The sequence below is a fragment of the Myxocyprinus asiaticus genome, chromosome 14, assembly GCF_019703515.2.
Source record: "Myxocyprinus asiaticus isolate MX2 ecotype Aquarium Trade chromosome 14, UBuf_Myxa_2, whole genome shotgun sequence".
Lineage (NCBI taxonomy): Eukaryota > Metazoa > Chordata > Actinopteri > Cypriniformes > Catostomidae > Myxocyprinus > Myxocyprinus asiaticus.
The window spans coordinates 20,878,498-21,144,020 of record NC_059357.1 but is presented as its reverse complement, the minus strand read 5'-3'; the positions used below and the strand labels follow the sequence as shown (position 1 = coordinate 21,144,020).

Here is a 265,523-nt window from a genome sequence, read left to right as displayed (position 1 = left end):
AATATTAAATAATGTAAATTAAACATTAGCTTTATTATAAATGTATATATAAAATAAATAATTTATAAATGTAATTTATTAATTAAATGATTAGATAAAAACAATAAATAAAGAGTTATTTTTTTACAGTATTTATTAATCTTGGCTAATGTTAATTTCCCAAAATAAAAATGTGAATTTTTTTAATAATAATAATAATTAATAATTCCTTACATTTATATAGCACTTTTCTAGGCACTCAAAGCGCTTTTACATAGTATAGGGGGACTCTCCTCAACAACCACCATTGTGCAGCATCCACATGGATGATGCGACGGCAGCCATAGTGCGCCAGTACACTCACCACACACCAGCTATTGGTGGAGAGGAGGGAGTAGAGTGATACAGCCAATTAATGGATGGGGATTATTAGGAGGCCATGACTGAGAAGGGCCTATGGGGGAAATTTGGACACACCTGGTTACTCCCCTACTCTTTACGAGAAGTGTCCTGGGATTTTTAATGACCACAGACAGTCAGGACCTCGGTTTAACGTTTCATCCAAAAGACAGTGCCTTTTTAGAGTATAGTGTCCCCATTAACTATACTGGGGCATTAGGACCCACACAGACCACAGGGTAAGCACTCCCTGCTAGCCTCCCTAATACCTCTTCCAGCAGCAACCTTAGATTTTCCCCAAGAGGTCTCCCATCCAGGTACTGACCAGGCTCAATCCTGCTTAGCTATAGTGGGCAACCAGGCAATAGCTGCAGGGTGATGTGGCTTTTTGTTCATGTTAGTTCATATTCCATGAACTAATGTTAACGTATAAAACTTTTAATGTAAAAATGTTTTGGAACATGTTGAAATTAACATTAATCAAGAATAACAAATTTATTTATTAAAGGAAAAGTTAACCCCAAAATTAAAATTCTCTCAACATTTACTCACCCTCATGCCATCCCAGATGTGTACGACTTTCTTAATTCTGCTGAACACAAACAAAGATTTTTAGAAGAATATTTAAGCTCTGTACATCCATACAATGTAAGTGAATGGTGACTAGAACTTTGAAGGTCCAAAAAGCACATAAAGGCAGCTTAAAAGTAATCAATATGAATCCAGTGGTTAAATCCATATCTTCCAAAGAGATATGATAGGTGTGGGTGAGAAACAGATCAATATTTAAGTCCTTTGTTTTACTGTAAATCTACACTTTCACTTTCTTCTTTTGTTTTTGGCAATACACATTCTTCATGCATATCACCACATACTAGGCAGGAAGGAGAATTGATAGTAAAAAATTACTTAAATTTTAATATGTTTCTCACCCACACCCACAATATGTTTCATCACATCTCCTCTGAAGAAACTGATTTTACCACTGGAGTCGATTTTACCACTGGAGTCGTATGGCCACCATTCACGTGCATTGTGACGACCTACAGAGCTTAAATACATTTCTAAAAAATTTCGTTTGTCTTCAGCAGAAGAAAGAAAAGCACATCTGGGATGGCATGAGGGTGAGTAAATGGTGAGAGAATATTTTCATTTTTGGGTGAATTATTCCTTTAATGCTTGCTGTAAAAGTGTTGTTCATTGTTAGTTCATTTTAACTATTGCGTTAACTAATGTTAACGAATACAGCCTTATCGTAAAGTGTTACCAAAAAATCCCTTACTACATATTTAAGTAACAGATGCATACAGTTAATTAAGGGTTAATCATTCTTTTCATATTTTCTTATCCTTGTTGTTAGGGTTCGTATTCGCAAAGCACCGTGGGTAGAGTTAGTCAGATGACCCTCGCCTTTCTTCTCCTCTGAGAGCTACAGACGAGTTAGCCACCGAAGAAGTTACACATATTTAAAGGTACGTGTACGTGATTTATGACGTTGCCTTTGTTATTTCGTATTCAACATGTGAGGTAAAATTATCCTCGATGGTGTAGTGCAGCAGAAATGTCGCATTTGGGTTTTAAGGGGGATCGTGAAGCGATTGATGGCTAGCAAGCTAATAAGCTATCGCTAGTATGAGTGAGGCAGGAGTCATGGGGGATGGGGTGGATGTGTTGGCTTGATAGCTTCTTCGTCAATTTTAAGATTTGTTCGACTTGCCTGATACTACACACGTGGTGAAGTTTAGTCGGGTCCGTTGGCAAGTTGTTAAGGGATGATAGAAAGCTTAGGTATAGTGTAGTAAAGCGCTGCCAAGCGTTAGAGCAACCTGTGCCAAGTGTAGAGGTTAAAGTCTGTTAAGATTTAATAACACTCCTCATATCTCTGACTCTGCTGTTTGCTATTTAGAGTACTTATTCCATTACCCTGTGACAAGTGGAATATGGCTTGACAGCCGGTTATAGCTGTTAACTGACATTACAAGGTGCATGTAACTGGTTGTCTTGGCAGTGTGAGCCATCTGCTCTACTTCACTCTGTCCTGTCAGCATTCACACACAGTGGATTATATGCTTATTATCCTATCGTTTCCATGTTTATACTGACCCAAACACGTGGATCAGCAGTGATTTATAAGGTTATAAGGTGAGCATGGATAGTGAAACTCAGTGTATTTTAGTAAAATGAAGGTCTTTCTCTTAAAGTGCATATATTCTTTGAGAAGCCTCAAAATTAATGCTGATGCTTTTGTCTTAAAAAGTTGCAAGTCAGGGTGTGAAGCTTATAATTTAGTGTAATTATGTTTTTGATATCAGTTTCTTGATAAAAGGGAAAATTTCTTGTTAAAATGTTAATTTGAAGAGGTATTTAATCAGCTTTTAGACACATTGTGAGCATTTTACATGGTTGACTATACAGAAGCAGTGAATCATCAGCCATCTTTTTTAACCAGCTTAAATTAAATTGAGATTGAATCATAATGTGAACTGAGTTAAGGGTATAATCGCATACCATACGTTTGTTAGTGTCGATAATAGCCCATAGGAAAAGAGTAAATCAGCTTAGTGTATGGCCAACCAGACAGTGCCATGTAACAATTGAAGACATTCAGCCAATTAGGACGCACTCATTTTAGTGAACGACATCTAAGGCGTAGGCTTTCACATAAGACTTTTTAATAAGTTGACTCACCTCCCCTTCCCCTTCCCACTGCCATAACCCTTTGGATCTTTGTCTATTTCTCCTGTCACTGCTCCACTATTGAAACTGATCTCTCTTGAATGTTTTATATATAATGTGGAGACATATACCATACCATTTTTCTGTTTGTTTATTGACACTGAGGGATTCAAAATTATTTTCAGGTAATTGACAGCATGTTATTATGCGGTAAATAAACATTAAGTTAAAAGAAACCTGCAATGGCTTATTCTTATTCAGTAAGTGTGTAAACACTTGAAAATGTACAGGTAAGGGAAAGGTGTTTGTATGCATAATTCATTTACAGTATAAACAGTAGTTTTCTTGAGTAGTAATAAATGAGAAAACCAGAAAACCTTGTCTTGTTTGTCTATGTTACTGGTGGCCTTAAAGGGATAGGCCTAGTTCACCTAAAAATGAATCTCATCATTTACTCACCCTCATGGCATCCCATATGTGTGACTTACTTTCTTCTGCTGAACACAAATGAAGATTTTTAGAAAACTCTGTAGGTCCAAACGATGCAAGTGAATGGGTACCAAAATTTTGAAGCTCCAAGCAGCATAAAATAATCCTTACAACTTCAGTGGTTTAATCAATGTCTTCTGAAGCGATATAAGTGTGGATGAGAAACATATCAATATTTAAGTCATTTTTTTACTATAAATTCTCCTCCCTGCCCAGTAGGTGACGATATGCACAAACAAATGTGAATTGCCAAAATAAAAGCATGAAAGTGAATATTTATAGTAAAAAAAGACCTATTTATCTTTTTCTCACTCACACCTATCATATCACTTTTGAAGATATATGTATTTAACCATTGGAGTCTTATGGATTACTTTTATGCTGTCTTTGTGCTTTTTGGAGCTTGAAAGTGGAGTTTCACTTGCATTGTTTGGACCTACAGATGTGAGAGATTCTTCTAAAAATCTTTTTTTTTGTGTTTCGCAGAAGAAAGTCATACACATCTGTGATGGCATGAGGGTGAGTAAATGATAAGAATTTTCATTTTTGGGTTTAACTGTTCCTTTAAGCATGTAATACTGTAGGCAACATTGGCTGCTGCTTGGAGGATGAAGTGTTTTTGTATATACAACTCGAGTGTCTTCTCATTCATCAGGCTGCTGATAAACAATTGTTTTTTTACATGGTAAAGACACTAACATGAATTTTGACCCATGCATAAGACTGGACATAACTCAAAACAAAGGGCAGCATATTGTTTACTTGTAACACAAGTCATTTTTATTTGCAAAGGCTCAGCCATGAGGCACCTGCTCTTCCTTCTCCCAGCCCTTCTGCTGCTGCTGGGTTTGCCTGACACAAGGGGGCGCTACAATGATGATTTTGTTGATGGTGAGGACATTGCCGAGTTTGATGACAATGACTTTGCCGAGTTTGAAGATGTCAATGAAGATCCAACAGTTGATGTGGAAAAAGAGCCACCCCCACGAGCAACCCCCTCATCCACACCAGTTGAGGACGATGAAGACGAGGCCACAGTGGAGAATGAGGATGGTCAGGATGAGTTTGAAGATGGCGATGCACAGGTAAATGTTTCACTGCATCCAAAAATGCAAATTGTGTCATCATTTGCTCCCCATTATTTTGTTGCAAACTCGTGTGACTTTCTTCCTTCCATGGAACCCAAAAGAAGTCAGAATGACAGCCTCAGTCACCTTTCACTTTCATTGCACGTTTTTTTGCCATACAATGAATGTGAATGGGACCTGAGGCTGTCATTCTGCTTAACATCTCATTTTGGGTTCCACGGAAGGAAGAAAGTCATAAGAGTTGACGTTGTCACGACCGGCTCAAAAGCCGCGACAAAGAGGGAGACCACACATGGGTTAAATGCTCAGTAAAAGTAATTTTATTATTATAAGAGTACTTACATGAAATGAAAAGTTTAAAAAGAAACAAGAACCAAAATAACACGTGTCTGAATGGGGAAAAGGAGAGTGAGGACTGGGAGAGAGCCGCTTAAATGCCATGCAACAATCACTGGCACAGTGACTCCATTCACTGCCAATTTGCAACACAGAATACAAGCACAGAAGAAAAATGAATACGGCCCAAAAGGGGCCATAACACCCTACCCCATAAAGAGATCTATAACAGATCCAACTAACATCAAACAAAAATAAATAAATACCCAATACATTTACATTTATGCATTTGGCAGACACTTTTATCCAAAGTGAATTACAGTGCACTTATTACAGGGACAATCCCCCCGGAGCAACCTGGAGTTAAGTGTCTTGAACCAGCAACCTTCTGATTACCAGTTATGTGCATCATCCCACCACTCAGTCCACGCCACGACTCCAGTCCTCAGCAACCACGGGCCCTGTGGAAGCAAATTAAGAAAACCAAAGTGTAGGATAGAGAATAGAAGGAATCAGCAGGGGAGGGGGAAACAAACAGAAAATACAAAACTTTAGGTTAAGGGGGCTCTAGACAAAGCATCCACCAACATGTTGTCAGAGCCCTTAATGTGATATATGCCCAGTGCATAAGGTTGCAAAAACAAGCACCAGCTGATAATCAAGTAAGGCGCTGATTTGGGCTCCGCAATGAATGCAAATATGTGAGGGGGTTATGGATGGAAAACACCACCAGTGGAACCCCAACTAATCCCACATAAACCTCAAAATGTTGCAGAGCTCAAATCAAAGCCAACGCCACCACCTCAATAACTGAATTATTGAAAAGAGGAGAACTAACGGGAGCCAGCATCAACCACGGTAACCCTTCCTCCTAATCACCATCTATCTCCATTCAGTAAGCACACAAAGACTTAAGTGTCTGGTGAAAACGTTCCAAAGCACCCTGGCTTTGAGCATGATAGTCACTTGCTTTATTGTGCTTAATGTGCAATTGCTGCAACACCTGAGAAAAAAAGTGAAAAGTAAAATTAGAGCCTTGGTCACTTTGTAGAATTTTTGGAATGCCAAAGACTGATATAAACTGTTAGAGCTTTCACCACAGATTTTGATGTAATGGTGCAGAGGAGATAATCTGCAGGGTATTGTGTTGACGCACACATAAATAAGCAAATAAATGCTGCCAGATTTTGATCAAGTCAGAGGACCCATACAATCAATGATCTGGCACTCAAATGGCTGACTAATGGCCGGAATATGAAACAATGGAGCAGATTTAATTTTCTGGTTGGGCTTACCCATCAATTGGCAAGTGTGTTCTAATGTGTGCAGCAATATGTGCAAAATGTGGTCACAGGCAACGTCACCCTGAGCAGTCTGCAGGACTAAAGGATGGAATTTTTTTTTTTTTTGTGTGTGTGTGTGTGTGTGGATTTTTCCCCTTTTTCTCCCAATTTGGAATGCCCAATTCCCAATGCGCTCTAAGTCCTCGTGGTCGCGTAGTGATTCGCCTCAGTCTAGGTGGCGGAGGATGAATCCCAGTTGCCTCCGCGTCTGAGACAGTCAACCCGCGCATCTACACTCCCTAGCAACCAGGCCAATTTGGTCGCTTAGGAGACCTGGCTGGAGTCACTCAGCACGCAACCACATTATAGCGACCACGAGGAGGTTACCCCATGTGACTCTACCCTCCCTAGCAACCGGGCCAATTTGGTTGCTTAGGAGACCTGGCTGGAGTCACTCAGCACGCAACCACATTATAGCGACCACGAGGAGGTTACCACATGTGACTCTACCCTCCCTAGCAACCGGGCCAATTTGGTTGCTTAGGAGACCTGGCTGGAGTCACTCAGCACGCCCTGGGATTCGAACTAGCGAACTCCAGGGGTGGTAGCCAGCGTATTTTACCACTAAGCTACCCAGGCCCCCTAAAGGATGGAATTTAAGGGGAACAACTACCTGCATGATGGGGTAATAGTTGACATTTTTGACAGTGTCAAACTCTGGAAGATCACTCTGAGGGTCAGTAGAGGAACGCTCATTAACAAGTTTACCTGCTCGAATAAAATCTGTTTCTGAAGCTCAAGGTTACCTTGTTCACTTTGTTTTACATGCTCTAACTCGAGCTGTAATAACAACTCTTTTTGCTGCTCAAACGTTAAAGAGCGAGCCTAACTGCACAAAGGTGGCATTGATGAGGTAACTGTTGCTTGAGTAGGTTGTTCACCCAGAAGAACTCTTTATCAAATAAATTCGCATTGAGAATGTCTTCAAATGTAATAGTTTGTCACCTATTTCAATCATAGTATTCAACGATTTTTAATAAGTGGTCTTGTACATAGATCAATCGTTGTTTCCGACGGAGAACGTATAAACTCTTCAGATAAATTTGCCATGTTACAAATAATAAACAAAACAAACAGAGCAAAATGCATGATCCTAAGGGCCAAAACCGGAGGGATTAGAATGATTTAGTCCCCACTCCTATCTAAACACAACACACTAACTACCTCAACCCTAGTCTTCATGCAGTTACTTGTGATGGGTATTTATGCACTAAATCCCGCTGGCACAACAAAAGCAACCAGCAAGCTGGCGACCCTACTGTTCCACGGACGTGTTCCAGAGACAGCTGCTCCACCCATGTTCACCACACAAAAATAACAAAACAATTAACATCGAGCTCAACTTTTCCAACAAGAGTCAACAGGGACACAAACGGTAACAAAAAGGCAGCTACAGCGGTTAAGGCTCTGGGTTACTGATCAGAAGGTCGGGGGTTCAAGTCCCAGCACCGCCAAGATGCCACTGTTGGGCCCTTGAGCAACGCCCTTGACCCTATCTGCTCCAGGGGCACCGTATCATGGCTGATCCTGCACACTGACCCCAGCTTAGCTGGGATATGTGAAAAAAAAGGATTTCACTGTATATGTGCAAATGTATAATGTGTGATAAATAAATAACAATTATAAATTAATTATAAATTAAATGAATTCAGCATAGGCTAACGATGAAGTCCAAACCACTGCAATCCTCTCTCTGAAATGGAACAAATTATGAATTTTCAAACAAAAGCTTCCACAAAATCTCAAATTAAGAGCAGCAAATAAATGAGAGAATTGTTTCCCAAACAAACCCAATGCGTTTCCCTCTAAAACCGGCATGTACAACAGTGCTACAAACAGTCAAAACTTCTGGGTTTGCATTCGATTGGTTGTAACCTCCATGTGAGCAACCAACACCCACCAAACAGCCAATGAATGCAAAGACTGACAAAGCGGAAAAAATGTAACCCCTGTACAGTAGGTGGTGCTGTTATTCTGGTGTATGGATTAAGCATTCAGGTGTCAATGCGATGTTTAACGCAGTTAAGGCAGTTATGTACCTAATTTGGCAAAACGGTTCAATTTAGTTTTTCCAGTGTTTTTGATGCGTTTAGTCTAGAGAAATATAGAATCTGTCTTTGCATTTATGCATTAATTTTGCCACAAGTATATTTCAAACTACCGAACCCAGGCTTTTTTTAATGCTTGAATAATATAACACAAGGTACAGTGATATAAATACATGTGAAATTATGTACATTAAGTAAAATGGGTATAGCATAAAATATGAAGAATATTTTATCCATGCAATAAAAATAGTAGTGAGGTTCGGCAATTCATTTGTCTACACTCGTAGTATTGCATGTAAAAAGTATTTTTATTAAATATTTTACCAAGAGCCTAGTGTGAACTACGAGTGTAGACAAACGAATTGCTTAAACCCACTGCTATTTTTAATGCCTGGATAATATAACAGGCACAGAAATATAAATATTAAATGTACATTAAGACAAAATACAAGGTATTTTATATAATATGATGTTTGAACACATTACATAAATATTCTAAAGAATTTGTTTACAGCTGTGACTGAGACGAGTAAAAGAGCACAGCACCTGTGTTGAGTTGATTAGTGTCACCAGCATGCTGGATTGTTGAGCAGCAGCAACTCTGGAAAAATAAAAAAAGCTCTAATCTCATTGGTCAGTCAGTTTTCATCACAGTTCTAAAAAAATAATAATAATCAGACTGCTCTCTGTAAAAAAAAAAAATAAAAAAAATCAGACCTGTTGTAAGTAGCGCATTAGGAATCCATTGTTCCTATTTAAACGCTTGTTCGGAACAAACAGTCGCACCGAAAATTCCGTCTAGGTGTGAATAGGCCTTCAGAAGTTTCAGGCTGAAAAATTGACGTTAAATTGCAGTTAATCTGTGTTCAAGTATAAACTGGGTCAAAATGACCCTCAACAGCACAAAAGGGATGATGTTTAGCCATGCTTATTTTTGTTCTTGTGCATATTTAAGCCACAAATATTTTTCAACCATTCAAAGTGGATGCATGATTTAATATATCCTGATTCTGGTTACAGGATCAAGACATGTACAGCAAGTATGATAATGAGGAGTTTGAGGGCTACGAGAAGACCAATCCTTCCTTCAAAGATACTCTTATATACAGAGAGGTAACAAGACATCAGCAATGCATTTGGCTTTACTTGCAATTTATAGGCTGTGACTTGTCCTCATCTGACCTTATTTATTTGGGCTACAGGTCCCAGCACATCTGCAGAACAGCTGGGAGAGTTATTACATGGAGATCTTGATGGTCACTGGTCTCCTTACCTATATAATGAATTACATAATTGGAAAAAACAAGAACAGCAGGCTCGCACAGTCTTGGTTCAATTCCCACAGAGAACTTCTCGAGAGCAACTTTGCCCTTGTGGGTGGGTTTAACTTTTCTTTCGCATATGTGCTCTTCTTTGTTACCTTATTTGATTTATGCAATTATCTCTGCCCTGAGTTTATCACAGATTATCCAGTCTGTCTTTATTCGTAGGTGATGATGGTACCAGTAAGGAGGCCACCAGTACAGGGAAGCTGAATCAGGAGAATGAGCACATCTATAACCTCTGGTGCTCGGGTCGTGTCTGCTGTGAGGGGATGCTAATTCAGCTTAAGGTAATGTATTTGTTAGTAAGTGAGAGATAAAGACAATGGTGTTTGGTAGATATCTGTATATTCATTCATGTTTCTTCTTTTGCTCTGCAGTTTCTGAAAAGACAGGATCTGCTGAATGTGTTGGCACGGATGATGAGACCAGCCTGTGATCAAGTGGTAAGCACACACAAGCTCTCATATAGAAATATACACTGGTCTCCATATCATTTTATGTGGATGTTCAAAGGCAAATTGATTAGAAATCCATAGATCCATTATATATCCTCTCATTGCCTTTCTGTCTCACTTCTCACTGTCCACAGCAAGTTAAAGTGACGCTAAATGAGGAGGACATGGACACGTTTGTGTTTGCTGTGGGGAGTCGGAAGGCCATGGCACGAATGCAGAAAGAAATGCAGGACTTGGTAAGTAATCTGTTTCTCCTCTGACACAGCACTATATGTACAGTGGTGTGAAAAAGTGTTTGCCCCCTTCCTGATTTCTTATTTTTTTGCATGTTTGTCACACTTAAATGTTTCAGATCATCAAACAAGTTTAAATATAAGTCAAAGATAACACAAGTAAACACAAAATGCTGTTTTTAAATGAAGGTTGTTATTATTAAGGGAAAACAAAATCCAAACCTACATGGCCCTGTGTGAAAAAGTGATTGCCCCCTAAACCTAATAACTGGTTGGGCCACCCTTAGCAGCAACAACTGCAATCAAGCGTTTGCGATAACTTGCAATGAGTCTTTTACAGCGCTGTGGAGGAATTTTGGCCCACTCATCTTTGCAGAATTGTTGTAATTCAGCCACATTGGAGGGTTTTCGAGCATGAACTGCTTTTTAAAGGTCATGCCACAGCATCTCAATAGGATTCAGGTCAGGACTTTGACTAGGCCACTCCAAAGTCTTCATTTTGTTTTTCTTCAGCCATTCAGAGGTGGACTTGCTGGTGTGTTTTGTATCATTGTCCTGCTGCAGAACCCAAGTTCGCTTCAGCTTGAGGTCACGAACAGATGGCCGGACATTCTCCTTCAGGATTTTTTGGTAGAGAGCAGAATTCATGGTTCCATTTATCACAGCATGTCTTCCAGGTCCTGAAGCATCAAAACAGCCCCAGACCATCACACTACCACCACCATATTTTACTGTTGGTATGATGTTCTTTTTCTGAAATGCGGTGTTACTTTTACACCAGATGTAATGGGACACACACCTTCCAAAAAGTTCAACTTTTGTCTCGTCAGTCCACAGAGGATTTTCCCAAAAGTCTCGGGGATCATCAAGATGTTTTCTGGCAAAAATGAGACGAGCCTTAATGTTCTTTTTGCTCAGCAGTGGTTTTCGTCTTGGAACTCTGCCATGCAGGCCATTTTTGCCCAGTCTCTTTCTTATGGTGGAGTCATGAACACTGACCTTAACTGAGGCAAGTGAGGCCTGCAGTTCTTTGGATGTTGTTGTGGGGTCTTTTGTGACCTCTTGGATGAGTCGTCGCTGCGCTCTTGGGGTAATTTTGGTCGGCCGGCCACTCCTGGGAAGGTTCACCACTGTTCCATGTTTTTGCCATTTGTGGATAATGGCTCTCACTGTGGTTCTCTGGAGTCCCAAAGCTTTAGAAATGGCTTTATAACCTTTTCCAGACTGATAGATCTCAGTTACATTCTTTCTCATTTGTTCCTGAATTTCTTTGGATCTCGGCATGATGTCTAGCTTTTGAAGATCTTTTGGTCTACTTCACTTTGTCAGACAGGTCCTATTTAAGTGATTTCTTGATTGAGAACAGGTGTGGCAGTAATCAGGCCTGGGTGTGGCTAGAGAAATTGAACTCAGGTGTGATAAACCACAGTTAAGTTATGTTTTAACAGGTGGGGTAAACACTTTTTCACACAGGGCCATGTAGGTTTGGATTTTGTTTTCCCTTAATAATAACAACCTTCATTTAAAAACTGCATTTTGTGTTTACTTGTGTTATCTTTGACTAATATTTAAACTTGTTTGATGATCTTAAACATTTAAGTGTGACAAACATGCAAAAAAATAAGAAATCAGGAAGGGGGCAAACACTTTTTCACACCACTGTATATGTATGTATGTGTGTGTGCTAACTTCTTATTTACTTGGTCTCTTTACAGAGTGAGTTCTGCGGGGATAAGCCCAAGTCAGGGGCTAAATATGGCCTCACTGACTCTCTGACCATCTTATCAGAGTTGGGAGAGGTCACAGATGGAGTGATGGACAACAAGGTGAGAGGTGAACATCAGAATGGATACATGGAACAGACAGGGACCTCCCACATCTGTGTTGGCTGTGACGATTTTCTTTTCCTGCTCAGTGTCTTAGATCTGTGTTAAACATAATCCTAACTTGTTTTCTGATTTCAGATGGTATATTACCTCACCAGTCATGCTGACAAGATTGAGTCCATTCATTTTTCGGACCAATTTTCTGGTCCAAAAATTATGCAAGAGTAAGCATTCTTGAATGAACTATGATTGACAACATGAATGTTAACATTTTTGCTTTTACACAGGGCACAACATTAAGGATTTGAAAGAGATTTGGGCTAGTTGACAGTAGGGATGTGCACAAATAAATCTCATTGAAATGTAAATATTTGATTAGTAAAAACACTACTTGAATATTGCAATTTGATTTTCCTTTGTGCCTTTGCCTGCTGTGGGAAACATTGAAACTGCTGCTCTCACCTAAATATTGCCGTTATTTTGCCCAAAAAGAAAATTCTGCTGTTATTTAACTTGATTGTATTGCTTCAGAAAACTCGGAATGTACAGTATGTTTCTATGTGAATGCAAATTGTTTTTGTTTTGTTTTTTCATTTTTTAATCTTGATCTTGTCGTTTATACATGGTGCTAATTATTTCATAAGAAAAAAGTTGAAGGTTGAACTTCAATTCTAAATTTCAAGTAATCGATTACTCGTTTTCTTATGTGTTACGAGTACTCGACTACAAAATTACTCAAAATGCCCATCCCTGGTTGACAGAACGGACACTTGTTTGAAAGGGCCAGTGCTGTGCTACCACAACATAAGTTTGTTGATGATGTGCATGACTTAAAATATAAACATTTGCTTTTTATTTCAAAAACAATATTTTCTGTGTGTTTTTGCGAATTCTGCTGATTTAAATGTCACCTAGGTAATGTTATCTAGACCAGTGGTTTTCAAAATGGTGTCCGGGGACCCCAAGGGGGCCACAAGGGTGTGCTGCGGGTTTGCAGACAATTTCAGAGAAAAAATGGGGTAAAAAAAAATTTGGTTAAAAGTGAACAATCATAAGCTCGGAAATCAGCCAAAGTTTCTCCTCGACAATGTCACCTTTAGATTGCTCACTAGAGTTTGTAAGAAAATATTCTCTGTATTGCTTATTTGAAACAATATTTATTGTGTTAAGTGTTAAGTTATAGACAATTCATTTGAATTGAATTTGAGTTTATACATCTTATCATTACTCCAGGTGTGTTTTGAAAACAAATACGCAATTAACTTCATACAAAGAAAATATTTTCCAAATAATATTTCAGTAGTACAAATATACTGTTTATCTTTGTGTTAGGGGCAAATAATAATCTGAACTGCTGGCCCAACTAGGCCACCAGAAAAAAATCCTTATTGTTGAGATCTGTTATAGTTAGTTAAGTTTTAAAAAATTATGAATATTTTGTTAATTGTTTTTAGGGAGGGTCAGCCCTTAAAGCTGCCTGAGACCAAGAAAACATTGCTGTTTACATTTAACGGTGAGACAATTTAATAAACCATAGATGGCAATTCGTATTATACTGGATATTATGTGTGTATTATGTATATTTTATTGTGGCACTTCCACATTCTTTGTTAATCTTGGTATTAATCATTATAGTGCCTGGAATGGGTAACACATCTCCCAAAGACATGGACAGTCTGCTTCCTCTGATGAACATGGTGATCTACAGCATTGACAAAGTCAAGAAGCTCCGCCTCAATAGAGAGGTAAGTGCACACACAGTGTGCGTTAAGATATGCTGAATTAGTAACAGACGGTTAATATGTTGCTTCATTGTGGCGTTCAGGGGAAGCAAAAAGCTGACAGGAACCGTGCTCGTGTGGAGGAGAACTTCCTGAAGCAGACTCATGCTCAAAGACAGGAGGCTGCTCAGACACGCCGAGAAGAGAAGAAGAGAGCGGAGAAAGAGAGGATCATGAATGAGGAGGATCCAGAAAGACAGCGCCGCCTAGAGGTGTGTGTTTGTTTGTGAGCATGACATTGTGAAGAAATCTTTTCCAATATTTTGGCTTTAAGCCCATATTATTCACTTAAGATGCCATCAATACATGTTTTCCTCCTCGATCTGCTTTTTAGGAAGCCGCCCAACGTCGCGAGCAGAAGAAGCTGGAGAAGAAGCAGATGAAAATGAAGCAGATCAAGGTGAAAGCCATGTGAGCAGAGGGAGGCAGACATACGTAGTCATTATAATCTACTACTTCCGTAGCTCCTGCTTGCACCTTCCAATTTACACTCTCTTACAAGGTCTTATATGAATGTGCATGCCATTCTGTTGGCTGCTACTGTACCCATAGAAACGCTCTGTCCAATCAGGATGAAGCAAGCAGCATGTTAAGGAGTAAATCTGATCTTTCAAAGACAGCTGGATTGGAAATAGATGTGTTTAAAAGCCATTTGAAAGTTTTACTGTAGAAGTCCTTTAGTTAAAGCATGGGTGTTCTAAATAATTGCATGGCAAATTTAAATTGTATGAATCCTGAGCAAGTTGGCCAGGTAATATGTTGCTTTCTTGTGGGCTTTGCCGTAATAAACTTTTAGCCATCAATCCAGCATCACACTTTAGCCAACCTTTTCCAATTCAGTTGTCTCCTGAAGTTCAGACCTTCCATAAGAGAACTTTGTTGAGAGGAACTGCATTTTCATTTGAATCTACTCCCATTCTACTCATTTCATCCCTTGTCAAAGTTTCAGCTATGCTTCTTTTTAATTGTGAAATCAGGGAGTGTTTTTAAAAGGCACTGGATGGGTAAAAAAGCTACCTTTTTTATAATACAGTGCTTCCTTATCTCCACTTTTTTTTTTTTCTTGAAAGTTCATGGTTGCACCTGTTTATAGGTAAAAACTTGGCAAGTTGTCATTGTCTTTCTCTCTGTGATTTTCTCACTCTCTCTCTTTATGAGCAAAGGCCAATTGTGAATTTTCAGTGAGGCAGCACAATCTACTTCTGTAATAGTATTTAATAGAGGTGAAATTTTACTTTATCTTTACGTTAAAGGTCGATCAGATCATCCATGGTCTTATATCATGTTTTTGAGAGAACATTGATTGTAACACATTTTTTTGTAAAATGTGTTAAAGACAGTGCATACTAAATAAAACATTCACTAATAAATAAGTTTAATTTGTGTTCTTCCACTTCCACTAAGTCTTTATAATGGCACTTGTTCTTTATTTCATTTTGTCTTCAAATCTGAAATTGTGATCTAAAAAAAAAAAACAAACATTACTTTAAAAAAATGTAGATTCATTTATTTATGTGTGTGTGTATGTGTAATATATATATATATATATATATATATATATATATATATATATATATGTGTAGTATCGTATCTATCTATCTATCTATCTATCTATATATACACATACACACAGTTGTGCTCTAAAGTTTGCATACCCTGGCAGAAATTGTGAAATTTTGGCATTGATTTTGAAAATAGGACTGATCATGCAAAAAAACTGTCTTTTATTTAAGGATAGTGATCATTTGAAGCCATTTATTATCACATAATTTTTTGGCTCCTTTTTAAATCATAATGATAACAGAAATCACCCAAATGGCCCTGATCAAAAGTTTACATACCCTTGAATGTTTAGCCTTGTTACAGACACAACGTGACACACACAGGTTTAAATGGCAATTAAAGGTTAATTTCCCACATCTGTGGCTTTTTAAATTGCAATTAGTGTCTGTGTATAAATAGTCAGTGAGTTTGTTAGCTCTCACGTGGATGCGCTGAGCAGGCTAGATACTGAGCCATGGGAAGCAAAAAAGAACTGTCAAAACTGTGTAACAAGGTAATGGAAATTTATAAAGATGGAAAAGGATATAAATATATATCCAAAGCATTGAAAATGCCAGTCAGTGCTTTTCAATCATTTATTAAGAGTGGAACATTTGGGGATCTCTTGATACCAAGCCAAGGTCAGGTAGACCAAGACAGATTTCAACCACAACTGCCAGAAGAATTGTTCAGGATACAAAGAAAAACCCACAGGTAAACTGCAGGAGAAATACAGGCTGCTCTGGAAAAAGACGGTGTGGTTGTTTCAAGGAGCACAATACAACGATACTTGAACAAAAATGAGCTGCATGGTTGAGTTGCCAGAAAGAAGCCAATGCCACAAAAAAAGCCTGGTTACAATATGTCCGACAACACCTTGACATGCCTCACAGCTTCTGTTGTCCAATGTCTGTGTTTCATTGCCCACTCTAACCTTTACTTTTTGTTTTTCTTTCAAAAGTGGCTTTTTCTTTCCAGTTCTTCCCATAAGGCCTGCACCCGAGTCTTCTCTTTTCTGTTGTACATGAACCTGGTGTTGAGTGGGTAGAATTCAATGAAGCTGTCAGCTGAGGACCTGAGGCATCTATTTCTCAAACTAGAGACTCTGATGTACTTATCCTCTTGTTTAGTTGTACATCTGGCCTTCCACATCTCTTTCTGTCCTTGTTAGAGCCTCTTGTCCTTTGTCTTTGAAGACTGCAGTGTACACCATTGTTTGAAATCTTCAGTTTTTTTTTTTTTTTTTTTTGCAGTTTTAAGCATTGTATAGCCTTCATTCCTCAAAACAATGACTGACTGATTAGTTTCTAGAGAAAGCTGTTTCTTTTTTGCCATGCCAGTCTATTGCATACTGTGGCAACTCAACAACAAACACAAAAACAATGTTAAGCTTCATTTAATGAACCAAATAGCTTTCAGCAGTGTTTGATATAATGGCCAGTGATTTTTTAGTACCAAATTAGCAATTTAACATGATTATCAAGGATAAGGTGTTGGAATGATGGCTGCTGGAAATGGGGCCTGTCTAGATTTGATCAAAAATGACTTTTTTCAAATAGTGATGGTGACATTGGACAACAGATAATTGGAAAATAGTGTTATGGATCTTAACCCCATTGAGCTTTTGTGGGATCAGCTAAACTGTAAGGTGCATGAGAAGTGTCCGACAAGACAGCCACATCTGTAGCAAATGCTACAGGAAGCATGGGGTGAAATGTCACCTGAGTATCTGGACAAACTGACAGCTAGAATACCAAGGATCTGCAAAGTTGTCATTGCTGCACATGGAGGATTTTTTGATGAGACCTCTTTGAAGTAGTTTAAGAAGTTCTGAACATTTTTTTTCAAATTGAAATAGTAATTTTTTATGTTATTAATGTCCTTACTATACATTGTGATGAATGATATTTAGATCCACTTTAATATGTATTTTTAATGTAGAAATTGGTGGTAATACAATTAGTAAAAAATAAACAAGATGGTATTTTCAAGTCAGGATTATTGTAATTTTTCACTTGGAAATCCAGGGAGAAATGTGAATTTCCAGGCTACAGTGCAGACATTCACATGTTTATCACAAGCTGTGCAACATATGCAAGTCAATATTCTAAACAATTATTTCACTGAATATATTCCAGTCTTAACTACTCTCACCTACTAGTACTTCTGTATTTGTTTTTGAATATATGAAATTAATGACATTATGTGCAGGTTGAAACATTAACACCTTTATCGTTCACAGATACTCTGTATACATTTTAATTACATTTAAATTACCTCTTTGTCAATTACTGTGAATGGGGAGTTGCTACAGTTTAAGATACAAATAAGAGTTACCACAGTCATGTGGTAAAGTGTATTTACAATTCCAAAATCTTATATTTTTCTTTAATGTTAGCTATTATTTACATCAGAAATCTCAATAGTGCATTGCGACTAACAACTAGATCTATTATAATCCTGGAAATATTTAAATAAGCAGGAGATAACAGAGTTAAGTGCAATTGATGTCTTTTAAATAGATAAAATATACCATTAGCAGAGACCCAACCCATTCTGAAATGAAGCTGAACAATGTTTAGCTATTGCTTCTAGTTTTCCTTTAATGTAGAAAAAGACCAGGGGTGCTACCAACTCACCAATCTGCATACTTATCACTAGAGGTAATACAAGACATGGCAAACTTTCCCAATCAGTCTGCTTTACTAACATGTAGACGAATAAATAGATGGTAGGCAGATAGTAAGCTGTTAATATAACAAAACTGTTCTTTATGTACCGGACAGCATTCTGTTTGGTTTTCTCCAGTTTTGAGGTTTGACTACCGTTTCCAGACCCAGCAGAGTGTATAGCAATCAGTACTGTTATGAACAGAAAAAACTAACAGGCACTGTGACACAAAGCAACCCCATAGTTAATGGATGGTACATACTTAAATTAAAGATGACTATAATTATTTCAAAGGTGAAGGCATACACCCAAATAAATGCACAACATATATGTGCCATTTTCGCTTTGTGGAAGTCTTGTAGGCCACATATGCTATTGGATGAACAACAGCCAAATACAAGTCTATAGACATGGCAGCAAAGAAGGAGGCTCCTCCAGTCATGCTGGAACTATGAAAAGTGGTAATATATTCCTGTATGATTCTGATTACTCAACAAGGTTCCGAACTGTTGTCAGCAGAACTCCAATGTAAAAAAAGGTATAAAGGCAGCACAGAGGAAGAAAAAAGTTTACTCAATGAAAAGGAAGATGAGTTTCCTGGACTTGGAAGTGCCCAAAATTGTCTCAGAAATAGTTCCACAATTACATAGATGGTTATTGGAAGATGAATGACAACCATTAGGATATCAAGGATGGCCATAATTGTATTGTAAGATCCCATGCAAGTGTGGTTATGGGATGAAATGTTTGAAAAATGTGTCCCATTAACACCCAGGAAAAAGGAAGTGTTTGATACCATGTCTCCATTTCTTGTCCCTCAGGTGTGTGCAGGTAAGTCTGGTGCTCTGTGGAGATGAACTTAATGGGGTAGATCTATATAAAGTGGTCTTTGACCTAGATTTACCTCTCTGTCATTCTCAGATTGTGATAAATTTGCATTAGGTAGATCAAATGACCATTTGAAAAACCAACATATGTGCATTCTCATGCAACTTTATGCCTTAGAACACCTGTTTCTAAGAAATTTGATTTATGTAACAAATACTGCCTAGCCACAAATCTCACCTTACTCGCATCATTCTGATGATTCTTGTTTCCAGAAAATCTTGAATCCACCTGCATCGACCACATGAGAAAAATCAAAGGTGCTGTTGGAAATTTACATCTTGATAGGATCATCACATCACTCATCACTGTGGAAAGTTCGGTTCTTCAGGCAATGGAGGAGTCAGGAGACAACGAAGCAGTGCAGGCAAGTCTTTTATTTTCAACCTTCAGCATCTTGTATTTAATATTACTCAATTCATGTAAATTCTTCACAGCGCTCAAAAATATAACAAACTTTTAATGCACTCAGTACACGTCGACACCATGCTCTCAGGTCGCTCTCTCTCCCCCCAAACTGATGCATTGGTGCTGCTTTTCAAGTCTCCCTCCGCCATCACTATAACAAGAGACAACCCAGATAACAAGTCTTACCCCTCTCCCACAGACAGACACATGACCATACCCCCATCCCCACATACCCCCACCTCTCAACTCAGACCGAGGCAACATCTGGCCTGCCAACTCCCCCCCCCCACCTTATTTCTGGAGAGAAAGTCAGCCACAGCCATCTTCGCCCTCGGTCTGTGGACCACCTCGAATTTAAATGACTGAAGTGCCAGGTACCAGCGGGTGATCCACACGTTGGTATTTTTCATCATTTTCAGCAGGTAATAGCGGAGAGTGAGGATGACCTACTTAATCGCCAGACACTCCTCCTCCACGGTGCTGTACTTAGTCTCCCTCAGTGAGAGCTTATGACTAATGTACAACACTGGTCGCTCCTCCCCCTCCATCTCCTGCAAGAGCACTGCCCCCAGCCCTCTGTCAGATGCATCCATCTGCAAAATAAAGGGGAGAGAAAAATTAGGAGCATCTAAAAGCAGCCCCCCACAAAGTGCAGATTTAATTTTTAGGAAAGCCTGCTGGCACGAAACGGGGGTCCCCTTTCTAGTGAGATCAGTCAGCGGGCTGCTGACGTCAGAGTAACTAGGCACAAACCTTCGGTAGTAGCCAGCCAGCCCCAGAAACTGTCTCACCTCCTTTTTGGTCTTGGGTCTGGGACAGGCTGCGATCGCTGCGGTTTTGTTAACCTGGGGATGCACCTGCCCATGGCCCAAGTGGAATCCCAGATACCGAACTACCACCCATCCAACTGCGCATTTCTTCAGGATGACCATGAGCCCTGCCTGTCGCAGCGACCTCAGGACAGCTCTCAGATGTTGCATGTGCCACCTCCAGTCATTACTATAGATAAAAATACCATCTAAATATGCGGTGGCATATGCGGTATGGTGTCTGAGAATTTTGTCCATGAGATGCTGAAACGTGGCCAGGGCCCCGAACAAACCTAACGGAAGGGTCACAAATTGGTGTAAGCCGAACAGTGTGGAAAACACAGTTTTTTTCTAGGGAGATTGGAGTTAAAGGGATCTGCCAATAATCATTTGTTAAGTCCAGTGTCTAATAAAATTGAGCCGTGGCCAACCGATAGAGCAACTCGTCAATCCAAGGCATTGGGTACGTGTCAAATTTGGACAGTCCGATAGTCGACACAGAACCGGACTGACCCGTCGCTCTTAGGTACCAGAACAACCGGGCTGACCCAATCGCTGTGCGACTCTTCTATTATGCCCATATCAAGCATTGCCTCTAATTTTTTGTGTTCAGGAAGGCAATAGGGGCGCCTACAAACCACCATCCCCGGGGTGGTCTCGATGTGGTGCTCTATGAGGTTCGTGCGACCGGGGAGAGGCGAGAACATGTCCGCAAATTCCATTTGCAACTTGGCCACGTCTGTGAGCTGCAACGGTGAGAGGTGGTCTCCACACGGGACCAGGGTGAATGAATTTGGTTTGAGAGTCACCTCCGGCCCGAGCTCCACCCTCTCGGGGACTACCACCTCCCTCCATGATTTTAGGATGTAGAGATGGTAAACTTGACATGCTCCGCCCCTGTCCATTTGCTTAACCTCATAATCGAGATCTCCAACTTGCCGTGTGACCTCAAAGGGCCCTTGCCACTTGGTGAGTTATTTAGAGCTTGAGGTGGGCAGTAATACAAGCAGTTTATCCCCTGGAGTAAATTCCTGAAGTCGAGTGCCCCTGTCATACAGCTGGCTTTGACATTCCTGAGCTCGGAGCAAATTCTCCTATGTTAATCGACCCAAAGTGTGGAGTTTTGCTCTAAGATCAAGAATGTACTGAATTTCATTCTTACTGTTTGAAGGTCCCTCCTCCCAAGCTTCCCATATGATGTCGAGCACACCATGCGGCCGACGCCCGTACAGCAGCTCAAATGGGGAAAACCCTGTGGAGGCTTGCGGGACCTCTCACACTGCAAATAACAGGGGTTCGAGCCACTTATCCCAGTTCCTAGCATCCTTGTGTACGAACTTACGGATCATATTTTTTAAGGTTTTATTAAATCGTTCCACCAACCCATCTGTTTGTGGGTGATTAACACTGGTGCGAATCCATCTAATACCTAATAATTCGTACAGTTCGCGTTGTGTTCATGACAAAAAGTTAGTGCCTTGATCAGTGAGGATTTCCTTTGGAATCCCCACTCGGGAGATTTTTTTGAAAAGTGCCTCCGCAACACTACATGCTGAGATGTTGCGCAGGGGCACTGCTTCCGGATATCGTGTTGCATAGTCCAGCAGAACCAATATAAAGCGATGTCCGCATGTGGTCTGTTCTAATGGCCAGACGAGGTCCATGCCAATTCTTTCGAAGGGGACCTCAATCAGCGGTAGAGGGCACAATGGCAATTTGGGGTGGCCGGTGGATTCACCAACTGTCCGGCACAAAAAAAATTTGCCATTATTCGGTTAAGCGTTTTCTCGTGACCTAAATGGCCAGCCATTGGATTATAGTGAGCCGCCTGGAAGAGGGTTTCCCGACGGTTCGTCGGTATTAATAATTGGGTTGTATTTTCTTTTGTTTGAGTGTTCTGCATCACTTGATACTACCAATCTTTTATAATTGAAAAATATGGGTATGTGAGTGTGACGCCTGGCTGGAGTGGTTGACCATCGATGACTCTCACTTGGTCAAACGTGTGTTTGAGGGACTCGTTACGTGACTGTTCTAGAGGGAAATCCCCCTCTGGGAACCTCCTGAGAATGGACACTCCCTCTCTTGCGTCATCTTGATGCGGAGCAGATGTAGACGGCCCCGGCACCGCCTCTCCAGCCATCACATCACACGTCACACACCGAGACAGCATTTTACAGGACCCATCTTCCCCAATCAGGCCAATTTGTTCCCAAAATTAGTGGATGGGTGAGGCGGGAATTAACCGCGGCCTCTATGCCTTTTCCCCCTGAATAGTATCTCAATGGTAACCACCAGATACATGTGAATATCTCCACGCACGCTCCGCACCCTCACCCATTTATCCGTGCCCAATGCCCTGTCTTGCACCAAGTGTTGGTGAATAGAGGTTTGAGAACAGCCTGAATCCACCAAAGCATGGTATGTATCCCCTTTTAGACTTACCGGTATATGATACGCCCCTGCCTGGTCGGGGGCGGCCTGTGGGGCGTCAGGGATCTGCACAAACATCCCCAACTCCATCACTGGACACCGATCCTGGCAGTGTCCGGCTTGCCGCAGCCCCAACAGACCGGCCCAGGCTTCCCTACCATGCCTGTGGGAGAAAGCGAGAAGAGAGAGAAGAAAAAGAGTCTGCTGCGCCAGCCCCCTCTCTATCGATCAGGCTCCGGAACACCTGCCGGTCCTCCTCTTGGGCCTGGAGCAGGAGTTGGAAGTGCTGTTCGGCACCACTCTGGAAAGTTCAGTTCTTTGGGTAATAGAGGAGTCAGGAGACAATGAAGCAGTGCAGGCAAGTCTTTTATTTTCTGCCTTCAGCGTCTTATATTTAACGTCACTCAATTCACGTAAATTCTTCACAACATTCAATAAGATAACTTTTAATGCATTCAGTACATATCGACACCGTGCTCTCGGATCGCTCTCTCTCTTCCCAAACTGATGCGTTGGTGTGGCTTTTCAAGTCTCCCTCCACCATCACTATAACAATAGACAGGTGTTAGACATAATTACAAGCTGGGTGACAAGCCTTATCTCTCTCCCTGTCCCGCAGACAGACACATGGCCATGCCCCATCCCCACACAAACATACAGTTGTGCTCAAAAGTTTGCATACCCTTGGAGAATTGGTAATATATGTACCATTTGTAAAGAAAACATGAGTGAGCAGGCAAAACACATTTATTTTATTTCTTATGGGATTCATATTCAACTGTAGGTTACAATAGAATGGCACAATCATAAAACAGAACATGGCAACAAAGAAAAAAATTAAATAACCCCTGTTCAAAAGTCTGCATACCCTTAGTTCTTAATACTGTGTATTGCCCCCTTTAGCATCAATGACAGCATGCAGTCTTTTGTAATAGTTGTCTATGAGGCCCCAAATTCTTGCAGGTGGTATAGCTGCCCATTCGTCTTGGCAAAATGCCTCCAGGTCATGCAAAGTCTTTGGTCGTCTTGCATGAACCGCATGTTTGAGATCTCCCCAGAGTGGCTCGATGATATTAAGGTCAGGAGACTGTGATGGCTAACTCAAGAACCTTCACCTTTTTCTGCTGTAACCACTGGAGGGTCAACTTGGCCTTGTGCTTAGGGTCATTGTCGTGCTGGAATGTCCAAGAGTGTCCCATGCGCAGCTTTTGTGCAGAAGAATGCAATTTGTCTGCCAGTATTTTCTGATAACATACTGCATTCATCTTTCCATCAATTTTCACAAGATTCCCCGTGCCTTTAGAGCTCACACACCCCCAAAATATCAGTGAGCCACCACCATGCTTCACAATGGGGATGGTATTCTTTTCACTATAGGCCTTGTTGACCCCTCTCCAAACATAGCGCTTATGGTTGTGACCATAAAGCTCTATTTTGGTCTTGTCACTCCAAATAACAGTGTGCCAGAAGCTGTGAGGCGTGTCAAGGTGTTGTCGGGCATATTGTAACTGGGCTTTGTTGTGACATTGGCGCAGTAAAGGCTTCTTTCTGGCAACTCGACCATGCAGCTCATTTTTGTTCAAGTATCGTCGTATTGTGCTCCTTGAAACAACCACACCATCTTTTTCCAGAGCAGCCTGTATTTCTCCTGAGGTTACCTGTGGGTTTTTCTTTGTATCCCGAACAATTCTTCTGGCAGTTGTGGCTGAAATCTGTCTTGGTCTACCTGACCTTGGCTTGGTATCAAGAGATCCCCGAATTTTCCACTTCTTAATAAGTGATTGAACAGTAATGACTAACATTTTCAAGGCTTTGGATATCTTTTTATACCCTTTTCCATCTTTATAAAGTTCCATTACCTTGTTAGGCAGGTCTTTTGACAGTTCTTTTCTGCTCCCCGTGGCTCAGTATCTAGCCTGCTCAGTGCATCCACTTGAGAGCTAACAAACTCATTGACTATTTATACACAGGCACTAATTGCAATTTAAAAAGCCACAGGTGTGGGAAATTAACCTTTAATTGCCATTTAAACCTGTGTGTGCCACCTTGTGTGTCTGTAACAAGGCCAAACATTCAAGGGTATGTAAACTTTTGATCAGGGCTATTTCGGTAGTTTCTGTTAACATTATGATTTAAAAAGGAGCCAAACAACTATGTGATGATAAATGGCTTCATATGATCACTACCCTTAAATAAAAGACTGTTTTTTTTTTTTTGTATGATCAGTCATATTTTCAAAATGCCAAAATTTCACAATTTGTGCCAGGGTATGCAAACTTTTGAGCACAACTGTATATCAATGTAGCAAGTCCAAGAAGGGTTTCACCTTGGTGCTTCTTTGGCTTATTGAATACCAGGTGTGCTGCTGCATTCTGAATCATCTGTAAATGCTTGATTGTGCTAGTTTGAAGGCCAGATAGTAAAGCATGTCAGTAATCAGGTTCTGAGCTGAAAATAGCCAGCAGAGTTAGAAAGGTATGGTCTGATTTCCTGGTGTTATAGAGCATGAATATGCTTGAATTTAGTTTTTATTTCTATTTCACTTTCAACTTTTCACTCCAATTTAGTTTAGGTTTCGTTTTGTCTGTTAGTTCTTTGTTAGTTTCTGTTTTGCTTGTTAGTTATTTGTTAGTTTTTCTTTTTCTTTTAGTATTTATATTAAGGGATATTGGAGAATGGGGAAAACAGGTATTTGTGTAATGTAGGTCATATTGCTGGACTCCCCAGTGTCCAATTTATAAATAATATTGTTGCGGGTGCCCTCCAAGTAGGATTTTGCTTAGGACCCCCACATGCTTAGAAACGGCCCTGCTGAAAGTATACTATAGGTTCAATGAAATGAGGAAGCAGGAGACGGCATTTCCAACTCAGGAATGTTACTGTTTATTCAACATAAAACAAAAACATGTTCGCATTAAGCTTCTAGGACAGCAGGTAACACACAAACAGCTTCGGGTGTCTGTCTCACTCTTTCTCCACTCTCTGAGGTCTGGCCCCTTTTTATTTCCCAAATCTCTCACTGCAAACACAGAAACAAGCAATTACCAGCAATTCATCTCAGGTGTGAACCCTTACCTCTTACTCTCTTCCCAGATGGACGCTCGACCAAGCCCTCGCCTCCACATACACTTATGCAATCAACTCGATTCTCTGTGACAGAAATGTAAACTGTGCTGGGTATGGGAGGAGGCTATTGTTATATGGTAGTTATATTATATTACATACAGTAGTCATAGAAAGAAAAGCCTCCATGTAGTTCATTATCTACAGCAAGATTGCTCAATCTTCTATGAATGAGATTTACTTTTTCATGTTACTGCAGCAAGATCTACAATTGCACAATATATATATATATATATATATATATATATATATATATACATTGTCAAAATACCAAAATTTCTGTTGTTGTTAGTGAAATTTGACAATTCCTGATACCAGCTGATCACAACAAATAATAACACTAACTATTTTGTTATGTAAGAATTGTACTCAGATAATTTTTCAAGACTACTAAACAGTCAGAAATAAAGTAACAATACAGCAATGAACAGAAATAAGTTAAAAGTAATAGAACAAAAAATACAAAATTAAGAAAACAGTGCTTTTGTTAACAGCTTTAAATGTTTTTAACAGCAGTAACAAGTATTCAATTAAACAATCAGAATGAAATGCTATATAAAACTACTTCTGGTCATCGCTGTATAATGTATAATACAGTGCTGTGAAAAAGTATTTGCCCTGTTTTCTTCTGTTTTTGTGTATATCTCATACTAAATTATACAAAATCTAACATAAAACAAAGGCAATCTGAGTAAACACAAAATACAGATTTTAAATGCTAATATTATTTATTGAGGCAAAAAAGTTATCCAATACCAACTGGGCCTGTGTGAAAAAAGCATTTGCCCCCTTAGTTACTAAATTCCCAAATCTATGAAACTACATTCATAATGGGGTTCAGCTGGACTAGACAAACCCAGGCCTGATTACTGCCAGCCCTGTTCAGTAAAATTAACACCTAAAAATAACTTTTTTGGCAGCATGAAGTTGGCTAAAAGGTCTCACCCAGTAGCACACTATGCACTAAGGTCGAAAGAAATTCCAGAAATGAGGAAGAAAAAGGTACATCAGTTTGGGAAGTGTTACAAAGCTATTTCAAAGGCTCTGGGACTCCAAAGAACTACAGTGAGAGCCATTATCTCCAAATGGAGAAAATTTGGCACAGTAGTGAACCTACCCCGAAGTGGCCGACCTTCCAAAATTCCTCCAAGAGCACAGTGACAACTCATCCAGGAAGTCACAAAAAAGCCAAGGACAACATCCAAGGAACTGCAGGCCGCTCTCGCATCACTAAAGGTCACTGTTCATGACTCCACTATCAGAAAGACACTGGGCAAAAATGCCATCCATGGAAGAGTGGCGAGGCGGATACCACTGCTAACGCAGAAGAACATTAAGGCTCATCTGAATTTTGCCAAAACACACCACAATGATCCTCAAAGCTTTTGGGAGAATGTTCTGTGGACTGATGAGTCGAAAGTGGAACTGTTTGGAAGACAGGGGTCCTGTTACATCTGGCATAAATCAAACACAGAGTTCCACAAAAAGAACATCATACCTACGGTCAACCATGGTGGTGGTAGTGTGATGGTGTGGGGATACTTTGCTGCTTCAGGTCCAGGGCAGCTTGCAATAATTGAGGGAAACATGAATTCTGCTCTCTACTAAAAAATCATAAAAGGAGAACATCTGGTCATCAGTCCGTGAGCTGAAGCTTAAGCGCAACTGGATTATGCAGCAAGACAATGATACAAAGCATAGGAGTAAGTCCACCTCTGAATGGCTCAAAAGAAGCAAAATTAACATTTTGGAGTGGCCAAGTCAAAGTCCTGACTTGAACCCGATTGAGATGCTATGGCAGGACATTAAACGGGCAGTTCATGCTAGAAAACACTCCAGTGTGGCTGAACTAAAGCAGTTCTGCAATGAAGAGTGGGCCAAAATTCCACCATAGTGTTGTGAAAGCATTTCTCAGTGTGTTAAAGAAAAACAAAAAACGGTAGTGTGCGGTTATACATTCTGGTTTGCGACACGGCTGCCTCATTTCAACAGCTTTCTATCCTCTATGTTACAGTGCAGGACACGCCCATTCTGTGCTCCGAGGTAGTAAATCTCCTTGTGAGAGAGGCAATGGGGTCATTCCCTGTACCATACACAAAGAAAATGTCACAGCCATTATTTTCTCATCAAAACGCAGAAAGACGGTGGACTCTGGCCTATCTGCACCTGTGACATTTGACATTTGAGTTCTGTTCATGATGATCACATACAAACAATTCTCATGTGGGGTTATTCATTTTCATACACACTAAAGAGATATACTAAGTCACCAGCCGACGGGCCTGTGACCTTATATACATATTCTTCTAGATGCATCCAAGGGTATTACGTTACGTATTGTGGCATGATGGGACTCCGTTCCCCATAGCGTTCAGCAATGTCTCGTGAACTGAATCGATAGGGAACATCTCCGGTTACTTTTGTATTTTCGGTTCCCTGAGATAAAGGGAACGAGACATTGCAAACTTGGCCGCACTACTTCTTTTGAGTTTCGAGGTACAAGCGATGGGTTCTTGTCCTCAGTCAGAAAACTCTGAAGAAATGGTGTGTGAGCGCCCGCTTATATAGGGCAAATTCGTGCCTAGAAAGGAGGGCTCAAACACCATTGCCAATCATAAGATTGGTATTATGATACAAAGGCTTCAACTAGGTCATGGAAAAGGAATTCCCCAAAGCATTCAGCAATGTCTTATTCACTTCATCTCAGGGAACCTAGGTTACAAAAGTAACTGGAGATGTTATCCAGTCAAGAAAAGTGAGTGGAACTATAAAACTAATACATCCACTAAGTAATGTACATTTTACTGTACATTTTGTTCATAAAGCAGTTTCAAAATTATTTAAATTATTGAATTAAATGTGGTGTACTAACATGAATTAGTTAAATACATAATACAGAAGCAAAATTCTTAAATTCTGTGACTTTGGATGAAGCATTGTTTTTTTTTATTTAAATTTTTGTTTTACATTTTCTATATTGTGAAGCATTATTGTAAATATGAAGCACAACACATTCCTAAAAGTCTTATTTACAAGACATGGCACTAGTTGATGTTTCTCAGAATTACTTTTCAAAAAGAGTAACTGTAATGCTGTTGCTGGCACTGGCAATGACGATGAAGTAAAGAACCTAAGTGCAAATTTATTAACAAAAGTGAAATCCAAAAACCCTAACTACAAACATGAACAAAAAACATGAACTTGACTTGACATAAACTTGAATTGACTTGACATAAACTTGAATACACAAGCAAAGTTACATTCAACAAACAATACCTGACAATGGACCATGGAAAACATGAGGGTTAAATACATGACATGGGAGAACACATGACAAAGATAACCAATAAACACAAAGAACTCTAAACAAGATAACAGGACAATCAACAAATGAAAACAAGACACAGGGAAACATGAAATCACATGACAAGGGAACCACATGACATGAAACAGGAACTAGAAATTTCAAAATAAAAGACATGATAAACATGAACCAATAAAATACACATGACATATCCCCCCACTAAGGGGCGGCTCCCGACGCCCCAACACATGAACAAACACATAAAACTGGGCTGGAGGGGGGGTCTTGAAGCGTGGCTTGGCAAGACAAGGCGTGGAGCATGGGATCAGGGCAATGTCAGTGGAAGGTGGAGCCATGAGAGACTTGAGGGGCGGAGCATTGAGGGGCGGAGCCATGGAAGGCGGAGCCATGAGAGACTTGAAGGGCGACACCATGGAACTTGGTGCCTGGAGAGTAACCGACGACTCAAAGGACCATGGTGGAACCGGAGGTTCGGAGAACCAAGGTAGCGCCTAAGGCTCGGAGGTCCGAGGTGGAGCTGGGCGATAGGAGGACAGAGGCGGAGCCGGTGGGACTGAGGACCAAGGCGAAGCCGTAGGGAAGGAGGTCCCCGGTGGAGCCACAGGCTCAGATTGACAAAGCGTAGCTGTGGGATTGGAGAGCTCAGATGTGGCTATGACATGACGTGGAACAGACTCAGGCGTGGCTGTGATGTGGCATGGAGCAGGCTCAGGCGTGGCTGTGACGTGACATGGTGCAGGCTCAGGCGTGGCTGTGACATGGCATGGAACAGGCTCAGGCGTGGCTGTGACATGGCATGGAGCAGGCTCAGGCGTGGCTGTGACATGGCATGGAGCAAGTTTAGGTGTGGCTGTGACATGGCATGGAGCAGGCTCAAGCCTGGCATCAGAGTAGAGATGGGCTCATTCAGTCCAAATCGGAAACAGTCCTTGAGGGCCACCTCATTAAAATCCAATCTGTAGGCCAGAGCACAGAATTCCTCCACATAATCCTCCAGGGGACAATTCCCATGGTGAAGTCGAAGAAGCTGGATTGCTGGGTTCATATTTCATCAGTCAGGTATCCTGTAATGCTGTTGCTGGCACTGGCAATGACGATGATGATGAAGTAAAGAACCCAAGTGCAAATATATTAACAAAAACCCTAACTACAAACGTGAACAAAAAACATGAACTTGATTTTAACTTGACATAAACTTGAATTGACTTGACATAAATTTGAATACACAACCAAAGTTACAGTCAACAAACAATACCTGACAATGGACCATGGGATACATGAGGGTTAAATACATGACCTGGGAGAACACATGACAAAGTTAACCAATAAACACAAAGAACTCTAGACAAGATATGACAATCAACCAATGAAAACAAGACACATGAACATGGAGAGAAGCATGAAATCACATGACAAGGGAACCACATGACATGAAACAGGAACTAGAAATTTCAAAATAAAAGACATGAAAAACATGAACCAACAAAATACGCATGACAGTAACATGCTGTGGCAGTACCACAGTAATGCAGTACTTTAAAGGTGTACACTTAAAAAAAAAAATCCTAAATAAAAAAGTTTTAACTCCTAAAGAAATAAACTGTAATTTTGAAACATAAGTATAAAATCATGACCACTCACATAAGATTTATGGAGCATCTCCTCTTGGGGGCTGCCATGTTAGAATCACAAGACCAGCTGAATACTACTCGCTTAATCTCAGTAACCGCCCAGTTATTGAACCGCCCTGTTCACTCATGAATTAAATTAATCATGGCTGGATGTGAACAGTGAATTTCTACAATGCATCGGTAACTGAAAACTATTGTGTTTGATTGATGCTGTATCCATGCCCCTAGAGGTCAGTGTAAGTCCAAGATGACATAAACACAAACATTTCTGAGGGCAACTTTAAAGTTGTAGAGTGAAATTTTGGCACCACTTGCACCACCAAATGGAATTGCTTTCTGAATACGCTCACACTCTGCTGTTGATCTGAACAAACAGATAGCCCCGCCCATGGGTGGTGCTAGGGCTGGGCTACCAGAGCTTAAGCCATGAGTGTTTTCCGTAAAGCCCGAGATGTTTTTATCATCTTGTAGTGATGTCAGAAGTACCACTGCTCTGGTATCAAGTTTACAGTAAAACATTTTGAGCCCTGTTTTAGGAGTGCAAGCGTTATGAGCAAGGCAATGCCTTAAGTTATAAGCACAAAGTCAATGGGCATGGCCATGAATTTTTGGTATTTTCACACAAGCAAGCACTAAGTCCAGGTGCAAGTGGGTTTGCCGAAATCATGCACGCAACACGCAAAAGTGTCTGCATCCTATTATTATCCAATAATCCAATGATTTAAACAAAGACAGCATATTCATAAGAAGTTGGTATTGTAAATAGACTGTATGCAATAAAATAAAGAATAGAAATATGGACTTAAGTTCTTTCATGCATTAACTGCATCCTTGATGAATGCCAGGCATATTTCTATGACAATAACACACGCTCCTTTTATATGCATGGAAAATGCATTTCTCGTCAGAATTTGGATGTACGCTCCTTTAAATTATAGAAAATGTAAGTATTATTAATCATTTTCATCTACTGACATAGCTAGTATTAAAAGTGATTGTATCGGCAATTAATTTCTTGTGAAAAATTTTACTGTAACAGGGTAAAGGGGAAAGGAAGAGTCGAGAACTGGACGAAGCATCAAAGTAATATTTAATTAAACAAAAAGACACAAACATAAACATAAATGCATACAGGGCAGTTGCCTGTAGCTCTCTCTCTCCTGAACTGCCGCCTCCGGCCGCCTTTATCCCTCTTGTGGGCTTGATTAGCCCGATTAGGGGCTGGGTGTGCGTCATTACGGCCCAGCCTCACCCCTCCTCCTTGCCACAGTTACATGGTGAGGATGTCTTTGAAAATAATGCCATAGTTTTCATTTATCAATCAACTTCATACAAAGTCCAGTAAACATAAAAAAAGCTAAATCAATATTTGGTGTGACCACCTTTGCCTTTAAAACAGCTCAAATTCTCCTAGGTACACCTGGACACAGTTTTTTTTGGTTGTTGGCAGATAGGATGTTCCAAGCTTCTTGGAGAATTCGCCACGGTTCTTCTATCTATTTAGGCTGTCTCAATTGCTTCTGTCTCTTCATGTAATCCCAGACTGACTTGATGTTCAGTGCTCTGTGGGGGCCATGCCATCTGTTGCACCAGAGAAAGACCTCCAAATTAAATTCCACTTGACCCAGCCAATTAGCACTTTGCGTGTGCAATTTTGGCAACTGACTTGTGCCTATACTTAGCCAAACCGTTCTCATTCCCTAAGCATCCAATTTTGACGCTTGTGCAGAAGCCGTCCGCGTCTGCATGATGATGCCAAAGGTGCATCCTCTCATTGACACGGTGAGAAACTCCATTGTTTTCAATGAGAAAACTTTGTCATCAGTTATCAATCTTTGAATATTATTTTATATGTTTTATAATACTTATAAATATATTAGTGTGATATTACATTATACAATCATATATAATATTTTATATCCCCTAACCCAACCCCATTTCTAAACCTAACTGATAATCAACAATATAAAACATGAAAGCGACACTTAGATATATATAATCTGATATACATTACACTATTTATAGATATTTTTAATCGGTGAAAATATTCCCCCTCCGTGAAGGAACTGTCATCCTGATTCTACTGGAACCTCTCATTAAAAAAATTAATACAACTGAACTGAGGTTGTCACAACCGGTCACAAGACACGCGAGAGCCAGAGGGCATTTTTGGCATCTGTAGACTGACACGCTGGGCTCTGTTTTCGTGACCACGCTAGGCCTGGAAGGCCTGTGCGCCGAAATGTCTGTGTCTATTGCTGCCTTCATGTGCTACTGAAATTATCCGACTTCCCCCTTCTGAAGTGGTAATTACGAGTGCATCGTGTTCAAGTGATTTGTTGTCGGAAGGAATGGGAAACATGGACAACCCTAGGTTCATTCATACATATTTTTTGAGGAACTTTCATTTTGACAGCATAATACATTACTCAGCTTGCTGACAATAATGGAACTTTGGTCAAGTACAAGCTATTTTCATGGTGTAAAATGTACAAATGCATCAAATGGTTGAAACATAAATAAATATGACCGAAACTACAAGCTTTAACAATTAGCTGTATTTAGAAAAAATGAATAAAACCTGTCATTCACTACAGAAACCATACTATCCTCTGCCATGTTGAAAGTTTATGACTCCTCCCATCTCAGCAAATCGGGTATCATCTAGAACAGGGCTGGCCCTTGGCTTAGGCGACTTAGGCGGTTGCCTAGGGTGCAAAATGACAGAGAGGCGGCGTAGGAGAGTTTTTTTTTTTTTTTTTTTTGGAAGTGCGCCCTCTTGTGACGATTGTGCACCCCTCTACCCATATATTGAGCACTAGCGCAACGCGATTATATTATAAACAGATCCTTATTATATGTGGACAAAATGATTGAAAAAAGAACCAAATTATCAGGTGCACAAGGCAGGAAGCGGCACAAAGAAGAGGAGCAGAAAAAAAGAGCAATATAAAGGTAAGAATCACAAGTTAACGACTGTTCATGTCAGCCACTGATGTTTATTTACTACTTTGAAATAGCTTATTTAGAACTTCTTAACTGGCACAGACACTGGGGGCCGTTTTTGCTTGTTTTATTTAAGTTTAGTGCAAGTTAAGTGCAGTGTATTTTCTTTCAAATAAACTTAAGCTTCTATAATGTTGTTTTAGTTTCAGTTATATTGCTGCTTGCTTTCACTTCACCAAAAAACTCCTAAGTATCTTCTTTTAAAAGAGACCATAATTAGGACTGTAGTCTAAAGCATTCATGCTAAGCACCCTCAAACGAACCTTTGAGCACCTTCAGTTGCAGACTAGGGCAAACTACTGCCCGCAGGTCGATTTATCATGAACGTTTTTTATTAGATCTTTCATTTATCTGGCTTTGGAACCTATCATGCATCCACAAGCTTTTAGTATGCTCGGGGTTGCCAGATAATAGATGCAACACCCCAATCAGAGATTTATACATGCACAAATAGGAAATATTTTACCATGCGAGTGTGCGCGCTCTCTCTCCTCTTCGAAATTTATTTAATAAAATACTTAGCGCTCAATAGTGCAATATTATGCTAAAAGAAAAGTGTGATGCAGCCACTCTGTGTCCATTCGTGAGGCTGCATGTGCTGATTAGTGCCAAGTCTGCGAGCAAACCTTTACAGTGATGAACTTTAGTAAAATCTCAATAGATCTTTGCATCATACACACACGGAGGGGACATGTGAGCAAAACCAATTGAGAGAGGAATATGTTTGTTCTTTGTGTTATTTGTAAAATGCTGAAATCCCTCACACCTGTATGCAAATGTTACTCTGGCAGTAATCATTTATCAGTGTCATGCAGCCTGTTTTATTCAGTTGTGTGCTGAATGGGATGCCAAACAACCATTGAGGAGTCTCACATCATGACCCATGAACATGGAAACAGGTTGATAATGTTTTCAGAATAAAACATGTAAACGGGTCCACTTTGCAGCAAACATTCAAATAAGCTTTTAGAATCTATAATTTCCAAATATTTCACTGCATTGAAGTATGGTAACATAATTAATAATTTTATTCAGCCTTTATTCAGTTTTACTAACATATGTTAGAAAAGTAGCAGCAAAACTTCAAGCAATCACAGAATGGTCCCATCGGTCTGTATACAATTCTGAAAATTGTGCATCATTCATTGAGCGCATGAGTGCACTACTGCTTCTGGGCTTAAAAGATACAACTATGCAAAACTTTTTATCTTCTCTCTTCCATGTTCTACCTAATGGCTGATGTGCCCCTTGTACCAAAACAATTGCCCACCCCTGCTCAGTTGAATATGTAAGACTAATACTGTAAATTGGCAAGCAGATTTCCTTGAATCCCAGCAAACACATAAATATCCTGCATTAATGTATGTCCTAATCTGCAGGCGCATGCATTTTGCTGTCATTTTCAGCGACAGATCATGTGAAAAAAAAAAAAAAAAAACAAGCAATAAAAGTTTTGTACATGAAAAACTGTTCTTTACGTTGTTTTAGTAACATTTAAACACAATTTAATCTATTAAAAAATGTTTTACGGTATATCTCCACTTTATACAGAGCACCCCCACTATTTTCAGAAGCACCCTCAGTGATTTTGATCTGGAACCGGGCCTGTAGCTGGCTAAGATCTACAGATACATTCAATTATATAGCCTACATTTTGTAGGTCTATTTTGGGTACATATTTCATATTGCTTTCTCTTTTTTACCCTTTGTCTTATTAACTACTTGTGCAACCGTAGGCACAGTTGTTTATGTGTGTGCTTGTATTTCTTTATTTGGGTTTGAGTGAAGCTCATGTCTGGTCTCTTCTGGTCTCTTTACTCAAAATAAGTGTTTTCGTGGGGGGTGGGCGCCAATCTAAAATTTCGCCTAGGGCGCTAACAGAGCCTGGGCCGGCCCTGATCTCGAATTCTGAGTTTCCCACTTGGCTGGGTCATTCATGTGCTCAGAACACGTAATTACAATATTTCCGAGTCCACTTGAATGGCACATATTCCCCTTAACCCTTTCATAGGGAGCGTCACACATATGTGATGGTTAATAACTGGGCCCAGCACAGTAGCATCACACATATGTGTTTCTGCAACAGCCAGTCATGTCACAAGCTGCCAGATTCAAAACAGTTTCGCGGCATGCTGCTGACATGGAGAGAGCTCACTATGCAGTTCACAGAAACAGCTGCTCAAACATCACTTTAAACCAAATAAGTCCTAATTGTTTTTATATTTTTGCATTCTTATGAACATAATGTTGTATGTGTGAAAATAACTCCCTCTGTGGGGCATTCTAGGGAATTTAGAACCTACTCATGAAAGGGTTAAATGTATTTAATAAAAAATAAATGAAGTTGATAATCTGAGTGCAGATCATCACTTCAAAAAAGCAAATCTGAAATTTTGCTACTCTATGGTAGTGTTACTTGTATTCTCTGGCTTCAGCATTGTCATTTGTAAATTACATTGTATGAATGCATTTGCTAAATGAATAAATGTTAGTGTAAATTTATTTTGGAACATTCTGAACAACTTGCAAATAATTAACTGTAACCTTCCGCTGATGTATGTGTGTTATTCAACGATACTTTCAAGTAATGATTTTACCTACATGTGAATTTGCAACACCCTTTTTCTTTGATATGTGTGTAAATTTAGTGGATGTTTGGGGATTCAACATATTCAAGTCAAAGAATAGAAAGCATCTGAGTATATGTGGAATTTGTGTGCCTAGGTAGTATTTGTTACTTAAATCTAATTTTGTATGTTCTGAGCTACACAATATTGCCAAAAGTATTCGCTCATCTGCCTTTAGACGCATATGAACTTAAGTGACATCCCATTCTTAATCCATAGGGTTTAATATGACGTCGGCCCACCCTTTGCAGCTATAACAGCTTCAACTCTTCTGGGAAGGCTTTCCACAAGGTTTAGGAGTGTGTTTATGGGAATTTTTGACCATTCTTCCAGAAGCGCATTTGTGAGGTCAGACACTGATGTTGAACAAGAAGGCCTGGCTCGCAGTCTTCGCTCTAATTCATCCCAAAGGTGCTCTATCGGGTTGAGGTCAGGACTCTGTGCAGGCCAGTCAAGTTCTTCCACACCAAACTCGCTCATCCATGTCTTTATGGACCTTGCTTTGTGCACTGGTGCGCAGTCATGTTGGAACAGGAAGGGGCCATCCCCAAACTGTTCCCACAAAGTTGGGAGCATGGAATTGTCCAAAATCTCTTGGTATGCTGAAGCATTCAGAGTTCCTTTCACTGGAACTAAGGGGCCAAGCCCAGCTCCTGAAAAACAACCCCACACCATAATCCCTCCTCCACCAAACTTCACAGTTGGCACAATGCAGTTAGACAAGTACCGTTCTCCTGGCAACCGCCAAACCCAGACTCGTCCATCAGATTGCCAGATGGAGAAGCGTGATTTGTCACTCCAGAGAACGCGTCTCCACTGCTCTAGAGTCCAGTGGCGGCGTGCTTTACACCACTGCATCTGACGCTTTGCATTGCACTTGGTGTTGTATGGCTTGGATGCAGCTGCTCGGCCATGGAAACCCATTCCATGAAGCTCTCTACACACTGTTCTTGAGCTAATCTGAAGGCCACATGAACTTTGGAGGTCTGTAGGGATTGACTCTGCAGAAAGTTGGCGACCCCTGCGCACTATGTGCCTCAGCATCCGCTGACCCCGCTCTGTCATTTTACGTGGTTACGAGTTGCTGTCATTCCCAATCGCTTCCACTTTGTTATAATACCACTGACAGTTGACTGTGGAATATTTAGTAGCGAGGAAATTACACGACTGGACTTGTTGCACAGGTGGCATCCTATCACAGTACCACGCTGGAATTCACTGAGCTCCTGAGAGCGGCCCATTCTTTCACAAATGTTTGTAGAAGCAGTCTGCATGCCTAGGTGCTTCATTTTATACACCTGTGGCCATGGAAGTGACTGGAACACCTGAATTCAATTATTTGGATGGGTGAGCGAATACTTTTGGTAATATAGTGTATATGCAGTGTGAGAATGTATATCTGTTGGTTTTGCAAATGATCATTTGACCTACCTAATGCAAATATATCACAATCTGAGAATGACAGAGAAGTAAATCTTGGTCTAAAGCCCCTTTATATAGACCTACCTAGTGTGTGTGTGTGTGTGTGTGTGTGTGTGTGTGTGTGTGTGTGTGTGTGTGTGTGTGTATGTGTGTGGGCAGGTTTAAGTGGTTTACGAGTACTTTTTTTTAGGTTACAAACTGGTAATTACAGGGGTATTATGCTATAAATGTGGTTTATGAGGACATTTCTAGTGTCCCCATAATTCAAACTGCTTAAAAAACATACTAAACTATGTTTTTTTGAAAATTTAAAAATGCAAAAAGGTTTCTGTGAGGGTTAGGTTTAGGGGTAGGGTTAGGGTTAGGGGATAGAATCTATAGTTCGTACAGTATAAAAACCATTATGTCTATGGTGAGTCCTCACAATGATAGCTACACCAACATGTTTTTGTGTGTGTGTGTGTGTGTGTGTGTGTGTGCATGTTTATACTACATTGTGGGGACCAAATGTCCCCACAAGGACAGTAAAACCTGAGATCTCCCACCTTTTGGGGCCCAGCCAGCGATCCCCACGAGGGAAATGGCTTATTAAACATACTAAATGATGGTTTTTAGAAAATGTAAAAATGCAAAAAGGTTTCTGTGAGGGTTAGGTTTAGGGGTAGGGGTAGGGTTAGGGTTAGGGGATAGAAATTATTGTTAGATTGGTATAAAATCCATAAAATGCATGGAAGTCTATCGAGAGTCCCCACAATGATATAAAAACAGGTTTGTGTGTGTGAGTGAGTGAGTGAATTTATATTCAGAGTAACAACTGTTTATTGTACATTTGTATTGTTTATACAGCATTGCCTGTAATAAATGCATGTCAAATCAGAAAAGAGCTAAATAACCATGTGGTTAAAGTTTCGACCCACACATCAGAACAATACTTCAAAATGTGTAATGTCTATTTCAACATAGCGTCCCATATGCGTAAAATAATTATTTTATGGTGAAGTGAATATAGCAGAAAAGATTGAGTACACTGAATGTTAAAGTGTGAACTTGAAAATATTAAGTAATTTTAACATTTGTACTTAATTCAAACCTGTAAAATGTGCTCAGCTCTGAATCTTGTTTCCATCACCAATAATGCAATGCGATGTTGTATAATAGACTGCATAGCATGCATTAAGCTTTCCTGTGAAAGGCTTCTGTGTCCAGTATGTTAAAAAAGCATTAAAATGCTAGTGAATTTTTAAAAGCAAGGCTCTTAAGGAACTCTTATTTTGACACTGACACAGAAAGAGTTCTCTCCTCCGCCATGTTAAAAGATTACGTCTTCTCCCAACTTAAATTTTCTATCAGCTAGGTGCCCTGAGCATGTTTGATTACTTTGTCTGTTGCAACTCTCAGCTGTGATCAGCTGTAATGCTGAAGCTGTTAGTTTAAAGCTGAAGTATGTAACTTTTAGCCTACTGAGACCAAAGTGTTACTCTTGTGTTCATTTTCTACTGCCTTTTTGATTTTTAACTATTAGCCCCTAAGAAACATGCAAAAAAAACCTTTTTTTTAGACAAAATAGTTTTCCTAAAAATTGATGTCCACATATGTGGAAATTGGGACTAAGTTGTAAAATTTTAAATAATACCAAGCTATAGGAAGTCCGTTTTTTTTTTTTTTTTTTTTTTTTTTTTTTTTATCAAATTGTTTATGTTTTCAGGAGTATTGATTATTCATGTTTTTGAGATGTTACAGACATTACATCAAAAATTTGCATAAATAATTCTGATTCAACGTAATGGCAAGCATCATCCAATCACTGCCAACCAAATTAAAGTTTGCATGAAATATTCTGAATCAATGTTCTGATTACGATTGTCCCATGTCTGCCAAACATGTTGAGTGGTCCAATCATCATCTGCAGCCTGAAACTGAACTTTTGACCAGATGTTAGGAGTGAAAGCACTTGGGTGCAGAGGACAACTATAGGATTCTCCCCTGCTCCCTTGCTCCCTAGTTAGGGAATGACTTATCCTCCAATGTGCTGTCTGTCTGCACTGGTCTCAGAACAGTTTGAAATGCACCTTATTTTCATCCTAACTCCGTTTATAGCCTCTGAAAGCAACATTTTTCAGCTTTTGGATGCATTCATTGATTCTGAACATGAAAATGCACAGTGAATATAGGATATTTTAAGGAAAATTAGCCTATTGTCCATGTACGTGGTCACTGTGTTTAACAGCGTGCCTTTTCATGAAAAATCGCGGAAAGATTTAAAATGGCATATCATATGAAACTAAAGACTCTACTCTTTGGTCTCAAACAGGTTTTAATCTAAAAACTGAATGAGGTTTCTTACCAGATGTAGTTATGTATCTCCCAAAGACAAACTTAGCTGAGATCAGCACCATATTGTTTTGTCACATGACTCGGTGCATTGAAACTTTAATCCTTTAATGACAGCCTAGAGTCTCCTGAACTGAGATCAGTTGATTGAAATGAAATGAAGTTATGCATAGCCTATAGCGAAGCCAAAACGTAATATCAACGCATGTGGACCGGGGATTCAAGGAGGTTAAAATACTTTCTTCTATACCAGCTTTATGCAGAGACAACTATAATAAGCCATTCAAAGGTTAATTTTCTCGAAAACTGTAAACACTGTGTCTCTGTGGCACTTAAAAAATTCATGTTTGTTTTGAGAGACCTGCTTAGACCCACCCCAACAACGTTACTCATCCAATGGCATGAGTTTGTGACTATCTGACTGTTTGTACAACAGTAGACGAGGGCCATATTCGGAAAGCTGTTTTGAAAACAGTGTTTATTTTTGCAATTCCCTTTGGTGGCACAAGTGTCACAGGGACTACATACTTATAGAAACTCTTATTTCCCAGCTATAGTGTAGTAGTAATCCAAGTGATCACTGAGTAAGAGACAATTCCAGATGACTTCAAGGAAATGTCTGCACTGACTGAAAACACAGTTTGTCAACCTCAGCTCAACTTGCTCAAAGCACACACAAGATGGTCTTTTGTCTTCACCTACTGGCGCAAATCTTTAATGTCACAGAGATGAATGAAAATTCACACATCTACAGTTACTGCTCTTACACATCTGCACTGCTCTTACATGTTAGTTTGGAACACCATGAACACAAGTGGAGTGATACAAACAGTAAGCGCACCAGTGCTGATTGTGTAAGCTATCAGCACTCTTGGAATGCCTCTCATACAATCAGATTCGAGGAACAGAACTAACTGTTGTATGTACAGTAAATAGTATATATACTGTATACTATATTCTCTCTCTCTCTCTCTCTCTCTCTCTCTCTCTCTCTCTATATATATATACTGTATGTTTACAGTGTGTATGTGTGTGTGTAAGGTAATAAGGTAAAATTGTGCATTCACCAGCAACAAAGTTAGTTTCATACCCTAATAACCCGAAAAAAAAAAAAAGAGTAATATAGACAGATGTGCTCAAGAAATTTGTAAACTTTAAGTCACGAGCCAGGACATTTGTGTTTTTTTGCAAAACTATTTTATAACATGATGCCATAAACCTCGCAAACTTAGGTAATTCTAGCAACTATTTGTTCCTCATAAGTACCTATTTTTGCCTATTTTAGTCTGCTATCTTCTAAACTAAAAAGCACCCAACAAATCAATTATATAAAAATAAAATTGTGTTATATTTTTAAATCACATTTTAAAGTACATAGTGTTAAAAGCATGCAACATCTGATCTTCGAGGATATCTGAAACTGAGACAAAAGTTAGTGAGACCTTTTCATTTTAGTTTCTGTAATGTTTAAAGATGTACTACAGTAGATAAATGACATCTCACAGATGTAACATTTAAACATTTATTATGAAGTGTTTTATATTTCATCAAAGGATGGCCCCATATGTATGCACATCTGAAGAGGTATGGGCCAAGCCCCGAATATCCATGACCCTTGAACTGCCCTTAACTCACGCCATGTTATGGATGGATCCCTCAAAACAAACAGAGGAACTTTTTTAGCATTACAGAGACACAGTTTTTACAGTTATCGAGAAAATTACCCTACAAATGGCTTACTTAAGAGTTGTCTGCATATTAAGATGGGATAAGAAAAAGTATTCTAACAGAAAAAGCCTCTATTTTATGAACTTACTGCAGGTGTTGAACCTAAAGACCTTCTTCGTCACTGGCAAATGATGCCAAAGTCTGATTTCAGTTGATTGTAGGTAAATATCCACTTCTTTAAGTGTTTTTTGCTTTTTTTTTTTTTTTTTTACTGCTCAATTTAGTGCCAAATGAGCTGTCTGCATGATTCCAACTGAATTGCTAACAGATTCAGATCTCATTGTTTGACCAATTAATTGAAAATAACAGGCTCAAAAGAAGCAACCCCCCCCCCCCTCCCGGTCACCTTCTTTCCGGAAGTGCACGACAAGCTGATGAGGTCCTGGAGGGCACCTTTATCTGCTCAAACTCGACTTCCCAGCTCATCTGCTCTCACTACCCTCATCGGCGGGGTGGCCCACGGGTATGCGGAGATCCCTCAGGTGGATAAGGCGGTTGCGGTGCATCTCTGCCCGCAAAACTCTGACCGCATCACACTCACACCCACGGCCAGGTGGTTGTGACGAGCTACAAGGATGGTCAAAAAGTCCCTCCTCCCCCGTCGCTGACCCCCCCAACGCCGGGTAAATGGAGCAAGGTAAGTGCTTCGAGGGCCTCCTCAGTACAGCCACGAGTTTGAGGCTTCTCGACGTGGCGTCCCCTGCTCCCTCCCTCTGCGAGGCCCCACCCACAGGTACGTTAAACGCAATTGTCCCCTTAGTTCCCCTTGCCCAGAGCTTGGACGTGTGGTTAGCGCTTTCCAACCCATCATGATGGCTGTCCAAGACCATCTGACTCAGCAACGCGATTCAGTTTGCCATGTGCCCGCCCCGATTCAGCGGCATCCGCTTCACCTCGGTGCAGGGCGAGAATGCCGCCACCCTGCGTGCCCCTCTGCAGAAGGACGTGATAGAGCCTGTCCCTCCAGCCGAGATGAGGAAAGGGCTTTACAGCCCTTACTTCATCGTACCGAAGAAAGGCGGTGGGTTGCGGCCAATCTTGGACCTGTGAGTTCTGAATCGGGCCCTGCACAGACTTCCGTTCAAGATGCTGATGCAGAAATGCATTTTAGCATGCATCCGGCATCATATTGGTTCGCGGCGGTAGACCTGAGGGACGCGTACCTCCACGTCTCGGTTCTACCTTGACACAGACCCATCCTGCGGTTTGCTTTCGAGGGCTGGGCATATCAGTACAAGGTCCTCACCTTCGGCTTGTCCCTGTCGTCTCTTGTCTTCACAAAAGTCGTGGAGGCAGCCCTTTCCCCGCTAGGGAAGTGGGCATTCACATCCTCAACTACCTCGATGACTGGCTGTTTCTAGCTCACTCTCGAGACCTGTTGTGTGCACACAGGGACCTGGTGCTCAGGCACCTCAGCCGTTTAGGGCTTCGGGTCAACTGGGAAAAGAGCAAGCTCTCCTCGGTTCAGAGCATCTCTTTTCGTGGGATGGAGTTAGACTCAGTCTCCATAATAGCACGCCTCACGAGCGAGTGCGCACAGTCGGTGCTGAACTGCCTGAAATTATTCAGGTGGAGTACGGCTGTCCCACTAAAACAGTTTCAGAGGCTTCTGGGGCATATTATGTCCTTGGCTTCAGACTCGAGTCACGAGATGGGCATTTTGCCATTGTTCCAGGGCAATCGCGTGTTGGTCCAGCCAGACAACATGGTGACGGTGGCGTATATAAACCACCAAGGTGGCTTACATCCAAGTCGCATGCCACAACTCTGTCTGCTCCTCAGGAGTCAGTGGCGACTGAGGTTGCTGCGGACCACTCACATCCCAGGCGCCCCGAACCGTACAGTGGATGCGCTGTCACGGCAGGTGACACTCAGGGAAGAGTCGAGACTCCACCCCCAGGTGGGCCAGCTGTTTTGGAGTCGATTCGGCGAAGTACAGGTAAACCTGTTTGCTTCCCAGGAATCCTCCCACTGCCCTCTCTGGTATTCTCCGACGGGGCTTCCCTCGGCACAGATGCGCTGGCACACAGCTGGCCCCGGGGGCTGCACAAATGTGCACCCCCCCAATGAGCTGGCTTGCACAGACTTTGTGCAAGGTCAGACAGGATGAGGAGCAGGTCACCCTCGTGGTGCCGTACTGGCCCACTCAGACTTGGTTCTCAGATCTCATGCTCAGCCCCTCCCTGGCATGTTCCCCTGAGGCAGGTCCTCCTCTCTCAGGGATGGGGCACCATCTGGCACCCGCGCCCAGACCTCTGGAATCTCCATGTCTGGCCCCTGGATGGGACGTGGAATTTTAAGTGGCTTACCACTGGCAATGGTAGACACGGTCACTCAGGCCAGGGCTCCCTCTATGAGGCAGCTATTTTGCCCTGAAGTGACGTCCGTTCGCAAATTGGTGTTCTTCCCAAGGCGAAGGCCCTCAGAGATGCGCAGTCAGTCAGTGCTTCCTTTCCTGCAGGAGAGGCTGGAGGGGCAGCTGTCCCCCTCCACCTTGAAGGTGTATGTGGCCGCTATGGCGGCGCACCACGACGCAGCGGACAGTAAGTCTTTGGGGAAGCACGACCTAATTATCAGGTTCCTGAAAGGTGCCAGGTGGCGGAATCATCCTAGGCTACGCCTCTTTCCCTCAGAATCTCTCCATGGTCCTTTTGGGCCTTCGGAGAGCCCCTTTTGAGCCCCTACAGCCAGTTGAGCTGAAAGCCCCCTCTTTGAAGACGGCCCTCCTGACTGAGCTCACGAAATGCATCAAGAGGGTTCAGGACCTGCAGGCGTCCTCTGGCAGTGACACCTGCCTGGAGTCCGGTCCGGAGTGTTCTCACGTGGTCTTGAGACCCCGGCCGGACTATGTGCCCAATGTTTCCACGACCCCTTTAGGAAGCATGTTCATACGCAGCATGTTCATACAAAAAAGCATGTTCATACAAAAAAGCTGCTAAGAGTGTGCCACACCAAGTGTTAGCGATTTTTTTGTGAAGCAAAGTTCAGAATCTGAGAAGGTGCACACAAATGAAGGACTTTTTGCTTATCATTCTGTTGTGCATGGCCATAGTTTTTGGTCGGCTGACTGCACTGCGAAATTGATCAAGAAATTGTATGATCCTAAATTTTCTTCTGCCCGTACCAAATCTGAAGCTGTCATATGCAACGTATTCGCTTTTGTGCAGCTGGACTATTAGAAATTATTGCAGCATGGCAACACATGTTTCCTCTCTCTCGGTCCAACTCTTGAAAGAATACTACACATATTCAGTGGTCTGCCGTGCAGAATTTCAAAAGTTGCCCAAAGTTTCTAAGAGACATTTTCAGCGATCTTTGCACTAAACTTTGGATTGGCTTTACACTCAAGCAAACAGCCACTTTTAACTGTGCACTGGAGATAGTAGAGCAAGACCACATATTAGCCACAGAAGTGGCTTTGCACATTCATGACCATACCCTCAGACATTAAAAAGCAGTTGGATGCCCTGGTTGAAGCTGGTGACATGCGAGCGGATGATTTCTTTTGTGCAGTGAGAAACATTTATTCAGCATCAGTAAATTACCTCCAATATTGGAGCCGCTCATTGGAGAACACAGAAAAAACACTTCTACTCCAGAATTCCTGCTCTCAGTTTGATTGACGAAACCATGCTCTTTGATGAGTGGGCTTGCACGAAAAACATTTTCACTCCTCGCATCATGAGTGGAACATGAATAAGACGGCCGTGTCTGAGAGATGGACAGACGTTTTTCGTGAGCTGAAGAGCAAGACCATCAACTTCAGATTCTTAGCCAATTTCGTCAAGTTTGTTTTATGCCTGCCTGGGACATCTGAATCTGTGGAGCATGTGTTCTCATTTATGAATGCAGCATGGACACCGGATAAATCTCGACTCAGTGTAACAGTCATGAAGGCAATGATTTTCATACTTCTTAATTTTGGATTGGACTACTCTACATTTTATGATAAACCCTTGAAAGACAAGCGCACACTGAAAAAAATTGGTGACAACGGTTACAGATGCGGATGCACCCTCTACTTCGCATTGATCTATGCCTGGGTAAGGATACGTCAATTTAATTTTTGCTGGGAGGGGGCTGCCCCATTTTCCACAAGCAGGAATCTGGTAACCCTACCTTGAAGGCAGCACAAACTATTTTATATATATTTAATAGAGGAGCAATTTTAATTCATCTTCACATTAAGGGTTGATCAGATCATCCAGGATGAGTTTATATCATGTTTATGAGTGAACACTGACTTAAACAATTTTTTCTGTAACATTTGTTAGAGATAGCAAAAATTATTCACTGTCAACTTGTCTAATGTGTCTCTCCACAATGTCTTCATCTCCAGAATGGCACTTGGTCTTCATTTCAGTTTATGTCTTTAAATCTCTGATTCAGATCAGATGTAAAAATGCGTATATTTTTTTACATAATTTAAAAATCTTTAATGTGTAAAAGTCCAGTTCTACATATTTAGACAAGAAAAACCACATTAAAAGTTAGGTAATTTTTCACTTGTAGTGCCATATAGAAAAATGTATTCCTGAAACAGTTCAGACATTTAAACATGCATTTATCACAGGTCATGCAATATATAGCCTACATAACAATATGTACAATAAATAGTTGTCAAACTCAACCTATTGAACATGAGTGCCTAATGTGTAAATTAACAAGTAACAAGTTCCCTGTTCAAATATAAAATTTTATGTACATTTAAATGAAAAAAAGAAAAGAAAATGAAGTACAACTGTCAACCTTTAAATAATACAAATAATAAACCTTTAGCAGAGACCCATACAATTCTGAAATGTAGTCAAACAATCTCAAACAGCTAGTCTCACCTATTCTTTATTTTTTGAGTAAATGAGAACTAAACTGCATAATGTATAAGATGTAACGTGTCCTCTGTTAAAAAAAAGAGCCATTATTCACATTTATGAGATTAAGTCCTTCTTTATTAAGTGTTAAATTTGATATTAATTTAGTCTTTGTCTATTAGCACAGGCAGAGGATATTTATTTATACCGTGGTTATTTATATCATGATCAATGGAAACATGTTTCCATTGACCCAATGTTCAAGCCAAATCTACACAGGAAAGTGGATTATTTTGTTTACAATCTCTGCAAGAGGTAATTTACGAGTGATGTGACATCCTTTAAATAGTAAAAATAACATTCCATTAGGTTAGTCCCAAACCATTCTGAAAAATAATCAAACAATATTTAGCTCATATAGAAAAAGTTCAGTGGTGCTACCAGCTCAGTAATCTTGATTGGTAGCAATAGAGGTAAAGCTTGACATGGCAAATTTGCCCAGTCAGTCTGCTTTACTGATATGTAGATGAATAAACAGATGGTAGGCAGATAGTAAGCTGTTAATATAATCAAGCAATTAAAAATAAACCTGATAGCATTCTGTTTGGTTTTCTCAAGTTTTGATGTTTTACCACTGTTTCCTGGCCAAGTAGAGTGTAAAGCAATTAGTGCAAGTGTGCAACAGACAAAAACTAATTGGCATTGTGACACAAAAACAAGTCATAATTAATGGGTGGTACCTACTCATATACACACCCAAATAAATGTACAGCATATATGTGCCATTTTTTGCTTTGTAGGAGTTTTGTAGGCCACATACGCTATTGGATGATCCACAGCCATATACAAGTCTATAGACATGCCAACAAAGAGAGAGGACCCTCCAATCAAGCTGCAACTGTGAAAGGCTGCGAGGTATTCCTCTCTGATTCCGGTTACTCCACCAAGGTTCCGAATTGTTGTCAGCAGAATTCCAGTGTAGATGAAAACATACATGCAGGTTATATTAAGAAGGAAGATCTCACTTAGTGAAAACAAAGATGAGTTTCCTGGAATTGGAGGGCCAGATTAATGGCAACCATTAGGATATCAGGGATGGCCAAATCTGTATTGTAAGATCCCGTGCAAAGCCGATTGTGGGATTAAATTTTCGAGAAATTTGTCCCATTTACACTCAGAAATGAGGTGGTGTTTGAAACCCATGTCTCCATTTCTTGTCCCTCAGGTAATTGAGTGCAGGTAAGTCTGGTGCTCTAGGTGAAGCTGTTGTAATATAAATATATAGTGGGACCTTTGTCCATGATTTTGTCACTGACATCTACAATCTGTGATATATTTGCATTTAATAGGTCATTCCCAAACTGATCATTTGCAAAACCAACAGATGTAGGCTTCTTTATGCCTCATAACATACACCTGTTTCAGCCAAAGTAAATTAATTTAGTACCAAATACCACCGAGGCAGACAAACCCAAAACATCATCAATTATTCTGATGATACTTTTGCCCTGCATATCAAGGATGTAACAAAATATACAATATTGGAGGGACCAAATGTAAAAGTTTAAAAATAAGCAGGTGAGAACACAATATTTAAAACATGGTTACATAGAATCACGTTACTATACCTACATTTTTGCTAAATGATTCTTACGTGGCTTGTTGTATGTAAGTTTCCTGATGAAATGAACACTACAACAACCAAGAGTGCATTTACATGTACACCAATATGCTAATAACTACTCAAAATCAGTTAAATAAAAAAATCAGACAATGCAAGACAACGCGTTTACATGAGTTTTGAAATCATCAGATTATTCCCTAATTTTACGTCAAAATGTAAACAGTAGTGCACACAACACTTGTGAACACTGGATAAGATGGTAAGAACACTGGTGTAGGAAACGAGCAACTCTGTGGCAGGGTACCTGTATCTGTGACGAGGAGGAGGGCATGGCCGGGCCATAAGGATGGACGCCTGGTGCTGAATCATCCCAATCAACTGGGAGAGGGATAATGAGGAGCCAGAGATGCCAGTTCGAGAGAGAGAGATGCACATGGAGTTGTGTGTGTGCATCAGTGTTTGTGTTGTGTCTGATTAAAAGTCTTTGTGATTGTTCATCCGGTTCCCCTTCCTCCTTTCCGATAAGCAAGAGAACTTTTTGTTACACTGGTGCCGAAACCCGGGACTTTGGAGGAGGACCAAGCTACCCTGGAGACCTCGCTGCTGGCATAAGAATGTGATGCTGAGGATACACGATCTGGTGGTACTGGAGCGGTTCGTCAATGGGCTACCGATATGGTCCGCCAGGGGGTGTAGGAGCCCGCTGCTGTCTGGCATATTTTTCTTTTCTCTCTCCTCTCTCTCTTTCTCGGGCTCTCCCGCTCACTCTCTCTCCCCTCACCCTCCTCTCATCCTGCTCATGTTCCCAGGAGGTGTGGAAGACCAGCCGGTGGTGGAATGGCCGGAAGGGCAACACCTCCCCTCCAGGAATGGGGGGTGGGGGGGGTGTAAATAAGGCCAGATGGTTGCCCGGCCTGAATCGGGCATTGGGGGTATGTAACGAGAAGGAGGGCATGGCCGGGCTGTAAAGATGGACGCCTGGTGCTGAATCATCCCAATCAGCCAGGAGAGGGATAAAGAGGAGCTGGAGATGCCAGTTCGAGAGAGAGAAAGAGAGAGAGAGATGTACGCAGAGTTGTGTGTGTGCGTCAGTGTTTGTGTTGTGTCTGATTAAAAGTCTTCGTGACTGTTCATCCGGTTCCTGCCTCCTCCTTTCCAATAAGCAAGAGACATTTTTGTTACAGTATATTTACAACTGCCAGCATTCATCACCAATAATATATAAGAATTGTATAATGGAATTAGTTTTTGGAATCTTGGCCAAGTTCGACCACCATTATATGAAGGATAAATGACAAATGATCAGATTAGAAATCTCAGGCAGGGCTTTTGTAGTCAGTTGTGTAAGTCATAGCGCAGAGAAGAGAACTCTTTTCGAGGAGGGGTTTGGCTGGTCTTTTTAACCTGGTTACACCCCGAAGAGGCTCTAAGCCAATCAGAGGCAGCTTTTCAGATACCATGTGATCATCTCGCCATCCCTTCTTCTGAAGGTGATTAAATAGTCTTTGTTCTTAAGGTTTGTCAGTTTTCCCACTCAAAAGTGAACATACTTTTATCCTGACTTGAACAAGGAGTTTTAGCATGTGATGGTCGTGCTTCCACAGAGAATGTCTCGTGCTCCCATATTCATCCATTAATTGTAGCAAATTGGTTAAATCAAAAGACAAAGACTGGTTCTGATTGGGGTTTTGGGGAAAAGTTGTTCCTTCAGCTGAGAGTTAAAATCGTTCTTTTGTTCTGGAAGAGAGTTGACACTCAACAGAGCAGTTTTTGTGGACTCTTTTCAGGCATTTTAACTCATCTACGCCCATTTTGGTAGACTTTTGGATGTCAGCAGGGACAAGTCTTTAATTTATGATGTTGAAGAAATTCGGGGGCCTCTCTGTATAATTTCTTTTACTCTTCTTCTGTTTCCGAGCTCCTCAGATCTTACACTGGTAAAGGTGTTTACATACAGAGTGAAATCAGGATAATGGGCCAAAATCTGTCAATCAGTTTTTGCTTAAATCATTTATGACCTAACCCCGATGAAGGAAGGCAAGTCATTAAGGCGTATACATGATCAGCGTATTCATGATCAGCTTATTGAGCATAATCGTGTTAGATCATGCATGTAAACGAACTCAATGACTTTTATTTCCATTCACTCAAATCATGAGTAAACAGGCAGATTATCATTTCATAAACATTTACTTTTCGCCCTGTTCCTGACACAATGCTATCTAATGACATCTAAATGCTTTTATTATAGTGCATGACTTGTAAGGCGATATATTTTAATGTTTGCATAACATTACCAACTACATTTACAAGCTTGTTCAAGTGCAAGAAAACTGCACCGTTGCTCAACTGATAGTAGCTGGGTTTCCATCAAATGTTTAGCATTTTTTAAGCTTATTTAGAAAAATGTGACTAAAGAAAATACGAATCGTTGTGTGTTTCCATCTACTACGTCATGCACATTATCTTGACGGAGCCACCTTGTCTTGATGGGGCAGCTAAATTACCTCCTTGCTTTGGGGAGAGTTTTATTTGCAGGATTGTACCTCGCTTTATTAAATACTGCCAGGAGACGCAGCAGAATAAGTGTAATATCTGATATAATGACTGCTGAAATGGCTGAAATGCCCACACGCCGCCACCCTCTGCAAAACTGTTCAAAACTGTTCTGATGAATTTTGAGGACCCACTTTAAAGATTAGCTGTGGGTTAAACACTTATGAATGTCAAGAGCTATGTTCAAAGAATTGTGTGCCAAGGACTGTCCTTTCGTTGGGCCAGTCACATCATGCTATCGCACACTCATAACACGTGCACAAATGGTCAAAACTTGTCATAGTTTTGTGAATAAACTGTGTCCATCACCTTAATGCACATTGTAATTAATGCAAAACTCTAGAAAATCCACCTCCTCCTTGCGCATTAAATTTTAAGCGAATTTAGAAAGTTTATTTGCATATCAAGCATTTCCATTCAGGATTTCTTATGCACAATTTCAATAAGTGCATAAAAATAGTTGGATGGAAACCCAGCTAGTGTTGTACTTGCAATGCAAAAGGCCATGGAACCCTAAGGAGCACAAGAGTTGACACGTGAGCCGAAAGTGTCATAGACGCACCACAAAATGGAGTGATTGCAACCTGATCACATGGTAAGTCGTCATGTTGTTTCTGAGAATTCTAGCTCCCTTGGATCAGACACATTATGCCGACTTACTGACAAGTGCCATATTCTATTACACATTTTTGCATCTGCTCCAGTGTGTTAACCTTTCCTTGTGCTGCGATCAGAAGTATGTTGAGTCAGCAGCGTGGGAGACCCGGGTTCAGATCCATGTTGAAACCAGGAAGTAATCGCATTAGCTTAATCAGTGACGAGCACGATTCAGAGGCTACATTTTCCCCTCTAACATTAAATTTTTACTCCACTGATGGTTAGGTTTAGGTTTGAGGCTTGGGTTGGGGGGTACAGTTTATAAAATATGCATTCCTCTTCACTGTATTACAGCCTGTACAGCGAAAAACTCTCAGTGGACATAGAGCTGTTCAGCTTGTAGTCCAAAAACCTGGAAGAGAATTCACCATGGGTTCCCTCTGGATTTTCCTATGGGTTTTTCTAATGGGGTTTTTAAACTTATGAGAAAAATAATGTCTGTGGTAAACATTACTTGACGAGATGTGGACGTTTGTTCTACTGTGTGTAATTTATGTTGGAGAACAAAATATCCATATATCGTCAAGTAATGTTTACCACAGACATATTTTACACATAAGTATAAAAACCCTGTTAGAAAAACCCATAGGAAAATCCAGAGGGTACCCATGGAAAATTAGACTTCCAGGTTCGCCTACAAATTGACGTAATGGCTGAACAGCTATATTACACCCAAAAAATGGAGCTCAAATGTGCCCATACGTCCAATAGCACTCACCACTTTGGCCATTGGGGGCAGTTTTTCGCATTTCGGTAAGCACAGACTGATTTTAGCTAAAGAAAAGTCAACCAACTCTTTCCGATTTCACTGTGAGATCAGTCTGGTGGTTGCTTCAGCTATTGTATGGGCCGCACCAGACAGCCAGCTGTTCAACCTCCCATCTGTATGCAGACTCATTACTATCGCGGATTAGGCCAATGACCGTGGTGTCATCTGCAAACTTCAGGAGCTTGACAGAGGGATCCTTTGCAGTGCAATAATTTGTGTACAAGTCATTCGTTTATGTCACATTTACTTTTTATGTCACTAATGGTTAGGTTTAGGTTTAATGTTAATAGTAGGGAGGAAAATTTTATTAGTTATTGGTTACAAATTATTAGTTAATTTGTCTTCATTGCCACTGAATGCCACTGAAATTCAGGACAACATTTTTCACACAATTTTAGTTTAAAATTGACAATGATTCAGATTTGACTGATCGCCATTATGTATTACACATTTTCCATGAAATTACACAAGTTTTACATGAAAATGGAAGGTTTAATACTTGAATTGACCATAGTTTATTTCTTTCCTGTACATTTCAAATGCACATTGTAGGAAAATTAACATGACATACCAAAATGAGAGGGACATTTCAGTTTATTGAAGAACTGTGTGGAAATGTGTCAACACAGAAACAAATGATGACATATTACTTGTATTATCTGCTATTCTGACATGCTACATGTTGAAATATACACCTTTTTAAACTAGCTTTACATAAATAGCATCCAACATCCAAACAGATTAAGCAAATGTATGGTTTAATTTGATTATTGTCTGATGCCTATTGATCAACCAGAACTGTCACAAAATACTGCTTTTAATGGTCCGCTTAATGTACTTTTCCATGTCAAGCAAATACTTTAGTAACAAGAGAATGCAACATTTTATTGTCTAGCTTATATTCAAATCCTGAGTGTTAGATGACCACAAAATGACCCTGTGTTATGACATCATAATTACTTTCTGGCAGGTAAAGCATTTATGCCTTTGAACTGATGAAGGAAATTGCTATCAAACATTGCTAACAATGTTATTTAAGTGTATGAGGATTTTAATTGTCTTTTAAATTGACATGGAACTAGGCATGTGACAGTATCAACAGGATTGAGGGGGACCATATGTAATAATTTAATAATCAGCCATTGGATATTGGATGGAACAACCCCATATCAGTAGACCACTATTATTAATATTTGGGGGCACATGTCCCCCTCAATTTCTATGGTGATTACGGCCCTGGTTGTCTCTCAATAATAAAAATAAAAAATAAAAAAAATAAAACAGTTTGGAAAAACGAGCAGAACTGTCACAACTTACCTTGAATTGCACAGCATGACTGTCCTGCAGATGAGCGAAAATGTTGAAGGTGTCCCCGTGTTTTGCTGCCACATTTCTACCATGTTTTACACAAAGGAGACCATCTTCGACCAATAATCCCTTTGCATGTTTATGGAACCCAAAATACTTCCACACTTCCGACTTAACATTTTTAGAAGGCAGATAAAGGGTCGGCTGTGTGTTCCTCCTTCAGCCCTGCTTCTCGTCCATGTTGGTTTTGTTTACATCAGAATGCCCATGTGTCATTTATGCCGCATACACACAGTGTTGCGAATTTTTGATTCGTTGATGGAAAGAAAAACTACCGTGCGATCAGAAAAAATAAACAATTATGCTAAAAGGTTATTTAGAATTATTTATGGTATTTTGATGTGCCCACATTAACAATATTGTGCATTTTAATTACCGTCTCTAGGCCCATTGAACAGTCTGTCTTGACATCAATAAAACTGTCTTTTTTTATTTTCCTTATGGCCCCAGATCCTTAAAAGAATAGTTCACCCATAAATGAAAATTCTGTCATCATTTACTCACCCTCATGCCATCCCAGATGTGTATGACTTTCTTTCTTCTGCAGAACACAAACAAAGACTTTTAGGAAAATATCTCAACTCTGTAGGTCCACACAATGCAACTGAATGGTGACCAAAACTTTGATGTTCCGAAAAGCAGATAAAGGCTGCATAAAATCCATATGACTCCAGTGGTTTAATCCATGTCTTCTGAAGCGATCCAATTGGTTTTAGGTGAGAACAGATCAAAACATAACTCCTTTTCACTATAAATTCTTGCCGATAATGATATCAAGCTCGATTACACTTCCTAGAGCCATTTAACACTCTGCGCATGCATCAAACACTAGGAAGTGTAATTGATCTGAAATCATGATTGTGCCTAGAGACTACAATGACAAGATATACAGTGAAAAAGGAGTTATATTTTATTCTGTTCTCACCAAAAATTTATTAGATCACTTTAGAAGACGGATTAAAACACTGGGATCATATGGACTACGTTTATGCTGCCTGTATGTGCTTTTTGGAGCTTCAAAATTTTGGTCACCATTCACTTGCATTGTATGGACCTACAGAGCTGAAATATTCTTTTAAAAATCTTCGTTTGTGTTCACATCAGGGATGGCATGATTGTGAGTAAATGATGAGATAATTTTTTTATTTTATTTTTTATTTTTTTGCAGTTGTTACTTAGTTGGTTTGATATTATCTAATGCAATGACATTCAGAGAAGTGTGACTTGATGGTTGGTGCATGCTCATGAGCATAAATAATAATTAATGACTATAACATCAATTAGATTTTTTTTATTACAGTTTTAACACTGAATCCACAATTATATCAGCATGTATATTGCATCAATATACTTTAATCTATTTGGTGTGTGAATCTATCTGTTTTGTGTGTGTAGTAATGCATAGTAAATCTGTAATTGTTTGTGTGCAATTATGAATTTATAAACCGTCTTTCTCTTCTACTATAAGTGTAGCAGAGCACAGCGCCTCCCCGTGTACATTGGTGGCTCTGCAGGAATACAGGCCACTGTGGTGCAGAGAGACGTTCTCTAGAGTGAGAGTACAGCTGCCATTCTCCTCATAATCCACCGTCACACAACCCTCCTGCAACTCCAACAGCTCATTCTCCTTTAACCACACCACCTCCGGGTCAGGGTAACCTGAAATACAAAGACTGCAGTTCAGAAGTTTTGCAAGGTGAGAGAGGGTATGTTTCTAGGGAGTGTACAAATGATAACAGAGAAGGAAAGAGGAGGAAAGGACATGAAAGCACATGTCTTTTTAGAACATGTCATTTTATGAGAGAGAACAGGAAAACAAAAACTTAAAAAACTAAAAAACACTGGGAGCCAGTGTCAGAAAGTAACTTATTTTACTAAAGGGAAATATTTGACCTTTGGAATTAATTTTCAGGGGGATCTTTTAAGTGAAGGCATTTATTTTTTCTTCAAATCATATATAAATAAGATTACACGACTGGATAGGCCTAGAATAGAATTAATATCAAATGTTAAATAACAGGAGGAAATCATTGCATTCATTGCATTTTGTGTCCCCGCATTTTAAATATGAGGGACATTTCTGTCACTTCGGTGGCATTTTGTCCCAAGCCCTGATTAATATCTCATTCTCGTGGCAGCACAATTTTACACAGTTTAGCTTAGAAATATCAGTTAGAAATTATACAAGGCTGATTTTAAGAAGGTAAATGATCTCCATCGGTGTGTCCTAACCTGTAATGAGACAGGAGAGTTTGGCGATGGAGCCCTGTAGGACAGTCATGTCAGACAGAGTCTTACTGAACTCCGGTTTACACTGCAGTTTCAGCTCCAAAGAATTCAGTGCCTGCTCGGTCTCTACAATACACAAGAGCCAGAAGACTGTCTTAAACTATGTGTACTGAAGACTGCAAAAATATATATTACAATACACCAAAAACTTTTGGCATATTCAGTTAGAAATGTGACAAGCATAAAGCTGCCACAGTTGTCAACAGTTGTTGATTTTAATGGTATATTATAATCTTTCTATAAAATCAATATTTTAAGCACTTAAACTAAAAAACAAAATCTTTCATGTTTGTTTTCTTTCTTACCATCTACAGGGCTCAGGCACGCAGCACCCTCTGGTTTAGACAATATGGCCATCCTCTTCAGAGCCAGCAAAGCTTTGCCTGTTTTCTGAAAGACAGAGCCGGGAGAGTAAGAATAACTTTCTTAAGGGTCTGTTCCGAAACCTAATGGAATGCCTCCGGAGACAGCATTTTAAGGCATCATAGCTCTTGACACGAAGGCTATTCCAAAAGGTAGGTACCTTAACTATGCTGCCTCCTAAGATACCTCATTTTGGCCAAATTCTAAGGAAACATCATAATGTATGTATCCTTCTCTGGGAAGAATGGCGGATGAAGCAAGAAAAATTATGATTACAAATATACTTATAATCCATTCAATACTTAAAGGTGCTGTAAGCCATTTTTTTTTATTTTTATAGAATGATGAGCAGAAAATGTTCCTTCTCCCTGAAAGATTACACTGAAGTGAGTATCCTGAGATATCTCACCGGTCCCTGTGACAGCACTAGACTGTGTAAACAGCAAACAAAAATGTGGACATTGACTCTGATGCTGTGAGTTGGGGGAGGGACTATCTGTTTGTTTGATCACCAGCAGAAGGGGGTCTATTTAGAAGGCTGTTTGAAAACAATGTTTATTTTTGCAATTCCATTCAGTGACACTAGTGGCACAGAAATTACACACTTTAGCTTTAAAATAATAGAAAAGTGACTATTTTACCCAAAAATGAGTGTGTGCTATGTATATTTTTGCTCATTAAGCCAAAAGTGCTTGAGCACTGAACGCCTGCAGCCCGACTTTTCTAACCGCGAGTCTTTGTATGCGCATGCACCTGGAGTAATTTGCACTAATTAGTGGGTCCACAAGGTGGCAAAAATCACATTTGAGCTGTTGCTGTCACGAAGAAGCGCTAGAAGAAGATAAAACATCAGGAGATGAAGGTAAAAACAACAGTGGATGTGCAAGTCAAGAGCGCATGTGTGAGGAGGTCTGGAGATACCTGCGTTTGTATAACTCGAGTCTGAAGGAATATAAAGACATTTTTATGGGTCTAATCTCCTGAAGAGAAAGTCCGGTGTCTCACAGCAGTCATAGCGTTCATGCGCCAATCGCCTGTGTATGCACGCAAAGATATATGGAGTATACTTTGACAGGCTCACGTGTATCTAGGTCTTTAGAGTATCGCACCATTCCTCTCGCATCACGTGTATTAAAATCAATTGGGAGTCAAGTCTCCCATGCACTATGTGAACAGCACACAGAGTTGCTGCCTATGAAGTGTTCCAAATTGCTCAATTGTGAGCAGTGCCAGTCCTCCCTATAGGCAAACTAAGCAAGTTGCTTAGGGCCCCCGATCCATGCGCAGTAAGTGGTGGCAGAAAGCTGGCAAACTGTTGTGTTAGATTTGGCAGATTAGACGATTACATTAAAGTACGACACAAAACCATCACAAATACACAAATATTTTTAGCTATACAATTATAATAATGATATGAGTAAATAACATACCTGTAACAATGTTTGCTATAATGTTTGCTGCAGTGCCATGAGTTGAAATGATCTCCTCTGTCCAGTGAGCTATGCTGATGGATTGAAGCCACAGCCCTCTAAGTAATTTTTCAACAATGGAATCCGATAACATTTTACAGCTTGAAAACGGTTTTTGCCACCACTTCCGTGTATTACATAGATGTGACGTTGCCAAAGGATTGGTAGATAAGTAGTGTTACGAACTTACTGACAGGGGCCCCCTCACGCAATTTTGCTTAGGGCCCCCAAAAGTCTAGGACCGGCACTGATTACGAGGCTCCATTTCAGTTAAAATGCTATCATAAAAGGCAGCTGTCTATGAAGGCAGGAGCCTGCGAGGCAGCTCACTATGTTTTGGAACAGATTCCATAAAATTAAATTGTGAGTTTTGTGGCTTTTACTCCATATCTGTTAGCTTCGAGGACATCTTCATCTGCTATAAATAACTTATAGCAGATATATATGCATTTCAAATTCAGAGTCTTACTCTTCCAGGAGAATGTATCAAAAATATTGATGGCTCATCTTGCATTTACTAATTTACAGTGATGGTCTGGTATGTGCATTGTTATTCAACACTGCCCTATTACTAGATTACCTTCCATTTTTGCCTTGTCAGGAATTTCTTCATCTTGTCTTTGGAGAGGTTTTTGGTGGTGCTGCTGGTGTTGTCTACACTCTCAAATGCCAGCCAGGCATGAGCCAAGGCATCTTTACATGACATCCTACGTCTGTTACCAACACAGAGTAAACAGACAACTAAGCTGAGTATGAATGTCTGTGGACTCATGTTCATTATGTTTATATACTAAATGTATTTGTGAGGTAAGGAAAGAGATGGATATTTTTGAACCTGACATCTTTGCTGAGCAGACAGCTAATGAAATCCTTTGCCAAGTCAGTGATCTCCTCAAAGCTCTCCTCATCAAACTCCCACTGCGCTGCTGTTACAAGAGCCAGAGTCTCTGTGTCACTTTCACCTTGGAATGGAGATTCACCGCTCAGCCTACATGGGAACAAACGCCAGTGCATGATTCACCACTAGGGGGCAGCAAGAACTGTCCTCGGCATTACAGCAGTGAACAACATACAACATGAGGCAACATACAGTGATAGTGTTGTTACTCACAGGATGTAGCAGATGACTCCAATGCTCCACATGTCAGTGGCAATAGTGACAGCCTCAAAGTTGATGACTTCTGGAGCAACAAATTCTGGAGTGCCATGCATCACCTTCAAAGGTGTTGAGGGGTCTTAGGTACATATCAAGCAAACATACACACAAACACACCCACACACACATATATACTTTATTTCGAGATTCTGTACTAACAAAAAGCATTGTGGTGGTACCACGGTACACTGATGGTATCAGATTGTAATGCACTGTACTGAATAATTTTCAAATTAATATATCATGGTATTTACTGTAGATGGTTTTCTAATATACACTCACTGAGCACTTTATTACGAACACCTGTGCACCTACTTATTCATGCGATTATCTAATCAGCCAATCATGTGGCAGCAGTGCAATGCATAAAATCTTGCAGATACGGGCCAGGAGCTTCGGTTAATGTTCACATCAACCATCAGAATGGGGGAAAAATATGACCTTAGTGGTTAAGACCGTGACATGATTGTTGGTGCCAGACAGGCTGGTTTGAGTATTTCTGTAACTGCTGATCTCCTGGGATTTTTACGCACAACAGTCTCTAGCGTTTACTCAGAATTGTGCCAAAAACAAAAAACATCCAGTGAGTGGCAGTTCTGCAGACGGTAATGCCTTGTTGATGAGAGAGGTCAATGGAGAATGGCCGAACTGGTTTGAGCAAACAAAAAGGCTTCAGTAACTCAGATAACCACTCTATACAATTGTAGTGAGCAGAACAGCATTTCAAAATGCACAACATGTCGAACCTTGAGGCGGATTGGCTACACCAGCAGAAAACCACGTCGGGAACTTTATTGGGTTCATAGTGTGAGTGCACTTTAAAGAATACCATGGTACATGTAAAAAAACAAGTATCATGGTACCGTATCCAAAAAAACCCTTGCAATACTAGGGTACTTTTTTGGTAAAATTTTGTTAGTGATAGGGTATAAACACAAAACATCCCTTCAGTTTTACTGGACAACCTGTGACTTCACCCAAACCACTTGAAACTAACAGTGTGGATTTGAAAATATTTGTATTATTAAATATAGATAATTAGCATGTTGTGTGAACAATAATGTCTGAGTATATTCTTACCCAGCTTGCTAGCAAGTCCAAAGTCAATGATTTTTATTTGAATGCCAGTTCTGTCTACACAGACAATGTTCTCAGGTTTGATGTCCAGGTGGATGATGTTCTGCTGGTGCATGTAATGAATGCCCTCCAGAATCTGACGCATGTAGCCCACACTGGAAGCCTCGGTGTGTTCAAAATGATCATCTACAATACGCTCAAACAGCTCACCACCAGCAACACTACACATACATGAGACATAATACAATAACACTGTGTTAAGTACCAAAATACTGTAATGACCAAAATTTTGTTGTTGTTGCAGAAATAATTGCATGAAACCTGCTGGCATCTCTTCATTCTGTATATTATTCTCAGAACAAAACTAGCAAATTAAATGATCTGTCACATATCAATAATACTACATTTGCTTTTAAAGACTCCATGAAATAATAACTGGACTTTTGTGGCTTTGTGGCTATCTAAATACTAGAATACTCCTACAAGTTGACAAAATAAACTTTTATCAGGTTTAAGCATTAAAATGTACAGTCTTTCTCTTCAATAAAAGTGGACCAGAAATACTTATGACTCATCTTGTATGCAGGAGTGTAAATACATTTTTATTCAATACAAAGTTCTCTAGAATGACATTGTCCCCTTCCCCTAATATCATCTAGCAATAGAAAATAGCAAAGTATTGTTTTGCCAGGCTGTGACATAAACTGGTAACACTTTACAAGGTTATATTTGTTAACATTAGTTAAGATATCATGAACAAACCATTAACTATATATATCTTTACAGCATTTATTAATCTTTGTTAATGTTAGTTAATAAAAATACAATTGTTCATTGTTAGTTTATGTTAATTCATAGTGCATTAACTAATCTTAGCTTATGTTAACTTATACAACTTTTCATTTGAAAAATGTATTTGTATATGTTAAAATTAACATTAAAGCTGCACTATGTAAGATATTTTGGTTAAAAACTAACAAATTACCTTTACTGATTGAGTGCATAAACAGTCAAATCAATGTCCTTACCTTACCCCGATTCATTTTGGTAAGCCTATTAAAATAATTTGTATTTTGAGCTGTCGGATTTGGCGTGAAATTGCTGGCTTATTTCGTTCCTCTTTGCGTCATGACCTCGTAAACACAGGAAAGAAGTGCCGGCTGTCATGTGTTCCGGCAGAGGACGCTGTCCAGTTCAGTCAGTCACAATCACACAGTTCAGGATGGCATTGCTGCAGTCTGGATGGATGTTTATCTGTTATCCGTTTGGTGAAGTTCTTTACCTGCTATAATGCTTGGAATTGGATACAGTATGTTGTCTGTTAGGGGTAATGCATTTATGAATCGAACATTAATCGTGTGTTTACCAATCGTGATCAAGGGAAGTTACTGTGCATGTTTACTAATACATATGACTTCTGAAATGGACTTCTTGTACATATTATTTTCTTGTTTAATAAAGTATATTTTATCCCCATTATTGCTCGTTTTATGTTTTTAGTTTACAGTGATATTAGGCCTACAGTTTCACTTGCTTAATCAACTGCCATGTTCATTTTTTCCTTTTAGTCACAGTTTTAGTCTTTTGACAAAAACGTCCTTTAAAAATAGGCAATATTTGATCGTTATATTAATACATTTTAGTCAGTTTTACAAAAATGAAAAAAATAAATAAAAAATTTACTCAACGAAAATAATATATTTGACTTGATGACGTGCAAAATGGACGAAAAAGTGTCAAATTGTAACAGACCAAACTTTAATCAAATATTCAAATATTTAGAAAAAAAAATTATAAACATTTTCTAATGTAAACGTATCATACATACAGTATAAATATATATACTGTCCATGTTGTGAAAAACCTGAGCTCCTGAAATAATAACGAATAGACTGAAGTATTAGCTACTTTTTAGAAGTTGGCCTACTGTACTCTGAATTCTTCATGCTTCAGAGACTTATTAATTTTCCATGAAAGGACGCATTGCGTGTAGTGTGTTTCTTATGGAAACAGTGTATTCACAACGCAAGTTATGTGTAACCGGTTCTGCTCAATCCGCTCCAAGCGGGATTCAAACGGGTGTCTCCGACATGGGAGGCGAGCGCGCTAACAAGGAGGCTAAAGGCTACAACCTTTAGTATCAGTCGCTTTATGTTTCTTCTTCTGTTTATATCTTGCACTGTTAATATCTTGCAGTATAATTTTTATCATCATATTTTTGTCAAGAGTATGCTTTAATAAAATAATTTAATAATCTTCATGATGTGCCTTTTTCGTCTTGTTTTCGTTATCGTTGACGAAATAAAAAAAAAAAAAAACTTTCATCAACAAACGTTTTCATCACTGATTTCGTTGACAAGGTTAATAATGTAAAAATAATGAAGTCTTACACTGAACTCGAATCAGCAGTATCACGAGTTTCACAGTACAGTACAATACAAACATTAATAGTCAATGAAATACTTCAATAATCATATTAAAATATACTTGTATCTGGTGGTGATTCAGGAGAGTCCCCTGTTCTCTATGTAAAAGCGCGTTGAGTACAATTCATTCATTAGAATATGTAAATAAGAGTGTTGTTTATCTTCATAAAAGCAAGTAATATTTCATTTTTAAATGTTTAATTGTTTAATTGTATAAAAGAATTATATCAACATGAATAGTACGTTATAACTCCGGCTCGGAATATCTTCCAGCAGGGGCGGACTGGCCATCGGGAGAACCGGGACTTTCCCTGTAGGCCGGCCGCGAAACATGGCGAATGGGCCGCGATTAGCTGAAATGGGCCGCCGCGATTTTAAATTTCAACCACAGATGTCGCTAGAGAGCACAAAGTTACGTAGTGCAGCTTTAACTAAAATCAATAAATGTTAGCTCATTTATTAGTTCATGTTAACTAATTATGTTAACTAATGTTAACAAATGGAACCTTATTGTAAAGTGTTACCCATAAACTAAAGGCAATTAGCTATTTAGAATTATTATTATTATTTTTTTATTATTATTATTTTTAACTATGTCCCACCCCAGCTTCCTGTTTAAATAAGAAATATGTCATAGGAAAGAAATTGGTGTTTGATGGAGTTCTTAACAAAGGTTCGGGAGGAGCTTGTCAATTTTGTCCAGTTTATCACAACACAAGCACATATAAGTGGCTGCTTACCTCACTTCCTTGACAATTCTTCTAGCATTCCTCCACCAACCCAACTCCACCTTAATTTTTAATCTTAGCTAACTTCAATTTAGCAGTCTAGGAGGGGAATTTAGAGCTACAGTCAAGCCTCATGCTTGAGCCCCTCCTGTATGGACAATAAGCCAAAATTGTTAACTCTTACAAATCTGTTTACCATTACCAATTCAAGAACTAGATGGACCAGCAAACTTGTGAATCAAACATTTTAATGGTGTCTTTAAAACACGTTCAGATAAAAATATAATTATACACTAAATGTCTGTATTGTACAATGCAGTTTTAGTGCCATGTACATTACGACTTCTTGTAACGTTACTTAGACATTATCTTGTAATGCTACGATTTCACTCAAAATATTACTAATCTCATAATTTTACGACTTTATTCTCGAAACTTTGACTTTATATTATTTATCTTTGTTTTTTTTTTACATGCCACTAAAACCCAATTGTAATATTGTACATCTGTATTAAGCACGATTTACCAACCAATCACTCGTTACCTGCTTCAAAACATCCACAGTCAGGATACTTACTACTCCATCACCATGACCATCTCAGGTTTGTTGTCATATGCGGCGAGACACTGCACCAGTTTAGAATGGTGCAAGAAATTCATTAGCTCTATTTCTTTCCTCGCCGCCTCTCTCTCCTTTGCTCGCCGTCCCTTATAGAACTTTCCAGCGCATACACGACCTGTCTCCTTGTGGGTCATCCGAAACACCTGCCCAAACTTCCCTCTGTTGAGATATTCAAAATGGGACCATGATAACATGCTTGTAAACCAGAAGTAATTGGAATTAATATCAAATTTAGGAATTTGACCTAAATTAAGTGATTATTATTCCTCAATGTCCTGGCTTTTCGTCTATTCAATTTTGAGGATTAAGTGTGCTTAAAACACTTCAAACTTAAAAACACTTATATTATTCTACCTCTTAAGTGTGTGAATAACTATGAATATGTGAGGGATTATGTAATTTCCACAGGAAATTTACCAACCATTAACTTCTTATTTTCTTTTTGAGTCATCTTACTTAGAATATCTTTGAGTAAACATTATTATTTATCTAGGCATTTTTCTGGGAATCAGAGTCAGTTGTTGGGGTTGTTATCTCTTTTTGAAGCAAGCATGCATGCAGGAACATGTACACCTTCCATCTGAGTACAGATACTTACACTCCCAGTTTTTCCTGGACAATATAATGGTCAGTAACTTTATGCTCAGTGTTGATAGTAACATTCACATATTCCACTGGTGTCTCTTCGTTGGGCTGTCCTTTTAAAAGAGAACATCACAGAATCCATCACACTCGCATTCATTATGGACACTCAGCTCAAACCCTCATTCTCACAGATTGCATGCTTTATGTAATTAATTTAAACATTTTCTTCCTGTTTATCAACTGGTTACTGAGCTTTGTGCCCCTAATTTGTGGGAAAAGCTGGGTTTACAACTAAAAGCAAATGGTGTGCGGCATACTACTGTCAAACAAAACTACTGAACCAACACAAAGATACTTTATATGGTCAAAAGTACACTACCGGTCAAAAGTTTTGAAACACTTGACTGAAATGTTTCTCATGATCTTAAAAATCTTTTGATCTGAAGGCCTATGCTTAAATGTTTGATATTAGTTTTGTAGACAAAAATATAATTGTGCCACCATATTAATTTATTTCATTATAAAACTAAAATTTAATAAAAAACAAAAAAATGTTTTTGAAATTGATGACTTGGACCAAATAATAAAGAAAAGCAGCCAATATGTGCCCAACATAGATGGGAACTCCTTCAATACTGTTTAAAAAGCATCCTAGGTTGATACCTCAAGAAGTTGGTTGAGAAAATGCCAAGAGTACATTTCTGCAAAATCTAGGCAAAGGATGACTACTTTGAAGATGCTAAAATATAACAGTTTTGATTTATTTTGGATTTTTTTAGTCACAACATAATTCCCATAGTTCTATTTATGTTATTCCATAGTTTTGATAACTTTACTATTATTCTAAAATGTGAAAAAAATAATATAATAAAGAATGAGTAAGTGTTTCAAAACTTTTGACCGGTAGTGTATGTGGACACCCAAACAGCACACCTACTGTACATAGGTGCTTGTTGAACATTTAACTGACTTTCATTTATGGAAAACAAGAGCACCGTCTGCTATCTTCAAAATTTCTCCTTTTGGGTTACATGGAAAAAAAAGTCACATGGGTTCGGAACAATTTGAGTTAACTAACCCTTTAAGATTAGTCTTTAATGGATATAAGGTGCCTAGCCAAACTAGTTAAAGTGGTCATGAAATGGAGAATCAAATTTTCCTTAATATTTATACATATAAGAGGTAATTGTACTATAAAAACAAACTGTAAATTTCAGAACTCAAAACTTCCTCCCAGCTTAAAAAGAGCATTTATAGTTGCCACCTTTCTGAAACATCTCGTTTTGAAATATTTCTGTTCTTGATGTCACGAAACATTGCTCATTTGCATTTACACATCCCACAACATGCGTCATTGCACCCTTGGCCACGCCCACTGGCGTGCATATCAAGTCAAAAGAGCAGGCCTTGCGTGGCTAACTATTACAAACATAACACCAAAGGGGACCCATCTGGACTATTTCGGATTATTTTTGAATATATTCATGCACTAGACAGATATCTTTGACCACTTGATACATATCTCGTGCCGCTCTTAAAAGACGCAGTGTAAAGATACAACTCTGTAAGGGAGAAGCAGTTCTCTTTCATTTAGCTGCTGCCTCTTGTTCGTCATGGACGCGTTATTTCGCAGATCTGCGCTATTTTTAGTTGTTGGTATATGAAAACATGATGGAATGATACTGGAAAATGGATGTGGATGAGTCTTCAGCATATTTTGTATGTTCGAATCATATCATACCAGTCATAATATGATTCAAGCGTTGCAAAGGAACTGTTATTGAAGGATGGGGAAACACTTGGACCCAAAAAACCCCACAAAAACCATGAGTAAATCGTTTCATTCATGAATATTTCATATGTCCTGACTGTTTGATAGTTTATAGTGCTGGCATCCTGTTTAAACCTGCAGCGTCCATTAATGCAACGCAACGGCTTGAGGCTCTCTAAATCAGGCACGTGGACACAAGCTTTCTTAACCATTTATTTGTGTTGTTGGCAGTAGTAGCAGCACAAAATGGAATGGGACACCTATTTACCGTTGCCGCAATGCAACTCGACACAACGCGCCGCACCGCCATGGATGCTTCCATGGTAGACAGCATCATTGATTATAATGGGTTCTATTGCATTTGTCGTGACTCTCGCATCCGGTTTAGACAGGGTATGAGTGTTAACAGTTGTGCTTGAGATGAACAGTTTAATATATTCGGATGCAATGTGTTGAATATGCATAATGTGTAAACCCAGACATTTAGTTTTATGATGTTTTGGTGCTTTTCTTCCGATTGAGTTTAAAAAAATGGCTCTATTCGAGGGGCTACATGATGTTAGCCAGTCATAACCGTATACATTGAAGTTTTAAGGAGGCCTTTAGGCCAAAACATCCTGTTTACTTTTGTGATGGAGGGAACGAGACGTTGTGTCGATGTAGTGACACTAGGGGTCACTCTTGGGAGCCCCAATCACCCTTTTGAAAAAAGGCCAATGGGAATTGGCGAGTGAAATTTACATGCCACTCCCCCGGACATATGGGTATAAAAGGAGCTGGTATGCAACCACTCATTCAGGTTTTGTGCTGAGGAGCCAAGACAAGGTCCCGGCCATTTCAGCGGGTAGTTCAGCATTGTGGCAAGAGGAACACAACATCTCATTCCCTCCATCAGGGAACGGAGGTTACGAATGTAACCAGGATGTTCCCTATCTGTCACTCACTCGACGTTGTGTCGATGTAGTGACACTAGGGGTCTCTATACAAAATGCCACAACTAGCTGAACTGTGTTACGTGGACTGGCGTTGCGAGACGGGCAGACCGCTGTGTGCCTCGTAGCCAGCGCACCAGGCCATCACGTAACCTCCCCCAATGCTCTTATGAGCGTCGAACGGACCTTCGGGAACAAGTCGACTTCCCAAAAAATAGGGACAGGCTAGCCCAGCCATGGCCTCTTTTCCTCTTTTTTCTCCCCAAAAAGAGTGGAATTTGTTAACCGACTGAGGGCCATAAATGTCTATGTCGGGGGGTAGTCACTCCCAAGGGGAAGACACTGTGGAGACCACACCCTGCCCAGAGAAGGGGGGGGGGTATTTTGAGTGGAAATACGTCACATGGTCTTACCAAGTCTTGTCGGAAGTACAGTATGTCATGTGGAGAAGTCCAATGGTAGGTCTTACTGAGAGGGGAGGAGTTTCTACAAACATGGTGACCAGGGGCAGAGGGGCCTCTGCCCAAGGAAGACACAGTTTACCGACAGGGAAACAATTTAGCTGAAGATATCATATGGGGTCACCTACGGGGTACCAGCACATGTGGACCACCTACCTCAGTACAGGGCCTAATTAGCACACTTACTGGGCCAGCAGCAAGTTTCTCCTTAAACTCGTCTGCCACAGGGCTAAGGAGGAAAGTCATCCAGGGATCACAGCTTGTGAACACGACTGGGAGTCAAAAGCGCACATCTTCACATCAAGGGAGGGGAAAGGCGCTATGCGCAAGCGGTACACCCGGCCAGCTGTCCCGAAACTTACCTGCTCTTACCTGACAATACACGGGACGAAACTGGCTCAACCCTGAGATTGTAGAACCTTGCAAAGGTGTTGGGTGTTGCCCAGCCCGCTGCTCTGCAGATGTCTGCCAAAGAGGTGCCACTGGCCAGGACCCTGGAGGCCGTCACACTCCTAGTAGAGTGGGCTTGTAATCCCACGGGGGGCGGCACGTCCTGAGCGTGATATGCCATCATGATGGTGTCAACGACCCAGTGGGCGATCCTCTGTTTGGAGACAGCGCTTCCTTTCTGCTGTCCACCAAAGCAAAGAGCTGCTCGGAGCTTCTAAACCTCTGCATGCGAACCAAATAGATGCGTAAAGCATGCACTGGACACAGCAACGCCAAAGCTGGGCCTGCCTCCTCCTGGGGCAGCGCTTGCAGGTTCACCACCTGATCCCTAAAAGGGGTCGTGGGAACCTTGGGCACATTGGGTCTCAGGATCACGTGAGAGTAACCCGGACTGAACTCCAGGCACGATTCGCTGACAGAGAACGCCTGCAGGTCCCCTACCCTTTTGATGGAAGTGAGCGCAGTCAGGAGGGCAGACTTCAAAGAGAGTGCCTTAAGCTCAGCTGACTCCAGGGGCTCAAAGGGAGCTCCCCGTAGACCCCGAAGGACTACAGAGAGGTCCCATGAGGGGATGAGGCATATCGCCCCTCCAGCCTCTCCTGCAGGAAGGAAAGCACAGATCCGACTGCGCATCTTTGGGGGTCTTCACATCGGGAAGAACACCACTTAGCGAACAGACGCCACTTCAAAGCATACAGGCAGCTCGTAAAGGGGGCCCTAGCCTGAGTGATCGTGTCTACCACCGTGGGTGGTAGGCCACTTAGGTCTTCCACGTCCCGTCCAAGGGCCAGATGTGGAGATTCCAGAGGTCTGGTTGCAGGTGCCAGATGGTGCCCCGTCCCTGAGAAAAAAGGTCCTTCCTCGTGAGGACCGTGAGGTCCGAGAACCACATCTGGGTGGGCCAGTAGGGTGCTACAAGGATGACCTGCTCCTCGTCCTCCCTGACCTCGCTAAGGGAAGTGGGTGTCCGCATCCTCAACTATCTCGACGACTGGCTAATCCTAGCTCACTCTCAGGATGTATTGTGTGCACATAGGGACCTGGTGCTCACACACCTCAGCCGACTGGGGCTTCGGGTCAACTGGGAAAAGAGCAAGCTCTCCCCAGTTCAGGGCATCCCTTTTCTCGGTTTGGAGTTGGACTCAGTCTCGATGACGGCGTGTCTCACGAACGAGCACACACAGTTGGTTCTGAACTGTCTGAAGGCATTCAGACAGAAGACAGTGGTTCCACTGAAACTTTTTCAGAGGCTCCTGGAGCATATGGCATTCTCAGTGGTGGCCACACCGCTCGGGTTGATGCATATGAGACTGCTTCAGCACTGGCTTCAGACTCCCTTCAGTCCCGAGATGGGCATGGCACTGTGGGACACATCGTGTGGTCGTCACGCCGATCTGTAACCGTCTCTTCAGCCCTTGGACCGACCTTGCATTTTTACGGGCAGGGGTTCCCCTAGAGCAGGTCTCCAGGCGCGTCGTGGTTACAACGGACACCTCCAAGACAGGCTGTGGCACCATATGCAATGGGTACACAGCTGCCGGATCCTGGACTGGCCCGCGGCTGTGTTGGCACATCAACTGCCTTGAGTTGTTGGCAGTACTGCTCACCCTGCGGAGGTTCAGGCCATTGATCCAGGGCAAGCACGTGTTGGTCCAGATGGACAACACAGCAATGGTAGGGTACCTCAACCATCAAGGTGGTCTACGCTCCCGTTGCATGTCACAACAACAACAACTGCATGTCCATCTCCTCCTCTGGAGTCAGCGGCTGCTGCGAGCCACTCACATCCTGGGCGACCTCAACACCACAGCGGATGTGCCGCCACGACAGGTTACGCTCAGGGGAGAGTGGAGACTCCACCCACAGGTGGTCCAACTGATTTGGAGTCGATTCGGTCGAGCACAGGTAGAACTGTTTGCTTCCCGGGCATCCTCCCACTGCCCGCTTTGGTACGCCCTGACCGAGGCACCCCTCTGTATAGACGTGCTGGCACACAGCTGGCCCCTGGGATTATGCAAATACACATTTCCCCCAGTGAGCCTACTTGCACAGACCCTGTGCAAGGCAAGGGCTGCCTCTGTGACCTTCGTGAATACGTGAGGGGACAAGGACAGGCCGACGGGGAGGACCTTGTACTGGTACGCCCGGCCCTCGAAAGCAAACCACAGGAAGGGTCTGTGTCTACCGCCGCGAACCAATCTTGATGCCGGACGCACGCTAAAATGCATTTTTACGTCAGCATCTTGAACGGGAGTCTGTGCAAGGCCCGATTCAGTACTCGCAGGTCCAAGATTGGCTGCAACCCACCGCCTTTCTTTGGTATGATGAAGTAGGGGCTGTAAAACCCTTTCTTCATCTTGGCCAGAGGGACAGGCCCTATCGCACCCTTCTGTAGAAGGGTAGCGATCTCTGCACGCAAGGTAGCGACGTTCTTGCCCTTCACCGAGGTGAAGCGGATGCCACTGAACCTGGCGGGCACCTGGCGAACTGAATCGCGTAGCCGAGTCGGACAGTCCGGGTCAGCCATCGTGACGGGTTGGAAAGCACGAGCCACACGTCCAAACTTCGGCCGAGGGGGACCAAGGAGACAGTCACGTCGGACGTACCGGCGGGTGGGGCCTCACGGCGGGGCGGAGCCTGAGGCGCCACGTCGAGGGGGCTCGAACCCCGTGGCCGTGCTGAGTCCAGGGACAACGAAGCACTTACCTGGCTCCTGATGCCCACCATAAGGTTGGTCGAGGAGGGGGGAGGAGGAATATCATCCTCGCAGTCTGTCGGAACCAACCCGGTGTGGGCATGTTTGTGCCACAGCTGGAGGCACAGGGGTGGGGGGGTCCGCCACTGGAGTGCCAAACCTGCCAAAATGGGACGGTGGATGGTGGTCATGACAATGGCTGTGCGCACCTGACATGTGACCCAGGGAACGAGGAAACCACTCTTTTGTTGAAGTTTTGGGTACCGCAGCCTCTTGGGCATGCAGTGACAAAAGATTCTCCTCCCAGCCCTCCACCGGTGGATGGGCCCAGGAACCAATCGTCAGGCTGCGAGGGTTCAGGGGGGGTGGAGTGTTCCACTCCAGCCTGACACACGCAGCTGCCCGGGCAAGCATGGCTGCCAGTTGCGCATCAGGCTGCGACTGGGCGACCGCACCCGAAGGTGGGAGCCCAGTGGAGTCCTCAGCATCAGATTGGACAGCCCGCTTCCGATGCTGCAATCGAGAGCTCATCCACTTCGCGAGTGCCGAAACGAGATCGCAAACTCGCCCTGAGACGAGCCGGCGGTCTCATCCCAGAGGGGAAAAGAGCGTACTGGGGAATGGGAGGTCCGTGGGGAGTTACCCAGCGGAGTGGCTCCCAAAGGAGTCCCCAAATCGCCCCCAGTGCTAACCGATGTGGCCTCAAACCCGTTGGTAGAAGGACAGGGAGGGAGCTGCTGGGGTGTTCTTTCCCTCTAACGAAGGAAAAACCGCGAACGCAACGTTGCCATGGTCACGCTCTCGCAGTGAGAACATGACCCGTCCACGAACGCTGTCTCTGCATGGGCAGCACCCAAGCACGTAAGACCGCAATCATGGCCATCGGAAGTGGAGAGGTAATGACTGCAACCAGGAAATACACACAAACGGACAGACATCTTTAAAAAGACACTCTCCGTTAATGCCACTCTTTTAGAAGGGAAAATATACTCTTTCAGCAGGAAGAATATACTCTTTTAGCTGCTGAAGTGCCCAGGGGCGTTCTCTGCACTTCACCAATGCAAGAGGGGGAGAAGCTGCTGTAATGCGCTGTAAATCCAACAGCTTTTCAAGGTGAATGGATCGGCAGAGTAATTCATCTCGCTGAACACAACCGATCGGCTCCGAAGAGAAAATCTGAATGAGTGGTTGCATACCAGCTCCTTTTATACCCGTATGTCCAGGGGAGTGGCATGCAAATTCCACTCGCCAATTCCCATTGGCCTTTTTTTAAAAAGCAGAGGTGTTTGGGGCTCCCATGAGTGACCCCTAGTGTCAATACATCGACACAACGTCGAGTGAGTGACAGATAGGGAACAAGCGTTTCAGACAGAGGGCCAGAGACAGGGTGCAAAATGATCATGTATTACTAAATTATGACTGTTTTAAAGCAAAAAAAAACAAAAAAACATTACTAACATTATCAGTGGACCTCAGCGAAGATAATACAATTATAAAAAAAGAGCGTTTCATGACCCCTTTAATTAGAAGGGGGTGTATGCATACTTTAGGCAATGTGGTGTACATTTAAACTGCTAAATTTGGCTAAATTGTCTCATCAAAGCTTCAAAAAACAGCTTTGTCACTCCTTTTCAGCAAAGTAGAAGCTTTTTCATTTTCATCATATTTGGCCTCACTCATTTCAAAGCATAGGTCCACCTCACCTGGGATGTCCATCCTGATTGGCTGGGACTCTTGACTCGGTTCGCTGGCCCCCACAGGGTTATAAGCTCTGACTCGGAAGCAGTACTCTTCTTGAGGCTGAAGCCCTGAGTTCACCCTGAGGGAGGTGCTCTTGCACTGGGCGGTAAGCTCTCTCCAGTGGTTAGTCTCACCAAGGCTTTGTGACCGAACCTCGACCACGTATCCTGTTACAGCACTTCCTCCATCATAACAAGGACCAGACCAGGACAACACCAGAGTGCGAGGAGAGAGAACACACGCCACAGGACAGGAGGCAGGCGGCTGGGGCCGGTCTGGATTAAACACACACAAACACACACAAACACACACACATCATGCAAATGCACAGAGAATAGCAGTTGTATGCTCAATGTGAGGGTTGTCGGAACGTACCAATGACACATAGGGTCACTGTGTGTTGGGCGGAACTTTTGCGATCTCGTACAAATATAGTATAACGTCCAGAGTCCTCAGGTAAAGCTTCAGAGATCACCAGGGAACTGCTCTGATCACAGCTGTCAATATGAAACCTGGAGCCTTCCACCACCTTCAGAAAGACAGACAGTGACATTACTGCTCATTGTTGTTCCAAACCCTTATGACTCTTCTGTGGAACACAAAAGGAGATGTTAGGTAGAATATTATCCTCAGTTACCTTTCACTTCATTGCATCTTTTTTTCCCAAAAATTGAAGGGTGACTGAGGCTAACATTCTGTCCTTTTGTGTTCCACAGAAGAAAGAAAGTCATACAGGTTTGGATGAACAATTGAGTAAATGAAGATAAAACTTAAATATTTCCATTAAATTAAGTGTCCATTTAACTAGCTTAACCAGCAAAGATTTCCTTAGTAAACCAGCTTCGCCAGCTAAGTTTTGATGGTGAACAGCATGGCTGTGTTTTGTCCACCAGCAACACAAGCACCGACCCATCACTATCCAGCATAAACCAGCAACCATTTCACTCTAGAAACGTACAGCAACAGAAGTTGTTTGTGTGAGTGCTTTTATACCTCCTCTTTGCTGCGGATCCAGCAAGACACTACTGGAGAGCTGCCTTGGAATGCACAGGTCAAATGGGCCGTCTCTCCAACACGAACCTCCACCCGATCTAATGGAGCTACAAACTGCAGAGGTGGAGCTGTAAAGATAGGGGGAAAAAATCACATATGAGACCTCTTCAATATCTCAGTCTAAATGGAGTCCAAAGGGAGAGTCTGATTGTTCTCATAACCTCCTCAGAAGTCTCAGATTGTTCTCTTCAGAAAATGAGTCAAGTAATCTTACATATGTCTTTGAAATTCTTACATTTTCAAATGAGATCTCAGATTTGGCAAGATACCAAAGTCTGCAATCAAAAGTAAGAGATTTCAATATGACCTCAAATATTTCTCATCAAATTCTTTAAAAACCAAATGATCTAGGCTATGCTATCCATCCTAATTTTAAAGCTCTGTACTCTTACTGTATATTAAAGAATTGCCTCATTTGTGTCTATTTTTATTTTTCCTTATGGAATTTTTGGAGAAACATCAGAGACACAGCTGATCCTTAAATGAAACAAAAATTAGATCTCCATCAAATCTTCTGAGCGGTCTGTAAAGGAGCAGCCTCTGAGCAATACAATTCGATTTACTGACTTATAATGTGTTCTGACAGTTAAAAGACATATTAAATGGATCATTTATCCTATGCACAATGATTTTCAAATATTTGTAGTGTTTTCAGATTTTACCCACATGACCATTATATTGTCCAGGAAAAACTGGGAGTGTAAGTATCTGTACTCAGATGGAAGGTGTACATGTTTCTGCATGCATGCTTGCTTCAAAAAGAGAAAACAACTGACTCTGGTTCCCAGAAAAATGCCTAGATAAATAATAATTTTTACACAAAGATATTCTAAGTTTGATGACTCAAAAAGAAAATAAGAAGTTAATAGTTGGTACATTTACTTTAGCTGTAATACGGTGTGAATGTACAAAACAAACACAACCCTATCATACAGCTTGAGCTGTTGGCAATTAAACAGATACTTGAGAAAGTGGACTGAAACTGCCATTATTCAAATCAGCACATTTATATTAATTTGACTGAGCCTGATAAAAACCTGCTTATGCTCATGATGGCCTCATGTTCTTTGGAAAGACCAATCATAATACAGACCAAACATAGAGAATGATTACAGATAGCAGTGTGTTTTACATGAAAGATCAAAGACCACAAACAAACACCCATCATTCAGATGGTGCATTAGTGCCCAGCCCACAGCTACAAACAGAAGTATCAAAGAAAATGCTGGAAAAACCTGCCTCTCAGTCTGGACTGAAAGCACATGTTGCAGTGACAAACAATGGCCCCCAAAAAGAAAAAAGACACTTAAAGGAATATTCTGGGTACAATACAAGTTAAGCTCAATTGACAGCACTTATGGCATAATGCTGATTACCACAAAAATGTATTTCAACTTGTTCATCCTATTCTTAGCAAAAATCTGGATTCCAGTGAGGCACTTAGAATGGAAGTGAGTGGGGGCCAATCAGTAAATGTTAAAATACTCACTGTTTCAAAAGTATAGCCACACGATGTAAACTATATACGTTTTAACATGATTTTAGTATGATCAATTCACTTATTGACTATTTCTGTAAAGTTATATCCAATTTTACAACTTTGTTGCCATGATGACTGAATGCTGTAAACCCCAAATCGACTGAAAAAATTATAATTTAAACAACTTTAAAGCTGAAATAATACATAAGTTTTAACAGAAGAATTTATGTAAGTGCTTTTATAAAATTATAAGCTTCACATTTCTGCCTTTGAACCCTCCAAAAACTGGCCCCATTTACTTCCATTGTAAGTTTCTCATTGTAATCTCGATTTTTGCTCTTTTTTTTTTAAGAAAAGGAGGGACAGGGGGGCCTGGGTAGCTCAGCGAGTACTGATGCTGACTACCACCCCTGGAGTCACGAGTTCGAATCCAGGGTGTGCTGAGTGACTCCAGCCAGGTCTCCTAAGCAACCAAATTGGCCCGGTTGCTAGGGAGGGTAGAGTCACATGGGGTAACCTCATCGTGGTCGCTATAATATGTGGTTCTCGCTCTCGGTGGGGCGCGTGGTGAGTTGTGCATGGATGCCACGGAGAATAATGTGGGCCTCCACACACGCTATGTCTCCGCAGTAATGCGCTCAACAAGCCACGTGATAAGATGCGCGGATTGATGGTCTCAGACTCGGAGGCAACTGAGATTCATACTCCTCCACACGGATTGAGGTGAATCACTATGCCTCCATGAGGACTTAGAGCGCATTGGGAATTGGGCATTCCAAATTGGGGAGAAAAGGGGAGAAAATCAATAAAGAAAAAAAGAAAAGAAAAGGAGGGACGAGTCAAAATTATTTTCAGTAGTAATCAACATAATTCCACAAATGCTGTCGATTGAGCTTAAATTGATTTGAACCTTGAATATGCCTTTAAGTCACATTTCAAAATATATTAATTTTATTGCATAGAAAATATAAAAAAACCAGTGGCATCTGCAAACAAATGATGCTAAAGCATTTCTCAAAACTAACTTTTTCCATTTTTGTTTAACCAACTGGTCACAAGGTTAGCTTATTTTTTGGTGGATATATGAAGTCAATTCCCCTCAAGTTCACACAAGTGTCCTAACAGAGTAGTAGACAAATTCCAACAATTTTTTTGACAATCTTTGTCTTAATTGTGAACAACATATCAATAGTTTTATACTTTAAAACCTAACAAACTTATTTTTGTGAAATGTTTTCCTTGAAAAGTGTGCTTGTGCTATCTTTCATTAAAATAAATGGCTCTTGGTTTGATATTTTGTTATGCAATAACATTAATACATTTTAAAGTGTGACTGAAGTGTCCAAAAAATCTGACACTCCTATGAAAAAAAAGGAACTCAAATTCCTATTTTCATGGCTCAGTTTGTTCAGTATTTAGATGTACAGGTGCATCTCAATAAATTAGAATGTCTCTCTAAAAATGAATGAAACTCGTGTATTAAATAAATTCAATGCACACAGACTGAAGTAGTTTAAGTCTTTGGTTCTTTTAATTGTGATGATTTTGGCTCACATTTAACAAAAACCCACCAATTCACTATCTCAAAAAATTAGAATATGGTGACATGCCAGCTAATATCAGCTAATCACCTCAAAACACCTGCAAAGGTTTCCTGAGCCTTCAAAATGGTCTCTCAGTTTGGTTCACTAGGCTACACAATCATGGGGAAGACTGCTGATCTGACAGTTGTCCAGAAGGCAATCATTGACACCCTTCACAAGGAGGGTAAGCCACAAACATTCATTGCCAAAGAAGCTGGCTGTTCACAGAGTGCTGTATCCAAGCATGTTAACAGAAAGTTGAGTGGAAGGAAAAAGTGTGGAAGAAAAAGATGCACAACCAACCGAGAGAACCGCAGCCTTATGATTGTCAAGCAAAATCGATTCAAGAATTTGGGTGAACTTCACAAGGAATGGACTGAGGCTGGGGTCAAGGCATCAAGAGCCACCACACACAGACATGTCAAGGAATTTGGCTACAGTTGTCGTATTCCTCTTGTTAAGCCACTCCTGAACCACAGACAACATCAGAGGCGTCTTACCTGGGCTAAGGAGAAGAAGAACTGGACTGTTGCCCAGTGTTCCAAAGTCCTTTTTTCAGATGAGAGCAAGTTTTGTATTTCATTTGGAAACCAAGGTCCTAGAGTCTGGAGGAAGGGTGGAGAAGCTCATGGCCCAAGTTGCTTGAAGTCCAGTGTTAAGTTTCCACAGTCTGTGATGATTTGGGGTGCAATGTCATCTGCTGGTGTTAGTCTATTGTGTTTTTTGAAAACCAAAGTCATTGCACCCATTTACCAAGATATTTTGGAGCACTTCATGCTTCCTTCTGCTGACCAGCTTTTTAAAGATGCTGATTTCATTTTCCAGCAGGATTTGGCACCTGCCCACACTGCCAAAAGCACCAAAAGTTGGTTAAATGACCATGGTGTTGGTGTGCTTGACTGACCAGCAAACTCACCAGACCTGAACCCCATAGAGAATCTATGGGGTATTGTCAAGAGGAAAATGAGAAACAAGAGACCAAAAAATGCAGATGAGCTGAAGGCCACTGTCAAAGAAACCTGGGCTTCCATACCACCTCAGCAGTGCCACAAACTGATCACTTCCATGCCACGCCGAATTGAGGCAGTAATTAAAGCAAAAGGAGCCCCTACCAAGTATTGAGTACATATACAGTAAATGAACATACTTTCCAGAAGGCCAACAATTCACTAAAAATGTTTTTTTTTATTGGTCTTATGATGTATTCTAATTTTTTGAGATAGTGAATTGGTGGGTTTTTGTTAAATGTGAGCCAAAATCATCACAATTAAAAGAACCAAAGACTTAAACTTCTTCAGTCTGTGTGCATTGAATTTATTTAATACATGAGTTTCACAATTTGAGTTGAATTACTGAAATAAATGAACTTTTCCACGACATTCTAATTTATTGAGATGCACCTGTATTACTTTGACTGTGATTGGTTCCAGTATCTGAAAGGTGTAAAGACAAATATTAGAAGCTATGTTACAAACAGACAGATTTCTTGTATTTACAACACTAACAGCCCCCGAAGGAGCTAGACAATCTGTAAGTAAACATCAGTGGAGTGAAACACAGACCACCTGTCAAAGCCAAATGACTTTGAAGCAGGTCACAGTGGTTACACTTTAACTTGCAATTTTAGACAAAAGGCATGCACTTAAAAGAAATGGTGTAATTACAATATTAAGGAAAGAAGGGGTGGAATGCTAAAGTTCTGATGTCCCTTAAAAAGAAGGAAAGAAAGTAAGTTTCCCTGCCCAAGACTGACCAGTTGGAAATCATCTATCATATTCCAAAACACAGCTTCCAGTCTGAGCAGTATTTTCTAACAGGGTTTCTGGAGAGAATCTAAATGCAGTATTTTTAGTCAAGGAGCAAAAAGTTTAAAAGAACTGAAAGTGGGAGAGAGTCATAATGACTGTATTACCTGTACCTGAGCTGCTCCTCCTTTTGACAAGCACTTCTGTAACAAGAGAAGTGCATAAATATGTGAAGAATCAGGTTTATGTGTGTGGGTGCATTTGTGTTAAAGAGCATGCAACAGATAACATAAGCTTTGCTTATAATACAGGGGTGGAGTCAAGTGTACAGGTACGTGTGTGTGTCTAAGAAAAACAGGCAATAGATAAATGAGAGAAGGTACTTGATGTATATGACATAACTATTAGCATGCTAAGCAGTCAGGAAATAAAAAAATGCTTGGGCTAATTCTTTCCCTGCCAAAAAATAGAACTAGAAACAATAGAAGCTTCGGAAGAACAATGATCCTGGATTAAATGTCTCATGTATTAAGTTATATTTCCTTCTATTGTGTATGAGGGCGGGTCATTGTTTGTGACATACCTTTCTTTTGTGTTGGGGAGCTTGTTACAGGACTTCCTGTCTGGGATGTCAGAGGTGACCGTGAGCCTCTGAAAACACTGATGTCGTCTGAAATGTTCTGAGGTGAGTTTAAGACCCTGTTTACCATGTTAGGAGTGTGTGGATGAGCAGAATTAAGAGGATGAGAGTTGTGAGGTGAGTGTGCAGTATTGGTATGGACCCCAGTAATCGTTTCATAGTCTTCAAAGTCCAATTTGACAGAGGGAGATTATATTGTGTTTACATGTTAGAATGAGGGAGCAAAGGGTATGTAAATAGAGACAAACAAGAACAATGTTAGACAGGGAAATTAACATTGATAGTCCTAGCAACACAAACATGCACACACAAATGTTTCCTTAGCTATCTAAATGTGGACATATCGTAGACTTATACTGTTTTTAATACTAAGCTAAATATAGTTATTATTACTATTAAGGGTTACCTTTATTTACCCCCTTTATTTATGAATTGATTTTCCAATTAAGGACATACTTGAATGTCCCCAATGGGAGGTTTAGTCCCCAGACTATAGTTAAGTACATGCAACACCCACAGCTGCATGCTAAACAAAGTTGGGTTGTGTTAAGTAAACAGAGACACATCCACACCTCTACCTTTTAGAGTCATGTTCATGAGTTTAGGGATAGCCCAACTGGATAGCTTCAGAAGACATGGATTAAACCACTGGAGTCATATGGATTATTTTTATGATGACTTTATCTCCTTTTTGGAGTTTCAAATGCCTGATCACCATTCTCTTGCGTTGTATAGACCTACAGAGCTGAAATATTCTTCTAAAAATCTTCGTTTGTGTTCTGCAGAAGAAGAAACTCATACACATCTGAGATGGGATGAGGGTGAGTAAATAATGAGAGAATTTTCATTTTTGGGTGAACTAACCCTTTAACTGCCCCCCATTGCAATCTAACCCAACCTATCAACAAAACTGTATCGTATTTATCACTCTTGTCAAACTACTGTACATGCAGACTAAGCTTGGACCTTTTTTTGCTTACATGTAGTTATGATGCTGAATGTGTGTGTGTTTGTCTATAAGAGTTATTGCATTACCTCTCACACACACCGCTGCACTGCTGGATGTTTTTCCTGCAGTGTTTTCAGCTACACAGGTGTAAGCTCCAGCATCCTCTGGGAGACACTCGCTAACTACCAGCATTACTTCTCCTCCCACTAATGAGGATTTTCCAAATCGCACTTCCTCACCTGAGCCAGGGGTGTGGAAAAGATGAGATAAAAGGACACAAAAGGGAGGGAAAAGGTGACGTTATAAAATTGAGAGAGGTATTTAAGGATGGAACATCATTCATGTACAAAGTGATCATACAAAGGATTGCATTGCTGGTCACCAGTTTATGTTTTGGATGGTAGTATGTAGTATAGCATCGCCGCCAGGCAAATTAACCAGCAAGCCTATCTTGGTCAACCAGCTTCATCAGAAAGTTCAAGCATTTTCTTTTGCTGGTAAACAACATGGCCATGCTGGTCCACCAGCGACCAGCACCTAACCAGTATATATAAACCAGCTTGGACCAGCATGGAAATGTGTACTGGTCTTGTAAGCAGGGAAAATCTGATACAGCAACACAAGTAGAACACTTGAAATAATTTTTATTAGAATTTAATTTACTGAAAGACCATCTGCCCCTGACTCACCATTATGAAACCAGGAAACACTGATTGGCTGGCTTCCTGTGATAACCCCCTGCAATATGATGTCATTTCCTTCATCCACCATACAGTCCTGGAGGGACTCAGTGAAAAGGGGTGGATCCAGGCCCCTTATATGGCTGTGTTTATTACTCACTAGCTTGACAGAGGAAAGATGCCAGTGTTATGCACTGTGCTGAAAGCAGCAGAAAATGTATATGAGAATGAGAAGAGTATGACTGAATTAAGAAAGAGAAAAGCAGACAGGTTGAATATGCATTAGTTTTGTTAATTATATATAACACAAGTCAATACACTAGCACCTCTGTGCTCAGTTTCAACTGCCTAGCTTGTCTGCATGCCCTATGCATCACACCAATATCCACCTTATTTAATTCTGGGTTATAAGGTTAAAAACTAGGGTTGAGATAATCCAAATGAAAGGGCGAGAAAGCAATGCAGATGGGATAAGGCTCATGTATTACGTTTAATTACATTTGGATTACATGTACATACTTGGCATACACTTTCTTACAAAAGTGATTTACATTACACTGAGAAAAAAAGTGAAAGCAGCCATAATGAAAATACTAAACCAGCACACTTGAAATCAACTTAATACATTTATGTTTGAGATGAGAACATAATTATATTGCGGAAAGTCCAAGTGATATTCAACACTTTCATCAAAAAGTGAAATAATCACATTGCTACGAAATGTTCAAATGGATTAAGACTTCTAAAAGATGGTGTTCACTCAACGTGATTTTTAGAGCTTGCTAAATTAGTTATTTAAAATGAGCTAATGTAACAAAATTATTTATCATTGGTCTCAAATTAATTTTATTTTGTAAAATCCATCTATGTTAACTTAATCCAATTGTGGGCAGGGCCGGTCAACCCATTAGGTGACATAGGCAACCGCCTAGTGCGCCATCGCTTCAGGGGCGCCGATTTACCCAGCCAATTTCAGCATGTGTCCAATCTGTGTCTAACCAAATGCGCCCTGTGCATTCCGATAATGTGTTGTGGCACCCTCCGTGGAACATATAGACATATACTGAATGCCTTACCACCATACTACTCTTACTGTTTCTGTTATATCTATGTTTAACAAAAACAGTGATAGTATTGCATGGCTCATGAATCAGAGTGAAGCCTGATGCGTGAAATAGTCACTCTTTTGAGTCGGTTCTTCTCATTGAATTTGTCTAACTTGTGGGCTGAATCGTATGAAGTGTTTCGTCATGCAGAAAAACAGTAACATGATGCTTTAGAAGACAGAGAACAAAAACAATGCTGAATGAAATGGATCATTACTTACAATTCATTGAAACGAAAGCTGCAACTGCATTCAGTCATTTGCCAGTGATGAAGAAGTTCATGTGTGAGTGCGTGTGCAGCTTTTGAGCGATTGTCTACTGCAGGTAAAGATATTTTCTTTAAAATACTAACATTACATGAAAGCACTTAAAAGTACCAAAAATTACCAAGCCAATACCATGTTTATTGGACATGTTCCTTGGAGTAGCCTACCATATAAATACCATGATATATTATAAAAACACCAAGGTTTTACCATATTGTAGCATCACTGTACCATGATACTGCCGCAGTGGATTGGATTGGGAGAGTACATTATAAAATCAAATGTTATTTTAATGTATTTCTAAGCAAAATGAAACAAGTAGGAGACTTGTTAGCAGAGGTGGGTAGTAACACGCTACATTTTCTCTTTTACATTTACTTGAGTAACTTTTTGGGAAAAAATTGACTTTTAGAGTAGGTTTAAAAGTGGGTACTTTTTACACTCAACTCAAGTATATTTCTTATGAAAAAAAATTTAGTTACAATGGGTGGCATTCCTGTCATTACATTACTGGGTTTCATTTTAATTAATGCATAATTTATTGAGAGATTATTGAATGGGACTTTTGTGACAGTGGAAGTTCACACAGCTGCGTGCGCTGTCACAGACTGTCACTCAAACTGAGTCCATCACTGCTGCAGCATCAAGCTCTTCAAAGTGAAACAGTTTCTTCACTCCACAGAGTGAAAAAAAAAGAGTAGTTTTGTCATGCAATGCCTTCATTTAACACCAAGACAAGCGGATATTTCAAGATTAAAATTGAAGCGCCAACTTATGGCAGCACTCTGAGGTAAGTTCTGGCTCTAATGATAACAAGGGCTTTTCTGTAACATGGTGATGGTCATTTTCAGGGTGATTCTGTAAATATGGGCCCTTGAGACATCAGTTTTTAAGTGTACATTTTTAAATCAGTGCAGCAATATATCATTGCGCTTTGTCCCGCGTCCCACATGTCATAAGCAGTATTTACCCAACGCCCTCATGGGGATACTGGAAACTATCGCAACTACTTCGGGCTGACTAACTGTATAAATCCATGTAAACATCCAAGCGATCGTATGGTGAAGAGAGTGGCTGTGTCCGAAATTGTTCACTCATTCACTATTTCCTATATAGTGAATGGCAGTGAGTGCACAATATCTCAGCAGTGAGTGAACGAAATGAGTGAGTGAATTCAGATGCTGACGTATACACCGAGCGTCGGAGCTCTGGGGCTGTCGCAGATACAACGTCACATATGAAATCTTAAAATACTTGGGCCTTACTTGTTATTCATATTAAATAATATATTGATACAATAAATCTTCATTCTGTTTGTCATTTTTAATATATATGTTTATATAAAGAGTAAACACATTTTATCAAATATACATTGTTGTATTTATTTGTTATACTTTAGTATCTTTAAACACCAATTCTGGGTGCATAGTGCCCTCATCCGACCAAATTATCATAACCTACATGTTATAACCGAATATTTAAATCATCAACAGAATTATCATTTCCACTGTGTGCAGTCTACTGAGTTAAAATAACATCACCTCAGTGAATTATTTAGTAAATAAAGAATTATTCAGCTTTTATTCAGTTATTAGCAAAATTACTCAAAATTCTCTATAAACATAATTAATGTACATTTAAAAATGTATCTATATGTTTTGCCTATCTATATGTTATTATGTTATTTTAATCAAGTAATGATTTGTCAAAAAGTAATTTAATACATTCAGCATGAAATTAAACATTGCAGGAGTGAAGGAAGCAGTAAACTCCCAGCTCATACGTCTTCCCCACGGTGGATTATGGGCAATTAACCGTCGTCGAGTGTATAGCAAATGTACACTCAAAATTATAGTGCATTGTGGATAAGAATGAGTGAACAAAAGTAGGGATTGAGTGGCTCACTCAGAATTCAGACACTCCTACAAAATGGCATACATCCAAAAAAGTGCACTATATAGTGGATACAAAAGCCCTTAAAGGGATAGTTCACCCAAAAATGCAAATTCTCTCATCATTTACTCACCCTCGTGCCATCCCAGATGTGTATGTCTTTCTTTCATCTGCTGAACTCAAATTAAGATTTTTAGAAGAATTCCTCAGCTCTTTTGGTCCATACAATGCAAGTGAATGGGTGCCAACATTTTAAAGCTAAAAACAAATCACATAAGGCAGCATAAAAGTAATCCATAAGACTCCAGTGGTTAAATCAATATCATCAGAAGCGATGTGATAGGTGTGGATGAGAAACAGATCACTTTCACATTCTTCTTCTTGTGTTTTTAGTGATTCCCATTCTTCTCTCCATATTGCCCTCTACTGGGCAGGGAGAAGAATTTCTAGCAAAAAATTACAAATATTGATCTTTTTCTCACCCACACCTATCATATCACTTCTGAAGATATGGATTTAACTACTGGAGACTTATGGATTACTTTTATGATTCCTTTATGTGCTTTTACATCAACATTTTGGCACCCATTAATTTGCAGTGTACTGACTTACAGAGGTGAAATATTCTTCTAAAAATCATAATTTGTGTTCTGCAGAAGAAAGGAAGTCATACATATCTGGAATGGCATGAGGGTGAGTGAATGATGAGGTAGTTTTCACTTTTGGGTGAACTATCCCTTTAAAGTGATAGCTCAGCCATAATTTAATATTCTGTTATCATTTCCCAACCTTCATGTTGTTCCAAACCCGTGTTACCTTCTGTATTCTGTGGAACACAAAAGATCTTACACAGAATGTTAGAGACTGACAGTCTTGGTCACCATTCACTTTCAAAATATGGAGAAAAAAACACATTCACTGAAAGTAAATGGTGACTCAGGCTAACATTTTGTCTAAAATCTCCTTATTGTATTGGGTTTGGAACAACATGATGGTGAATGATGACAGAATTTCCATTGATAATAATAATAATAATTCTGTAATACACGTTCAGTGTGTATATGTAATGGAATATAGCGAGTTAACATCCGTTATTTCATTTATGAAAGTAACAAGTTACTCACTACTTGAGTACTCTTTTAATTGGATACTTTCTTACTCTTACTCAAGTAATTATTTATGTTAGTACTTTTACTTCTACTTGAGTCATTTTTTTTTTAAGTAATTGTACTTTTACTTGAGTACAGTTTTTGGCTACTCTACCAACCTCTGCTTGTTAGTGTTCTGTTAAGTTGGGATTTAGAGGAGCTTCTGTCATGTTTGGAGATTACCCTTGTGGAGAAGAGTGGCGCTAATGGTCAGGTCATGGTTGCATACGTTACTATTGAAAAATAAGTGTGTATTCTTTTTCTCATGAAGCAAATATTGAGGTATCATCAGTATAACAACTGATTGGGGATCTGTAAACTCTCAGCAGCACAATAATTGTTATGCAGTACAAAAATATAAATATAATATGCAAATATGTTAGTTGTTAGTTAGCAACAAGCTGCAAGGTTAAATAGAGTTATTTGAACAGATCAAATGTCTTGGTTATGTGAAACGCCTTGAGTGTCACGCGGTCTGAAGCCCATATACAATCACGCCAATTTATTGGCTGATGGCACTTAAGCAACACCCCTAGGTAGCTACGTCACGGGCTCCATAAAGGTGCTCGCTTTGTGCCATCAAGTAATATTTTCTGCATGAAGACATGAGCCTATGCATCTGCTAGAGAGTGTGGCCAACTTACCACTCAGGTAACCAGGGTTACACTTCACATAACCGAGATGTTCCCTATTGTAGGAACTTGAGCTGCGTTGTCGCATTGGGAATGATATACATTCACGGCATGCAAACAGTAGCTGCCAACTGTCTACGCCCACGTGTCAAGCATATAGCAGCACACAAGCGAGCTAAAGCGTCTGTATATAAGAGAGGGAATTATGAGTTTATTCCTTTTCCAACAGAGAGAACCTGGGAAGTAGGAGTCAAACCCTCATCCAGATTATAAAATGTAACAAATGTATGTGGAGAGGACCATCCTGCATATCCAGCACATAAAACGAGAGACAAGAGAATGTCTACAGACAGAGACTCCATTTATAAGCGCATGCTCAACCACTATAGCGGCAACATAGACTTTAAGAATTGCCGAGGGCAACCCCGGCCCCAAAGCGCTCTTGCAAAAAATCCAGCACTGCACCGACAGAGAAGTGAACTTGATCTTCACCTCGTGCTGTACACCAAGAAGCAAAAATACTCCACTTGAATGTATGAAGCTTCTTAGTTGATGGAGCTCTAGCATTCAGAATTGTGTCAACCACAGCAGGGGATAACCCATCATTCAAAAGAGCGCCCCATTGAGAGGCCATACCCATACCTTCCACAAGTCTGGCCGGGTGTGCCAAATGCTGCCCCAAGCCTGAGGCAACATGTCTGTTCTGACTGGAATCTCCCAAGACACTTTCTCCAGGAGAGAGACCAGAGTCAAAAACCATACTTGAGATGGCCAAAACGGCGCTACTAACAGGAGCTGAACCCGATCCTCCCGAACTCTCTGCAGAACTGCGTGCAGCAGACTGATCGGTGGAAATGTGTAAAGACGCATTGTCAGCCACTGATGCGCCAACGGATCAATGCCCAGCAGCCTGGGGGAGAGAGGGAAAAACAAAGGGGACAGTTTGACGTTCCGCTCGAAGTGAACAGATCCACTTTCACTCTGCCGAACCTTCTCCAGATTTGTTCCATAATCTGAGGATGTAATGTCCACTCTCCGGGCATCAAGCCCTGTCTGGACAGGAGATCCGCCACAAATTCAACTGGCCCGGAGCACGCATGGCTCGTAGAGACCGCACATTGTCGAGTGCCCACAGAAGAATGCGCCATGCCAGCCTCAGCATGGCATGAGAACGCACTTCTCCCTGGAGATTGATATAGGACACCGCCGTCCTGTTGTCTGACCGGATAAGGACATGGCTGCCCTGAATCTCCAGGAGGAATGTTTTTTATGCCAGCAGCACTGTGAACATCTCCAGACAGTTTATTTGCCAATATTGCCACTGACCTATCCAGAACCCGTAGGCTGGATGACCTCGGAAACAGTGCCCCAACCTGTGGAGGAGGCGTCTGTTGTTATAAATTTGCAGTGACCCACCTGTCCCAATGGAACGCCATCAGAAGGCAGGTCAATTTCCATGGTAACAGAGTTCGGTAGCACCCACGCGTCTCTTTGAAGAAATGGAACACCTGCGTCAATGGTTGAAGTCCCTTTGTGGAGTTCATCCAGCACTGAAAAGTTTTGCATGCAACATGTCCAGTGGAATGACAGCAGAAGCCACAATCATGAGCCCCAAAAACCTGTGAAATGTTCTCGCAGGGAGAACGCTTCCCACTCTGAACATCGCTAGACACCGGCAGAATGACAGAACGTGAGCTGGACACAAACGTGCCTGCATCCCACGAATCTAGCTCTACCTCTAGAAACAGAGTCTGTTGCCTTGGCAACAGGAAACTCTTGTCTAGGTTTACACACAGCCCTAGACTGCTCAGATGGCTGAGAATAACGTCTCGATTTTGGGCAGCCAAAGTCTCTGTGAGGGCTAGCACCAACCAGTCGTTGTGATAATTCAAAACGCGGATGCCCTGAAGCCTCAAGGGCTTTAAATCCGCATCCATGCATTTTGTAAAAGTGCGTGGTGCCAGTGCAGGTCTAAACGGAAGGACACATAATTGATATGCTATGCCGAAAGTGAATCTGAGAAAGCACCTGTGCTTCGGCGCAATCTGAATATGGAAATAAGCGTTCTTCAAATCTATTGTCACAAAGCAGTCCCCCAGCTGCACTTGTGACATTATTTGCTTCTGCGTCATTTTAATTTAATTTTTTTATCAAAGAAACTCATTTTAATTGTGTGGAACCAATGTCCACGACTGAATTAATTTAAACCAATGAATTTTTTTTTTCAGTGTAGAAAGTGTACAAATTGTGTTACTGGCAGGTACCAGTACAGGAAGCAGAGAATACAAAACACTTAAGGCTTGAAATGAATTTAGTTTTCTGTATTAAAATCGACCTAGTCAACATGCTTCTATATACAGTAGGTTACATTTACTGTAGATGAGTGCCTGATCGCTACTGTGCTTATGCATATACAGAGGTTCCAAAAAGTATCTGGACACTTTTGGGCACTTAATACAAAATATGAAACCAAGACTGTAAAATAAATAATTAAATAAATAATAATAATAAAAAAATAAATAAAAAATAAATATGCTACAGATTGTCTCAGAATTAAATTCATTTTGCTATTATTGCAATTAATTTTAATCAACTGACCATAAGTCGATTTTAGTGGATATGTGAAGTCAGTTCCCCTCAAGTTCACAGGTGACCTAGCAGAGTAACCACAGGTGTAGTTCATCACATTAACTATGGGTAATTTCCAAAAGTTTAAACCCCAGAAAGTGTATAAATACGTTTTGTCATAATTCTGAACAATATATCTATTTTTTTTATAATTTGAAACCAAACAAACTTCTTTGTGTGAAGTGTCTTCCATGAAAAGTGTTCTATATTTCTTTAAAATAATTGCTACTTGGTTTGATATTTTGCTATAATGCAAAGACATTCAAGCATTTTTTTAGTGTGATGCAAATTCCAAATACTTTTCTGGGCTACTGCTTGTCCCTAACAATAACAAGTTAATCATAGACCTAGATAACAGGAAACTATTTTCTGTGCATCTAAAAAATCAACAAGTTGAATTTAGTGTCTTGTCATTGTGTTGTGAAATCACACAGGAAGAAACAAGGCTAATCTATAAAAGATGCAACTGTCATGATGTGTTTCAGTAAATAGCAGCTAAACTCTGACACATCTCTCAACATCACATCTTTTCTCAAACACCAGTGCTTATCTTAAATGACACTAAAGAATGACAAAAATGAACCAACAGAAAGTACAACTAACAAAGAATATTGAAACTCAAAAGAGCAGATTCAAAGTAGACCAATAACTGTGATGTCATCTGAGAGTGCTCAAACATTTCTATTTAAAAATGCTGCCACTCACTTTTATACTAGGCCTTGTGTGGAGCTTTATATAATATAATTAACCTCTGAATAAGTGTATGGGTGCAACATGTATTTGAACATAGTGGCATTATTGTGACGGGCTTTCATTGTTTGTTTTTTATTTTATTTTTTTATTTATTTATTTTTTCATTTGTCACGGTTGCTGGGGTTTCCAGGGCATGTTTATGTACAGTTGCATTACGATTCCTCATCTACATTTCTACCTGAGAAATTCATGAATTTCTTTAGTTTCATTTAGCCAAACGTGTATCTACAATAAAGGGAACAAGTCATTCTAGTCCCATTGCTTTCCTAACATTTTTTTCTCACTGACCTGGCCTAATGTAGCCCTTGCAAATGTAATCCTTGTTTGCTCATGCAAACCACTATTCACTGGTTGTTATAGCAACACACTGCGTGAAAAAGGGAGAGGGTGACTCCAATGTAAATCCACCTTACTGAAGAGAAAAAAACGAAATGATTTTAGTCTCACTGTCATGTGGTGGTTGATTTGATATGGAAGGACTTGACATTTTGTAGTAACTGCTGAAACAGAGTTCAGAGGAGAGCACTACTAACAAACACACACTTTCCCACACAAACCCGGGACATGAACGACAAAACACAAGTTTAATTTAGCGAGGAAGGAATTTCCTGCCAATAGTGACCTCTCTTCTAGTCAGTAATTTGCATCCTGAGACAGCTAAGATACAATGGGTCCATAAGCCTGAGACCACATCAAAAAATTAAGTTTGTTTTATTTAAACCTGGAAATACTCAGAAAGTTGTAGGATTCTGAAACATTTAAAATTAAGAAGGTATGGTATAAAATGATGAAGACATATTTAAGGTTCTGCACTATTTCTAAGTCACTCATCAAAGCAATATTTGTGAAACAAGATGCTCTTTGAATCATTCTCAAATCATGCTTGGATAAACATCAATGGGTCACCAGGTTTTGCACAAACTTGTGAAGTGCACCACCTCGAGTAGGCTACATGCTGTCATTAAATTAAAAAGGAGACATTGCAAATACTAAGAAATTCTGAAATTCATGTAAATGTTTACATTTCACTAAAATTATTATGCTAACAATGTAATTTAATGAATAAAAATCACCGCGGGAGTTTTCTATGTTTATTCTGGTGAGTGTTTATATCACGCCAAACGCATGCATGTGTGCCGCGCTGCAACAGCTGGCTGATCAGATCACAGACATGGAACAACAATACCTGGACTCAGTTATTATTATTCTTGGGGATTTTAACAAAGCAAACCTCACACATGAACTGCCCAAATACAAACAGCATATTACATGCCCCACCAGAGACAGTAATATACTGGATCATTGCTACAAAACAATAAAGGATGCATACAGCTCTGTCCCTAGAGCAGCTCTGGGACTCTCTGATCACTGTCTGGTTCATCTTCTTCCAACCTACAGACAGAAACTAAAATCAGCCTGTAGTAAAGACTGTAAAGAGATGGAACAATGAAGCAGAGCTGGAACTACAAGCCTGCTTTGTCTGCACTGATTGGAATGATTTTGAGGCTGCAGCCACCGACCTGGATGAGTTCACAGATACTGTGACATCATATATCAGTTTCTGTGAGGATATATACATTCCTACAAGGACTTATTTAACATTCAACAACGACAAACCATGGTTTACAGCAGAACTCAGGCAGCTTCGTCAGGCCAAAGAGGATGTATACAGAGTTGGGGATAAAGTCTTATACAACCAAGCCAGGAACACACTGAATAAGGAAATCAGAGTGGCTAAAAGAAGATACTCTGAGAAGCTGAAAAACAAGTTTTCAGCTAACGACCCTGCATCAGTGTGGAGTGGCATGAAACAACTTACGAATTACAGGACTCCTGCCACCAACCCTGTGGTGGACCAACAACTGGCTGATGACCTGAAAGTGTTCTACAGTAGATTTGAAAGGCCCAATCTCACACCCCACACCCGCTCTGACCTTCACTTCACACAACCCCCCTCCTCCCCCTCCTGCTACTCAACCTGCACTTAAGATCTGTGAAAAGGAAGTGTGCCATGTCTTCCGAAAACAAAAGACAAGGAAAGCACAGGGCCCAGATGGTGTTTCGCCCATGTGTCTTAGATCCTGTGCTAACCAGCTGGCCCCCATATTCACAGTGATTTTCAATAGATCACTGGAGCAGTGTGAAGTCCCGTGCTGCTTCAAATGTTCAATCATCATTCCTGTCCCAAAGAAACCAAAATCACAGGACTTAATGACTACAGACCTGTCGCCCTGACGTCTGTGCTCATGAAATCATCTGAGAGACTGGTGTTGGCCCACCTGAAGGACATCACTGGACCCTTTCTAGATCCCCTTCAATTTGCTTATTGAGCAATCAGGTCTGTGGAGGATGCAGTCAACATGGGATTGCATTATATCCTGCAGCATCTGGACAGACCAGGGATATATGCAAGGATCCTTTTTGTGGACTTCAGTTCGGCTTTCAACACCATCATCCCAGCTATACTCCTGACTAAACTACACCAGCTTTTCTGATGGACAGGCAGCAGCTTGTGAGACAGGGGAAATTCACTCCCAGCACCTGTACAATCAGCACTGGTGCCCCCCAGGGATGTGTGCTCTTTCCACTACTCTTCTCCTTCACCAGGCATCCCTCTGTCAAGCTCCTGAAGTTTGCAGATGACACCATTGTCATTGGCCTCATCCGAGATGATGATGAGTCTGCATACAGAAGGGAGGTGGAACAGCTGGCCGTCTGGTGCAGTCATAACAGCCTGGAGCTGAACACACTCAAAACGGTGGAGATGATTGTGGACTTTAGGAGGAACATCCCGACACTGATCCCGCTCACCATTCTAAACAGCACTGTGGCAGCAGTGGAGTCATTCAGGTTCCTGGGCACTACCATCTCACAGGACCTGAAGTGGGAGACCCACATTGACTCCATTGTGAAAAAGGCCCAGCAGAGGTTGTACTTCCTTCACCAGTTGAGGAAGTTCAACCTGTCACAGGTGCTGCTGATACAGTTCTACTCAGCAGAAATTGAGTCTGTCCTCTGTACTTCAAAAACTCTCTAGTTTGGTTCAGCTACGAAATCGGATATCAGAAAACTACAAAGGACAGTTTGGACTGCTGAGAGAATTATTGGTTGCCCCCTGCACTCCCTTCAAGAACTGTACACTTCCAGAGTGAGGAAAAAGGCTGGAAAAATCACTCTGGACTTTTTGAACTGTTGCCTTCTGGCCGATGCTTCAGAGCTCTGAGCACCAGAACCGTCAGGCACAGGAACAGTTTTTTCCCTCAGGCTATCCATCTCATGAACAGTTAAAACTGCCCCATTGAACAATTATTATGTGCAATTCACCGTCTAGTCTTTTTATATTTATCCAGTACATCCAACCTCTTCTGCCATTACATTCCCTTACACTGTATATAAGAGATTTGTATTTAGTTTTGCACTACGTATGTGTGTATGTATGTATGTATGTATGTGTGTGTCTGTGTGTGTATATGTGTATATATGTATGTGTTTATATGAATGTGTGTATGTATATGTGTATGTATGTGTATGTATGTATATATATAAATATATATATGTGTGTATACAGTATGTCTTATTGTGTATTCTGTATATACTTTATTTTCTATTCAAATTGTTTTTATTTTTTTATTTTTTTTAATTCTTTTTTTTAATTCAATTTGTAGTTATTTTTTATTATTATCTATGTCTTGTTACTGTTTTGTATTGTTGTGCACTGGAAGCTCCTGTCACCAAGACAAATTCCTTGTATATGTAAGCATACTTGGCAATAAAGCTGATTCTGATTCTGATTATCAAAAATCATTGCAGTGACTTGCCCATTCAATAAGTCAAACAAGTCCATTCAGACAAAACAATGTAAACAAAACCCGGGGAATTCACAGATTAGGATGGACAGAATTTCCTCCATCTAAATTTGAGTGACAGTTCTTGTGTGCAATTTGCAACACAAGAACCTCTGTCATCTGAGCTTATAATCAAATACAGAGAAAATGAAAACAGTGTGCCTGTCAATCTCTGGTGATTTCTCAATGAAACTCTGGTTAATAACATGACGATTCCTGAGAGGGCTTGTCTTTAAAACAGTATACTTCCTCCAAAGATCATGCAACTAACCACAACCTCAACAGGTTTTTAAAAGGAAACATCCAACCCCCCACCCCCCACCCCCCATATAGACTTATAGGCTCTTGCACATATGCAAATTCTGACACAAAAACACACGTGTAAGCAAAATCACTTGTGTAGATGCAAGACGCTTCCAGACTTGCCTACATTAGATGTCTCTTCACTCTTCTTCACGGCAGGGGTGATTGTGGTTTTGTGTACAGGTCGGGTCCCTTGTCCATTGGCCCCCTTGGACTGGGAGCCTGACAGCTGCATCCTGAAAGTGGACACGTAACGTGTCTTCCCTTCACTAATACTCATTTCTTCTGTCACTGTTGAGTAGAGTTTCAAAATATCCAACTCATTTCTCAGACTTCTTATCAGACAGCTCCCTTTTTCCTTTGTCACAAGTCTCTCGTTACGCACACATGTCCTCTGTCCTCTCTCGTTCTATTCTGCTCTGCTTCTCCTTAGATTGTGTGAATCTGACTCCACCCCATGCTGTTTTTTTTTTGTTTTTTTTTTACCCCAGTCACTTAAGCCCTGGCTACCTCGTTCATTCTGTCTGCTGAATGCTGTCCTCTCTCTGGGTTTCTCTCAGCACCTCCTAAGACCAACCCGCAAGAATCACACCATTTCACCTTCTATCTTTGCCACAGTTTCTTTTTTTTTTTTTCACACAGCACTGCTGTGACTATGATAGAGGGAGATAGAAACTTGAGAGAAACAGAGAGTAATAATGAAAGAGAGAGAATTTTAAAGTATTCATGCTTTGGGAATGTGAACTTTAGTATTTCATGTCAATGAAGTATATTGGAATATGTTTGTGAGAGAGGAAAAGAAAGATACAAACAGAACAGTGAATATAAATTGAGCCAAAGGTCAGGCATTTCCCCTTCCCTCTCCCACTGTGATTGCTGTCATGTTTTCAGCTGTACTTTGGTTGTATGTTTGTTTGTCAATGTATCCTCTCAAGATAAATGTCTGTGATTCATTGTATCTTTATAATCAATGGAGATTCAAAGGAGAATCTGTCTCATTGAGCCTGCAAGTTTACGTGGAACATGTACATGAATGTACTTTTGGTTATTTGGCATCATAATTACAGGTGAGTTCATTAATAGAATAGATCTGGAAATAGTTCAAATGATCAGTTGTATGTACACAAAAAAATAAATAAAAAAATCAAATAAATAGTAACCGGCAATAATCTTTTTGACTAACCAATAAAAATTACATTAGTTTGGTGCAATTTGTCAGGTTGATTTAGATGGTGTAACAATGCTCACAGTTAGGAAAAAGGAGGACGCGGGAGACGGCGAATCCAACTCAAACGGTCTGTTTATTTTTACACTCAAAATTTACACTTTTCAGATGGACACACTTCAAAACACGCTTTTCAGCAGACACAAATTAACACAGTGTCTTTCAGCTTGTATCTTATAACTCTCATCCATCTCACTGGCTATGGATGCTCTTAAAGCCAATCTCCACTCTCACTGCAATGACAAACAGTTGTATGAGACAATCATTGCCAGGTGATGATCCTTACCATTCTCATCTACTGATCTCGCTCTCCATTCACAAACCGGCGCTCAACCACACCCCCACCACCACCTCCATTGCCCGACTCAGGCCGGGGAGCCATCTGGCCTACCCAGTACCCCCCCCCCCCACTCATTTCTGTAGAGAAAGTCCGCAAAAGCCATCTGTGTCCCCGGTCTGTGGACCACCTTGAACTTAAAAGGCTGAAGAGCCAGATATTAATGGGTGATCCACGCGTTGGTTTCCTTCATGCGATGGAGCCACTGGAGCAGGGTGTGCAGAGGGTGACAGCCAGTCCCAGGAGGTAGTACCAAAGGGTGAGGACCACCCACTTGATGGCCAGGCACTCTCTCAATGGTGCTGTACATCAGCTGGAAGCTTTTGGCGAGAGAGGTGAGGTACAGCACCATTGAGAGAGTGCCTGGCGCTCCTCCCCTCCACTACCTGGGACAACATGGCTCCCAACCCCCTGTCCGACACGTTGGCCTGTACAACAAAAGGGAGAGAAAAATCAGGAGCATGTAACAATGGCCCACCACAAAGTGCAGCTTTCACCGGCATAAAAGCCTGTTGGTACGGCTCCGACCACTGGACCGGGTCTGGGGCTCCCTTTTTAGTGAGATCAGTCACCGGGCTGGTGACATCCAAATAATTAGGCACAAACCTCCTATAATAGCCAGCCAGCCCCAGGAACTGTCTCACCTCCTTTTTGGTCTTGGGTTTCAGGCATGCCGCAACCACTGCGGTCTTATCAATTTGGGGGTGCACCACTCTGTGACCCAAGTGGAACCACAGATAGCATACCTCCACCCATCCAATTGCACACTTCTTGGGGTTTGCCGTGAGTCCTGCCCATTGTTGCGACCTCAGAACCACCCCCAGATGCTGCATATGGTGCTGTATATGGCACTGCCAATCATTACTGTATATAATGATGTCATCCATATAGGCAGCGGCATACGCAGAGCGCGGCCTGAGGACTCTGTCCATAAGGTGCTGAAATGCAGCCAGGGCTCCAAACAAACCGAATGGAAGGGTCACAAATTAGTGTAAGCCAAACAGTGTGGAGAAAGCCGTTTTCTCACGGGACATTGGTGTTAATGGGATCTGCCAATAACACTTGTGTTGAATAAAAGTGAGCTGCACCCAACCGATCGAGCAGTTCGTCAATACGAGGCATAGGATATGCATCAAATTTAGACACTGCATTGACCTTTCTATAATCCACACAGAACCGCTTGGTTGGAGTTGTCGCTCTTCGGAACCAGCACCACCGGGCTGGCCCAGTCACTGTGGGATTCTTCTATTACCCCCATATCTAGCATGGCCTTTAATTCTTCTCGAACCACTTTTTTTTTTGTGCTCGAATAATCAGTAGGGCTGACTGTGTACCATTACCCCTTGGGTTGTTTCGATATGGTGTTTTATGAGGTTCGTACGGCCGGGAAGGGGCAAGAACATGTTTGAGAATTCTCTTTGCAACCGGGCCATGTCCATGATTTGCGATGGTGAGAGGTGGTCTCCACAATTGACCGGGGTTCCGCGATTGGCTTTTAATTTGCACCTGGCCTGAGCTCCTCCCTCTCCTGTACCACCATTGCCAAAGCCATGGGGACCACCTCCCTCCATGGTTTTAAGAGGTTGAGGTGGTAAATCTGATGTGCTCCTCCCCATCCATATGTTTAACCTCATAATCGACTTCCCCGACTTGCCGTGTGACCTCAAAGGGCCCTTGCCACTTTATGAGCAATTTAGAGCTTGATGTGGGTAGTAATACAAGGACTTTCTCACTGTGTAAACTCCAGTAGAAGAGCTCGCCTGTTATACAGCAGGGTCTGACGTTGTTTAGCCTGTAGCAAATTCTCCTGTGATAGTTGCCCCAATGTGTGGAGTTTTGCTCTCAAGTCAAGAATGTATTGAATTTTGTTTTTGCTGCACACAACACTACGTGCTGAGATGTTGCACAAAGGCACTGCTTCCGGATATCACGTTGCGTAGTCCGTCAGAACCAACACAAAGCAATGCCCGCGTACCGTCCACTCTAATGGCCTAATGAGGTCCATACCAATTCTATCGAAGGGGACCTCAATCAAAGGAAGCGGGTGCAAAAGTGCTCTTGGTGTGGTCGGCGGATTCACCAGCTGACATTCACGGCATGCCGCACACCATCTGCGAATATCTCCATGAATGCCTGGCCAATTGAAACGAGCCATTAGACGCTTCAGTGTCTTTTCGTGCTTTAAGTGACCCTCCATCAGATTATAATGAGCCGTCTGGTTCTTCGGTATCAATAACTGGGTCGTATCTTCCTTTGTCTGTGCATCCTGCGTCATTCGATACAACCGGTCATTTAAAATATAAAAGTACAGATGGGCGAGTGCAATGTCTGGCTGAAGATGGAGACCATCAATCACCTGGTCGAAGGCGTGCCTAAGAGTCTCATCTCATGTCTGCTCCAGAGGGAAATCCCCTGCGGGAAATCCTCTAAGGGCTGGGGAAGCCGAGACTTCCCCCTCCCTTATGTCATTCTGATGTGGAACTGATATAGACGGCCCCAGCTCCGCCTCCCCAGCCAGCGCATCACAAATCCCACACTGAAATGCTCTGTTATATGGGTGAGGTGTGAACCGCAGCCTCGACACTATGCTTTTGTCCCTGAAATTGAATCGTCACGGTCACTACAGGATAATCGTGGATATCCCCATTCACACACCTTACCTTCACCTCGTGACTAGCACCCAAAGCCTCATCTTGAACCAGGCATTGATGGATGGAGGTTTGGCTGCATCCCAAATCCACCAAGGGCTGGTATGTACCCCCCTTGATACTCAAAGTATGCGGTACATCCCAGCTCGATCCTGGGTTTTGGCACCAGTGTTCACAGTTAGGAAGCAGGAGACGGCAAATCCAACCTAATTATTTTTACACTCAAAATTCACGCTTTTCAGTGGACACACTTCAAAATACGCTTTTCAGCAGACACAAATTAACACAGTGTCTTTCAACTTGTGTCTCAAAACTCTTTCCATCTCACTGGCATCTGGCTCGCTCTTAAAGCACGTCTCCACTCTCACTGCAATGACAAACAGCTAGAGACAATCATTGCCAGGTGATGATCCTTACCGTTCTCATCTCCTGATCTCGCTCTCCATTCACAAACCGGTGCTCAACCACGCCCCCTCCACCACAGATGAATTAAATAACACTTTTGAGTTGAATAAAAACCAGTTAATTTAAATGTTACTATGAAGCAAATTTCTTTGTTAACTGATGAAGCAGCTTAATGTGGTAACACCTAATTTAAAACTGGTTTGATTCAAGTCAAAAATCTTCTAATTTATTAAAAATTGCAGGTTACTACTTTGTACAGTGTAGTTGTAACACTGATGGCATGTTGGACTGAAGAATTCTGGGATGCTAAAAAATAAGGTGTCAATTTTTATATAAAGAGCAGGAATTGCATTTTTGTTAACAAAACATTTTGAAAAGAATGCAATAAAAAATTATGAATGTGCAAATATGACAGGAAAGCTGCACACAACTGTGTCTTTTTGTGAGTGTGTGTGTGTGTGTGTGTGTGTGTGTGTGTGTGTGGGCAGGTTTAAGTGGTTTACGAAGACATTTCTTTAGGTTACAGACAGGTAATTACAAGGGTATTATGCTATAAATGTGGTTTATGAGGACATTTCTAGTGTCCCCATAATTCAAATCACTTAAAAAAAAAACATATTAAATGATGTTTTATTGAAAAAGTTTTTTGTGAGGGTTAGGTTTAGGGGTAGGGTTGGGGTTGGGGTTAGGGGATAGAATCCATAGTTTGTACAGTATAAAAATAATTATGCCTATGGAGAGTCCTCATAATGATATTTGCACCAACGTGTGTGTGTGTGTGTGTGTGTGTGTGTGTGTGTGTGTGTGCAGTTGTGTGCGATGAGGAGCTGTTTGCTTTGGACATGCCAGTCGAAAGAGATACCCAAACATCCAACTAAAGATCTTGAATATTGAAACTGGCTCAGGCAGAATCAATAATGCAGAAAAACACAATTACTGTATGTGTCATTCAGTTAAAAGACAAAAAAAGATACTAATAAATTTAGTTTAAATTTCAGAAAAATTAAGGTTTGGTAACTATTTAAGGAGGTACAGTACAATTAGCCCATCAATGGATTCATTAACAACACATACTGTATGTCTGTTAATGTTGTTATGGTTGGAATGTGGACAGGAAGGTCCTGGAAAAACAAGTCATGAATGACTGGAAACAAAAAACAAAGCAGCTGGTGCCGACAAATAAACATTTCACTCCTAAATGACAGTTGGAGGAGAATTTCCTTGAAAGTAGGTTTCTAGAATGTGGTAAGGTTGAAGAAGTAGTAAAACCTTAAAAATAATTAAGCTTTCTTCTCCAAAAGTGAATAATTTAATACAGTAAGTGCAAATAATTAAATAACAACATCATAATAATCAATATTATCATTACAAAAAATCCTGGAAACAATGTAACACTGGAACACACATAATATATTAATGTACCAAAATTAACTGATTAACTGAATTTTTCTTGACGTGTACACTAAATGCGTGCTAATAAAGATAAAGGACTTCAACTGTACAGTTGTCTTTACCCAAAACTAACAATCAGAAAATATATTACACTAAATTGAAGTTTGCACACTCTAGTGGAAAAAATTAGGAATGACATAGAAAAACCTTCACAATGTGTGCTTACATTAAATCGAACTTCAATAGTTCAAAGTCATTGTAAGAAGGAAACAAGATAACCTAAAGTATAATGATATATGCTAACTGGTCCAAAATATTAAGGGAATTGTATTGTATAAAAATGAATGAAAAAGCTTTGTCATGGGGTGTCAGTCAAAGGAATATTTTCTTAAAAAAAATAAAAATAAATCTGGGTTACAGTGAGACACTTACAATGGAAGTGAATGGGGCCAATCTGTAAATGTTAAAATACTCAGTTTTCAAAAGTTTAGCCACAAGACATAAACAATATGTGTGTTAACACGATTTTAGTGTGATTAAAAAGACTGTCGATTATTTAAATAACTTACAGCTCAAATAATACACAACTTTTAACAGAACAGTATTATTGTAAGTGCTTTTATAAAATTTTAAGCTTCCAAAAATTGGCCCCATTCACTTCCATTGTAACTCCCTCACTGTAACTTCGATCTTTGCCTTTTTTAAAGAAAAGTAGGGACAAGTCAAAATAATTTTTTGTGGTAATCAACAATATGCCACAAATGCTGTCAATTGATCTTAACTTGCATTGAACCCAGAATATTCCTTTAATGACACATTTCACACAAAAACATTCTGTCAATTTACTCACCTTCTTATTTGTTCCAAACCTGTATGATTTTCCTTCTTCCTTGGAACACTGAAACTTTTCTCATAGTACTTATTAACGAGCAATGGATGTCAAGATTTTCACTGAAAAATGACTTTCAGGTCGTTTCTCACCAAAATCTATCATTTGCCTAGGGAAGTCTTGCAAGGAGTCACAAGGACTACTTTTATGTTACTTTTGTGCCCTTTTTCAAACTTTAAAGTGAAATATTATCTACTGCCATTGTATTGAAAAGACAGACCGAAATATTCATTATAAAATTCTCCTTATGTGTTCCGCTTAAGAAAGAAAGTAATACAATTTGAAAAGACATTAGGGTGAGTAAATTATGACAGAATTGTACTATCCTTTTAAGACCATCTAAGATATTATATTTTTTGTGTATTTATATGTATGTGACGATTTGATACCGCTCGCCAGATTGTCACACATATAAATACACACAAAATATCATATCAAGGCATGTAGCCAGATGATCAAAGACTTTGTGCTTATGCATGTGTGTGGATGTGTGCAATTTTTATTCTCTGCAGCTCTGAGTCTCTATCCCTCTTTTTACAGTGTTTGTCCATTGTCCAAGAATCAGACCTGTGCTGTTCAGTCTAACATAGGGACCCAATTGTGGGGATTACCCGGATTAAAACTCAGTACTCTGATGTTGAGTTCACATGCCAGTATAACCATATAACATACACCTGCTTCCTTGTCATTGTTGTGGGCATCATTGTCTCTCTTGTAGCTTTTATTGACTTTGTAGCTGCATGGGCTGAAAATCTAAATTAAGTGGTTTGTTCCTTTGCAGGGCTCTTGTTTGCACATTTTAAAAGGGGAAACAAATCTATCTGAATTTGTATATGGGATGGAATGTAACATGTCTAATGATTCATGATTTTGCTTGTGAAGTCCACTTGGAGACATGACAAACAGTTATTTTATTTAAGCTCATCAGTGTAAACCTAGTCAGTGATTCCCTATCTGTCACTCACTCGACGTTGGTGTCGATGTAGTGACACTAGGGGTCACTCTTGGGAGCCCGAGACACCTCTGGTCTTTGATAAAAGGCCAATGAAAATTGGCGAGTGGTATTTGCATGCCACTCCCCCGAACATACGGGTATAAAAGGAGCTGGTATCCAACCACTCATTCAGATTTTCTCTTCGGAGCCGAACGGTCATGCTCGCTGAGCTGAATACTACTGTTCATTCACCTGCTGGATCTGACGGCGCATTTCAGCGGCTTCTCCCTCCTCTGCACTGGTGCACTGCAGAGAACGCCCCTGGGCGCTTCGGCAGAAAAACTAGAGAGTATATTTTCTGAAAGAGCATTTTTCCCCTCTAAAAGAGTATATATTTCTCTAAAAGAGCGCACACACGGAACGTCTTTTTAAAGACGCGTCTTTTTAAAGATGCTTTTCCGATTGTGTGTTATTCCTGGTTGTGCTCGTTATCTCTCGCCTTCTAACGGTCACGATCACTGTCTTTCGTGTCTGGGCACTGCTCACGCGGAGACAGCGTTCGTGGATGGTCACGTTCTCATTGCGAGAATATGTCCATGGCAACGTTGCGGTCGCGGCTCGCCTTCGTAAGAAAGCGAGCCACCCCAGAGGCTCCCGCCTCGGTCCTTTTACCCACGGGTTTGAGGCCAGCGCGGCTAGCACTGGGGGCGATTTGGGGACCCCAATGGGACCGCCTCCGCCGGGTATCCCCCCGCGGACCTCCCATTCCCCAGCACGCTCGTCTGCCCCGATCGGGCTTCCGGGTGAGTCCGCCGGCTCGTCTCACGGCGAGTTCGACCTCTTATTCGGAGCCCGCGAAAGTGATGAGCTCTCGAGCGCAGCATTGGAGAGCGGGCTCGTCCAGTCGGAAGCCTCAGCTGGGCTCCTCCCTTCGGGGTCGATCGCCCAGTCACAGGCTGACGCGGAGATGACGACATGCTTTCCCGGACAGCCGCGAGCGTCGGTTAGAGTGGATTTCACCGCTCTTCCCTGAACCCTCGCGGCTCTGTGATTGGTTCGTGGGCTCGCGGCGCCGCTCAAAGCCACGCCCCGCCCCTTTCCTTTCTTCCCGGAAGTGCATGAAGAGCTGACAAGGTCACGGGAGGCACCTTTTACTGCCCGGTCCCGATCTTTTCAGCTTCCCCGCTCTCACTACCCTCGATGGTGGGGCAGCCAAGGGTTATTCGGCAATCCCCCGGTGGATAAAGGCGCTCGCGGTGCACCTATGCCCACAGAGCGCAGCCACCTGGTGTGGGTGCCCAAAGCCCCCGTCCAAGGCCTGTAGGTTTACGTCATCTCTGACGGTCAAAGCCTACGGCGCTGCTGGACAAGCCGCCTCCGCCCTGCACGCCATGGCTCTCCTGCAAGTCCGCCAAGGCGCTAAAGGAACTGCACGAGGGTAGTTCTGCCCCGGGATTGATGCAGGAACTGCGTTCGGCGACCGACCTCGCTCTCCGAGCGACGGAGGTCACAGCGCGGTCTCTCGGGCGGACGATGGCCACACTAGTGGTCCAGGAGCGCCACCTTTGGCTCAACCTGGTCGAGATGGGTGAGGCCGACAGGACACGATTCCTTGCTGCCCCCATTTCCCAGGCGGGCCTATTCGGTGACACCGTCGAGGACTTTGCCCAGCAGTTCTCGATGGTAGAGCAGTAGATGGATGCTAGCCGGCTTATCTTGCTCCGGCCCGGCCCCGGCGTGGAGCCCACCGCAGGAAGCCGATGCCACCCGTCTCACAGCCGGCACCGAAGAACCCACGGAGGTCTTCGAAGCGCCCCTGAGACGGGCGACCCAGGGACAACGGAACCCGCTGCTCTGGAGCTGGTAAGCAGATCTTCATCTTTTTGTTATCTTTTGCATTTAATTGCGCTGCATGCCTAAGTGGCTGCAGTACTCAAGAGCTCCGCAAGAGTGGTTTCCTTGTTCCCTGGGTCACATATCCGGTGTGTACGGCTGGCATCACGACCACAGTCCACCACTCCATTTAGCAGGTTGGCGCTCCAGCGGCGGTCTCCCGCCCGAGCGCCCAGCTGTGGCACAAATCCGCCCCCGATGTGACAGTCTCCACGGGTCATGAGGACAGGCCTCTTCCTCCCCCGTCCCAGGCTGTTCCGGGGGTGGTCACAAGGAGCCAGGTAAGTGCTTCGATGTCCTCGGACTCAGCACGGCCACGATGTGGTGTGGCACCTCGAGCTCCACCCCGCTGCGAGGCCCCACCCGCCGGTACATCCAATGACGTTGTCCCTTTGGTCCCCCATGCGCGGAACTTGGACGCATGGCTTGCGCTTTCCAGTCCGTCAGGAGGGCTGGTCCGGACCGTCCGACTCGGCTGCGCGATTCACTTCGCCGGGCATCCGCCCAGGTCCAGCGGTGTCCACTTCACCTTGGTGAAAGTCGGAAACGCTGCTACCTTGCGTGGAGATTGCTACCCTCCTACGGAAGGACGCGATAGAACCTGTCCCTCCAGCCGAGATGAAGAAGGGGTTTTACAGCCCCTACTTCATTGTACCGAAAAGAGGCGGTGGGTTGCGGCCAATCTTGGACCTGCAAGTACTGAACCGGGCCTTACACAGACTCCCGTTCAAGATGCTGACGCAAAGACGCATTCTAGCGAGCGTCCGGCATTAAGATTGGTTCGCGGCGGTAGACCCGAAGGATGCGTGCTTTCACGTCTCGATCCTTCCTCGACACAGACCCTTCCTGCGGTTCGCGTTCGAGGGTCAGGCGTATCATTACAAAGTCCTCCCTTTCGGCCTGTCCCTGTCTCCTCGCGTCTTTACGAAGATCGCAGAGGCTGCCCTTGCCCCGTTAAGGGAGGTGGGCATTCGCATTCTCAACTATCTCGACGACTGGCTAATCTTAGCTCAAGCAAGCCACCGCTGAAGCTCCCCGCCTTGGTCCATTTACCCACAGGTATGAGGCCAGTGCGGCTAGCACTGGGGGCGATTTGGGGACCCCAATGGGACTGCCTCCACTGGGTATCCCCCCGCGGACCTCCCATTCCCCAGCACGCTCGTCTGCCCCGATCGGGCTTCCGGATGAGTCTGCCGGCTCGTCTCATGGTGAGTTCGACCTCCGATTCGGAGCCCGCGAAAGTGATGAGCTCTCGAGCGCAACATCGGAGAGAGGGCTCATCCAGTCAGACGCGGAAGCCTCAGCTGGGCTCCTCCCTTTGGGGACGATTGCCCAGTCACAGGCTGATGCGGAGATGACGACATGCTTTCCCGGGCAGCCGCTGGTCGAGATGGGTGAGGCCGACAGGACACGGTCCCTTGCTGCCCCATCTCCCAGGCTGGCCTATTTGTCTGTGTAGAGCCGAGGAGGGCGGGGCCGGGCTGGAATGAGACACACCCGGTCCCCAATCAGCCTGATGGGGCGCGTGAGGGTTAAAAGCGGCCGGGGATGACAGTTCGAGAGAGAGAGAATTGCAGACAGCGGTACTGTGTGTTTTTAGTTGTGTGTTTTAAGTTGTTTCATTAAATTATTATTTAAGTTGTCAAGCCGGTTCTCGCCTCCTCCTTTCCACTGAACCCCCTTACACTGGTGCCGAAACCCGGGAAGGAGGAGGGATTCCCGTCGCAGAGTCCTCAACACTGCTGTCCACCCAGGGGAGCGCCGCTGCCATCCGATGGGGGACGGAGTAGCCCGACCACCCGGACGTGGGGAACGGCCGCCGTCCGCGAGGTGAGTGGGGACGGGACTCCCCGACCGCCTGGAGCGAGGGAGCCGCTGCCGGGGGCGGAGGAGTGCCCTGCCATCCCCCGGGAACGCGGAGGGGTCGAGAGAAGACCGCCGTCCACGGGGGGAGGAGGGAAGCGACTCCCCGACCGCCTGGAGTGGTAGGGCCGCTGCCAGGGGAGGAGGAGTGTCCCCACGGGACGCCGGGAACGCGGAGGGGCGTTCTGTCCGCTGGGGGTCGGAGGTCTGACTCCGGTCCGCCCGGGGAGGAGCGGCTGCAGTCCGCCTGAGAGGGTGGAGTAGTGATGGAGGACCATGCGACGGCGCATCAGAGAACCGGTGAGTTTCTTTTTTTCTCTCTCTCCTCTCTCTCTCTCTCTCTCTGTCGCTCCGTGTTGGCCTTTCCCTCGCCATTTTGTTTTGTTGTTTTTCCCCTCCTGTCTCCTCCCAGGTCGAGGAAGGCGGCGATGACCCGCCGGCAGTCGGGGCATAAGGCACGCCCCCCCCCGGAGAGGAAGGGTGGGGGATGTACATCATGCCGGGGGCTCCCCGGCCTGAGGCAACGCCGGGAGGAGTGTAGAGCCGAGGAGGGCGGGGCCGGGCTGGAATGAGACACACCCGGTCCCCAATCAGCCTGATGGGGCGCGCGAGGGTTAAAAGCGGCTGGGGACGACAGTTCGAGAGAGAGAGAATTGCAGACAGCTGTACTGTGTGTTTTTAGTTGTGTGTTAAGTTGTTCGTTAAATTATTATTTAAGTTGTCAAGCCGGTTCTCGCCTCCTCCTTTCCACTGAACCCCCTTACAGTCTGTCACCGTCTTTTCAGCCCTTGGACCGACCTCTCATTTCTATGGGCATGTGTTCCCCTAGAACTGGTCTCCAGGTGTGTCATGGTCACGACAGATGACTCCAAAAGGCTGAATCCCTCCAGACCACGCCTTGTTCCCTCATGGGACCTCTCTGTAGTTCTTCAGGGTCTACAGAGAGCCCCCTTTGAGCCTTTGCAGTCAGCCGAGCTTAAGGCACTCTCCTTGAAGACTGCCCTCCTGACTGTGCTCACTTCCATCAAGAGGGTAGGAGACCTGCAAGTGTTCTCTGTCAGCAAAACTTGCCTGGATTTCGGTCCGGGCTACTCTCACGTGATCCTGAGACCCCGACTGGGCTATGTGCCCAAGGTTCCCACCACCCCTTTTAGGGACCAGATGGTGAACCTGCAAGCACTGCTCCAGGAGGAGGCAGACCCAGCCCTGTCGTTGCTGTGTCCGGTGCGCGCTTTATGCATCCATTTGAATCACACGCAGAGCTTTAGGATCTCTGAGCAGCTCTTTGTCTGTTTTGGTGCACAGCAGAAAGGAAGCGCTGTCTCCAAGCAGAGTTTCACCCACTGGCTCACTGACGCCATAACTATGGCATATCACGCCCAGGACATGGGCTACAAGCCCATTCTACCAGGGGTGTAGCGGCCTCCTGGGCCCTGGCCAGGGGTGCCTCTCTAACAGACATTTGCAGAGCAGCGGGCTGGGCAACACCCAACACCTTTGCAAGGTTCTACAACCTCCGGGTGGAACCGGTTTCGTCCCAGGTAGTGGCACGCAATACAAGTGGATAAGCCCGGGATAGTCGGCCAGGTGTATCGCTTGCACATAGGGCCTTCCACCTCCTTTTGAGATGAAGACATGCGCCGTTAATTCTCAGTAGTGTTCACAAACTTTGTTTCCTGGAGCCCTTTGGCAGTCGAGTTTTCAGAGAGACTCGCTGCCGGCCCAGTACACGTGCTAACTAAGAGTCCTGTTCTGGGGTAGGTGCTCCACATGTGGCGGTTCCCTGTAAGGCTAGCCCCATGCGATATATATCTTCTGCTAATTCGCTTCCCTGTTGGCAAACTGCGTCTTCCTTGGGCAGAGCCCCTCTGCCCCAGTCTCCATGTTTGTAGTAACTCCTCCCCCGTTGGGTAGGATCTACCTTGTAGACTCTCCACATGGTCGGAAAGAGCATGTGACGTATTTTTCCACTTAAATATCCCCCCCTCACTTTGGGCGAGGTGTGGTCTCCGCGGTGTCTTCCCCTTGGGAGGGACACCCCCCGACTAGACTTGGCGGCCCAGTCGGATAATCCCCCTTCTTTTTTAGGGAGTGGAAAAAAAGAAGTGGAAAAGAGGCCACGACTGGGTTAACCTGTCTCTATCTTTTGGGTAGTCGACTTGTCCCCAAAGGGCCGTTCGACACTCATAACTATGTTGGGGGAGGTTACGTGTTGACCTGGTGTGCTGGCTATGAGGCACACAGTGGTCTGCCCACCACATACTGCCAGTTCACGTAACACAGTTCAGCCAGTTGTGGCGTTTCGTAAAGTGACCCCTAGTGTCACTACATCGACACAACGTAGAGTGAGTGACAGATAGGGAACGTTATGGTTACTTGTGTAACCTTCATTCCCTGATGAGGGGAACGAGACTTTGTGTCCCTCCTGCCACAACGCTGAACTACCCGCTGAAATGGCCGGACCTTGTCTCGGCTCCTCAGCATAAAACCTAAATGAGTGGTTGCATACCAGCTCCTTTTATACCCGTATGTCTGGGGGAGTGGCATGCAAATACCACTTGCCAATTTTCATTGGCCTTTTATCAAAGACCAGAGGTGTCTCGAGCTCCCAAGAGTGACCCCTAGTGTCACTACATCGACACAATGTCTTGTTCCCTCCATCAGGGAATGGAGGTTACACAAGTAACCATGACGTTTGCCATAGCTGGGCCTAAACTTTGGAACGATCTGCCTCTGTTCATCAGATCAGCTAAATGACTCTCTTTTTTTAAATCCATGTTAAGAACGCACTTTCTCTCTCTTGCTGATAATACTGTTTGACTTTTTTGAATGCTCCTTGTATTTGTCTTATTGTGTTTGTTAGTGTTTTATGTGATGGTCTTATTGTATAGCACATTGGTCAACAACTGTTGTTTTAATTGTGTATATATATATATATATATAAACATACAATAAATAATAATATTCTTACTTCAATATGATCATATTCCATATCAAAACGTAATAACAGCTGTTTCGACTGAACAATATTATATACTGCATTCAGAATAAATGCAAAGACTTCATTTTAGCAGTATGACATTATTTGTATCCACTTATCCTTTCACAAACAGTAATCCATGCACTGCAGTGGTGGAGAAGGGTCCCCTTCTTCCCGTTATATCTTATATGGTGATCTTGATCATATAAGATCATCGTTAGATCATATTTGACTTCATATCTGTCACAGTGACAGTACTTTGGAAATAAAAAAAAGCCGTTTGCGATCAGAGTTTGCATGATTTCTTTGTAAAAAAAAAAAAAAAAAAAAAAAAGTGAATTTCTATCAACAGTTGCTGCAGGTCAGTTGTGCCTAATAGAACAGACACGATAACAATGACGGTGACCCGTGAATTATCATCATTTATGTAAAATCAGAGTTTTTCTGTTGATCTGGCTGAAATGTAAAGAAGCCCTAATCTCCAATAATCTGTGGGAAATGTGGTGATTCAATCACACAAACAACACTTTTTGGGCAGTTTCAGCGCAATTGAGCGAAGCGCCCATAGACAGCAGTTCTTTTCTGGGCTACCAAAAGAACCCGGAAGGGGCAGGGTGGAGCGTTTGTTTGTAAACAGTAACTTCATCTATATCACAGTTAACTCTACTGTAAGTACAGTAAGAGAGGAAGTTCAGATAATTTACATGTTTGCTGCAGTGTTTTCATGAATCTTTGAGGGGTTGCTAGGATTTTTTTTTTCCTGTGCTCACTTCCTTTAACATTAACTTGCTTTATGCTTTAAAGTACTTTCTCCCTCTTTCATTTGTAACATATATCCCGTTGTTTTTTTCATGCTTTTCCTAGAGCTAAAATATAAACTCTCATTTAATCAAGCATTCTGAATATATGCGTTTTACATTTCAGAGATCTGAGAGTAGAGAGTCATACTGTAAGCCTCTGCGTGTGTGTGTAACCCTCACCTCCAGTTTGGGGCCTCTCTCTCTGGGCAGGTCCCAGATGGAAGTGATTACACTGGGAGGGAGAAATTACAGAGTAAATGTACAGCCCATCAGTTTTACACACATACATGTACACACACACACAGACATGCAGACGACAACGGCAAAAAGAGCAAAACTCCCCCTCACTCTCTCTTTCTCAGTGTAAAACTCACACATACACTCACACAGGCATGTATATGCTATCACTGTCATTATTTTGCCTCAAGCTACATATTTCAATTCCGGTCTCTGTCGGGACAATACGGCTATATGCTAGCCAATTTGTCTCGCCCACTCTCCTCCTCTCCTCTAAGTGAGTGTGTGGGTGTGAGAAGGATTGTAAACTCCTTAGGATGAACCATTTTAAAGGCCTCTTTTAAAGCCCTGACGCAAAGCGACTCGCCTGTCAGGAGCCAGAGCTGTAACTCATTACCTGAAGTTTGCAGGCCTGCAGACCAAGGACTCGCATTACAGCTCCACCCTAAGCCCAAGCCTCCGCCCCAGATCTTCCAAACTCTCTCCACATACAAGCAGTTCAGGAACTTAACACCAATCCACTATCTAGCTTTCACAAGTAACTTTCATAGTTTGTGCAGGGGAGTACTAATACTGCCAGTGCTGGGTAAGTTACTCAAAAATAGTGATCCACTACAAGTTACTAATTACCTCTCTAAAATTTTAATCAGATTACTTTTCTGATTACTTTACGGGAAAAGTAATGTCATTACAAATTAATTTACTTTTAAGTTACATTCCAAAACAATTCTTACAGAAAAGTGAGAAAATATAGACATTGTTTTGAATTTGTATTGTTGTTGTCTCTTCAGCTGCCACAGAAACACAAACAGACATACATATGTACATAATTTGTTTTAAATGTATTTTACATAAATAATATTATTTAGAAATGTGTAACCCATATAATGTACTTAAATGTAACTAACTTGATTTAAAGTTGGTAACTGTTATCTGATTACAAGAATTTAAATTGTAATACATTACACTACTTTTTTTATTAAAGAGTAATTAGATTACAGTAACTAATTACTTTATAATCAGATTACACCCAACACTGATGACCAAATAAAGGACGACAAGTAAAACAACAAACATTTCTGGTCACATCATTTAGGATCAGGGACTTAAAAAATAATGTTTTTCATTTCGGTTCGTTCTGAGCAAAAACTGTATTTTTTCATTCCAGTTCAGAAGTTCCACAGCCTACTTTCCAAATGGTTACCGGTTAGAACAAAATGAATAACAGTTAATAATGTTAATAAATGACAGTACTGCACTAGGGGTGGGTGAAATATCAGTTGCCATGTTGTCAGATCTCGCAAAAGAAAACTGGTCTGGAAAAACAAGCTCAAAATAAGCCACTTGACTTACCAAAATAAGCAATACATTTTTTTCCAGTGTGGTGGATTTATCAGCATAGAAATCACACCAAGCATACAGTTATTTAAAAGTTAAGTATCATTTTAATTACAGTTCTGCTTCTCAATCAAAACTCGGCTGTATCAGATCTGCATTAATGCATCATATCTAACAATAATTCAGTTAAGACTATATTTTTCATTGTATATGGGTTAACTGTGCATGTATATGTAATAAATATACATAGTAGTTAAAAAGGTTTTCATTCACAGAATGCAACATCCACAACAAACAATTATGCAAAAAAAATTAATAAAATAAAGTGTGATGCAGCAGTTTCCTTCAGGATCAAAACACGTTTCATTTTTTCGGGCAAAATGAAGTGGTGTAGTTCCAAAAAATTACTGAGATAAACCGTTTGACCTGTGGTTTCATGAAAAAAAAAAAAAAAAATCGGAACGAAATTAAGCATTATAACTGATTACCAGCATTTAAAAATAACGTTTTCACTCCGGAACAATTTAAAATCATTTTGTTCCTGTTTACAATTACGTTCTGCAAAAAATTCCATTCGTTTTCGGTTTTCGTTTTTTGTTCTTGAACCGTTTTTAGTCCCTGTTTCGGATACTGTATTTGTATGTGTAAGCTTAGAAAGCAAGAAAAAATATGACATATAGGTAGCTGACATGAAATCCCTTTGGAAAGTTCACATGTCCAGCGGTGTGACATGCTAAGCTTCATCTAAAAGTACAGTATTTAAACATTATTATGCTAGTTATTTTAGAATGATTTTTCATGCAGGTTTTATAAACCCATATTAAATGAGAAACTACATGGAATATTTGCACTTAAACAAAACTGTCACACTGTAGATCCTTTTAAAATAAACTAGTGAATGCAAAAAGGTGATTAAAACTTAAAAACTTTAGATAAATATGTAAGTTCCCTCATACATTCAAATAAATGTTCATGGACATGTTATGCATGAACTACTATTTAAAGCTATGTTAATAATATATATATATATATATATATATATATATATATATATATATATATATATATATATATATATATATATATTTTTTTATTTTTTTATTTTTTTTACATGACTATGTACCCAGTATAACTGAAACACACACACACACACACACACACACACACACACACACACACACACACACAAAACAAAGGTTTTTGACTAAAAACAGTTCAAGGAACAAAAACTGAAAACGAACAAAATTTTTAGCAGAACGTAACCGAAAACCGGAACAAATTAATTTTCATTTGTTCCGGAGTGAACACATTATTTTAAATGCTGGTAACCGGTTATAGCCGGTTAATTTTGTTTAGATAATTTCTTCATGAAACCAAAAACTAAATGGTTTATCACAGTCAATTTTTGTTGCCCAATAAAATTAAACATGTGCTTTGATACTGAAGGAAACTGCTGCATAACACATTTCTTTGCCTAACTGCCCGTTGTGGATGTCGCATTCTGTGAATAAAGACCTTTTTAACAACTATGTATAATTACTACATATACTGTACGAATGATTAAGCCAGATGCAATGAAAACAGTATTAGAGGTAAAAAGTAAATTTCTCAGTTGTTTCCATGTCTTCACTGAATTATTGTTAGATATGATGCATTAATACAGATTTGATGCTGTCGGGTTTTGACTGAGAAGCAGATCTGTAATTAAAATTATACTTAACTGCTAAAGAACTGTATGCTTGTTATGATTTTTATGCTGATTAATCCACCACACAGGAAAAAAATTAATTGCATATTTTCGCTTATTTTGGTGAGGCAAGTGGCTTAATTTGGGCTTGTTTTTCCAGGCCAGGTTGCTTGTTTCTCTTGCGAGATCTGGAGACACTGCTACTGAAATATCACCCACCATTAGCAAAGAGTAATGTCATTTTAAAAAGAACATTATTAACTGTTCATTTATTTTGCTCTAACCGGTAACCTTTTGGAAAGGAGGCTGTGGAACTTCTGAAGAAAATACTGTTTTTGCTCAGAACGATCCAAAATGGAAACATTTCGTTTTTAGTCCCTGGATTTTACAAAGGCTAGTCATTAGTTAGTCGTTAGTCATTGTTTTCTTTCATATTTGTCCAAATCATTAATAGATTCTACATCCTTCTGCATAGATTAGTAGCAAATTCCAATGCATGCATTTTGTAAACAGTGTCTTACTGACATTACATGAAGAGTCACTGCATTACAAATGGGATAAATCAGCCTCCGAAGGGCACTTCGAAGGGAGAACAAACAAAGTAGCCATGCTAGACATATTGTGTTTAAAATATACTGTACTCAAAATATTAACTTTTTATAAAGCTGTTTTAAAAAAGATATTACACTTGCAATCATGTTGTTTTCTCATTATCAGGTGTAGTAGAAGTTTGTGCAACTGACTGTTGTTTCTGAACAGTTGGCATCCAGCACTAAATCATTCACCATAATCTGTTGATCATCGCCATCTCAGTCTGTATTCAGTCTCCATCTTCAGCTCACAGACTTGCATGCTGACACAGAAGGCCATCATTATCCTCGCTGGGTGTCCTACGCTGTAAATAGCCATTACACACAGACACATAGAGACATATCACAGCTGTCGTCACTTTTCTCAACAGCAGCTGGTAGCAGAAGATGTTGTTGCCACACAAACACAAACACACACACACACACACACACACACACACACACACACACAAACTTGTTTTTATATCATTGTGGGGACTTTTCATAGACTTCCATGCATTTTATGGATTTTATACAGATATAACGTTAATTTCTATCCCCTAACCCTACCCCTAAACCTAACCCTCACAGAAACCTTTTTGCATTTTTACATTTTCAAAAAAACATCTTTTAGTATGTTTAATAAGCCATTTCCCTCGTGAGGACTGCTAGCTGGGCCCCCCAAGGTAGGTGATCTAAGATTGTACTATCCTTGTGGTCCCCACAATGTAGTATAAACATGTACACACACACACACACACACAGGCCTTCTTTAAGACAAAGATGAACATATGTGCACGTTTTGTTTTGTTTTTTAACTGAGGATGTCCTCGGATGTCCCCAAAGGGAGTTTTAGACAGATTAAGCTCACTTCTATGGACAATTTTGTCTCCAAACATAGCTAGGAAACACACACCTAAACAACTCCACACAAGAAGTAATTGTCACAGATGAAAGTAAAAGCAGGAAAAAATCTACTTTCTGTTTGTATATACTGTGAAGTAAAAGAGGCAGTAGTGAAATAGTGCTGTCAGCCGGTCAGTGGTTGAGAAGTGCTGTACTTCCACATGCCTTCAAACTATGAAAGTATGAAAATAATTTTTAAAACATAACTTAAAATCAGGATTCCTGAACAGATGACATACTTTTTCACAATATTTTGTGAAATCTAGACTGATTTTGTGTGCTCATCTCTATGTGCATGTGCACATGTGTGTTCGTTCAAATCAGTTATCTGATGGTTAGCATTCCTCTGCCCACAATTTAGCTTGTCCCTTCATGTCCTAAAGGAGGATATTTAATTCAACAAACATAAAAAAGAGTGAAAACATACTCAAATCAGAAGATCTAAACCCAACATTTCTTTTTTTCTATTAAGCTGATAAATGTTATTTTGTCTAGTTTTCCCCTTTGCTGTCTGCTCTCTCTCTCTCTCTCTCTCTCTCTCTCTCTCTCTCTCTAGCCTACGTTTACAGTGCAACATAGCATAAAATGTTTAAAAACATTCTAAAGCGGCAACAACAGTACAGTGACACACTGAAAGTGCTGATAAAATGCTATGATCTGCTTGTTTCTTTAACAAAAGCTTTGACTGAAGCCTGAGAAAGTCTGGGAACAGAGAAGATCAGTATTGACACTAAAGCTAAAGCTCTTACAATGGTAAACCTTGATATTTTTGTGTTCTTTATTCTTTTTATTCTTTTTATCTTGAAGCCATCTATATGTTAGTGTACTCCTAAAAGTTGACTAAAAATACAAATATACACATTTAAAATGTACTGTCTTTTCTCTTCCAGAAAAAGATGACTCTCTGCAAGGGTGTATACACAATATTACACATTTTTGTCCAATAAAAACCTCTCCAGAATAAGAGTGTCCCCTTCCCCTTCATTATAAATAACATCTCTTTTCACATTTGGCAGGCACTTTTATCCAAAGTGATTTACAGTGTATTCTAGGTATTCATTTTTTTTAGTATGTGTTTTTCTTGACCCTGGTAAGCAAACGTCATGGTTACTGGTGTAACCTCCGTTCCCTGATGGAGGGAATGAGACGTTGGTGTCGATGTAGTGACACTAGGGGTCACTCTTGGGAGCCCGAGACACCTCTGGTCTTTGATAAAAGGCCAATGAAAATTGGCGAGTGGTATTTGCACGCCACTCCCCCGGACATACGGGTATAAAAGGAGATGGTATGCAACCACTCATTCAGGTTTTATGCAGAGGAGCCGATATAAGGTCCGGCCATTTCAGCGGGTAGTTCAGCGTTGTGGCAGGAGGGACCAATGTCTCGTTCCCTCCATCAGGGAACGGAGGTTACACCAGTAACCATGACGTTCCCTATCTGTCACTCACTCGACGTTGGTCTCGATGTAGTGACACTAGGGGTCCCTATACAAAACGGCACAAGGCTGAACTGTGTTACGTGAACTGGCGGTGTGTGGTGGGCAGACTTGCTGTGTGCCTCATAGCCAGCACACCAGGTCGACACGTAAGCTCCCCCAACACAGTTATGAGTGTCGAACGGGCCTTTTTGGGGACAAGTCGACTACCCAAAGACAGAGACAGGCTTAACCCAGTCGTGGCCTCTTTTCCCCTTCTCTTTTTCCGACTGGGCCGCCAGGTCTAGAGAGGGGGGGATATTTAAGTGGAAGAATAAGTCACATGGTCTTTCCAACCATGTGGAGAGCCTTCAAGGTAGATCCTGCCCAATGGGGGAGGAGTTACTACAAACATGGAGACTGGGGCAGAGGGGCTCTGCCCAAGGAAGACGCAGTTTGCTTTTAGCGAACAGACGCCACTTAAAGGCATACAGGCGTCTCGTAGAGGGAGCCCTAGCCTGAGTGATCGTGTCTACCATCGCAGGTGGGAGACAGCTTAGGTCTTCCATGTCCCGTCCAGGGGCCAGACATGGAGATTCCAGAGGTCTGGGCGCAGGTGCCGGATGGTGCCCCTTCCCTGAGAAAGAAGGTCTTTCCTCAGGGGAATTTGCCAGGGGGGAGCTGTCACAAGAAGCGTGAGGTCCGAGCACCATGTCTGGGCGGGCCAGTAGGGTGCTACCAGGACAACCTGCTCCTAGTCCTCCCTGACCTTGCACAGGGTCTGTGCTAGGGGCTCACTGGGGAAACGCATATTTGCGAATGCCAGGGGGCCAGCTGTGTACCAGCGTGTCTATGCCGAGGGAGGCCTCGGTCAGGGCGTACCAGAGCGGGCAGTGGGGAGGATTCTTGGGAGGCGAACAGGTACACCTGTGCCTGTCGAATCGACTCCAAATCAGCTGGACCACCTGAAGGTGGAGTCTCCACTCTCCTCTGAGGGTAACCTGTTGTGACGGCACGTCCGCCATAGTGTTGATGTTGCCCGGGATGTGAGTGGCTTACAGCGACTTGAGGTGCTGCTGACTCCAGAGGAGGAGACGGCGGGCGAGTTGTGACATACAACGAGAGTGCAAACCACCTTGGCGGTTGACATATGCTACCGTTGTCGTGTTGTCTGTCTGAACTAACACGTGCTTGCCCTGGATCAATGGCCGAAACCTCCGCAGGGCGAGCAGAATTGCCAAAAACTCGAGGCAGTTGATGTGCCAATGTAGTCGCGGACCCGTCCAGAGTCCGGCGGCTGCGTGCCCGTTGCAAACGGTGCCCCAGCCCGTTTTGGAGGTGTCTGTTGTGACCACGACGTGCTTGGGGACCAGTTCTAGAGGAACACCTGCCCGTAGGAATGAGAGGTCAGTCCAAGGGCTGAAAAGACGGTGACAGACCAACGTGATGGCCACGCAGTGTGTCCCATGGCGCCATGGCCGTCTCAGGACTCGAGTCCTCATATGCATCAACCCAAGTGGGGTGGCCACCGCCGAGGATGTCATATGCCCCAGGAGCCTCTGAGGGAGTTTCAGTGGAACCGCTGTTCCCTGTTTGAATGCCTTCAAACAGGCCAGCACCGACTGGGCGCGCTCGTTCGTAAGGTGTGGCGTCAAGGAGACTGAGTCCAACTCCAAACAGAGAAAAGGGATGCTCTGAACTGGGAGGAGCTTACTCTTTTCCCAGTTGACCCGAAGCCCTAGTCGGCTGAGGTGTGAGAGCACCAGGTCCCTGTGTGCGCACAACACGTCTCGAGAGTGAGATAGGATTAGACAGTCGTCGAGATAGTTGAGAACGCGAATGCCCACCTCCCTTAATGGGGCAAGGGCAGCCTCGGCGACCTTCGTAAAGACGCGAGGAGACAGGGACAGGCTGAAAGGGAGGACTTTGTACTGATACGCCTGACCCTCGAACGCGAACCGCAGGAAGGGTCTATGTCGAGGAAGGATCGAGACGTGGAAGTACGCATCCTTCAGGTCAACCGCCGCGAACCAATCTTGATGCCGGGCACTCACCAGAATGCGTTTTCACGTCAGCATCTTGAACGAGAGTCTGTGTAAAGCCTAGTTCAGAACTCACAGGTGCAAGACTGGCCTCAACCCACCACCTTTTTTCGGTACGATGAAGTAGGGGCTGAAAAAAAACCCCTTCTTCATCTCGGCTGGAGGGACAGGTTCTATCGCGCCCTTCCGTAGGAAGGTAGCGATCTCCACACAAGGTAGCAGCATTTTCATCTTTCACCAAGGTGAAGTGGACACCGCTGAACCTGGGTGGATGCCCGGCAAAGTGAATTGCGCAGCCGAGTCGGACGGTCCGGACCAGCCCTCGAGACGGATTGGAAAGCGCAAGCCATGCGTCCAAGTTCCGCGCAAGGGGGACCAAAGGGACAACGTCATCGGATGTACCGGCAGGTGGGGCCTCACGGCGGGGCGGAGCTCGAGGTGCCACACCACGTCGTGGCCGTGCTGAGTCTAAGGACATCGAAGCACTTACCTGGCTCCTTGTGACCACCCCCGGAACAACCTGGGATGGGGGAGGAAGAGGCCTGTCCTCGTGACCCGTGGAGACTGTCACATCGGGGGTGGATTTGTGCTACAGCTGGGCGCTCAGGGGCGGGAGACCGGATACGTGACCCAGGGAACAAGGAAACCACTCTTGCTGAGCTCTTGAGTACTGCAGCCACTTGGGCATGCAGCGCAATTAAATGCAAAAGGTAACAAAAAGATGAAGATCTGCTTACCAGCTCCAGAGCAGCGGGTTTCATTGTCCCTGGGTCGCCCATCTCAAGGGCGCTTTGTAGCCTTTCACGGGTTCTGGGCGGCCGCGAGACGGGTGGCGTCTGCTTCCTGCGGTGGGCTCCATGCTGGGGCCGGGCCGAAGGGGCGGTCTTTGGTGGAGCCGGTGCAGTCACCGCAGGGGGACGCCCTTGGCGATGAGTAGACGGGGTGCGGGATCTTGAGCCGGGGCAAGATATGCCGGCTAGCATCCATCTACTGCTCTACCATCGAGAACTGCTGGGCAAAGTCCTCGACGGTGTTGCCGAATAGGCCCGCCTGGGAAATGGGGGCAGCAAGGAATTGTGTCTTGTCGGCCTCACCCATCTCGACCAGGTTGAGCCAAAGGTGGCGCTCCTTGACCACTAGTGTGGCCATCATCCGCCCGAGAGACCGCGCCGTGACCTCCGTCGCTCGGAGAGCGAGGTCGGTCACCAAGCATAGTTCCTGCATCAATCCCGGGGCGGAACTACCCTCGTGCAGTTCCTTTAGTGCCTTGGCGGACTTGCAGGAGAACCATGGCGTGCAGGGCAGAGGCGGCTTGTCCAGCGGCACCGTAGGCCTTGGCCGTCAGAGACGACATAAACCTACAGGCCTTGGACGGGGGCTTTAGGCACCCACGCCAGGTGGCGGAGCTCTGCGGGCATAGGTGTACCGTGAGCGCCTTTATCCACCGGGGGATTGCCGAATAGCCCTTGGCCGCCCCACCATCGAGGGTAGTGAGGGCGGGGAAGCTGAAAAGATCGGGACCGGGCAGTAAAAAGTGCCTCCCGCGACCTTGTCAGCTCTTTATGCACTTCCGGGAAGAAAGGAACGGGGGCGGGGCATGGCTTTGAGCGGCGCTGCGAGCCCAGGAACCAATCACCGAGCCACGAGGGTTCAGGGAAGAGCGGTGAAATCCACTCTAACCGACGCTCGCGGCTGCCCGGGAAAGCATGTCTGTCATCTCCGCATCAGCCTGTGACTGGGCAATTGACCCCGAAGGGAGGAGCCCAGCTGAGGCTTCTGACTGGACGAGCCCGCTCTCCGATGCTGCGCTCGAGAGCTCATCACTTTCACAGGCTCCGAATAAGAGGTCGAACTCGCCGTGAGACGAGCCGGCGGACTCACCCGGAAGCCCAATCGGGGCAGATGAGCATGCTGGGGAATGGGAGGTCCGCGGGGGGATACCCGGCGGAGGCGGTCCCATTGGGGTCCCCAAATCGCCCCCAGTGCTAGCCGCGCTGGCCTCATACCCGTGGGTAAAAGGACCGAGGCGGGAGCCTCTGGGGTGGCCTGCTTTCTTACGAAGGCGAGCCGCGACCGCAACGTTGCCATGGACATATTCTCGCAATGAGAACATGACCATCCACGAAAGCTGTCTCCGCGTGAGCAGTGCCCAGACACGAAAGAGAGTGATCGTGACCGTTAGATGGCGAGAGATAACGAGCACAACCAGGAATAACACACAATCTTTAATAAGACGCGTCTTTAAAAAGACGTTCCGTGTGTGCGCTCTTTTAGAGAAATATATACTCTTTTAGAGGAGAAAAATGCTCTTTCAGAAAATATACTCTCTAGTTTTTCTGCCGAAGCGCCCAGGGGCATTCTCTGCAGTGCACCAGTGCAGAGGAGGGAGAAGCCGCTGAAATGCGCCGTCAGATCCAGCAGAGGTGAATGAACAGTAATATTCAGCTCAATGAGCATGACCGTTCGGCTCCGAAGAGAAAATCTGAATGAGTGGTTGCATACCAGCTCCTTTTATACCCGTATGTCCGGGGGAGTGGCATGCAAATACCACTCGCCAATTTTCATTGGCCTTTTATCAAAGACCAGAGGTGTCTCGGGCTCCCAAGAGTGACCCCTAGTGTCACTACATCGACACCAACGTCGAGTGAGTGACAGATAGGGATCCTATGAACTTGGCATTGTTAGCACCATGCTAGCATCATACCAGCTGCCCTACAGGATCTACTGCCAACTGTCACTAATCTAATGCTACAATAGTAAGCAGACAGTAAGTGTGTTTACATGCACTTTAAAAGTTTGATTTCAGTCAGACTGCAATAACTCGTCTTTTTGAAATGTAATGTAAATGCTTCTGTCCGACTGATATTGTACCAGTCTGCCTTTTGCGAATACAAACGAACAGACCTAGATCATGCGATTGTAGCTCGGCTTTGTCCAGCATATAAACACATTAATCAGACCACAATTGGCCTTGGCGAAAAACAGAGGTGTCGTGCGATGTGTATTTAACCCAGAAGTCGAACGCAACCCAAAGCAGAGAAGAAATGCATCAACAACACAAATGTCCCTGCATTACAAACTAGATAAATCAGCCTCCAAAGGGCACTTCGACGGGAGAACAGTCACTGTAGCCATGCTGTAAGATTGTTTCAATCAGAATTTCCAATAAAAATGACTTAAAAGGTGAGTTCTGAATAAACATTATTTTTGAGCCCCACACCTTTCAGCTTTCCAAAGCTCTCACAGTGGATGGTACTGTCTTGGAAGGGAATAGGGCATAGGGATGATCACTTCTGAATGGAACGCACCCTGTATCATGGCGAACGCTAGAAATTTTCATTTCTTGATGGATCAGCAGTCTGTAAGCCATTCACAACTGGGACACATTGATGTGCCTCTAATTATTATTCTTTTGTCTGTATTCTGCCCATTGACTAATCCTCTTATTTTCAAAAATTACATAATATAATACAATAAAACAGGGTAATATGTGCATAAGGTTACCATGCTAGCATTAGCATTAGCACATTAATGCAGAATGTAAACAAATTACACATTATCTACTGCATACGTATATCATATTTTGAAATATCATCGAGTGGTTATAACAGCTTCTTTTACTGAATATTTACTGAATATGCATCCTGAAGCAAATGAAAGGTCCAATAATAGATGTAGAACTGTTCAAGTATACAGACAACAAACCTATAAAAATACCAGCGATCGCTAGGAAAATATAGACAAACTATATTTTCTTAATCGTCTACTTATTGACCACATTTCTCCTCAGTCTTTCGTTATTATTACACTTTACAGAGAGTTTATAAGGATAATGTCCTTATAAACTGAATGTGCTAAGTGAAGCAAAGCTCGTATAGAGCTTATATATCCAGGAGCAAATTCAAAAATCACCATAAGCACAACAAATAACGTACATCTGATCTGCACCAAAATCAATGCGTAAAGAATGTAAGAAATGTACGTGGCTGCAAAGTTTTCTATGTTTTTGTTGCTGTTGTGTGAGTCTTGCTGTAGCTTACTTCTTCAAAGCACTATTATGATGCAAAAGATTATGCATGGTGTCATGTACTGTATAATTGGACAGAGAGACTTTTGCAAAAACCCAGGGTAGCTCGATTATAACTGCCTTTCAGTAGTTCACAAGTGAATGTAATACTGCCATGAGGATAGTGTAAACGTGTTTGGCTCTCTGTCCCTGGAGGTGACGGTAGAACACTTGATTCTTGTGAAAGTGATATATGCTGCATTTTAAAAGAACTCCCTATGCTAAATGAATGGGCTGAACACTCAAGCACAGGACCACACAGTGTTTAACAGGAAGAGCCCATGTTTTCGTGTGAAAAGTTTAAGCTGCATATAAACGAGAACTCATACAAAAGGAGGCAAAATAGCAGCACACAGCGTTTAACAAGAAGAGCCCGTGTTTTTGTGTGAAGTGAGTCGTTTAGCACGCCGTTTGATGGGAGGGCGTATTGTAGGCTATATTTTAATGAAATTGATTGATGCAGAGATGCAGACTTATGGTGAACTGTTTAGGGAAAACCTAAAACAGCCTGATTATTGTCAATCACTAGGTGGGTAATGGTTCGTTTGGTGTGAGTGGCATAATATGGGACGATTAAGCTTTGACGTATGGCCTGAAAGACATGCCGCGGTTACGGCACATGTATTGCTGTATTGAGCCAATAGCTTGAGTACACTGCCCGAGTATGTATGAGTTAGAGGAGAAAGGGACCTACAGTTGCAAAGTCAGGGCTTGTTACAGCTGCTTTGAGGCATAGATGAAAGAGGCTTCGGCGAAGCATGGTAAAATGTAGGCTGCAATGGGTTAGTATTATAGCCATTAGTAAATGTGGCCAAAGGAACCTGAAGCGGTCGGACATAGATCGTATTGATCCGCAGCTAACATTACGGCTATCCGGCGCTCAAGGTTGGGCATCTGCGTTTTGCTGAGATAATGGGCTAGCCCAGCACTCTAATAGTGGGTGTGCGTTGTTGGAAACATTGGAAGCAGAGCTACTTGCTGCTTCCTAGAGGGAGGGGTTTATGGATAATATAACATTTATGGATAATGTAAACAGTAATATGTAAAATATGCATTTGCAGAAACGCCTAGCATTAAATGGCGCTGGCGATTGGGGTAGCAGACGAATAGTTGAGCCAGGATCGTAAAAGGGGATCCCCTGTAAAAGCACTTCTAGGAAGATATTTCAAACTTTGAGGGGTTTTTTTTTTCACATGATTAGGTGTTGCACCTGCGAACACGCTTGTACAAATGCTTGTCTGCGGACACCTTAAACTTAATTGTTTGCTAGATTAAATATCTGGAACATATGTGAAGCAATATCAGGATATATGCTTGCATGTGCATATGTACAATGTCATTTAAAGTTGTGATTTGTCATTAAATTAGAAGGCACCTGAAACGAAGTACCAAGATGAATACTGTAGTCTGATATTTATTTAAATTAAGCGTATGATTTGGAGCTTTGTAGATTGTTCTTCAATGTAATGCGAGTATTAATTAACTCTGTATTATTGGCACGGGGTGACTTGTCTCGTTTTGACGAGGACATCCTGGGAATTGGATTTAATAGATACTATATGGGCGCCGTTTGCAGTAGTGTGGTGAATAAATACGACTTATTTATATTGATAACCTGTAATAAATAAGTCATGAAAGCCATATAAATATAATATAATAAAAACGACAAAAGGTGATTCGCTATTTTCTCCAGAACTAAACACATAACATGAGCATGTCCATAGCACAATTCGTACAATTATTTTTTTTGTCATAAGACACCTCTATATCACCAGTAACAAATCTAGTACAACTGTTCTATCTAACCTACACTTCTCCTGACTCCCCTGAGGGATCAAGTCATCTACCACAAGAAGAATGAAAGTGATGACAGACTCTGCATAAGTATCTTCAGACAAATATGAATACGAGAGGGGGGGCCCAAAGATGACAGAAGCCCCCCCCCCAACACCTGTTCGGATGGACGGAATTTCCACCACAGACTGATCACAGTACCCCGCCCGGCCCCTCTGTGAAAAAACTCCTGGCACCTCCCCTGCCGGTTGTCGCATCTGCCACTGTATTCTCCCTAGTCTACGCTCACAGGAGACGTGTACGTAAATGTATTCAGTGGGAGATGCTGATGTAAACACAGAAGTGGTGTGCAACAGTTAAACCTGTCCCCTGTAGTGCATGGTCATAGAGTAACAACATTCCGCCTCAATCAATCAAGAAACTGGTTTCCCATGCAGCTAATGCTAACCATTATGTCTAACCTATTGCCCAAACACTGAACCTAACCACGATTTAAATAAGAAAGTAACTTTTGTCTACCACGGAAGAAAGAAAACATCAGATTTGGAACGTGACAAGGGAAGCTTCATTATTGACATACATCAGTCATTTATATAGCATACATAAACAACATGTTGCTTCCAAATGTTCCTGTACACTTACATTGGCCTCATTATGCTGAATTGCTGACAAGCGTCATCTCCTATCAGACATTTTTGCATCGCTTCAAATGTGTTTACATCCTGTGGCGTGACCGGAAACATGTTGCATTAGCTGCATGGGAAACCAGGTTCTCGTCCTGTGTTGAAACCAGGAAATAATTGCGGTTGCAAAACCAGTGACAAGCGTGAGTCGGAGGTTGCATTTTCCCTACAAGATTAGATTTGTACTCCACTAGGATCAAGGTTTGGGTTAGAAGTAGAGTTAATAAAATATGCATTCCTCTTCACTGTATTACATCCTTTACAGCTGGTCAGACATACCTTTTCACTGTGAAATTCCGCGGGCGAAATACAGTCATCTCAATAGGAATAGGCATATCGTGAATTTTGTGTGATGGACTTCTGGTGGCGAAGAATTTCCCCTCACGGATTTCGCAGGGAGTTCAAGTTTGGTGAACTTTGCGGTGAACTTTCACAGCGTTGACCAGTGGGAAGTTGCTTCATTTGGCAGTGACTCTGAGTGGGCAGTGCTTTGTACACAGCTACATTGAATATACACAATGGACAAGGTTATAATTTTAGCGTTGAGTTTCCTTTCAACTTTGCCAGAGCATGAAGTGCAGATTTAAAAAAAGGCTGCTTGGCAGTTATTTCATTGGTGATTTCACACGCGCTCAGCATCTGCCAACGCCATCTTTGCCCGTTGAATTTTGCCATGCAGAGGTATGTGTGACTGCACCTTTACACATGCCCTCGTTCAACAACACTTCCCACTTCGGCCAATGGGGGTAGTGCTCCAAATTTCAGTAAGCACAGACAGAGTTTAGCTCAAGAAAAGTCAACCTACTGTTTTTGAATGAACTATAAGATCTTATTGAGTAATCAGATTTGTTCACAGACATTTCCTTTTTTTAAATAAATGATTATATAGTAGGTTATCTAAAATTTGATGCCTGTATTGCATTGATTTGAAATTCTGTTTGTTGATTGGTTGGTCTCTATATGAATAAAAGTCGTACCTTTTCGTACGAGCCAAGTAGTACAATATCTTACAATTTCACCATCTTGTATGAATTGTTAGACCTCTGCATCTATTTTTTATGCATTTGTATTGAAGTCCTTTAGAACTGATGTCCACTTCTTTCCTATACATCTTATATTTATTTTTCACATCTTTGTGTAAAGTCAAATTCCTCATAATTCCTCCCAGTCATACCTGGCCAATAAACACGTATTCTGATTCTATTTGGAAATCGATAAATTTAAATGCACACAAGGGCAGCAGCTCTTCTAAACCATGATTCTGTCCTGTTGCTGGCGGTTACAAGAGAAAATGTGAATTTAGTGATGGATCAGTAGCCAGTAAGCTTTATAAATGTCTGTGGCGCAATATCTGTACTTGTTTAGCATTGAGGGTGGATCTACTTTCTTCTCCCCTTCATCTGTGTCATGACATCATCTCCAGGGGGAGTTGAATTACTGTTCTATATCTTTCAGGGGGATTCCAGCGGTGAGAGTGTGTTTGTATGTGTATGCGCTTTGACTAAATGTTTGGAGAGATTACTCTGCAAGGGAGAGAGCATATCATTTTACTGTAACACACATATCTACACACAACATTTTCCATTAACACACAGTCATCGCTGAGTCTTCTAGTTTGCCACCATACTATTTCAGGTATCTGTGCCCTCCATCATCTGTGGAGCCAGAATAATGATTGTGTATTTAACAGATGCATGTAATGGAGAGTGGGTGTATGTGTAGAGTACATTTCGAGATGTCTGCAAGAGTTTATGAACTTATAGATGTAAATGTTTGGTGGAACACACATAAAGCCTGCAGGCATACTCTCTAATATTTACCTTAAATGAAACACGTTTGTTACTAATAATAATGACCTCTAAACCTTTACTACAAATGCCCTGAGCCTGTTGCCTTGACTCGTCTCTGTATAGTGCAATAGCATAATGGCAATGCAGTAGTTTGGAAGATCATTACAGGCCTAAATGGAAGTTGATAAATACTGTATAATGCCCATTAACTTTTTATTTTCTTTAACATCAAGATTTTAGGTTAAAATGTATACATATTTTTATGAATGATTTAACATGGTCAGTCGCAATTTTCTTACATTACATTAATTGGTGTCTTAGAAATAGTGCAGAATATTAAATATTTATTTTCCATTGTAAGACATAACTTTTTTTCTTTTAAATTTAGCAAAATCCTAAAACTTGGTTTATTTCCAGGATTAAATGTAAAATAATAATCACAGATTTTCAGTATGATCAAAGAATTGTGGACCTCAGACGGAAGAGAAAGTGTATATTTTATTTGCTGTAACTGGTCACCATTTCACGTTTTTCACAATTTTCATCACCATTTTTTGTTGCAGTTCACTTATTCCTTTAGTGTGAAATTATTATTATTATTACTATTTTATTTTTTTACAATATTTAAGAAGCAAAAAATTGCTGCAAAATGCTGTAAAGCTTATTATATCCACGTTGCTAAGATGTGTATAGGCTCAAAAAATCAAATACAACGAAAAAAAAAAGCTTGGCACTTTTTTTGGCCTCTTAAAAAATGCTCCTTAAGATTGTTTCTGTGGACATTGTGTGCAATATTTAAGAACAAATATGTTATATCTCTTAATTAATATGAGGTAATAACAATTGTACAACAATTTTGATAAAAATAAGTTTTAGATAACCCAGACATCGCTGTCAGCTACCCTTAATGTATCTGCAAGTATTATGGGTTTCTTGTATTTAACATGAGTTGTGTCTTCTCAGTTGATGTGATTTGCACATTTTATTATGTAACCGCTTTTATAAGACAGCATTTGCTGAGAACATGCATATAAATGTCAGGCTTATCAAAGTCCCTCAAAAACCTTATTGACATCTTGACAAAATGCTTGGGGTAAAAATTTGTGAAGAATTGTGAAACTGATCTCTAGAAAATGGTATACATTAACTGAATGGGATTTGGTGTAAAAGAAGAAGGCAAACATTGTATGAAGGGCTGAGCATGAAATTGGCTGCCCAAGGGCATGCATTAGATTAGAAACCTGAGCTCACAAACATACACCAGGAAGTCCAAAAAACCAAGTGATCTCAAAAAGGGACAAGGAAAGTAAGTGGAATACAAACCTAGACCAAAGATCAAGCCTGATCCCTAACAGGCTTGTAACATTAAGACTAATATCTGTCACACTCAACCTTTCTCCAACACAAACACAAAAAGGAATTCACTATGGTTTATAGATCTACCTAAAATGTAAATTGCCTCTTTAACCATAGTCAGTGAGTGTTAACCGAGATGATGTTATGGTTTTCTTAATTACAATCAGAGCCTTTTAATCAACTCATGACTCATGGACTCACTCTTTCTATTTTCTCTCTTGATGAGACATTCAAGCAGATGGTTTTCATGACACTGACATTAAACTTAAGTCTAATAAAACTTTAATGTATTTTGGAGTGTAAAGCAGGTTTGTGACCTAGACACACAGAATCATTTTATCATGTACCTTTCTTTTTTCTTAGCTCTCAGAACCATGCGAGAACCATTTACTTCTAAATGACTGCTTCCTTCACACCACAATCAAACAAAATAAGGTCTGTTTAAACTTACTCTCTCTCTGACAGACACACACACACACACACACACACACACACACACACACACACACACACACGAACATCAATTCCAAACTCATTCTGAACTGTGACCCTCTGATACACATGGTCTAGGATCTCATGGAAATCTAAATTACAGGCAATTACATACAGATGGGTCACATATGTGAATAACGGTTAGCTGTCACTTCTACTGCATAAGGTTTAGGAGAGATAGAGAGGAGAGCTTATTATGTACAGCAACTTTAATACAAAACAGAGGGACAAACATGAGTACAGTTATCTGATGTGAGAGAGAGAGATCATCTCACTTGGTATATTATATGTAAACACAATCACGCCAATAAAGTACTTTGAAAATTTAAATTGAGAGAGTGAGAAAGAGAGAGAGAGTGAGAGAGAGAGACTAGTATCAACAAATCAAATTCTTGATACTAAGGAGGAGTATCAAACTTGGAAACAAATCATTACATTTGCTTAAATACAAATATATAATAAAGTTTAAAACAGCCTTTTATAAATATTATTTACAATGTTTTAATTACATTTAACACAACTGCCTGCTGTATTAGATGACAAACCATCCCCTTTCAATCTTTCCTCCCCCCCACAGCTCTTTTAGCTTTGTCGTTTGTTGAATTCCCAGCTGGTATCTCACTTTCCAAGTAGAAGTTTTAAGGCCAGCAGCTTATGAGAAAAATCATGGGGGCAACAGAATAGTGGTGTAAATTATTTCTGCACTTGGTATCAAATTATTTGGGGAAAACATGTGGTTTACTTTCCACTTCTATTTCCACTTGAGAGTCCCAAAACTCACCCAAAAGTCTCAGAAGGTCTGAAGTTCAGTACTTATGGGAAAAAAGGCAAGTATAATTGCTTTCAAAATATTGACAATTGAAGGCACTTTATTTGTGAGATTTAAACAGATTCTATTTCAATAATTGCTGTTTCACACTGTGGTCTCCCCTTGCCCACCACTGGTCAAACGTGTGTAGAACTTCCTCCAAGAATGCAGCGTCTTTCCAGACCAGATCCAGAACCCGGAAGTGATTCCCACAATAAGAGTCATGAGGTACTTGATCATAAAGACAGTGAAGTCGGGAGTCATGTGCGAAGCTGGCTGCATGGGGCAGGGAATGGCCAGGCTCCTACAGTTTGTACTGATCCAACTCCTTTCCCAGTGCTGTCTGAAGGCCTGCTCGTAAAAAAAGCAGGCTATGACGATGGTAGCTGGGACGGTGTAGAGAACCGAAAAGACACCTATGCGAACCATCAAACGCTCCAGCTTCTCTGTCTTGGTGCCGTCGTGCTTCATGATGGTGCGAATGCGAAAGAGTGACACAAAGCCGGCGAGGAGGAAGGAGGTGCCAATGAAGAGGTAGATGAAGAGGGGGGCCAGCACGAAGCCCCTCAGTGGATCCAGATTATTAAGGCCCACAAAGCAGACACCACTTAACACATCTCCATCAATCTGCCCCATGGCCAGTATACTAATAGTCTTTACGGCTGGAACGGCCCAGGCAGCCAGGTGAAAGTACTGTGAATTGGCTTCAATCGCCTCATGGCCCCATTTCATACCCGCAGCCAAGAACCAGGTAAGTGACAGGATGACCCACCAAATAGAGGAGGCCATACTGAAGAAATACAGCATCATGAAAAGAATGGTACACCCTTCCTTTTTTGTACCCTGAACAATGGTTTTATAGCCATCTGGGGAAAAGCTCTCATTGCACACAACTTTATCCCCTACGAAGTAGCCAGCAATATATGCAATGGAGACCATGGTATAGCAACCAGACAGGAAAATAATAGGGCGCTCAGGGTATTTAAAACGCTGCATGTCCACTAAATATGTAGTTACAGTAAATAATGTGGAGGCACAGCAAAGAGAGGACCAGATGAGAATCCAAATCCGGGCAAATTCAATCTCCTGGTCTGTGAAGAACATATAGGCCCCGTGCGTTTTGGAGGACTCACATGGAGCACCACAGTCCAACTCACCCAAGAACTTGTAGCTGAGGTAGGACGGGACTTTGAGCACTGACGGACAGCGGAATGGCTTGTCTGGCGTCGAATACAGATGAACTCCGGGTGTTCCTGGAACAGGCATGTGAACGGGCGACACTGTGGCCGTGGAGTCGTTCTGACCCACGCAAATGTGTCCGTCACCCAACACGGGGAAATTTTCACATCTCAAGCGCTCTGGCCACTGGAAACCGAACTTGTTCATAAGCGCCTCGCAACCGTGCTTTGCTCTCTCGCAAATGGAGCGACACGGAGGGATGGCTTTCTCTAAAACTGTACACACGGGTGCATACATGGAGCACAGGAAGAACTTGAGTTCGGAAGAGCACTGTACCTTGACCAGCGGGTAAAACTGGTGAACCTCCAAACCGGCATCCTCTTGGTTATAGTGTCCAACCAAGTTTGGCATTATAGTCTGATTATAAGCGATGTCCGTGCACAGAGGGATGGTTATCGGCTGACAGAATCCATGGTCTGGGAAAGCTATTCCATTATCTCCGTGATATTGTCCAGACGCCACGAAACAGCACGGCAACGTCAGTGCAAAAAAGAGACACAAACTTCTTCTACTCGTCTGCATTGTCCTTGTAAATTCCGTGTGCAACTCCGCAAACTATACTTTCAGTAGCATATCGTTCGCTAAAAAACTCGATAAACACTTGAACTACTGTAAATCGCATACTTTGCATTGAATATCTGTTGCGCCCAGGAGTGACTGCATGACTTTTCCCCCTTTGTCCGTCAGACTGTTTCAAGTTCCCCCTGGGCTGCCTGTTTGACGTTGAAGGTAGTGTGAGAGGGAGGAGGGATTTTGGGAGTCTTGAAACAGATTTCTACCATAAACTCCCATCACATCGCAAGGTCGTCTGACCAATTGAATCGCTGAAGCTCCTTATCAACACCATATGCCATTAATCTACACACACACACACACACACACACAAAAAGTAGAGCAAACAGTTTTATCGGAGTAAGTAATTAAAGTATGATTGAACCGGTGAGGAAGAATTGTATAGCATTTGAGAGTTCTCTTTTCTGAAAACAAACAAAACAAAAACAAAATCTATCTATCTATCTATCTATCTATCTATCTATCTATCTAGATTCAAGATTCAAATAGCTTTATTGGCATGGTAAAAGAAAAGCTTTAAATTGCCAAAGCATTGTAACAATAAATATACATACATACATACACTTTTACACACATATACATGCAGTTAAAGAAAACGATGCAAAAATACAATAAAATAAAGGAATAGTAAAAAGTGTAAATAAAAGCAGTTTGCTGTGCTATTTTTCCTTTTTATGCACGTGGCACAGTGTTTTGGTTATTGTCTGCTAGTTGTCCTGTTCCACTTGTTGTCCTTTTGTCATGGCAGGACTTGACTTGACTTATCTCTCAGCCAGGTTTGAGCTTGCTGGGGTTTCTCCAAGTAGGTATGAAAGTTTGTCCTTGTGATAGATCTGATTAAAGTCTTTGTGATGGGTTGTGAAATGGGAAAAATATGTTTCCCTAATTTGTGCATAACTATGGCATATTGTTAGAAAATCTATCTATCTATCGGTCTGTCTGTCTGTCTGTCTGTCTGTCTGTCTTTTCCATCTAGATTTTTTTTTTTTCCCCCGCTTGTGATTCACTTTGGATAAGTGTCGGTTACAGTACATTTTTTACAGGAATATTCCGGGTTCAATACAAGTTAAGCTCAATCAACATCAATTAATTTGTGGCATAATGTTGATTACCACAGACATTCATTTTGACTTGCCTTTCCTTTCTTTAAAAAAAGCAAAAATCTGGGTTACATTGAGGCACTTACAATGGAAGTGAATGAGGCCAATCCTTAAACATTAATCAGAATCAAAATGAGCTTTATAGCCAAGTGTTCTCAAGTACACATTTTTTTTTATTTTTTTATTTTTGGTGATAGGAGAAACAAGTGCACACAGAACATTACAGTGAGACACAGAATATAAAACAAGGTAAGAGTATAAACAGACATACACAAAAATAGGACATATAATAGAATGGCGTATGTACATGTGCAAGTGGGAATGTATGTGCAAGGTAGGGGTATGTACAGTTATTGAATTAAATATGTGAATTTACATATGTTCATGAGATATGTATTTACATTATTTCACTATGGGGGAGTCCTGAGGCAGTTTAATTGTTCATGTGGAAAATGGCCTGAGGGTAAAAACTGTTCTTGTGCTTGGATGTCCTGGTGCTCAGTGCTCTGTAGCGCCTGCCAGAGGTCAACAGTTTGAAGAGGGAGTGGGCAGGGTGTGTGAGGTCCAGAGTGATTCTACCTGCACGTTTCCTCACTCTGGAGACATACAAGTCTTGGAGGGTGGGCAGGGGGGCACCAATAATCCTCTCAGCAGTCCTTACTGTCCGTTGTAGTTTCCCTCTGTCTGATTTGGTGGCTGAACCAAACAAGAGAGTTGTAGATGTACACAGGACAGACTCAATGACGGCTGAGTAGAGCTGTGTCAGCAGCTCCTGGGGTGGGCATGGAGAGCTGGGTCAGTTTGGTTGAAAGAAGATCAGGCATGATGGTATTGAAGGCTGAACTGAAGTCCACAAATTGGATCCTTGCATAAGTCCCAGGTCTGTCGAGGTGTTGCAGGATATAATGCAGACCCATATTGACAGCATCATCCACAGACCTGTTTGCTCGGTAAGCAAACTGAAGGGGGTCCAGCAGGGGTCCAGTGATGTCCTTCAGGTAGCCCAAAACCAGTCTCTCAAATGACTTCATGACCACAGACGTGAGATCGACAGGTCTGTAGTCATTAAGTCCTGTGATTTGGGGTCTTTTGGGGACCGGAATGATGGTGGAGCGTTTGAAGCAGCAGGGAACTTCACACTGCTCCAGTGATCTATTGAAGATCTGTGTGAAGATGGGGGCAAGTTGGTCATCGCAGACTTTCAGACAGGCAGGTGAAACACCATCTGGGCCTGAAGCTTTCCTAGTCTTTTGTTTCCGAAATACCCGGCACACATCTTCCTCACAGATCATAAGTGTAGATTGAGTAGCAGGAGGGGGAGGAGGGGGGGTTCCAGGAGGTGTTGGTGTGTGTGAAGTGAAGATCAGAGTGGGGGAGGGGTGTGAGACTGAGCTTTTCAAACCTGCAGTAAAACACATTCAGTTCATCAGCCATTAGTTGACTCTCTACAGAGCGAGGGGGAGGTGTCTTGTACTTGGTGATGCTTTTCAGACCTTTGGCTGAAAACAGTTTTTTAAGCTTTTCAGAGTAACTTCTTTTAGCCACTTTGATTTCCTTAGTCAGTGTGTTCCTGGTCTGGTTGTACAATATTTTATCCCCACTTCTGTAAGCATCCTCTTTGGCATTACGAAGCTGTCTGAGTTTTCCAGTAAACCATGGTTTATTGTTATTGAATGATAAAAATGTCCTAGTAGGGATGCACATATCCTCACAGAAACTGCTATATGATGTCACAGTATCTGTGAGCTCGTCCAGGTCTGTGGCTGCAGCTTCATAAACACTACGATCAGTGCAGTCAAACAGGCTTGTAGTTCCAGCTCTGCTTCATTAGTCCATCTCTTTACAGTCCTTACTACAGGTTTAGCTGATTTTTGTTTCTGCTTGTTGGTCGGGAGAAGATGAACCAGACAGTGATCAGAGAGTCCTAAAGCTGCACGTGGGACAGAGTGATATGCATCCTTTACAGTGGTGTAGCAGTGGTCCAGTATATTTCTGTCTCTGGTGGGGCATGTGATGTTTTGTTTGTATTTTGGCAGTTCACGGGTGAGGTTAGCTTTATTAAAATCTCCAGAATAATAATAAGTGAGCCCGGGTGTTTTTGCTCCGTGTCTGCAATGTGATCAGCCAGCTGTTACAGCGCTGCGATCATGCATGCTTGTGGTGGGATGTACACACTCACCAGAATAAAGGAGGAAAACTCCTGGTGAGTAGAAAGGCTTACAGTTGATGAAGAGCGCTTCTAAATTAGGACAGCACATCTTCAATACTGTTACATCTGTACACCAACTTTCGTTGATGTAAAAGCATGTTCCACTGCCTCTCGTTTTCCCTGATGATTCCGCAATGCGATCCGCTCTGAACAGCTGGAAGCCCGGCAGAGGAAACGCGCTGTCCGGGATGGTTTCATTCAGCCAGGTTTCTGTGAAACACAGAGCAGCGGAGTTAGAAAAGTCCTTATTTGTTTGAGTGAACAGAAGCAGATCATCCATTTTGTTGGCGAGGGAGTGGACATTCACCAGATGAATACTCGGCAGCAGAGTCCTACAGCCGCACTGATGAAGCTTCACAAGCGCGCCGGCTCGCTTCCCTCACATGCGTCTTTTGGATCGCTTGTAGATCACCGCTGCGCCTCCAGCTAATTTGTCTAATAAAACATCAGAATAATCAAATACCGGCAAAAAATGATCAGGTATTCTCTGCCGAATTTAGCAGTTCATCCCTGGTGAAACTGATCGGGAATGAGTTACAAACAAACAAATACTAAAATACTAACTATTTCAAAAGTATAGCCACAAGACATAAACAATATGCATGTTAACACAGTTTTAGTGTGATAAAATCACTTACTAACCTTTTCTGTGTAAAGTTAAAGCCAATTTTACATCTTCTTACCATGAGGATGTAATGTGAACAAACCCTAAAATGACTGTAAAAATTACGATTTAAACAACTTTCAGTTCAAATAATAAATGAGTTTTAACAGAAGAATGTAGTGCTTTTATAAAATTATACGCTTTACATTTCTGCCTTTAAACCCTCCAAAAAATGGCCTCATTCACTTCCATTGTAAGTGCCTCACAGTAACCTCAGTTTTTGCTCTTTTTAAAGGAAAAGGAGTCGTCGTCGAAATTAATTATTGTGTTAACATTATGCCACTAATGCTGTCGATTGAGTTTAAGCTATGATTTCTTTCGAAGCAGTGACATCTTGTGGCCGTGAATATACTTGATCAACGAGGAATGAAACAAATAAGTTCTTGGCATATCTAAAATAATTTTATTTTGGACATTTCAGCATTTAGGTCTGGCAAAATATATCGACAAAACCATAGAAATATATGGACAAAATATGATAGATCATTATTAATGCATTGCTAAGCGTGCACGAAATAAATTGTGATTGGCTAATTGAAACCAGTTTAGCCAATAGAAATGCGGGAAACCACTGTCGGCTCGAGACTGTGTAAGCTTCGGGTGAGGTAGACACGTACAGGGTGAGATCGCGAGCGAGGCTCCTCTGCTAATCATTTCTGTGAAGGAGTTTGGCCTGCCGGTGGGGTTGATGACCTCTTTAATATATTATCGCTGTATTATTAATTTGAACAATCGCGGACAAATATATTTGTAATTTATTTATATAAAAAAGTCATTTAAAGGGAGCCAATTGGCCACGATCAGGTCAATGGAGGTAAGGGCTTTCTGAGGGCAAAGTTGTGTCTAACTCAAATTTTTTCTGTCAGTTTTTAGTTTTTTGGTAACTAGCCATTTTAATTTGGAACTCACAATGTAGACTACCTTATACACACATTAACGAACACGGGCGATGAGTAACCAAATGTCGACGTTTAGCATTTTGATCTGTTCTAATTCCTTTGGTGAAGCCAGATAGCTGTTGTAAAACTTCACCACAAGGCCTCATTTCACTAGATGTAATGTAAAAGTCACTTGACAAACATTACTCATTTATGTCCATGATATATGCGAAGGAAATGTTTCTCAATGTTTCTCTTTGTAAACAAATGATAATAATAATAAGATATTATAAAAGTAATATAGTAATATATCTCAATCGTGCACCTTTTGTCACGGATCCACCGGTCTCTGTCTCTCTTTCTTCTTCACTGCCGTCACAGCGCTCACTCTCCCCTGAGTTCTGATTACACGCACCTCATATCATTAGTGGCTAATCAAGGACTGCATATATACTCCGCTTTCACACAAACTCTTTGTCTGTTCTCATCGATAGTATCTCTGAGACTCCAGACCTTTCTATTATGTCAAACATACCTGTGTCTTCATTATTGCCTGCAGGTATCATAAGACTGTTGTGAGTTATCTGTTTATCATGTCTATACCCTGCTGTTTGCCACTCTGCTCTACTGGATTTACTCACAATGTTTACATCACTGTTTCAATCATCTGTTCAATGAACCCTGCTGCCGAGTTCATATCTCTGCCTCTGTGAGTCTCTCCGTGACACCTTTAACTTTTAAAACCCTCACGCTTTTATTTTGACATTCTGAACTCTCCAGGAAGTCCTGTATGTGTCTGTTTGTAGGCAAGTTCATAGTAGTTTAATTTGCTTCTTATTCAAATTCTGGTAAAAAGCACCTCCAGTGCCATTCTAAATGCATAAGTGAACCGAACTATTGAGCATCTACATTTGAGATGTTCGTGAGTTGCGCTCAAATATTGCGCACCACGTGAAGGCTTAAAATAGGCGCGCGTGTGTGTGTAAACAGAGCAGCGCCATTCAATAACGCGCTGGAGCTGCGCGTGCATTTTATATATTTACTCATTAAACACAGCCTTTTGTGTTTCACAGAGCTATTGCACATCTTCAAGTGGCTTTGAATAAAATGCACGAGTCAAATGAACTACTTTAATTGTGTTTTAATGGTTCTTTTATGTCATTTTTTGAGCTTGACAGTAACGAACATGACTAACACACAGTATCGGATTTGGATCAGGCTCGTCGGACCGATACCCAGTCTATTTTAAAACGTCAGTATCGGAGCTGATACTGATCCAGGTATCAGATCGGTGCATCCCTATTGTTTAGTAGCATGGCACAACGATTGTTGTGGATTTTGTGTAAACCATGACGTTGGTTTGCTTTGAAACAAAACGAGTTCTTCAAATACAGTATTCATGGATATGCTAAATTTGATCATCAAAAACTACTCTAATCTTTCCTTTACCTTGACATTCTGTATCGCTAGATAATTGAGGTTTATTTCATGCTAAGCAGTTCTCTAATAAAGGTAATAATTGTCTTTAGAAATAACGTGAAACGTAGACGGAGTTCAAAGATTCTATTCGTTAAGTACAAAGAAGTAATCTGTGCTTAACTGTTGAAGTCTGTTCACTTAAATTCTGACGTTTGTTTTTAGGCAAAGCAATTATATTATAGTAGTAATAAATAATTTTAGGAATTACCTCAAACTCTGACAATTTCCAGATGCAAATGATATTCCAAAGTTGGCGTGGGCAGGAGAGACGATCATGCTTATCCACATCGATAGATGGCAGTACAGCGTCTAACACCACTGTCGTATCGGTACTTAAAGTACACGAAGAAGCTAGAAAACTACTGAGTGCCCCTTTAAGCATCCTGACCAGCCAGACATACAGTTGAAGTCAGAAGTTTACATACACTTAGGTTGAAGTCATTAAAACAAATTTTTTAACCACTCCACAGATTTAATATTAGCAAACTATAATTTTGGCAAGTCATTTAGGACATCTACTTTGTGCATGACATGAGTAATTTTTCCAACAATTGTTTACAGACAGATTGTTTCACATTTAATTGACTATATCACAATTCCAGTGGGTCAGAAGTTTACATACACAAGTTAAGTTTACAAGTTCACTGTGCTTTTAAGCAGTTTGGAAACATCCAGAAAATGATGTCAATCCTTTAGACAATTAGCCAGTTAGCTTTTGATAGGAGGTGAACTGAATTGGGGGTGTACCTGTGGATGTATTTTAAGGCCTACCTTCAAACTCAGTGCCTCTTTGCTTGACATCATGGGAAAATCAAAAGAAATCAGCCAAGATCTCAGAAAAAAATTGTGGACCTCTACAAGTCTGGTTCATCTTTGAGAGCAATTTCCAAATGCCTGAAGCTACTACGTTCATCTATACAAACAATAGTACGCAAGTATAAACATCATGGGACCACGCAGCCATCATACCGCTCAGAAAGGAGACGCATTCTGTCTCCTAGAGATTAATGTATGTTGGTGCGAAAAGTGCAAATCAAATCCAGAACAACAGCAAAGGACCATGTCAAGATGCTGGAGGAAACAGGTAGACAAGTATCTATATCCGCAGTAAAACGAGTCCTATATCGACAAAGGCTGCTCAGCAAAGAAGAAGCCACTGCTCCAAAACTGCCATAAAAAAGCCAGACTATAGTTTGCAAGTGCACATGGGGACAAAGTTCTTACTTTTATGGAGAAATGTCCTCTGGTCTAATGAAACAAAAATTAAACTGTTTGGCCATAATGACCATCGTTATGTTTGGAGGAAAGCAGGCTTTATGTGTACTCCACTTGACACTTGGTATTCTGTACACTTCGGCTCGATTGAGGGCAGCCCGTGGAGTGTCAGGGACCCGGACCAATGTTCCCAGCTCCATCACTGGGCATTGGTCCCAGAAATGCCCGGGATCCACACAACTCCAGCAGGCCGGCCCAGGCGTTACACCCGCACCTTTGTCAGCGTGTTCAACCACCTGAGGGGGAGAGCGAAAAGACATCGGTGCCACCGGCAGCAGGGCAAACCCCCGTGAACTGAGAGCCGGCTTCAGCGACATATTTCCATGCCTTCGGGGAACCGGGATGGGCTGTAGCAAAGGGACAGAGTGAGAGGAGAGAGAGGGGGGAAACACAGGGGAAGGGGAGAGAGAGTGGAAGGGCTCTTCCGCCCTCTGATATGCTGACATACGGTCCTCAGCCAGTTGGACGGCCTCCACCAGCGACGCTGGGCGGTGGCACTGGACCTGCTCCGTCATTCCTTTCGGTAGAAGACAGATAAGCTGTTCCAGTACCACAAGATCGATGACTCCCTTGGCGTTGCATTCCTCAGCCAACAGCAACTTCCAGCAGGCGTTCCGGAGCTGTTGAGTTAAGGCAAACGGGCGGCCGTGCATGTCCATCTTCATGGACCGGAAATGTTGTTGGTACTGTTCAGGGCTACGACCGACCCACTGCAGGATGGTCTTCCTCAGATCGTCGTACACCAGGATACTTGCCACCGGTAGTTGTTGCGCTGCGAGCTAAGCTTCCCTGGACAACAGTGGGATGAGTCTGGCTGCCCACTGAGCATGCGGCCAGCCCCAGATCTCGGCCGTCTTCCCAAACAAGTCCAGGAATGCCTCCAGATCATCTTCTGCCCCATTTTCATGAGGGTGACCGGAGGCATGGGGGCTGCTGGGTCCGGGGTCGTGGCTGGGGCTTTCTCCTGGTGCAGTAAGCTCCGGATCGCGTGCCGGTCCTCTGCTTGAGCTTGGAGCACCTCTTGGAATCGGCGATACTGGTCCTAGCGCAGCATAAGCAGGGCCTGATGTGCATGATGCATATTGGCGACTTGATGACTTCCGCCAACTGGGAGGACTCCATGCTGGTTTATTTCCTCCAATATTCCCGGGTTTCGGCACCAGTGTAAAGGAGTTCGTTGGGTGGGAGAGGAGGAAACGGGAGACGTGGGACTTCAACTCAAAAGGTAGGTCTTTAATTAGACAAAACTCAAAACAGAATTTCAGCAGTCACTTTATAAAAAAAAAAAAAAAAAAAAAAATTATTTTCTTCCCTTTTCTCCCCAATTTGGCATGCCCAATTCCCAATGCGCTCCAAGTCCTCGTGGTGGCGTAGTGACTCGCCTCAATCTGGGTGGCGGAGGACGAATCTCAGTTGCCTCCACATCTGAGACAGTCAATCCGCGCATCTTATCACGTGGCTTGTTGAGCGCTATTCTCCGCAGCAACCATGCACAGCTCACCACGCGCCCCAACGAGAGCGAGAACCACATTATAGCGACCACGAGGAGGTTAACCCAATGTGACTCTACCCACCCTAGCAACCGGGCCAATTTGGTTTCTTAGGAGATCTGGCTGGAGTCAGTCAGCCTACCCTGGATTCAAACTCGTGACTCCAGGGCTGGTAGTCAGCATCAATACTCGCTGAGCTACCCAGGCCCCTGACAGCCCTACTTGTAATATTACTTGACTTTGCTTTAGAAGCAAAGATGCCATGATATCTTCTTCTCTCATCCAACATCTCGATGACACACATCCACAGTAAAACACGATGTTGCCTGGTCAAATGAGGTACATTGAGAGGATACTAGTGGTCGACCTATATATCACAGAGTCTGATAAATCTACCTATATTCAGAATTTTGTAATTATCTGCATCGGCTGATTTGTTTCTTAAGTACGTGAGGGCGCTGAGAAGTGCCTGCTTGCATGTGATGCGTCTGAGACATGTAAACAAGGAATCACAGTCCTTTTTTTTTTTTTGTTACATGCCATGGTGATACTACTAGATCGGTGTGCAACACGGTCTCATTTAAACGGACCACATATCAAAGTATGAGCTGACAAGTATCAGCTCCTAATGTTAAAGTGCTTGTGTGTTTCACTCTCCCTCTCCTTCCTACACAGTTCCCTATAACTTTAAAGTTAATGATAAATGTCTTGTCTAATGATAAAAAGCCAAATATCAATAAAACTATCATATACTGTCTGCAAATATGCAGATACCTCATTTAAATGTGCTATATGTAATATTTTCACTGTACTAAATCATAAAATGACCATAATATGTCATTAGAGAATTAGGAAACATGCTAAGTTGAAATACTGGCTTCTCCAATAACGATGCTACAGCCAGTATATTCTACTTTGAAGTTTCCATTACGGGCCTGAATTTCTGTTTATGTTTTGGCCTGTGTGATCCCGCCCACTGCCCACTCACCAACAGTATTTAGACACCGCCAGGTTGCCAGATTTGAACAAGTTTGCAGGCAAACAACACTGCGTGCTGCAGCCATGGAAGCCAGCAAACGAACTGGATCAGAGATAACAGATTCCACCCGACCTAAAAAAAAAGCCTTGCCATCCATCTAAAATCCACCGTGACCAGAGGCGTAGTAAAACAAGGATAAATATTGGAGATGCCTTTTGAAGATGGAGACAGCTTAAAGCCCAGAAATCCTTTAAAAGGGATGCTGAGCTGGCTAATTTGCATGTCAACATTCTGGCAACCCACGTGAGCTTAGAGTATGGGGTGGGGCAGACAACTTGAAGCGCATATTCTATCAGCCAGAAACGGAACTTCAGGATCAGGATAAAAAGTTCCTCTGATTCACAAATCATGATGGTCAGTCCGTGAAAATGCAAGGAAGCAATACAGGCCGTTTAAATTGTCAGTCGATTGCTGCTCTCGCTGGATCCACATGAGCGCTTGAGAGCAACTTCAAAGTAAAATTGCTTCACTTGCGCTATGAGTAAATGTCATGTTCACTGTGCACTGTATGTACAATTAGTTTGATTCGGTCTTTTGTTAGAAAATGCAATTACTAATGCGCACATGCCATGCATGGTTGCTGGACTAGTGTGTGTACTGTTATTTTCTTCTTCCTAATATATTAACAATTTCTTCATGTGCAAATAAATTACTAAAATTTGATGACTGAACAGAAATCGGAAGACACTGCTATGTACCATTTAAAATGCAAATATATTTGTATTTTTTATAAATATTTTTTGTGTGAAATTGAGTAAATAATGTGCTAAATAAGAGTTTATTCCTTTTTTATTTTTTAGCAATTTTATGCTTATGTTATTATTTACTATATTAAATTGTGTGACTGTGACGAGGAGGAGGGTGTGAGAGAGAGAGAGAGAGAGAGAGAGAGCGAGCTGTGTTGTCGACGTTTGTTATTATGCACCAGTTCCGCCTGATGTTAATTTATAATTAAAGTCTTGTTGAATGTTGATCCGGTTCCTGCCGCCTCCTTTCCCGAACCCTGTTACACTGGTGCTGAAACCCAAGAATGGAGGAGGACGTGCCATCGGAGAGCCCTTGGCGCTGACAGGGGATTGCGACGCCGAGGAGGTGTGATGCGGTGGTGTTGGAGCAGTTCGCCCGAGAGCGGAGGAGCCTGCTGTCATCCGCTAGGGGGCGGGGGAGCTCGCCGCCATATCTGTCAACCACTAGAGCAGGGGTGTCAAACTCAGTTCCTGGAGGGCCGCAGCTCTGCAGAGTTTAGTTCCAGCCCTGCTCCAAAATGCGTCCTTGTAATCTTCAAGCACTCCTGAAGACCTTGATTAGCTGCTTCAGGTGTGTTTAATTAGGGTTGGAGCTAAAGTCTGCTGGACTGTGGCCCTCCAGGAACTGAGTTTGACACCCCTGCACTAGAGGATACACGCAGAGTTTTCTTTGTTTAAAAAAAATATTTTAAATAAATATCAAGAAGAGCATACTATAGATTGAACTGTGTCAGTCCTCATTCCCAAATGAACATGAATAACATCAGTTGGGACACCTACATTTGCTCCAAGGTCAATTAAAGCTAATAACTGCTCATAAATTTTTTATGTATTGTTTCAGGTCTTGGTAAAGGGGATTAGTAAATAAAGAGTTCGCCGCATCATAGTGAGTGTGTTTTGAGATGTTATAAGCAGTTCTGTGTAATTTAACGATTTGTTTACAAAAAAAAGATAAATATGCCTTACGATGTCACTCTTCATTCCAGCCCACTTAAGAATATTACTGATTCCGTTTATGAGAATATTTTGCCAAAAACCGCACCATTCATGGCAGTCTCCCATTCATTCCTATGGGGAGTTCTGCAGAGCTTGTCAGAGCGAGCAACTGAAACCAAGGGGTGTGGAGCTTAGGGAAGGGTCAGTTCAATGCTGCTCACGGCAGGCAAATGTGGAAAGGAAAACTAATTTGCAATATTCGAGTAGTATATTCGGGGGAGTGCTCGGAAAACTTGTTTGAAAACAGTCATTAATTTGCGATTGCATTTCGTGACACAGTTAAACTTTAACAGAAATTAACCTATTAAGCTTATTACTAAATAGGCTTGTTCTGAGATGACAAATGATGATTCTTTATAAACATTGAGTGCACACCAATACGCTGATACCTGCCAAAATAATTATCCTATTTAAAATCTCAGACAACGCAAGAAAATTGTTTACATGAGACTTGAAATCATCAGATTATTCTTTGATTTGGATGCCAAAACGTATACTGGCATGCGCACAACACTTGCACACATTTGCTGGGACGGCAAGAATGCTGGTAAATGTGTGTATATGCAAAGCAAAATCAGGGTAACTGGTAAAAATCTATGTGTGCCGATAGTTTTTTGCTTAAACCGTTTATGACCTTATAACGATAAGGACGATAAGAGTGACCACACATGTTGCAAGACTGTGCATGTTAACGCACTCATTCATTAAAGGTGCTGTAAGGTGCATTTTTATTTATGGAAAAGTATGCAAAAAATGTCCTACTCCCTTAAAGATATTAATTAAATTAGTGTCCTGAGATATCTTACTGGTCTCTGTGACAGCTTTAGACTTTGCAAACAGCAAACAAAAATGACATTGACACTTTTCACCTGTCACTCATTTTGCTCGTTCTCATAGTGTTGTATTTGAAGCGGATCATTAAAGGTATGATTCATGATGTTTGTCAGTTGAGGGTGCTAATGTGCCACTGTTGAATTTAACAGCCTCAGGAACAAACAGTTCTGCTGATTTGCTTGGTTTTGGTCTCAAAATTATCTGTGGAGGGTGGGGTTTTTGAATGAGGGGCGTGGCTAATTCAGCGGCTCAGTAACGTGAAAGCTTCAGAATGCTAAAATTGCTTACAGCACTTCTAATGTAATTTCATAATTTAATCCAAGCACTGACTATCTTTCTTTAGACTTGATGCATCATTATTTATTTGAGTAGAAATCTTTACATATTTATTGTCTTGTTTTACACTATTTTTTAGCAGGGCATCATCTAGTTTGAAAGGTTTATGTTCTCCTAAATTAATGAGAGCGGACAGCTTGCATTGCTTAAAAAATGAGGAGCAGATGCTGCCCATCCCTGGATTTCCATCAAACCAGATTTGCCCTAAACCAACCATCAATGTCAGTGCTCACCTTGCAGGCAGAGAATCTCATCAGTGGGCCAAACAGAATTTCAATGGGTTTGATGCTTCTGCACCAGCCTGTCATTTCTACTGTAATGAAGTGGCTGACACTCATTCCTCCCCTCCTCAAAACCTCATTCATCCCCCAGTCCTGAACACACCACCAGCATTAAACTCTTACCTTTCACAGAACAAGGCATGTAAACCTGAGTATTTTACACCTGAGAAGAATGAAGGATACTACAGCACCAATAACTGTCTGTCTGATTACATAAACACAGTCAACAACTTCTGCCCTCCAAACAAAATGGATGACTCCTATTTCAATTCATCCCAAGACGTTTTGGCTATGAGCAAAGATAAACTGAGAACAACTCAATCTTTTTCTGTGCAGGATGTCAGTAAACTGGCCTTAATTTTGGCAGAGCAGGATAGTGGCTGCTGCAGAGAATCTGGACAGAACAGTCTTCTGGTCCAGAGGAATCAGGAGGAAAACATGACAGAACAGAGAAGTCATCCTTTTCAAAGAATATCAGAGCTTAATACTCAGACACCAGATTTTAAGAGAGAGGTAACCCGCAGCCATGTGGAGCAAAGAGGAGCTGAAGTAGGCATCAAAAAGACTCTGTTACAGAGTGATTATCCTACAAATAATTTTTTTAGTTTTGGACAACAACAACCTTTTTCAACCAACTTCTTCCCTCCAACTCTGCACCCAAGCAAAGAAGGCAGCCAAATGGGAAGAAATGCAGCACAAACCAGTGTAAATCTGTTCCAGCATACCCAGTCAAACCACTATCAGAGCCAAACCAAGATCCCGAACAAGACCAGTGGCAACATTGAATCTCAGGGGTTAGCAAAGCTCATGTCTTTGCCTGGGTTTGTTCCCTTACTTTCTTCTCAGCAATTCTTACGGGCTGCAGTAAGAGTCCCGATTAATTTCAGTCAGGGTAATGGAGTTAATCTACAGGGTAGGATAGGTCTTGTCAGTCTGGAGGGGTTAAGAAATGGAGCAGGAAGTGTGGACAATGGAGATTTTGACCTCCAGCAAGAGAACAACAGGCACTCAGCAGGTCTCATGATGGATGGACGTTTGATTCAACGATTTAGCACGAAACCCAAACTTCCAGCTGGTTTCCTTAAAGAGCTGGACAAGACACCAGGGCTTCTACAGAATCCATATCAAGCATTGGATAGTATGTACGGGGGACAAGTCAGACACGGTGGAGCTGCTTCAAACTCAGCCAAACCAACACCATCCCAAATTTTCCCATTCCTGTGTCAGATGGGTGATCCCAGAACAAATGCATGTAATTCGCTCCACTCACAGCCTCACCTGCCTTACAGCTCTGTGCCCCACATCGAGACGAATGAACTTCTGCCAAATGAATTTATTGGACCAAACCAAGCATCGGGAGATGGGGCTTTCTCTGGGTTCAAGTCTGCCATGAGTTTACCTCAGGGACTGGGAAGCCCAAACAGTCAGCTACACCATTACCTGGAGGAATGTTACAAGCAGTGGAGGATGCTGGAAAGAGAGAGGAAGAAAGTAAGTGCAAAGTTCTTAAAGGGTTAGTTCACCCAAATATGAAATTTCTCTCATCATTTTCTCACCCTCATGCCATCCCAGATGTGTATGACTTTCTTTCTTCTGCTGAACACAAACAAAGATTTTTAGAAGAATATTTCAGCTCTGTAGGACCATACAGTGCAAGTGAATGGTGATCAGGCCTTTGACGCTCCAAAAAGGAGATAAAGTCAGCATAAACATAATCCATCAGACTCCAGTAGTTTAATCAATGTCTAATGTCTATTTATTCAGTTAATAAATGTAAATGTAAAATATGTCTTTTCTCTCCCCTGCCCCCTGATGGACATCTTTTCACTGTACATCTTGACAGCAGTCTCCTTGGAAATCATGATGTCAAGCTCGATTACACTTCCTATAGTACCATCTAGTGTAATCGTGCTTGAAATCATGATTGTGCCTAGAGAATGCAATGGCAAGATGTACAGTGGAAAAAGTTACATTTTGGTCTGTTCTCGCCCAAAACCATCTGGATTGCTTCAGAAGACATTGTTTAAACCACTGGAGTCTTATGGGTAGCACTTTACAATAAGGTTCCAATAATTAGCATTAATGCATTAGGTATCATGAACAAACAATTAACAATATATTGACAGTATGTATTAATCTTTGTTAATGTTAGTTAATACAAATACAGTTGTTCATTGTTAGTTCATGTTAGTTTATAGTGCATTAACTAATGTTAACAAACACAACTTTTGATTTAAAAAATGGATAACTATATGTTGAATTTAACACTAAGATTAATAAATGCTGTAAAAGTATTGTTCATTGTTAGTTCATGTTAACTAATGTTGTTAACTAATGTTAACAAATGGAACCTTATTGTAAAGTGCTACTGGTGCAAAGATTGAGATGTTAAGCAGAATGATGGCCTCCATTTGCCATTCGCTTTCGTTGTATGGAAAAAGATATAATAAAAGTAAATGGTGACTGAGGTTAACATGCTGTCTATCTCCTTTTGTGTTCCACATAAAAAGAAAGTCATACGGATTTGGAGCGACATTAGGGTGAGTAAATGATAACAGAATTTTCTTTTTTGGGTGAACTATTAATTTAAGCATGAGACATGAAGGCATTCACATACTATTTGGTGAGGTGTTTTTTTTTTTTTTTTTTTTTTTTTCAGAAAATGGAGTAGAGGTCCAAATAGATGATAATAGTTGGTAGTAGAGGTTGACCGATAGTGGATTTTACCGATACCGATAACTAAGTTGGGCAGTACCTGCCGATAACCGATTAATCAACCGATAGTTTTTAAAATTGATAATGAATGAAAAAATAACACTCAAAGTAAAATAATGCTGAACTTTATTACAAAAATAAACAGTACTGACTGAACCATGAAAATATATTGTACTGTTTTAAATGAAATAAATATGAATACATATGAACTAATATTCAAATTTTAAAGTCAGCTAATTTTTAAATTGACATTGTTTCCTTAGTCCACAAGAGGGTGCAATAAATAAATAAACCATTCAGCACCATTATATTATTGCATAGAACATTCCTATCCTGGCTGTTAAAAAAAGAGCATTTCATTTTCAACTAATGTGCATAAAATAAATAAAGTTTTAGTCGGTCCATATTCTCAAATGTTAAGTCAAAAGTAAAATGAGGGGGTAAAACGCTTCAATAGGCAGTTCACATGGTGTTACACTTGCACTGATTCCTTCTACTCCAGACTCAAGCTTCATAATAACAGCGAAATACCACATAGTTTTTTATTCAGTACATTTGTATGTAGTGTAGCAATATTCACAGATAGCTGTGGTTTTCGGCTAAACTTGGTGGTGAAGCAGCTCAGACTATGAGCCCAGGCCTGGGGTTGTTACAGACGGTACACAACAGACTGGAACCAAACACGAGGATCTCGAGACACACAATGTCAAGTTGAACATCCTTCCTGACAAAGCATTTAAAGAACTCATTGATTAATCTGAAACACTTATAAGAGAACAAGACACAACGGCCAAAGACCTCCACCAACTGTAAGGGGCTGTTCACATCGAAGGCTTTTGCAACCATCCATTTGCTTTTCTATGTAAACGTGCTAGACGAACGTGTTTGTTTCACTTTGTTTTTATTTAGTCAGCATCTCGAGCAGGAGCGCTGTTTTTTTATTTGATGTGTCTAATTAAAAATAACTTTTAATGCATATTGAGACAACAGCTTTCTGTTAAACTGTATTTGTTGCACTGTGTTTTTAGCGCAAGAATGTTATCGATCTAAAGTCATCGTATTACAGTGAGGATAAAAAAAACTGAATTGAAATGAGATGCGTTTCTGATTTGTTTATAAGTTTCTCTCGGCTGCATGAAGATATTTGCTTTCTTACAACACTAGCTTATATATGCAACTTAGCTGGCTTACGAATGCATAAACATGAGCAGCTGGATATAAATGAATGCAAATAGATGGTAACAATAGTGACATTTAAACATTTGGGTGGGACTTGCGTGTATTTTTATCACATTGTTCTAACCGCTTGAGGTTAGTTTTAATGTTAGTGTCCTCTCAGCCTTGTCGTTAAACACACTGCTGTTCTCTACTAATGCAGCATCTAGTCAACAAATGAATTACTTTATGACAATGTGTACTGTAGTGCACTGTATACATACCTTTTCGTTGTTGATGTTTGTGTGTGGACTGATGATGGCGCCAGGTTGTTTACCGGCTTGCAGTCATGGCCATCGTGACTTATCCTTCTTATCTGTTTTAATTCTAGTTTCTATCTTTATTATCGGTTTTATTTCTCGCACGGTTTGCTCTGTTCTGGTCTGTGATCGTTTGGCTCTTTTACATTTTCGAACGGAGGTAACTGACTGTTTGATACGCGATCCCAGTGTCAGCTGGCGTCTCCCTTCCCATGCTGTGCCAGTCTCGCTGACGCAAGTCTGCCACCTGCCTGGGTGTGTGTGCTTGCGGAGGAAATGCCGAAGGAAGCGTTGAAAGCAGGCTGGACGCTTAGTGAGGTCGAAGAAGTCTTGGAGGATTACTTTCTCCTGCTCTGTGGCTTCAGTGCTGAATGGTGTTGAAGTGCTGCCAACATTGAGGGGTTCATACTTGGTGCCTGTATTTCCGTTTTCATCTGGAACAGGGTGGCGACCATTGCGGACCGTGGATTCGAGGTGGCGGCGTGAAGACCGTGGTGCTAATTTAAAAAATCTACGTTCCCTGGGTAGTGGTAGGTCGGGAAATACATATGGTACTTCTCAACTTTCGTCTGACTCTATCTCAGTGACAATGGCTCTGATCAATGCAAGATCTCTCTCTAACAAATCCTTTCTTCTGAACGATCTTTTTCTCTCTCATGAATTGGATTTTCTATTTGTTACGGAGACTTGGCTCAGCAACGGCGACATGGCTCCTCTTTCCGAACTTTCACCTCCCGACTGTAGGTACTTTAGCTCCCCTAGGGCAGTTGGTAGGGGTGGAGTCCTTGCAGTTATTTTTAAAAACAAGTTTAAATGCAGGCTTCTGTCTACTGAGGAGTTTTGTATGTTTGAAGCTCAGTTGATTATGCTGAACTCATTTAAATCTGTGTTATGTGCTCTCATCTACAGACCTCCGTCATATCACAAAGATTTTATAAATGAGTTCTCTGACTTTTTATCTGCTATTTGTAATACCTCAGCCCATGAACAGTTCATCCCTCCACCAGAGGGAGCGGTCACCTGAGTTTTAGTGGCAATTCCTGTTTGTGGCTTTATAAGCCATGTGCTTCACTGAACACATTGCGAAGTATTGCCAGTTTACCCTGTCTTACCGAGTGTTTTTCCATTGCCATTGTTTCTTGATTCATGTTATGGCCATTGCCTGTTTTTCTGAATTTACTCTTTTGGATTACCCTTTGTTTTGTTTGACTGGTTGGATTGTCTATTTGGTTTATTGGATTTATCTGCCTGCTTTATGACTACGTCTCTCTGCCAGCTGTTTTGGATTGTTTGCTTGTGTCTCTTAATGAACTTCCTGCACATGGATCCTAACACCTCAGATAACATTTTAATTTTGGGGGATTTTAACATTCACGTGTGTTGTCCTTCGAGACTCCTAGTCAAAGAGTTTGTTAATTTATTAGATTCATTTGGTTTATTTCAGAGTGTTGCTGGCCCAACACATGTATGTGGTCGTACCCTTGATCTGGTTTTATCTCTTGGTTTTTCCATTAGCAGTGTGCAAATTGCTGACACTGTGTTCTCAGACCATAAGACTGTTATTTTTAACCCTATTTTTTCATGCAGTGATCAGGCTAATGATGGCCCTGTTGCTGTCTCATCTCGTTTTATCTCGCCCTCTACCGCTAGTAGTTTTTCAGCTGCTTTTAATGTTTCTCCACTGAAATCACTGCTGGAGTCTCCATTTTCTGGTATGGGGCCTGAGGAGTTGGTCTGTCAGTTCAACTCCTCATGTTCTGGCATCTTAAACATTGTGGCTCTGTTAAAAATTAGGAAGAAAAAAGTCAAGGCTCAGCCCTGGTTGAATAGTAATACCCGTGCTCTTAGGCAGGAGTGCAGGAAGGCTGAGCGAAAGTAGCTCAAAGATAAATTACAAGTTTCCTATGAGATTTTGAGAGACTGTTTGAATAAATTTCAAAGAGCAGTTAAATTAGCCAGATCAAGCTATTTTTCTAATATCATTTCAAAGAAATGTCATAATTCTAAAGTTCATTTTTCTACCATTACATCATTTCTTCATCCAGTTGCCCCTTCGGTGGACACATGTGAGCAGTTTTTACTGTTAAAATTGCTGGTATACGCTCACAGATCTTATCTGTTAGTAATGATCCTGTTACCTATTCTGTTCCGCAAAATCTGTTGACCTGTTTTGTACCTGTGTCCCTGTCTCAACTCAAACACATAATTGCACATATGAAGCCTACTGGTTCTTCATGTTATGTTATTCCATCCGCTTTAAGAAGGTGGTTGACTCAATTGGTCCAAGCGTGTTATCGATTGTCAACAGTAGCCTGACCGCTGGTATTGTTCCCAGCTGCTTCAAGCATGCTGTTATTCAGCCTCTTCTTAAGAAAGCAAATCTTGATTCGTCTGATATGAACAGCTTTCGACTTAAATCAAAATGCTTGCACAATTAAATGATTTTTTAGCTAGCAATAATTTGCTCGATAAATTTCAGTCAGGTTTCAGAGCTGGTCATAGTACAGAGTTGGCTCTGTTGAGAGTTTTAAATTATATTTTATTAGGTCTGGATTCTGGTAGTCCTGTTGCTCTTCTGCTGCTGGATCTTAGTGCCACTTTCGATACGGTCGATCATGACATTCTTATCGATCGCCTAAGAGACCAGGTTGGTATTCAGGGGTTAGCCTTGGATTGGATCTCTTCATATCTCAAGGGTAGAACAATTTAAGTCTGTTTAGAGAACTGTTCTTCATCAGTTGTTCCTTTAACATGTGGGGTTCCTCGGGGCTCCATCTTGGGACCTGCTTTATTCTCCCTCTACATGCTTCCATTAGGAAAGATCTTTGATAAGCTTGGCATACACTACCATCTGTATGCTGATGACTCTCAACTTTACTTTCCTATTAAACATGGGAAGCAACACTTTTTTGAGTCTCTGTATAAATGCATGGCTGATGTGAAGTTTTGGTTGGCAAACAACTTTCTCCAATTAAACGAGGATAAGTCAGAGTTTATTCTTTTTGGTCAAAGGGGGTGTGGGGTAAATTTAGATGGCAACTTGTCATTGCTTCCAGGGGAAAAACTTTACTATGTGAAAAACCTGGGTGTTATTTTTGACACTGATCTCAAGTTTGATCGGCAAATAAATGCTGTTGTTAAAAATAGCTTCCATCCATTCCGATAAAGTCCATCCTCTCTTTTGATGATTTGGAGAAGGTTGTGCATGCCTTTGTGTCTTCTCGTTTGGACTATTGTAATGCTTTGTATCTGGGTGTGAGTCAGGCCTCTCTCTCTCGCCTGCAGCTGGTCCAGAATAAAGCTGCTAGGCTTTATCTGGAACCAGAGACCATATTAACCCAGCATTGATTTCCATACATTGGTTACCAATCCAATACAGAATCCAGTACAAAGTGTTGCTATATGTATTTAAGGCTCTCCATGGTCTAGCACCAGAGTATATCTCTGATTTAATAAGTTTGCATCAACCTTCAAGGTCTCTTTGCTCTGGTGATCAGCTGTGTCTTTCGGTTCTCTCCTTAAAACTCAAGGTGATAGAGCTTTTGCGGTGGCAGCCCCTAGACTTTGGAACGAGTTTCCGGTGGCCATGAAATCATCTCCGTCTTTAGTGTCTTTCCGGGGGGCCTTAAAAACTTATTTATTTTCCCTAGCTTTTAATTAATTGCATTATAAATTGTACTATGTCAGTTTCTCTTATCCTGTCTTTGTCGGCTTTAAATGCTTGTTGTATTCTTGAGCTGTATGTTTGTGATTTAATTTTTTGTAACTCCATGTACAGCACTTTGGTACCCAGTGCGGTTTTTGAAAGTGCTCTATAAATAAAATTGAGTTGAGTTTAAATCTGCATCTGAAGTGTTCCGCTCCATGCAGAGTATAGTGTTGGTGTCAAAACAAACACCACAATGCATCAGTGAAGTAATAGTTTTTATTTTGCCTGTAGAGGCCACTCTCATACTGGATAACGACAGTGGACCCTTCCCAGCCGCTCCAGCACCGGATGCAATGGGGAAAAACTATCTGTGTTGATTTTTGCAGATAATCGATAGTTCCAGAAATCTGTTATTGGTGCCGATTAATCGGCAAAACTGATATCGGTGGACCTAAAAAATGGAGTACAGTTTATATGCATTGTATTTAAGGAGGGAAATTTATGGAAATTTTATTTCAGTTTTGAACTTTTATTAAATCCAAAAGTGATTTATGATGCTAAATTACTGTGCGGGTTGTATCCACATTTGTTTGCTTTCACAGGAAAGGTCAACCTGTTCTTATTTTAAAAGCATAAAAAGGTGAGAAACAGATGTAATGTGTAACTTCTTTCTCTGACTTTATCTGACAGGCAGAAGCTGTTCTTATAAAGAATTACCCAGGAAAACGTGTGTCCGTGGTGACCAGTGTTTTACCCATAATGCCTTCAAACCCTTCCAGAGTGGACCGACTCATTGTAGACCAGATGCGGGAACAGGCCAAGGTCAGCCTTTATATCTGTGTTTTCCCTACAAATACACTTTGATGCTTTGCGATTTTTTTATGTTAGAATTCAGTTGGTAGTAATGTAGGCTGTATTACCCACAAAGCCAACATGCAGTAACTACTACAACACTGAAACTGAGAAAAATGGCTCTTTTGATTGTCCAGCCTGTTTTTGGGCATAGTTGAGCTAAACCTGTCAGTCACAGAACAGATCATAGCCTAAGAGATGCAGTGTTTTTCTCAATTTGACAAAATGTGCAATAACTGTGTTTTTGCCTATAATAATATAGTATAACAAGGTAGTATAATATGATTATGTGGGTAAGATTAACATTATATATTTTTATGTGAAATTGCATTGTGTTTCAGATGGCAAGTTTGTTGGGGAAGATGGAACAGTTGCAGAGTTTTCCCCTTCATGCTAATATCTGCTCATCATTGGACAGAAATCTTGAGGTCATCTATATCACCCAGACACGCCGCAAGAATGAGTTCATCAATGCAAACAGCAGACAGAGGCAGCCAGTGGCCTTCTTTAGAGAGGACATGGGTCAGTGAGTCACACAGTATAACAAAAGCAGGAAATTCACATCTTGTAAAATGTAACACACAACCCATAATCCCACACAATTATTATGCATTAAATAAGGTAATATTCCAGTCATTATAGTATTTTTGATTCAAATTAGAGCATGCCATTTAAAACAGTACACTTCTGACTTATAGCTACGAGAAAACTATTATAAATAAAGCAAACTATATAGTTTTCAAATATTATACAGACTCTTTCTTATACATTTAAAAAAAAAGTTTTTTTATCTCACACAGAGATCCTTCTATTGGCATCTGCATTGCAAATGACTTTACCCAAAACAAGCAGCTATCCAGAAGAGAGACAAGAGGAAGGTACCTGCTTCCCTTTAGGACAAGACAGTCCTGAGCAGATCAGCTTGGAGAGAGCCCTGGCTGCCCTATGATCACTGTCTTGCAGGTGTGATCAGTTTGTGTGCGAGTGTGTTTTGCTTTTGAAACACATAGAGTAACATCGATTTAACCTGTCCACAAAAGCACAAGAGATGATGTGATTGGATTTTGAGAGGAATTAATGATTTAAGTTATTTCAATTTAGTGATACATTAGTCTCAGTTCTGGGCAGCAGATGGAATTCTTAGTTCATTAATATTTATCAGTCTTCTGTGAAAACCACCAATCAGAATACAATTAAATTCTCCAAGAGATGGTACATAGAATTATGGCTGTAAGATCAGTATTGAAGTATTTGTCCAAGGAAAAACTGTCAGTTACACCAATGAGTTGGAGTGATCTACAGTAGGTAGTGACAGTAAGAGACAGATGATATCAGAGGGACAGATGAAGAGGGATGATATCAGAAAAAGGACCTTTTAACTGGCTAATGGTGATAATGGAAAAATGTGCAGCAAGAGTAAGATCTGGGACTTTGGAGGATAATGGGATTTTGTTGCTTAACTGACCCTGAAATTTTATAAATAGTTGTTACTTAGGGAACTTTATTTTCAATATGTGTTCTGCATTGAATAAACCGTTTAATTAGTGTCTGCTTCAACAGTCCTCAGCTAGGTCCACTGATACACTCATTCACAAAAGCAAAGACAGTATTTATAACCAACAGGAAAGGTTGAAGTTGTCCTGTTATTTTTTACTTATTTATTTGAGCATGATTTTGTTTGCATCAGCAGTTTTTAGTGGTCCCACTAGATAAACAATGATAATTGCAAATCTCTTATAAATTTGTCTTCTATTCTCAGTAAATCTAAACCTGCCTTTATTTATTCACAATTTGTTGATTTGGAGTCAGAAGCCAACTCAAGATCACTATTTTTCAATGTATGTGATTAATCTGTGTTTGCAATTTAACTGATTTGAAGATATATTGAGCATATATCCTCCTTTAAAGAGCTTAAATTGGCATCATTTATGGACTGAAATAAATGAAGTGAACATGTTATCTGTAAATGTTACAGACTGTCATCATTTGTATGACTTGTACCCATACTGTTTTATTGTTTCAGTGCTTTTGTTCAAGTTGAACTATTAAAATTGACATAACAGTAGTCACAAAACTCTGGTGCAGTGACTGGTGCATAAAACTACTTTTTATTTCATTAAAATTTTATTCAAAATACACCGTTAATGAATGCATATTAATTAAAAAAGCAGACCCTTATCTGTACAAAATGAAACATTTGCACAAAAAAAAAAAAAAAAAAAAAACTTCAGTAAAGCTGCAGTAGATATTTTGCTCAATTTGACTTTTAGACTGTTTGATGATCATTTTTAACAGAGTAGTGTCATCATCAACTTCCCAATTTGGAAAAGCCATTTGTAAACATCTTTCTCACTCTCATTCTTTCCTAAACATTTATCAAGTAACTTTATTTTTTCCCCTTGTCAATATTGATACCTAGTCAATCAGTCAAGGCTCAGACTTTACATTACATTCAAATTTTACTGCTGAGGGTACGTCACAATTGTATTTTTTCCATTATATATATATTTTTAAATAATTTGGAAGTTACTCAGGTTTAACCCCTGGATACGGTAGATAATCAGATTTAACCTTACAACATTTCATCTGTATTGATATTAAGAAAATAGAAGGTGTGTCCCAAACAGCAGACTTTTGCACTATTTTATGTAATTTTGTAGTGCGAGTAGAATGTTAACACTGAAAATGCAACAAAAAGAAGTGTATTACGAGTACCCGGATGATGCACGTCTTCAAACGTCAAAACGGAGTATGTAATGTTGGACACTTAATACACTCAGCGCTCGTGGCTTGCTGTACATAGCGGAAGGGTCCGAAGTTACCTGGCTGCATTGCTGGTCTGACAAAACAGTTGTAAACAATGGAGAATGCAGCAACTAGTGAAACTTAGGTGAAGACAGCACCTTACAAATGTGAGTTGAATGCTTTACCATCACCCCACACTGTGTGAATGTTCATTATTTTAGATATACTTGTTGAACTGAGTGGGAACACACCAGGTGCGTTTGAACCATCAGCTGTTAAATGGTGAATGCCACTTGTGACGATACTACACTTTGAAAATGTGTAGACTAGGTAACAAACTGTAAGTGTTCCATTTGGGACGATACTACACTTTGAAAATGTATACACTACATGGCTGAGTGCAACGTGTATAATGCATCATTTGGGACACATCTAGAGTGATTTTACAGTTTCAACAGTCATCAATCAGTATTCTAGAATCAGAGCTCCATTTAAAGCTCTTTTTGGATATATAAAAGATCCTCTAATCAAAATGTTTACTTCTAAGCAATCAGGAGAGATAATCAAAATTTGTTAGTTAAGTATAAATTTGGCAGTTCCCAGTTCTGCAGGTGAAACATAATTTGTGGTATAGACTGGTGGGTCCGTATAATTAACCAACTCATTTGCATTTGCTGTATAACACAGTGTAAAAACTGCTTTCCTAGAGTGCTTTAAAGTGTTTAAAGGAAAACTATATTCTACGTGATTCACGATAAAGGAATAGTTCACCCAAAAATTTTAATTCTATTATCATTTACTCAGAATCACATTGTTCCAAACCCATATGACTTTATTCCTTGGAACACAAAAAGAGATGTTAGATAGAATGTTAGCCTCAGTTACCATTCACTTTCATTTTATGGAAAAACCAATGCAATGAAAGTGAATGGTGCTGAGGCTGTCATTGTGGCTAACATCTCCATTTGTGTTTCACGGATGAAAGGCATATAGGTTTGAAGCAACATGAGGATGAGTAAAGGATAACCCCAATTTTTTAACTCTCTTTATCTGGTCACATCAGTCAAGAGTAAACACAAATGTTCATTTACTGAACTCTAATTTATTGTACCAATTCTGGGATGTTTAAGCATACAAAATTGTAAAATACTGTATCTCTAATAAAAGAGGGCTCAAATAATCTGCTGTTATGAGTTATTAGACACAAAAGATATTTGTTTGCCTACAGTACAGCCTGACAGTACATGAGAAGGCTAAAGGTATTGGCACAATATGTAGCAGCTTCAAATAAACAGTTGTCAATATATATACAGTGTGTGCATGTGTATATATATATATATATATATATATATATATATATATATATATAGTTGAAGTCAGAAGTTTACATACACTTAGGTTGAAGTCATTAAACCTAATTTTTTTTAATCACTCCACAGATTTTATATTAGCAAACTATAGTTTTGGCAAGTCTTTAGGACATCTACTTTGTACATGACATGAGTAATTTTTCCAACAATTGTTTACAGACCGATAGTTTCACTTTTAATTGACTATATCACAATTACAGTGGGTCAGAAGTTTACATACACTAATTTAACTGTGTCATTAAGCAGCTTGGAAAATTCCAGAAAATGATGTCAAGCCTTTAGGCAGTTAGCTTCTGGTAGGCTAATTGGAGTCAATTGGAGGTGTATCTGTGGATGCATGTTAAGGCCTACCGTCAAACTCAGTGCCACTTTGCTTGACATCATGGGAAAATCAAGAGAAATCAGCCAAGACATCAGAAAAAAGATAAAATGGACAATGACACCAAGCATACCTCCAAAGTTGTGGCAAAATGGCTTAAGGACAACAAAGTCAAGGTATTGGAGTGGCCATCACAAAGCCCTGACCTCAATCCGATAGAAAATTTGCGGGCAGAACTGAAAAAGCGTGTGCGAGCAAGGAGGCCTACAAACTTGACTCAGTTACACCAGTTCTGTCTAGAGGAATGGGCCAAAATTCCAGCAACTTATAGTGAGAAGCTTGTGGAAGGCTACACAAAACGTTTGATACAAGTTAAACAATTTAAAGGCAATGCTACCAAATACTAACAATGTGTATGTAAACTTCTGACCCACTAGGAATGTGGTGGAAGAAATAAAAGCTGAAATCATTCTCTACTATTATTTTGACAATTCACATTCTTAAAATAGTGATCCTAGCTGACCTAAGACAGGGAATGTTTTCTACGATTAAATGTTAGGAATTGTGAAAAACTGAGTTTAAATGTATTTGGCTAAGGTGTATGTAAACTTTTGACTTCAACTGTATATATACAGGATATTATACACCAATCAGCCACAAAATTAAAACCATCTGCCTAATGTTGTGTAGATCCCCCTCATGCCGCCAAAACAGCGCCAACCCGCGTCTCAGAATAGCATTCTGAGATGATATTCTTCTCACCACAATTATACAGTGCAGTTATCTGAGTTACTGTAGACTTCAGCCCTATTTGGACAGCAATTATTTTACATGGGGTCATGAGGTAATTCCAGCATTTACAGGGGGAAGTCAGTGATTTTATTGCCGTCCGAAATGTCTGTGTTTTTCTCCCACTTCCCGCGAGAAAATTCCCGGTCAAATTACTTACTGTTTTTTGACAAACACCAAGGTCGTGTGGTAATTTAATTACCGTTCGAATCCACATCTCTGAGTTTATAATCCAAAAGCCGTTTTGGAAATCCTTTTTGACCACTGCTAAGTGCCATATGTTTGTGCTAAGCGTGGAAACTGTATATATACACACACACTCATTACCCTTCTCACTTGCCTGAAAGGACATCACAGAAGTTCACTGTCCTGCAAAGCATAAAAATCATAAAAATTAACCACACAACTGAGACAAACATTCACAAAGAGCTGTTTGTGGGACGTTTAAATGGATAGTTCACCCAAAAATGAAAATTATATCATCATTTACTCCATCCCAGATGTGTATGACTTACTTTCTGCTGCAGAACACAAAGATTTTTGAAAAATATTTGTAGCTCTGTAGGTCCATACAATGCAAGTGAATGGACCTTTCAAGCTCCGAAAATCACAAAGGCAGCATAAAATTAAATTATATGACTCCATTGGTTAAATCTATGTCCTTAGATGTGATATAATAGGTGATAGGTGATTGCGTCACTTCAGAAGACTTACAGTATATTAAACCACTGGAGTCATATTTATTACTTTTATGCTACCTTTATGTGATTTTTGGAGATTCAAAGTTTTGGCCACCATTTACTTGCATTGAATGGACCTAAAGAGCTGAAATATCCTTCTAAAAATCTTTGTGTTCTGCTGAAGAAAGTAAGTCTGGGATGGCATGAGGGGTGAGTAACTGATGAGAGAATTTTTGGGTGATCTATCCCTTTAATTGTACATAAACGTGTTGATAAATTCCCCTAATGAATTATGTGTCTCCATCTTTGGGTTGTCTCCGAGCCCTCTCTATATATTGCTACATGACGAGAAGGCTTCAAATAGTTTCATGCTGCTTTGAAAATGCTTTTGATCTAAATAAATATTTTTCCTGCGTGCTTCCTGTGTCTTGAGTTACTGTGTATTAAAAACCATTGGAGTGCTACTGAGAAGTAGCCTGCAGAAAATATAAAAATAAACAGGTTCACAGGATATATGAAAGTCTGTCAAGGCAAAAGCTGCTGGTAAATGTTAAAACAAGTAACACAGCAGTCAGCACCTGTTATAAATGAATGGATTATTGTTATACAATTCTCATCCAGTTGCTGGTTTGTGATTGGTTTGGTACAAGCCAATAAACAATATCGGACCAAGATATGGGTGCATACATTGTCAGATGAGGTTGCATTGTATTTTCTCTTACTTATTGTAAAGAACCTTATTGTATAGTCCATAAGAGTTTTCTTAGATGCATTTCATCTCTATCTCTTGCGTTCTCCCTTCTGTGTGCGTTTCTTCTCTTTGTCCTTGCGCTCCTGCTTGGCCAGTTTGTCTTTCTCGCGTTGCATCTTGTCTTGTTCCTTCTTCTTCTGTGCGTCCTCTTTGGCCTGGTCACGCTGATGCTTGCGGCGGTTCAGAACTTCCTCGACGTTGGTGTTTTTAAAAAGGGCTGGAGCTGGCAGTGAAGGGAACAATTTCATTTTTTGAAGTTTTTAACACTAAACATCTATTTGAAGAGTAATTAATACAATTGAGAAAAGTAGGTACTGTGTTAAGACCTTTTCCTAGAGTGATTTTTTTATTTTTATTGTATACTAGAGCAATGGTGTGGAAAGGATACATTTGTCGCTGGGTATTCCCACAGCAGTTTGCTCTTCCTCGTCATCTTCAGTATAAATGTTAAAGAAACTGCTTCACACAGGAACAAAGGAACTGAGACTCAAAGACTTGAGAGAGATACAGTGATGCTTCATTTTAAACGGAGTGTCACATACAGTTGAAATCAGAAGTTTACATACACCTTAGCCAAATACATTTAAACTCGGTTTTTCACAATTCCTGACATTTAATCGTAGAAAATATTCCCTGTCTTAGGTCAGTTAGGATCACTACATTTTAAGAATGTGAAATGTCAGAATAATAGTAGAGAGAATTATTTCAGCTTTTATTTCTTTCATCACGTTCCAAGTGGGTCAGAAGTTTACATAAACTTTGTTAGTATTTGGTAGCATTTCCTTTAAATTGTTTAACTTGAGTCAAACATTTTGGGTAGCCTTCCACAAGCTTCTCATAATAGGTTGCTGGAATTTTGGCCCATTCCTCAAGACAGAACTGGTGTAACGGAGTCAGGTTTGTAGGCCTCCTTGCTCTCACACGCTTTTTCAGTTCTGCCCACAAATTTTCTATCAGATTGAGGTCAGGGCTTTGTGATGGCCACTGCAATACCTTGACTTTGTTGTCCTTAAGCCATTTTGCCACAACTTTGGAGGTATACTTGGGGTCATTGTCCATTTGGAAGACCCATTTGCGACCGAGCTTTAACTTCATGGCTAATGTCTTGAGATGTTGCTTCAATATATTCGCATAATTTTCCTTGCTCATGATGCCATTTATTTTGTGAAGTGCACCAGTCCCTCCTGCAGCAAAGCACACCCACAACATGATGCTGCCACCCCCATGCTTCACGGTTGGGATGGTGTTCTTCAGCTTGCAAGCCTCACCCTGTTTCCTCCAAACATTACGATGGTCATTATGGCCAAAAAGTTCAATTTTTGTTTCATCAGACCAATGGAAATTTCTCTAAAATCTAAGATCTTTTTACCCATGTGCACTTGCAAACTATAGTCTGTTTTTTTTATGATGGTTTTGTAGCAGTGGCTTCTTCCTTGCTGAGCAGCCTTTAAGGTTATGTCGATATAGGACTCGTTTTACTGTGGATATAGATACTTGTCAACCTGTTTCCTCCAGCATCTTCACAAGGTCCTTTGCTGTTGTTCTGGGATTGATTTGCACTTTTCGCACCAAACTACGTTCATCTCTAGGATGGCTGTGTGGTCCCATGGTGTTTATTCTTGCGTACTATTGTTTGTACAGATGAACGTGTTACCTTCAGGCTTTTGGAAATTGCTCCCAAGGATGAACCAGACTTGTGGAGGTCCACATTTTTTTTTTTCTGAGGTCTTGGCTGATTTCTTTTAATTTTCCCATGATGTCAAGCAAAGTGGCACTAAGTTTAAAGTTAGGCCTTAAAATACGTCCACAGGTACACCTCCAGTTGACTCAGATTAGCCTATCAGAAGCTAATTGGCTACTTGCCTAAAGGCTTAACATTATTTTCTGGAATTTTCCAAGCTGCTTAAAGGCACAGATCAATTAGTGTATGTAAATTTCTGACCCACTGGAATTGTGATATAGTCAATTAAGTGAAACAATCTGTCTGTAAACAATTTTTGGAAAAATTATTCATGTCATGCACAAAGTAGATGTCCTAAACGACTTGCCAAAACTATAGTTTGTCAATATGAAATCTGTGGAGTGGTTAAAAAATTAGGTTTAATTACTCCAACCTAAGTGTATGTAAACTTCTGACTTCAACTGTAAATATCTCACCCTTTGTTAACTACAGAATAATAAATAAAAGTATTATAAGGATATTCCTCCTCATCTGTGACATTAGCATACTGGGCCAACAGAGTCTCTTTCCTTTTCCTGGCCTCCTCTGACACCTCCTTCTGTTTGACCACAATCTGTGCCTGCTTCTCTATCATACTGGCAATGGCCTGAACCTCATCTGCAAAAAGAGGGGCACAATAAAAAAAAAGATTATGCAAACTGACAAACAACTCCATTTTTCATATCACATTACATGAAAAACATGTTTCCATATTTTCATAAAAATTCCACATCCCAATTACCCATATCCAAAACAAATTTAACCCCTTTTAGGTTGTTTTGCAAAAGTATATTGAGGCCATTACATAAAGTATTTAAACACTCCAAGTAGTGCACTTGAATCTTCAATTTTACACTATGAAAGTAATATAATGTGCTACGCCACTGAGTATACTTTGGCAAATTAATAAATACTGCATGAAAACACTACAGGTATTTGACAGGTATGTGGGGTTACTATGGTTAACCTTTTCAAATTGCAGCCCTCCTACTTACCATCTGACTGATTCCCCTTCAATTTTGATCTGCTGTAGCACTCAGTCCACTGTTTTAAGATCTGCTGACAAACCTCCATAAGCGTGTCTTCCTCCTATAAGAATAAAGTGACCTCCAGTTTACCAATACATTTTGAAAACAGTCATGCAAAGGGCTGTATGTGGATAGTTACAAAGACTTGCTACCTTAACCAAAGTTAGGGGCTGTTCACACCGAACACGTTATTGCGTGCATCTGCACTGATTTTCAATTGCTTTTCTATGAAAACATGTGCCTTGGGTCATAATGTTGATTACCACAACAATTTATTGACGTGTCCCTCCTTTACTTAAAAAAAAAAAAACAAAAAGAGGCACTTCCACTGGAAGCGAATGGGGCCAATCAATAAACGTTAAAAACGTTTCAAAAGTATAGCCACAAGATGTAGACAACATGAGTGTTACTATGATTTTAGTGTATTAAAAATTGCTTACTAACCGTTTCTGTGTAAAGTTATATCCAAATTCACATTTCTGTCTGTAAAAACTTTAAAAAATTGGCCCCTTCACTTCCATTGTAAGTGCCTCACTGTAACCTCGATTTTTGCTCTTATTTTCTTTAAAAATAAAAAAAATAAAAAAAGAAGAATCGAAATAGTTGTGATAATCAACGTTATGACACAATGCCTATTAAGCTTTACTTGTATTAATCCCGGAATATTCCTAATATAATAATCCAGGAAGACGACCTGCTGATGCCACACCAAAAGTAACCCAGATTTCCGCAGGACCCTCCCGCCTTACATATACATACACTCAAATATAGTTTCCAACATGATCGACAGATATATGTTTAAGACACTCGGTTATTCAAGTAAATAATAATATTACAAACAAATTAAATACCAAAAAAAAAAAAAAAAAAAAAAAGGGGGGCAACAGACACGTATCAAATACAGATTTTGTTTTAAAATTTTTGCCTCAAATGTAGGGGCAATATATTGGTAGCAGAATTCAGATGATCACATGCAAACTATTCCGGCTGTGTGACAACAACGCTACTCAAGTGACAGCTGAGTGCAGCATGTGAGTGTCAATCATGGACATGCAGCATGCACTGACCAGAAAAGCTGAGAGAATGCCTTCTAAAGCATCCTTTTTCTCTTCATCGTTCTCCTCTTCCTGAAGCACTCCGAGAATATAAGCTCCGTAAACTTCTCGGTCTACTTCCAGCAAGTCTAGCCGATCGTTCAACCAGTTTTCAAACTCCCCGGCGATTTGGTTGGGAGCAGCCATCTTACCTGACTGAGGTCCTGATAGTGAGGCGGAATGTTCGCGCAGAATGCCGGACAGAAATGCGGTACACTCCCATTCAAAAAACAAAACAAAAAAACTTTGCAATATTATATAAGGTTTAAACTTGATTATTTCACGATTAACATTTAATATTTGCTTAATTTGACTTATTTTGACCTATAATGGAATTAGCTTGGTAGTCATAAGTACTGTAAACAACATGTATGAATACAGAGAACCGTAATACATTTAAACGTGTTGAAATAACTATAGCTAAGACTATTTTTTAAACGCTTTATTTATAGACTGGACATGTCTTGTCCATGATGCATTGAGTTGATTTGTAAAGCTCAGACTCACCACTAGAGAGCACTATCAACTAAATTTTTGCTTCACCATAGATTAACGTCGCAGGTGGCATGTCCAAAGCAGGTAAGAACTGTTGGAACATTTTTGGAGATACTTATTATTGTTGCCTGATATTGTATTGTTTCTTTGCTTGTGTTCAATAATAAAGAAGAACTGCTGGATACCAAACCTTACTGAATTGACATATAGGTGATTTTTGTGTAAACTTGTGTTGCTGTTTAGTTGCGTTAACTGGTATCTAGAAACGCATAGAGTTATAGTGTACAAATATAAATTTAGTTTTTGAAGTAATAATAGTTGTTTATTTTTACTTGAAAATCATTATAAGACTCAAAACCCAAGTATCATATTAATAAACTGAGGTCGATACAATATACTGTACAATAATAGATTGTATTGTGTGTTTGTGTTCATTGGGCCCTATTCATGAAACTGGCGCAGAATATCTGTGTAAATCATGAATCCTATCATAATAAATTGTCCCACTGAATAAGTATGTATGTATAAGAGTGCCACTTTTGCATACATTTCTAGGAGACTGTGTGGAGTGGCCTTCTCTGTTTACAAGTCCCTTGTGTGTCAGTGCTGCTTACTTTGCTAAACAACTGATAGTGGTGTAAGCAGAGCAAAAAATACAGTCATTAACAGTAAGTCCCTCTGCATCCAATGCAAACAAAAACAAATAGGATGAACACATAAAGAAACACTGTAAAGCTTCTGTTTTTGATATAAGCTTTAGAGGTAACTGTTGTTTCCTGTTTATGCTTATGCTTTTGCTATGCTTTCCCTCTCCATCTCTGTGAGTTGCAAAAACTGATGTTTCTTGAATGGAGAGTCGAAGTTTGAGCTTAACAGATTTAAAATTATGAGATCCATACAGAGAAAATGTGAAAGTGGAAAGATAAAATGTAAAAATGAAAAAAGAGACTGCTTGTTTAAGGCCATTCCCAGGCATAAGGGTCCAGGGTCGCAAGCCATGACGTTGTGTGCTGCTGTGGGCCACTATTTTAAGCACTATTTTTATCAAGGGGAAGCAGATTGATACAAAGCGACAAGAGCCAGGGGCTGTGGTAGAGCATGCGAGTGGGCATCTACATGCTCAGGTCCAAAGGCAAACACTCTTGCTGTCCCCCCTCTGTCTCTCTTTCAAAGATCTGTATCTCCCACCACCCATCACTGAAGCCCCTCGGGGACTAATACTGTGTCCTCTCTGTCAGTATCCTCGCTACCCTGCAGTCTGCTTGTGACACAAACCTCCAGCACACTGCATGCCCAGCCAAGTGTGTGTTCTTGTGTTCCTGACTTGTAGTCATATATTTGTGTATAAACTTAACCTTAGTTTTCACCACCAACAGAACCATTAGACAATGTTTTGTTTTAAAGGGATAGTTCACCCAAAAATGAAAATTCTCTTATCATTTACTCACCCTAATGCCATCCCAGATGTGTATGACTTTCTTTCTTCTGCAGAATTCAAACGAAGATTTTTAGAAAAATATTTCAGCTCTGTAGGTCCATACAATGCAAGTGAAAGGTTGCCAGAACTCAGAAGGTCCAAAAAGCACATAAAATCAGCATAAAAGTAATCCATAAGACTCCAGTGGTTTAATCCATGTCTTCAGAAGTGATATGATAGGTGAGGGTAAGAAACAGATTAATATTTAAGTCCTTTTTTATTATAAATCTCTACCTTTGACCAGCCCCTACCAGTAGGTGGCTAAATGTGAAAGTGAAGTGTAGATATAGTATATAGTAAAAAGGACTTGAAGGTGCACTCAGTAACTTTTTTCTTTGTGTCATCTTGGACTTGCACTGACTTCTAGCAGCTTGGATGCAGCATAATTTAAAATCAATAGTTTTCAGTTTCAGATGCCATTGTAGAAATTTAGTACTTACAGTCAGCCATGATTACTTTAATCAGTGAGTGAAAGTGTCAAATAACAGGACCTTTACCGAGCAGTATTCGGCTGGTCATGTGATTCTAACATGGCAGCCCCCATGTGTGGACCCTCTCCATGTAGAATAAAACAGATTTTATAAGGTTACAGATATGATTGGAGTCTTCATTTTAATGTGAGTGGTAATGATTTCCTACATTTATTGCAAAATTACAATTTATGTCTTTAGAGTTAAACTTTTTTAATGAGGAAAAAATTACTGAGTGCACCTTTAAATATTGATCTGTTTCTCACTCTCACCTATCACATCTGAAGATATGGGTTTAACAACTGGAGTCTTATGGATTACTTTTATGATGCTTTTATGAAAGTCACACATCTGGGATGGCATGAGGGTGAGTAAATTATAAGATAATTTTCATTTTTGTTTGAACTGTCCCTTAAAGCAGAAACCTCACAAAATTGTTATTAGAATTATGCTTGAAACAAGATACAATTATTTGCCAATGGGGTGTTTATAAATAAACAAATTTTAAGATATATTCTCCTAATATCTCATGCAATTTTTATTACCTAAGGAAATGCATCTTGTTTTAAGGATGTTTAGGTATTTCTTATTAATATTGAAAAACAAAACAAAAAATACTTATTAAGAGCATGATTTTTTTGAAGTGCATGAGTGAATGTGTCTCTGTATTAACTGTGCTATCATAAGTTCTGAATATAAATGACAGTCAGGAGTAGAATAGAGATGTGGAAGGTCACATCTGTAGCCATTTTTCTGTCTTACGAAGAGGACGGTATTTCAGAGGTTATCACTTCACTTCCTCTGTCTTTCTCAGTGTGACAGTACTGGCCTACACTATCTGTCTCCTCTTCAGATGCATGTGTCTTATCTTTAGTTTCACTCTATTCTCCAGAGCTGTCTTCCCTTAGTCTCTCCAGCAAAGCAAGCGGCTCTCATTGTTTGGCCATCTTGTCTTGTCTTCATGGCAAACTCTCCTCTGGCTGTTTTCAGTTTGTGTTTTTGTTCGTCAGTCGGTCTAGGAAAAACGGCAAACTGAGACACACTGACAGCAAGAGGATCCTGTATAATGAAGCCTCACTCTCAGGAAAGAAGAGCATGCAAACAATAAAGAAAGGAGAGAGAGGATGGATTGTGAAATTCAGGAAAGGTGTTGAAGAGTAAAACTCTGTCCCAATTCACAAATTATCTGTGAAAGAAGGAAAGTATTAAAAGAAAGACATGAAAACGGGCTACATCTCAATTTGCATATTATGCATCATGAATAGTATCCAAGATTAGAATTAGTATGTCCCAATTTTAGTAGATTTAAAATAGTATATAAAAAGTGCACAAAATGATGTACTATATTCAGTGGTTTCGAAATCTGTATGCATCTGTGAATGCATTAAGACTAATATTGCCCACAGTCTCTGTGCTATGTAAGAGGAGCCCCACGTCCGAATATGTGTACTTCCCTATCATATAGTATGCCAAAAGCAGTATGTCAGTCGAGCAATATGTTTGAATCCTCAGTATTCATAAAACATTAAGGCAGAAATACCCTGGATGACCTGCATCTGGTGAGATTCTGAAGTGCGCATCCACTAGACACTTCTAATGTTCTATAATGCCATGAGAGCTGAAGAGACGTCATATTCATGAATTAAAAAAATGTCTGAAAATCGCAAATTGGGCAGCTCCTTTTAACTGTAGAGGCTATATACACTGGCGGCCAAAAGTTTGGAATAATGTACAGATTTTGCTGTTTTCGGAAGGAAATTGGTACTTTTATTCACCAAAGTGGCATTCAACTGATCACAATGTATAGTCAGGACATTAATAATGTGAAAAAATTACTATTACAAAAAAAAGAGTTCTCATAAAAAAATCCTCCACATGCAGCAATGACAGCTTTGCAGATCCTTGGAATTCTAGCTGTCAGTTTGTTCAGATACTCAGGTGATGATTCACCTCACACTTCATGTAGAACTTCCTGTAGTCTTGTCAGGCACTTCTCACACACCTTACAGTCTAGCTGATCCCACAAAAGCTCAATGGGGTTATGATCCATAACACTCTTTTCCAATTATCTGTTGTCCAATGTCTGTGTTTGTTTGCCCACACTGACATTTTCTTTTTGTTTTTCTGTTTCAAAAGTGGCTTTTTCTTTGCAATTCTTCCCATAAGGCCTGCACCCCTGAGTCTCCTCTTTACTGTTGTACATGAAACTGGTGTTGAGTGGGTAGAATTCAATGAAGCTGTTAGCTGAGGAAATGTGAGGCATCTATTTCTCAAACTAGAGACTCTGATGTACTTATCCTCTTGTTTAGTTGTACATCTGGCCTTCCACATCTCTTTCTGTCCTTGTTAGAGCCAGTTGTCCTTTGTCTTTGAAGACTGTAGTGTACACCTTTGTATGAAATCTTCAGCTTTTTGGCAATTTCAAACATTGTATTACCTTCTTTCCTCAAAACAACGATTGACTGATGAGTTTCTAGAGAAAGTTGTTTCTTTTTTTTGTTGCCATTTTTGACTTAAAATTGACCTTAAAACATGCCAGTCAGTTGCTTACTATGGCAGCTCGAAAACAAACACAAAGACAATGTTAAGCTTCATTTAACAAACCAAATAGCTTTCAGCAGTGTTTGATATAATGGCAAGTGATTTTCTAGTACCAAATAAGCAATTTAGCATGATTACTCAAGGATAAGGTGTTGGAGTGATTGCTGCTAGAAATGGGGCCTGTCTAGATTTGATAAAAAATTACTTTTTTCAAATAGTGATTGTGCTGTATTTTACATCAGTAATGTCCTGACTATATTTTGCGATCAATTGAATGCCACTTTGGTGAATTAATGTACCAGTTTCCTCCTGCACAATTATTCCAAACTTTTTGGCTGCCAATGTACACCAAGAAATGTGTTTCTTGGTGTTAAATTGTACTTGTTTAACAAAACCAGAGTAAATTTTTTTGCGGTTGTTGTTACTATGTCATATATTCGGGTTATGGTACAAAGCCTACGTTCCCGTATGAAGCATGTCAGGGAATATATTCATACTGCTCACCTGCATATCTTAAGAATGTACTTTACTGGCTGAGAAGTACATTCTTCATCAAATACAGTACATACTCTGGCATTACGCAAACTTTGGACAAGGTAGATCTCTTTTGATTTTTTTTTTCGGTTGTAGAAAAGTGGCAAGTAATGTGAGGCAAAAGCTGCCACAGGTACAAACCTGAACTGTTAGGTAACAATGAATTTTGAGGTAATTAATTTAGCTAGGCGCTAATACGTACATGCAAATAGTACTGAATAAGGGGAAAGTTTTAGGCCAAGTCCACACTAATACGTTTTCATTTGGAAACGCATCTTTTTCTTTATGTTTTGACCATCCATCCACACTGAAACTACATTTTTGAGGGTGTTTTCGAAAATGCTCTCCCAACTTTTTTTTTGAAAATGCTGAATTCGTGTTGTAGTGGGTACAGGGAAAATGGAGGTATCTGAAAACAATGACATATTTCTTGTCATGTGATCCATTCAACTCAAAACAATCATGATGGCGGCCCATGCTGTGGCAGCGTTGTTGTGCCTACTATCTACTTTGATAGTGTTGCTAGATACATTTTTTACTTTGTACCTTCATATTGCATTCCTTTAAAGGCGACAGGAAGTTTACTCAGAATTACTGTCTGATGACAGTATGAGGACAATTGCATTTCGGACCATACATGGAAGTGTTTTTTTTTTTTTTTTTTTTTTTTTTTTTTTGCATGCGCAGTAAAGGGATTTAGGAGTTTTCACACGTTTTATTGTGGACGACCAACTTTTGGAAAATGGTTGAAAACGGCAGTGTGGATGGAGTGCGTTTCGAAAATGAAAATGCCTATTTCAAACGTATCCGGATTAATGTGGACATGGCCTTAGTATGTGGTAGTATGCTAACATGTTGTCAGACATTAACTTTAGCATACTGTTTAACAACACATTTAAAAACCAGCTCGTTAGAGCTGTGGTGCAGTAGGTAGTTCTCATGACATTTAAGAGCCATTGGCAAAAGGTGACTCCGGTTCGAGTCCAGCTGGGGTCATGTCACAATCCAATCCCCCCTCTCTCCTTCAACCTCCTCTCTTCCTTAACTGTCATATAAAATGAAGGCTAACCCTCCCCGCAAAAAAAAAAAAAAGGGCATAGCCTCCATCTACACAGAGAGGGGAGCACAACAAACTAGAATGCCCACATTATAATCAACAAAGCTGTCACATTGCATGCTTAAAGCATAGACAGTTTTGTTGAGTGTTCTAGTTTTGCAGCGTCACATGCAGTGTAGAGATGGTTGAGTTTAAAATAAGCAAAAAGGTTTGGACAGAGGGAAAAAGAGATAGAGAGGAGGATGTTGGAAGTAATGAGGATCTAATTGGCTTAGATTACTGAAACGGTGATGACAAAAGTGCCCGTGAGAGAAACACACACATACTCACATACAGAGATGATTGCTTGGGTCAGGTGGCTGTAAGGTTTAGCTGGAGTGTGTGGCAGGCAAATCTCAACTGGCCCTCAGAGGGGAAATTAAGTTCAGCACAAGTTTGAGTCTCTGCGATTGTGGTACTGTGTTATTAATCTGGATGTGTTTGTGCTTCCCTGTAGATGTGTGCTTGCTTGCACCTCCCCAAACCCTTCCATCCCATCCACCCCCTCTGAAATGTTTAAATAGAATTAAGGCAATCAAAATGCCATATAAATAAGGGACAAGAGAGAAAAGGAGAGAGGGTAATGAATTTGATGAATATTCAAATGGCAGCACACACTTCTTGTCGAGAGAGAACCGTCTCTAAGCTCTGATCTCTCTGTGTCTCTGTCTCCTTTCTTCCTCTACAGCACCACAAAAACACAAAGGCTGCTTGACAGGTTGTCTTTTTTCTAATAAATGCTCCATGTATGAATGTGTGAATTTGTGTGTTGGGAAGAGGGAGTGGTTTGGCACAAGTGAGAGATACAGAGATTCCCCATCATCATGGCTCAGTGGTTGTTAGGAATGCGTGAGCCATCTCTTTCCGGGTCAGTTAAATTTTTTTACCTCTCTTTAGCTGAGAGGTAAAAAAATTACCCCCCCCGCCACCCACCACCACATACAGAATCTTCTACCCCTGTATTCAGGGTCACGGATCTCATCTCTTGACTAATATCACAAGCAGTCCACAGATGGGGTATTAAATTGGAGAGCTGGCTTGGTATCAGCCAAAGGAGGAATGGATGGAACACAGGGTGGTGGAGGGAGGGAAGGTTAGGGAGTTGGAAAGGTGGAGATAGATAAGAGGGGCCTCTGGTGGTGATGAGGAAAGCAGTCGAGAAAGGGAACAGTGGAGAGGAAAGTGTTGGCAGAGGCAGGAGCAAAACAAGGAGATGAATGACCCCTTACAGGGGAGACAGTGACTAGTTGTCACAGTTTTTATTTTACAGCCTATTTTAGGATTTTAACAAAATGTAAACAGTAAAACAATTATGAAACAATGCACAAAACAGCAAAAAATAAATAAAATAAAATAAATGACAAGGCAACATAAAAATATCAAACAATTGTTTTGGCTAACAAGTATTGTATTTAATCAATTAAAATTGCATTCATTTCTAACATTTAAAACACATAAGACTTGACAGTAAAAAATACCCTGAATGCCCTGAGAACACTGTTCAACATTTTGGTTTAAAGTTGTTCATTTAAAAATGTTTTGCTCCTAAAGAAATGTATAGTTAATACCTAAAAATATGTATAAAATCATGACCACGCACATGAGATGAAGACTCCAGTCATATCAGTAACCTTCTGTTTTATTCTACATAAAGAGTGTCCCCTTATGTGGGCTGCCATGTTAGGACACATGACCAGACAAATACTACTCAATACGTAACAATACATTCAATGCAAGTGAATGGTGACCAGAATGATCAAAAATTACATAAAGGCAGCATAAATGTGATCCATATGAGTCCAGTGGTTTAATATGTCTTCTCAAGCAATGCAATCACTTTGGGTGAGAAACAAATCAATATTTAAATCCTTTTTTACTATAAATCTCCACTTTCACTTTATGAATGTGAAAGTCAAGATTAATAGTGAAAAAGATTTAAATATTGATCTGTTTCTTACTCACAATAATATCACTTCTAAAGTCATATTAAACCACTGGAGTCATATGAAATAAAAATTTCTGAAAATTGGTAAATGCGTTAATTGTGATTAAGTAAAATTTATGTGTTAAACATTTTAAATTAATCACGTTAACATGATAATTTCCACAGCTCTGATAATTACTTGTGATAGAATAACAGCTCAACAGAAAATCCTTTAAAATAAAGCAATTAAGTGTATAATTCCTGTGTCACTAGCACACCAGATGGAATTCCAAAAATAAAGACTAAAGTTTTAAAAAGGTTTTCCATATTCCATTGTTCACACAAACAAGTTGTCCCACCCCAAACTCACACAATTGGTTGTGCAAGAAGTTGAGATGTTCGACTAATTAAACAGAGCAATGTTGTGAAAGCACCACAGAGTCACAGTGCTTTCAGTTTTCATGGAAATCAACATATGAATGAATGACTTAAAGTTGTCTCTGCACATTCAGCTTGGACAGAAAAACAATTACACAAAAGCAACTTAGCATCACACCATTTGCAATGCAAGTCCACTGATTTTAACAGTTGTGTTCAACTTGCCATGTTGCTCTCTTGCAGCATAGACAGTGTTACAGTGTATCAACTGTAACTGAATATTATGTCATAATATCATCTCTCGCCAAGTTCACACTAACTACGTTTCCATCCAAGGATCTTCAGCGCATCAAAATAAAGCTGATGGAAACACAAATTATCGCTAAAATTTCAATGTCGACATAATATTTTTCCGTTTAACTCTAGTGCATAAACTCTATGTCGATACTTCAGATGTCACGAAAAACTGGTTTGGAAACACTTTTTGTCGCAAAAATTGGCATTAACGCAAAAATGGAGTGTCACATGGCAGAGTTTGCCCCAATCGTTAGCCTGTATTAATCATGACAACAAGGTATACATCCTTGAAAGCCAGTTTATTGTACATGGTTATGGATTGATCTTAACAGCATATTGAACCGATGCTGCAAACATGACACTTCCAGGAGTGCCAACACAAATATCTCGTATCATGCACATCAACAAGTGCACGGAGAACAAATTAATGGCCACTGTTTGTGATTAATTTAATCATGGTAGACATCCATTTATTTAAGTTGCTTTTCCACACCATTCAAAATAATAGACGGCAGTCACGGAATTAGCCCATAATACAAAAAACATAATTTCTGTGCACAAAGATGTTTTAAATTAAAAATAAATGCACAATACTAGGAGAAAAGCCTCAGTGTGCTTTTTTGGAACATTAACATATAGCCCAATTCTATAAAATTATTGTTTAGCTTACTTTTGAAAAAATGCTGGCAAAATTCCCTCTATTATATAAAATAAATTACCAAATGGTGGGGGGGGGGGGGGGGGGGAGTTACCAAAATGGAAAAAAAAATATATATATTTCAGGCCTATTGTAACATTGCTGGCTGGCAATGGCGAAGTGAAGAGAGAACCCAAGTGCAGTTTATTTACAAACATGATAACATATAACCCTAACTACAAACATGAATCATAAACATGAACTTGACTATAACTTAAAACTTGACATAAACATAACCTGACTTGACTAGGAGCAAAACACATCCACATACATTCAATACTTGACAATCAGACAATGCAAACATGAGGGCTTATATACAAGACATGGGAGAACATAAACCAATGAACAAACAGAACTCTTAACAAGATAATTAAACAATAAACCAATGAAAACATAACACATGAAAATGGAGGGAAAACATGAAATCACATGACAAGGGAACAGGAACTAAACTTTTCAAAATAAAAGACATGAATCAACAAAATACACATGACACCTATATATGCCTTTTTTTTTTTTTTTTTTTAACACAAACTTAAATTAGCCTTGCAAAAATCCCATCTGCCTGGCATGAAGCAGAAATAATACCTATTCCAAAGCCAGGAAAAGACCATAACGACCCCATAAACTACCGCCCTATAGCTTTAACCAGTTGTTTATGCAAAACAATGAAGAGGATGGTCAATGATCACCTGGTCTGGATACTGGAATCTAAACACCACATAAGTAACGCCCAATGTGGTTTCAGGAAAGGTCGAAGCACTACAGATCACCTTATTTGTCTTGAAAGCTATATTCGTGACACCTTTACCAGAAAAGAACACGTTGTAGCTGTCTTCTTTGATTTGGAGAAAGCCTATGACACAACATGGAAACATGGAATTTTAAAGGATTTGTACCAAATGAATTTTAGAGGTTGACTTCATTGATCTTCATTGAAAGTTTTTTATCGAACTGACTTTTTAGAGTTAAAATAGCAGACACCTTGTCTAACCTACATAAACAAGGACTTGGAGTACCTCAAGGAAGTATCCTATCAGTAACCCTCTTCAGTATTAAAATAAATAGCATTGCAAAAGTCATTGGCTCTGATGTCTTCTGTAGTTTATATGTAGATGATATCTGCATTTGCTACAAGAGCAAGTATATGAATACTATTGAGCGAAAAATCCAATTGAAGATAAACAAAATGCACTCCTGGTCAACACAGAACGGTTTCAAGTTCTCACAAACAAAAACCATCTGTATGCATTTCTGTCAGCTTCGTTCGCTACACAATGAACCAGAGCTGTTTATGGATGGAGTCCCCATTAAGTTGTTAAAGAGAACAGGTTTCTTGGTATCACTTTTGACAATAAACTGTCTTTTATTCCTTAAATTAAATCACTAAAAATTAAATGTTTTATAGCTATGAATGTTTTAAAGGTTTTATCCAAAACCAAATGAGGAGCAGACAGCTCAACTCTCATGAACTTGTACAGAACCATGGTACGCTCAAAGCTGAACTATGGAAGTATCATTTATGGATCAGCTAGGAGGTCATACATACGACATTTGGACACTGTACACCACCAAGGTATAAGACTAGCTTTGGGAGCCTACAGAACATCACCAATCCAAAGTCTCTATTTTGAAGCCAATGACACTCAGATGCCTAAAGTTGGCCTTACAGTATGCAACCAAACTTAAAACAAATAAAGAAAACCCAGCCTATTCAGCAGTTTTCCCACTTCAGCATTCAACAATATATATCTTTAATAGCTGTGCACACAGCATATACGATGGATGGTCCTTATACTAAGACTGAAAGTTGCCCCCACTACATGGTGCAGGTTGCCAGCTTGAACAGGGCCATGATACTTCGCTTTCGGGTCAGAACCGGTGGCAACCTGCGATAGGCACAACATCAGGACCAATATTCCAGTCCAATCAGAAGGGCAACTGCTCCCATTTGATTGCAATTCCTCCTCTTCATATGGATGGATATGGCATGTGCTTCCTACAGTCAGGCTTGAGGTGAATAAGAAAAAGAAATGGGGCAGGCCGGGCTAGTGGTCACACAGTGATGTTGTCACAAGAGCTATATCTCAGTAACTAAGGTTTTGATTCCAAAGTCCTATTACACAAATGTCTGTTTTGTATGTTGATTGTTTGCATACACTTAGGGAAAATCTGTCTAAAATGTTTTTTTGTTTTTTTAGCATTTCCCCGGCATCGTGTTTCAGAAAATTTAAATGAATTATCTTTACGTGGACTGTGCAAGCACTAAAAGCAAAACAATTTGTTCTCTGCCAGTGCTTTTCTTGTGGAGTTTTTTTATTTTCAAAGTGGCACAACATCTAAATGAGGCTTCACGTTTGCTCTATCAAATTGTATAAACCCTCTTCATCAACAATTTTAATGCCCATTGCAACTACTGGGAGTAGATATTGTAATTAGTCAACCTCCCACTTAGACTTTGGGAAACGTTTAATGTTACTTGAATTTGTGCTGTTTTAATGCATCTCTATCTTTATACTGTGGAAGGATTTGTTTGGAAAATGTTAATAAAACACTATTGTTACATATTGTTTTGTTTTAAAATAAGGAACTAAATGCATTTTAACAGGAAGTATATATAATTTCAGCAATTTCAAAATCTGAGATTAATCCCGATTAACTATTAAAAAAAAAAATCATGCAATTAATCGTGATTAAATATTTTAATCGAATTACAGCATTAGTACATGGTATCCGTGGGTCCTTAAAGTCTTACTTTTTAATTTTTATAGCCATAAAAAGTCTTAAATATCTTTAAATACAAGAAGCCTTAAATTTAATTAACTTAAACTTTGGGGCGTGAATCTAGGAGATGCTTAAAACAGCAAACATGTGTTTTAATGAGCTGTTAATAACTATGGTAGCTGACCTGCATGCTAACGGAGCTGTTAGAGATAGGTTGCACCGAGGTGGATTATTGGATGAAGTAATGAAATACCAAACAATGCCGAAGTGTAAGTTAAAAAAAGTGGCTGAAAATAAAGAGTTCCCAGACTGATTAAAACCAAAGAGCTCTAAAATTGTTAAAACCAGTTAACATTATGTGAAATTTGGCACAGGATTGCAGGTATTGCGCACAATCTTTTATCAGTATCACGTTCAACGTTCATGTCAACGTTCAAACACTTTTATTCACTTAAACATGTATTTGTGAATTGGTACATTTATCGAAACAGTATAAATCAAATCAAATCATCAACTTGTTTCAAACTGTAATTCCAGAATCTGCAGGAGTAAATCAGCTCTTTTGCTTCTGAGTTTAGTGTGAGAGTGCGCAGTGAGGACGCACATTTTTACTGAATTTAAGATGTTATAGATGTATAAACCTTCATAAACCTATAAATCTGACATTCAAATGCCGTTATACCATGTCTCTGTAAGATAGCGACGTGATAAAACTATTGCTTCTGTTTATAATCAACAAAGCTGTCAACGTTGCAACTTGCAAGTGTGCGAGACCCTCTCACACACAGACATCCATGCAATGCCAGCTGTTTGCATTCTGTGCCTAAAATATTTGCTCTGTCTGTTGTCTTTGTCTGCATCCCAACACTCCAGCTGCACATTGCACAACATCTATTCCTTTTCTTGCTTATATTCTGTCTAACTGTCTTCAGTTTCAATCTTTTTTTCCCATTCCCTTTCCGTCTCTCTATGTTTCTCCTGCCTCATTAAGTATGGAGTTTTGATTATTAACGGAAAGCAATACATTTGAGCAGTGTGATAAAGAAGGGTTTCTCAATGTTTTGACCATAATGGATCACAAAATATTTTGTCAGCCACCCAAGATGACAAAAACATTCAGGTAGTCTTACATTTGGAAAAATATTACATACCTAGTTATTATATAACTGGATAGTAGTACATATGCCTTCAACCAGTGTGATCTTTGACCGACAGTTAAGTCAGACAGATGACAGCCCTGAACATAGATTTGTAGTTTTATTTTATTTTTATTTTTAATTTATTTTGTTCTCCCAATTTGGAATGCCCAATTCCCACTACTTAGTAGATCCTCTTGGTGACGCTTTACTCACTTCAATCCGGGTGGCGGAGGACAAGTCTCAGTTGCCTCCTCTTCTGAGACAGTCAATCCATGCATCTTATCACGTGGCTCGCTGTGCATGACACCGCAGAGACTCACAGCAAGTGGAGGCTCATGCTACACTCTGCGATCCATGCACAACTTACCACTTGCCCCACTGAGAGCGAGAACCCCTAATAGCAACCACGTAGAGGTTACCCCGTGTGACTCTACCCTCCCTAGTAACTGGGCCAATTTGGCTGCTTAGGAGACCTGGCTGGAGTCACTCAGCATGCCCTGGATTTGAACGCGTGACTACCCAGGCCCCCCATAGATTTGTAGTTTAAAATCTATCACTTCTTTTCATTGGCATAACAATGCTGACAAGTAGAGGAAAATGTGTTAAATGTCAGTCTTAAAGGGATCCAGACTTGATTGAGTCCAAAAAGAGGCCAAATCTTATTGACTAAATTGCAGCTGTAGGCATTGAATGGAAGTTCCTTCCACTTGTTGTCCATTGCAGGTCAACGAGGAGCTCAGTATCTGGATGGCTTGTGTGCCAGATGTCTGAAAGTGTATTGCAAATCCATAACATTTGCACATCTGACATGACAGTTTGAGAATTTATCTAATAATTCAGTTTGATGCTCACATTCAATCACCTCAAACATGGTAAAATGCAGGCACCTGCTCTGGGCTTTGAGAATGGGCAAGCATCAAAGATTTTTAATACACATCATTAAACGCTGTGACCAAAACATGTTATATGGATGTAATGTCATGGAAATGTTATTGATGTAAATTGTTGCCTTAGAACCCACCAGTCAATGGAAACAATTGTCACAGTGGCAAACTTCATGACCAATTTTTAAAAAAAATTCAGGACAGTAATATTGCTCATATCACACAAATTTAAGATTGTCATATACTGAGCCAAGCATTTTTATGTACATTAAATTATACAATGAACCATAGTGCCAGAAAAGCTTGTTTTGACATAAAACAAAAAGAAAAAGAAAAGATTGCAGGCCACTCTTCCCACAGTTCAGAAACACTGGAATGGACAGCAGCAATGAACTAATCTGACTATCAAAGACAACAATCTTAACCTGAATGCTCTAAGCAAATGAAAACGTAAAAATGGCAGTCTACATGTCACGGTTGGTGAATTGCAGGTTTTTCCTGTGTGTTTGTTATCATTTTTCCCTCATGTGTGGCCAGCTGTTGCTGATCAGTCGTATCACCATTGCCATAACTACTCTGGCGCTTCGGCTGGGCGGCTGAGTAGCGACAGCTGTTGTTCATATTCCCTTCTCTATTTTAACCCCACTGTTTGTCAGTTTCGTCACCAGATTATTGTGTTGTGTCTCTGTACCTCACGTCCTCTAGCCTCTGTCTGTCTGTCTTTGCACTGTTGTTTGTTTCCCTCCAGTGCCAGTCTGCCAGTAGGTTTGTCTTCGCCAGTTCAAGTGGATTACTCTTCGCTTTGCTCTGCTCGCCCTTCCTCGCTACACCAGGGGTTCCAGCCTTTCCTCTCTTCTCTCACCTCAGGTCAAGCGTATAGTATCGTCACGTCCCATTCACCTGCTAAGCTCTGCTTTATTGCCTCTCTTCAACCCCGCTGCAGTCGATGCCCATTGATCCCATAAACTCTGCCTGCCTTGATTGTTGCCTTTTGTAAATAAACTGACTGAAACTTTTCTCCACATCTTGGGTCCTTCATTGATTCCGGTGACACTTCATCCCTTTTTGAACAGACACTCTACCCTAACATTAGAACTATAAAACAGACATAACACAAGAAGGACATGATTGCCAGGTTACCACGTCATAGCCTCAGACTAACCAGAAACAATGACCTAGTATCTATGACCTAATATCAATGACACTTACCTTTACTTGAACACAATATCCATGCGTCTCTCCTTGCGAATGAACATCTCCGTCACTGTGTTGTAAAAGTCGCCTGCTTGTTGAAGATTGATAGCCTGTCTTTCTCGATTTCTAACTGAAATGAACTTTGCCAAATCCGCATAGGTCATTGATGCTCACACTGCAGATATCCATTTTAGCACTTAATAACACATTAGTTACGTGAACTTGAACATGTTGACACAAAACTAAAATCTAGCCTATCAGATAACATGATTGAAGGAAGGAGCTTCTAATTGGCTTACTCAATTTTAGTAAGCATGCTTTCCTTGGCTATTTGTAGTAGCGGACATGATCAAAGTCTTTCTTGCAAGTAATTTCACTGTCGGCCATCTTTGGAATGCTCTCGAGAGGCTATTTCCAGTCATGCCAGTGTAGCTCCTATCTACTTGAATGGGGGGGGGACACCGAAATTAAAAAAAATGCTGGTCAAGATTACGATCAAAGAACATATTTGAAATCAGCAATATAATTTGATAAAATTGGAATCATAAATTTTACTTCTTTACATAATATTATGTTAAAACATGCAATTTTCCCAGCTTGTATAGCTAATGCGTGTTAGTGAATTGATTGACAGGTGATGTCTGTATCTAAAAGGTGATTGGCTCTTTTACCTGTAAGGTGGGGCTTCCTTTCTACATCCATTAACCATTGGGCGCTAGAGCATCTTGTTTGGGCATTCCAATTTCTCCCATTCATTTAAATAGAAGTGGCCCGTCTCTGCTAAATAGTCTCTGACTTGATTTAATTTGAATGAACCTACAGTGTTTAATGAAAGGGCAGTAAACAATGCTCTGAATCAGAGAAAGCTTAACATAAAGTGCTTATGCCTAAGGGTGGTGCCAAAGTGAATAAATTAATAATTGTCTGTGCTGCTCAACTGAGATGACGAATTTGAACGAAAACAGTAGTTTATATTAACAATTATATTTAAATATTTCATAGTGCCATTTTTATTTTCACCCTTCTGTTAGGTAAGCACTGCTTACCTTGCTTATATGGATGGCACATCCCTGATAGAATTTGTGCAAAACATGGATGAGAGTTAGCAAAAATCTTACCTAGTCAACAATCTTCTCCTTCGCTCTTCAGCCTTCTGCTGTTTGCATTTTTTCCCGAGTCTTTTTTTCTTGCGGGAGAACACGACTGGGTCAAGCACAAGAATTCACTCACTCTCACTTATGATAGAACATCAAAATGTGAGAGGAAACAAAATAGTTTTGGGGCACTTTGCTGAATATCAATCATGGGACGAAAGTATGACTGTGAGAAGAACGATGATGATAGAACAAATTGCAAATCAAAGATTCAGATATTTTGTTCAAACTCTTGAAAATGAAGTGAAAGTAGGCATTGCCACCAAAACTAGGACTGCTTAGAGACCTAATATAAATTCATAGATATTTATTCTTACTAAGAATGTTTTGTTTAATACAAGTTCAACTCTGTTGACAGCATGTGTGGCATAATGTTGAATACCACAGAAAATAATTTTGACTCATCCCTCTAATTCTAAATAAATAATTCACATTCAGTAAGGCACATAAGTAAAGAGGTCCAATAAACAAAACATTAACTACTAGGGATGGGACAATATATCAAATTTCGATATATTGCGAACCCCCCCCTCCCCCCCAAAAAATAAAAACAATACGAGCCATATCGTGGCATAACTTGATATTTCGAAATTTGCAACATTGTTTTCTGTCTATGTGATCATAAATGAAATGACCCATCAAACATCATAATCTCTCTATCGTTTGATTTTACCACTACTACATTTTTTTCTTCACTGTTTACAGGCTTCACACAAGGTCCTTGAAGTGCTTAAAGTGCTTGAATTTAGCTTTTAGAAATTGAAGTACTGGAACACCTGGAAAATCACCTTGTTTTGATGAAAAGTGCTTGAGATTAAAACAGATTGTTTCCTCCATGTAATGTGTGTCCATCAAAGATGAGGCGACTCCACTTTAATTGAATAATGTGTCTTAATATTCTTTCTGTTCTTTACAGTCAGATAAAAAAGTAAAAAGAAATGCCTGAATGTACTCCACTATTTTTGAAAGCTTATTTGTTTGTGATCTTTTCTTATAGAGAAAGGTATATGAGCAACTCTTATTATTTAAACTTTGAGCATTTATATTGTGTATTAAATAACTTTATTTTGATGAGAAATTATAATGTGTATTTTGCTCAAATGTTTTTTCAGAAAATAAAAAAAATTCTGTAATATTTTGTAATTTATGTGTTATTATATCGAATCAAGATTATATCGAAACGTGAACCTCATATCGTATATTGAACCGAATTGTGAGATAACCATATTGTCCCATCCCTATTAACTACACACTGTTTGAGCAACATTATCACACAGGAATATGGCATTGTGACAGAATGGTAATTTTCATCCTACCACTTTAAAAATGATGTAGCGACCGGAAGAAAATGTTATTATAAAGATGCCGTACGAGGAGTACGGAGGGAAGAGACGGAATGGGCATAGCTGAAGTAAGTGAAGTGAGAAGAGAAGTGAGAGTAAGCGAACTTAGCAGAAATCCAGTTCAAGCAGTCTGAAAAGTTGAGTTTGTTGAATACGGACTGATGATCGTGCCGTGGCTAGTGAGTGTGTGAACTGGTATGGAGACGGTACATCCAGCACTCCACCTGCATCTGGATCCATGTCAGTCTAGAGGAACACTCATAATTTTCTGGGGTCAGCGTGAGCCACCATCCTTCCATATGCTTTTCATCTGAACTCACCCCACCAGCTTGGTTAGTGGAGCTGCCTACACACACCACATCGATATTCCACACATTATCTATGCACACACATAGACGCGCCTAGCGCACTATTTCCCTTTATGAACAGAGTTTTGATTTTGATGCCACTGGGATTTGTACTTAGTTTGTTTGAAGCTTTTGTTAGTATATGTTGATTTCACCTGTGTGATAAATACTCTTGAGACATGGTTATGAATACTGTGAAACTAACAAGTCTGTGAAGCCACAGAAATATATTGAAGTGTTAATACTGCTGTGATGATTTATGTGTAATACAACTCTTTTGAACTGCACACATTTGTTTTGTTGATTTATTCTTTATTTTGTACATGTGTGTAACCAGTGGTTGAGATAATTTGTCCAAATCTGTTGTTATAATAGAAAACATTCTTGTTGGCAGATTAATTATGCCTGGCGCCCGAACATTTATTTAACACCATGAACGCCACCGTTACAGCATGTTGTTTCTGAGAGTTCCAGTTCCCTAGGACCGGAAACATGCTGACTCACTGCAAGCGGCATCTGCCATCACACGTTTTTGCATTGGCTCCAGCGTGTTTATCTTCTCTTGTGGCGTGACCGGAAGCACGTTGCATCAGCAGAAGACCCGGTTTCGGAAGTAATCGCTTTTGAATGATCAGTGACGAGCGTGATTCAGAGGTTGCATTTTTTTCCTCAAAGATTACATTTCTACTCCACTGATAGTTAGGTTTAGGTTTGGGGTTTGGGTTGGGGGTACTGTTAATAAAATATGCATTCCTCTACACTGTATTACAGGCTGTACAGCTGAAAACAACTCGCTTCACAACTTGTTTATGGCACCCCTCAGTGGACATTACACCCGGAAAATGGAGCTCACATGTGCCCATATGCCCAACAACACTTACTGCTTTGGCCACTGGGGGCAATGTTTCGAATTTCGGTAAGCACGGACCGATTTTAGTTAAAGAAAAGTCTGTTACTGTTTCCGATTACACTGTAAGATCATTCTGTTTTCAGAAGTACAGCCGCAATACTTAATACGTATTAACATGACTCTAATGTGATAAAATCGCTTACTAACCTCGTCTGTGTAAACCACTGTTTTTAACTTCGTTGTACTGACCTAAATTGGCCTAAATCCTGGTAACTTTCACACCAAAAAGAGAGTTGACGACTTTGAGATCTTGGATTTCGTCATTGTCTTCTGTTTTCAGACATACGGAGAAGATGAGGTAGAATAAACGTGTGTCTCTAAACAGATTGTTTGGAGCGTGAGTAGCAGATCTGTGGCCAACATACTCGCTCAGGCCTGGTTATCGACTGTGGTCCATTCTGACGAGTGATTCCAATCTCACCACAGTGTTCTTTGTAAAAGTCTGCTATCATATTTGGGATAGGAAGCGCTGTTATGTACATGTGTGATTTTGAATTTTCCGCTGTTATGCCAGCCGATGCATGAGGCAGCAGCACAGTGATTGGATGGAAGTGTTCATCTCATGAATAATGTAGAGAAACATTCAGAATCAAATTACTTATTAGTGTACTCTACTACCAAGCACAACTCAGAGTTTACACATACAGTATACAGTTCCTCATATTTTATGACGTTGCTTCAAGTTTTGGTAACACTTTACAATAAGGTTCAGTTTCTTAACATTAATTATGTATTAGGTATAACAATGAACAGTATATTGTTTGTAACATTTATTAATCTTTGTTAATGTTAGTTAATAAAAATACTATTGTTCATTGTTAGTTCATGTTAGTTCATAGTGCAATAACTAATATTAACATACTGAAGGATGTTCAAGATGGCGCCGAGTATGGCTGCTGTGTTGCGAGCTCCGACCCAATATTGCAGTTTTTTGTTTGTTTGTCTACAATTCTCATGTTTTTTGTCTTGGATGTTGTCTGCCTTATTGTATATGATAGACAAACACTTTTGGACATTGGTTCTGCAATAGCACACAGAAAACCGTATTTTAAATACCTCAATGCCGCAGCCTGGCCGTGGAAACGCAGCCGAAAAAGGGGAAGGAGAGCCTGCATTCTAATCAGACTAAGACGTCGCGCAAATCGACCCCCGCTACCCAGTATTTTACTGGCAAATGTTCAGCCTCTGGACAACAAGCTCTGCGAACTGAGAGCATGGATCTCTTTCCAACGAGAGACGAGGGACTGCTGCATTATCTGTCTTACAGAAACTTGGATGTCTGCGGAGATTCCAGACTCAGCCATCGAACCCGCTGGGTTCTCTATGCACTGAGCGGACGGAGAGAAAAACCTCTCAGGTAAAAGCAGAGGTGGTGGTGTAAATTTATGATCAACAAATCCTGGTTTGATCAGAGGAACGTACATTCTATCAAGTCTTTCTGCTCTCCTGATCTGGAATTTCTCATGCTTCTGTGTTGACCATTCTGGCTACTGAGGGAATTCACAGCGGTCATTATCGCAGCTGTGTACATCCCCCCACAAGTCAACACAGACCGGGCACTCAAGGAACTGTATGGGAGTATAAGAGAGCAGGAAACCGCACACCCTGAGGCCGCGTTCATTGTGACCGGGGACTTTAACAAAGCCAACCTCAAGTCAATAGCACTGAAATATTACAAACACATCAGCTTCAACACACGAAAGGACCGGGTTTTGGACCATTGCTACTCTCCCTTCCGGGATGGCTACAAATTTCTCCCCCACCCACCATTTGGCAAATTGGACCACTTTTCCGTTCTGCTTCTGCCAGCTTACAGGCAGAAAATGAAACAGGAAGCACCCACCCTCAGAACGATCCAGTGCTGGTCGGACCAATCAGATTCTATGCTACAAGACTGTTTTGATCACGCAGACTGGGAGATGTTCCGGTCCGCCTCTGTTGACGACATTGAGGTCTACGCTGATAGTGTAACGTGTTTTATCAGGAAGTGCGTAGATGATGTAGTACCGACCAAAACTATACGGATCTACCCGAACCAAAAACTGTGGATTAATAACGATGTTCATGTGTCACTTAATGCGCGGACCTCCGCTTTTAATTCCAGGAATGCGGAGGAGCATAAACAAGCCAGTTATGCCCTCTGCAAAGATATCAGAGCAGCCAAACGCCAGTACAGGGACAAGATTGAAGGACAGTTCAAACCACCGACTCTCGAAGCTACAGATGTTAGTTCACTCAACCGTCTCTGTAGCGGATGTAACCCAATCCTTCCAACGGGTGAATATTCGTAAAGCCGCGGGGTCCAGGCGGCATTCCGGGCCGCATCATCAGAGCATTCACGAATCAACTGGCTGGTGTTTTTACAGACATTTTCTACCTTTCCCTCTCCTTGTCTGTGGTCCACACATGCTTTAAAACGTCCACCATTGTGCCTGTACCAAAGCAATCCAAACTTGCTTGCTTAAATGACTGGTGTCCTGTTGCTCTGACCCTCATCATCAGCAAATGCTTTGAGAGACTAATCAGAGATTACATCTGCTCTGTGCTGCCTGCCTCACTGGACTCACTGCAGTTTGCATACCGCAACAACTGCTCCACTGATGATGCCATTGCATCTACACTACACACTGCTCTCTCCCACCTGGAAAAAAGGAACACATATGTGAGAATGCTGTTTGTAGACTACAGCTCAGTATTCAACACCATAGTGCCCTCCAAGCGTGATGTGAAACTTTGGGTTCTGGGCTTAAACAGCTCACTGTGCAGCTGGATCCTTGACATCCTGTCAAGCAGACACCAGGTGGTTAGAATGGGCAGCAACATCTCCTCATCACTGACCCTCAACACTGGAGCCCCGCAGGGCTGTGTTCTCAGTGACTGTGTGGCAACACATAGCTCCAATGCCATCATTAAGTTTGCTGATGATACGGCGGTGGTAGGTCTGATCACTGACAATGATGAAACAGCCTACAGAGAGGAGGTGCACACTCTGACATGGTGGTGTCAGGAGCACAACCTCTCCCTCAATGTCAGTAAGACCAAGGAGTTTGTGGTAGTCTTCAGGAGAAAAGACAGAGAACACAGCCCCATCACTATCAATGGAGAGAGTCAGCAGCTTCAAGTTTCTCGGTGTCCACATCACAGAGGAACTCACAAGGTCCGTCCACACTGAGGCCATTGTGAAGAAGGTTCACCAGTGCCTCTTCTTCCTGAGACGGCTGAGGAAATTATGAACCACCATATCCTCACACGGTTCTACACCAGCACTGTAGAGAGCATCCTGACTGGCTGCATCACTGCCTGATACGACAACAGCACTGCCCTCAACCGCAAAGCCCTGCAAAGGGTGGTTCGAACTGCCAGACACATCATCGGAGGTGAGCTTCCCTCCCGCCAGGACATATATACCAGGCGGTGTGTGAAAAAAGCTCGAAGGATCATCAGAGACTCCAGCCACCCGAGCCATGGGCTGTTCTCACTGCTACCATCAGGCAGGCGGTATCGCAGCATCAGGACCCGCACCAGTCGACTCCATGACAGCTTCTTCCCCCAAGCAATCAGACTTTTGAACACTTGATCTCTCACAATCAAAATACATCAGCACTGCACTTTATTAATCTTACACTGGACTGTCATAAATTATATTCTCTCTTAACAACACACTGGCAACTGACTATCAGCTGACAGCCTGAATGTCAATACAGCACAATACAACCGACTGTATATTTTATATTTACTATTTTTATTGTATACTGTGTATTCAATATTGTGTGTATGTGTATTCTATATTGTGTGTATTGTATACTGTACATTGTATATTATTATTTGTGTATTGTGTTGTGTGTAATTATGTGTATATTAGATATGTAAATTGTGTTGTGTAAATCTGATGTTTATTGTAAATTGTTATATGTCTCATCACTGTCATGACAGCTATGTTCCCTATCTGTCACTCACTCGACATGTAGTGACATGTAGTCGATGTAGTGACAATAGGGGTCACTCTTGGGAGCCCGAGACACCTCTGGTCTTTGATAAAAGGCCAATGAAAATTGGCGAGTGGTATTTGCATACCACTCCCCCGGACATACGGGTATAAAAGGAGCTGGTATGCAACCACTCTTTTTCTCTTCGGAGCCGAACGGTCAATGTTTACTGAGCTGATTGTTCATTCACCTCTGCTGGATCTGGTGGCGCATTTCAGCGGCTTCTACCTCCTCTGCACTGGTGCACTGCAGAGAACACCCCTGGGCACTTCGGCAGAAAAAAGAGAGTATATTTTTCTAAAAGAGTATATTTCTCTAAAAGAGCGGCACACACGTAACGTCTTTTTAAAGACGCCTTTCCGATTGTGTATTATTCCTGGTTGCGGTCGTTACCTCTCAACTTCTGACGGTCACGATTGCTGTCTTTCATGTCTGGGCACAACCCACACGGAGACAGCGTTCATGGATGGATCATGTACTCACTGCGAGAACATGACCATGGCAACGTTGCGGTCGCGGCTTGCTTTCGGAAGAAAGCAGGCCACCCCAGCGGCTCCCCGCCTCAGTCCTTCTACCTATGGGAATGAGGCCAGCGCGGCTAGCACTGGGGGCAATTTGGGGACCCCAATGGGACAACCTCCTCCAGGTATCCCCCAACGGACCTCCCATTCCCCAGCATGCTTGTCTGCCCTGATTGGGCTTCCGGATGAGTCCGCTGGCTCGTCTCATGGCGAGTTCGACCTCTTGTTTGGAGCCCACTCTCCGATGCTGTGCTCGAGAGCTCATCAGCTTCGTGGCCTCCGAACAAGAGGTTGAACTCGCCATGAGGTCGAACAGTTGGACGCAGAAGCCTCAGCTGGGTTCCCCCCCTCGGGTGCAGTTGCCCAGTCACAGGCTGATGTGGAAATGATGGACATGCTTTCCCGGGCAGCCTCGAGCATCGGGCTAGAGTGGAACCTTCCACTCACCCCTGAACCCTCGCAGCTCGATGATTGGTTCCTGGGCTCGTGGCGCCGCTCAAAGCAGCCACGCCCCGCTCCAGTCCCTTTCTTCCCGGAAGTGCATGAGGAGCTGACAAAATTGTGGGAGGCACCTTTTACTGCCCGGTCCCAATCTGTCAGCTCCCCCGCCCTCACTACCCTCGAAGGCGGGGTGGCCAGGGGCTATTAGGCCATTACCCCGGTGGATAAGGCACTTGTGGTGCACCTGTGCCCACAGAGCGCTGCCACCTGGCGCGGACGCCCAAAGCTCCTGTCCAAGGCCTGTAGGTTTACATCATCCCTGACGGCCAAAGCCTACAGTGCCGCTGGACAAGCCGCCTCCGCCCTGCATGCCATGGCTCTCCTGCAAGTCCACCAAGCCAAGGCACTAAAGGAACTGCACGAGGGTAGTTCCACCCCAGATTTTGTGCAGGAGCTGCGCTTGGCGACCAACCTCGCTCTCTGGGCGACGAAGGTCACGCCGTGGTCTCTCGGGCGGGCGAGGAGCACCACATTTGGCTCAACCTGGTCGAGATGGGTGAGGCCGACAAGGCACGGTTCCTTGCTGCCCCCATTTCCCAGGCTGGCATATTCAGCGACACCATCGAGGACTTTGCCCTGCAGTTCTCGACGGTGAAGCAGCAGACGGAGGCTATCCGGCACATCCTGCCCTGGCACGGCTCAAGATCCCGCACCCCGCTTGCTCGTCGCCAAGGGCGTCCCCCTGTGGTGACTGCACTGGCTCCGCTGCAGCTCGCCCCTTCGGCCCGGGCCCGGCATGGAGCCCACAGCAGGAAGCAGATGCCACCCGTCTCACGGCTGGCCACCAAGAACCCTCACAAGGCTTTGAAGCACCCCTGAGACGGGCGACCCAGGGACATCTCCTCCTCTGGAGTCAGCAGCACCTCAAGTCACTGCGAGACACTCATACCCCGGGTGACCTCAGCACTGCTGCGGATGCGCTGTCACAGCAGGTTACCCTCAAGGGAGAGTGGAGACTCCACCCTCAGGTGGTCCAGCTGATCTGGAGTCGATTCGTACAGGCACAGGTAGACCTGTTTGCCTCCCAGGAATCCTCCCACTGCCCGCTCTGGTACGCACTGACCGAGGCACCTCTCGGTATAGACGCGCTGGTGCACAGCTGGCTCCCTGGACTTCGCAGTATGCCTTTAAGTGGCATCTGTTCACTAAGTGGTGTTATTCCCGACGGGAAGACCCCCAGAGATGCGCAGTCAGATTGGTGCTTTCCTTCCTGCAGAAGAGGTTGGAAGGGCGGCTGTCCCCTTCCACCTTGAAGGTGAATGTAGCCGCTATAGCGCACACCACGACACGGTGGATGGTAAGTCCTTAGGGAAGCAGGACCTGATCATCAGGTTCCTGAGAGGTGCCAGGAGATCGGATCCCTTCAGACCATGCCTCGTTCCCTCATGGGACCTCTCTGTAGTTCTTCAGGGTCTACAGAGAGCCCCCTTTGAGCCTTTGCAGTCGGCTGAGCTTAAGGCACTCTCCTTGAAGACTGTCCTCCTGACTGCGCTGACTTCCATTAAGAGGGTAGGTGACCTGCAAGCGTTCTCTGTCAGCGAAACATGCCTGGAGTTTGGTCCGGGCTACTCTCACGTGATCCTGAGACCCCGACCGGGCTATGTGCCCATGGTTCCCACCACCCCTTTTAGGGACCAGGTGGTGAACCTGCAAGTGCTGCCCCAGGAGGAGGCAGACCCAGCCCTGAAGTTGCTGTGTCCGGTGCACGCTTTACACATCTATTTTAGAGTCTCTGAGCAGCTCTTTGTCTGCTTTGGTGGACAGCGGAAAGGAAGCGCTGTCTCCAAGCAGAGGATTACCCACTGGCTCATTGACGCCATAACTATGACATATCACGCCCAGGACGTGCCGCTCCCAGTAGGGCTACGGGCCCATTCTACCAGGGTTGTAGCGGCCTCCTGGGCCTTGACCAGGGGCGCCTCTCTAACAGACATTTGCAGAGCAGCGGGCTGGGCAACACCCAACAACTTGCGAGGTTCTACAATCTCCGGGTGGAACCGGTTTCGTCCCGTGTAGTGGAACGCACAAGCAGGAAGGTCCGGGACAGCCGGCCGGGTGTATCGCTTGCGCATAGTGACTTTCACCTCCACTGAGCTGAAGACATGCGCCATTAACTCCCAGTAGTGTTCACAAACTATGTTCCCTGGTTGATTTCCTCCGCGCCCTGTGGCAGATGAGTTTGCGGAGAAACTCGCTGCCGGCTCAGTACAAGTGCTAACTAAGCCCTGTACTGGGTATGAGCTCCGCATGTGGTGGTATCACATAGGTAACCCCATGCGATGTGTACCCTGTTGGCAAACTGCATCTTCCTTGGGCAGAGGCCCCTCTGCCTCAGTCACCATGCTTGTAGTAACTCCTCCCCTGTAGGGCAGGACCTTCCTTGGGACTCCCCAACATGGCATACTTCCGACATAGTTCGGCAAGACCATGTGTCTTTATCTTTTGGGTAGTTGACTTATCCCCAAAGGGCCATTCGACACTCACAACTGTGTTGGGGGAGGTTACGTGTCGGCTTGGTGCGCTGGCTACGAGGCACACAGTGGTCTGCCTGTCACACACTGCCAGTTCACGTAACACAGTTCAGCCAGTTGTGGCGTTTTTGTATAGGGACCCCTAGTGTCACTACATCTACACAATGTCAAGTGAGTGACAGATAGGGAACGTCCTGGTTACTACCGTAACCTCCGTTCCCTGATGGAGGGAACGAGACGTTGTGTCCCTTCTGCCACAATGCTGAACTACCCGCTGAAATGGCCAGGACCTCGTCTCAGCTCCTCAGCATAAAACCTGAATGAGTGGTTGCATACCAGCTCCTTTTATACCCGTATGTCCGGGGGAGTGGTATGCATATACCATTTGCCAATTTTCATTAGCCTTTTATCAAAGACCAGAGGTGTCTCGGGCTACCAAGGGTGACCCCTAATGTCACTACATCGACACAACGTCTCATTCCCTCCATCAGGGAACGGAGGTTACGCAAGTTACCAGGACGTTGCTTGGAACTGCACCCAAGACTTTCTCCCACTGTTGCACTTGTGTATATGGTTGAGTGACAATAAAGGGATTTGATTTGAATTGATTTAACTTTTGATTTTAAAAATGTAGTACTATATGTTGAAATCATCCAAGATTAGTAAATACTGTAAAAAAATTGTTCATTGTGAGTTCATGTTAACTTATATTTTTAAATAATGTTAACAAATGGAATCTTATTGTAAAGTGTTACGGTTTCATTTTTAAACTGGAAGAACAAAATAGGTCCAAAAAAAAAAAAAAAATGAATAAATAAAATAAATTCCCTTAAAAATAAACATAATGAGCGCTATAATTGTTTTCAATTATGTGCAACCTGTACATATCTGTTAACATTTTAAAAAAAATCTCCCTTCAAGCAACCTCTCCCCAGAAGCCTGAAAAAAATCTCATATAGTGAATAAGTACATTTATTTTGGACACATCACCGATCAGCTCTTATGGCTGCATATGACATGGCTGCATATAAGTAGGGCCGGATTAACCATATGGGCAATTGGGTACATGCCCAGGGGCAACACGTCCAGGGGGGCACCACGCGACAGCTTTCGTAAAATTGTCTAAGGTCCGTTTTTAATTTAATGTTTATTAAAAATTTTCTGTATCATTAATCAGGTGTAAATAATTTTCCAGAGGTCTGGAAGTAATAGTTCACCCAAAAATTTAAATTCTCTCATTATTTACTCACCCTTATGCCATCTCTGATGTGTATGACTTTCTTCCTTCAGCAGAACATAAATTGAGATTTTTAGAAGAATATCTCTGCTCTCAAGTGAATGGGTGCCAAAATTGTGAAGCTCCAAAAATCACATAATTCAGCATAAAAGTAATTAATATGACTCCAGTGATTAAATCAAGGTCTTCAGAAGCCAAATGATATGTGTGGGTGAGAAACATGTGAGAAACATAAATTATCCTCCCTGCTCAGTCAAGCTCGACTTTAACGTTCACATTCTTCTTCTTGTGTTTTTGGTGATTCACATTCTTCATGCATATACCCCCTACTGGGCAGGGGCAAGAATTTCTAGCAAAAAACGGACATAAATATTGATCTGTTTCTCACCAAAACTATCATATCACTTCTGAAGATATGGATTTAACCACTGGAGTCTTATGGATTACTTTTATGCTGCCTTTATGTGCTTTTTGGAGTGTCAAAATGTTGCCACCCATTCACTTGCATTGTATGGACCTACAGAGCTGAGATATTCTTATAAAAATCTTAATTTGTGTTCTGCAGAAGAAAGTCAGTCATACACATCTAGGATGTCATGACGGTGAGTAAATGATGAGAGAATTTTCATTTTTGGGTAAACTATTCCTTTAATGCTTTTATAGATACTGCTGAGGCGGATTTACCTTCACAGGTATTAATCCTTGCAATTATCCGTTTTTATTAAAACAATTATTATCCAGTATAAAAATGTCTCCAATGAGATATAAAAAGCTGTAAGATTTTATAGGCATAAATTCACGCCCAGGGGCACTCAGGAGTCTTAATCCCACCCTGCATGTAAGAAATAAATAAGTAATAAGTAATACATAAGGAGTAAATAAGAAGCTTTGTTTAAAATCAAGCGAAGTTCTGAAAGTACTAAAAAGAATGTATGTGTATGTGTATGTGTTTGTGTGTGTGTGTTTGGGAGAAAGAAAGTCATGTTTGTTTGACCCACACACCTGTCCCTGCTCTGAACACACCTGTTCTTTGGCCAGCTGTCATTAACCATTGCAGGCAGCCAACCCCACAGCACCTGTGTGCCAGCCTGCCAGTTCAACTTGCCCAATAGGAGGCAGGCGCTCTGTCAAAGGGCGGGTGTTAACTCCCTTGTCATTTTGTGATGGGGGCAGTTCAGCAATCACCCTGACCCTAGTGACTCAGAGCACTTTGAATGCAAATCACCATCTAATAAGCCAATTAATAAGACACACACTCTTTATCTTTACACTAATGACAGATGATTCATCTATCATATGCATAATATATCATAAAATATATTGTAATCAAAATATCACTGCCTGATACACAGATTTCTAGTAGAGTAATTTTGGACAAGAGGCCAAAAGGCGTAGGCATGTTCTTGTCTTGATTTGAGAAGTGGGACTTCACAGGGCATTTGGCCTACTACCTGCACCTCAGGTGTGGTTTATATGCAGTTGTTCAGGGGTATAAAGCCCAAATGAGATGAGTGTTACTGTTGTCATTATGATAACCATGGGTTAAATAACAGTTAAAGGGATAGTTCACCCAAAAATGAAAATTCTCTAATTTACTCACCCTCAAGCCATCCCAGCTGTGTATGACTTTCTTTCTTCTGCTGTACACAAACAAAGATTTTTAGAAGAATATCTCAGCTCTGTAGGTTCTCACAATTCAGGTGAATAATGATCAGAACTTTGAAGCTCCAAAAAGCACATACAGGCTGCATAAAATTAATCCATAATACTCCAGTGGTTTAATCAATTAATTTGAAGCAATCCAGTTGGTTTTGGGTGAGAACAGACCAAAATGTAACTCCTTTTTTACTGTACATCTAGACAGCAGTCTCCTTGCCAATCATGATTTCAAGCTTGATTACCCTTCCTATAGTGCCATCTAGTGCTCTGTGCATGCGTCAAGCGCTAGGAAGTGTAATTGAGCTTTAAACCATGATTGTGCCTAGAGAGTGCAATGGCAAAATGTACAGTAAAAATTTGGGATATATTTTGCTCTTGTCTAGGGAGGCACCGATACCAATACTGGTATCGGAATCGGATCCGATACTGCGCTCATGTACTTGTACTTGTAAAAATGCTCCGATACCAAAAACCGATACCATCTGACGTACGAATATCATTATGTAAACATTCAGTGCACAGATTAAAATCACGTCATGTCCTAGTGAGATTATTTAACAGCAAAAGCTGAGATTTAATGAGATAAATTGTTTGCACGTTCAGAATTTTAAATGTGAGTGCTTGTGAATGTGTGGAGCAGGTGTTGTGCTGACAAAGACACACAAACTGCTCATACCTTTAGAGATCCTTGGCTTATACATGGAAAACACTATTATGAGCATTGCATGTTTTGTTTGTAGCAGATGACAGCAAGCAGAGCGCTAATTCACTTTTTAGCATGAGTCATATACAGACTACGTATTTATTTATTTATATAGTAGCCTTTTGCGGTTTAATAATTACTGTGATTTATGTAGCGACCAGCTTTTCCGGATTGGGAATCTGCCATCATTACGTCAGAGCTCCTTGGTCTAACAACACAGAAACACTTCAAAATAAAAGCTCCGCTAAATTAAAAGCTCAATTTAAATGAAAAAAGTATATACTGTATAGTTATGTAATATTCACTGTTATACTACTACTACTACTAATAATAAATTAATAGTAACTGTTTTATATTTAAGCAATATCTCACATCTGTGATGCCCTATTATGCAGCACTTTATTTGATAAAAATAACTCGAATGTTGTATTTAGGATTGTGCCATGAGGTTCTGTATAAAATCACTTCATTTGATAAAAATAATACATTTCATGTTGAAATTTAATTGTTATACTTTCATTTGATTAAAGTTTTAATTAATTTATTTATTTAAACACAATTTTGGTGATAAAATTGAAGTAAACTGCTGAAAAAAAAAAAAAAACAGGTATCGGCGAGTACTAAATAAAAACTATCGTTCCCTATCTGTCACTCACTCGACGTTGTGTCGATGTAGTGACACTAGGGGTCACTCTTGGGAGCCCGAGACACCTCTGGTCTTTGATAAAAGGCCAATGAAAATTGGCGAGTGGTATTTGCATGCCACTCGTATAAAAGGAGCTGGTATGCAACCACTCATTCAGATTTTCTCTTTGGAGCCGAACGGTCATGCTCACTGAGCTGAATTCCCACGACTGTTCATTCACCTCTGCTGGATCTGACGGCGCATTTCAGCGGCTTCTCCCCCCTCTGCACTGGTGCACTGCAGAGAATGCCCCTGGGCGCTTCGGCAGAAATAAAAGAGTATATTTCTCTAAAAGAGTATATTTCTCTAAAAGAGCGGCACACAAGGAACATCTTTTTAAAGACGCATCTTTCTAAAGATGCTTTTCCGATTGTGTGTTATTCCTGGTTGCGCTCGTTATCTCTCGCTTTCTGACGGTCACGATCGCTGTCTTTCGTGTCTGGGCATTGCTCACGCGGAGACAGCATTCGTGGATGGTCATGTTCTCATTGCGAGGACATGTCCATGGCAACGTTGTGGTCGCGGCTCACCTTCATAAGAAAGCAAGCCACCCCAGAGGCTCCCCACCTCAGTCCTTTTACCCACGGGTATGAGGCCAGTGCAGCTAGCACTGGGGGCGATTTGGGGACCCCAATGGGACCACCTCCGCCGGGTATCCCCCCGCGGACCTCCCATTCCCCAGCACGCTCGTCTGCCCTGATCGGGCTTCCGGATGAGTCCGCCGGCTCGTCTCATGGCGAGTTCGACCTCTTATTCGGAGCCCGTGAAAGTGATGAGCTCTCGAGCGCAGCATCGGAGAGCGGGCTCGTCCAGTCGGAAGCCTCAGCTGGGCTCCTCCCTTCGGGGATGATTGCCCAGTCACAGGCTGACGCGGAGATGATGACATGCTTTCCCGGGCAGCCGCGAGCGTTGGCTAGAGTGAAACCCTCTGCTCTTCCTGAACCCTCACGGCTCAGTGATTGGTTCCTGGTCTCGCGGCACCGCTCAAAGCCACGCCCCGCCCCCGGTCCAGCTTTCTTCCCGGAAGTGCATGAAGAGCTGACAAGGTCACGGGAGGCACTTTTTACTGCCCAGTCCCGATCTTTTCAGCTTCCCCGCCCTCACTACCCTCGATGGTGGGGCGGCCAAGGGCTATTTGGCAATCCCCTGGTGCATAAAGGCGCTTGCGGTGCACCTATACCCGCAGAGCGCCACCACCTGGCGCGGGTACCCAAAGCCCCTGTCTAAGGCCTGTAGGTTTACATTGTCTCTGATGGCCAAGGCCTACGGTGCCGCTGGACAAGCTGCCTCCGCCCTGCATGCCATGACTCTCCTGCAAGTCTGCCAAGGCGCTAAAGGAACTGCACGAGGGTAGTTCCGCCCCGTGATTGATGCAGGAACTGTGCTCTGCGAACCGACCTCGCTCTCCGAGCAACGGAGGTCACAGCATGGTCTCTCGGGCAGACGATGGCCACACTAGTGGTCCAGGAGCGCCACCTTTGGCTCAACCTTGTCGAGATGGGTGAGGACGACAAGACACGGTTCCTTGCTGCCCCCATTTCCCAGGTGGGCCTATTCGGTGACACCGTCGAGGACCTTTCCCAGCAGTTCTCAATGGTGGAGCAGTAGACAGATGCTAGCCGGCATATCCTGCCCCGGCACAGCTCAAGATCCTGCACCCCGTCTACTCATCGCCAAGGGCGTCCCCCTGCGGTGACTGCACCGGATCAGCCGCAGCCCTCCCCTTTGGCCCGACCCCGGCATGGAGCCCACCGCAGGAAGCAGACGCCACCCATCTCGCGGCCGCCCAGAACCCTTGAAAGACTTCACAGTGCCCTTGAGATGGGCGACCCAGGGACAACGAAACCCGCTGCTCTGGAGATGGTAAGCAGATCTCCATCTTTTTGTTACCTTTTGCATTTAATTGCGCTGCATGCCCAAGTGGCTGCAGTACTCAAGAGCTCAGCAAGAGCAGTTTCCTTGTCCCTGGGTCACATATCCGGTGTGCACGGCCATCATCATGACCACCATCCACCACTCTATTTGGCAGGTTTGGCGCTCCAGCGGCGGTCTCCCGCCCTCGAGCGCCCAGCTGTGGCACAAATCTGCCCCCGATGTGACAGTCTCCACGGGTCATGAGGACAGGCCTCTTCCTCCCCCATCCCAGGCTGTTCTGGGGGTGGTCACAAGGAGCCAGGTAAGTGCTTCGATGTCCTTAGACTCAGCACGGCCACGACATGGTGTGGTACCTCGAGCTCCACCCCGCCGCGAGGCCCCACCTGCCGGTACGTCCGATGACGTTGTCCCTTTGGTCCCCCTTGCGCGGAACTTGGACGCATGGCTTGCGCTTTCCAATCCATCGCGAGGGCTGGTCCGGACCGTCTGACTCGGCTATGCGATTCACTTTGCCGGGCGTCCGCCCAGGTTCAGTGGTGTCCACTTCACCTTGGTGAAGGACGAAAACATTGCTACCTTGCGCGGAGATTGCTACCCTCCTATGGAAGGGCGCGATAGAACCTGTCCCTCCAGCCGAGATGAAGAAGGGGTTTTTCAGCCCCTACCTCATCGTACCGAAAAAAGGCGGTGGGTTGCGGCCAATCTTGGACCTGTGAGTACTGAACTAGGCTTTACACAGACTCCTGTTCAAGATGCTGACGCAAAAACGTATTCTGGCAAGCGTCCGGCATCAAGATTGGTTCGCGGTGGTAGACCCGAAGGATGCGTACTTCCACGTCTCGATCCTTCCTCGACATAGACCCTTCCTACGGTTCATGTTCGAGGGTCAGGCGTATCAGTACAAAGTCCTCCCTTTTGGCCTGTCCCTGTCTCCTCGTGTCTTTATGAAGATCGCAGAGGCTGCCCTTGCCCCTTTAAGGGAGGTGGGCATTCGCATTCTCAACTATCTCGACGACTGGCTAATCCTAGCTCACTCTCGAGACATGTTGTGCGCACATAGGGACCTGGTGCTCTCACACCTCAGCCGACTAGGGCTTCGGGTCAACCGGGAAAAGAGCAAGCTCCTCCCGGTTCAGAGCATCTCTTTTCTCGGATTGGAGTTGGACTCAGTCTCCTTGACGCCTTACGAATGAGTGCGCCCAGTCGGTGCTGGCCTGTTTGAAGGTGTTCAAACAGAGAACAGCGGTTCCACTGAAACTTTTTCAGAGGCTCCTGGGGCATATGGCATCCTCGGCGGTGGCCACCCCGCTCGGGTTGATGCATATGAGGCCGCTTCAGCACTGGCTCCAGACTCGAGTCCCGAGATGGGCATGGTGCCACGGGACACATCGCGTGGCCATCATGCCGGTCTGTCACCGTATATTCAGCCCTTGGAGCGACCTCTCATTTCCACGAGCAGGTGTTCCTTTAGAACTGGTCTCCAGGTGCGTCATGGTCACGACAGATGCCTCCAAAATGGGCTGGGGCGCTGTTTGCAACGGGCACGCAGCCGCCGGCCTCTGGACGGGTCCGCGACTGCATTGGCACATCAACTGCCTTTCGTTGTTGGCAATTCTGCTCACCCTGCGGAAGTTTCGTCTGTTGATCCAGGGAAAGCACGTGTTAGTTCAGACAGCACGACAACGGTAGCATATGTCAACCGCCAAGGTGGTCTGCACTCTCATTGTATGTCAGAACTCGCCCGCCGTCTCCTCCTCTGGAGTCAGCAGCACTTCAAGTCGCTGCAAGCCACTCACATCCCGGGCAACCTAAACACTACAGTGGACGTGCTGTCATGACAGGTTACCCTCAGGGGAGAGTGGAGACTCCACCCTCAGGTGGTCCAGCTGACTTGGAGTCGATTCGACAGGCACAGGTGCACCTGTTCGCCTCCCAAGAGTCCTCCCCACCGCCCGCTCTGGTACGCCCTCTCGTAAACCCCTCGGCATAAACGCGCTGGCACACAGCTGGCCCCTGACATGCACAAATATGCGTTTTCCCCCAGTGAGCCTACCTAGCCTACTAGGTCAGTTTTTATTGGCCTTTTATCAAAGACCAGAGGTGTCTCGGGCTCCCAAGAGTGACCCCTAGTGTCACTACATCGACACAACATCTCGTTCCCTCCATCAGGGAACGGAGGTTACACAAGTAACCATGACGGTACTCGTTCTCCAAAAAATGGTATTAGAACATCCCTAGTCTGTTCTCACCCAAAACCATCTGGATTGATTCAGAAGACATTGATTAAACCACTAGAGTCGTATGGATTAATTTTATGATGACTTTTTCTCCTTTTTGGAGCTTAAAAGTTCTGATCACCATTCACGTACATTGTACAGGGCTGAAATATTCTTCTAAAAATCTGTGTTCTGCAGAAGAAAATCATACACATCTTATATTGCATGAGGGTGAGAAAACAAGAGAATTTCATTTTTGGGTGAACTAAAGAAGACGCATAAATATAAACGAACCAAATCACATTTATTTTTGTTATTTATTTATTTATTTGGATTTTCTCCCCTTTTCTTCCCAATTTGGAATGCCCAATTCCCAATGCGCTCTAAGTCCTCATGGTGGCGTAGTGACTCGCCTCAATCTGGGTGGCGGAGGACGAATCTCAGTTGCCTCCGCATCAATACACGCATCTTATCACATGGCTTGTTGAATGCGTTACCGCAGAGACCTAGCGTGTGTGGAGGCTTCACGCTATTCTCTGCGGCATCCACACGCAACTCACCACGCACCACACCGAGAGCGAGAACCACATTATAGCAACCACGAGGAGGTTAACTCAATGTGACTCTACCCACTCTAGCAACCGAGTGCTTAGGAAGCCTGACTGGAGTCACTCAGCGGAGTTGCACTCTGTCCAGCTGTGTTTGAATGCAAGAACGCATCCTCTTCTTGTACTGTCTGCTGTCAGTAAAGTGTGGTTTGTTATCTGTACAGCTGCCATTGTCTGTTCAGCTAGAGTTGCGCTTACTGCCCTCTGCTTACAGAATACATTTCGAGATATTTTCAAGACATTTAGAAAATAATAGAATAAAATATATTTTTATATATTTTCACGTTTTATATTTCATTTATCAAAGAGATAATGCAACACATCAGGACAAATCTAGAACAGGATTCATTACTTTCACACTGAAATTTCATGAAATGCAACTGGAGGTCAAACACATATTGAGCTACACATAGCACATAAGCTACACATAAATATTTGCTCAGGCACTTATTGAGTCTAAATAGATGCACAACTTACATAATTTCAGTAGTACACCCAAATGACAATAGTCATATCATACTGTTGTTGGACTTAGTATAGTTTACTTCCATGTGGTTTCTTCATCAAATAGTAATGTCAAATGTAAGTCAAATCAATCACAGAAACAACAGCACCACCTTGAGTAACAAATAGCATGTATAATATGTATGTGTACATGCATATGGGATACTGATAATTCATCGTTGTTGCACAGAAAATCAATGTGATATAGTATTTATTTGTATGAGTATAGTACTAATTTCTCATGGAATAAACAAAGAAATAGATATCCTGTGATAAACTTATGAAATAATCATACAAATTGAATCTATAAAAGTGAAAAAAAAGAAAAAAAGAAACCCTGACACAATTACATACCTCAGGTCTCTAATGACCCTGTGCACCTTTGGTACTTAAACCATTATAAACAAAGAATTTTTTGTTGTTGCAATTTTGGCATTTTTTGTGTTACACTATTTATAAGAGAGAGATTGAGGAATACTAAAGAAGTGTGGGAACAACTCTAAAAAATGGATGAGGTACAGGGTCACTAAAGATCCAAGGTATGCATTTAAGGGTTAACTGCGTAAATTTTTATATTATTAATGGCACTGAATTAACGTGTTAAATCAACAGCACTAAAATTTTACATAAATAAATACACATGGATATATTACGTACATTTACATACTGTACGTGTATATAAATTACGTTTAGTATATTATGTCATCATACCTGAATATGCACAACTCTAGTGTTGATGCCACTGCAGGGTACGATTTTTTTCAAGAGAAGTGAACTTCAACAGTTATCGCCTACTAGTAGTGTAGGGAACACTGCGAAGTGACCTTGTGAAATGAACGCAGCTTGCATTGCTCCTCCACCCCTGTAGTGGAAGGTCTCAATAGGTCTGCCCATAGGATATACATTTGCATCTGCACACCTGCAAGCCGCCAACCTTCTTGCTCTTATATATGATGGGATCTGGCCTCAGGCTGATGTCAGAGGACATCTGCTTTGACATCTAAATCACAGGCACTTAGTTCTTCACTAACACTGCCAAGTGCAGAACCAGAGAGATGAGGAGGAACCGGGGAAGTTTCCCGCTCTTCGGGTTCTAATTGTTCCCCTGAGGGAAAGCTGTAGAATTCGTGAGGATATCGATGTTGCGACACTCATTAGAACCTCGCAGTCTAGCTCAGCCGTCAGGCCAGGGGAATATGTCCGATTTGGATTGGTTAATTTGATCTGAAATCTGAGACACGGCAGAGGAAAGGAAGCTGTATTTATAGATTTTGCAGAGTGGTCTTGGAGGCTGGAAGGAAGCCTGGGATGGCAGAGGAGAGGGGGGGTTGTCGAGATGAAAGGAAGATGGGAGAGGGTGATATGCAGACATGTCATGATAATACAGATGGTAGTTCAAGAAGACAGCAAAGCACTTGTCCTTTGCTTTTTCACTCTCATTCACTTGTTTTTCTTACCTCCATCCTTCTTCCTTGACTGCATATTTTTTCTTTCTCTCAGGTTTCTCCATAACCCTACGCAGTTTATGGGTGGGAATCACAAGAGAGCTGGTAATATGATATTAAGCTATATTGATATCTAGGTCAGAATTAGAGAAGGAACATTACTGATTTAAGCATTTGACAACCGATATGCATAATTAAGATGAATTATTCCTGCTTTTAAACACAACGAACACTTAATAATTAATCACTAACATCTTTTCTGAGACTAATATTGCACATAGTCAACAAAAAATTTATTTAACTTAAGTTTTTTTTTTTTTTTTACTTCAGCCTTTTAAGCTTAAATCTTTTGGGAATTTAGGACTGCACAATTTGTCTTGAGTTTATCTTTGTTCTGGGCTTTGTTTAACTTTGATATTTAAGAACCAATAACTGGTTATACCAATGGCGTAGAGGGGTCCAAATGTGGGTTGGGTGATACTGTGTAATGTGTTGTTTCATTACACCACATTGCACAGTGCATAACAACTGTTCAAATTAATGCACAGATTAATAGAAAATTATATTAATTGCACACTCTTAAATATTTATACACTGTGTATTATATCAAACATTCAGAAAAAGCATTAGGGTTAATGTTTCAGAAAACCATTAACCCTTTAAGAAAATTACGCTTCTTACCTGCTCATCACATATGACTCATGTGACATATTTCATGTTTTCTAAATTCATACAAAAGTTTTGTGTGGGTAATAAACCTACAGACTGAAATTGCACATACTGTCAGCCACTGACTGTGTCTTGTGAGACACAAAGTTTTATTCCTGCAGGGGGGTGCTTGATGCTCTGAAAACTGAATCCTCCATGCATCCGCATTTCAATCTCAGAATGTTTTATATCCCTTTGTAGACATTTTACACTGGATAGGTATTTTTTATAAAAACTGATAATTGCATTCATACCTGTGAATGGAAATCCACCTCAGCATTATCTATAAAAGCATTTTTAAAAATCCTCATCCAGCAATAATAAACTGTGATTGGCCCATCCGAGCCAGAGCTGAAAAAAGTAACAGGTACGAGGTGACACCAGCGTCTGCTAGAGGGGTATTGCGTGACACTAGTTGGGTGATACCAACTCGTATAATGGAGGGGGGACTTCAGTTTTCTGATTATGATAGACTCACAGTCACGTAATTGCGAGGTATCTCATACTAAATTATTTACAGTGTTGATAAAATCAATTCAATTCTACGGCAGTGGGTTATACATTAGTATTATGATTCTTTGTTTAGTGTATTGTGATTCAAACTATATTTAACTTTTTATAACTTGTGATCCATCTGCATTGAACTTTGATGCTTTAATTATATTCTTAGCTCGCTCTTCGAGTTTGGTTTTGGTTTGATTAAATAGAAATAGGTAATCGAGTGTGCATTGACCTAATGCTACAGTATGTTTTGTATTTTCACTTACTAGCTCTGAGTTGTAGTCTCTCTTTTATTTATTTTTTTTTATACGAAAGTGAAACATTTAAATTAAACGATGTATTCTTTCCGTGAGATTATCAATACTGTTTTGTGAGGTAAAACATCACAACACCTATAAATATTACTGTTTTATCCTCCACCGCTATTGCAGTTACACCAAAAGTTATTCACTGATATTTCATCTCTTTTTTTCTTTTTCTAAAGTTGTTTGTGTGAGTATGAGGAATGGTCAGCAGCACCTTATTGTGTGTTTATGTCTGAGCAGAGTGAGATTGAATCTAATGACATGTGAGTTATTGCTACCTTGCCATCTTGATGTCACTTCCTCTGAAAGCCTTGAGACGTCTAATGTGACAGATAGAGATCTGAGATGATCACAAACACAGACAGCACTATAAAGATCTTTTCAGCCTGCTCTCCGTGGTTCTTGCATGACTTGCCAAGGCAGAAATGGAGTGGCAGGACCCATCATCCAAACAGTGCTCTTTCATTCTTTTAATCTCTGTACTTTTCTGTCTATACTAGCCTGCACTTTGTGCTTTAATAACTGCTCTCTCCAAAGTATCATGTCCGGTCAGCATAGCCCAATGTCTTATTCAGCCAATTAATCCCTATGGTTGATGTACAAGGGACCTCCATGAGACTTCTTTACCTCCTGTGCATCCTTTACTTGCTTTCTTCTTAAGAATAAGACTATTTAATCCTCAAGCCTGAGTCATAAAGAGAGACACATGTTTACGACTGCAGGGAAAGTAAGAAATGTAAAATAAAAACTCTTTTACTGACTCTGGAAAGTGATTATGCTGCTTGGGTTTATGTATATAATTTGCTGTGAATTGGTAGTTAAACAAACAAATTGTATATAATTGACTGTTCATTACCTTGTTGTACTGCTTTTATTGCCACTTACCTTGTAAATGACAAATGTATGCACTTTAGCATGAAGTATATGATTATTAAATTATTTCTATCCAGTCTTGTGGTTTTCTGCTAATACCAATGAATTGCAAATCAAAAATATTGCATCTAGAAAAATACTATCAATTAATGTATTATCTCTGACAGAAAGGTTGATCACTAAATGTTACTACTGACTTGACAGGGTTCTGCCAACTCTGTGTTGAGCTAGACAAGATAATTTTATCCTATTTGGCCTTGCTCGCTGACATGAAATTTCCAGCAGCTTGCCTATAAAGCCTTCAATCTGTGATCCTTTAAATTTTAAATCAAACTTGACATTTTTCTAGTCAGGAATCGCTAGAGAATTCTAACCCTTTGTGGAGTTAAAAGAAATTACCAAAAATAATAGTTTTTAGTTCATCACAATTATTGGTCAGACTGATCTCAGTGAAATCGGAAACATTAGGCTGACTCTTCTTTAACTAAAATCGGTCTGTGCTTACCGAAATTTGAAACACTGCCCCCAATGGCCAAAGTGGTAAGTGTCATTGGGTGTATGGGCATGTCTGAGCTCCATTTTCCATGTGTAATGTCCATGGAAAGGCACCAAAAGCGAGTTGTGAAGCGAGTTGTTTCTGGCTGTACAGGCTGTAATACAGTGAAGATGAATGCATATTTTATTAACTGTACCCCCAAACCCCAAACCTATCCATCAGTGGTGTAAATATGTAATGCTAGAGGGTAAATGCAACATACGAATTGCACTCGGCACTGATTATGGGAACACGGTTAGCTTCTGGTTACAACATGAGATCTGAACCCGGGTCTCCCATGCTGCTAATGCAACTTGCTTCCGGTCGCACCACAAGGGAAGGATAACATACTGGAGCTGATGCAAAAATGTCTGATAGGAGATGGCACTTGTCAGTGAGTTGGCATAAGGGTACTGGAACTCTCCGAAACAACATGCCAACTTCCTGTGTGATTATGTTGCATTGGTAGGGACAATTAAATGATTTCTTTAGATTAAAAAAGGCATTTTCCATACTGTCCATCCTCAAAACTATGCCTTTGATTGTTTTAATCCAAAACAACTAAAACTATTTGCCAGGATAATCCTCCCTGATCAACCTAAAGCTAAACACCTTCCTCAAGAGCACAACAAAAGGTAAAAGTGAACCTCAGTAAAGGTGCAGTGTGTGTTGTCTCTACCAGTGATCAACTATGCAACTTTTTATGTTACCAATCCAGGTCTTTAAAGGCATATTTCACCCAAAAATTTCATCACCTTTGATGACATTTGATCACCTTCATGTCATTCCAAACCAGTATAACTTTCTTCCATGGAACACATAAGGAGATGTAAGAAAGAATGTTAGATCTCAGACAGTCATCATTCTCTTCGTTGCATCTTTTTCCATAAAATGAAAGTAAATGGTGACTGAGGCTGTCATTTTGCCTAACATCTCCTTATGTGTTCCACGGAAGAAAGTCATACAGGCATGGAACAACATGAGGGCGAGTAAATGATGACAGAAGGGAGAACTATCCGTTTAACTATAAATCACTTGCCTCTATGTAAACAAGGAGTTTATTTTTTACCATTCTCTTACCTTCCTACCACACACTCACTCACTGGCTTTGAGGTTCTGTCCTAATTAGTCCAAATGAAGATGAATGTCTGGCCTTCTCAACATTGATTGCTATTGATCAAACTCTCATCCCAGTGCCCCCACCGGCCCAGGGCTCTTCTGCATCCTCTACATCATTTATATTAATCTTTACTGTTTCCCTTTCTATCACTTTCCTTAACTCTTTCTCTTTCTAAATGTACTGCTGTATTTGCTCAGTATGCACAGTGGTGGGTGGAGAGATGGATAGAGGGGGAACTGAATTGCTACCGGCAGTTCAATTTGCTCCTAAAATTGTATAGAGGGAAACGGGCTGAATGTATGCATCTTTGGGGGATTTGTAAATGTGTGCATGAATGTCTGTGTGTTAGTGGTGTGGTTTACCTGCATAAAAATAGGGTGAACCCTTGAAATCATTTTGCCGCTATGTAGTTTATGTGAATGTCTGGCAGTATTGTGTGGTGGGGGGTGGATGATGAAATATTAAAGCTTATCTCCTCCTGTTGACATTCAGAGTTAGTGGACTGGGACTCCCTAAAGTAGCATAGCAGACATACAGAGCCAAAGGCCAGCAATGGATATACTTAGACAGAACGTGTGTGTGGGTGGACAAATGTAGGATGACTGAGTGCAAAATGAAAAGAGAGGTCACTCTGGAGGAAGTGATGCTATGAAATGATTTAGTGATACAAGAAATGGACGTATGAATGAAGCTAAATGGCTTTGAGATTACAGAGGGACAAAATGGTAATCAAGGGATTAACAGGGTGGACTAACTAACTTTCTAACTTACTAACTAATTCTATTTCTTTTGATAAGATTATGTAATTTGTTTGAACAAAACAAACAAATTCAGTCATTTTGATAATATCATGTGACTTGCTTGAACGAACAAATGAATGAATTAGCGAGCTATCTAGCTAACTAACTCAAGAATTTTGGTAAGTTCATGTAACTTTGTTTGAACAGATGTACAAATTAACTAATTCAATCATTTTTTTTTTTTTTTGTGTGTGGATTTCACCCAGTCCATACAAATTCACCCAATTTGGAATGCCCAGTTCCCAATGCGCTTTTAAGTCCTCGTGGTCGCTTAGTGATTCGCCTCAATCCGGGTGGTGGAGAACAAATCTCAGTTGCCTCTGCGTCTGAGACCATCAACCTGCGTATCTTATCACATGGCTTGTTGAGCGCATTGCCACAGAGACATAGCGCATGTGGAGGCTTCACCACGGCATCCACGCTCAACCCACCACATGCCCCACTGAGAACGAACCACATTATAGCAACCATGAGGAGGTTACCCCATGTGATTCTACCCTCCCTAGCAACTGGGCCAAATTGGTTGCTTAGGAGACCTGGCTGGAGTCACTCAGCATGCCCTGGGATTCGAACTAGCGAGCTAGCAATTCCAGGGGTGGTAGCCAGCGTCTTTTACCACTGAGCTACCCAGGCCCCCTAATTCAATCATTTTGAGTAGATAATATAAATTGAATGAACAAAAACCTATTCAATAATTTTGATTAGATCATGTGAATTGTTTGCACAGACAAATGAATTAGCTAACTAGCTAACTTGCCAACTAACCAACTAATTCAATAATTTTGATAAGATAATGCAAATTGTTTGAACAAACAAACAAACATGAATGAGCGAAATAGCAAGCAAGCTAGCTAACTAACTAACTGATTATATAATTTTTATAAGTTCATGTAAATTGTTTTGAATGAACGAACAATCAAACAAACGAATTCTATCATTTTGTTTAGATCATATAAATTGTTTGAATGAATGAAATTAATAAGCGATCAAGCTAGCTAACTAATTCAAAAAATTGTATAAGTTCATGTACATTTTTTTAACGAACAAAAGAACTAGAAAACGAATTCAGTAATTTTGATTAGGTAGTGTACATTGTTTAAATGAATGAACGCACAAATAAATGAGCGAGCTAACTAACCCCAGGATCCCATTGACTAAAACACCTCTTAAATTTTACAAAAATAGAGAGTTCATGGCAAATTTGCCACAAACTTGCTGAAAATTTGCAACTTTTTATTTTCACATGCAAACGAGCCTTGCGGTAAATTGTCTATTGTTTTCAAAGGTTTGCTGCAGGTTCAGCACTACTGGTGAAGAGCTGCAAATTTCTGGCAAACATTTGTGATGAATCACAAGCTCATTTGCATATTAAAATAATGAGTGGCATATTTGCGGCAAATGCGTGGTAAGTTTGTGGCTATAGTTTGCCAGAACGAAGATTTTTTGTAAGGGAAGTCACACTGGGAATAAAACAATGAAAGTTTGTCATCCTTTCACACTTTTATTTCACCCTCATTTGTCAGTTTTCTTTTGATAGAGCACTGACATATCCTCGGGCTAATGCAGCCTCTCCAGTGTAAGGTTACGCTGAAATTTTGTATTGGACATGCAAGATGCTATGCTATGGTACATTATGTGGGGCTTTGTTCATCAGTCACAGAGAGCTCACAATTCCTGCTGCATACTATCTGCCTCAGTGAATTTATGATAAGCTGCACTTTTGCTTTGATTTGTCTTATTTTACCATGAGCCTGGTGGCCTGACGTAAACTGGGGATAAACTTTTTTCCAGGCCTCGGAGCTCCTGTCATATCTTAAACCATTTGATTGTGTCTTTGCATGTGTGCATCGCCCAGAGGATCCAGAAGTTGTGCCTAGGTTACAGTCTCTCTCTCTCTCTTTCTCCCTCATCACCCTCTCTTCCCTCTTTCTTTACCTCCTTATTTCTTTCTTTCTGTTTGACTTCCTCTGTTTCCATGCCACCTGCTCTCTGGTCCCGAGACCCTGTTGGCGACAGATTTGTCTTCTACTTGCCTCATGTAACCTGCTGTGAGAAAGAGAACCAGCGAGAGATAACTTAAAAGGAGTGGGAGTAAGGAGAGAAAAAAAAAATAGATAGAGAGACAGACTGCAGGGGGAGAGAGAGAACATTGATATTCAGGGCTCATTAATAAGAATGGCCCTGTGACCCAGGGCCAGTGTGAAAGAGTTTTGGGCCACATGACAGAATTGTGATTTGCATCAGGTAAGTGCTGTGTTGTAACTACATCTTATGTTGGTTGATTATGTACTATGGGTTGCATAGACTTGTCGACTATAACTAATGTAGTCGACGCTGTCAGCCTGAAGTTGTCTAGTCGCTTTCCTCGTGATTAACAAAACGCATCTGTATAAAACACAGTAGGAGGAGGGAGAACCACCTGCAGCTACAGGTAGTTCATGCTACATTAATATATGTTCAGACACTTATGTTAACTATTAGCCACGTTACAGCTTGACGTATGCCTACCTATTGTTGCACATTTCTTATAAAAATGTGATTATGAAGAGATTACATTATGGTTGATGTTCATTCCATTCAATCCGTTCAGACCATTGCTCATAATTTTCCTCTCAGGTTTTCAAACTACATACACACATTTCCATGATAACTGTCACAGTGAGATCCTGTGAGTAGAGACTTCTATTATGAAAGGACTCTTATGACACCAGATTGTGAACATACATACAATTCCTGTTGTAACACCAAACATACATAATCTGTTTTGTGCAAAATAACACCAGTTAACGCGGATATGTTTGTACCACTGCTCATGTGTGTTGTTTAATATTGTTCCTGACTCCATTGTGTCAGTATTTGTTCATTGGTTTAATGTTTAATGATTTATATGTTTTGTTATGGTTGATTCATGTATTTCATTGTGTATTATATTAAGGAAATGATCAAGACAAATATTTATGTTTAGTGTTTATTTCTTTATTTCCATATATCCACTTACGTATATAAACAGTTATATTTACGTACTGGAACATCTTCTCCATTCCAAACAGTCAAAACCCAATCACAGTGAATGCCACCATTCTAAGTTCTCATTCCTGCCGATAGAAGGCACAGTTCATTGTCTAATGTAAGAGGGGGGAGATTGGTGTACTGTGTATTTCCTGTGTTAAACATTACATTAAGGATTATGATTTATTGATTATTTTCATTTAAAGATGCAGTATGTAAGATTCAGAAACCCTTGTTATTAATGACACTTGTGGCCGTTAAGTGAACTGCAGCCTGTTGCTCGTGATCACGCACACACTGTATAGGGACGCTAGCGAGCATGACTCCATAGGGAAGCGAGACTGAACGTGATTCATTGGCATCATGATCACAGATGAGGTAGCATAATTAAAATTACACAGTTATGATTGTTTTACTACAAACTTTGAGACTGTATATTATATTTGACTCTCCAGTGCTGGAACAAGGCTAAAACAAAGTGTGGATATAGGTCTGACTATGCCAGACTGTAGTTTGAAGTAATCACTTTTCTTTGCATGATACATTGACTGCATTTATACGATAGCCTATGTCGGTGTTAGATAGCTTGCCAGCTTTATCAATAGCTGTTAGCTAAATTTGGTGGATGATGACAGTAGCTGTTTATAAAATAGACATTACATTATAAATATATTGACACAATTCGGTATTGATGTGATTCCATCACAACTGTCATTTTGATATATCGATGTCCTATTGTTTTATAATAATAGATTGTATATATTTTCTGTATAACCAAGTTACGTTACACTAAAGAATGGAGCTTTTTGCATGATCTTGAACATTGTCTAGCATTCATTTCATGTGTTATTGTAGTTTACCTTGCTGAATAATTACAGATGAACATTATGTCAGTTACTGTGAATCAGCATACCTGACTTTTAGTGTAAAGAGAAGATCATTGAAATTATTTGAAAGTTACGAAGCAAGGTAGCTTGCAATTTGTCAGCGTTGACAGGCACGATCAAGTTAGCTAAAATTACACAGATCAATCCTTATGGCACTATATTTCACATGCTTTGCAGTTATGTAAGCTTACCTGTCCAATAAGAAGAATGCCAATTAAGGGTCGGTTTTGATCCCCAAAACCAAACGAAGGTCCCTCCATGAATCAAATGTCTTGCCGATGTTCACTCTAGTTTTTGCTCGACCACGATCACATTCCCACTTAGCCAGACGGGATGCAGTAAATATTTTTTTTTTTTTTTTTTTTGGCTTACTTGAATTTGTGTAGGAGTCGGTGTTGTGCTGGAAGCAGGACGTTTGCTGGATTCCATCTCTAAGATGACGTTACCTAGTGTTGCAGTTAGTTGTCACTGTTGAATAGCGGAAGAGAAGCTACTGTCTGAGGCAAGGCTCTCGGGAGCGCGCATAAATGTCACATCCTTTGGATTTTCCCGGCGAAAGCGACCCACTCCCTTCGCATGAAAATCAGTCTACAGGCTTTAATAGGCAACCTAGGAAATCCGGGAAGGGCTCATTTTTTAAGTTGCGTTACAAGCCGTTCACATATTGGCAAAAAAAAAATATATTAATGAATATTACATGAAAAATGTTACATATTGCATCTTTAAAATACTTATATATGTTGTATTATGATAACAGTTCACCTTTTTGTTACTGTTATATTGCATTTATTTATCTTTATTTATTTATTACCTTTAATTTCTAAAATTGTTTAGTCCAAGTAGGAGGGTCTTGGCCTTTTTAAGCTGAGGGAAGCACGACCTGATCATCAGGTTCCTAAGAAGTGCCAGGAGGCTGAATCCCTCCAGACCGCACCTCGTTCCCTCATGGGACCTTTCTGTAGTTCTTCAGGGTCTACAGAGAGCCCCTTTGAGCCTTTGCAGTCAGCCAAGCTTAAGGAACTCTCCTTGAAGACTGCCCTCCTGACTGCGCTCACTTCCATCAAGAGGCTAGGTGACCTGCAAGCGTTCTCTGTCAGCGAAACGTTCCTGGAGTTCGGTCCAGGTTACTCTCACGTGATCCTGAGACCCTGACCGGGCTATGTGCCCAAGGTTCCCACCACCCCTTTTAGGGACCAGGTAGTGAACCTGTAAGCGCTGCCCCAGGAGGAGGCAGACTGAGCCCTGTCGTTGCTGTGTCCGGTGCACGCTTTACGCATCTCTTTGGATCGCACGCAGAGCTTTAGAATCTCTGAGCAGCTCTTTGTCTGCTTTGGTGCACAGCGGAAAGGAAGCGCTGTCTCCAAGCAGAGGATCGCCCACTGGCTCATTGACGCCATAACTATGGCATATCTTGCCCAGGACATGCCGCCCCCAGTAGGGCTGCGAGCCCATTCTACCAGGGGTGTAGCGGCTTCCTGGGCCTGGTCAGAGGTGCCTCTCTAACAGACATTTGCAGAGCAGCGGGCTGGGCAACACCCAACACCTTTGCAAGGTTCTACAACCTCCGGGTGGAACCAGTTTCGTCCCAGGTAGTGGCACGCAACACAAGCGGATAAGCCCGGGATAGCCGGCCGGGTGTATCGCTTGCACATAGCGCCTTCCACCTCCTTTTGAGCTGAAGACTGCGCCATTAATTCCCAGAAGTGTTCACAAGTTTTTTTCCTGGTTGACTTCCTCCGAGCCCTGTGGCAGTTGAGTTTTCAGAGAGATTCGTTGCCGGCCCAGTACACATGCTAACTAAGAGTCCTGTTCTGGGGTAGGTGCTCCGCATGTGGCGGTTCCCTGTAAGGCTAACCCCATGTGATTTATATCTTCCGCTAATTCGTTTCCCTGTTGGCAAACTGCATCTTCCTTGGGCAGAACCCCTCTGCCCCAGTCTCCATGTTTGTAGTAACTCCTCCCCCATTGGGCAGGATCTACCTTGAAGACTCTCCACATGGTTGGAAAGACCATGTGACATATCCTTCCACTTAAATATCCCCCCCTCTCTTTGGGTGAGGTGTGGTCTCCGCTGTGTCTTCCCCTTTGGAGGGACACCCCCCCGACTAGACCTGGCGGCCCAGTCGGATAATCCCCCTTCTTTTTTAGGGAGTGGAAAAAAGAGAAGGGGAAAAGAGGCCATGACTGGGTTAAGCCTGTCTCTATCTCTTGGGTAGTCGACTTGTCTCCAAAAAGGGCCGTTCGACGCTCATAACTATGTTGGGGGAGGTTACGTGTCGACCTGGTGTGCTGGCTATGAGGCACACAGTAGTCTGCCCACCACACACTGCCAGTTCACGTAATACAGTTCAGCCAATTGTGGCGTTTCGTATAGGGACCCCTAGTGTCACTACATTGACACAACGTCGAGTGAGTGACAGATAGGGAACGTCATGGTTACTTGTGTAACCTCCGTTCCCTGATGGAGGGAACGAGACACTGTGTCCCTCCTGCCACAATGCTGAACTGCCCGCTGAAATGGCCGGACCTTATATCGGCTCCTCAGCATAAAACCTGAATGAGTGGTTGCATACCAGCTCCTTTTATACCCGTATGTGTGGGGGAGTGGCATGCAAATACCACTCGCCAATTTTCATTGGCCTTTTATCAAAGACCAGAGCTGTCTCGGGCTCCCAAGAGTGACCCTTAGTGTCACTACATCGACACAACGTCTTGTTCCCTCCATCAGGGAATGGAGGTTATGCAAGTAACCATGACGTTTAGGCACATTCATGCCTAAAAGCATAGCTGTGGGTGATGTGTAGGTAGGAACCCTTGTACAAGGGATGGAAAGCATATAAAACACAATCAACCATGCATAATGACACGTTAGCAATATCTAGGCTAATAAACAAAATAGAAAATAAAAAAATGCTTTCTCTAAAAAAAATTTATTGCATGCTTATTTATATGTACAAGTAATTTACTTTTTTTTAATCTAAAGTGACATACATTATGCAAATTAAAGATAGTCCCCTAATAGCAACTTTGAAATCAGTGGTTTAAAGTCACCAATGTAGACGCAGACACTTTGCAACATCCTGTTAATAAGGCTATGATTTATTTTCCTGGGCTCACAACTTTTCAGTTAATTATAAAGTGTCTTACAACTGCAATGACAAAAGTCAGATTATATATTATATATAAATAAATGGCAGTTCTTTAAATTCTACTGTATATAGTAACATCACAAGAATGCAACAGCTAGCTAGTAACCTACCTGTTATTAAAGTGTCTTCTAAAGATACACAGTACTTGCATACATTAAATCAGCCCTGTTATTAGCAACAAATAAAGTAATAATGACTAACATGCAGAGGGTCCCTTGATGAAGCCATGTCTCTCACAAAGTACAGGCCAGTGTATGGTTCTTTGTAGTAACAGGGAGCCAATCACAACTGACTTCCGGAAAAAGATAATAACCAATGATATTTGATGTTACAAACAAAACAGCAAGAGCCTGCCCCACGACTGACAATATTATAAGGTGTTTGCGAGCAAAGGCAGGTTTCCTCGCACACGAAAGGTGGTATTGCATGTGTGGCTTTAACCTATCGTGCATGTGAGCGTCAATAATGCACGCGGATTATTGCCATTGAATTGCCGTCATAATATGGCAAAAAGATTCCTTATTTAATTATAAATAAACCATCAGTTTTTTATATTTGCATTTTCATGCTTATGCAATCAAAAGCATAAAAATGCAGATATAAAAAAAGGATGGTTGATATTGGCAATTTATATCAATGGTTATTGCCAATGGTTTTAATTTGGTCAATAATTGGTAGATACATTGGTACATCCCTACAGATAATATTTTAATAATTTATTTTGGCTTTAGCACAATAGCAATATATAAGCTAATTATTTAAATTGTCTTTATAATATCACATAAAAAAATAAAATAAAAAAAAATTATATATGTATATTTTTCCTGGTCTTTATACAAAAAAATATATAGCAACCTTTATATATTTTAGGAGGGAGTCTCTTGCAAAGTGGTTGTCATATTTTGGGGTCCTTGTCATCAAAAAGTTAGAAAACCCCTGACCTATAGGACCCCAGGCTCTGCCTAGATGGCTATTTAATGCCTGATGACATGCAGCTACATTGCTATTTTTAAATTACATTTAAATATCTTAAACCCATTACATTGTAGCTAACATAGATCTTTCTATTGTATAAATGAATATTCAATGGATGGTGAATTGGAATTTCTGCCTCACCCGTGGGGCTGGGGAATTGGAGGGGATGATGTCACAGCTAGTCGAATTTGACTAGACTAATCGGCTTGACTAATTGACTATTAAAAAGCAGTAAGTTGTGCAACCCCTATTATTTACATTTGTTTTTATACCTTGCAAACGTAAACATTTTCTATAATGTATCTATTATTGTTGGTTTGAATTGTGCGGACATCAGCACAATTTAAACCAATTCACATTATCAACAAAGATGAGTTGTGTTTTCTTTTTTTTTTTTTTCAAAATTGGGAGACCTGTGATAGTCTTGCAAGCATTATTTAGAATGTGTTGATACTTTTGCAGAGGATGACCCCAGATGTCTTGTAAATAGTACCCAGGGTGTTGTGCTGTGACTGTGCCAGTTCACCTTTATTTTTCTGCTGATGACTCTTTCCCTAATGTGTCTCAAGAGACAGATGGTGATCTGAACCATCCCACTGATACCATGGACAGATAAGAAGAATAGTGCTTAAGATGGCTCTTTGTTCACACTAACAATATGAGTGTGTGAGTGTGTGTGTCTGTCGTGTGTGTGTGTGTGTGTGTGTGTGTGTGTGTGTGTGTGTGTGTGTGTTTGTGTGTGATTGTGTATGTGTGTGTTAGCACCTGTGTTTGTGTAAGTGAGTGTCTAAGATATATTGCAGGTACTGAAAGATGTGCTCAAATGTTAATTACACCTTACAGACCTTTTGAAAACAATGTGTGACATTATAAACTTTTTTAATTACACTCATCACGTAATTCCGCATATAAAACAATGTTTATAAAATGGATTGGGTCATAGTCATTGTAAAGAAATTGCTCATTAATTAATGAACATTCTGTCATTAGTTACTCACCCTCATGTCGTTTCAAACTCATATTACTTTCTTACCTCTGTGGAAAACTTCCTCTGTGGACTTCCATCCAATAAAAGTAACTGGGGACAGATGCTGTTTAGCTCCAAAATTTACAAGAAAGCATCATAAAAGCACCATAAAGGTAGGACATACGACTCAAGCTTTATATTATAAATCATCTGAAGCCATATGAAAGTTTTGTGTGAGGAACAGACTGAAATTTAAGACGTTATTCACTGAAAATCATTTTCAATCCACCATATTAACTCTCAAATCTCATTCTCACTTTCACAAAATTAAACATGGCATGTTGTGTTATTAGACACGTTAAAAACAGTGGCGTATAGCATCATTGACGTCGAACCTAATGTGACAAGTATTGACGTGCCGATGTCAAGGGAAAATGTTGCTTATGTTGAGAGGTCACATGGCCACATTCATTGTATGGTAAAAATCAGCATGAACATCCTGCCTAAAATCTCCATTTGTTATCTACAGAAGAAAGTCATACAGGTTTGGAATGACATGAGGGTGAGTAAATGATGACATAATTTTCTTTTTTGGGTGTACTATCCCTTTAAATGGGGTAAACAATGATGTGAAAATGATGTTACAGTAACTGCAGCTATTATTGCGTTCTGGCAGCTCTTATAAGGTGTCCTGCTCCTGCGAAAATTTGCTGTATTCAGGCTGCACCCCTTGCTCGGACACCTAAGCGCTCGGGGGAAACACTCAGTTCCCCGGTCAATGCTCTCTTATGACCTGTTGACCAGGGAACTCTTGTAGCGACTTATAGTGGGACGAGCAGCTCTCTGCATCTCACATACATTGAGTCAGACTGCCACACGACTTAAAATAAGGTGCTTAAAAATATTTATTTTCTGTTCACTTTACTGTGCTGTGGCTTTATTTAGTTGTGTTTTCAGCTTTTATTTGCTTTGCTAATTTGGTTGTGTTGTGCACTTCTGTGCCACTGTACTTTGCTGCATGTGAAAAACATGGTAAAACTTTGTTACACTGATTACAAATGCTCTAGAAACATCAGAGGCAAGATTCGAACATGGGTCTCTGGCGCAAGAGTCTTAGTTTCCACCACTGAGCCACAGAAGGGAGTTGAATCCAATAGTCAGACGTGTTCTTAAATGAACTCAGAAGAGTTTATTAACAAAAATAGCAAAAAGGGTACAAAAAGCAATTTCTTACTGACAACCACAAAACAGAAAAATCTTTAGTCCAAAAAGGATCCAAAAGGAGGAAAAAACAATCTCCAAAGAACTCAGGAAAAAGACACCAAAAAACAGCAAAAATAAACACAGGGAAAAAACTATCCAAAAGGCTTTCAAAGTTTAGTACTTAGAACTAGAGCAGACTTATGGCAGCAACTGGCTAGGAACATCAATAACCAAGAAAAGAAACAAAAGGAAGTGATCAGCTTAAATACACAGCCCAGAACGAGGCACATGTGAAAACAATGGCACTGATTACAAGAGGCACAAGATAGACATGAGTACCATAGGGACCTCTAGTGGCCAAAATATAACATTAAAGCAAAATCTCTGACAGGAACCCTCCCTGTAGGAATGGCTCCTGACGTTCCCTCCCGGACGACTGGACTTGCGAGCATGAAATTCTTGAATTAGTTTGGGGTCCAAGATGTCCTTGGCAGGAACCCAGGAGCGCTCCTCAGGGCCATAGCCTTCCCAGTCCACAATATACTGCCGGGACCCACGTACTCGATGGGCATCCAGTATTCTGTGGACTGTGTAAGCTGGCTGGCCACCAATGATACGAGGAGGGGGAGGTTTACCTGTCGCAAGAAAAGGAGAAGACAAAACAGGTTTTAACAGTGAGACATGAAAAGTGGGATTTATCTTCAAAGACTTAGGCAAGTATAAACGATAAGTAACTGGGTTTACTTTCCTGGCAATCTTGAAGGGGCCAATTAACCTCTGGGAAAGTTTACGGGATTCCACCCGCAAGGGAATGTCCTTAGTGGAGAGCCAGACTCTTTGGCCGGGGCGCAGAGTGGGGGCAGGTCTGCGTCTGCGATTGGCCTGGTGCTGATACTGCTGAGAGACCGTCAAGAGCTTGAGTCGGGCTTTTTTCCATGTCTGGTGGCAACGTTTAACGAACTGTTGAGCAGAGCGAACTGCAACCTCCACTTCTTGCTCAGGGAATAGTGGAGGGGTGTATCCCAACTGGCACTCGAAAGGGGACATGCCTGTAGCAGAGGAGTGAAGGGTATTGTGAGCGTATTCTGCCCACATGATGAAGGAAGACCAAGAGGATGGGTTGTTAGCTGCCATACACCTCAGTGTAGTCTCAAGATCTTGGTTAAGCCTCTCCGTTTGCCCATTGGACTCCGGGTGGAACCCAGAAGATAGACTCACTGTAGCCCCCAGAGATTGACAAAATGCCCGCCAGAATCGGGAGGAAAATTGGGGTCCTCGATCAGAGACGATGTCTAGTGGGATGCCAAAGACTTGGAAGACGTGGTTTATAACCAATTCAGCAGTTTCTTTAGTGGTGGGTAGTTTGGGCAGAGGAATAAATCGGGCGGCCTTGGAGAATCTATCAACTATGACCATGATAGTGGTGTTGCCTTGTGATAGTGGAAGTCCAGTGATAAAATCCATGGAAAGATGAGACCAAGGTCTATGAGGTATGGAGAGAGGATGCAATAGACCCTGAGGAGAACGGCGAGGGACCTTACTTTGGTTGCACGTGGGACATGCGTTTACAAATGTTGTCACATCCTCCTTTATAGTTGGCCACCAAAATCATCTTTGGAGGAACTCAAGAGTGCGAGAGGTACCAGGATGACAAGTGAGACGAGAGGAGTGTCCCCACTGGAGGATCTGGGAACAGACAGCTTTAGGGATAAACAGGCAGTGGGTTGGCCCCCCTCCTGGGTCAGGTTCTCAAGCTTGGGCTTGTTTTACAGTATTTTCCAGATTCCACCTGATAGGAGCTATTATCTTGGAACTGGGGATAATCGATGCAATAGAATCTTCCTGAGGAGTGTTTACATATACTCGAGACAAAGCATCGGGTTTTAGGTTCTTAGAGCCGGGGCGGTAGGATAAGATGAACTTGAATCGGTTGAAGAATAAGGACCAACGTGCCTGGCGGGGGTTGAGTCGCTTTGCCTGCTGAATGTATTCCAGATTTTTATGGTCCGTGAATACTTGGAATGGGTGTTTGGCCCCCTCAAGCCAATGCCTCCACTCTTCAAGCGCTAGCTTAACTGCCAGTAACTCTCGATCCCCTACATGATAGTTCATCACAGTCGGTGTAATGCGGTGGGAAAGGAATGCACATGGATGCAACTTGTTGTCCTCCCCCCTTTGGGACAGCACAGCTCCAACCCCTACGTCCGAAGCATCAACCTCCACGATGAAGGGTTTATCTGGGTTAGAGAGAATGAGAATAGGTGCAGAGGTAAAATGGCTTTTGAGTTTGCTGAAGGCAAATTAAATCATGTCCCCAGTTAAAGCTGGTTGTGTTCCCTTTGGTGAGGGCAGATAAAGGAGCCGCCACAGTACTGAAGTTCCGGATGAACTTGCGATAAAAATTGGCGAAGCCAAGGAAACGCTGTACTTCCTTTACCGGCGAGGGGGAGGGCCAATCCACAACTGCTTGAACCTTTTGAGGGTCCATTTGTATCTGGCCAGGCTTGATAATGAACCCCAGGAACTGAACTTTGGTCACATGGAACTCACATTTCTCAGGTTTAACATAAAGATGGTTATCAAGAAGACATCTGAGAACCTTACTGACTTGTTTTACATGCTCTTGGAGGGAACTCGAGAAGATGAGGATATCGTCTAAGTAGACAAACACAAATTGGTTGAGCATGTCTCTGAGAACATCATTGATGAGAGCTTGAAATACTGCAGGAGCATTAGTGAGACCGAAGGGCATAACTAAATATTCAAAGTGCCCAGTGGGCATGCTGAAGGCGGTCTTCCATTCATCTCCTTGTCTGATGTGCACAAGATGGTAGGCATTGCGCAAGTCAAGCTTAGTGAAGATGGAGGCTTCTTGCAGAATTTCGAAAGCAGTGGCCATTAGCGGCAAGGGATAGCAGTTTCGAATAGTGATCTTATTAAGGCCCCTGTAATCAATACATGGCCGGAGTCCGCCATCCTTCTTCCCAACGAAAAAAAATCCAGCTCCAGCAGGGGAAGTGGATGGTTGGATGATACCTGCCGCAAGGGATTCGTTAATGTATTTGTCCATAGCAGTTCGTTCGGGGGGAGACAAAGAGAATATACGACCTCTGGGGGGACAGGTTCCTGGGAGCAGCTCAATGGCGCAATCAAAAGGGTGATGAGGAGGTAAGGAGATGGCCTTCCTTTTGCTGAACACTGCTTTGAGGTGGTGGTACTGAGCAGGGACTTGAGACAGATTTAGGGCTTCTTGGGACTCGAGAACAAGATCAGGGGAGTTCTGGGCCAAGCATGTAGTCTGACAGGTGGGACCCCAACTGAGAACAGCGCCAGTGGACCAGTCAAAGTGTGGGTTATGCTGGAGGAGCCAGGGGTGACCGAGGATAATAGGGAACTCTGGAGTCTGTATAAGGTGAAAGCACATTCTCTCCTGGTGCTGGTAAGTGATGAGACAAAGGAGAGTGGTGAGGTGGGTTATTTTCCCTGGAGCTAACGGTCTTCCATCCAAGGCTGTCACAGTTAGGGGGCCAGGAAGGGAATTAATAGGAATCTGGAGACTTTTGGCAAAGGAAATATCCATGAAATTCCCGGCAGCACCAGAATCAATCAATGCCTGGAGTTGGTGTTTTTGATCTCCCCAAGTGACTGTGATGGGAAGGAACAATCCAGAGTTGGAAGGTGAAGCTGTGCGTGTAACTCCCGTTACAGTCCTTCCTTGCCTGTACAGGAATGGGCATTTCCCGAAAGCTCGGGGCAGGCGGAGTGAAAATGACCATACAATCCACAATATAGACAACAGCGCTCTCTCATGCGTCGGTCTCGTTCTGATGGGGAAAGCCTAGTCCTTCCCAATTGCATGGGTTACGAGGACTCGTGGGGCACTGGTAGCACTTGAGCAAGTGCTGGACTGGCAGACAATGTGGAAACAGATGGCCGGTTCAGTCTTCTCTCCCTCAGGCGATTATCCAGCTGGATTGCTTGATCCATGAGGGTCTCGAGATCACAAGCAGGTTCTCTGGTAGCCATATCATCCTTGATTGCCTCAGACAGACCATTCAGGAAACACACCATGAGGACCTCGTCATTCCAGCTGCTCCCTGCTGCAACTGTCCGAAACTGTATGGCATATTCAGCCGCACTGCCATTACCTTGACGGAGGGTGGGAAGTCTTTTAGAGGCTTGCCGGCCACTGAGGGGGTGGTCAAAGATTCGCTTGAACTCCTTTTCAAACACAGAATAACTTGAACAGAAGGGTGCCTGTGCCTTCCAGACCGCTGTTGCCCAAGAAAGAGCCTTGCCAGAAAGGAAGGTGATAACATATGCGATCTTGGCCCGATCTGAGGGGAAGGAAGATGGTTGTAATTCAAATGTGAGAGAGCATTGAGTCAGGAACCCATCACATGCACTGGGATCACCTGAGAAATGTTGTGGTGGAGGTAGGTGAGGTTCAATCAGAGGAGAGAGCACTTGAGAATCCGGAAGGGGTACAGAGGCAGCAGTAGAAGCAGTAGCTGAAGTAGAAGGCAGCTGGTCCAGGATCTGACAGACAGAAATCATGAGATCAGACAGCACTTGTGAGTGTTTAGCCATCACAGTCTCCTGCTGAACTAGTGTTGACTCATGGTGTTGGATTGTGGACTCCTGCTGAGCAATTGTGGCCAGGAGTTCTTGAGCATTAGGCGTCTCTGGGTTCATAATGTGGCTTGGTTATTCTGTCAGAGCCAGGATTCGAACTTGGGTCTCTGGCACAAGAGTCTTAATTTCCACCACTGAGCCACAGAAGGGAGTTGCACCCAATAGTCAGATGCGTTCTTAAATGAACTCAGAAGAGTTTATTAACAAAAATAGCAAAAAGGGTACAAAAAGCAATTTCTTACTGACAACCACAAAACAGAAAAATCTTTAGTCCAAAAAGGATCCAAAAGGAGGAAAAAACAATCTCCAAAGAACTCAGGAAAAAGACACCAAAAAACAGCAAAAATAAACACAGGGAAAAAACTATCCAAAAGGCTTTCAAAGTTTAGTACTTAGAACTAGAGCAGACTTATTGCAGCAACTGGCTAGGAACATCAATAACCAAGAAAAGAAACAAAAGGAAGTGATCAGCTTAAATACACAGCCCAGAACGAGGCACATGTGAAAACAATGGCACTGATTACAAGAGGCACAAGATAGACATGAGTACCATAGGGACCTCTAGTGGCCAAAATATAACATTAAAGCAAAAACTCTGACAAGAAAGAAATCTTGACAAGACAATGGGTGCAAATAAGCAAACAAGCTATACAAATTGGTAAAAGTTAATGCACCAAGCATTAAAGCACAAAGGTTAGAGAACAATAACCACAAACAGTAAACAAGAGTAAACAAGGTCATGTGACTATAAATTGTTAATAGTTGTATAAATTGGCCTTTTGTGACGAGGTTAATGTAGGGTCTAGAGTTCAGAGTGCCTGTGTCATTATATTTTGCCAGTTCAGTGACTTGGTTAAAGAAGTGATGCCATTACCTAAGTAATGCTTCAGTTCATTTGCTTCCTGTCTTTAGACCGGAGAGAGAGCTGTGATAATTATGTTTCTCAATATCAGGCCAACTACACATGCTAAAGTGAGACATGTAGACACTGTCAGGATGTGACAGTATTTCACACCACACAAACTGAGAGATGGAGGGCGGTTCTTAAGAAGTGTGCTTTAAAGATGTTTGCAAATGAAATGCCTTCTCCCCAAACCTTTTATGTGATGTGTTTCTGTCTCTGCACATTTATACAGACACTCCAGTTCTTTGATGTTCTGCCTTCATTTTCAAAGCCCAGATGTTCGAGCAGAGAATCCAGTGCATTCTGAATAATCATTTGTTGTCGTCTGGCAGTCACTGCATTGTAAAAACAGAGTTAGAGATGTGTCCCCTTAGGGGACTCATCTTTTTGTGATCTGCCAATGAAAATCTTGCTTACACTGAAAGGCTTGTGTGTGTGGGTTTGGGGGAAAAAGGGGTCAGGACAGTACCCTTGACGGTGATGTGATGAGGGCGACTGCCGCACTTAACTGGACACACACACATACATACAGAAACACACTCTTGGTATGCCTGCCTTCAACTTTCTCTGATAGGGCAGGTCTCAGAGGGTACAGACTTTAGTTCAGTCATGAAGGAGGAGATTTAGTATGTTAATGTGAGTATGACATATTTATAGGATATTGGTCTTGGCAGACTAGATCTGGTATGCTGCTGCTGCTGCAGCAGAGAAAGTACGGAGACTTGCTACTGCTAGAACATACACAGACATTCTGCATCAAGCATGTATGACATGCTGCTGCACAATTAGATGTAAATTCAATCCCATGTAACCTCAGTTTATCCATGTGAGCTGACAGGCTGGACATATCACATGTCAGCTAGCTGACTGGCTAACAGATTACAAGTTCAAAGAACCTGTCAGCTTGTGCTATTCAGAGTTTCATGCCCGAACTTTGTCAGTTAAGGATGATTAAAATAGACTATGCTTATAACACTTTGATATTACTTTATAATTTATGCCTGATTGCTTGCAATCTGCTCAAATCTATTTTTCCCATCATCACTGTCTCTATGTTTTTAATCTTTGCTGTTCACCCTTTGCTCTAGACATTAATAACTGTCTCAGTAGTGTGCGTGTGTGTGTGCATGTGTACATATGCCTGTATGTACAGTATGCATGTGCATATGTATGATGTGTCAGTAATGAATTCAGTTAATTTCTACATAGTTTTATCTTTGTTTTTGTCATTGTTTTTTTTATTGTTTTTTTATGGAAATGTCATTTAAATTAAGCCAGTATTCTGTCACATCATATTCATAAATGTGTAAATATTCACACAAAAACATATGTGAAGCCAAGTTGTAATATTACGTTTGTATAAAGCATCACCAAGTCAACAAGTCACCTCTCCCTCGCTCTGTAGAGAGTCAACTAATGGCTGATGAACTGAATGTGTTTTACTGCAGGTTTGAAAAGCCCAGTCTCATACCCCTCCCCCACTTTTCACTTCACTTCACACACACACCAACACCTCCTGGAACCCCCCTCCTGCTACTCAATCTGCACTTATTATCTGTGAGGAGGATGTGTGCCGGGTCTTTCGGAAACAAAAAACTATGAATGCTTCAGGCCCAGACTGTGTTTCACCTGCCTGTCTGAAAGTCTACACTGACCAACCGGCCCCTATCTTGACACAGATCTTCAATAGATCACTTGAGCAGTGTGAAGTTCCCTGCTGCTTCAAATGCTCCACCATCATTCCGGTCCCAAAAAAAACTAAAATCACAGGATTTAATGACTACAGACCTGTCGCTCTCATGTGTGTGGTCATGAACTCATTTGAGAGACTGGTTTTGGCCTACCTGAAGGACATCACTGGACCCCCTTCAGTTTTCTTACCGAGCAAACAGGTCTGTGGATGATGCTGTCAATATGGGACTGCATTATATCCTGCATCACCTCGACAGACCTGGGACTTATGCAAGGATCCTATTTGTAGACTTCAGTTCAGCCTTCAATACCATCATGCCTAATCTTCTCTCAACCAAACTGACCCAGATCTCCATGCCCACCCCAATCTGTCGATGGATCACCAGCTTTCTGACAGATAGGCAGCAGCTAGTGAGACTTGGGAAACTCACATCCGGGAACCTCACTATTAGCACTAACCTCCTCAGGGATGCATTCTCTCTCCACTGCTCTTCTCCCTGTACACGAATGACAGCACTGCAAAGAACCCCACTGTCAAGCTCCTGAAGTTTGCAGATGACACCATGGTTATTGGGCTCATCCATGATGGTGACGAGTCTGCATACAGATGGGAGGTTGATCAGCTGGTCGTCTAGTGCGGTCACAACAACCTTGAGCTGAACACACTCAAAACAGTGGAGATGATAGTGGACTTCAGGAAAAATCCCCCCACACCATCCTGAACAGCACTGTGGCAGCAGGGGAGTCATTCAGGTTCCTGGGCTCTACAATCTCTCAGGACCTGAAGTGGGACACCCACATAGACTCCATTGTGAAGAAGGCTCAGCAGAGGTTGTACTTCCTTCGTCAGCTGAGGAACTTCAACCTGCCACAGGAACTGCTGACACAGTTCTACACGGCCATCATTGAGTCTGTCCTGTGTACATCTATAACTGTCTGATTTGGTTCAGCCACCAAATCAGACAGAAGGAAATTACAACAGACAGTTAGGACTGCTGAGAGGATTATTGGTGCCCCCCTGCCCACCCTCCAAGACCTGTACATCTCCAGAGTGAGGAAACGTTCAGGTAGAATCACTCTGGACCCTACACACCCTCCCTCTTTGAACTGTTGCCCTCTGACCGGCACTACAGAGCACTGAGCACCAGGACATCCAGGCACAAGAACAGTTTTTACCCTCAGGCCATTTTCCACATGACCAATTAAACTGCCTCAGGACTCCCCCATAATGCAATAATGTAAATACATATCTCATGTACATATGTAGATTCACATATTTAATTCAATAATCCAACCTTCACATGTACATATGCCATTCTGTTATATGTCCTATTATTTGTGTCTATTTATACTCTTACCTTGTTTTATATTCTGTGTCTCACTGTAAAGTTCTGTGTGCACTTGTTTCTCCTATCACCAAAAAAAAAAAAAAAAAAATTCCTTGTGTACATGAGAACACTTGGCAATAAAGCTCATTCTGTTTCTGATTCAGATAATATAAGTGTGTGTTAGCACTGCCCTGTATACCACCCAACGAGAATGAAGCTTTAGGGTTTTAAGATCCTACAGGGTGCCACGCTCTGCTACCGTTTGCTGTGAGAGTGTGGGGATAAAGTGTTTGAGACATTGGGTGAATGAGTTTGATCCTGCTCTCTCGCTGCTCTGATCTCTCTCTATCTGTAGTGGCAGGCCTGGCTAATGGGAGCTGACCTCTGAACATGTCACCTATCTACTTCCATTCACGCTAGTGTGGCCAGGGAATGGATCTTAATTTACCCTTGTGTCTCTTCCTGTGTCCTTTCTATACCATTGCTGGTACAAACCTTGCCATGCTATTTTAAGGTCCAAAATCCACTTAGAGATTTGCAGTGTAAAAGGAATAGTACTCCCAAAAATGCCAATAATTTACTGTCCTTCCTGTTGTTCCACAACCCCACTTTATTTCTTCCGTGAGAAAAGTGGAATGTCCGATTCATGAACAAATTGTTCTTTTGAGGCAGATCTCTACAACAAAATCAGTTTTGAATTGTTTAATTCTTTCATGAACGCACCAAGTAAAGCTGGGGTAAATGTTATAAGAAAGCTATCATTTGATTCAAAAGACTTGGAATGTTGTGCATGAGTCATATGGACCACTTTCATGATACGATTAAGGAGCTTTTGCTGACTTTTTGAAGCTTGAAAGCTCCAATCCCATTTCAGTGTCATTACATGGAATAGAGAAATTAGTACATTCTTCAAAATTTCTCATTTTGTGTTCCACAAAGGAAAGAAAGTCATACAGCTTTTTACTCAGAGTGAGTAAATTATGACATTAGATGATAGGGGTGGGTCTTCATTTGAATGATCTCTATATCAATCTCTACACAATGAGTGGAAATCACTCGCATATGCGACTAAAATTTATGTATTTGGCAACTGGCTGGTAAATGTTTACATTTTCACTCACCAGTACTTGTGTAGTGTCGTGGTGGAGTATTCAGCAACAAGATGTGTTGAGAGCAAAAGTTGTTCTCTGTGTAATGCTTGTCCAAAGACGAGCTCCACATGACCCATTTGCCATTGAATAATGTATTTTTTAATACCCTTTCTATTCTCTACAGTCAGCTGTTGATCAAAAACAACAAAAAATAAACATTTATTTCAAATCATGCATGACACTGATAAGATAAATCCATTCAAGATGAGATAAAGCCTCTTTCATTAACATTTAAAGATGCTCTTTACAGAAATGCCGGTTTTGTTATAGAGACAGTACCAGTTCGAGCACGTTTTCAACAAATCAATGTCAATACTTGTAAATAGTGCAAATTATTCAGTTAAACAATAAATATGTAACACAAAATAATCTATGAAATAAAATATGTTTTTATATTATATTTTAATATGTTCATTTAAAAAAAGCCAAAATGTGACCAAAATGATGAAAACTAATTAAATATAATTAGTAAAATTAGTAATGTACCTAGTTAGAAGCTCCCCTGTATAATTAACCACATTAGCTGGGAGAGAATTTGTTTCATATGTACTAAGCAAATGAGACATTAAAACTGAAAGATGAATCGATATCGAATCGAATCGAGAGCTTGTGAATCGAAATCGAATCAAATCAGGAAATCAGTACTCAGCCCTATTAAATGACTGTTCCTTTGATGTTTAAATTGGATAATGTAACAGTAAAAGGTGGGCGAGGAGGAGGATAGACACACACACACACACACACAGTGGCCGCATGTGGCTCTCTCTCTCCCTAACTGGTGCCTCTGGCTCGTCTCTATACCCCTCTCGGCTGATTAGCCCGATTCAGGGCCAGGCGTGTGTCCTCACGGCCCGGCACCGCCCTCCTCCTCATAACAGATAGTTTTGCTTGAATTAAGCAGTGTTGTGTAGACATGAAAAGTCAGAATGGTGAGCCTGCAGATTTGAGAAAAACATCTGTTCCTAGTAATTAATTGTTTGTGTAAAAAAGCCGTTTTGAGTCATCAGTTAATGTTGTTGTGGACTGTAATTCATGTGTATAAAATTATATAAATGAAGTTGTAGTAACTTAAGACCAAGGCAAGCAGTGTGCTACACCTGCGTCTTTCGCCCACTTCTTAAAACCAGTGAGACATGAACAGCAAATGTCGAGCAAGCTGAACACCTTCCACCTGCACTGTCTAAACTGCCAAGTAGGACCCACGTGTTATTGGATCCACAGATTTTGTTGGTCCTGGAACAACATTCCAATCAAACAAACATAGTCCTATCACTAACCCTAACACTGACCATTAAAATGAAAGTTTGCCCAAAAATAAAAAATATGTCATCATTTACATTTACATGTTGTGGAACACAAAAGGAGAAGTTAAACAGAAGGTAGCCTCAGTCACCATTCACTTTTATAGTATGAACATCTCCGTTTTTGTTCCATGAAGGAAAGGAAGTCATATGGGTTTGGAGCAACATGAGGATACATTTTATTTTCATTTTTCATTTACTTTTGAAAACTATCTCTTTAACTACTGCTAAAATCAGAGGAAAAAGTTGATGAAAAAGTAGTTCAAGCCCCAACCCTAGCCCTAAGCATAATCCTAACCCTAAACTCTGATTGGTTGATATGAATGTCATCCAAGGACCAACAAGGATGTTAATCCAGGAACACATTCTACATGGCAAAATCAGTAACTCTGTTGACCACATACACATCACTCAAAACAACAATCGGCCCATATCTGTGGAATGGAGGAGGGGCGGTTCCTCTGCTGTGAACTTGCATTTACCAGAACAACTGTTGGCCACCCACAGCTGTTTGACAAGGATGTCTGCAGGCATGACATGATAGTTCTGGACATTAACATGTAGCGCTGGGAGGATTTTGCAGTTGACTGATCTAGATGGAGTGGTATCCTCACACAACAGATAAAGAGGGGTAAGGAGAAGCTTACTAGACAGTCAGAGTAAAAATGGCCACCATGTATTGATAAACAATGCATAGATGCAGATACTGTGAAAGATACATAGATGCAAAGACTGTCTACTGCAGTGTTGCATGAACCATGGTTAACATTTGTCATGGGTTGTTCACACAAGAATCATTGTCAAGTTCCATCTGCACTTTTTTCCCCATTTTTTTGGTCTGTGTGCTGCACCCTTAAATGGACGTTAAAGCACCCGAAACTGAACAGTGTTGGTGCTTTATTGCGTCTTCACTTTAACTACTAGAGAAACCCCATTAAATTCAGAAACATCCTCAGAGATTTTGATCTTGAACCAGGCCTTGATGGATGACTTTGGCATTTTCATTACGTCTTGTGGTTTGTTTAGCATCTCGCAACATGACTGTTGTGTCTTTAAAAAATGTCTAAAGCATACTTCGAGACTGAAGCATTTTCTTCTATTCCGTTGCTCTCCATCACACCGTTTTTGAACATACCCTGTGAGAACACCCCCTAACCCATCAACTAATGTTTTAATGGAGATATGGCAGGCAACCTTTCATAACTCTGTTATGCAAACAGACAATCTGGTTTTGTTCTCCAAGGCCTTAGCTGACAATACCAGTCACCCACACTGATCAAATCAGCTCTAATCTGCCATTTTAACTCTCCACTCTCTCTAAACTTTTGCTTTCGTTGGATTTGTCTCTGTCTGTTTTTTTTTTTTTTTTTTTTGTAAATGCCTTCAGTCGAATGGCGGTATGTCATTGTCTGCAGGGAGGGGAAACTTTCGAGCAGACAATGAAGCAATCGTACTCAAATTCAGTGCCGGTGCCATGTCCCCAGTCAGTCACTGGTTGGTTTGTGTTTGATTGAATGAAGAAGGATTTGCATGATGCAGTGCCTGGTAAAGTGAAATGGAGAGAGAGAAGAGAGAGAACAATAGCTGAAGGAATAATAAGGATTTTTACACCGATCAGCCACAACATTAAAACCACCTGCTTAATATTGTTTAGGTCCCCCTTGTGCTACCAAAACAGCACCAATATACTCAAACCAGCCCGTCTGGCACCAACAATCATGCCACGGTCCAAATCACTGAGATCACATTTTCCCCCATTCTGATGGTTGATATGAACATTAACTGAAGCTACTGACCCATATCTGAATGATTTTATGCACTGCACTGCTGCCACACAATTGGCTGATTAGATAATCGCATGGTTGATTGTTGGTGCCAGATGAGCTGGTTTGAGTATTTCTGTAACTGCTGATCTCCTGGGATTTTCACCCAAAACAGTCTCTAGAATTTACTCAGAATGGTGCCAAAAACAAAAAACATCCAGTGAGCGGCAGTTCTGTGGATGGAAATGCCTTGTTGATGAGAGAGGTCAACAGAGAATGGCCAGACTGGTTCGAACTGACAAAGTCTATGGTAACTCAGATAACCACTCTGTACAATTGTGGTGAGAAGAATAGCATCTCAGAATGCTATTCTGATATGCGGGTTGGCGCTGTTTTGGCAGCACAAGCGGGACCTACACAATATTAGGCAGATGGTTTTAATGTTGTGGCTGATCAGTGTATAAATGATGAGAATGTGTGTGGTTTAACCCTCATGTTCTGTTTGGGATCTAAGAGACCTTAAGGCCATTTTTATAACTCAAAAATATGCTTATCATTGACATATCATGTTGATTGTATAAACCGTTTATAAACAAAATTTAAACTTGATAACAAGCTTCATCCGTCCTCCATGAAATTTTTTTAAATTACTTTTGTTTGAGGTATCAGAGACCTCGGATATTAAATATGAATACCCACAATAAACTTTTGCATGCTAAGATTCTCTGCCAGTTGTTGTATTTGGATTTCTTCCATTGTATTTTTCGACAGTGTTTTATTTCTGAGGTTGATATTGACCCCAAACAGAAATATTGTGACAATAATGAATGCAAGTCAAATTTCTGAAAATCCATGCCTACCTTGTGGTTAAATAGAGGGATATATTTATCTACTAGGTTGTGATTAGGTCAGTAGAACTTATTAAAATAAATTAAAAGGGGTTAATTTTGAAATTATTATTAATATTTTTACACTGATATCATTGGGGGATCTGGGACTCCAAACATAAATATAGTGAAGTCAAACTCAACATAACATGAGGGTTAAAGGGAAGCATGAAACAATTTGTGCACATTGTATGGATATCATGGCATAAAGATCTATTCCATGTCCATTCAGGTGTGTGTGTGTTCATGCATTTCTGTTTTGCTTTAGATCGTCCACTACTATAGGTAAGCCCAGCACAATGCATTGATTTCCTATTGGTCGATATGAGCTGGAGTTAAATAGCAATAGCAAGAAGTTCTGAGCAAACACACTATTTTTCCACCTCGTTTGTCCTTTTTTCTTCATCTCTCTGTGTTCCCTCTAGTAATCACTTGTTTCATAAGCATGGAAGATGACCTTTTTGAGTCTCAGAGCCAACAAGCTAAAATTACATCAAGCAGGACAAGATGGACCGGCCTCTAGCGAATGAATAAAGCAGAGAGAAAAGGATGGAGGGAGAGGAATGGAAGGAACACAATGAAATGACTTGCCAAGACAGAGGGAAAGAGAAAGATTGTGTTAGGGCATACAGGAGACCAGCAGTGGGGGAGTGCTGCTGTGTCTTGTGGGATAGCTGCATGATATCTTCCTTGTAGGCCATTTTTCTCTTCTGTCACATTCTCAGAGGTGACAACAGCCTCCTAGCCATAATGTCCCACCAATCCTCCTCTGACAGTTAACATCACACACACACACACACACACACACACATAGACATAATGATTTTTATACTGTACGAACTATAGATTTTATCCCCTAACCCTACCCCTAAACCTAACCCTCACAAAAAACCTTCTGCATTTTTACATTTTCAAAAAAAAAAACATTGTTTAGTATGTTTTTTAAGCGATTTGAATTATGGGGACACTAGAAATGTCCTCATAAACCACATTTATAGCATAATACCTTTGTAATTACCAGTTTGTAACCTAACATTTTTTCCTCATAAACCACCCAAACCCGCCAACACACACACATCCACATTAACACTTTAAGCTGTATTCCTCCCTGGTCTAAAAACATAGAGCATCAACATCATCGTTGCTAAAACAACATTGGCTCGTGCATGCATGTTTCTCGCATTCATGCATCCAAAGTTGATGCAACATGTTTTAATTCTGGATGCAAATGTGAGCTAGTCACATCTAGACTGAGATGAAGATTATCAGTGAATAACTACAACAATTCTGGTCTATGTCTCACACAAAGCTATCATATGGCTTCAGAAGACCTGGAATATGGTTCAAGAGTAAAATGGAAAAACTTAATGGTTCTTTTTATGGTGTTATTTTGTCCTTTTTGGATATTAACAGCCATGGTCACTGAACTGTCGCCGTATGGCAAGAGATGCATAACAATTCTTAATTTGGGTTTGGAGCATACTGTTTGGGTGAGCAAATAATGACGGACTTTTCATCTCTGGGTGAACTATCCCTTTAATTTTTTTTTTTTTTCATTTTTGCTTTATCTTTGTACAGATAATCCTATGTATTTCCATTCTAATCTACTGTATTTTCTCTCTCTATCTTTATCTCATCATTTTATTCCTCTCTCCATTTCCCTTTTCTCAGTTCTCCTCCTCTATTTTGCTCCTATGGCTCCTCTTTTCATTTTCTTTCTATATTTTTTCTCTCACTGTCTGACCACTTGGGGGCCTCCTGCTTATATCATATCATAGTTTAGTAGTGAAATACTGCCAACTGTGTGTGTGTGTGTGGGAGGGAGAGATCTGGAGTGTGTGTTCTTGTAATAAGAGGTAAAGTGTGTTTGAGGGAGGAGAAAAGAGAATGCTGAAATAAGGGCATGTTATTCAGTGCATTTCATTGCAGTTTTACTCTGTGATCAATACTAATGAGAGCTGAGACTGCATAAGGCCACAGACCAGAAAGAGTCATCATTTCACAATATGAAATCATCTCTCATCCATCTGAAAACTATAGTTGGATGGATGGATGGATGGTGAGGCAGAAGTGTGTGTATGTGTGTGCTATCGTTCTCTAAAAGCTGCGTTCAAGAGGTCTCTTTTGTCTTTGTCAGATCAGAGTGATTAATTTGTCTCATCTCTCTTCCCATCTCTCTTTCTTTCTGTTTGAAGCTTCTGTCACTCTGCCCTGCTCGACCCCGTCATCACTCATTCTTCCCAATCCCCACTCCTGTTGACCTTCGACCTTACCCTCACACCTCTTCATCAGTCAAAAACACCTGAGCACTTTTAGACACTCACAGACATAAACCTGACTCCTGCTGAATATTTCTGTCATATTACTAGGTCTCCGAATTTGAAAGTAACTATTGTCATTTGCACACTTTTCCAGTCCTGGCAGGTCAGACAGGCTATTTCTAAACCCTGTCCTACTTCTTAGGGTCTGAGAAAAGGACATGTTGGTTTTCACACTAATACTGTAAGTATATGTATATGTACTTGGTGAGTTATGTAGGCAAGCAGATATCCCCTGCATATCGGATATCAGATTATTTGTTTTTCCTTATATGTAGTGTTGCTTGCTTTTTACTATTGCTCACACTTAGGGTTAGGGATTTGAACAACCCTTACTTTGGCAAGTTACACATCCCACACCAATTGTTCTACAGACTTGATTGAAACCTCAAATCGTGCAGCTTGTTGAAAAGTATGCTATTACTTCTGTGATCTGACTTTGCGATGAACAATAAAATGTAGACTTACGATACAATGAAAGAGGGACCCAAGCAATATCCAATAACCAAAATCTCTATTGCACGCATTATGAAATCATTGTCCAAAAAAAATATTTTTTATAGCTTTTCTATACCTTATTACTAAAATCAAAAACAAATTATAATTCAATATAATAATTTTAGGAATGTTGCTTGGAGGCAACATTGTGAGACAATGGAAATAAATGAATCAAAGTTTTTATTTATTTAAATGTGGTGTACATTTGATTGATGTAAATATACTGAAAATAAAAAAATAAAATAAAAACAGCAATGAACAGTTCTGTTAAACCATTTTATTACACTAAATGTTAGTGTAATAGACTTTACACTATCTGCTATGACACAATCTAATAGAATAATCTCTTAGCTAACTTTTTACCTAAAGTAAACTTAAATATTAAAAGGATAGTTCACCCAAAAATGCAAATTCTCTCATCATTTTCTCATCCTTATGCCATCCCAGTTGTGTATGACTTTCTTTCTTCAGCAAAACACAAACAAAGATTTTTTGAAGAATATTTCTGCTCTGTTGGTTCTTTCAATGGAAGTGAATGGTGGCCAGAACTTTGAATGTCAAAACAGCACATAAAGGCAGAACAAAATGAATCCATAAGACTCCAGTGGTTAAATTCATATCTTCAGAAGTGATATAATAGGTGTGGGTGAGAAAAAGATCAATATTAAAATCCTTTTTTACTATAAACCTCTACCTTCACTTTCACATCTAAAAGCCACTAGTGGTGCCTGTTTAGTTTCACTTTCACATCTGAAAGTGAAAGGTGGAGCTTTTTTTTTTTTTTTTTTTAGTAAAAAAGGACTTAAATATTGATCTGTTTCTTACCCATACCTATAATATCACTTTTGAAGGTATGGATTTAATCACTGGAGTGCTATGGACAGGGTTGGGAGGGTTACTTTTGAAATGTATTCCACTACAGATTACAGAATACATGCTGTAAAATGTAATTTGTAACGTATTCTGTTAGATTACTCAAGGTCAGTAACGTATTCTCAATACTTTGGATTACTTCTTCAGCACTGGTAGATTTTTTCATTTGTTTTGACTATAAAAACTCTGCCAGTACAGTAAGACAAAATACACGTTAAAAATACATTCTCTGAAAAACCTAAATATCTTATGCAGTTTTGTTTCTAAAACAAGATAAATCAAATTGATCTTGTTTTAAGGATTTTTAGATATTTTTACAGGAAAACAATAAAAAAATGATTATCAAGAATATGATTTTTGCCCTATTATCAAAGGTCTTATTAGAAAAGAAGAAATTATGATCCAACGTGAATTTTCTTGATAAAAAAATATGATCGTGCCTGGTAACATGTGCATGTAAAATGGCTAGAAATAGCATTTTAGCTTAGCGTAAAGCTGACAATTTACACAAGGTTTATTTCTATTTCTTCTGCTCCAAGCTTACTTCAAACTTACTTCTCTGTCTGCTCGTATGAATGTAACACATCATAAGAAAGTGTTTCACCGCTGTTCAAATGCACTTTGGATCACATCATTTATATGTATAAATGTTTTCCATCTGAAAGGATTAAATATTAAATTAAACAAATGACAATAAAATGCAAATGTAATCTCTTCAGAAATCAAAACACTTTTTGAATGTAACTGTATTCTAAATACCAATGATTTAAATTATAACTGTAGTGGAATACAGTTACTTATATTTTGTATTTTAAATACGTATTCCCGTTACATGAATTCCGTTACTCCCCATCCCTGCCTATTGATTAATTTTATGCTGCATTTATCTGCTTTTTGGACATTCAGATTTCTGGCCACTTGCATTGTATGGACCAACAGAACTAAAACACTCTTCTAAAAATCTTTGTTTGTGTTAGCAGAAGTAGAAAGTCATACACATCTGGAATGGCATGAGGATGAGTAAATGATGAGATAATTTTAATTTTTGGGTGAACTATCTGTGATAGGATTGAGTTTGTGGGCAATGGAGGAGTCACGAGACAACGAAACAGGTTCAAGTTCAGTCTTTTTAAGAAGTCGACACACAATCGACGGCAACCGTCGATAACGTAAAAATTGCAGACCAAAATGTAATTACTATAATTCATAGAACACTCTCTCTCTGCATTCACTCTGGTACTCTCTGGTCACTCTCTCTCTCTCCTCTGCTGCTCTGGCGAGCCTTATCAGGTCTCCCTCCACCATCACTATAACGAGAGATACAGTTGCAATCAAAATTATTCAACCTCCCTGACCAGCAATACTTTCTGGTGATGTGAATTAAATCACATCAACTAAAACTTCAGTAAACAGTCAAAGTAAGTTTTTAATACACATTTGAGTGATTTTGAGAACAAAGAGTTCATTTTACCCAAATTTTAAAATAAACAATTACTAATTCTCTCCACAAATGTCATGTCAAAAATATTCAACCCCCAAAGTCAGTCATTTGTGGAGCATCCTTTATCCTTAATAACAGCAAATAAATGTTTCAGGTAAGTGTTCTCAGGCTTCGGACACCTCTCCATTAGAATTTTTACACATTTCGCATGAGCAAAAGCTTCCAGCTCATTGACATTCTTTGGTTTCTGTGCTGCCACTGCTTCCTTGAAATCCCAACAATGGTTTGTAATGGGATTTTAATGATGGACTGAAAGGGCCATTTAAGGACATTCCACGACCTATCCCTGAACCAGATTTTGGACAACTTGGATGTATCCTTGGTGTTATTGTCTTGCTGGAAAGTCCAGTGATCACAAGCTTCAATTTACACACTGAAGGCATCACATTTTTCATGCCAAAATGGCCTGATACCTGAAAGAATCCATGGTGTCAGTCACATAGTCAGGATAGCTGTTTCCTGCAGCCGCAAAACACCCCCATAACAGGACCGACCCACCTCCATGCTTGACTGTGGGAATGGTGTCGTTCTTGTCATCACCTTGTCATCTTACTCCAGACGTACTGCTGACCCATGGGTCTAAAATTATTTTCAGTTTAGTGTCATAAATCTATAAAACTTTCTTCCAGGACTCCACAGGTCTTTCCTACTTCTTTCCTATTACACCTTGAATATTCAAGTCAACATTTCCCTTGGTGAAGTTTTGCTTTCTTCCACACCCCAAGAAGGTTGCTGTTGTACCATATAAAAAAATGTATGCATGGTGCTGCCAACTTTGTCTATTGGAAATTGAAGTGCCTTGGAAATGTACTTTTAGCCATGACCTTTCTTGTGTAATGAAATAATCTCCTCTATTAGCTTTTGAGACAGCTTATTTTTAATTGCATTTTTTGCATAGAAATACATTTTTGCTTACAATGCTAATCTTAAATTGTAAAACTTAAATAAGTGCCATTGCAGATTGATGACTTAATTTTGTTTTAAAACAATTACTTGTGTAGCCTTACATATTTAAGAAACAGCTACATGCAATAGGGGTTGAATAATTATGACATGGCTGTATTTTTAAAACATCCTGCTATTTAGAAATATTAGGTTAAATATTCACACTATGACTTTGAATGTGTCACTCAACTGATATAGATGTAAAGTTTAAAAATTCTGGGTCATCAGAAAAGCTTACCTTAGTAAATCTTTACTGTCTTGGGGGGGTTGAATAATTTTGATTGCAACTGTAGGTGTTAGAGTAATTACAGCCCAGGTGACGAGCCTTACCGCTTTTCTTCTCCCGCAGACAGACACATGACCAAGCCCCCCCATGCCACACTATCCCTTTAAGTAAATATGTAAAAATTCGATAGTTTAAAGGTGCAATATGTAAAATTTTTCATGTAATATTCGCTTTTTTTTTGCCAATGTGTGAACGGCTTGTAACACAACTTAAAATATGAGCCCTTCCCGGACTTCCTAGGTTGCCTATTAAAGCCTGTAGACTGATTTTCATGCGAAGGGAGCGGGTCGCTTTTGCCGGCAAAATCCAAAGGATGTGACGTTTATGCACGCTCACGATAGCCTTGCCTCAGACAGTAGCTTCTCTTCCGCTATTCAACAGCATCAACAAACTGCAACACTGGGTAATGTTATCTTAGAGATGGAATCCAGCAAACGTCCGGCTCCCAGCACAACACCGACACCTACACAAACTCTGAGTAAGCCAAAAATAAAAAAACATTTACTGAATCCTGTCTGGCTAAGCGGGAACGTGATCGTGGTCGAGCGAAACCTAGAGTGAACATCAGCAGGACATTTGATTCATGGAGGGACCTTCGTTTGGTTTTGGGGACCAAAACCGACCCTGAATTGGCATTCTTCTTATTGGACAGGTAAGCTTACATAACTGCAAAGCATGTGAAATATAGTGCCATAAGGATTGATCTGTGTAATTTTAGCTAACTTGATCTTGCCTGCTAACGCTGACGAATTGCAAGCTACCTTGCTTCATAACTTTCAAATGATTTCAACGATCTTCTCTTTATACTAAAAGTCAGGTATGCTGATTCACAGTAACTGACATAATGTTAATCTGTAATTATTCAGCAAGGTAAACTACAATAACACATGAAATGAATGCTAGACAATGTTCAGGATAATGCAAAAAGACCCATTCATTAGTGTAACGTAACTTGGTTAAACATAAAATACATGCAATCTATTATTATAAAACAATAGTGCATCGATATATCAAAATGACAGTTATGATGGAATCACATCAATACCAAATTGTGTCAACATATTTATAACGTACAGTCTATTTTACAAAAACAATTTCTGTCATCATCCACCAAATTTAGCTAACAGCTATTGATAAAGTTGGCTAGCTATCTAACGCCGACATAGGCTATCATATAAATGCAGTCAATGTATCATGCAAAGAAAAGTGATTACTTCAAATTACAGTCTCGCATAGTCAGAGCTATATCCACACTTTGTTTTAGCCCTGTTCCAGCACTGGAGAGTCAAATATAATATACATTCTCAAAGTTTGTAGTAAAACAATCATAACTGTGTAATTTTAATTATGCTACCTCATCTGTGATCATGATGCCAGTGAATCACGTTCAGTCTCACTTCACTATGGAGTCATGCTCGCTCGTGTCCCTATACAGTGTGTGCGCGATCACGAGCAACAGGCTGCAGTTCACTTATCGGCAACAGATGTCATTAATGACAAGGGTTTCTGAATCTTACATACAGCACCTTTAATAATGGATGAAAAAAAATAAAAAAAATCTAAATAAAAATGAAAACAACGATATTCTCTATAGTTCTTGTGACATCACTGCACACACAGGTAAGATAAATCCATTCCACTGTCGCACAATGTTGCTTCTAGGCAAAAAACAAACAAACAAACAAACAACAACAACAACAACAAAAAAACATATTTCAGCAACTCCTCACAACATACAAATTATTTATATCTATCTAAATGTTTTAAAATGAAATTTACTCACTAACCAATTTAAATCACATTTTTTGATGGGTGAAAAAAAAAATGCTTTTCAAAGGTCAGTTCTCTAGAGCAAAACATTTTAGCCTCCACCCAGTCCACTAGGCCAGAAAAATATATTACAATGACCACCAGGATGTAGTGTGACCTCAAAAAAAAAAAAAAAAAAAAGAAGCTTCTAATTAGTTTATTCAAAGTCATCGGTCATCCCTTAAAGGGGTCATGACATGAGGAATAACATTTTCCTTGATATTTTAACATATAAGACGTCATTGACTATAAAAACATACTGTGAGTTTCAGAACTCAAAACTTCCTCCTCACTGCAAAAATAGCATTTGTTGAAACCAAGCTGCCAAAATGACTTGTTCTCTACTTCCTTAACATTGAGATGTCACACTGTGGTAGACATTTGCATCTGACTGCCTCCACAACAACACATCAAGAACTACTTTACCTTATTACTTCAGTAGCCCCACCCAGTAGCGGTGAGCAGTGAGATAGCAAGTAGAGAGCATGCCAGTCAAGAGCAGAGAGCCAATCATAACAGTGGGCATTATCATTTCAAGTCTTAAAGAAGCAGGACCAAAACACAGCATTTCTGACAGAGGGTCAGAATGAGGGTGGAAAATGATCATGTTTTACAAATATGTTACTTTTTTCTACAAAAAACGTAAATATTTTAAGTGGACCTCAAGTAACATATTAAAATAATAAAAAAGGCATGTCATAATCCCTTTAATTATTAACAATTTAACTCCAATCTAACATGTATTATTTGCTAGCAAAGTAAAGAAAATTTGTTTGTTACCTGGAAGCAATATGGTGCAGAGGGATATTATAGAGGCTTTGGAGTGGGGTCTTTTGACCTGAACCAGTAAGCAACTACCCAGAAAACTCTAGCAACCACAAAGCAACGCCTTGGCAACCAAGCATAACACCCTAAAAGGGCCGTTTCTAGACAGGTGAACTAGGTGGTTGCCTAAGGCACCACTAGTGTGGGTGTAATTCGCTCATGTTTTAATGAGCTGTTTTTAAGGCTTTTGACTTTCCTCTTATTTAACCTATATTTTTGTGAAACTTTATCTAAGTTGTGTGGTTGGCGTGTGTCGTTGGTAAGCGAGGAGTCCTGAGAATTTGAGTGTCTTGTTTACTCATATAGATTAATGTGAATGTGTTTCTCTCAGACAAATGTGTATGTGTCCCTTGCCAGCCGCCAGTTCTGTGAAACCCCCGTCAACTAGAAGTAGGTTTTCAGACAGGCATTTGAGTTCGGGGGCCCGAGAGGAATCTACATCTGATGAAGCCATATAAAGGCCCTCACAGAACAAAGAAAGGAATATGCAGGTGTGATCACCCTCCTCAGATAAGTGTAAGGGTCTAGGAGATTTGTGGAAGACTCTGACTCTGTTATTTATTTAGCTGAATCTATCTGTTTATCTCCATATTTCATTACTCTGTCTACTGTTTGCAGTTCACACTGCACTTTATCATGAGTATGAAATAGGCCTAAGATATATTTAGGTTCAATTTTAGCATGCTTTAAAGGGGTCATATGAGGAATCAAATGTTCTTTAATATTGTGAGATAAAAGAGCCTGATGTACTATGAAAACATACTGTAACTTTCAGATAATTGATTGAAACTGATCTGCAAAAATGACTAATTCTGAACACAGCTTTGTGATGTCACATAGATGAATGCTTAAAAAAATGACTGTACTCATTTGCACATCAGAGACGCCTGCTGGATTGGAGAAACTTGGCTTGCCCAGTCACGATGAGGTAATGAGGAGAAGGCAAGATACTGTTATTTCCAACACCACAAAAACTAACTATAAGAGTAAAATAAGTGAAAGTTCATCAAACCTTTTGCTTTAGGGACTTAATATTGCAATGAGTGGCTGAAGTTTATTTTGAACAAATATGATAATTCATCATTCTGATGTGGTGCATTTCAGTGCTGATTGTTTTGTGATTCTGTCACATTGTAATGAAGACATTGCAAAGAGGCTGTTACTGAAGGATGTGGGCTGTTGAAAGCAATAACGACAGCATCCCTGCAGCGGATGTTTCAACATGCGAAAGTGTAAAAAAACTGCTAACATTATAAGTGGCCCTCTTCTTTAACATAGAGCCTTATTAAAGGGATAGTTCACCCTAAATTTAAAATTCTCTCATCATTAACTCACCCTCATGCCATCCCAGATGTGTATGACTTTTTTCTTCTGCTGAACACAAATGAAGATTTTTATAAGAATATTTCAGATCTGTAGGTCCATACAATGCAAGTGTATGGGAATGGGACTCTAGTGGTTAAATCCATATGTTCAGAAGTGATATGATAGGTGTGTGTGAAACACAGATCAACATTTAAGTCCCTTTTTACTATAAATGCCCAGTAGGTAGTGATATGCATGAAGAATGAGAATCACCAAAAACAAAAGAAGAAAAATTTGAAAGTGAAAGTGGAATTTAATAGTAAAAAAAAGGACTTAAATATTGATCTGTTTCTCACCCACATCTATCATGTCACTTCTGAAGACATTTATTTAACCAAAGGAGTCATTTGCTGCCTTTATATGCTTTTGGAGCTTCAACATTTAGGTACTGATACACTTGCATTGTGAGGACCTACAGAGCTGAAATATTTTTCTAAAAATCATTGTTTGTTTAACAGAAGAAAGAGAGATATAAACATCTGGGATGGCATGAGAGTGAGTAAGTGATGAAAGAATTTTCATTTTTCTGTGAACTATTCCTTTAAAAAAACGTTTTGTCTGGACTGTTCATAGCATGGTAATAAATCATCTACTCTTTTCTGAAGGCTAGACACATGTAAATGCCCTAGCTGTCAAACACTGATTTCAGTGTTTAGTTTAGGCAGAGTTACGATGACAGAGAGAATATGACATGTCTGTCAAACTATCTCTGCTGGAATCAAGACAATTTTGTAGTGTAATAAGCTCAAAAAAACGAGTTTTTCTCTTTATTTAATAATTTGCTTATTACACTTTATTTGAATGTTGATTTGTAGGAGCATCTTGACAACATCTTTGCTGTTAACGGTTTCTTTTTGCATTGTTCCCTTTCTCTGACATTTTTCCTCCCACAAATCTCTCTCATTTCACAAATACTTACTGTATTCCCTGTGCCTGACACTTGTTTTCTCTCTCTCTTTTTCTTTTCATTCCTATCTCTCTGCTTTTGGGTTGTGTCATGCATTCAAAGAGCCTGATGTTTGTGACGAGAGTGGTCCCAGAGACCACTCCCTCGTGAAGACCCTACTGGAACATCAGCTTTCTCATTCAGCTCTTATCTGCCCCATTTTGGCTCCTTTCCATGGCAACGGTTGCCGAGTGAGTGAGTGGGCGCCAGGTCTCCAGCGAAGCCCAACCTTGTCTTAGACAGATGTCTTTGCCGAAAAGACAGAAAAAAAAGAAGAAACACTGCTTGAAAGAAGAGCACTGATAGTCCTAAAACTTTACTCTTTTTGTTTTAAAAGCACACTTGCTGCTACAGGGTTCTTTAAATTTAGGCTCTGTAATATGTGTTGTGATGATATACAGTAGATGTCCATTATGGTACCAGATAGTGACATCAGTGTTGGTTTCTAGTGTGTTTAATGTGTAGTTTTGTGGCACACTGGTGTTGTCTGTTTGTAATGCCTGTGAGAAAGTGGGAGATGTGAGGAAACACTGCTAGCTGTTCTTCCCCGCAGAAATGTTAAATTCAGAGCAAAGAGAAACAGACTGACAGCTGAGAACTTGTCCATCTAGTCTGAGAGAAGGACCCCTCCCAGGACATAACCCATATTTACTGCTATTTTTACATAAACACTTCATGTTAACACTCACAAGTATATGCGCAAACACCCAGGCACACTCTTTTCATAGTGTACCTACATGACCCTGAATCCTAAAAATTAATAAGAAAAAGTAAAAGAAAGGAATAAAAACAGAGACTTCCTCCTAATTTGCATACCATCCATCCTAAGTAGTATGCAAGATTAGGGTTTATGTGTCCCAAATCATAGTACATTGAACAGTATGCCCAAAAAAAAAAAAAAAAAAAATATATATATATATATTTGTGGTGGATTTTCAGTGTACGTCCATGCACGCTTTTTTGGCAAAAATTGCCCACAACTCGGAAGAGTAGTTTGAGAAGGTTCTCTGTCAGCTGTTTTAGTTGTAGAACAATGTCAAATAATGCAAGGCCGAAGCTGCCACAGAAGTTTTTAAAAGTATGAAGCTAAGATTTAAGTAAAAATGACTTTTAAAGATGCAGTCACTCAGAATATCTGAGCTTCTTTCTTTCATAAGGTGAAAGCGGATGAAGACCAGGGGCTGTCAAGCTCCAGAAATGAGCATTGTAAAAATAGCATAAAAGTAGTGCATATGATTTGTATGCTATATTCCAGTTATTCTCAAACCAAACTGTATGATAGCTTTGTGTGAGGAAAATACTTAATTTTAAGTTGTTATTCACAGAAAATCTTGGCTTGAAAATATTGCTTGTCAGTCATGGTCACCATTAACTTTCATCACTAATCGCGTTTCCACTATCAGGCCAAATGAGGGTGTGTTAGTGTGTGCCAGGGCCAGTTGCGTTCCTACTGTCACTTTCGTGGGTTCATCATGCCTCCTCTGGGCTTCCTCAGGGCCAACGGTCAAGCGCCCTGGCCCGCCGATTACCCTTGGGCCAAAGAAGGCCAAATGGGAATTGAGGTGGCGTTAATGTCAAAGGTGGAGGTTCACTGAGTCAGGTCAGAGATTTCAGCACCATGATACTCATTTCCCAATTTTACACATCTAGCTACAAACTTACTTCAACAGACAAACAGAGAATAGAGAATCATCAGAATTGGTCAGTAGATGAACTCAGGGCTCTTCTAAATATTTGGGCTGATGAAAATACGCTCAGTCAGATTGACAGCGTCTGCCGAAAAGAAGACATGATAAAGTTTATTGTCGCAGAACTTGCCAAGTTGTGTATCCAGTGCACAACAATAAAGGTTTGGGGAAAAAATGTAAAAAATTGCAGACACAGTACAAATCTGTGTTCTATTCAAAGGCTAGCTAGTCTCTAGAGCAGGGGTTGGCAACCTATGTTGGCATGCGGAGGGGTAATCACTGGCGCCAGCAATGGCGAGAGAGGAGTAGACTATTTTATTTATATAAATTCCGCACATGCATTCCAATCTACATCTTGATGTAATCCTTCTTCATGATCACGCAGCATGTTTTCATGAGCTGAATGGGATGCTAAACAAAAAAAAATTATGTGTGACGAGACTGCAGTATACCCAACAGACTCGTGCAGCATGTGCAAGCCATTCGCACATCACGAGACGGCAGCGCTTCATTTTCTGTTAAACACGCAAGTAAATTTTGCTTCGGTCAGGCTGTGCGGATGACAGCCTACATTCCATGTTTCATTTGTTTCTTTTTGCTTTCAGAACAACACGTGATATAATAAGGAAAACACCACTATTAATCCTTAAGATTTCCAACCCAGCATACAGGGGCACTTGAGATTTCCATCCCAGCATACAGGTGCACCCTAATTAAACCATGGTCACACTCAAAATTACATTAAACGATTAAAAGAGAAAACATAAACCGACATCGTGGGGTTAAAAAATCTGAGTCTATTCAAAATATAAATTAAACCTGGAAATAATGTTTCAGGATTCTGCAGGTGTGATTCACCAAAAAGGGCTAAATAGTTAATCATTTTGTGATGCGCAAATGGCTTGCACGCACAGCGAGTCTCGTCACACTAATAGTGTTTAGTCTCCCATTCAGCTGATGAAAACACACTGCGTGATCATGAGGAAGGTTTACATCAAGATGCAGATTGGAATGCAGGTGCGAAAAACTTAATATAAATAAAATAGCCTGCTCCTCTCTCACTGTTGCTTGCGTGCTAGTGATTACATGATTACATTGACATAATATAATAAATATTTAAGATTCCACACAATTTTGTGATCAGTAATCAAATAAGCAAATTTGTGACATTAACTGTGTTAACTCATTTTGTACAAAAGGACAGGTTTTCTTTCATTAAAGCACTTTCACAAGATGCTCTGTGAAAATTCACATGCAGGATCACGCTTATATCATAATCATCAGGTTTTGCAAATTTTTCACTCAAACTGTTATGCTGATAATATCATATGTAATAAAAAATAAACGATTAAATAAAAAAATGCAAAATAGAAACATTTTCACAAGTGGACTCAAACTTAGGAAAATCACATTAATGACCATGTTTTTTTAGTTCGATTGAGCAGGAAAATAAAAAATGGCACTCCATGTCAAAAAGGTTGCCGACCCCTGCTCTAGAGTCTGATAGCTCAGCTTGAGTTTCCCTCTTGTTTGTGGAATGGGCGGGATGTGTGACATTGGCACCAGGTTTTAAGGCAACGCTGTAGGCTATTGGCCCGATGGTGTGAATGCAGATTATTTTGGTCTCGCAGCTGGAGGTCTGAGGCTATTGGCCCCGGCTGGCCAGTTGATAGCACTGGCTCGCACTCACCTGATAGTGGAAAAACAGTTCCCTATCTGTCACTCACTCGACGTTGGTGTCGATGTAGTGACACTAGGGGTCACTCTTGGGAGCCCGAGACACCTCTGGTCTTTGATAAAAGGCCAATGAAAATTGGCAAGTGGTATTTGCATGCCACTCCCCCGAACATACGGGTATAAAAGGAGCTGGTATGCAACCACTCATTCAGATTTTCTCTTCGGAGCCGAATGGTCATGCTCATTGAGCTGAATAGCACTGTTCATTCACCTCTGCTGGATCTGACGGCGCATTTCAGCGGCTTCTCCCTCTTCTGCACTGGTGCACTGCAGAGAACGCCCCTGGGCGCTTCGGCAGAAAAACTAGAGAGTATATTTTCTAAAAGAGCGTTTTTCCCCTCTAAAAGAGTATATTTCTCTAAAAGAGCGCACACACGGAACGTCTTTTTAAAGACGCATCTTTCTAAAGATGCCTTTCCATTCGTGTGTTATTCCTGGTTGCGGTCGTTTTCTCTCAACTTCGGATGGTCATGATCGCTGTCTTTCGTGTCTGGGCGCGACCCACACTGCGAGAACATGACCATGGCAACGTTGCGGTCGCGGCTTACTTTCGTAAGGAAGCAAGCCACCCCAGCGGCTCCCCGGCTTGGTCCTCCTACCTACGGGTTTGAGGTCAGCGCGGCTGGTGCTGGGGGCGATTTGGGGACCTCAATGAGATCGCCTCCGCCGGTTATCCCCCCGCGGACCTCCCATTCCCCAGCACGCTCGTCTGCCCCAATCGGGCTTCCGGATGAGTTCGCCGGCTCGTCGCACGGCGAGTCTGGCTTCTTGTTTGAGGCCCGTGAAGATGATGAGCTCTCGAGCGCAGCATCAGAGAGCGGGCTTGTCCAGTCGGACGCAGAAGCCTCAGCTGGGCTTCCCCCTTCGGGGACGGTCGCCCAGTTACAGGCCGATGCTGAAATGACGGACATGCTTTCCCGGGCGGCCGCGAGTGTTGGGCTAGAATGGAACCCTCCACTCTCCCCTGAACCCTCGCCAGCCGCGCCCCGCTCCAGTGCCATTCTTCCCGGAGGTGCATGAGGAGCTGACGAAGTCGTGGGAGGCACCTTTTACTGCCCGACCCCAACCCCGCAGTTCCCCCGCTCTCTCTGCCCTCGATGGCGGGGCGGCCAGGGGCTATACGGCGATTCCCCTGGTGGATAAGGCGCTCACGGTGCACTTATGCCCAGAGAGTGCCACCACCTGGCGTGGACGCCCTAAGCTCCCCTCCAAGCCCTGTAGGCTCACGTCGTCCCTGACGGCCAAGGCCTACAGCGCTGTTGGACAAGCCGCCTCTGCCCTGCACGCCTTGGCTCTCCTGCAGGTCCACCAAGCCAAGGCACTGAAAGAACTGCACGAGGGTAGTTTCACCCCAGATTTGATGCAGGAACTGCGCTCGGCGACCGACCTCGCCCTCCGGGCAACGAAGGTCACAGCGTGGTCTCTCGGGCAGACGATGGCCACACTAGTGGTCCAAGAGCGCCACCTGTGGCTCAACCTGGTCGAGATGGGTGAGGCCGACAAGACACAGTTGCTTGCTGCCCCCATTTCCCAGGCGGGCCTATTCGGCGACACCGTTGAGGACTTTGCCCAGCAGTTCTCAACGGTAAAGCAGCAGACGAAGGCAATCCGGCACATCCTGCCCCAGCGAGGCTCAAGACCCCGCACCCCGTCTGCTCGTCGCCAAGGGTGTCCCCCTGCGGTGACTGAACCGGCTTCGCCGCAGCCCACCCCTCCGGCCCGGCCCCGGCGTGGAGCCCACCGCAGGAAGCCGACGCCACCCGTCTCACAGCCGGCACCGAAGAACCCACGGAGGTCTTCGAAGTGCCCCTGAGACGGGCAACCCAGGGACGAGAGAACCCACTCACCTGGAGCTGGTAGAAAGACCACTCCATCCCCCGGTGGAGGGCCGGGTGGAAAATCTTTTGTTGCCTTTTTTTTTTATTTCGCCGCACGCCCAAGTGGCGGCGGTACCCAACAGTTCAACAAAAGAGCAGCTTCCTTCCTCCCTGGGTCACATACCCGGTGTGTACGGTCGTCACCACGACTACCGTCCACAGGCTTTATCTTGCAGGATTGGCGCTCCAGCGGTGCCCTTTCCACCCCTGAGCGCCCAGCTGTGGCACAAATCCACCCCCGATGTGACAGCCTCCACGGGTCGCGAGGACAGGCCTCTTCCTCCCCCGTCCCAGGCTGTTCCGGGGGTGGTCACAAGGAGCCAGGTAAGTGCTTCGATGTCCCTAGACTCAGCACGGCCACGACGTGCTGTGGCACCTCGCGCTCCACCCCGCCGCGAGGCCCCACCTGCCGGTACGTCCAACAACGTTGTCCCCATGGTCCCCCTCGCACGGAATTTGGACGCATGGCTTGCGCTTCCCAATCCATCGCGGTGGTTGATCCGGACCGTCTGACTCGGCTACGCGATTCAGTTCGCCAGGCGCCTGCCCAGGTTCAGCGGTATTCACTTCACCTTCGTCAAGGGCGAAAACGCTGTTACTCTGCGCGTGGAAATCGCTACCCTCCTACGGAAGGGCGCGATAGAACCTGTCCCTCCAGCCAAGATGAAGAAAGGGTTTTACAGCCCCTACTTCATCGTACCAAAGAAAGGCGGTGGGTTGCGGCCAATCTTGGACCTGCGAGTACTGAACCGGGCTTTACACAGACTCCCGTTCAAGATGCTGACGCAAAGACGCATTTTAGCGAGCGTCCGGCATCAAGATTGGTTCGCGGCGGTAGACCTGAAGGACGCGTACTTTCACGTCTCGATCCTTCCTCGACACAGACCCTTCCTGCGGTTCGCGTTCGAGGGTCGGGCATATCAGTACAAAGTCCTCCCTTTCGGCCTGTCCCTGTCTCCTCGCGTCTTTACGAAGATCACAGAGGCTGCCCTTGCCCCGTTAAGGGAGGTGGGCATTCGCATTCTCAACTATCTCGACGACTGGCTAATCTTAGCTCACTCTCGAGACGTGTTATGCGCACACAGGGACCTGGTGCTCTCACACCTCAGCCAACTAGGGCTTCGGGTCAACTGGGAAAAGAGCAAGCTCCTCCCGGTTCAGAGCATCTCTTTTCTTGGTTTGGAGTTGAACTCAGTCTCCCTGACGGCGCGCCTTACGAACGAGCGCGTCCAGTCGGTGCTGACCTGTTTGAAGGTGTTCAAACAGAAAACAGCGGTTCCACTGAAACTTTTTCAGAGGCTCCTGGGGCATATGGCATCCTCGGCGGTGGCCACCCCGCTTGGGTTGATGCATATGAGGCCGCTTCAGCACTGGCTCCAGACTCGAGTCCCGAGATGGGCTTGGCACCACGGGACACACCGCGTGGCTATTACGTCGGTCTGTCACCGTCTTTTCAGCCCTTGGACCAACCTCTCATTTCTACGAGCAGGTGTTCCCCTAGAACTGGTCTCCAGGTGCGTCGTGGTCACGACAGATGCCTCCAAAACAGGCTGGGGTGCTGTTTGCAATGGGCACGCAGCCACCGGCCTCTGGACGGGTCCGCGGCTGCGTTGGCACATCAACTGCCTTGAGTTACTGGCAATTCTGCTCGCCCTGCGGAGGTTCCGGCCGTTGATCCAGGGCAAGCACGTGCTAGTTTGGACAGACAGCATGGCAGCGGTAGCATATGTCAACCGCCAAGGCGGTCTGCACTCCCGCTGTATGTCACAACTCGCCCGCCGTCTCCTCCTCCGGAGTCAGCAGCACCCCAAGTCCCTGTGAGCCACTCATATCCCGGGCAACCTCAACGCTACAGCGGACGCGCTGTCACGGCAGGTTTCCCGCAGGGGAGAGTGGAGACTCCACCCCCAGGTGGTCCAGCTGATTTGGAGTCGATTCAGTCAGGTGGACCTGTTCGCCTCCCAAGAATCCTCCCACTGCCCGCTCTGGTACGCCCTCACCGAGGCTCCCCTCGGCATAGACGCGCTGGCACACAGCTGGCCCCCTGGCATTCGCAAATACGCGTTTCCCCCAGTGAGCCTACTTGCACAGACTCTGTGCAAGGTCAGGGAGGACGAGGAGCAGGTCGTCCTGGTAGCACCCTACTGGCCCACCCAGACATGGTTCTCGGACCTCACGCTCCTCGCGACAGCTCCCCCCTGGCAAATTCCCCTGAGGATGGACCCTCTTTCTCAGGCACGGGGCACCCTCTGGCACCTGCGCCCAGACCTCTGGAATCTCCATGTCTGGTGCCTGGACGGAACGTGGAAGACCTTTGGCCTACCACCCGCGGTGGTAGACACGATCACTCAGGCTAGGGCCCCCTCTACGAGGCGCCTGTATGCCTTGAAGTGGCGTCTGTTCGCTAAGTGGTGTTCTTCTTGACACGAAGACCCCCAGAGATGTGCAGTCGGATCAGTGCTTTCCTTCCTGCAGGAGAGGTTGGAAGGGAGGCTGTCCCCTTCCACCTTGAAGGTGTACGTTGCTGCCATAGCAGCACACCACGACGCAGTTGACGGTAAGTCCTTAGTGAAGCATGACCTGATCATCAGGTACCTAAGAGGCGCTAGGAGGCTGAATCCCTCCAGACCGCCCCTCACTCCCTCATGGGATCTCTCTGTAGTTCTTCAGGGCCTACAGAGAGCCCCTTTTGAGCCTTTGCAATCAGTCGAGCTTAAGGCACTCTCCCTGAAGACTGCCCTCCTGACTGCGCTCACTTCCATCAAGAGGGTAGGTGACCTGCAAGCGTTCTCTGTCAGCGAAACGTGCCTGGAGTTCGGTCCGGGCTATTCTCACGTGATCCTGAGACCCCGACCGGGCTATGTGCCCAAGGTTCCCACCACTCCTTTTAGGGACCAGGTGGTGAACCTGCAAGCGCTGCCCCAGGAGGAGGCAGACCCAGCCCTGGCATTGCTGTGTCCGGTGCGCGCTTTGCGCATCTATTTGGATCGCACGCAGAGCTTTAGACTCTCTGAGCAGCTCTTTGTCTGCTTTGGTGCACAGCGGAAAGGAAGCGCTGTCTCCAAGCAGAGGATTGCCCACTGGCTTGTTGATGCCATATCTATGGCATATCTCGCCCAAGACATGCCGCCTCCGGTAGGGCTACGAGCCCATTCTACCCGTGGTATAGCGGCTTCTTGGGCCCTGGCCAGAGGTGCCTCTCTAACAGACATTTGTAGAGCAGCGGGCTGGGCAACACCCAACACCTTTGCAAGGTTCTACAACCTCCGGGTGGAACCGGTTTCATCCCAGGTAGTGGCATGCAACCTAAGCGGATAAGCCCGGGATAGCCGGCCGGGTGTATCGCTTGCACATAGCGCCTTCCACCTCCTTTTGAGCTGAAGACGTGCGCTGCTAATTCCCAGTAGTGTTCACAAAAGTTGTTCCCTGGTTGACTTCCTCCGAGCCCTGTGGCAGTCGAGTTTTCGGAGAGACTCACTGCCGGCCCAGTACACGCGCTAACTAAGAGCCCGGTTCTGGGGTAGGTGCTCCGCATGTGGTGGTTCCCTGTAAGGCTAACCCCATGCGATCTATATCTTCCGCTAATTCGTTTCCCTGATGGCAAACTACGTCTTCCTTGGGTAGAGCCCCTCTGCCCCAGTCTCCATGTTGTAGTACCTCCTCCCCCATTGGGCAGGATCTACCTTGAAGGCTCTCCACATGGTTGGAAAGACCATGTGATGTATTTTTCCACTTAAATATCCCCCCCCTCTCTGGGGTGAGGTGTGGTCTCCGCGGTGTCCTCCCCTTGGGAGGGACACCCTCCGACTAGACCTGGCGGCCCAGTTGGATAATCCCCCTTCTTTTTTTTAGGGAGTGGAAAAAGAGAAGGGGAAAAGAGGCCACGACTGGGTTAAGCCCGTCTCTATCTTTGGGTAGTCGACTTGTCCCCAAAAAGGGCCGTTCGACACTCATAACTGTGTCGGGGGAGGTTACGTGTCGACCTGGTGTGCTGGCTATGAGGCACACAGCAAGTCTGCCCACCACACACCGCCAGTTCACGTAACACAGTTCAGCCTTGTGGCGTTTTGTATAGGGACCCCTAGTGTCACTACATCGACACCAACGTCGAGTGAGTGACAGATAGGGAACGTCATGGTTACTGGTGTAACCTCCGTTCCTTGATGGAGGGAACGAGACGCTGGTCCCTCCTGCCACAACGCTGAACTACCCGCTGAAATGGCCGGACCTTATATCGGCTCCTCAGCGTAAAACCTGAATGAGTGGTTGCATACCAGCTCCTTTTATACCCGTATGTTCGGGGGAGTGGCATGCAAATACCACTCGCCAATTTTCATTGGCCTTTTATCAAAGACCAGAGGTGTCTCGGGCTCCCAAGAGTGACCCCTAGTGTCACTACATCGACACCAACGTCTCATTCCCTCCATCAGCGAATGGAGGTTACACCAGTAACCATGACGTTATTGAGTGCAGCTTGGACTTCTTTGTGTTCCACAGAAGAGAGAAATTTTAGAAACAACAATTGTTAGAAAGCAGCTCTAAAGAAAATAAAAATATAATTTATATCCTCTCCATACAAATAGAGTAACAGTAAAAAAAAAAACAACAACAAAAAAAAAACAATTCCTAAATAAAAAAACAAAAACAAATTGTTATAAAAAAATAAATAAAAATAAACAGTGTGCTACAAAGTGCTCTGTGGTATCATGACACCCAATACTGGTGTACATTTTAATAATATACTCACAAGTATGTACTTTAACATAATCAGAATCAAGTGCATGAAGCACATCTCCATATCCTCTCCATCCTTCATCCCTTTATCTGTTCACAGACCTCAGGTTTTTCTCTCCAACTCTCTCTCTTTTTCTCTTTCTTCAGGGATGTTTGGGGGTGCATGTGTCGGATTACATGTGTTAAACTCCAAGACACAGTCTGCCAGACAGAGTGAAACACCTCTGTAACTGTTTCCTTTATTAAACTATCTCTGGAGACTGAGGGCTCACCACGAAGTTCGATTGAGGGATATACAGAGAGAAAAGAGAAAGAGAGACAATTTGGTTCTGATTCCTCTACTCTTTGAAGTTTTCGCTCTCTCTGCTCTGGCTTGTCACTCGCTTTCAGAGAGGATGATTGAGAGATGTTTTGAAGGGGCCTGGGGATGGAGGCAAGCACAAGAGACACAGAAAAAACAGATCAAATGGGAGAAAGAGACAGGAGGAGGGATCCAGAAAGCAACAATGTTCTGTTTTGATAAGAGAATCGTTTAGTTGTGATGATTCTGGGAAAGTGTCTGAAATCTGTGTCATCAATTAAACACATGACCACAAGAAAGGTAAACTTTCCCCTCTGCTGAGCCTGACAGTTTCAAGCTCTGCCATACTGCTGGGGACTTCCAGAGTTCCAATGTTTTTTTCTACCCCATTACTCCCGATGTGCTTTCCTCCAGCTCCCAGTTTCCTGGTGCTGCTATTCCGGTTGTCGTGTGTTTGAAGAGTTGTGCCAGGTGCCTCTGGCCTAGATGCATGAAAAGGCAGATAGCCTGAGGGGGAAGAAGTGGGAGCCAAGGTTGGGGCATAGATGGATGAATGGAGGGAGGGAGGGAAGGAGAAGGGCACAGAGGAGAGGAGGCAGGGTGCTGGATCCACCTTTGAGAGCTGCCCCTAACTGGGGCAGATTCACTACATTTCTTTCCCCTCCCTATTCCAACCACACATTTCGACAGTTAAATCTTCTTTCACAGTCATTTTCCACTTAAATGGTGCTAGTGCTCGACCGGGGGATCTGATTCTGCCCCACTTGTTTTTTAATTAGATCCGACACTGCTTTTACACTGAGTTGAGAGTCGAAGGATGGCGTAAGTCAGTGGTTCTCAAACTTTTTGACTTCAAGGTCCCCATTTGTCCAAGTCAATATTCAAAGGCCCCTGGAAACTACTGTAGTTGAGTTAGTAGATTTAAATTAATCATTCATTTTGGGACTCCAGTAGTTTCAGGAACTGTCATTGTATATGTTGTTATAAGCCTGACTTTTTTTTAGTGGTTTTAGCATTTTAAGTCATTTTTAATATTATTTATTTTAAAGGAATATTATAGGTTCAATACAAGTTTAGCTCAGTCAACAGCATTTGTGGCATAATTTTTATTACAACAGAGAATAATTCTGACTCACTCCTTGTTTATTAAAAAACACAGAAAGACATCTACAGTGGAAGTGAATAGGGCCAATCCATGAATGCTAAAATACTAATTGTTTCAAAAGTATAGCCACAGGATGTAAACTTTATACATTTTAACACAATTTTAGAGTGATAAAATTGCTTACTAACCTTATCTGTGTAAAGTTATACCCAATAATGCAATTACAGGGTTTCATTATCATGACCACAAAGTTGTAATTTTAGATATACCCTGAATATTCCTTTAAATCATATTATGGCCCTCTGAAAGTTTGCTGAGGCCCCCCTTTGGGCCCTGGCCCCCGTTTGAGAACCACTAACGTGAAGTGAATATTACCAAAAATAATTGCCCAAAAAGTAAAGAAATTAAAAATACCACATCATGGAATTTGTTTGTAAGTCTTTAACCTCCAGGGAAGGTGCAGCTCTCCTCTCTAGTAATTTGGCTCATAGTCTTAATAGTGATAGTATTTGACTAACTGGGGCCCAGGTCAGGAAGCAGACAAACTGGTTAATCCGAACGTCTGATAGCTGCCTTGAGATGTCACACAGGTCACATAAACTACAACACATGGAGACTGTTTCACCTAGATATTATATAGAGACTGTGTCTGTTCCCAGACCAAACGTAAAACTCTCACTAAATCATTTAGAAAGAAATTTGATTAAGGTCAAACTTGAAAAACAAAACAAAAGATTTGAAGATAAACATCATATAAAGGTAGTGCAACTAAACATTAGATCTCTTTCTACCAAAGCACTAATTGTAAATTAAATTATTACAGATCATAGTTTGGATGCGCTCTGTTTGAACGAAACCTAGCTTAAATCAAATGAATATATTAGTTTAAATGAATCTACTCCCCCAGGTTATTGTTATTAACATAAGCCTCGTCTGAAGGGTTAAGGAGGAGGTGTTGCTACAATTTACAGTGAAGTTTTTGGTGTTATTCAGAGGACAGGATATAAGTTTAAGTCTTTTGAACTAATAATGCTTAATGTGACACCATCAGATATAAATAAAAAATATCTGTTGTCTTTTGCCCTTGCTACAGTATATAGATCACCCAGGCTGTACTCTGGTTTCCTTGGTGAATTTGCAAATTTTCTATCATATCTAGTTGTTAATGTAGATAGAGCTTTAATTGTTGGTGACTTCAACATTCACATAGATAATGAAAATGACACATTGGGATTAGCATTTATCTATGTTCTTAACTCTCTTGGAATCAGACAAAAGGTGACAGGACCAACTCATCGGCATGATCATACACTAGATTTAATTCTGTCATATGGAGTTGATGTTGATACTATAGAAATTCTACCGCAGAGCGATGACATCTCAGATCATTACCTGTCTCTTGTTTGCTGCAATCAGCTAATGTCACTCAATCTACACCATGCTATCGTTCAGGTAGAACTATTCTTTCGACCACTAAAGATAGCTTCACTAATACTCTTCCAGAATTGTCTCACATACTCAGTAAACCAAAAAGTCCTTGATGTAAAGAAGAACTTGATATAATAACAGAAAATAAAAATACAGTCTCCTCTAGCACTCTTGATAGTGTCGCCCCCCTTCGATTGAAGAAAATTAAAGAAAAAAGCACGCACCATGGTACAATGTTCACACTCATGCTCTCAAGAGAGCAGCTCGGAAAGTGGAGCGCAAATGGAAGAATACAAAATTAGAGGTATTTCGTGTTGCATGGAAGGATAGTGTCCATAGCTACAGACAGGCACTAAAAGCTGCCAGGTCAGCATATTTTAGCAAACTCATAGAAAATAACCATATAAATCCTAGGTATTTATACAGTACTGTGGCTGAATTGGTTAGGAATAAAGCATCGACTGAACCAGATATTCCGCCGCAGAACAATATTAATGACTTAATGAATTTCTTTACTGATAAAATTGAAATAATCAGAAATAAAATTGGAACTATGCAATCAACTGTCACAGCACCTCAGAAAACAGTGTCTCATAATTTTCCTCACAAACAACTTCAACCATGCTGGTTGAACTCCGATGCACCTCATTGATATCTGCCTGCATCACCTTTGTCTATTGATGGACTACACTCTTGAAATAGAGTACATAGACTATAATTTAATTGCCAACAAATGCCTTCATCAGCCAACTAACAAAGGACAATGAATCTATGTGAACTTTTGCAGTTAATCCAGGATGGACTTCAAAGACATTAGTCATTCATCTTAAAGTTCATAAAAAATATTTTTTTTCCTTTTTTTTTTTTTTTTTAAAACACTGGACCTTAACGCTTATTTAATTTACAAATTTTAAACCGTGACTTGCACTGCACACAAATAATTAATATTGGCATTATATTCATGTTGTTTAGCCAGAGAGGAATTGGCCCCCACAGTGAGCCTGTTTCTCCCAAGGTTATTTTTCTCCATTAACCAACATTTTATGGAGTTTTGTGTTCCTTGCCACAGTTGCTTTCAGCTTGCTCACAGGGGTTCTAAATACAATTATTTTTAATTTAATTTTTATGCACAATTTACAGTCATATTTAATCAAACTACACAATGATCATTCTAAGACTTTATAGATATTATAGTTTTTTTTTTTTTAATGCATGATTTCCTGTAAAGCTGCTTTGAAATGATGTGTGTTGTGCAAAGTGCTATACTGATAAAAATGATGACTACTTAAAAAAAAATTTTTTTTATTTTTTTTTAACATACTGTATTTTAATATCCAAATAATTTCATTCAGTGTCTTTATGCCATCACAAGCTGCTTTTTTCGAAAGATTTAAATGCATAACGAATCAAATTCATGACAATCAATTCACAAATACAATATTTAATAAATGGAAGCATTTTATTTTAAATGGACTGGGAAAATATAGTCTAGTAGCTGTGCGACGTGACACACATGGGAAACAGGATGTCCATCAACTGCGTGCTGGTCACATCACTGCATCAAGCGTTTCCAGTATAGATAGGCTCATTGAATGTAATGTGAATGATCTACTTTTGTGCAATCTAGTTTTGTTTTACATCTGTCATGCTAGACTGAATTACAGTTTCTGTTGCTGCCGACATTATCCCACCCCTTGACCTCTTATGTTACAGGTTTTAGGGGCCACTGTGGATTTTCTGGCACTGAACTGTCTTTTCTGCAGTTGAAACATGCAAAACAGTTCTACATTGGGCACCGGCACCCTGTCGGTGGAAATCTATGCATCTATCTCTCTTTCTTGACTGAACTCACTGAGTTTGTTTGTGGTGTGTTGAATGTGGCTCATGTTGCCGTGGGATGTGGCTCTTGGTTGGCTTGGTGACCATAGCATAGATAGTAGATCCATGACTTATCTGTCGTTTGGCCACCATCTCTCAAGCCTGAAGTGTTTCTGGAACATTTTTCCAGCCAGTTCACATACTCCACACCTACAGTTTTGGACATGATGATCATCTGAACTTTGCTCAGTTCCTGCTTGTCCCTAATCTCTGACAGACATTCTCTCTCCCCATTTTACCTCTGTCCTCTCTTGATGTGTATTACGCCCCTTCTAGGGGGTAATTGTGCAATAATTGTTTTTTGTGGATTCCCGCCCCAGCCGTCAGACCAAAGAGAGATAACATGGGTTATAGAGTAGTTTTAAATTTACTAAAAGACTAGAAAAATTGGGAGCAATGGCTTCAGGTTGGCCAAAGGACAAAAACAAAAAAACAAAACACCTACTGCAAATAAGAATACAAAGGCACCACAATATATATATATATATATATATACGTTTATACACCGATCAGCCACAACATTAAAACCACCTGCCTAATATTGTGTAGGTCTATTCTGAGATGCTATTCTTCTTACCACAATTGCACAGAGTGGTTATCTGAGTTACCGTAGACTTTGTCAATTCGAACCAGTCTGGCCATTCTCTGTTGACCTCTCTCAAAAACAAGTCGTTTTCATCCGCAGAACTGCCTCTCACTGGATGTTTTTTTGTATTTTGCACAATTCTGAGTAAACTCTAGAGACTGTTGAGTGTGAAAATCCCAGGAGATCAGCAGTTACAGAATACCAGCCCATCTGGCACCAATACTCATCCATGAGATTATCTAATCAGCCAGTCGTGTGGCAGCAGTGTATAAAATCATGCATATACAGATCAGGAGCTTCACTTAATGTTCACATCAACCATCAGAATGGGGAAAAATGTGATCTCAGTGATTTGGTGCATGTGCGAGTTGGCGCTGTTTTGGCGGCACGAGGGGGACCTACACAATATTAGGCAGGTGGTTTTAATGTTGTTACTGATCGATGTATATATATATATATATATATATATATATATATATATATATATATATATATATATATATATATAAACAAATGCAAATAAAAATACATAAGCCTTCCCACAGTACATAACGTAAACAAAGTACCTACCAAGCTCAGTAAAATATATGGCGATCCACCCCTACGCTCTGACTTCTCTAATGGAGTTGCAATAGTAGTTGAAGAGAACACACTAGACATCAAAGTATCAAACATTGACTTGAGATAGCACATCTGGTCTCATATTGATCCACCAATCCTGTGCTTTAAGGTGGGCAAACCGGGACACATCTGCACAGGGAGAGAAACGGCACAGGCAGAACAAAAGACAGCAAAAACACCACAAACACACATGCAGGACATAACGTGTTGCTTTTCCACTGACTTATAGTATTCATCCACTCCCAAGTAAGAGAATGGGGCTTTCAATTAATTCTCTATGGGAGCTGGGCAACAGGCTCGCATTGGAGATTGTGGGATTCACAGAGCTGAGCAAGTGGTTTGAGCTGCAAAAAATTTAGAAAAAGACAACTGTAAATGAGAGTTGAATTTTTTTTTAAATCTGCAGATAATGTTGGAGTTGCAGCGGTTGAGTTTAATAAAGATTTTAATAAAGACTTTCTCTTTTACTGCCAAACGAAAATGTGTGGTGTTGGTTTCAGCTGTTTGAAGGTAAATATCGCAATCTATTTTTGTATTCTAGAAACTGCTCCAAGTGAATCAGCACGTGAGTTAGCTGTCTGAATTATTCCAATTGAACCACGAACAAACCAAAAGCCCACCCCTGCGCTCCCCTAGAGCCGGCCCTGTTACTGTATATTTTACAGAAACACTCTTAAAGCAGCAGACCGGTGTTTGGGCAGTATTGAGTGAATTTCTTTGTGCAAGTAGGGCTACATTTCAAATTAATAAACATCAAAGTACTTCTGTTTTTCCAAAAGTTTGGACTTTTCTTTTGGTGTCTGTCTCTCTGTCACGCTCTGTCCATCCAGCTTTGTTTGTGTTGTTCTCCCTCTCGAGACTTCCCTTTTGCTCTTTTGCTTTATAGTTTTTTGTTTTTTTGTTTTTTTATCGCTTCATGAATTCACACAGCTGGGTCTGTCTCGTTCTCACCAATCCCCCAAGTTTGGGACCTAAGGGCAAGACAAGACCTGCTAGTGGATTTATTACATACTTCACACTCACAGACTCCACATGGAGGACATCGAGGGGCAGATTCACTAAGAATGAACTGGACCCACTAAAAGCGGCGTTTTTTTTTGCACGCGATAACTGCGCTCATTTAACACATGATTCACTAAAGGAATTATGCAGATCAGGCAACGGCACTAATGCGGCCACAAAATCGCTGCTGAACGCAGTTTGTATGCACAATTTGCACACACAATTCTGATCTTGCAGTCCGATTCTGAGCGCAGTATAGACGAGGATGCCGCAGACCACCATACTTGACCCACTCTGCCAGGACTGAACAGCATCATTTTGATATAGACACCTGGATCATCTCTTAAACATGCAGAACGTGCACTTGATGACACCGTGCATCTGGATATATGTCAGTTTATAATGCTCTTCAACACAATCTGATGAGTACAGGTGCATCTCAATAAATTAGAATGTCGTGGAAAAGTTCATTTATTTCAGTAATTCAACTCAAATTGTGAAACTCGTGTATTAAATAAATTCAGTGCACACAGACTGAAGTAGTTTAAGTCTTTGGTTCTTTTAATTGTGATGATTTTGGCTCACATTTAACAAAAACCCACCAATTCACTATCTCAAAAAATTAGAATACATCATAAAAACATTTTTAGTGAATTGTTGGCCTTCTGGAAAGTATGTTCATTTACTGTATATGTACTCAATACTTGGTAGGGGCTCCTTTTGCTTTAATTACTGCCTCAATTCGGCGTGGCATGGAGGTGATCAGTTTGTGGCACTGCTGAGGTGGTATGGAAGCCCAGGTTTCTTTGACAGTGGCCTTCAGCTCATCTGCATTTTTTGGTCTCTTGTTTCTCATTTTCCTCTTGACAATACCCCATAGATTCTCTATGGGGTTCAGGTCTGGTGAGTTTGTTGGCCAGTCAAGCACACCAACACCATGGTCATTTAACCAACTTTTGGTGCTTTTGGCAGTGTGGGCAGGTGCCAAATCCTGCTGGAAAATGAAATCAGCATCTTTAAAAAGCTGGTCAGCAGAAGGAAGCATGAAGTGCTCCAAAATTTCTTGGTAAACGGGTGCAGTGACTTTGGTTTTCAAAAAACACAATGGACCTACACCAGCAGATGACATTGCACCCCAAATCATCACAGACTGTGGAAACTTAACACTGGACTTCAAGCAACTTGGGCTGTGAGCTTCTCCACCCTTCCTCCAGACTCTAGGACCTTGGTTTCCAAATGAAATACTAAACTTGATCTCATCTGAAAAGAGGACTTTGGAACACTGGGCAACAGTCCAGTTCTTCTTCTCCTTAGCCCAGGTAAGACACCTTTGACATTGTCTGTGGTTCAGGAGTGGCTTAACAAGAGGAATACGACAACTGTAGCCAAATTCCTTGACATGTCTGTGTGTGGTGGCTCTTGATGCCTTGACCCCAGCCTCAGTCCATTCCTTGTGAATTCACCCAAATTCTTGAATCGATTTTGCTTGACAGTCGTAAGGCTGCAGTTCTCTCGGTTGGTTGTGCATCTTTTTCTTCCACACTTTTTCCTTCCACTCAACTTTCTGTTAACATGCTTGGATACAGCACTCTGTGAACAGCCAGCTTCTTTGGCAATGAATGTTTGTGGCTTACCCTCCTTATGAAGGGTGTCAATAATTGTCTTCTGGACAACTGTCAGATCAGCAGTCTTCCCCATGATTGTGTAGCCTAGTGAACCAAACTGAGAGACCATTTTGAAGGCTCAGGAAACCTTTACAGGTGTTTTGAGTTGATTAGCTGATTGGCATGTCACCATATTCTAATTTTTTGAGATAGTGAATTGGTGGGTTTTTGTTAAATGTGAGCTAAAATCATCACAATTAAAAGAACCAAAGACTTAAACTACTTCAGTCTGTGTGCATTGAATTTATTTAATACACGAGTTTCACAATTTGAGTTGAATTACTGAATTAAATGAACTTTTCCACGACATTCTAATTTATTGAGATTCACCTGTATTTGATTAATTACTTCTGAAATGGTCAGTTGAAAATGTTCACAAACATTTCATTTGGCAGAAATAGCGCAATGTAAATTGCGCAGGGCAAATTGCATTATGTTTTGTGAATGAAGCGCTATCTTTAATGAGCCTAATTTACATAGAATTGAGGCGTGTTTGCATGGAAAGGAATGACAATGTCTTCAATAGTTACATTTAAATATTGAAGACGCAGCGCAATTTCAACGCCGATTGCGCCCGCTTAACGTGATTGCGGGTGGTTAGTGAATAAGATGCAGGTATTTGCGCTGAAATACCACATGCAAAAGTGGTGCAACTGTTTAGTGAATCTGCCACACTGTTTTCATGTACTGTATTAAAACATATACATGATACACCTCAGTTCTTGTCTGCAGTATTTGATGATGCAATACACCACATAAATCATTTTGCATCACATAGAGCTTCACAAGTTCATGTTCATGTTTTATGTAAGAGGGATGTGAGAAATGATAGACAGCTCACTTAACTATGGGAAAAAAAGATAAGTGAGGGTTGCCATAAGAATTGTTAGAGAGGGGCTGTCAATTAGTCTTTGTTTAGAATAAATAAATTCTAAATGTTATTATAAGAGAGAAAAACACTTTTTCTTGAACTATACATTTCATTATTAAATAGAGTAGACAGAAAATAATTAAATAACAAATGTTAATTGTTACAGTAACTACTTTTCTGGATAATGATGCAGACAAATTAACAGCAATTCCAGTAAAAAATATCCAGTGAACATTAAGCCAGTTCTATTGGCACATTTTATTTTTCACATTGTATGTAGACCTGGAATGTGGAATTTATTTTTTATGGATCTCTTTTGTGGTTTTAATATATTATTATCGTTAATAATAATAATAATAATAATAATAATAATAATAATAATATATTATACAATAATGAAATGTAAGTTGTAATTTCTTAACTTTAAATCTCTCTGGCTTTTATTTTGGCGGAACATTCCAAGATGAACGTCCTGGTTACTTTCGTAACCTCCATTCCCTGATGGAGGGAACGGGACATTGTGTCGATGTAGTGACACTAGGGGTCACTCTTGGGAGCCCAAACACCTCTGATTTTGAAAAAAGGCCAATAGGAATTGGCGAGTGGAATTTGCATGCCACTACCCCGGACATACGGGTATAAAAGTAGCTGGCTCGCAACCACTCATTCAGGTTTTTTGCTGAGGAGCCGAGACAAGGTCCCGGCCATTTCAGCGGGTAGTTCAGTATTGTGGCAAGAGGGACTCAATATCTCATTCCCTCCATCAGAGAACGGAGGTTACGAAAGTAACCAGGACGTTCCCTATTTGTCACTCACTCGACATTGTGTCGATGTAGTGACACTAGAGGTCCCTATACGAAACCCCACAACAAGCTGAACTGTTACGTGGACTGGCGGTGCGAGACGGGCAGACCGCTGTGTGCCTCAAAGCCAGTGCACCAGGCCGTCATGTAATCTCCCCCAATGCTCTTATGAGCGTCCAACAGTCCTTTGGGAACAAGTTGACTTGCCCAACAAATAGGAAGAGGCTAGCCCAGCCGTGGCCTCTTTTCCTCTTTTTTCTCCCCAAAAAGAGTGGAATTTTGTTTACCGGCTGGGGGCCATAAGTGTCCAGTGATTTGACCTTGCACAGGGACTGTGCAAGTAGGCTCACTGGGGGAAACGCGTATTTAAGTAGTCCCAGGGGCCAGCTGTTTGCCAGCGAGGGGTGCCTCGGTCAGGGCGTAACAAAGTGGGCAGTGGGAGGATTCCCGGGAAGCAAACAGATCTACCTGTGCTCGACCGAATCGACTCCAAATCAGCCGGACCACCTGGGGATTGAGTCTCCACTCTCCCCTGAACATAACCTGTCGTGACAGCGCGTCCACTGCGGTGTTGAGGTCGCCCAGGATATGAGTGGCTCGCAGCGACTTGAGGCGCTGCTGACTCCAGAGGAGGAGACGGCGGGCGAGTTGTGACATGCAACAGGAGCATAGGCCACCTTTGCAGTTGATGTACACTACCATTGCCGTGTTGTCTGTCCGGACCATCACATGCTTGCCCTGGATCAACGGCTGGAGCCTCCACAGGGCGACCAGTACTGCCAACAACTCGAGGCAGTTGATGTGCCAACACAGCCGTGGGCCAGTACAAGAGCTGGCGACTGCGTGCCCATTGCATATGGCGCCCCAGCCTACCTTGGAGGCGTCTGTCGTAACCACGACGCACCTGGAGACCTGCTGTAGGGGAACTCCTGCCTGTAGAAATGCTAGGTCGGTCCAAGGGCTGAAGAGGAGGCGACAGATCGGCATGACGACCACGCGATGTGTCCTGTGGCGCCATGCCCATCTCGGGACTCGAGTCTGAAGCCAGTGCTGAAGTGCTCTCATATGCATCAACCCGAGCGGTGTGGCCTCTGAAAATTTTTCAGTGGAACCGCTGCCCTAAGTCTGAACGCCTTCAGACAGTTCAGCACTGACTGTGCTCGCTCGTTCGTGAGGCGCACCGTCATCAAGACTGAGCCCAACTCCAAACCGAGAAAAGAGATGCTTGGAACCGGGGAGAGCTTGCTCTTTTCCCAGTTGACCCAAAGCCCCAGCCGGCTGAGGTGCGTGAGCACCAGATCCCTGTGCGCGCACAACACATCCCGAGAGTGAGCCAGGATTAGCCAGTCGTGGAGATAGTTGAGGATGCGGACGCCCACTTCCCTTAGCGGGGCAAGGGCTACCTCTGCGACCTTCGTGAAGATGCGAGGGGACAAGGACAGGCCGAAGGGGAGGACCTTGTACTGGTACGCTCGGCCCTTGAAAGCAAACCGCAGGAAAGATTTGTGTCGAGGTAAAACTGAGACGTGGAAGTACGTGTCCTTCAGGTCTACTGCCGCAAACAAATCTTCCTTCCGTAAAAGGGTAGCGATCTCCGCACGCAAGGTAACGGCCTTCTCGCCCTTCACCGAGGTGAAGCAGTTGCTGCTCAACCTGGGCGGGCGCCTGGCGAACTGAATCGCATACCAGCGTGGGAAGTGCAAACCATGAGTCCAAGCTCCGGGCGAGGGGGACCAAGGGGACAATCTCGTCGGACATACCGGCGGGTGGGGCCTCGCGGTGGGGCGGAGCCTGAGGTGCCACGTCGAGAGGGCTCAAGCCCCGTGGCCTTGCTGAGTCCAGGGACATCAAAGCACTTACCTGGCTCCTGATACCCACCATAGGATCAGCTGGGGAGGGAGGAGGAGGAATATCGTCCCCGCAGTCCATCGGAACCAACCTGGTGTGGGCGTCTTTGTGCCACAGCTGGGCGCGCAGGGGTGGGGGGGCTGCCCCTGGAGCGCCATACCTACCATAAATGAACGGTGGCCGGTGGTCGTGATAACCACGGCCGTAAGCACCGGATATGTGACCCAAGGAATGAGGAAACCGCTCCTTTTCTGAACGTGTAGGTGCCGCAGCCCTTCGGGCATGCGGCGAATCAATGAAAAGTCAAAGGATTCTCCTCCCAGCCCTCCACCGGGTGGCGTCTGCTTCCTGTGGGTTGCTCCACGCTGGGGCAGGCCGCAGGGGCAGGCTGTGGTGGAGCTGGTGTTGTTGTGGCAGGAGGACGCCCTTGGCAACGAGCAGACGAGGTGCGAGGTCTTGAACCGTGCCGATGCAGGATGTGCTGAATAGCCTCCGTCTGCTGTTTCACCACCGAAAACTGCTGGGCGAAGTCCTCGACAGTGTCTCCGAACAGGCTGACCTGGGAGACGGGGGCGTCAAGGTACTGACCGTACCTTGTCAGCCTCCCACATCTCGACCAAGTTGAGCCATAGGTGGCGTTCCTGGACAACCAGGGTGGACATCGCCTGCCCGAGAGTCCATGCCGTGACCTTCGTCACCCGGAGAGCAAGGTCGGTCGCTGAGTGCAGCTCCTGCATCAATCCCAGGTCAGAACTACCCTTGTGCAGTTCTTTTAGTGCCTTGGCTTGGTGCACTTGCAGGGAGAGCCATGGCATGCAGGGCGGAGGTGGCCTGTCCAGCAGCACCGCAGGCCTTAGTTGCCAGAGTCGACGTAACCCTACAGGCGCTGGACGGGGTCTCAGGTGGCCCCGCCAGGTGGAGGCGTTTTGTGGGCACAGGTGCACCGCAACCACCTTATCCACCTGGGGAATCGGCGAGTACCCTCTGGCAGCCCCACCATCGAGAGTAGTGAGAGCGGAGGAGCTCAGAGACCGGATCCTGGCAGTGAAAGGTGCCCGCCACGACCTCGTGGGCTCCTCATGCACCTCTGGGAAGAAAGGACCTGGGGCAGGGTGCGGCCGTGAGTGGCGCTCCATGCCCAGGAATGAATCGTCAGGCTGCAAGGGTTCAGGAGGGTGGAAGGTTCCACTCCAGCCTGACACACGCAGCCGCACCCGAAGGTGGGAGCCCAGTCGAGTCCTCAGCGTCAGACTGGATAGCCCGCTCTCCGATGCTGCAATCGAGAGCTCATCCACTTTGCGAGCACCAAAACGAGATCGCGAACTTGCCCTGAGACGAGCCGGTGGTCTCATCCCAGCGGGGCAAACGAGTGAACTGGGGAATGGGAGGTCTATGGGGAGTTACCCGGCAGAGTGGCTCCCATTGGGGTCCCCAAATCGCCCCCAGTGCTAACCGACGCGGCCTCAAACCTGTAGGTAGAAGGACCGAGGCAGGGAGCCTCTGGGGTGGTCTTTCCCTCTAACGAAGGAAAAACCATGACCGCAACATTGCCATGGTCATGCTCTCGCAGTAAGAACATGACCCGTCCACAAACGCTGTACGTAAGACTGCGCTCGTGGCCATCGGAAGCGGAGAGGTAACAACCGCAACCAGGAAATACACACAAATGGAGAGACATCTTTAATAAGATGCTCTCCGTTAAAGCCACTCTTTTAGAAGGGAAAATATACTCTTTCAGTAGGAAGACTATACTCTTTTAGCTGCTGAAGCGCCCAGGGGCATTCTCTGCACTTCACCAGTGCAAGAGGGGGAGAAGCTGCTGTAATGCGGCATAAATCCAGCAGCTTTTCGAGGTGAATGGATCGGCAGAGTAATTCAGCTCACTGAACACAACCGCTTGGCTCTGAAGAGAAAATCTGAATGAGTGGTTGTGAGCAAGCTCCTTTTTTTACCCGTATGTCCGGGGGAATGGCATGCATATTCCACTAGCCAATTCCCGTTGGCCTTTTTTCAAAATCAGAGGTGTTTGGGGCTCCCAAGAGTGACCCCTAGTGTCACTACATCGACACAACGGTGAGTGAGTGACAGATAGGGAACTTTCTGTCTCTAGGCTAGTTCACAGAATATGCTTCTCATCAGGTGAAATGCTCCTCCTATGCCGTTCTCAATGCATGTTTTAAGTGAACCAAACTATCAAGTATTTACATCTGAGAGGAAGTGCTAACCTAATGCGAGTCGCACCACTGAGAACAGCAGCACATCATAATCCCTGAATGTGCTTTGAGTGTGTTTCAACAACAGAGCAGTACTGAAGTGCTCTGCGCATGCAGACTATATTTTTACTTCTCAAACGCATTCTTTATGATTAAAAAAACTATTGTAGGGTGGCAAGAGACTTTGAATATAATGCACAAGTCAAGGATTACTTTTATGGTGCTTTTTTGCTTCTTTTATGTTATATAGGCCCTGTCCCAAATGGCACTCAATGCACTTGGTCCTCCTTTGAGTCCAGACTTTGATGACATAAGTGAGTGCTGACCGATTAGCCATGAGGGTTCTAAAAGTGTGCATTTGGGACAGGCTTTAATCAGATGATGCTGTCATGATCAGAGAGGCTCAGGACCCAAACGCAGAGTGAAAAATAATATTTTATTTAATAAAAATAAAAAAAACACAAAATCCAACATAAAACTCCCACAAGGGGGAAAAAACAAAGGAAATATAATCCAGGCTGGGGCAGGGGGAAACAGGAACGACTGGACCAAAACAGGAATCAGGAGGGGAAAACAGGACCGACAGGGAAGACTGAACACACAAGACTGGAACAAGACGATCTGGCAATGGACAGTAAACACGAGGAGACTAAAATAGGGAGAGAAATCAAATAGGTTAACGGGGACAGGTGAGGCAAATGAACTAATAATAAGCAAACAAGGAGGCGGGGTATGATGTAAGACAGAGAGACACGCGGCGATACAAAAACAAAACAAAACAAAGCCACACGATGCACGCAACATGTGACAAAAACGAGACAGGATACCTGTGCGAGAGTGTGCCTTGGCGGACTTGCAGGAGAGCCATGGCATGCAGGGCGGAGGCGGCTTGTCCAGCGGCAACATAGGCCTTGGCCGTCAGAGACGAGGTAAACCTACAGGCCTTGGACAGGGGCTTTGGACACCCGCGCCAGGTGGCAGCGCTCTGCGGGTATAGGTGCACCGCGAGCGCCTTTATCCACAGGGGGATTGCCGAGTAGCCCTTGAC

At 41.7% G+C, this 265,523-nt stretch overlaps 5 protein-coding genes across 22 annotated transcripts; 2 read left to right on the top strand and 3 right to left on the bottom strand.

Moving 5' to 3' along the window:
* Positions 1 to 1,484: 1,484 nt before the first annotated feature.
* Positions 1,485 to 15,357, top strand: ccdc47 (coiled-coil domain containing 47). The gene is made up of 14 exons (XM_051715993.1): positions 1,485 to 1,502; positions 1,739 to 1,850; positions 4,336 to 4,628; positions 9,379 to 9,471; positions 9,561 to 9,735; positions 9,849 to 9,970; positions 10,061 to 10,126; positions 10,273 to 10,374; positions 12,087 to 12,197; positions 12,336 to 12,421; positions 13,652 to 13,710; positions 13,833 to 13,942; positions 14,023 to 14,190; positions 14,313 to 15,357. Exons 3-14 carry the CDS (start codon positions 4,344 to 4,346, stop codon positions 14,391 to 14,393), a joined length of 1,458 nt encoding a protein of 485 aa, XP_051571953.1. The 5' UTR covers positions 1,485 to 1,502; positions 1,739 to 1,850; positions 4,336 to 4,343; the 3' UTR covers positions 14,394 to 15,357.
* Positions 15,358 to 54,985: 39,628 nt separating this feature from the next.
* mylk5 (myosin, light chain kinase 5) lies at positions 54,986 to 123,359 on the bottom strand. 13 transcript variants are annotated; one of them, XM_051715965.1, is made up of 19 exons: positions 123,233 to 123,359; positions 112,585 to 112,694; positions 108,718 to 108,769; positions 80,607 to 80,760; positions 80,004 to 80,156; positions 78,912 to 79,130; positions 78,496 to 78,531; positions 73,461 to 73,588; positions 72,843 to 72,996; positions 72,431 to 72,742; positions 64,432 to 64,531; positions 63,789 to 63,992; positions 60,061 to 60,278; positions 58,936 to 59,059; positions 58,660 to 58,812; positions 58,405 to 58,537; positions 56,298 to 56,382; positions 55,936 to 56,058; positions 54,986 to 55,362 (listed from the first exon to the last, which is right to left on the bottom strand). In XM_051715965.1, exons 2-19 carry the CDS (start codon positions 112,605 to 112,607, stop codon positions 55,142 to 55,144), a joined length of 2,592 nt encoding a protein of 863 aa, XP_051571925.1. In that variant the 5' UTR covers positions 112,608 to 112,694; positions 123,233 to 123,359; the 3' UTR covers positions 54,986 to 55,141. The 13 variants fall into 13 exon arrangements, with proteins under 13 accessions (XP_051571925.1, XP_051571922.1, XP_051571927.1 ...); XM_051715962.1 differs by lacking the exon at positions 112,585 to 112,694 and having other exon boundaries at positions 123,233 to 123,258; XM_051715967.1 differs by lacking the exon at positions 123,233 to 123,359 and having other exon boundaries at positions 80,607 to 80,756; positions 112,585 to 112,687.
* Positions 79,123 to 152,576, top strand: LOC127451348 (meiosis-specific coiled-coil domain-containing protein MEIOC-like). Of its 4 annotated transcripts, none has more exons than XM_051715988.1 (6): positions 79,123 to 79,789; positions 126,783 to 126,854; positions 143,195 to 144,349; positions 151,388 to 151,519; positions 151,891 to 152,071; positions 152,350 to 152,576. In XM_051715988.1, exons 1-6 carry the CDS (start codon positions 79,784 to 79,786, stop codon positions 152,496 to 152,498), a joined length of 1,695 nt encoding a protein of 564 aa, XP_051571948.1. In that variant the 5' UTR covers positions 79,123 to 79,783; the 3' UTR covers positions 152,499 to 152,576. The 4 variants fall into 4 exon arrangements, with proteins under 4 accessions (XP_051571948.1, XP_051571947.1, XP_051571944.1 ...); XM_051715987.1 differs by having other exon boundaries at positions 142,991 to 144,349; XM_051715984.1 differs by lacking the exon at positions 79,123 to 79,789 and adding an exon at positions 123,387 to 123,954 and having other exon boundaries at positions 142,991 to 144,349.
* Positions 126,848 to 129,717, bottom strand: LOC127451351 (frizzled-2-like). Its single transcript, XM_051715991.1, has one exon. It carries the CDS (start codon positions 129,478 to 129,480, stop codon positions 127,825 to 127,827), a length of 1,656 nt encoding a protein of 551 aa, XP_051571951.1. The 5' UTR covers positions 129,481 to 129,717; the 3' UTR covers positions 126,848 to 127,824.
* LOC127451365 (coiled-coil domain-containing protein 43) lies at positions 152,450 to 162,210 on the bottom strand. Of its 3 annotated transcripts, none has more exons than XR_007899094.1 (6): positions 162,019 to 162,210; positions 160,919 to 161,012; positions 160,406 to 160,541; positions 158,592 to 158,641; positions 158,175 to 158,420; positions 152,450 to 152,576 (listed from the first exon to the last, which is right to left on the bottom strand). XR_007899094.1 is itself a non-coding variant. In XM_051716017.1 (5 exons), exons 1-5 carry the CDS (start codon positions 162,190 to 162,192, stop codon positions 158,233 to 158,235), a joined length of 642 nt encoding a protein of 213 aa, XP_051571977.1. In that variant the 5' UTR covers positions 162,193 to 162,210; the 3' UTR covers positions 152,583 to 158,232. The 3 variants fall into 3 exon arrangements, 1 of the variants encoding a protein (XP_051571977.1); XR_007899093.1 differs by lacking the exon at positions 152,450 to 152,576 and adding an exon at positions 152,583 to 157,141; XM_051716017.1 differs by lacking the exon at positions 152,450 to 152,576 and having other exon boundaries at positions 152,583 to 158,420.
* Between the last annotated feature and the right edge of the window lie 103,313 nt (positions 162,211 to 265,523).

What these genes read in the sequence shown, in the direction of transcription:
- ccdc47 (XM_051715993.1), top strand. Translation starts at nt 4,344, where the DNA reads ATGAGGCACCTGCTCTTCCTTCTCCCAGCCCTTCTGCTGCTGCTGGGT. An exon ending in GAGCAACTTTGCCCTTGTGG is followed by an intron (nt 9,736 to 9,848) that starts GTGGGTTTAACT and finishes CTTTATTCGTAG; the next exon opens with GTGATGATGGTACCAGTAAG. An exon ending in AGAAAGAAATGCAGGACTTG is followed by an intron (nt 10,375 to 12,086) that starts GTAAGTAATCTG and finishes GTCTCTTTACAG; the next exon opens with AGTGAGTTCTGCGGGGATAA.
- mylk5 (XM_051715960.1), bottom strand. Translation starts at nt 93,451, where the DNA reads ATGAGTATTAGTGAAGGGAAGACACGTTACGTGTCCACTTTCAGGATG. An exon ending in TGTTTCCTGGTTTCATAATG is followed by an intron (nt 80,157 to 80,606) that starts GTGAGTCAGGGG and finishes CCCCTGGCTCAG; the next exon opens with GTGAGGAAGTGCGATTTGGA. An exon ending in TGACAAGGCAAAAATGGAAG is followed by an intron (nt 56,383 to 58,404) that starts GTAATCTAGTAA and finishes TCTGTCTTTCAG; the next exon opens with AAAACAGGCAAAGCTTTGCT.
- LOC127451351 (XM_051715991.1), bottom strand. Translation starts at nt 129,480, where the DNA reads ATGCAGACGAGTAGAAGAAGTTTGTGTCTCTTTTTTGCACTGACGTTG.
- LOC127451348 (XM_051715983.1), top strand. Translation starts at nt 142,700, where the DNA reads ATGAGAGCGGACAGCTTGCATTGCTTAAAAAATGAGGAGCAGATGCTG. An exon ending in TGGAAAGAGAGAGGAAGAAA is followed by an intron (nt 144,350 to 151,387) that starts GTAAGTGCAAAG and finishes TTTATCTGACAG; the next exon opens with GCAGAAGCTGTTCTTATAAA. An exon ending in AGATGCGGGAACAGGCCAAG is followed by an intron (nt 151,520 to 151,890) that starts GTCAGCCTTTAT and finishes ATTGTGTTTCAG; the next exon opens with ATGGCAAGTTTGTTGGGGAA.
- LOC127451365 (XM_051716017.1), bottom strand. Translation starts at nt 162,192, where the DNA reads ATGGCTGCTCCCAACCAAATCGCCGGGGAGTTTGAAAACTGGTTGAAC. An exon ending in AATGTCACAGATGAGGAGGA is followed by an intron (nt 158,642 to 160,405) that starts ATATCCTTATAA and finishes TAACATTTATAC; the next exon opens with TGAAGATGACGAGGAAGAGC. An exon ending in GGGAATACCCAGCGACAAAT is followed by an intron (nt 158,421 to 158,591) that starts GTATCCTTTCCA and finishes TGCCAGCTCCAG; the next exon opens with CCCTTTTTAAAAACACCAAC.